Below are 262,742 nucleotides of genomic sequence, written 5' to 3' on the forward strand. Positions count from 1 at the left end.
TATATTTTCCAGACCCAGTGGAGAGATGACTGCATATGTGGTATTCAGCGCAATATGTCTACGCCTGTTGCAATCGACGAGATAGAGGCTGAGTCAGAATGTCTCTTTAGTAGCAATGGTTCTGTTGAGGATAGGGGTAGTTCGTGGTGTTATACTTTATCACCCCTCACCTCGAGATTTTAGAATCACTTGTCATATTTTCATGCTTCTCAGCCGTTTTATTCTAAGGAGGAGTAGTATTGTAGCACCAATGGAGCGATAAGGGCACAATTGCATCGCGGCATGTCCACAGCGCAATATCTCCACTTCATGCGTATGCAAATGAGGCATGGACTTTTTGGAGCCATGTTGCTCTATGTATATATTACAAACCTCATGTATATATTCCAGTTGTCTAAGTGATTATGAGCACCAGATATTGAGTTTGAAGGAATAAGTTCTCTTTTCTCAGCACATATGTCGTGGATCTATAGTAGAACGATCACCTTGTTGATTGAATTAATTTTAAACTTCTTAAGTCTTAGAATCTTGAAACGAAGTGGAATATAAAAATTTAACGATGTATCAATCTGGCATAATCATGAGACGTGCGAATCGTGGTAGACAGTCAGATCCTCACACGGACGGATGAGGATGAGCTTGACCCTGACATTCACAAATCTCTACACAAGTTTCAACCAGGTCCCTTCAAGGGCAAAGGGGAACATTTACGCAAGGGTGTAGAAAAGTACATCAAAGCGATGGAGGAGTACTTCAATGTCACTGGTTATAATGAAAAAAGTAAGGTGGCTCTTGTCAGACTGAAGATTGTAAAAACAGCCAGAGTAGCATGGACAAACCATTGTGAGACAAACCGCTTCGATCGGAACACCCAGACGTGGGATGATCTCAAAGCATACCTTAGAAAGAGATTCTGTCCTCCAGGATTCTTGGAAACAAAGATGAAAGAATTCTTAGAGCTAACCCAGGAAGCCGAACCACGAAGGAATATCACCAGGAATTCGCTCTCCTCCTCAAATACTCGCGCCACCACTGGATGAAGAACAACTCATGGGGGCTAAGGTTCATTCGGGAAATGAACAATGCTAAGCCAGTTTCTATGGCACCAAAGCAGTGCAGATGGTGAAGGACTTTGCTAAGGCCTTTTTTGTCAAGGTCCCGCCAAAGCCAGCTCCCTCGTCCTCCAAAAGATTCCAAACCCCAGGAAGTACTTCCAACTTTCCACCTCCTAAGAGACAGCAAGGTCCCAATCAAAACCAGGAGATGGGAAGTTTTAGAGTGGAAGGCCTTTTCCTGTGAGCACATTTTTTAGAACTCCGGCTCTTTCTAGGATGTAGAAGGAAGAGCTTCCAAGTGAATACAAATGTTTTGGCTGTCAAGGTTTTGGGCATCAGCTCAAGGACTTCCCAACTCCTTCTATGTCAATGGGCCAGGGAAGCCAAGATCCTAGAGTGCCGAGACCGACTCCTTCCTATCAATCTAATCAAGGCCCCTCTCGCCAAAATCAGGGCAACCCTAGAAGAGTGTTAGCTCATCCTGCAGCCTCAATGCAAAGTAGTCTCAGATCCCCCTCCCAGAATTGGGGAAGCCAGAGAGAGAGAGTTCCACCCCAGATAGCAGCAACTAGAGCCACCACAATAGCTCATGTAGTGGAGGAAGAAAGAGGACAGATTTATACCGCCATTGAACATCAAGGGCAGAATCATCAGTTCTCAGTCCTTCAGACTCCATCAGAGGACAAGGGTAAGCACTTTAAGCTTTTGATTGATTCAGGCAGTACACATTCTTTTATTTCCCCAGGATGCTTGCGTAAGTTAGTCCTAGATCAGAAAACAGGGAAACCTATATGCAAGTAGAATTGGCCAGTGGGAAGATTCTTTTCATGTACCATGAGATAGACCATATTCAGTTTAATCTAGATGGGAATGTAACAAACTACCAGTTCAGAGTCTTACCCTTGGGAATCTATGACGGAATCCTTAGAATGGATTGGCTCCATAAGAATCAGGCTGACATTCACTGTCACAATGGAACCATCTCTTTCCTCGACCTTCATGAGAATCAAGTTCAAGGAATTGGAATTTTCAAATCCCCAGTTCTACAATTAGTCAAAGCTTCTAAGTTGCTGAAGGGACTCAGAAAGAAGCAAGCTGTCTATGTCATTAAAATAAATCCAGTAGACAAAAAATGTAAGGCTAAGGAACCAAAGTGGCTAAGTGAGTACGCTGATGTATTCCCAAAAGAGCTGATTGAGATGCCTCTGACTTGTAAAGTAGATCATGAGATAGAGCTAACTCCCAGAGCTCAGCCAATAGCCCAGCGTGTTGAGATATCGAGCTCATCTAGTGAGCTCATCTATCGGCCTAGGGGATATGCCCCACACTTACACCACTGGCATGGTTCGTGAGATCATGGATGATATGCGGCCAGTGGGATGACAGGCTGTGTGATAGCCATTCTAGAGACTGACATAGTTATAGCGCCAACTCATTTAGTTGGGTTCACACTATAGAGAACCCTAGTATGTATTTGGTTGAGTAACTTTTTATATTGTGTGTACTCTTATCTTTGTATATGGTGTGTTGTGTGTACTCTTATCTTTGTATATGGTGTGTTGAGTGTTGTGTGAAGAAGAAGAAGATTTTCAGCCTCTCACCTTGTGTGTTCTCTTTTAGGGTTTTGTGAGTGTGTGTGCTTGCAAGAGCTCAAGCTCTCTTCTCCCCCTGCATCTTTTCACAGCGTGCATACAAAATGCCAATCCCTGAAGCCATAGAACTTAAGGAGTAATTAAGACAACTGCTAGAGCTAGGATTCATAAGACCCAATGTTTCACCTTGGGGTGCGCCCGTTCTCTTTAAAAAAAAGAAAGATGGAACGTTAAGACTCTGTATTGATTACAGAGGATTAAATCAGTTTTGGCAGTCAAAAATAAATATCCTATCCCTAGGATTGATGAACTTTTGGATCGGTTAAGTGGAACCCAAATGTTCACAAAGATAGATCTCAAATCTAGATATTACCATATCATAATTAAGGATCAAGATATCCCCAAGACAGCCATCAATACACGACATTTGCATTATGAATTTACAATCATGCCATTTGGACTGAAAAATGCCCCAGCAACATTTAATCGTATCATAAAGGACATTCTCAGAGAATACTTGGATGAATTTGTTCTTGTCTTCTTCGATGATATCCTAGTATACTCTAAGAATGCAGTTGATCATGAACATCATGTGCGTAAAGTCCTGGAGATCCTAAGGAAGCACCAACTCTTTGCAAAGAAGAGCAAGTGCACTTTCTCTACTACTGATGACCATGTCGAATACTTGGGATTTATAGTATCTAAGGATAGGATTTCTCCTGACCTCATAAAAATCCAAGAAATCATAGATTGGCTAGAGCCTAAAACACTGAAAGAAGTCAGAGGATTCTTAGGATTAACTGGGTGGTATAGAATCTTTATACCCAGGTATGCTCAGATAGTATCCCAAGTATAGAATCTTTATACCCAGGTATGCTCAGATAGCATCCCCTTGACTAACCTTCTCAAGAAGAGTACCGTATTTGATTGGACCGCTATGTGTCAGAGTGCTTTTGATAAGCTAAAGACAGCTTTAGTAACCAATCTAGTTCTAAAATTACTAGATTTTTCCATACCCTTTAAGGTAGTGATAGATGCTAGTGGTTTTGCTCCTAGGAGGTGCACTTATGCAGGAAGGTCATGCAGTAGCCTATGAATCCAGAAAACTCAAAACGCATAAGAGAAATTATGATGTCCATGACTTGGAGATACTCTTAGGAGTTTATGCTCTAAAGCTGTGGAGACATTATCTCTTGGGATAGAGGTTCACCTTAAACAGATCATCAAAGTTTGAAGTGGATCTTCACCCAAAAGGATCTCAACATGCGTCAAAGAAGGTGGATGTAAACCCTATAGGAATTTGATTTTGAGATTAAGTACTGGCCAGGGAAAGAAAATGTGGTAGCCAATGCGCTCAATAGGAAAGCCTCCTTGCTTGCAATAACATTGGTGTCAAATTCGTTGATCAATGAAGCAAGAGAGAAGATCATGTAGGACAAATTCTTTGCCCCTATTGCTACCCTACTGATGTAGGAAAGCAAGACTCCTCAGGAAATGAGTGGAGTTCTTGGGTACAAATTGGATGAAGGATGCATGTATTACAATAATCGGCTATGCATTCCTAATGATGAGGAAACAAAGGGAAAAATTTTGAGAGAAGCCCGATAGCTGGACATCCAGGGTTCATAAAGACCTACATGTCTGTAAAGAAGAGCTTCTTCTGGCCAGGTTTCAAAAGGGATGTACTTACTCATGTACGCCAGTGTCTAATATGCCAAAGAGTCAAGGCAGAAAGGGTTAAGATGCGAGGAAAACTGCAACCCTTAGACATTCCATAGATGAAGTGGGAATGTGTCAGTATGGATTTTGTTACTGGATCACCGTCAGTGCAATCAGGTTGCAACTCCATTTTTGTGGTAGTTGACAGACTAACCAAGGTTGCCCATCTGATTCTAGAGTAAAAGAAACCTACACTGCAGCGGATGTTGCTAGAGTCTTCCTCAAGGATATTTTCAGGTTACATGGCTTACCCAAAAGGATAGTGAGCACGACAGAGATCCTAAATTCACGTCAAGGTTCTGGACTGCATTCTTTGAAGCACTGGGAACTTCTTTAGATCTCAGTACATTTTATCATCCCAAGAGATAGATGGCCAGACTGAAAGAGTGAACCAAGTAATTGAAGATATTCTTCAGTCATGCTGTAGCAGAGAACCCAAGAATTGGCTAAGCTACTTACATCTAGTTGAGTTTTCTTATAATGCCTCTTATCACACTGAAGTATCGGGATGAGTCCTTTCAAAGATCTGTACGGACAAGATTGCCTCACACCATTAACTTGGTTTGACCCAGTGATGATCAAGGTCGAGATGTCCAGACAGATGCTTGATGATATGGAGCAGCAAATGTAGGCAATCCGCAAAGATATTAAGGCTGCCCACCACACCAGGACGACAGACAAAAGCAGTATGCTCATAAGAAGAGAACAGAGAGAGTGTTTGAAGAATCAGATATGGTCTTCATTCATGTACAACCCAAGAGAAGTTTCTTATCTCTAGGGAAGTACAAAAGCTGTCTCCTAGATACTATGGGCCGTACGCCGTTACTAAGAAAGTAGGAGATCTAGCTTATGAACTTCTTCTACCTCCCCATCTCAAGGTACATAATGTGTTCCATGTAAGTCTACTTAAAAAGTATGTACCCAGTCCGAGTTATGTGCTGGATGATAAACAGTTGACTTCTCATACTCAAGGCCAGATGGAACTCCAACCCGAAGAAATCCTAGATGTTTGGGAGAACGATCTCAGGGAACAGAGTCCTTAGAGAGTTCTTGGTCAAGTGGAAGTTCTACCCTTTAGAAGACGCCACTTGGGAGAAAGAAGAACAACTAGTAAAGGACTACCCCCACTTTGCGAGATGAGGAATCCCCTATTTCAGAATGCAAGAAAACATTATTTTCCTTTGTTTTTGGCCTAGAGAGAAAATATTCTAGAGAGAGATAATACTATTTTGAGATATTTTTGGATATAAAGTTATCCCTTTTATTTAAGATGAATTCCCCTGAAACAGAAGTTTTAAAAAAAATTCTAATATGCATTAGAAATTCATTGAATATGTGCATTAGACAGCTTAGCTTAAGGGTCCACATTTTCAGAAAATTATGGATTAAGGTCCAAAGAGTGTTCTAAAGGGCCAATGGGGTTGATCCAAGTGTTGGAATAAGAAAAATGCAAGAATAAAAGAAAATGCACTAAAAATGAGTAAATTCTCACATAAGATGAAGAGTTAATTAGTGCAGGTACTTACTAGTAAAAAAATGAGGATTTATTAGTAAAAAATTAGAATTCTAACACCTTAGGAGCTCGTGAAGGAGGCGCCTAGAATCTCATCATTACCCCCAATTTTTAATTCAAAAAAATGAGATATTTCATCTCTCCTCTCTCCTCTTTCAAACTAGATCAGAACAGTGAGCCGCCTAACTGGTCCAAAACTTATCCAAATTAGATCAAACTGAAGCTAGAAGCCTCTAGATCCCAGTTGGACTTGGTTGGTGGCCTCCCTCTCCTAGAAATAGAGCCCCATTCCTTTGTATTTTCATCTTAGTGTATTTACATGCTAGTGTAATTTTCAATTTAGTGTATTTCTATTATCTCTCTACCTTGCCTCTTCATTGTGAAGCTTTGGAGCTTCACTGATCCTCTTCTTCTCTTGGAGATTACCCTCTTCTACTTGGTGGCCAAGCTTCTTCTTGAGGGCTTCATATCTCCCTAAAGAATCAAGCCACCAAAAACCATTGGTAAGCCTAAAACAATGGTGTTTTACTCTCTTTTTGAATGGTAATCTCTTCCCAACCTCTCTAATGCTTGGGAAGCATTTTAATCCATGGTTTCTTCTTAAAACCATGCTCTTATTGATTTATGTTGTTTAAATGCATTAACGTTAGTCTCTTATGCTTAAATGTAATGTTTTGATTTGTAAATCTCTCTTTTTGAAAGAATACTCCCTTATATGGTTAAACCCTTCTTGGAAGGATAGATCTTAGTTTTAATCTCATTTTCTTACCCAAAACTCTAGGCCTAACAAGCTAGAGATTGCGATTAAGTATTTTTTATGATTTTTAATCTAATAAAAATGAGGTTAATTCATTTAATCTTGTTCTATGTTAAGAAATTTCACATTTATTCATTTTTATATGAAAGAGAGCTTAGGGTAACCTTCATGTATTTATTTTCATATGGAAGATTTAATTGGATATTTTTCTAAATAAATAAGATGCTTAGATGCAATTATACTCATATTTATACTTAGATTTATGCTTAAAGAATTTTTATATTAAAAGAGGAAGTCTTACTATATTTTTATGTAATTATGTTTATGCATAAATTTGAATAATGCAAAAAGAGTAATTTTCATCATATTCTATGCATAAACATTTTAAAGCTAAAAGAAGGATTTTTGTTACATTTTTTTCATAGTATGTGCATGCATAAAAATCTAGATGCAAAAAAAGGAATTTTCACGATATTCTAATTTTAAAAGAGGAATTTTTGTCATATTTTAAAATAGGTATATTCATGGTATGTATATACATGGGTATTTTTTTCATCAAAAGATAAATTTTCATCGTATCTTTAAATAGGAAAATGCATAATTAATTTTGGTATCAAAAGAGAATGTTTCATCATATTTCTATGGCATGTGATGCCTAGGATCAAAAGGAGAAACGAATATTTAAGAATACTTCTATGGGAATATTTTAATAAAATGGTGTATGCACATTTATTAAAGGATCGTTTAGAAAAAGAATATCCTTATTAAATTCCATTATTCATGAATAGAATTATTTATAGTTCTATTATGTCCAAGGAAGGATGAATTTTCATAATTTTGGATATTTACCCTTATGATTAAAAATCACAGTTATTTTATCAGATAAATGGAGAAATATCTTTAGGAATAAATTCAAGTAATTCGGTGCTAGACCATGACCACGTGAGAAAGGTGGGTCGGTAAGATGCCTGCCCATCTCTTGATGAATCAGAAATTAAGCTAAGTCTTGTGATTGACCATTCCCATTTCTTCAGTAGTACGAAGAATGGATAACTGGCTGATTTAGAGAAGTTTTCCCTAAGACCCGAAATCGTCTAGAAATAAGTTAGAAATTCGTTGTAATTGATGGATGGATCACCGAGATACGAGATTCAGGTCAGTTGTGTGTCACCTAGGGAGGATTCAAGTCAGCAGACTGCCAGAGGTGGTCAGCTGAAGCTTTTAGGTGGAAGATCAAAGGTGTTGGAGGTTAGGTCTAACTTGAGAGGACATCTAGAGGAGTTACCTAGGTTAGATTGGGGTGTATATTGGTGTCTAAAGGTGTCAGCTAAAGGGGATATGAGCAAAATTTATTAGTGCCCTTGGAGCTAGGATCTTAGTTTTCCATAATTCTAGTCCCGTTTCTTTTTTTTCTTGTGTGCCTGTAGGTGGTGTTATAGAGGCCATCACCCAGCAAACTCACAACACAACATATACAAAACAACACTTAAGGTTTTAATGAAGGAAAAATCATCTCATCACTCACATGTACAGAGATTCCATGGTGGGACAATGTCATCGGGGTAGCCATAAACAGAACCTCATGTGGGCAACCTCACTATAATAAAATCACACATTGTGCTTGTATTTACACCTTTGACATTAAAGGTCCTGTCTCCCTCTTTGACCATCTGCAACATATAAAAAAGATGTACTAGCTCTTGTGAACACTCTTGGTTCCAAATTGCACAGCCTATCTTCAAAGGATCCCCAACAAATGCCCTCATCTTTGTAGAATCATATCCTGCTACACCATGTGTTACACATTAATTGTTATTTTACAAGATATAAAAGACACCTTCACAATCCTTTCACATGTGTTTACAGTTGATTATTACACTTGTCATCGCCGAGGCTTCTATAACACAGTAGAGGAACTAGTACTTTGATGTTTGCTCAGAACGTGATGGCCATACAATGATGCAGCCTATGGTTTGATTTAATGTGCCGATGTTGATTTAATGTGCCGATATCACCCAAAAGCATATCACTTTACCCCTTCTTCCAAGGCATCCACTTTCCAATTTACCAAAACTTTGCCAAATAAAAATACATCAATTGCTACAATTGGAAGTCAGTGAAGAGCATCAAAGCTTGTCGATCTCTTAGCCAAGCTCTTCCAACCCCCTTACTCAAGTTTGAAATCCAAGAGCAAGGGCTTGGGCCATGTCTTTCCCACTACGTACCTAATCCCTCACCGTACCACTTTACCACCGCACTCATGGCACGGTGAATTCAAGCCATAATCCCTGTAGTCTCTCCTCCACATACCGGGGTACCCTCACAAATCACTAGTGAGACTAGAAATAAAGAGTGTAGTACAATGTGATGTGAAGAGTGATTGAATCTCAAATAGATGGTTGAGATCACTTACAATTTGATTTTAAGGATGACTCATGCTTTTCATTTCATTACAGTAGCATATTTCTCATGCTTTATGTGCTCCATATCCCATCACATCCAACAACACAAAGAAACAACTAATAACAACTAAGTGATGATGGCCAACACCAATTTCAATCTTGAATCTTACCACTTATGACTTGAATCACAACCAACAACCACAAATCATAGCCATCAATGCATCCAAGAACCCTATGTGTCCATGTATAGTATGTGATAGCCTAATGATGGCAACAACATATCCCATTAGCTTGCAATCATGCATGTAGCGTCTCCAATGGCATGTATGGAACCATTGAAACCATCCAATACTTACTATAGATTTCAATACCAAAAACCATCATGCATGTAGCATCTCCAATGGCATGTATGGAACCATTGAAACCATCCAATACTTACTATAGATTTCAATAGCTCCAAAAACCATAACCTACCGATCTAGGTTTTTATCAATAGCATATTGAAGCCATTTCACACGCATAAAGTCCATAATGTTGCTTCTCATGGTTGTTTGGCAAGTTGATTGTAATCAAGGATTAATCCATAAGATTAAGGTCTCTTGAAGGGAAACCCTAAATCTTGATAATGGATTCAAGAAATGCAAGAAAGGGAAAAAATCCATGCAATCTCGTGCTTTAGCAACAATCAATCATATGTATGAGTATAGCCAAGCATGGAGAAGAAGATTATTGAAGCAATTTTCCCAAATTTGTGATAGAATCCCTGATTTTCATGAGGAACGTAATATGCAAGAATCATGCAAAAATTTTCCCAAATTTGTGATAGAATCCCTGATTTTCATGAGAAACGTAATATGCAAGAATCATGCAAAAATTGTAGCATTGAGGTAAAATATGAATTGCTTACACTTTGGAGAGCTTTTACCAAGCATTATTGTGAACTAATTGCGTGAATCTTGAAGCTCCAACTCCATGGAAATAGGCAAAACAACTGCAGCCTCACGAGTGCAAAAACATGCATAGAAGTGGCCATTAGAGAGTTGAAAAGGCTTGAAATGAAGCCTTAAACATACTCATTCAAGACTCAAGTCTTTTCCAAGATTTAAGCTTGATATTGAGCTCCAAAACACCATGAAGAGGGTATGTTGCTGGCAGCAGCCCTACATGCAAGATTCGCATAGAAAAACCCACAATTTTGTGCTTAAAATGTAGCCTTTTCTCTCCTCTTTTATAGCCCTAAGTTATGGCAAGCTCAAAGCTGATGATGGAAGCTCCATAGCTCCCAAATATTAAGCACAAAATGAGACAGAAGAAGAAACATTTCGATTAACAAAAGTAATCAAGATTATGACTTTCCCCTAGATTTGGCCCTGCAGATTTAAAATTTTGGAGCGGTTCTCCAAAATTTCGGTCCACAATAAGTCCAATACCCAAAAGCTTTAGGAATTAACCATAGAAATGGGATTTTTACCACTCAAGATCACCATAGCCATCTTCTTGATCAAGAAAATCGTGACAAATAGTGAGAAATAGAAAAAAAACCAATGGATCAAACAAGAGCTCTGATACCACTGCAAGGTAGTGGCCCACTTAATACTTGGAGTAGACAACAAGGGTATAGGTCACCATCCTAGCATCTCAAGAAGAAGCTCACCACCATGAGACCTTGAGCCATAGGCACCAAGGTAATTGTATAATGATCAAGAGTCAAAAGATGTTCAAACTATCCCATAAGGGACTTATATAGTCACTTACTCCTAGGACCTTTCACGTATAGGCTACCCATAAACCCAAGTCATATGCCCCATATCATGTGCTTAGGCCCTTATCCCTTATGTGCATGTATAATACAACCAAGCACATAATTTCCTACATTATAATCTAATTTCCTTAGTGGCATTATAATGTGTACCTTGAAATGAAGACTTGATCTTATAGAGAGATGGATGTGTCTCTAGTTGTAATTTCTTAACAGCACATTTAGAAATAAAATTGTGGGTGCTTTTATCATCATGTAACACTACAACATCATGACCATTAATTTTACCTTTCATTTTAAGCAATGTATATGCTAAAATATGGTTACCTGCTGGCACATCGCTTTGGTCGAGATTACCATCATTGTAGCATATCTTCAGACCAATTTGGAGCATATTCACCATCTTTATTAGGCACCTCCTCAATGTTGTGGAGCTGAGCAACTGGTTGTTTTAGAGGTCTTCCAACATCGAGCAGTAAAGTGACCTAGTTTATTGTATTGTAGCACATATGGCGAGGCTTTTTGGCAATATTAGTGTTGTGACTAATAGACTTGGGTTGAATTACATTGCTTTAACCAGTAATAGCCTTTACATTTTGAATAGAAGTAGTGTGTGCATTACTAGGTCCTACCCAAGGCTTTCTATTTGCATGAAAACCATTAAAAGAACATGATCCAATAGGAGCATTGTAGTGACGAGGAAAAGATTATCGATTGTTGCTAAAGCCCAAAGTTTGTCGATTATTTAGAAAAGAGGCATTGAAGTGGGCTTACTTAAATTTCTTTTGCATTCTGCATTATGTACTAAGGTAATAGCATCATCAAGTGAAGTAGGCTTGAACATGTTTACCTCCGCTTAAATAATTTCTTCAAGACCAGATTCATTAACGATGTTAAATAGTATCTTCATGCATGTCTTCAAGCATGAAAAGTTGAAGCAGAATTTGCCAAAACTTCTCGGTGTATTGAGGAATCATCTCACGATCGGACATAGACAAAGTGTCCCATGTACAACGAGCTTTAAGGAAAAATTGTGGTAGTAAAAATCTTACCTTCACTTGTGTTGAAATTCCTCCCAATTAGTGCACTTATTGTCAAGGCTATTGCAGAGAAAATTTCATCATAGTGATACATGATCAACCATATGGTTGGTAGCACATTTAATCTTATCTCGTTTCTGAAAAAGTCTCCTTCAAAGAAGTAATCATTCAATTGACTTAACCATGAAAGCACAAGACGAGCATCCTTTCTGACTTAACCCCATGAAAGCACAAGACGAGCATCCTTTTGCCATCAAATTTGATAAAAGAAAAAGTGGGGAGGCTAATCTTAGTTCCCTTTTTAGTTTCTTGAGCATCCAAAGTAGCCTTGATGATCTTGGTAATGCGTGCGTCTGTAGAAGAAGCAGGAGTAGAAACTTCATTACCAACAAGGTGTTGATCTCAAGGATGAGGCATTTTTGTTTCTTATCTTGAAGTAATTGTTCAAGGAGTTGAATTCAATCTTCAAAGATCGGTTGTGGAAGTGAAAATTTGGCGAATCCACCATCTCGAAGTGACGAGGCAGTAGCTTCATTGCTGGTGCCATTCATTGGCAGCTTGATTAAAAGTAGGGTTCGAATCCATTGGGTTGAGTTGAAGAAACTTGATTCAACACTTATAAGTGGTAAAAAATTGTGGTAAACTACTTCAAAAACCTCAAGAAAATTAAGCCTTTTGAGAGATCTTCTGGTAATTTTCAAGCCTTTTGTGCTTAAAAATGGCTAAAAGTGCTATTTTGGGCTCAAAACATTAGTGAAAAATATCAAACAAAGTTATATGACTGATTTGGAATCCTTGGAGAGCTACCAAAAATTTATAGCATTCAAATTTTGCCACTCCATGTATAAGCCTTTTATGGTGTTTTTAAAGCTTTTTTTCAGCTTTAAAGCTTAAAAGCTTGTATTTTTTTAGCCTGGAAACCATGATTTTAAGCAAAAATGAAATTTGTGGTTGAGGGAAGCTAGTCCCTGATTAGGAGGACATGAAAATCAAGTTTTGGGTGATGTAAGAATGATTTAGCAATCTCCAAGCCTGGTAAAAAACATCTATGAAGCTCGATTTAGAAGAGGATTAAGCATGAAGAAAGTGGATATATAAAAACCATGTAACTCTTCACCCTTTGAAGAAACCTTCGATCAAATCAACTTGCCTTCAATGGCTCTATTATCAGCTCTGATACCACTGTTGGGAGTCTAAGACCCTTCAATATTAAATTGCATCAAAAATGATAGAGTAGAGATAAAAACATATATCAAGTCTAATTTTCCCCCACACAAGAGTGAGCCCATTCTTCCTCTTGGTGTATTTTAATCATATTAACTTGAAAAAGGTCGTGGGACTCAAAATAGCTTTCCTTTTACAAATATGTCGATTTCAAGCAAAAATAGCTTGCTTTATTGAATGTGCAAGTTTATCTACTCAAAATAGGTGTGAATAATTAACCATATAAATGTATACAACCTTTGTAATAAAATCAAACGTCCATAAAGAAACTTTCATATATTTGAATAAATCTATCCACATAAACACTGCCCAAAATGAAATAGATGGTACGAGTTATACAAAATTAAGTAATAATCTATCAACACGTGTCTCAAAATCTTAAGACCTAACCACAATTAGTTCACCTCTGTTATCCAACCCAAGGATCTGCACTTACATCAAGAATGCCAATCAATTAATAAAATAATTGATTAAAATGAGAAATAACCATGCAAAACTCAATAAACCAAGACGATGCAACCCATACTCTCGCACATGTATGTAATCACTTGCATACACATAAAGTAAGATACTATCATTTGAATTTAGAAAGGCATCCCAATCTTAACCCATCTAGAAGTGTGAACCCCATTTTGAGGTTAACTTAGCATCTCTCTGTTACATATGAGAGATAGCATAATAAGTGTCATGAAATGACACTAAATGTCGTAGTTATGAGAAGAGTTGGCCATGCCCAAGCATATGTAGCTCTTCTAGTCATTTGGTTCATCTCTTTTTAAGTTTTGGGCATCCAAATGTGAATAAGAACTATTGTATAAATAAAACATTATCATAATGCAAAGACACAATTCCCCTTTGTGACAATTGAGTCTAATTATTATCTCCTTGCTCTCTTGTGTCTATGGTGTGTGAGAGAAAGAGTTGAGAGGAGAGAGTACTTCATTCTTGGTGCATGTTCCTCTTATGCTTATGTTCATAAGTTTGAGAATAGAGAGGAGTGCGAGTCCTTATCTAGAGAGAGGTAACCTCTTGGTGTGAGCAGCTTGAGAAAGGAGGCAAAGGAGTAGAGCTAGTAACCACTAGTGGAGCTTGGAGTCTTCTAAAGATACGATCTGGGAGCCGACAAGTTTTCCAACGACATGTTAAGGTAAGCATTATCCATTACATTAGGAAAGGAGGTAGTGAATCCATTAACATTTTTGACGCCACTGCGGAGGACCAATTGGTCTCTTTCTACTCTATTTTTACTCCCTGGCATCTTCTTACAAGTCCTTTTTCCCTAGATATAGCTTCTTGAAGTTGTGTGATTAGTTGAGAAAAGGATAAGTTGTGGATAAGATTGTGTTTGTTGCCATATATAGGCAGTGATGTGTGTAAACACACTTAGGACCGCCGGGGCACTTTTTTCCTCTTTAGGAGGTTTTTTCCCCCGGCTTGTACATACACCCATCATTCTAGGGCTAACTAATCTTTTGTACATTGACACAATCTAACACATTGTGTGTTGTGTGCATTCTTGCTTGTTCTTCTCCAAGCTTTGTGTGCTTTCTTGCAACCCTAATTCCAACAATCGGTATCAGAGCAGGCATCGGCTCCTAGGGCTACACCGCCAGCACCCTCCGACTCACATTCTCTGATTGAGGTGATCTTTCACGAGCGCTTGCAGGTCCCTATGCTCTGCAAATTACTCCGTAGGGCTTTGCGTTCTCAGAAATTGCATCTGAGGTCGTTTCGGGCTCCGTTTTTGCATTTCAAGTTCTGCACAGATGTTTTCGTCATTTTGTGTAAATTTTGCGACAGTGCAATTTTTTGCAAAACAGGCATACGTACTCTATTGTGGACCGTGCTACATGTTGAGATATTGAGCTCGTCTAGTGAGGCGGTGGACAGTGATGACCCGCCTGGGGGATAGGCCCCACACTTACACCACTGGCATGGTTGGTGAGATCATGGGAGATATGCGGCCAGTGGGATGACAGGCTGTGTGACAGCCATTCTAGAGACTGGCATAGTTATAGCGCCAGCTCATTTAGTCGGGTTCACACTATAGAGAACCCGTGTATGTATTGGTTGAGTACCTTTCATATTATGTGTACTCTTATCTTGTATATGGAGTGTTGAGTGTTGAGTAGAGAAGAAGAAGATTTTCAGCCTCTCACCTTGTGTGTTCTCTATTAGGGTTTTGTGAGTGTGTGTGTGTGTGCTTGCAAGAGCTCAAGCTCTCTTCCCCCCTGCATCTTTTCATGGTATCAGAGCTTGGTTTGTGCTAAGGGATGAGTTGCAAGCAAGAGAACCACAGGAAGCGATATGAGGGTAAGAGCTTCAACTACTCTTCCCTATTTGTGTTGGTGACTACACCCTTGTTGGGAGCCCTACGGGAGGCACCGGCAACGATCTCTGATTGAGGAGCTTTCTTCGCGGGAGTAAAGCTATTAGGCAACTATACGGACTGAATTTTTCGGGTTGAAAACGCGTTTCGGGAGCGCCTGGACCTCTGTTTTTCAGAAAGCAGGCGATTTCGAGCACTGCGGGTAAGTCATCGATTCTCTACAGAACTCTGTTTTAAGAACTGCAGGAAGACAGATTGACTGTGCAGACACTGTGGGTGCTGCAAAGAGGTCTACAGTTGCCATTGGGTGTATGTATGCACATTGAAGTCACTGGTTGTGACATTTGAGAGTACTACTGTACCGCTGTGCAGAAAATACAGCAGTTTGTGCAGAAAAACCAGAGTGCAGTTTCTAGTAAAATTGTGTGTTTGGCAAGATGTCAAATGATGGGATAACTCAGATTGTGGAATCACTTTGATGTCACACTCTTTCAGACAGCTGTTGGTTACCTCATTTATGTATGCATTACGAGGCCAGACATTCAGTTTGCAGTCTCACAGGTGAGCAGGTTTATGCATAGCCCAGGGTCTTAGCATTGGAAGGCAATTAAACGCATCTTTCGCTACTTGAGTGGCACCATACATCTTGGGTTGTTTTATCCCAAGGGGGGATCATTGTCGCCAGATTTACATGCTTTTTCGGACTCAGATTGGGCTGGTTTCTATGACACAAGAGTGTCCACAAGTGGTTTTTGTTTCATGCTCGGTAGCTCATGCATATCTTGGTTGAGCCAGAAGCAACCTACTATGGTCACTTCTAGTTGTGAAGCTGAGTACAAGGCAGCTTTCACAGCTACAGTTGAGTGTGTGTGGCTCAGACGGCTTATGGTTGACTTGGGTGTTGGGACAGGAGTCTGTCACCTCTATCTACATTGACAGTCAGAGCGCATTGGCAGTTGCGAGAAACCCAATTTTTCATGCTCGCACAAAGCACATTGAGGTGCATTATCACTATGTCAGGGAGAGACTCTCAGCAGGAGAGATCAGCTTGGCCTATGTACCAACACAGGACAACCTCGCCGACAAAGGCACTTCCTCGTGAGAAGTTCGAAGCTTTCCGCAAAGCTTTGGGCTTGCTCCCCTTTGTGGACTGATCTACTTCGGGCATGGCACTTCCCTATACATGAGTGCCAGCTCTCGTTCACACCATCACTCCCAGGGGGGATTTGTTGCCATATATATAGGCAGTGATGTGTGTGAACACACTTAGGACCGCCGGGGTACTTTTTCCCTCTTTAGGAGGTTTTTTCTCCCGGCTTGTATATACACCCATCATTCTAGGGCTAACTAATCTTTTGTACATTGACACAATCTAATATTGTGTGTTGTGTGCATTCTTGCTTGTTCTTCTCCAAGCTTTGTGTGCTTTCCTGCAACCCTAATTCCAACATGAGAAAAGAGAAAAAATGATTCTCCTTAACATCAACACTTTAGTATTCCTCATAATTTTCCAATGGTGTCATTTTTAATGTGGAGAATCTTTTAAAGCAAGGTTAACACTAGTCTTGTTTTAAAAAAAGCCACTTTTGTGGCTTTTTGAAGGTTTTTAAAAAAATTCAAATCTCTTAAGTTATTTAGTTTTAAAAATGAGACCCTGAGCCACTTTAGTGGCTCAATTACAAGACTAGTATTAAAGACATTTTTTCTATTAAAATTTTCTTCAAAGGAATATTTAAAAAGCAAGTTCAAAAATTATTTTTTCTATTAGAATTTTTTGAGAAGCCGACACATGTGTAGCTCAGCTCTGGTAGAAGGGTTGGGTTCCACAACGGCAGCACACACGGCATGCACAAATCATCCTTCCCAAAAAAAAATAAGAAAAATAATACTATCGGAAGGAGACTTTGATGTATTCTAAATTCTTTGAATATTCCATCGAGAGATTAATCATATTTACCTAGTGGAGAGCACTGCTATTTCAAAAATCCCAAAAATACTTCACAAGATAGAACTATAAAATAAATCACTTAGGCATGTATTATTTAGAGACCATAAAAGTTTTGTGCACTATGTCCTTTTCTCCATGGAAGCCTAACATATGTATAAGAACAATCTTGAAAAACATAATCCCCTCTTTCTTGGCTTTAGGGAGACCCTTATTATCTAGAAATGTGAATTCCACAAGACTTCTAAGTCATCAACATTTATTTTTCCTTAGTTAATCTACTAGGTTTCATGAGACATAATGAAACACACACACACACACACACACATATGCATTTGCATGCATCTACCTTATGTTTTGTTCCTAAATTTTTGACACAATTTTTAAAAGATAAATTCTATAATCTAAATGTACTTAACAGGTATTCTTTTAAAGAGAATTTTTTAAAAAAAAGACTAATTCATACTTTAGTCAACCTAATGAGGTGTATATATATCTATACTCTCATTCTTAAACCCAAAAAAAGAGAGACTAATTCATACTTTAAGTCAACCTTATGAGGTGTATTAACATCTATACTCTCATTCAAAAGAATTCTCTTATATATTTATTTATTACTGAAAAGAACTAGTTTCCTCATTTTATTAGAGAAAATATCTTTTAGAGAAGTTAGGCTTTTAACTACAAATGCAACACTACTTTTTCCAAAAGGAATCACTACTCTTTGATTTATCTTCCCAAGATTGGCAATGACTCTTCATGTGTGTGTGTGTGTGTGTGTGTGTGTGTGTGTGTGTGTGTGTGTGTGTGTGTGTGAGAGAGAGAGAGAGAGAGAGAGAGAGAGAGAGAGAGACACACACACACACACACACACAGAATCATTTTCTAAAGGAACCTATCCCAAGACTCAAGGCATGCATTTATGAAAGGGTGTCTCATGTTTTGGTTTGATAATGGGAGTACACATAGCTTTGTCAATGCAAAGTCACAACGCAAAGTCAAGGCCAAACCCTTCCTCACAGTAAGTTGTTGAAGGTTATGTTGTCATGCACACCTAACAGTGAGTCATGAAAAATGTTCACGAGTCATGAATCGTTTGCAACAAGCTATCTTGATTTTTCACTAGTCCTAAATATTGATCAATTTTACAATCTTTTAGAGACATTAAAGAGAACTTTTTTTATAACTTTTACAAAATAAGCATAGTTTTAAACTTCTTTTAAAAAATGTATGTATTGCTAATTTAAAGGTTAAAAAAATTCACTTTTTATCTCAAATAACAAAATGGAAAAAACAAGATCAATGACAAGATCTAATATTCTTTAAAACTACTAATAATTCATGCATGTCTATGTAATCTATGATACATTCTTTACTTAGAATTACAAAAATGTGCTTTTTCTTCTATAAGAATTTAACTAACTTCATCCCAATCATTGCACTTTATCCCAATCATTGAATTAGAGCATATATTTGATATTAAGATAAGAAGGTATATGGAGTCCATGACCATAGAAGAGGCTTATTGAAAGAAATGATTTCTCTAGATTCAGATAGAAAACCAACGATCCAAACAATCAAATTTTAGATGGTGTTGAGTACTACAATTTATTAGTTTACTTTTTTTTGATCTAGTAGTTCGATTCAGAGTTATAGTCTTTGCAAAAACACAAATTTTAGTTTATAACATTTAGATTTTGAACCATGAAAATGACAATAGTTGTCGTTTTGAAAAATTGATAGAAATTTGGATTATTATAGAATCCACTTTGACAAAGTAAATTCTGGAATCCAAAAGACTGACGTTTCTATCATGAGAGTGAAATTTCCGTCTGAAAAAGAAAAATTTTGATCCATGATGAACAAAAATTTCACTTTTATAAGACGAAAAATTTCGTTCGTTTTGACGATAAAAAATTTCATCGATGAAAAAGAGCCGTCGATGAAAATTTGGATTCCATAATTCACTTGGATTGTGGAATCCAGATTTTCGTCGACGAAAATTTCAATTCGATGACGTAAATTTTAATTTGTCAACGAAAATTTAGATTTTAGAGTCCAGTCCACTTGCATTCTAGAATCCAAATTCTCATCGATGGATTTTTTTTTCGTCGACGAAAAAAATTCCCGTTGAAGCAATTTGGATTCTAGAATCCAAATTTTTATCGGCGAAAATTTTTTCGTCAACGGAATAAATTTTTATCGATAGAATTTCTAACGAAAATTTTTTCCGTCGATGAAATTTTCGACGGGAAAATTTTTTATAAATGAGAATTTAGATTCTCTCAATGGATATTTTTTTACGGATTTTTTTTCCGTCTACGAAATTTTTGCCAGGAACTTTTTCCGTCGACGGAATTTTTTCAGGCGACGAAATTTTCCCATCAACGAAATTTTTGACGGAAAAAAAATTTATCGATAAAAATTTCAAACCATCAATGGAAATTTGGATTCGAGAATCCAAGTGGACTCTTGAATCCAAATTCTCATCGATGGAAATTTTTTCCATCAACGAAAAAAAATTCATCGATGTGGACTAAATTTTTTTTCTAATAAAAGTAAAATTATTATGGACCAAAATTTCTCTCTTTTGGACGAAAATTTTATTGTCACAATAGAAACGTCAGTTTGTCACGGAATTTTGGGATTCCAGAATCAACAATGGATTCTAGAATCCAAATTTTCATCAATTTTTCAAAAAAACTATTATCATTTTCATGGCTCAAAACTTAACTGTTATAAACTAAAAAATATGTTTTTGCATTCTTTGTAATTTTTTATTCAAATTGGATGTCTTTGGGTTTAGAGTAAAATGTAAGTAATGTTTTATGCATTTTTTCCACAAAAGTAATGGGTTTTTTTAATGTTTGACATGAATGTATATCTTTTGTCTCCATAAATTTTAAAAAAGGTACATTTTTTTGTTTTTTTCCCAAAAATAGAGTTGAGCGAACGTTTTTGTCAATATTTTTCATGACTCGTTGTTACCCCCTTAATTGGTGGTGTAGGCCATGATTGACCGCCTACCTAGAGCCAAGAATCTGGGTAGTCACATCATAACCATAAATGTTATATATTCAGGCTCTCTCTCTCTCTCTCTCTCTCTCTCTCTCTCTCTCTCTCTGCGCATGGAGGCAATGAGCACAGGCCAAGAGTTTTCCAGTAAATGATCGAAGTACAAATGCTTACACACTAGGGCACGCAATGCTACCGCAAGTACTCACATATAGTATAGTGGGTAGTTAACACTCACCCACTGGTATAGTGGTAATTAACCTCTTGTAAAGTGGTGACACCTCTGCTATAATGGTGGTAACTAGCTTTACTATTTAGATGGTTACTACCATTAACAATAACCCTCTCCACTAGTACAGTGCTACAACCAGTAGAGGTATTTGTTGCAGTGCGATAGTTCTCTGACATTGTCCTGATAGCTACAACTTATGGTTCCTTACTAATACAACATAAGTGGTGAAGTGGTAGCTAATTACCTTACATAAAGTGGTAACATGTATCACTGCCTAACTAGTGGTAGTTAACTATCATTGGTTTTTTTAATGGCAAGTACAACTAGTATAGTGTTGCAACCAATACTTAACACTAGTAGTTAACACTCAAAGTTGGTTGTTATCTCCCCTCCTTTATTGCCTAGATTGACATATCATCTCCAGTACTCTAACTGTGAATAGGCTACCTTCTCCAACATCGTGAACCTCGTATGATCTTGCACTAGTACTTACCACTATTCTAGTGCTGATATTGAACATGATGCTAACTACCACTTTTTCCCTAATGCAAATGGTCACCTTCTCTACTAATTTGGACGAGTGTTAGCAAAATGAAAAGTCATAGGAGAAGCTCTACAAGTGAGTATGCCCCAATGTATTACCAACAATTATAACCACTCCCAACAACAATAACTACCAATAGTCCAACCTAAGAGAGCACACAATCTTGCATGCAAGAGAGAGAGAGAGAGAGAGAGAGAGAGAGAGAGAGGGAGAGAGAGAGAGCCAAAATCCCCAAAGGGACAATTATAGGAGTGCATTCAAAAGCAACGTTGGCAGTGTTAACTTCCTTTTTCAAGGACACAAAAGATTATTCCAATTCGATATTTACTTTACACTTAGAAAAATGGCAAAAGTTGATGGTAGCTACCACTTTGCTACATGTGTCTTGGACATGGGTTTTTGACCATGAGCATGCACAACATTGAATTCACCATCAATATCCATCACTAACACGATATGTAAAGCTATGGAAGTTCATATTTGCACACGAATCTACCCTTGCATCATGAACTTACCGAAATACTCAAAAGGAAGTTTTGTTGTATACACAAGGGATTTTTCATTTGAAAAAATATCATCGTTGGTGGAGGGACATTACATCGAAGTTTTGCCAAAAGAGTACTCACAAGGCTTTGATAAAAAAAAGTACTCATGACTAATTGGGAAGAGCACTGAGAACCAATATGCATGGTTCTTCTATCAACAATAGAATGTATGATTGATTAGCACAATTAGCACCATTGAATTTGATGTGGTTGCCCACTTGTTGAGTGTAGATACATATCATGATGATGATAAGCCTTAAACAGGTTTGTGTCAAGAGGGGAGGGACACATCGGCACAAAGCACTGTTTTTAAAGTATGTTATGACCATTTCACATACTTGAGCTTGTGGTGTAACATGGATGTAGGTGCTATATCCATACCGGTGTTGGACATGGCCGATGAGATAGATAACATCACGGAGAAACTTAAATTACACATAAACATCGATACGTCAAACATCATGGTATGGGTATCATCTTCATGGTATGCACGTGTACATGTTTGTGCATGTACTGTCTCTCTCTCTACCTCCGCCTTCTACCTCCACCTCTTTGCCTCCAGAGAGAGAGAGAGAGAGAGAGAGAGAGAGAGAGAGAGCTCATAATGAATTTGATTGGATTTTGATCAAGTGTAGCCATAAAAATTGAAGAGTCAAAATCCATCATATATATAAACATTGATCTCGTAGTCCAAAAAAAGAAGCACACCCCCTATATGTACAAGTATATATTATACACATATACACGTATATGTGCATGTGTGTGTGTGTGTGTGTGTGTGTGTGTGTGTGTGTAGATTCAGTATGGGGTAACTTTTGAATGCCATGTCCATACAAAAGTAATTCAGAATACAAAAAGTAATTCAGAATACATAAGCAATTCAGAATACATAATTCAGAATACATAAGCAAGTCACCCCTCTGCTGAGCATTTCACCTTCCTGAAGAGATGGGTTCTGTAACACGTCAGTGCTATCTTCAAAGTTAAGTATTTCACACAGCATATACAATGGCCTCCAGAACTAGTCTTGCTAGTTCCCATGAAAATGGGCATAATACTTCACAGCAAGAAACGATAAGACTAATAACTGTAAGTTGCAGTCTTTAAATACGAGAGTACAGCACAATCACATCTTCAAAAGGCATTGTAAATGACGACCTCTATTCAAAATCTCACCTTTTTGAAATAGAATACATACAAAGGAGAGGAAAAAGCCCTAGGTTCACAAGACAAGCATGGTGAATGGGAAAAGAGCGGGCCCATTAAGCACCGCGCCCATACCATTACTACACACGAGATCAAAACCTCCCTTACATAACAGACTCCTGAGGCCATCATTCAAAGAATAGTGCAAGGGAAAGTAGACTAAGTACTCAGTTGCAGTGAAAATCTTTCTCCAGAGATCCTGCATTTAAATTCTTGGAAATTCGACCTTGAATTTATCATATCTATTGCAATGGTGGTGGAAGCAAAAGGTGAGTAATGTGAATGCATGATACCTACATGGCAAGAAGGTTTCAAACAATTGAAGGCCCTATTCAGCAGATTGAAGGCTTCAAACAATTGAACTGTTCTACGCACTAAAGCAAACCACCAGACTGCAAGGTTGTTCCATATTTGACCTCAATTCACCCTTGCATAATCATCACAAGGTCCACCCACAAGTTAGGAGCCACTGAAGTAGTGTTTAATAAAACTGGCAATAGTATACCAGCGTCAAATAAAACCAACTAAAGTTGCATATCCTCTACTGACAGACAAAATTACTGGCCCACTAAACCGATTACTTCCTTAAAAAACAGAACGTGCATTTTCTGTTAAAGACTCGACAGAAGCTGCCAAGTTCATAAACGACCAACATCCTTTTGCACTACAACTAAGACACAAGAAAAGACTTCAATCGTTGCGAGCTTCACGTCTTCCAGTCCCATATCCTGTAGGCTGAAGCTTCAAAGTCTGCATAGAAATAGTTGAAACGTCATTTGAAGCTAGCTTTCAACAGTGGTGTAAACGTTCACCTCAGGACCCATGTATTTATGGTAAGTGTTAGGGCAACTTCTGCAGCTTTAGTAAGGCCCGTGGGCAGGAGGGGTACAAAAGAACAGAACTACATATCTCATTGTGATTCAACTTTACGGATAACTAAGCGACCTTCACCTGCAAGCGCGTAACTGCATTCAGCGTTGTAGAGGATGACTACGAGAAAAATCATCGCGGTTGCGGCCCCCACGAGGATCCCCACGTCCCCCACCTCGAGGGCCAGGCATTCGAGAGAATTGCAATCGCAACGGCTCTGAATCCCGATTCGTCTCGTCGAATTTGTACCCTGGAAAAACCGACCGATGAATGGCACAATCAGCCAAAACTGGCAGATTCTGCCCAAGCAGAGGAGCATCCGTAGCACCTCATAACGATCTCTTTACACAATCTCGGATGGGAATACTTTACATTTGGCGACTAAGAACGCTACACGTGAATGCATGAACAAGCTTTACACATACTCAGTTGCAGGTAAAGCTGAATAGCTGGCATTTAATGAGAATTCGTGCTACCACGTTTGCAAGCATGTAGCTTATCATTAGAAATAAAATTTCGTACATCCTAACCCTCAAAACGAAACCCAAAAAAGGATCGCAAGGCACCTAGACACTATAGTTGCATAATGCATTTTCTCCAGAATAACTATACGTTTATCAGTAAACGAAATGAAAATAAGAATGTCAATAGACAAAGTGCACACTTCTGAACCATCCAAGGGCAGTACTATAAACCAGGATAGTGTTGTGTCCCCAAAAAGCATACATCTAGATTTGCAAATGAGGTTGGGCTAACGCCTGTGGCTCAATAAGCACTCATCAAGTGTAAAATGACCTTACATTTGACACCCTCAAAAGGAATCAGGCTCATTAGAATAAAGCCCCTTGAAATCAAGACCCAAATCAGGCCTCGTCTGGCTCAAACCCAACGCATGGAGGATAGGCTCTAGTGAAACGGTGCACCAACAAGGCTTGGGTGACAAGTCAGGCATGGTACTGGTTTAGCCTTGAGATCAGGAGGGCGGCTTGGGGGGGGTATTCATTGGGTGGTGAGCTACCTAGTTCCTTAAAAACCATCCACTAAACTAGCAGTAGTTTGAATTTTTGGAGAATAAACCACGTAAGCACATTGGGTTCATGTCAGAAAGCCCTAATCTGTGTCCGTTTCTGGTTGTAATGTTGTCATACCCGTTACAGCTTTCGCATAATTCTTGGGTGACTTTACAACTAATAATCATGTCAAGCAAACCTTATGCCTTTCTGGGATGGTTGTGCTAGAACCCGCAACCGGTTCAAAACATTCTATAGCTGTGAGGAGCATGCCCTACATTTGCTAAATTTCTGTTCTTAGATGCCAAAGAGGCTCTTACAACACCTGCACTTATCTTGCCGACCATTCTGTACACCAATAGAAGCATCCTTGGAAAGCATCAAAACATTCCGAACTCGTTCAGAACACGCTATTCATGTGTTTCATACCCTACTAACTTGCCGCTCATAGACCATTCTGATGTCAAGTAAACTCTTAGGATCAAAGCCTGAAGACAGAGTTCAATGTTTATTCTCACCCTAGCTCCAAGCATGTTTACCCTTAACAGCCTGCATTGTGAGCCTCACAGGGCTACACTTTAGGCTTCTAACATCATTCATTTGTGTAATCATCACCCAGCTCATCAATTTCCAAGAGGGATTCTGATGCATACCTTGCAAAGCCTCCAATGCAATAGCAGCACATCTCGAATCTGTAAATTCTACAAAGCACAAGACAAACGTATCTCCTCCCGGCTACAGAGAGCGATGCCAGAGTGAGAACAGAAACAATTAAAAAACTATAAACTGAAGTGAGCACATGATGCCAATAATGCACAGGTGTCAACAATATACTATCTTCATTGAAAGCCTACTCACCCGCCTTGACTCTTTGTGCACAAGGCGAACTTCCTTAAACCCAAGGAAAGGGCGAAAAACATCTAGTGAAAAGTTTAAGGCAATGCACGTAATGATTGACTTGCTACCAACACAAAATAACTTTCAAAATACTAGTCAACACGTAAGTGTATTGGATACGAGCTGCTTCCCTGCGAGAGCAGTCAGATGGAAGCCCTTCAATAAATAAGGTAGGTGTTGCATCTGGTGGAACATCTGGTGGCAGAAGACCAGGGCCCCCTAATCGTGCTCCTTGACTATCTTGCCTTGGAAGGTAATCAGATCTCCCTCCATTTACACCAACATTGACACCCTTCATCATGCTGGTATCCAGACCCAGCAACCTGCCACCCTGTCCCATCATGCTAGGATCCTCCAGACCAGACACACCCATATTACCAACCCCTGCACCCCCCAGTACACTCATGCCCATGAGAGGGCCGCCAGAGAGTCCCAATACATCTGCACCGGTCATACCACCTGAAGCATATGCCACCTGCACATTTCATCCCCAAGAAACTAATCAAGAAGGGGGACTTTGTTTGGTAAGGACTTAGGCAGCACTTCATTCTGCATCAATGCTTAGAAAATATAAACAAAACTATGAAGTAATCCCAAAAAAAAAACTCTTATGCCCAATAACAGCAATCCTAATTCATGAAAATTCAATGCATACCATGGACAAGCGTGCTGTGACATGTAACAATATCAGCTATTTACAACCCCACATGCACCTGCTGTGGTTAAATATATTTTCGACAGTTGACACGAGAATTTAATAAAAAAAGGTAAGTGTGGTTGCCAGAAAAACCAGGCCTCAAGTGTGTGAAGGTTTTAAAAAAAGTACCCCGCTTCTTTTGTAGTCGGTACCGAAATCGAGGGGTTCCGGATCTCTCCATGGCATGCGCCCATCTCGTTCATCATAACGAACCTCTCCACGACCATAACTGGCTGCTCCAGGTAAAGGGAGCTCATCTACAAGGAACCAAAAAGCATGGATTGAACTCAGATAGCATGCAATTATGGAACTCAGATAGCATGCAATTATGCACATACAAAAAATGGAAATCATTTGCAGTAAAACAATGGGGGGCATACACAAGACAGGAGAACCGACACATAGCCTAGCTATGGGAAGGGGAGGTCCTGAGTTGTAACTTCAGGGCGGAAAGACAAGCCGCCTCTGGACGGGTATCAATTGAACCAAAGAAGGATTTACTCATATTTTTTTTCCCCAAAAAAAAACCAGGAGATCTGTTTTCTAGCAATTCTAAGTATTAAATGATTTAACACTAAGGCCCAAGGATCAGACAAGAGGATATCGCATATTTCCAAGCATACTATGAACAAAGCTTCACATCTCATATACATACATGAATACACGTGTGTGGGGGGGACGAAAACCATACCGTAATCCGCTCTCGGGCGTTTCGCATGGATTTGTCCAGGAGCCATCATGTCAGAGTAGCGCCAGTAGTCCGCCATAGCCAAACAGTTCTGGGAGATCACCCTGCGAGGAAAGAAGCGTCTAGATGAGAACAAAAAGGCGTAACGCAAAAACCTTAACACAGAAAAGAGAGAAAATCCTACCAGAAAGACAAAGCGAAGAAGTCAGAAAAGAAACAAATAGCAGAAACCCTAATGCAGGCAAGCACAAAACTTAAAACCAGAGGAAACGCTAACTCAAGCAGGAGCTCTATCACAGAACAGAAAACCTATGTGAAGCGAAAACGCTAAAACAAGAACAAGAAACCCAAAACAAAGAAAGAAAGCCACCAAGAGCAGGAGGGAGAAACCCTAATCTCCACAGAGACAGAATTATGGTACCTGTAGACGAAACCCTAGCTTCGACGTACGCGGACGAAGCTACGTGCTCAAGATTTCCGTTTTAGGTTAGATGGATTTTATTTGACCTACAATTTAATCTACATATATATATATATACATATCTCTTTTATTACATATTAACCATGCACAAGCAAGGCACAAGTAGAGGATTCAAAAAAGAAATCTTGGATTTCTAAAAAATAAGAGGAAAAAATCTCTTAGATTGACCCTTTGTATTCCGATTGACCCTTTATATTCCGGTTTCCATTCCTACGTTTCATAAGTTTCGTTTCTTAATGTCTTTTACAAACCGTAGCAACGCACCCTTTATATTCCGGTTTCCATTCCTACGTTTCGTAAGTTTCGTTTCTTAATGTCTTTTACAAACCGTAGCAACGCACGGGTTGAGTACTAGTATATATATATATATATATGTATATATATATATATATATATATGTATATATATATATATATATGTATATATATATATATATATATATACGTGTATATGTATATGTATATATGTGTGTGTGTGTGTATTGTATATGTATGTGTGATGTACACATATGTGTGTGTGTGTGTGTATGTATATATATAGAGAGAGAGATAGTGTGTGTGTGTGAGAAACCTTGAGGGTCCACGAGAGGAAATTACGTTTTTAAAGAACATAGAAAAAATTTAGAGAGGATTTATGATGATGATAGAGAGTTCCACCAAATGAATCTTTTACTCAACAAGAAAAAGGTCAGCCTATCAGAGGATATTTAGGAGAGCCATGGGCCCTCATACCAAAACCCCACCAAAGAAATGCCAATTTTAGAGTTCTTTCAAGCGAAAGAGACAAAACACAGAGTGCTCAAATGTGCTCTGATGGTGGCTCAAATGTGCTCTGATGGTGGCCAAATGTTTCATGAGTGAGGGTGAGGACCACATGTACACTATTGTAAAGTTTGGTCATGTGTACCCCACCCTCACTCATGCACAGTTTGGTTATCATCGAGCATATTTAGCTAGAATATAGAGGCCAGGGACCCAATTTTGAGAGGGCTCTTCAAGGCTATGACACATTAGACAGTAGGGGCATGGTCCCAACATTCCAATAAAATGTGCTCAGATGGTAACCAAACTTTGTGAGGGTATACATGTTGACTCCACCCTCATTCATGCAATCAAACACATTTGGCGAGAATCTAGTTTTGAGAGGGCTCTTAAGACACAATGATACTAGGCCCTTGGCCCAAACATTCTGACCACATGTGCTCGAATGGTGCTAAAACTTTTTAAGGCACTCATGTAAAGTGTGGCCACCATCAGACACATTTAGTTGGAATGCGTAGGCGAGGGGCCCAATTTTGAGGGAGCTCTCTAAGGCCTAGACATTAAAAAATAAGCCCCCTGGCTCCAACATTCTGATTAAATTTTCTCTGATGGTGAGCACACTTTGCAAGGGTGTACTTATAGGCTTCATCCTCACTTATGTAACCATCAAGGCACATTTGGTTGGAATATGCAAGCTATGAATGTAATTTGGAGGGGGCTCTCTAAGGCCAAGACACATTAAAAATTAGGCCCTTGGTCCCAACATTTCAACCAAATGTGTGAATGATGATTAAACCTTGAAAAAGTATACATGTGGACCCCACCCCTTATTCCTATAAATTTTGGCCACCACTTAAGCACATTTGGTTGTAATGTGTGCAGACTAGGGGTCCAATGTTGAGGGTTCACCATCAATACACAATTGGTGGAATCCGCAATCCATGGGCCTACTTCTTAAGTAATGTATCTTGGCCTTAGAGAGCCCCCTCGAAATTGAGCCCTTGGCTTGCACATTCCACCAAATGTGCTTAGATGGTGACAAAACTTTGTAAAATTGTGTACATTAAAAAGTAGGACCGTATTCTGAGCACATTTGGTTGGAATGTGAGGGACAGGGTCATACTTTTTAATGTGTCTTAGCCTTAAAGATCCCCCTCAAAATTAGCCCCTAGCTAGTACATTCCAACCAAAATGTGTTTGGACAGTGATGAGGTCGAACTTTGTAGTAACGAGGGTGGAGGCCACATGTACACCCTTGCAAGGTTTGGTCACCATCCATGTACATTTGGTTGGAATGTTGGGACCAAGGGCCTAATTTTTAATGTGTCTCTAGAAATTGCACCCTTGCCATATATTATTCTTACCAAATATTCTACGATAGTGGCCAAAATTTATGAGTGAGGGTGGACTCCACATGTATACTCTTGTAAAGTTTAGTCACCATTTAGTTGGAATGTTGGGGCCCAGGGAGGTCCATATCTATTCATCTACCATTTCACACTTTAGCTACATGCTATTGGATTGGAGTTATACCTCTTGATGGTATGGGACATCAAGGTAGAGGTATGATGTATTTCATTATTATTCATGTGTGCATCCCTTGGGCTCGGGGGTGGTTGGGTGGTTGAGTTTATGCCTGATTTATGCATATTTATGCATAACAATTATCTAAAGAGATCTTAGGGTTTTAACAGTGGTATCAGAGCAATCTCTATTTAATTGTTGATTTTTTTAGTAAATTTTAATATTTACTAATAAAATATTTTTTTTGTTAATTTGTGTTGATGAATTGCACGTGGATCATCGATTTGGTGATTGGAACGTGTGTTACTACAATTCAATGGACGAATCGACGTTGCGGGAGAATTCCGTGAGTTCATGCTATTTTTCCCTATTTTTTATGGTTAAAATCGAGCATTAATGGATTTTTTTTTACAAAATAACCATAAGTTTATGGTGGATATTTTTTATAGAATGGATTCCCTAAATTTCTAGAATTTTTAGAAATTTTTTTGCTAATTTTTAAGGAATTTTTTGAGCATTTTTTTGATTTAAAATATATTTTTATACATTTTTTGTAGGTTTTTTCCGCGGGAATGCGATCAAATTTCTATCAATTTCTACTGAAATTCAGTAGGGGACAGCATGATGCATGAGATGCTCTCCCGTGTGCGTGGGACTCTCTCTGCCTCTCAAATCTGATTTTTTCTTCTTTTTTCCGTGAGAAAATCTCTTTAAAATGATTTTTTAAAACATTAATCATAATTAATGATAATTATGATTTAAAAAACTTTAATTAAAAACTTTAATCATGGATTAAAGTTAATCTCTCTGATTAAGAGAGAGAGAGAGAGAAGAGATTGGAGGAGGAAGATTGAAATGGAGAGGAAAGGAAGGAGAGAGGGGAGAAGAGAGAGTCCCTCTCTCTCACACTTCTACGCGCAGGCGACTGGAGGGGGGGGGCTGCGCATAGCAACCGGCGGAAAAAAACGCCCCCCCCCTAAAAAATCAAATTCCAATATAAGCTAATAAAAGCTTATTATTTTTTTATTTTTTTTTAAAAAAATGAGTTTTTTATTTTAAAAAAAACTTTTTGATAATATTTCAGAAAAAAGCCTGAAAAATACTGAAAAATATGAGATTTGAGGAAAAAAATCTCTGAAATTTTTTTGAAAATTTCTTCTTGAAATTTTTTGGCTTTTCATCTTCCGAAAAACCTTTGGCTTTCCGAATTCCGGAAAAACTTTTGACCTTCCGTATTCCGGAAACCTTTGACCTTTCACATTCCGATTTTTTTTGTCTTTTCATTTTCCCAAAACTTTTGGCTTTCCGTATTCCGGGAAAACCGTTGGAATTCTTAAATTTTTTGACCGTTCGTATTCTAAATGCGTTGTTCGGGGTAATTTAAATTTTTTTAAAAATTCCTAAAAATTAGTGGAAAATTAGACAAAGGTTATTTTAAATTTCAAGAAAATGTGGGGTTGGTGTTTGGCATGTGGTGTGTCCATTCGGGCGCCTGTGACCATTCAAATTCCTTTAAAAATATATTTTTTGACCCAAAAAATTCGAAAAATCCATTAAAATTGTAAATTTTCATTGGATTTGAGAATTTTCGGGCGGAATTGGAAATTTCGAACGATGGGATTCTCAAGAAAAATTAGAAATATTCTGAAATTATTTTTATAAATCCTAAAAATTGATATTTTTAAAATATCAATGGTATTTTGGCAAATTTAATTGCTAAAAAGTTTCTGGAAAAATATAGGTTTGGAATGCCATAAGATAGGTTTGGTGGAATTCAAAATTATCATATTTTGAGGTCCTATAAAATTAGGAAAAATTAGGAAAAAATTATGATAAATTCTTTTTCTCGAGAATTTAATATTTTTGAGGATTATTTAATGTTGAAGTACGTTTTGTCTCTCTCTCTCCGAATTGATGAGTTGGCCACAATTTTAATGCTTCTTTTGGCATGATTTATGTCCATTAGATGGTATGCATTGATTTTTATGATCAACTATGGTTTTTATGGATTTAAGGAGCTCCTATGCTTTTATCCATGGTTTTATAAGGATCTTTTGATCTTTTGGATAATTTCATGTGCCTTGAAGATAGCATTTGCCTTCGTTTTTGCATATAATTTTGGAGTATATTTCTTTTACTCTTGTATATATTCCAACTCGGATACTTAGTTGCTTATATATCTAGGTGAGTTATTTTTCTATCCTAACTTTATTGTGTTTTGGGTAGTTATCATTAAAAAGGCGCCAATAATTCAATTTCTTTTCTAAATGATGTACTCAGAAGGAGTTATTCCTTGATGTAGTCTCAAGTATATAGAGACAGGTTTAGTATGTGAAAGTCCGGATAAGGCCATCTTATTCCTTTTATACAGGATTTTATTCATATTTTCCTAGACGGCATACTAGGGAGTTTCAAATTATTAAGGTATGTATGCGTGGTATCATGGTGGTATGGGACGCTAGTGATCCCTCACATATATTATCTTATGGGATAATTTGGGCTCAAGATTGTTGCTTTGCTTACATCACTTAGCATGTTGACCTCAACATTCAAAGACAATCTTATTTTCTAAATTCACTAGAAGGCATTCTTTAGATAAACTTCTTTTATCTATAGCCTACATGTTTTGATGAGGGAAATCTCGTCGGCATTTTCACTTGTTGAAATCTCTTTCTTTAGAGTTCAAACAAGTTTATCTTGTTGTGTTCGGATAAGGAAATTTGGATTCTTCCTTTGTTGGCATTTCTTTCTCTAGTTTCGTACTTTAGGTGATTTACACAATCAACCTGATAGGTTTACGGATGGACATATGTAACTCATCGAGACGATGATTCTCTATGCTGATATGGGTAACTCGAGACGTCGATTATTCCATATGCAGATGTGGATATGTCGGGGCGCCGATGAATCCCTGGTTTCTGCTGTTATAATGCCATGTTTTCTTACTTTATTCCGAATGGTTTACAACGAGGAAGTTACTTTGAATGTGAATTGCTCTGATCATCCGCAGTAGTCTGATGGGCAAACAGAGCGTATGAATCAGATTATAGTGTATATGCTTCGTGCATATGTCTCTAGAATATCATCATATTGGAAAAAATATCTTCCAATGATGGAATTTGCCTATAACAGTTTTAAATATACGGCTATTGGTTTTAGTCCGTGCATACTTATGTATGGGTATCAACCCATACATAAGTATGGTTTTAGTCCGTGCATACTTATGTATGGGTATCAACCCAGGGCACTTATTGATGTCGGTCTTAAGGACATCGAGCTTGATGCATCGGCGGGGGATTTCTTGCATGATATACAAGAAATGCTGACCGAAGCTCGGGATTCTATTAGGAGTGCTCAAGATAGGGCACGGTTTTATGCTGATAGGGGACGCTCATCTCGGTCTTTTGAACCTGGAGCGTTGGTTTATTTTAATGTTTCTAAAGATTCTCAGACTTTGTCAATAGAAAAATGCTCGAATTTATCTCCTAGATATTGTGCCATTTTCGAGTTATACATCGGATTGGCACGGTTGCGTTTGAACTTAAAACTACCTCCACATGTTAAAGTTCATCCAGTCTTTCATATCAATAGGTTGAAAGGGAAACTGGGAGGTGAGGATAACACAGTTACTCCTCAAGAACTTGTTGAAGTTGATTATTTATCCTATGTTCCACATGAACCTGATAAGGTACTTGAATTCAGGGAAAGGAAACTTTGTAGTTGACTAATCCTCCCTGAGGTTAAAATTAGGTGGAAAGATAGAAAAATTGAGGATTCGACTTGGGAGTCGGTTGAGATGGTTCAGCGCAGTTCTCCTTCTTTTCATTGCAAGAGTGCAATGTTTTGAGAGAGGGGAAGTATGTTATATGTACATTATGTATGCTATGTTATATACACATTATGTGTGCATATACTAGGAGGCTAACCCACATTAGGCTTGTGAGCATGGGAGCATGGGAACAAGCTCTAGTGGAGCATGGGTTAGGACTAACCTTAAGGATTAAGGTTAGGGTCAGGCATCCAAGGGTCACACATGGGGAATGGAAAGTCAAGAGTCACTTGAGGGCCCTCCTATATGTTAGGAGCATGGGGCACACTCAAGAGGGCTTGGAAGCTTGAGAGCTTGGGGGCTTGGAGCTTGGAGGCTTGGAGGCTTATGCTATGGTCTCTTGTGTAGAGATCCATATCTATTCATCTACCATTTCACACTTTAGCTACATGCTATTGGATTGGAGTTATACCTCTTGATGGTATGGGACATCAAGGTAGAGGTATGATGTATTTCATTATTATTCATGTGTGCATCCCTTGGGCTCGGGGGTGGTTGGGTGGTTGAGCTGATTTATGCATGTTTATGCATAACAATTATCTAGAGGGATCTTAGGGTTTTAACATCTACACTCTTTAAAGGTATGGTCACCATTTGAGCACATTTGGTTTGAAATGTTGGGACTGAGGGGCCTAATTTTTTATGTTCCTTGGCCTTATAAAGCCCACTTGAAATTGCACCCCTAGCACATTTTGTTGGAATGTTTGGCCCACGGGCATACTTTTTAATGTGTCTTGGCCTTGAAGAGCCCCCTTAAAATTGGTCCCCTGGACTCCATATTCCAACTAAATGTGCTCGATGGTACCAACCTTTGTAAGATTGAGGGTGGGGTATACATATACACACTTGCAAAGTTTGGTTACAATTTAAGCACATTTGGTTTGATATGTGGTCCAGGGGCCAACTTTTTAATGTGTCTTGGCCTTAAAGAGACCCCTCAAAATTGAGCCCCTGGCCCACACATTTCAACTAAATAAACTTTATGTGAGTGAGCGTGGGGTCCATATGTACACACTTACAAAGTATGGTTACCATCCGAGCACATTTGTTTGGAATGTTGTGGCCAAAGGCTTACTTTTATGTGTATTGGCCTTGAAGGGCCTTCTCAAAATTGGGCCCCTAGCCTCCATATTCAACCTAATATATGCTCAACGATACCCAAATTTTGTAAGAGTGAGAGTAGGGTTCACATGTACACACTTACAAAGTTTGGTTACCATTCGAGCACCTTTGGTTGGATGTGCATGCCAGGGGCCTACTTTTTGATGTGGCCAAAGGCTTACTTTTTGATGTGGCCAAAGGCTTACTTTTATATGTGTCATATCCTTGAAAGGCCTTCTCAAAATTAGGCCCCTGGCCTCCATATTAAACCTAAATATGCTTGACGGTAACCAAATTTTGCATGAGTGAGAGTGGGGTTTACATATACACACTGTTTGGTTACCATTCGAGCACCTTTGGTTGGAATGTGTATGCCAAGGATGCACTTTTTAGTGTGTGTGCTGGCCTTAGAGAGTCCCCTCAAAATCGGGCCCTTGGCCCACACATTCGCATGAGTGAGGGTGGGTAAGGAAAGAGGATTCACTACCCAAGTCACTAAACGAAGGTTTTTGGTTCACCAAGCATATTAGTGATATCCTAGTCATACTTTGCAAGTATATACATGTGGATCCTGCCCTCACTCATGTAAAGTTTGGTCATCATCGACCTTTGGTTAGAATTTGCCGGCCAAGGGCATAATTTTAAGGGTAAGACATAAAAAAGTAAGCCCATGGCTTAGAAATTCCAACCAAATGTGCTCGGATGGTAATCAAAATTTACAAGTGTGTACATCTGGACACACCACACTTACCCATGTAAAGGCTGGTCTCACTATCCAAGCACGTTTGGTTGGAACGTGTGTGCCCAATTTTGAGGGGACTCTCTAAGGCCAAGACACATTAAGAAGTAGGCCCCTAGCCCACACATTTCAAATGTGCTTGAATGGTAACTAAACTTTGCAAAAGTAAGTACAAGTGCATGCCACACCCTCAGCCTTTCAAAGTTTGGTCCGTCAAGCACATTTACTTGGAATATGGAAGCTAGGGGCCCAATTTTGAGGGGGCTTTGCGAGGCCAAGACACACTAAAAATTAGGTCCCTAGCCCATGTGCTCAGATGGTAACCAAAATTTTCATGTGTGTACATGTGGACCCCTTATCCAAAGTTTGGTCACCATCCGAGAACATTTATTTGGAATGTGTGAGCTAGAGGCCCAATTCCGAGAGGGCTCTCTAAGACTAAGACACATTGAAAAGACCCTAGCTTTCACATTCCAACCAAATGTGCTTGAATGGCAAACCAATCTTTGTAAGAGTATACATGTGTATCCCACCCTCACTTGTGCAAAGTTTGGTTATCATCGAGCATATTTAGCTCGAATATGGAGGCTTGGGACTCAATTTTGAGGGGGCTCTCCAAGGCTCAGACACATTAAACAGTAGGGACAAGGTCCCAACATTCCAATAAAATGTACTTGGATGGTAACCAAACTTTGCAAGGTTATACATGTTGACTCCGCCCTCATTCATGTAATGTTGGCCACCATTCAAATACATTTGGTGGGGATCCAATTTTGAGAGGGCTCTTTCAGGCCAAGACACAATGAATACTAGGCCCTTGGCCCGCACATTCCAACCAAATGTGCTCGGATGATGGTGACAAAACTTTATAAGGCACTTATGCAAATTTTGGCCACCATTGGAGCACATTTGGTTACAATGTGCAAGTGAGGGGCCCAATTTCCAGGGGGATCCTAGACGGATTAAAAAATAGCCCCTGTGGTCCCAACATTCTAATTAAAATTTCTCAGATATGGTAACTAAACTTTGTAAGGGTGTACTTGTTAACTTCATCCTCACTCATGCAATCATAAGAGCACATTTGGTTGGAATATGTGAGCTAGGGGTGAAATTTGGAGGGATCTCTCTAAGGCCAAGACTCATTAAAAATTAGGCCCTTGGCCCTAATATTCTAACTAAATGTGCTGGAATGATGACTAAACCTTTAATATTCTAACTAAATGTGATGGAATGATGACTAAACCTTTAAAAGGTATACATGTGGCCCCCATCCTTATTCCTATAAATTTTGGCCACCATTTAAGCACATTTGGTTGTAATGTGTAGGCTATGGGCCCAATATTCAGGGTTCACCATTAGAACACAATTGCCGGAATGTGTGGTCCATGGGCCTACTTCTTAAATAATGTATCTTGGCCTTAGAGAGCACCCCCCCTTGAAATTGAGCCCTTGGCTTGCACATTCCAACCAAATGTGCTTAGATGGTGACAAAACTTTGTAAAACTGTGAAGATGTGGGGTTATGTGTACACCCTTACAAATTTTGGTCCAAGTAAATTTGGTTGAAATGTGCGGGCCAGGGTCCTACCTTCTAATGTGTCTTGGCCTTATAGAGCCCCCTTGAAATCGGGCCCCTGACCAGCACATATTCCAACCAAAATGTGTTTTGACGGTGATGACCGAACTTTGTAGGAGAATGAGGGTGGGGGCCACATGTACACCCTTGGAAGGTTTGGTCACCATCCCTATACATTTGGTTGGAATGTTGGGCATGTCTTGGCCTTTAAGAGCCCCCTAGAAATTGCACCCTTGGTGCATATTATTATTACCAATGAATGGTGGGCTAAAATTTACATAAGGGTGGACTCCACATGTACACTCTTGCAAAGTTTAGTCACCATGTGGTTGGAATGTTGGGGCTAATGGCCTTCATTTCCATGTGTGTTGGCCTTAGAGAGCCCCCTTAAAATGGGCCCCTGACCTACATATTCCAACTAAATGTGCTTCAATGGTGGCCAAACTTCGCATGAATGATTGTGTTATCCACATGCACACTCTTAAAAGGTATGGTTAGCATTTGAGCATAGTTGGTTTGAAGTGTTGGGACAAAGGGCCTAACTTTTAATGTGTCTTGGCCTTAGAGAGCCCCCTCGGAATTGCACCCCTGGCCTATATATTCCAACCAGATGTGCTTCGATGGTGGCCAAATTTTCTACGAGTGAGGGTGGGGTCCATTGTACACTCTTGCAAAGTTTGATCATCACTGTAAGATTCCTCCCCAGCCTTCGAGGTATACAAGAGTAAGAATCTCCCTTTTAATCTTATAATTATTCCCTCTCTAAAATAAAAGAAAGATTCTGTTTAAAAAAAAGGAAGACCCTCTCCCTAGAATACTTCTCAAGAGTCACGCCTGTTTTAAGGATTCAGAACAATGAGTTCAGAAGTGGAAATCGGTGTTTTGGATACCAAGGTTTTGGTTTTCATTCGAGTACAGCCCAAAAGAAGTTCTTTATCTCTTAGGGAGTATAAGAAGTTATCCCCCAGATATTGTGAGTCTTATATCTGAATTCAATAAAAGTAGGTGACTTAGCCTACAAGCTTCTTTTACCTCCTCATCTCAAAGTTCTTAATGTATTTCATAGAAATATGTGCCAAACCCAAATCATGGAAAGACGGTAAAACTTCAGTGGCAAGATACCATTGGCTTCTAAGTTACGCTAGTTCCTTCCTTTATATAAGTCGTAACTTTTACCTGTCGCTCACAATAATCTTACTTCCATCGATCTCCCTTCTTCTTAATCTCCTTCATGGCTTGGCAACAGGAATTAGTTTTATCCATGATGATTTCTCACCTTCAAGACGCAAGCGAGTCTGTGAAGAAAGATTTTATAGAACAGTATGAGCGCTCACTTTTTCCTCACCTAGGAACTTCTGTAGCTCAGACCAAATGGCGGACCTATCAAGACATAACTAGGGTAACACCCTGGGGTCAGCAGCACTTTCGTAACAATATCCGCTTGGCCATGGTTATTGAAGCTTTGGGTTTGGGTCCCTGATACTACTGCGTCATGAGATCAAGACATCTTGGGTTTTCTGAGCGGGTCTTCTTACTGGCGTGTTTTCTTCCTCATCAGAAGATATGCCTTTACCCCGTTTTTGGCTTGCCTCTCAGAGGTCCTTTTGTTAGATCACCTCATACCATTGAGATAGGTGCGGCAATAACTAACAGAATTATTCCCATAGATGAGTTACCTTATACGTGCGCAGCTTGTGAGTGCTGCTTTTATGGAAGTGTAAAGAGTTCTATCTTTACTGTATATATTCCAAGAATGAATAAAGTTTGAATCTTGTTCTTGTCTTGACCCTTACTCTCTTTGAGACTTTTTTAATTGGTGGTTAATCTTAATTAAAAATTTTCTCTCAGTCTCATACTTGTGCATCTTGCGAAATTACCCCCAGTTTGCGAGATGAGGGCATCTCACGTTTTTCAAGTGGGAGAGAATGTAAGATTCCTCCCCAACCTCTCAAAATGTCCAGCATCTTCCCCTGTAATCAATCCCTCTTCAGAAATATAAAAGACTTGTTTCTAACTGTTTTAACCTAGAGAGAGAAAATATTCAAGAAAGAGAATATTTAGATTTTTAATATTTTTGGATAAAAAATTATCTCATTTTATTAAAATAAGTTCCCCTGAAACAGAAATTCAAAAAGAACTTTCCAATGTGCAATTGAAATTAATTGGAAATGGGTATAAAGGACCTTAGCCTAAGGGTCTAGATTTTCAGAAATTTTTGGATTATGGTCCAATTAAGGTTCCTATGGGCCAATAGAATCAATCCATGTGTAGGGAGGAGATAAATCCAATTTGTAAAAGAAGATACCCAAAAATGAGTAAATGCTCACATAAGATGAAGAGTTGAAAATGAACAAGGTTTATTAGTAAAAAACTATGAGCAATATTAAAAATATGAGATATTTTGGGTATAATGATTCCATTTTGACACATATGTAAGGAAGGGGAGTTCTTTAAAGGAGGTGCATATTTCACATAAGATGATGAGTTGAAAATGTACAAGGTTTATTAGTAAAAAACTATGAGCAATATTAAAAATATGAGATATTTGGGTATAATGATTCCATTTTGACACATATGTAAGCAAGGGGAGTTCTTTAAAGGAGGTGCATATTTCACATGCTTGAATGAGTTTTAAACTCATAAAAATTGAGATATTTCATCTCTCCTCTCTCCTCATTCAAGTCTAGTTCCAAAAAGTTAGCTTAACTGACCTAAAAATGGTCAAAAATTGACCAAACTGATTTGGAAAATTCTAGAATCAGTTTGTTTGGTTAGGAGCTCAATTTTTCCTATAAATAGAAGCCTCCCCCTTGTTGAAAAATATATAGTGTTTATGCATCGTTACTCTACTCCACCTAAGCCAAGAACTGTGAATTCATTAATAATTCACTAGTTTTTGGAGCTTCCCTCTTTCTTCAATCCCCATTGGTGGCTCCATCAACATACTTAACCAATTGATTGGTTGGGGACCTCTACCGTGAACAAAGAATCAAGCAATTTGTAAGGTAATTAGTGAATTTTGATCATTTTCTATAATTTCTCAATGTTTCTCTCTTCTCAATCCCTCTCAAGCTTGAGAAGCTTAATTGGAATGGTTTTTGAATGTTATTGAAGTTAATTGATGAATGGTAGTGAAGAGTTACATAATTTGATGAATGTTATTGAAGTTAATTGATTAATGCTAGTTAAGAATTACATAAATTTCTATTTATGCTTAATTCAAATGGTTTTTATGTAATTTCTCTCTCTCTCACTCAAGAAATGGTCATACTCATGACCCATTCTCAATCCAAATGAAGCTTTTCATAAAGCTTTTCCTTAATCCAAGATTAATCTATACTTGAGGCCAAATTAATGGCTTTTTTCTATGCTTTTAGTTTATGAATATTGATGATTCAATCCATTATGGATTATTGATCCAATTAGGGATCATTCTAATTATTTCCTTAACGATAATCTTTATCCCTTAGAAAAAATGAGATTTATCAGTCATAGCAGCGGAGCTATGGTAAAATTTTTATAAAAATTACGCATAAAATAATTTCATTCAAAGCATGAAAAGAGGACTTCCTACCATATTCTAGGAATTATCATCCTAGATTAATTGAAAGATATTCATTGTAATCATAGAGAAATTGATTTTTATATTATGCATAATTGATTTTCATGCATAGAGGTATGCATAAAAGATTATTATTTTAACATAAAAGTGTTACTTTTACCATAATTAGATTTCATGCATAGAGGTATGCATAAAAGATTATTATTTAAATGTAAAAGTGTTACTTTTATCATATTTGAATTTCATGCATAGAGGTATGCATAAAAGATGATTATTTTATTATAAAAGTGTTACTTTTATCATATTTGAATTTCATGCATAGAGGTATGCATAAAAGATGATTATTTTATTATAAAAGTGTTACTTTTATCATATTTGAATTTCATGCATAGAGGTATGCATAAAAGATGATTATTTTATTATAAAAGTGTTACTTTTGTCACAATTGAATTTCATGCATAGAGGTATGCATAAAAGTTGATTATTTTATTATAAAAGTGTTACTTTTATCATAATTGGATTTCATGCATAGAGGTATGCTTAAAAGATATTTTTTTATACTAAAAGTGTGATTTTCATCATAAATGGATTTTATGCATAACTTAGATGCATAAGAGAAATTCTTTTATTCTAAAAGTGTAATTCCTACCAAATTGAATTTATGCATAAGAAGATGCATAAAAAATTTGATTTTTAATTCAAAAGTGTCATTCTCATCTAAATTAAATTTATTCATAGGAAGATGCATAAAAGATTGATTTTTAATTCAAAAAGTGTCATTCTCATCTAAATTGAATTTATGCATAGGAAGATGCATAAAAGATTGAATTTTAATTCAAAAGTGTCATTTTCATTTAAAATGAATTTATGCATAGGAAGATGCATAAAAGATTGATTTTATTCGGAAGTATTAATCTCCTTAAATGGAATTTATGCATAAATAAATGTGTAAAGAAATCTTATAGAAATCTTATATCAGGATGTGCTAAGAGGTGTATAAGATGTGATAAGAGGTGATAAGATGCTTATGAAATAAGTTAGGAGGTGATAAGATGAATTAAGATGTGATAAGATGTGTATGGGATGAGGTAAGAAGTGTATGTGATAGGATAAGATGTATATGGGTTGTGATAGGGCGAGAATGGATGTGATGTAAAAGATTAGATGTGAAGGCATATGGGGTTATATGAATGGAATGTGGAAATGGATGTATGTATGTGGATGTGTGGATGTGGAGATGGGAGTGTGGATGTATGAATGTGAAAATGGATGTATGCATGAAGATGTATATGCATAGATGTGAATGTGGATGTAGATGTGGATGTATGTATGTGTGTGGATGTATAGATGTGAATGGGAATGTGGATGTGGATGTATGTATGTATGTGGATGTAGATGTGAATGGGAATGTGGATGTGGATGTATGTATGTATGTGGATGTGGATGTATGAATGAGGATGTGATAATGGATGTATGCATGTAGATGTGGATATATGGATATGAATGTGATTGTGGATGTGGATGTATGGATGTAGATACGGATGTGGATGTATGATGTGAATGTGGATGTGGATGTGGATGTATGGATGTAGATACAGATGTGGATGTATGTATGTGAATGTGGATGTATGAGCGAAGATGTGAAAATGGATATATGCATGTAGATGTGAATGTATGGATGTGAATGTGGAGATGGATGTGGATGTATGGATGTGAATGTGGAGATGGATGTGGATGTATGGATGTGTATGTATGAATGTGGATATGTGATTGGATGTATGATGTGGATGTACGAACACGGATATGTATGTAGAATAATGAATGTGAATGTGTATGTGAAACAATGTGTCGTCTCGATATGGGTAAATGGATGAGAATGAGTACACATTGAATGGAATGTGGAATAAGTAATATGGACTGAGGAGGGATAATGTGGTAAGATGAGAGTTCGATATAGAAATTGTATTTTGTGTGACTGTTTGTAAATGACTGTTTTATGTCAAGAATGCTGGGAAAGCATTTTGACCGTCTTGTGGATTAAGGTCATGAAGACCTAACTGATAAAGTTGCAACTGCTGATGGAGAGTCAATGGAGGACGTCTCGCGTAGCAAGGTCGACCGAGGTCTTGACCAGCCTCGGTTCGATTTAAATGGTGAGCTTCCGGTACGGTGGATGAGGGACCAAGGAAGCGGCCTATGAGTGAAGCACTAGGTCACCTGCGAAGGATCCTAGAGGGTGCTGACCATACGGTGCTCGGGCTCTGGGTCGCCGAAGATACCCACACGTGCGTCGTGGAAGATATTGGAACAAGGAATAAGAGTTGTTTTCTAAAACCGGGCATGGATCTGGTTGATTGACCTTGCTGGTCCTGAACGGATGAGTCCATGGCTCTTTTATATGGATCTGTGGGTTGATCTTGCTGATCTTCCACGGAGATTCCATTCTGTTATATGAATATATTGCCGGTTACTATGAGCTAGGAACTATGGAAAAGGCCCCTGAGTGAACAGGTGGTGAGCGTTCTGGTTGCCAATGATGCCATAAGTATACCGATGAATGAATGACTGGAAATAAGGATTCAACCAGAGACTATGAGGATTGTCATCAGTGACATAATGGTTTCATTAAAGGATTGTTTTAAAGTTAGCTGATGCTAAGAAAAAGGCAATTTCATATTGGGTGTGTAAGTGGTGTGACTAGTTTTATGTTTGCATGAACTTCCGGCTAGGGGGCCTTGGAACTCTTTTCCTTGGTACCCGGGACAAAACCTAACCAAATTCTTAATTGGATCCCATCACTACAGTGGTTGGGCGGTTGGCTAACCCATAAGACTGGATGGGGTTAGGCTAGACTGATGGATCCATAAATCAAGACTCAATTTTTATTATTACGATAGAAAAAGTAAATCTCGGATAGTAATTGTTCTATGGATAGGAATCAACGGCTGTACCTCTTGATGGGGGAAAAAGTGTTGATCCTAATGATCCAAGTTCAAGTTTCTTTCTTGATCCGACCGAGTATCTTTATAGGTGCAGTCGGATCAACGTGATCAGTAATGATCTTGACTACGTTAGAGTAAAAAGTTATCGTGGTGGAATTGCCCGTGCTTTCCGGGTAAGGGAAGTTTTTCCGAGTTCGGTTTTGGAAAAACCGACGGATTAGTCTCTTGTCCGGATATCCGTGGACGAGGCCCCGAGTTGGGACCCTGCCCCACGCATGAAGTGCTACTTCCGTTGCTAGTACCCTGAATCCATTGCGCGGTGGGGACAGGGATCTTACAGTTGGTATCAGAGCGATTAAACGATCAACTGAGAAGACAAATATGTCAAAAATTTATCAAGAAACACAAAAAGGTTGTAATTGTGTGATATAATTCATACAAATTGATATTCAATCTAAAAATTCATAAATTAGTAATTGGGTCTGCAAATGGAAGTACCGCAATTGTATGGAACCCTGACTTGCTTGAGGCCTAGACATGATGGTATTTACCTTATAGTTCCAAGTATTATGACGACCCGTATATACCGAGGGTATAACTGTAGCTCTTTACCGGCAGTATATACGAGTAAATCCAAGACTTGAAATTATAAGCGTTAATGCTATTCAGATGATGATTTCGAATGTGGTTGATATGATTTTAATTTTGTTTGAGAACTGATGAATTGATTTGGATTCTGATTGAAAAATGATGATTTCTGAAATTTAGTTGAAATATAATAACCTGAGCAAAACTACAATGAGGATGAATGGGACGAGTCCCTGTGATGATAAATGATGATAATGATTTCAGCAAATCACTATGAGATTAGTGGATTGTGCTGTCAGATTGCTACTGTTAACACTTGACCGTTAGATCAAGTTAAGGGATGACAAATTGAGAACTTACTTGACTGAAAATTCTCGTGGAGGAATGTTCAGAAGGAAATTTTTCGGTCTAATGGACCATTATCATGTTAAAGATATGAATGATATTATCTCAATGAATTGTTATTTAATGATGAGTTCTAAGGGATATTTATCCCAGTATTCTGTTGGGTTAACCAGAATATAAGGAACCCCAGAATAAAATTGGATCTTAAGAAAAAGAGTTGTCCTCTACCTTGCGAGATAAGGACATCTCGCACTTTTTAAGTGGGGTAGAATGTAAGATTCCTCCCCAACCTTCGAGGTATACAGGAGTAAGAATCTCCCTTTTGATCTTATAATTATTCCCTCTCTAAAATAAAAGAAAGATTTTGTTTAAAAAAAGGAAGACCCTCTCCCTAGAATACTTCTCAACAGTCACGCCTGTTTTAAGGATTCAGAACAATGAGTTCAGAAGTGAAAATCGGTGTTTTGGATACCAAGGTTTTGGTTTTCATTCGAGTAGAGTCCAAAAGAAGTTCTTTACCTCTTGGGGAGTATAAGAAGTTATCCCCCAGATATTGTGAGCCTTATATCTGAATTCAATAAAAGTAGGTGACTTAGCCTACAAGCTTCTTTTGCCTCCTCATCTCAAAGTTCTTAATGTATTTCATAGAAATACATTAAGAAATATTTCATAGAAATATGTGCCAAACCCAAATCATGGAAAGACGGTAAAACTTCAGTGGTGGCAAGATACCGTTGGCTTCTAAGTTACGCTAGTTCCTTCCTTTATATAAGTCGTAACTTTTACCTGTCGCTCACAGTAATCTTACTTCCATCGATCTCCCTTCTTCTTTATCTCCTTCATGGCTTGGCAACAGGAATTAGTTTTATCCATGATGATTTCTCACCTTCAAGACGCAAGCGAGTCTGTGAAGAAAGATTTTATAGAACAGTATGAGCGCTCACTTTTTCCTCACCTAGGAACTTCTATAGCTCAGACCAAATGGCGGACCTATCAAGACATAACTAGGGTAACACCCTCGGGTCAGCAGCACTTTCGTAATAATGTCCGCTTGGCCATGGTTATTGAAGCTTTGGGTTTGCGTCCCCGATACTACTGCGTCATGAGATCAAGACATCTTGGGTTTTCTGAGCGGGTCTTCTTACTGGCGTGTTTTCTTCCTCATCAGAAGATATGTCTTTACCCCGTTTTTGGCTTGCCTCTCAGAGGTCCTTTTGTTAGATCACCTCATACCACTGAGATAGGTGCGGCAATAACCAACAGAATTATTCCCATAGATGAGTTACCTTATACGTGCGCAGCTTGTGAGTGCTGCTTTTGTGATCATATGATGGACGGGCTTATGGAAGTGTAAAGAGTTCTTCTATCTTTACTGTATATGTTCCAAGAATGAATAAAGTTTGAATCTTGTTCTTGTCTTGACCCTTACTCTCTTTGAGACTTTTTTAATTGGTGGTTAATCTTAATTAAAAAATTTCTCTCAGTCTCATACTTGTGCATCTTGCGAAATTACCCCCAGTTTGCGAGATGAGGGCATCTCACGTTTTTCAAGTGGGAGAGAATGTAAGATTCCTCCCCAACCTCTCAAAATGTCCAGCATCTTCCCCTGTAATCAATCCCTCTTCAGAATTATAAAAGACTTGTTTCTAACTGTTTTAATCTAGAGAGAGAATATTTAGATTTTTAATATTTTTGGATAGAAAATTATCTCATCTTATTAAAATAAGTTTCTCTGAAACAGAAATTCAAAAAGAACTTTCCAATGTGCAATTGAAATTAATTGGAAATGGGTATAAAGGACCTTAGCCTAAGGGTCTAGATTTTCAGAAATTTTTGGATTATGGTCCAATTAAGGTTCCTATGGGCCAATAGCATCAATCCATGTGTAGGGAGGAGATAAATCCAATTTGTAAAAGAAGATACCCAAAAATGAGTAAATGCTCACATAAGATGAAGAGTTGAAAATGTACAAGGTTTATTAGTAAAAAACTATGAGCAATATTAAAAATATGAGATATTTTGGGTATAATGATTCCATTTTGACACATATGTAAGGAAGGGGAGTTCTTTAAAGGAGGTGCATATTTCACATAAGATGATGAGTTGAAAATGTACAAGGTTTATTAGTAAAAAACTATGAGCAATATTAAAAATATGAGATATTTGGGTATAATGATAGGAAGGGGAGTTCTTTAAAGGAGGTGCATATTTCACATGCTTGAATGAGTTTTAAACTCATAAAAATTGAGATATTTCATCTCTCCTCTCTCCTCATTCAAGTCTAGTTCCAAAAAGTTAGCTTAACTGACCTAAAAATGGTCAAAAATTGACCAAACTGATTTGGAAAATTCTAGAATCAGTTTGTTTGGTTAGGAGCTCAATTTTTCCTATAAATAGAAGCCTCCCCCTTGTTGAAAAATATATAGTGTTTATGCATCGTTACTCTACTCCACCTAAGCCAAGAACTGTGAATTCATTAATAATTCACTAGTTTTTGGAGCTTCCCTCTTTCTTCAATCCCCATTGGTGGCTCCATCAACATACTTAACCAATTGATTGGTTGGGGGCCTCTACCGTGAACAAAGAATCAAGCAATTTGTAAGGTAATTAGTGAATTTTGATCATTTTCTATAATTTCTCAATGTTTCTCTCTTCTCAATCCCTCTCAAGCTTGAGAAGCTTAATTGGAATGGTTTTTGAATGTTATTGAAGTTAATTGATGAATGGTAGTGAAGAGTTACATAATTTGATGAATGCTATTGAAGTTAATTGATTAATGATAGTTAAGAATTACATAAATTTCTATTTATGCTTAATTCAAATGGTTTTTATGTAATTTCTCTCTCTCACTCAAGAAATGGTCATACTCATGACCCATTCTCAATCCAAATGAAGCTTTTCATAAAGCTTTTCCTTAATCCAAGATTAATCTATACTTGAGGCCAAATTAATGGCTTTTTTCTATGCTTTTAGTTTATGAATATTGATAATTCTATCCATTATGGATTATTGATCCAATTAGGGATCATTCTAATTATTTCCTTAATGATAAGCTTTATCCCTTAGAAAAAATGAGATTTATCAGTCATAGCAACGGAGCTATGGCAAAATTTTTATAAAAATTACGCATAAAATAATTTCATTCAAAGCATGAAAAGAGGACTTCCTACCATATTCTAGGAATTATCATCCTAGATTAATTGAAAGATACTCATTGTAATCATAGAGAAATTGATTTTTATATTATGCATAATTGATTTTCATGCATAGAGGTATGCATAAAAGATTATTATTTTAACATAAAAGTGTTACTTTTATCATAATTAGATTTCATGCATAGAGGTATGCATAAAAGATTATTATTTAAATGTAAAAGTGTTACTTTTATCATATTTGAATTTCATGCATAGAGGTATGCATAAAAGATGATTATTTTATTATAAAAGTGTTACTTTTATCATATTTGAATTTCATGCATAGAGGTATGCATAAAAGATGATTATTTTATTATAAAAGTGTTACTTTTGTCACAATTGAATTTCATGCATAGAGGTATGCATAAAAGATGATTATTTTATTATAAAAGTGTTACTTTTGTCACAATTGAATTTCATGCATAGAGGTATGCATAAAAGATGATTATTTTATTATAAAAGTGTTACTTTTATCATATTTGAATTTCATGCATAGAGGTATGCATAAAAGATGATTATTTTATTATAAAAGTGTTACTTTTATCATATTTGAATTTCATGCATAGAGGTATGCATAAAAGATGATTATTTTATTATAAAAGTGTTACTTTTGTCACAATTGAATTTCATGCATAGAGGTATGCATAAAAGTTGATTATTTTATTATAAAAGTGTTACTTTTATCATAATTGGATTTCATGCATAGAGGTATGCATAAAAGATATTCTTTTTATACTAAAAGTGGTGATTTTCATCATAAATGGATTTTATGCATAACTTAGATGCATAAGAGAAATTCTTTTATTCTAAAAGTGTAATTCCTACCAAATTGAATTTATGCATAAGAAGATGCATAAAAAAATTGATTTTTAATTCAAAAGTGTCATTCTCATCTAAATTGAATTTATGCATAGGAAGATGCATAAAAGATTGATTTTTAATTCAAAAAGTGTCATTCTCATCTAAATTGAATTTATGCATAGGAAGATGCATAAAAGATTGAATTTTAATTCAAAAGTGTCATTTTCATTTAAAATGAATTTATGCATAGGAAGATGCATAAAAGATTGACTTTATTCGGAAGTATTAATCTCCTTAAATGGAATTTATGCATAAATAAATGTGTAAAGAAATCTTATATCAAATATAAGAATTCAGTTGTATTCTATAAATAGATATGAGATGTGATAGGATGTGATAAGAGGTGTATAAGATGTGTATGGGATGAGGTAAGAAGTGTATGTGATAGGATAAGATGTATATGGGTTGTGATAGGGCGAGAATGGATGTGATGTAAAAGATTAGATGTGAAGGCATATGGGGTTATATGAATGGAATGTGGAAATGGATGTATGTATGTGGATGTGTGGATGTGGAGATGGGAGTGTGGATGTATGAATGTGAAAATGGATGTATGCATGAAGATGTATATGCATAGCTGTGAATGTGGATGTAGATGTGGATGTATGTATGTGTGTGGATGTATAGATGTGAATGGGAATGTGGATGTGGATGTATGTATGTATGTGGATGTAGATGTGGATGTATAGATGTGAATGGAAATGTGGATGTGGATGTATGTATGTATGTGGATGTGGATGTATGAATGAGGATGTGATAATGGATGTATGCATGTAGATGTGGATATATGGATATGAATGTGATTGTGGATGTAGATACGGATGTGGATGTATGATGTGAATGTGGATGTGGATATGGATGTATGGATGTAGATATAGATGTGGATGTATGTATGTGAATGTGGATGTATGAGCGAAGATGTGAAAATGGATATATGCATGTAGATGTGAATGTATGGATGTGAATGTGGAGATGGATGTGGATGTATGGATGTGTATGTATGAATGTGGATATGGGATTGGATGTATGATGTGTATGTATGAATGTGGATATGGGATTGGATGTATGATGTGGATGTATGATGTGGATGTACGAACACGGATATGTATGTAGAATAATGAATGTGAATGTGTATGTGAAATAATGTGTCGTCTCGATATGGGTAAATGGATGAGAATGAGTACACATTGAATGGAATGTGGAATAAGTAATATGGACTGAGGAGGGATAATGTGGTAAGATGAGAGTTCGATATAGAAATTGTATTTTGTGTGACTGTTTGTAAATGACTGTTTTATGTCAAGAATGCTGGGGAAGCATTTTGACCGTCTTATGGATTAAGGTCATGAAGACCTAACTGATAAAGTTGCAACTGCTGACGGAGAGTCAATGGAGGACGTCTCGCGTAGCAAGGTCGACCGAGGTCTTGACCAGCCTCGGTTCGATTTAAATGGTGAGCTTCCGGTACGGTGGATGAGGGACCAAGGAAGCGGCCTATGAGTGAAGCGCTAGGTCACCTGCGAAGGATCCTAGAGGGTGCTGACCATACGGTGCTCGGGCTCTGGGTCGCCGAAGATACCCACACGTGCGTCGTGGAAGATATTGGAACAAGGAATAAGAGTTGTTTTCTAAAACCGGGCATGGATCTGGTTGATTGACCTTGCTGGTCCTCAAACGGATGAGTCCATGGCTCTTTTATATGGATATGTGGGTTGATCTTGCTAATCTTCCACAGAGATTCCATTCTGTTATATGAATATATTGCCGGTTACTATGAGCTAGGAACTATGGAAAAGGCCCCTGAGTGAACAGGTGGTGAGCGTTCTGGTTGCCAATGATGCCATAAGTATACCGATGAATGAATGACTGGAAATAAGGATTCAACCAGAGACTATGAGGATTGTCATCAGTGACATAATGGTTTCATTAAAGGATTGTTTTAAAGTTAGCTGATGCTAAGAAAAAGGCAATTTCATATTGGGTGTGTAAGTGGTGTGACTAGTTTTATGTTTGCATGAACTTCCGGCTAGGGGGCCTTGGAACTCTTTTCCTTGGTACCCCGGACAAAACCTAACCAAATTCTTAATTGGATCCCATCACTACAGTGGTTGGGAGGTTGGCTAACCCATGGGACTGGATGGGGTTAGGCTGGACTGATGGATCCGTAAATCGAGACTCAATTTTTGTTATTACGATAGAAAAAGTAAATCCCGGATAGTAATTGTTCTATGGATAGGAATCAACGGCTGTGCCTCTTGATGGGGAAAAAAGCGTTGATCCCAATAATCCAAGTGCAAGTTTCTTCCTTGATCCGACCGAGTATCTTTATAGGTGCAGTCGGATCAGCGTGATCAATAATGATCTTGACTACGTTAGAGTAAAAAGTTATCCTGGTGGAATCGCCCGTGCTTTCCGGGTAAGGGAAGTTTTTCCGGGTTCGGTTTTGGAAAAACCGACAGATTAGTCTCTTGTCCGGATATCCATGGACGAGGCCCCGAGTGTGGGACCCTGCCCCGCGCATGAAGTGCTACTTCCGCTGCTAGTACCCCAAATCCATTGCGCGGTGGGGACAGGGATCTTACAATCACCATACTAGAAACTTTGATTAAACACAGTTTGGTCACCATCCGAGCACATTCGGTTGGAATGTGTAGGCCAATGCCCAATTTTGAGAGAGCTCTCTAAGCCAAAGACACATTAAAAAAAGTAGGCCCTTGGGTACAACATTCCACCCAAGGTTTGAGTCTACATGTACACCCTTGTAAATCTTACCATATTTGGTTCAAAATGTTGAGGCCAAGGGCCGACTTTTTAAAGTGTGTTATCCTTATCGAGGCCCCTTCAAGGGCTCATAGCTTGCATCTTCCAACCAAATGTGCTTGGATGGTGACCAAACTTTGTAAGAGCGAGGGTAGGGTCCACATGTATACAGTTCCAATATTTGGTCACCATCTGAGCACATTTTGTTAGAATGTTGGGGCCATGGGACTACTATTCATGTGCCTTGGCGCCTTAGAGAGCCCCCTCAAAATTGGGCCCTTGGCTTGCACATTCCCACCAGATGGTGGCTAAACTTTGCCATGAATGAGGGTAGGGTCCACATGTATATACCCGTTACATAAATGAGGTTGGGGTCCACATGTATATCCTTACAAATGTTGGGACCAGGGGCCTACTTTTTAATGTGTTTTGGCTTTGAAGCGCCCCCTTAAAATTGGGCCAGTGTCTTGGCCTTAGATAGCCCTTAAAAATTGGGCCCTAGCCCACACATTCTAACTATAATGTGCTTTGATGGTGGTGATCAAACTTTGTGTGAATGAGGGTGGGGTCCACGTGTACACACTTGCAAAGTCCGATTATTATCATTTGAGCACATTTGGTTAGAATGTTGGGGCCAAGGGCTTACTTTTTAATTTGTGTTGATGTTAAAGAGCCTTCTCAAAATTGGGTCCCTAGCCTCCGTATTCAACATCAATATGCTCGATGTGGTAACCTGTTGGCATGCGAGAGAGGATTAAGATGGGCTTAAGGAGGATCAAAGAAGATAAGTATCATCATCATATCATGATTTGTTATTGAGAATGAATTAATATAATATTTTATATGCTCCCATGTTGTGAAATTATGGATTCTTAAAAGAATTCATGGAATATTTTTATTCCCAAGTTTTTATGTTATGAATTCTCCTAGACAGGTTTAGATTGGGACGCCTTTCTAAATCCGAGTGATCGTAGCTTACTTTATGCATACGCGGGTGAATCCATACATGCGTGGGAAGTATTGGTTACATCGCCTTATTGATATGAAATTTTATATGGATGTTTATTTTTAATCAATTAATTTATTAATTGATTGGTTAGTTGAGGCAAGTGTATATCATTGGACTGGATAATGGAGGCGAGCCGGTGATGATCAGGAAATATATTTTGTAATGACAAATTTTGAATATTGACAAATAATATTTGATTTTTCGGTGACAAGCACCATTAATGTATTTGGACGCTATTCATATTTATTAGCAATGTATATATGTTAATTGGGACATGTGAAAGCTCCCTAGCGCATATTTTATTTTTCAAGATGTATGCACTTTTATAAGGTTTAAGGTAGTGTTAAGTTTGTATACTCGAGGATCTATACACAAAACATGAGTTAAGTGTACTATGTTGAGAAATGAGAAGGAAAGAGAGAGAGAGAGAGAGAGAGAGAGAGAGAGAGTGAGCAAAGAGAAGGACAGAAAGTGAGAGAAAGATAGAGAGAGAGAGGGAGGGAGGGAGTGAGGGAGTGAGGGCAAAGAGAAGGATATATATATATATATATACTCTCTCTCTCTCTCTCTCTTTATATATATATATATATATATATATATATATATATATATATATATATAAAGAGAGAGAGAGAGAGAGAGAGAGAGAGAGAGAGAGAGAGAGAGAGAGCGTGAGCAAGGAGAAGGACATAAAGAGTGAGATAGGGAGGACGGAGAGAGTTAGAAAAGAGAGAGAAGGATACAGAGAGTGAGCAAAGACAAGGAGAGGGAGAGAGAGAGAGAGAGAGAGAGAGGGGGGGGGAGGGGAGGATAGAGAGAGTGAGTAAAGAGAAGGATAGAGAGAGTGAAATAGGGAGGATGAAGAGAGTTAGCAACGAGAGAGAAGGATAGGGAGGATGAAGAGAGTTAGCAAAGAGAGAGAAGGATAGAGAGAGTGAGATAGGGAGGATAGAGAGAGTGAGTAAAGAGGAGGATAGAGAGAGTGGGATAGGGAGGACAAAGAGAGTTAGCAAAGAGCCTATCATCTCATTGTGTGCTCCCTTGAGATTATCCACTGTGTGTGTGTGTGTGTGTGTGTGTGTGTGTGTGTGCATTCCTACAACCTATTTGCAACATTTGGTATCTGAGCATATGCTCCTTGCCCCTGTGCTGCTGTGCCTACCCCTCACCCCTGTGCTAGAGAGAGTGGGATAGGGAGGACAAAGAGAGCTAGAAAAGATTCTATCAACTCATTGTGTGCTCCCTTGAGCTTCTCCACTGTCTATGTGTGTGTGTGTGTGCATTCTTTGCAACCCTATTTTCAACATTTGGTATCTGAGCATATGCTCCTTGCCACTGTGTTGTTGTGCCTACCCCTCACCCCAAATTGCTTGTCTTCTTGAATCGGATCAAGGAGCCCTTTTGGGAGAAGAAAGAGGACTGTGAAGTGTACACTACTTTGTACTATGATTTTTCGGTCAGATTTTCATTCTGGGCATATTTTGTGAGGGCCGTTCACACGTTTTTTGATTTCCTACATACATCTTTGGGGCTCATATTTGCACTATTCTTCATTGGATTCTAGAGTAGTTTCATCAGATCTACTACTACAGATGGGTGTGTAGATACACGAGAAAGCTTCTATAGGGTTCACTTCAGCGACATCGATCTCTGTATCTTAGAGTAAAATTTATACTCACTATACTTTGCATTTCTTTCATACACCTTGTAGGTCTCCATTGTTAGTGACCTTATTAGCAGCCACCTTGGTTGCATCAAAGAGCACTCAGCACTTTGCAAGTTGCGTTATTACTTGCTTAGGTATTATCAGAAAGGGCAGACAACGATGTATTTTGGATGTTATCCACCACTGAGGCTAAGCGGATAACATCCACTGAGGATAAGCTTGACGAGACGACCAACTACCCGTCAAGCCACTGAGGATAAGCTTGACGAGACGACCAACTACCCGTCAAGCCACTGAGGATAAGCTTGATGGGAATAACTACCCGTTATCGTCCTCTATGATGCAGCATGTATTGGTAGCCAAAGGGCTATGGAATGCTATGGTTGGTATTGAGAAATGTCATGGTTCTTCTGATGAACACAATGTAGAAGGCACATCTGTAGACACAGACTCAGTTTCACATGGTGCATTATCACAACATAGCATACCTCCTATGTAGGAACAAACAAAGTGGGATGGAAGAGATGTGTAGGCACATGCATTTCTTTTTTTGTCAATTACGAGGAACATCATTCCTCACATTTGGTCATGCAAGACTGCTAAACATGCTTGGGATGCACTTGTGTTATTATACCAGATACATAATGAAGCACATGTTGCTTATATACACAAGCAATTAGAGTCAGAGCATATGGATGAGGGAGACTCCATGGACAGTTTCCTTACAAAAATAAATGATTTTAAGTAGCAGTTGGCTAGTGTTGATGAAATATATCCTGACCGTTCATTGGTCCCCCCTAAAACTACTGTCTTGAATGTGTTATCGAGCTCATATTAAGGGTTTGCTTCTACCATCAGACTTATGAATGAAAGGCAATCTAAATGCCTTGAAGTTTGAAGAGTTGGTTTCTGTGATCTTGCAAGAAGAGCAACCCAAGCAAAATAGATCTGACATGCGTACAGGAGATCAAGGCTTTTCTGCGAGTCAACCAAAAGGCAAAGGTAAATCCTTTCCTCAAGGTAGTTATAAGCCAAAATCAGAGTCATCAGACAAGCCTGCGTACAAGAAAGATGACAAGCCAAAGAAAAAAGGAAAATGCTAATCAGTGTAGGAAACGACTAGAGGAGAAAAAGAAAGACTCAAGTATGGCTATTCCCTTATCTTTTTGGTGGAATTTTTTTGTTGAGAGAAGAAGAAGAATAACAATAAAAATTTTCAGCCTCTCATCTTGTGTGTTCTCTTCTAGGGTTTGTGTGAGTGTGCGTGCTTACAAGGGCTCAAGCTCTCTTTCTCCCTGCATCCTTTCTCGTGGTATCAAAACCCTGTTCATGCTAAGAATCTGAGTAGCAAGAGAAGCACATGAAGCGGTACGAGGGTAAGAGCTTCACCTAATCTTCCCCCCTTTGTGTTGGCTACTACACCCTTGTTGGGAGCTATTCAGGAGGCACCGATATAATGAACTCCGATTGAGGAGCTATCTTCGTGGGAGTAAAGTTACAGGGTAACTATATTGTCTTGCATAGACAATATAGTTGGAATCAACTAAATTGTTGCAGAGAAGCTTGACAAGAACTACTTCCATGCTTGGAGTTTAGATTAACAAATGTTCTAATGGGAAAAGGCTACTGGGACTACATTGAGGACTACATTGAAGGTGAACATGAGGAGGCACCAGAGATACTTCAGATCAATCTAACTGCTGTCCTACAGATGTAAAAGAATACAAGGATTGGAATAAAGGAGCAAGGAAAGTCATGCATTGGCTTTCTATTAGCATACAAGACACCATGATTGGACATGTATATAGGATGCCAAGTCACCCACCAAGGAGGCATGGGACACCTTGGTGAATTTGTATGAAACTAACTCCAAGGCACGGAAGATTTAGTTAAAGAATGAGCTTCATACTGTGGAGAAGAAAAACATGTCTGTGAATGATTATGCCTTAAATATCAAGGGCATTGTGGAATCCCTTGCATCTATTGGTGCTTTTGTTGATGATGATGATAAGGTGGAAGTATGTCTACATGGACTCGGGCCACAATACAAGGCATTCAAGACGTCTATTCATACTCGGGAGAACATTCCCAACTTTACAGATTTGGTGTCAATGTTGATCATTTAAGAAAAGAGTTGGGTGAAGACTAGTCTTCACAAAATAAAGCAGTTCAGAGCAACATGCCTTCTGCACAAGTACATGTAGAGGACAAGGTAGAGGCCGAGGCAGTGGCCAAGGTGGTTGGCCAAACATGTAACCAAAATTATGGTCAACAACAACAGTTCCATGATTCACAACAATAACACACAGGTGGAAGAGGCCAGCTCAGAGGTAGGGGGAGTCAAAGAGGTTGTGGAAATTGGCAAAGGCAGCAAAATGATACACGAGGCTATTTTTACTATGGCAAACCTGGGCATGTGTAGGACCTTGAGTTGTGCTCACTCAATGTTTAGTTCCTCTTCGTCCAAGAGAGTCAAGGAAGCCATGTTGACATGTATACGCCTCTTCTATAGTAATTGTTTTAGCTTTGGCCTCCCTGTCCTTAGCTTCTTCTTAAGCTTGCTGGATTTTTTCCTTTGCTAGCTGTTTCTATTGTTTTAAGAGATGTTCTTGCAAGAGCATCTTCTCTTGGGTCAGAGGTCCAAAATATTTTTTTAATTTACTTTCATTGATGTAACCCTCCATCTATATGTTGTCAATTGTTTCAATTCCAATAGACCCGTGAGGTGTGATCTCTGATACTCAGATGGTCCCAGGCCTCAGTATTTGAGTTTCTTTTTCCTGGTGCTTCCTACACCATACATGAGGACAAGGTCCCCCATTTCTAGTTCTTTTGTTTTTAGATTTTTGTCAAACCAATGTTTCCTGTGTAGTTTTTTAACCATGAGTCCATGTGATGCTATCAGCTTGGTCTCATCAAGCTTCTCTAAGTACTACAATCCTTAAGTTTGGGACTAGGTATTCCATGGGCATAATTGCTTCAACACCATAAGCTAGACGGAAGGGATTGTACCTCATTGCTACCTTATATGATGTTCGATACACCCATAGGGATGCTGTCAGCTTATGTTCCCAGTCTGTTCAAGGTTTTTGTCAAGATAGTACACAAAATTTTGTTTGTACTCTCTGCTTGACCATTGGCTTGTGGATAATAAGGTGATGATTTTCGATGGACCACTAAGAATTCTGCAAGTAAATGATCAATCACCTCATTTATAAAATGTGAGCCACAATCACTAACTAATTCTAATGGGCAACTGAACCTCGAGATAATTTGCTCGTATAAGAATTTTGCTGTTGTTCGTGTATTAGCTCTCTTTGAGGCTCTGGCTTCTACCCATTTTGTGAAATAGTCCGTGGCCACCCACGATCATGTATCGGGCTTGGGATGGATGTGCCGTTGGACTAATAGGTCCAATAAAATCTACTGCCCAGTTCTCGAATGGTTTTCTTACAATAATAGGGGTGAGTGGCATCTTGTCCTTTTGTTGTGGGATAGCGAAACGTTGACATTCTTCGCACCTTTTGACAAATTCTATGGTGTCTCCAAATAACATAGGCCACCATAGTCATGCTTGAAGCACTTTTCGAGCTATGATCTCTCAGCAAAATGCCCGCCTGCTATCCGTGAATGAGCTTCATCCAATATTGTGATGAACTCATCTTCTCTAATGCATCTTCTTAGCACATTATCTTTTCCTAGCTTATATAGTTCTCCCGCAGTTAGTTGATAAGGTGCAACAAGCTTGATAAGTCACCACATTTTATCTTTGTTCAAAGGTATTTCTTGTGGAAAACCATAAGCTAGATAATCAGAGATTTCCTCACTCCATTCGGGTACCATCATGTCCAACTTGAACAAACATCATCAACACCAGTTCCCATTTGGAATTCTTGACATATGATCGGCTAACACATGCTGTGTTCCTTTTCTTACCCCATGACTGTAAAGTTGAATTCCAATAATAATAGCAACCATCGTGTAATTTTCCCCATGGTGCAAGGCTTATTCACTAGGTATAATAAGGCCTGATGGTCCACGAAGAATACAAATTTGTTGGCCAAGAGGTAATGTCAAACCATGGCTAATCCTTCCCTCTCTGTGGCGGTGTAGTTCACCTTTGCATCATTTAACTGACAACTAGCAAAGTAGACTATTGGATAGTACGATTTGAACTCACCAAGCTGGGCTAGTACGCAACCAATAGCAAAATTTGATGCATCAATATGCACGTGAAATATGAGATACCAATTGGCGGGTCATAGAATTGGCGTGCTAGCCAATGCTTGCTTCAATCGATCATATGCTTCCTGGCATTCCTTAGTCCATTCAAAGACAATGAGGAGCTTGTACAATGGTTTGGCTATTTCAGCATAGAAAATTATGAAGCGGCGATAATACCCCACATGGCCCATAAATCTTTGTACACCGTTGTAATTGGTGGGTGGTGGTGGCAGCTTCAATATCAGCTTGACCTTGCTATCATCCATGGATATACCATTCTTTGACACAATGTTTGACCCAAAATTGACACTTTAAAGGGTTCAGGGATATACGATATAATTGACATCGCTCGAAGACTTTCCTCAAGAAGGCCTAGATGATCTGTCCATCGAGAGTGTACAAAGATTGTCAATGAATAAATCCAACCACTTCTATAAGTAGTCAAAGGCTGTGCACAACATCAACCGTTGAAATGTTGATGGGGCATTGGTGAGGCGAAGGGCAAAACCTTGTATGCAAATGTCTCCCACATTGTATTGAAAGTTGTCTTATGCTAGTCCTCTGGTGCTATGGACACTTGATTGTAACTAGAGAATCCATCCAAGAAGCTGTAAGCTTCTTCCCTAGCTACTCTTTCCAAAACATGTTCCGTATATGGCAGTGGATGATGGTCTTTCCTAGTAGCCGTGTTGACCTTTTTAAGATCAACACATACCCTAAGTTTTCCATTCTTTTTTGGCACTATTGCGATTGGTGACAACCACTTCGTATGTTCGATCTCATAGATGAAATCTGCAGTAACAATGAGATTGTCTATTTCCTCCTTTACAATTGTCGCATACTTAGGACTCATCTGGTATGGATTCTGCCTGGTGCTACCCCTTTCATCTCTTTGTAATTCCAGGCAAAACAGCCCTTAAATTCCTTAAGGAGAGTTACAAGCTCATCTTCTTTAGCCGAAGTCAAGTCCTTTAGCAATGTATATGGGTTGAGCTTCCTCCTCGGGTCCCGCAATATCCACTTCCTTGACTTCTGCCCGGCCATCATATGATGTGGATAGCCCGTCCTCCTTAACCCTTGTTGCCGTTGTCAGGCAAAATTCTGTAAAGGTGTTTTGAGTCCGTGTACATATGGGATGCGTGGTATGCAATAAAACTTTGCCCTGAATGCCCTGGCAAATGTATAGACTGAATGGCTTTGGAGTGAGTTAGTACATGCATTTTTCTTTGAAGCAGCTGTTTGAGACTTGAAGCTTTGTTTGTATGAGCTTTCTATTTGTCAAGAGGGTGAAATGAATGTACTGTGCTGATTTGGAATGGCCGTATGTCTCCACATCGCTGGGGGTCTGGGCATGATAGCCATGGTGATGAGACGTAGTATGTGTGTAGATTCCGGGGTTAAAAAGATCTTGATGAAGGCCTTGATAGGCATTGAAGTATGGCATGGGGTAATGGTCATGTTTGGTAAGTTGATGCTGATGATTATGGGCCGTGGGCAGCTCTTGTCCGTTTTGGAAGGTCGTGGATGCTGCACGTGAATTTGAGACAGAAGGTGATAAAGGGCATTGTGTGGCCATCTAATGGAAGCTTTAAGATAAATAAAAATATAATACACATGGCCAATAATTTTAATAGCCACATGGAAGCCAACGTTGCTGCCAACGGACCATCTAGAAGGTGGTGGCGAAGATGCAAAGGAATGAGATGGCCGCTTCGAAAAAGTGTAGGAGGAGAGACTGCGTTGAGGAGAGGTGCTGCAGCAGCAGACGGGCGTGAAGAGGAGAATGCACGGAGCCGCCTGGTCGCTCTCTGGTGGTCGCCTCGACAGTGATTGGCTAGCGACAGAGGAGCTGGTGAAGCTGCGTGTGTGAAGCACCGACGGGTGCTGAGGTGAGGAACAAAGAAGGTGACGACTGCAAGCGAGTAGGGCTGGTGTGATATAGCCGCCTCATACGAGACCAGAGAGTGGCTGCCTCAGAGTTGGTGACTAGTATTGGTTTCGTTGGTTGCAGCTACCTTTGGAGTCTGGAGCGCAGACACATGGCCTCTTTGACCAGCGTGAAGCACTAGCGAAGCAAAGGCACGGGTGAGTTGGGTTGGCTGGTAGGCCACCATTGAAGCTTAAGGGAAAGCAGGGTGGTAGACATACCAAGAGGAGTCGCCCTCTGGCAGAAACACAGAAGGGAGAGTGCAGAGTAGATAGAAAAGGCGGGTTCCTCAGGAAGAGCAAAGGGAGCTGGCGAATTGCTGCAGCCAAAGGGACTTGTGAAAAGGTGACCGCCTTGTTTCGAGGCCTCTGGTGTGAGACCAAGAGAAAGCTTTGGGCAGCAGTGTGTGTGAGTTGTTTGCTGTGAGTGTGTGATAAAAGGAGAGTGCGAGGAAGAGTGGGTTGAAGCTTGTAAATTGATAAAATTTATGTGTGATGGATGACCCCTTGTAAATGGATAGATAGGGTTTGTGTTGATAATGTGTGAGTGGCTTAGCCTTGCTAACAGATAAAAGGCCTTGATAATGAGATAAAAGGAGAGTGCAAGGAAGAGTGGGTTGAAGCTTGTAAATTGATAAAATTTATGTGTGATGGATGACTCCTTGTAAATGGACAGATAGGGTTTGTGTTGATGATATGTGAGTGGCTTAGCCTTGCTAACAGATAAAAGGCCTTGATAATGAGATATGTGAGCCAATGAAGCTGTCTTTTCTTTGGTCTCCGTGTGGTGTTTTGAGAGATTTCTATTTCCAGCATCGTGCTGGTGGTGCCCATTGTGTTTGTTGTGTCTTCCAAGGCTGCTGCTATAGAGGCATTTCTCCTTTTCCTAGCCTCCCGACACCATCAGTCGGACCATTTTCCGTTCATTAATAGTATAGGTTTTGAAGTGGTCGGGTACTGAAAGCAAGTCTGAAAGCAAGTCTGGTTTGTCCTCATTTCACTTTTGGTTTTAGTCATGATATTTCTAGCCTCATGTTTTGCTTTTTCCTAGGCTTTATTGTGTTTTTGGTGCCCAGATTTTGTAAGCTTGTGGATGTTTCTAGCTCTTGAAGGGTGACTTTCTCCTTGTGTCTTCCCTCCAATGATATCTTAACTCCTCAACCCCAATCCTTGGAGAACTCATCATGTACCTTAGTGGCCTCAAGGTATCTCAGAACTGGGCATCTGTGGGTTTTCTTCGTAATAGGGCATTTCGTCGAGCTATATATCGTTTATGTTTTCGCCACCTTCTAAGGCGTTGAGCATTGGTACGGCCTGTGCTATGGTCCCTTCTGTACTCGATGTCTCCTCTTATGATGCTTCATCAATGGTCTACCAATTAACCATACAGATAGAGGTCATGGGGACAGTTCTAGATTCCACATATTGGGTCCCCCTAGGTTGCATCACATCTATGGTGACCAATACATGCATCCAGTTTTCACTGAAGTCTGGAGGAGGAAGTGAGGCATACATTTCTGTTTCCTCTTGTTCCTTGGGATCTCCTACCGAGGGCTTGCATATTTGTATAGAGGTGGTCAATACATGCATCCAGTTTTCACTGACCAGTTTTCACTGAAGTCTGGAGGAGGAAGTGAGGCATACATTTCCGTTTCCTCTTGTTCCTTGGGATCTCCTACCGAGGGCTTGCATATTTGTACAGAGGTGGTCCGTTCCATTGTGACCGAATCATTACCAAACAATTTCCCTTCCATGGGGTGGGCTTTCCATGTTCTTAGATCAATCTTTAAGATTTGCGAATCCCTACATACATATATGTGATCTAAGGCCCAATCATGCACCAATTTGGATTCCCTCATGAAGGGTCTCCCTAATATTATGTCATATGAATCAGGTTGGCACACGAAGTCCATGAACACAAATGTGTGATGGTAGCGAAACGTAAAGAGTTTGAATTTCACATTCTCCAGAAGTGCAATGGGCCTCGAAGATGTTTTGTAAGCCATTTTAACGATTAGATTTGCTTTTTTTTAGCTCAGGTTTCCCCCAATTTTCCTAGCAACATTTTGTGATGATGCTAACCCCCACCCCACCAACCAAGATAGCCAGTGTACCCATTATGATGAATCGGGATTATAGCTTTTGTGTCATTGCTTTTGTAATAATGCCCCAGTTGATTAACTGGTACCTTAATGACTCATGTTTTTCTTGTGTGTCTCAAGGTTTTTTTTGCCACCAGAGAAGGTGGCAGAGTCTCATCTATAGTATCGGCGGCTGGCTTTAGTCCACCTTCTACCCATTCTTTTATGTCTTTCCATAGGGTTGGACAGTTGCCCTAATGGCATTTGTACAGGCATGGACAACACAGCCGCGAGACTTCCTATGTCTCTGGGTTCTTTGGAGATAGAGGCATGGACAACACAGCTGCGAGACTTCCTATGTCTCTGGGTTCTTTGGAGATAGAGGCATGGACAACACAGTCGTGAGACTTCCTATGTCTCTGGGTTCTTTGGAGATAGAGGGTTCTCCCCATGTGTGTGATTCGCATTCCTCCATAGGGAAGGAATGGATAGACTCCCCCAATGCATTTTCCTCAATCATTCTGGACAGTATGTTTTCTTGGGACCCCTCTTCTATTTCTTTCAGAATTGGTGTAGGTACATCCAATTCCCTCTCCCTGGTTGGCTCGTTTCGTGGATAAATTGTATCTCTAAAACTCAGTTAGGGCTTTATGAAGCCGTTGGAATTCTTTGACTAAGACCATGGCGTCTTCAAGATTTCTTATTTCCTCGTCGGCATTGGGGTATTAACAGACTCCTTTAGGAGTTGTTGGTTCCTCCCTTTGCTCTTCTAGGTCCGGCCCCTTGTGATTGATCCTTTGATCCCCCTCTTCTCTCGATTGGGTGGATCCGGTGTCGATTGTATCTTCCTTGGATCCATCTTGGATTGTGACTCTTGTGTCACCCTTAACCACGTTTTTCACTCTTCTCCTGTGGCCAGTTCTGGAAATAGTCACATACGCTCGGTTCTTTCCCTTATCTTCTAATTGAGCTCTTGTTAGGACATTGAGTGGTGTGATATTTCCAGGTTGCACACTAATGGTTTGGATGGTGGCCTGATTTGCAGTAGAAGTCGAACCACTTGCGTGGTATGGACAATCCTTGATTAGACGATCAATCCCACATTTAGTATAGGTGAGTACTGGCATGTCATTGGGCATAGCAGCCACTTGTTGGGGTTGGTGCATATGAACCATATTCTTGTTTGGGCACTCAGCGACTCGATGCGGCCCTCTGTAGCCAAAACATTGTAGTGGTTCTCTTCTCAGGTTCGAGTTCATGTCCTTTCCCTTCCACTATACCGTGGTTTGAAACACAGGTACTGGCATGTTATTTTGTAGTAGGACATAGAATTTAGGCGTGACCTCCATCGTTTCCTCATAGTACTCTTCGCTAAGTTCTACTTCACGCACCATATCAACATCTTTTGACGGCTCTTCAATCAATACTTGATTGATTTTAGCTTGCGGTGGTTGTGGTGGTAGAACTGGTGGTGGCAGAGGTGAAGCATCTTGTACCTGGAATATCCCCCTAGGTAAGTAGGAAGAGTTGGGTTGTCCAACGATAGCGGTGATCTATACAGATGGCGCAGGTAAAGCCAATGGAGCTCTAAGTGCTGGTAGTTTGCAACATTTTAGAATCTTGGATATCTATACATTGAAGCGTCATGATTTCCTAATTTTACATAGTGGACACAATAGAGTAATGGCCTTGCTCTTAATTGTGGACATTTGGTGATAGTGTGATTCAATCTGCACATAGAGAACCACACCAATTCCTTGCAGGGGTAAAGATGATTATGCCCCTGTCCAATGGTTCTCTTCCCTCCTTTATTTTTAATTTCTCTAATATTGTAAGATTCCTCCCCAGCCTCTCAAGATGTCCAGCATCTTCCCCTGTAATCAATTCCCTCTTCAGAAATATAAAAGATCTTGTTTCTACGTGTTTTGATCTAGAGAGAGAAAATATTCTAGAGAGAGAATATTCAGATTTTGAATATTTTTGGATGGAAAAATTTCTCTTCTTATTAAAATAAGTTCCCCCAAAACAGAAGCTCAAAAAGAAGAAGATAAATAGAAGAAATAAAGAAAATCACCCCCAAAAATGAGTAAATACTCACATAAGATGAAGAGTGGACTAAGGACAAAGGAAAAGCTAAAAAAATGGATTTTTGACACCTCACAATGGGGATTCCCCCTCATGAATAAGGCGCCTACTTCACATGTGCAATTGAGTTTTAAATCTTCAAAAATTGAGATATTTCATCTCTCCTCTCTCCTAATTCAAGTCTAGTTCCAAAAAGTTAGCTCAACTGACCTAAAAATGGTCAAAAATTGACCAAACTGATTTGGAAAATTTTAGAATCAGTTTGTTTGGTTAGGAGCTCAATTTTTCCTATAAATAGAAGCCTCTCCCTTTGTTGAAAAATAATAGTGTTTATGCACTGTTACTCTACTCCTCCCAAGCCAAGAACTGTGAATTTATTAATAATTCACTAGTTTTTTATGTTTCCCTCTTCCAAAGATTGGTGGCCACTCTTGTTACAAACAAGAGTAGAACCCTCAAAAAATCAAGCCAAAGGAAAGCTCCCAAAAATTATGTAAGTAGAGATCTTATAATTTTCTTTATTGATTTTTATGCTTTTCTAATTTTTATGATTGTTTGAAGTGATAAATGGATGCTCGAAAGACTTTTCCCCTCTCTCTTCTTAGAATCAACCCTTCTTTATCCTATTTAAGTGATAATTATTGGAATTAAACTTTTTATAATGTTTTCTCTTTTATAAGTGAATTCTGATTAGTCTAGATTACTTTAAATCAATTAGAGTTAATTTTTAAGACAAATTAAGTAGAAAATTTTAAAAAATGGTCAGCCATACAAAGGAGGTTATGGCAAAATTTAAGGAAATAAGTATTATCTTTTATTATGCTAAAAGAGTAATCCCTATCATTTCTATACTCTAAAAGTGTCATTTTCATGCATAGAAGATGCATATTGATTTTTTTATATGCATAAAAGAATAATTTTATTATTATGAAAGTGTTACTTTTATCAAAATGGATTTTTATGCATAAAAGAATCATTTTTTTTATTATGAAAGTGTTACTTTCATCAAAATGGATTTTTATGCCTAAAAGAATAATTTTTTTTTAATTATGAAAGTGTTACTTTCATCAAAATGGATTTTTATGCATAAAAGAATAGTTTTTTTATTATGAAAGTGTTACTTTCATCAAAATGGATTTTTATGCACAAAAGAATAATTTTTTTATTATGAAAGTATTACTTTCATCAAAATAGATTTTTATGCATAAAAGAAAAAAAATTATTATTATGAAAGTGTTACTTTCATCAAAATGGATTTTTATGCATAAAAGAATATTTGGTCTTGGGCACTAGCTCAAGGATTGCCCATCTCATTTTTTGGGCCAAGGAAGCCAAGGTCCCAGAGTTCCGAGACAGACCCCTTCATATCAGTCCAATCAGGGTCCCCGACGCCAGAATCAGGGAAATCCTAGGAGAACTCAAGCTTAGCCCTCTACCTCTGTCGTCCAAAGTAGCCTCAGAACTCCTTCCTAGACTGGGGCAACCAAAGAGAAAGAATTCTGCCTCAGACTGCAGAGCAGCCAGAGCAGTCACAATTGCTGAAGTAGTGGAAGAGGAAAGAGGACAGATTTATGCTGCAATTGAAAACCAAGGGCCAAATCGCCAATTCTTCGTCATCAATACTCCAGCTGAGTAGCAGGGTAAGCCTTTTAAGCTTTTGATTAATTCAGGCAGTACTCATTCTTTCATTTCCCCTGGATGCTTGCGTAAGCTAGTCTTAGATCAGAAATCAGGGAAACCTATGCAAGTTGAATTGGCAAGTGGGAAGATTCTTTTCACTCACCTTGAGACAGATTGTATTCAGTTCAATTTAGATGGGAATTTAACTGACTGTCAGTTCAGAGTTATACCCTTGGGAGTTTTTGACAGGATCCTTGGAATGGATTGGCTCCACAAAAACCAAGCTGACATTCACTGTCATAATGGAACCATTTCCTTCTGTGACCTTCACGGAAACAAAGTTCAAGGAACCGAAATTTCAAGATCCCCAAGTCTGCAGTTAGTAAAGGCTTCTAAGTTACTAAAAGGACTTAGAAAGAAGCAATGCATTTATCTTGTTAAAATGAATCCGGTAGACTTAAAGTTGAAAGCCAAAGAACCTGAATGGTTAAGTGATTACGATGATTTATTCCCAACAGAGCTAATAGAGATGCCTCTGATTCTAGAAGTAGATCATGTGATAGAATTGACCCCTCGGAGCCAGTAGCCCTATGCACGTACAAAATGCTAGTTCTTGAAGCCATTGAACTCAAGGAATACCTTAAACAACTGTTAGAACAAGGGTTTGTAAGACCCAGTGTTTCACCTTGGGGTGCGCCAGTTCTCTTTCAGAAAAAGAAAGATGGAACGCTAAGACTCTGTGTGGACTACAGAGGTCTAAATCAGCTACTGCTGACAGTTAAGAATAAGTATCATATCCCCAGAATTGATGAGCTTCTGGATAGGCTAAGTGGAGCCCACATCTTCACAAAGATATATCTCAAATCAGGATATTATGAGATGAGGATTAATGAGCAAGATATCCCGAAGACAGCCATCAATAATCGGTATGGGCATTATGAATTCACTGTCATGCCGTTTGGATTGACAAAGACTGTAGAGCTGACCATGAAGCTCATGTCAGAAAAGTTCTTGAGATTCTAAGGAAGCACCAACTCTTTGCCAAAAAGAGCAAATGCATTTTCTCTACCGACCATGTTGAATACTTGGGCTTTCTGGTATCAAAAGATGGAATTTCTCCAGATTCTGCAAAAGTCCAAGTAGTCATAGATTGGCCTGAACCAAAGACACTGAAAGAAGTCAGAGGATTCTTGGGATTGACTGGTTTCTATAGAATTTTTATACACTAATCTTCTCAAGAAGAATATCCCGTTTCAATGGTCTGCTAGGTGCCAGAGTGCTTTTGATAAGCTGAAGATTGCCTTGGTAACCAATCCCGTCTTGAAGTTGCCAGAATTCTCTCTACCCTTTGAGGTAGTAAACTGATGCCAGTGATTTTTCCCTGGGAGGTGCACTCATGCAGGAAGGTCATGCAGTGGCCTATGAATCCCGAAAACTCAGAACGCATGAGAGGAATTATGCTCTTCACGACTTGGAACTACTTTCAGTAGTATATGCTCTGAAATTGTGGAGACATTACCTACTGGGTCAAAGATTCACTCTGATGATAGATCATTAGAGCTTAAAGTGGATCTTCACTCAGAAGGATCTCAACATCTGCCAAAGAAGGTGGATGCAGACCCTGCAGGAATATGATTTTGAAATCAAGTATCGCCCAGGAAAAGAAAATGTGGTAGCAGATGCCCCAGCAGAAAAGCCTCCTTGCTTGCAATTACTGTATTGTCAAATCCCTTGATTATTGAAGCAAGAGAGAAGATCATGTAGGATAGATTCTTTGGCCCTATTGCTACCCTACTTATGCAGGAAAGCAAAACTCCACAGGAGTTGAACCGAGTTCAAGGGTACAGCCTGGATGATGGAATTATGTATTATAATCGCACGCTATGCATTCCCAATGATGAGGGAACCAAGGAACAAATTCTGAATGAAGCCCATGACAGCCTTATTGCAGGACATCCAGGTTTCATCAAAACCTACATGTCTGTGAAGAAAAGCTTCTTTTGTCCTGGTCTAAAAAGGGATGTGCTTAATCATGTACATCAATGTCTGACCTGTCAGAAAGTCAAGGCCGAGAGAGTAAAAAATGCCTGGAAACTACATCCTTTAGACATCCCACAGATGAAGTGGGAATGTATCAGTATGGATTTTATTATTGGATTACCTTCAGTGCAATCAGGTTACAACTCCATCTTCGTGGTAGTTGATAGATTAACCAAAGTTGCCCATCTGATTCCAGTAAAAGAAACCTACACTGCAGTGGATGTGGCCAGAGTGTTTCTCAAGGAAATCTTCAGATTGCATGGCCTACCCAAAAGAATAGTAAGTGATCGAGACCCTAAATTCACGTCAAGATTTGGACTGCATTTTTTGAAGCAATAGGAACTTTCTTGGATCTCAGCACAGCCTACCACCCTGAGACCGATGGTCAAACAGAAAGGGTAAACCAAGTAATCGAAGATATACTTCGGTCATGCTGTGTGGTAGGGAACCCAAGAAGTGGCTAAGCTATCTGCACCTAGTCAAGTTCACCTACAATGCTTCTTATCACAGAAGTATTGGGATGAGCCCTTTCAAAACTTTGTATGGACAAGATTGCTTAACTCCATTAACTTGGTATGACCCATTGATTAGGGTCGAGTTGTCCACACAGATGCTTGATGACATGGAGCAACAGATGCAGGCAATTCGTAAAGATATAAAAGCTGCCCAGGATAGACAGAAGCAGTATGCAGATAAGAAGAGGACAGACAGGGAATTCAAAGAAGCAGATATGGTCTTCATTCGAGTACGCCCCAAAAGAAGTTCTCTATCTCTTTGTAGTACTAGAAGTTATCCATCAGATATTGTGGGCCATATTTGATTACAAAGAAAGTAGGTGACTTAGCCTACGAGCTTCTTCTGCCTCCTCATCTCAAAGTACATAATGTATTTCATGTCAGCTTTCTTAAAAAGTATATACCAAGCCCGAATCATGTGCTTGATGATGAAATCTTAACTTCTTCAACCCAAGGGCAGATGGAACTCCAACCTGAAGAAATCCTTGATGTTCGAGAAAAGATTCTCAGGAATAGAATTCTGAGAGAATTATTGGTTAAATGGAAGTGCTATCCTTTTGAAGATGCCACATGGGAGAAAGAAGCCGATCTGTTGCGAGATTACCCCCAGTTTGCGAGATGAGGACATCTCGCGTTTTTCAAGTGGAAGAGAATGTAAGATTCCTCCCTAGCCTCTCAAGATGTCCAGCATCTTCCCCTTTAATCAATTCCCTCTTCAAAAATATAAAAGATCTTGTTTCTACCTGGCCTAGAGAGAGAAAATATTCTAGAGAGAGAATATTCAGATTTTGAATATTTTTGGATGGAAAAATATCTCTTCTTATTAAAATAAGTTCCCCCAAAACAGAAGTTCAAAAAGATTTTCAAAAGGTGCATTAGAAATTAAGTATAATTTATTCAAGAGGCCTTATCCTAGGGATCTAGATTTTTGAAAATTTTCAAATTATGGTTTTGAAGGGCCAATCAAATTCATCCAAATGTATGAAGAAGATAAATAAAAGAAATAAAGAAAATCACCCCCAAAAATGAGTAAATACTCACATAAGATGATAGACTAAGGACCAAAGAAAAAGCTTAAAAAATGGATTTTGACACCTCACAATGGGGATTCCCCCTCATGAATGAGGCACCTATTCCACATGTGCAATTGAGTTTTAAATCTTCAAAAATTGAGATATTTCATCTCTCCTGTCTCCTAATTTAAGTCTAGTTCCAAAAAGTTAGCTCAACTGACCTAAAAATGGTCAAAAATTGACCAAACTGATTTGGAAAATTCTAGAATCAGTTTGTTTGGTTAGGAGCTCAATTTTTCTTATAAATAGAAGCCTCCCCCTTTGTTGAAAAATAATAGCGTTTATGCACTGTTACTCTACTCCTCCCAAGCCAAGAAATGGGAATTTATTAATAATTCACTAGTTTTTGACGTTTCCCTCTTCCAAAGATTGGTGGCCACTCTTGTTACAAACAAGAGTAGAACCCTTAAACCATCAAGCCAAAGGAAAGCTCTTAGAAATTATGTAAGTAAAGATCTTATAATTTTCTTTATTGATTTTTATGCTTTTCTAATTTTTATGATTGTTTGAAGTGATAAATGGATGCTATGCCGCCTTGATCGAAAGGCTTTTCCCCTCTCTCTTCTTAGAAGCAACCCTTCTTTATCCTAGTTAAGTGATAATTGTTGGAATTAAACTTTTTATAATGTTTTCTCTTTTATAAGTGAATTTTGGTTAGTCTAGATTACTTTAAATCAATTAGAGTTAATTTTTAAGACAAATTAAGTAGAAAAATTTAAAAAATGGTCAGCCATACAAAGGAGGTTATGGCAAAATTTTTGGAAATAAGTATTATCTTTTATTATGCTAAAAGAGTAATCCCTATCATTTCTATACTCTAAAAGTGTCATTTTCATGCATAGAAGATGCATATTGATTTTTTTTAAATTCATAAAAGAATAATTTTTTAATTATGAAATTGTTACTTTCATCAAAATGGATTTTTATGCATAAAAGAATAAATTTTTTATTATGAAAGTGTTACTTTCATCAAAATGGATTTTTTGCATGAAAGAATAATTTTTTTTATTATGAAAGTGTTACTTTCATCAAAATGGATTTTTATGCATAAAAGAATAATTTTTTTAATTATGAAAGTGTTACTTTCATCAAAATGGATTTTTATGCATAAAAGAATACTTTTTTTTATTATGAAAGTGTTACTTTCATCAAAATGGATTTTTATGCATAAAAGAATAATTTTTTTATTATGAAAGTGTTACTTTCATCAAAATGGATTTTTATGCATAAAAGAATAAATTTTTTAATTATGAAAGTGTTTCTATCATCAAAATGGATTTTTATGCATAAAAGATTTTTTTTAATTATAAAAGTGTTACTTTTATCATTATTGATTTTATGCATAAAAGAATTTTTTTATTATAAAAGTGTTACTTTTATCATTATTGATTTTTATGCATAAAAGAATTTTTTTAATTATAAAAGTGTTACTTTTATCATTATTGATTTTATGCATAAAATAATGCATAAAAGAATTTTGATTTATTATAAAAGAGTTACTTTCATCATTACTGATTTTTATGCATAAAAGAAAATTTTTTTATTGTGAAAGTGTTACTTTCACTAATATCAATTTTTATGCAAAAAAAAAAATTTTTGATGCATAAAAGAATTTTTATATCAAGATAAGAGTTCTCTTAATCCTATGACTAATTTCCATGAATATTGGTAAATAATTAGTTTTAAATTTAGTAAAGTAGTAATTGAAATATTACCATTTGATAAAGATAGTTCAAGAAGAACCGTTCCAGACTCAAAACCTGAATCAGACTTTTACCAAGACGTAATTCCTTCGTCAGTTTCAAGAAATGATGATGTGTCTAACTCCTGAATCTATACTCAAATCACCCACCGAATCTGAAACTAAGTTGAGACCTTTGATTTTGATCTAAGGATTAAGAATTCAGAATTCGAGGAATTCTACTTGAGAATCCAGTCCTTTGATCTAGAAGTCTTGGATACGGAATTAAGATATACTCATTGTATTCAAAAGAAAATCAAAACTGAAAACTTGCATAGAAACCTTGTTTTCTTAAAAGATTGTCTTATGCTATAACTGATATCATCATTTAACCTCTCCCATAGTTTGCACCTTGAATTTAAGTGCTTAAGTCGAGACACATAGTCTCTCATCAACTCAACTTCCTTTTGTTTGATATTATGTAACTGTGCCACAGGGCTCTATCTGTCACCACTTCGGGCAAAGTTGGGCACAAAAACATTCTTAAGACCCTATCCAACATGTAGAGATTTTTGAATCCACATGTGAAACCTGTGGACCTGTCAAAGTGATGTGACAATGATTCATGCTTTCTCATTGACCCTGGAAAGGAAAGCGCATCAGCGGTTCCGAACCCGAGGATAAGGTTAACTTCACATAACTCAAGAATGTGTTTGTACCTAGCTTTGCCAGAAGTGGTGACTGATGGAGTCCGGTGGCACAGCTGCACAATATCAAACAAAGGGAAATGGAGTCAATGAGAGACAATGTGTCTTGCCTTGCTTCCGGAGAGGGGTTATAGACCACAAGATGCATGATTATCTGGTACTAGCCTGACCAACCACTTTAGATGCATGTTGCAAACTGGCAATTGAATATGAAAATAATATACTGGAATTGTCACAACCGAAAGATGTCAGAATATCTTCAGCAACTACGACTTCTTGTGTCTCGAGTCACCAAGAAATTGGAACTCAGAGCAAGCAAGTCAAAAACATGACTGTGGACGAGCTTAGTAATGTAGTACTAAAGAAATTGAACATAAAGGAGGGAAGAGAAACATCTAGGCATAGGCATACCCATCTTTAAAGAAAACCAAGCTGAAAATTTGAGCTCTCACTAAGTTCGGTCGAGATAGGTGGGAATGGCGATGAAAACTAGTGCCCACTATAAATGTGACTGGGAAGCCATAAGAATCTAAACAAAAGCTACAAGAACCTTTGCAACTCTATGTCACAAAGGATGCCAAGAAAATTGGGGTAATACAAGTGAATTGCCCAATTCCTTGCCCCAAGGGCAAAGCTATCATAGCAAACACACAAGGACATACATCCAAACAAAACTCTGCTACACATTCTATGGATTGGCTGATTCAATGGATGGAGCAAAAGTTACTGTGTTCCATAGAAGAACTGTAAATGTTACACCAACAAAACCTTTCTACATCTTTATCCTAATATACTTAAGCCTCGCCAGCGGTGGGGGGACGATCAAGCCAACAACTCAATATAACTACTATGACCAAACATGCCTCAAAGGACGAACTTACTAACAATCCAATAGTAATAATAAACTTTAGAAAGCCTTAGATTGTCCCACGTGATGCAACAACTAGTCACAACATTTACTCAAAGTCATCCTAGAAGTCTAAAATCACTCCTACACTTGTAGAATCATGCCACAAAGAATGGTCTAAAACTAGTCTTTTCTGGACCCTAGGGATGTATTGTGATTGGTAAGGATGGGAGGATCACATGATTCTTAATCTTCTCACCTGACGTGATTGTGCCATTGTTCATGATGTGATCATGCCAATCATTGGCATGATCATAGCATGCATTCTAGGGCCAATAATATGGTGCCACATGTCACATGCATTTAACCTCTAGCCGTTGTGATCCCTCATGGCTCTGTAAATAGATGTGTGCTTCTCTTAATTACATTGTTTCCTTATTCTTTGAGTTTTCTTCTTAAGATCGCATTTATGCATATGCTGATGTATGTTGTTTGTACATCATCTAGTACACCGACCATAGCCTTCACCAGGTAAGAAGTCATGTACCCAGTCTCCTTTTTTTATAATCTTTTTTTGCGTATTTCAAATTGCTAAGACATCAAAAGGACAAGCGAGGAAGTATACCGTAATAAGGAATGTCCTATTTTCTTAGTTTTAATCTTTTTTCTTCGTTGAATGCACACCACCCATTGACACATCTCTTAGAACTCTCCATTTCCTTCAAAATCTCAAAAAATATGGGTTCACGCAATGGTGATTATGCAGACTACACATTCATGGCCCTAGCCCCCCGTGACTGCATAACCACGTTACATGAAATATGTAACAAACAACAATTAGCCCTCAGTAGTAGGTGACATTCAAGTTGCCAACATGACAACCATTCACAATCAATAAAATCAATGTGCAACTGTGGATTTTACAGTTTGCAGAATCACAGTGCTGTGTGATAGCCACATCACCAATCATGATGCCACATCACTAATCGTACCACTTAATCAGAGTGCCACATCACCAATTATGCCACTCAATCATGGTGGTGCCACATTACTAATCATGCCTCAAGAATCAGAGTGCATGATTTGCCATGTCACTAATCACTATTATTTAACCATGATTTGCCATGTCACTAATCAATGCTATTTAATAATGATCGTGTGACTGGCACATCATCTCTGCACAATCACGACACCAATTGTGTGACTGCACAATCATGAAATTTTATTCTTCATGCACACATCCAATTCTTCACCCTTGAAGTTGTCACACTCTGATTCTATGGTCTAGTGAATCACGACCGTGCTATGAATCATGTAGCAAGGATTGAAGCTAATCATGGTCAACTTTGTCACTATGGACATACTAGTGGTTGGGGATGGCACTCCAAAGGCTTGGTGACAAGGATTGCAACAAAGAGATCGTCGCTCCTGGCGGTGGTCATAGAATCTTGAGCAAGGGGAGATTTGGCCATGAGATGTGAGTGCCAAGTATATAAGTTGACCTTAATTGTTTGAGACGCTTTGCGGAGGTAGACATTATGCAGGTCCCAGTCCCGAAGCAGTCAAGTTTGTCTCATGAAGGGCCGACCCAAGATGGCATCATAGGAGGCATTACAAAAGTCCATGACCACAAATGTGAGATGGAATGTCATGTCACAGACTTGACCTTGAGGTCATGCACTAGGCCTAGGGGTTTTGCCCCAAGTTTCTCAGCATGTTTGTGTGAGGATGCTTACACCAGCACCACCATCCAGGATGCCTTTGACCACATGTCCATTATAGGAAATGGGCAATGCTGTGTTTGTGTCATCACCTTCAAAGTAGTGTCCCAGTGCATTGACGTGAATTGTTGGTGCACCTTTGGGTCGTGGGTGGTGGTGATGGAGTAATTCTAGATGATGGGGCGGCTCAGATTCAATCATCCAAGGAATTTGGAGCTTCCTCATCCACATAAGCCTATAGTTTGTGTTCCATCCAATCCCGTAGGTTATTCTATAAATTTGGACTACCTTTTAACAAGGTTCCAATGGGCATTTGGATTTGGGAGGAAAGGAAGACAAAGAGGCTGGCCAGGTTGTGTTGATGAGTAAAGGATTCTTAAGGGGTGGGGCCTTGATCATAGGGTGGACCAAAAATAGTATATAGAAGTTCAATTTGGTCCTTATTTGACAGGTGTGGAGGTCGAGAGGTAGTTGCAATAGGAGGATAAAATTCTTAAGCAAATTTGTTGTGCGGACCTTGTGAGAGTGTCAGATTTTGTGTCAGTGTTCGCATTGTTTGATGTGAACGTGGGATTTGGGCTTAGCCATTTGTGGAATAAGTATAGGAGGATGAGGAGGCGCATGAGGGAAAAAATCGTCATTTATCAACATCATGTTGGCGAACGGATCTTCTTCAGCTTGGAGCGGTTGGCAGGGGCTCCTACCTGACCTTGTGTGGAAGTTTAAGTTCAATGGGGGCATCCAAGGGTTGGTACCTATAGGATTTGTGGGAATGTTAGGTAAGGGACCAAAGCTCGGTAGGATTGAAGTGATAGGGGGTGTAAAACCTGATGACACGCTTATTGTAGGCATGGATTGTTATATGTACATTATGTGTGCTATGTAGGGTTTTAACAGTGGTATCAAAGCCATCTCTATTCAATTGTTGTTGAATTTTTTAAGTAAATTTTAATATTTACTAATAAAAATGTTATTTTGTTGATTTGTGTTGATGAATTTCACGTGGATCGTCGATATGGCAATTGGAATGCGTGTTACTACAATTCAATGGACGAATCGACGTTGCGGGGGAATTCCGTGAGTTTAATACTATTTTTTATAATTTAAAATAAGCAATAATAGAAATTTTTACAAAAATACCACATATTTTAGTGTGGATATTTTTGGTAGAATGGATTCCCTAAGTTCTTAGAATTTTTAGGAATTTTTTTCTAATTTTTTAGGAATTTTTTGGCATTTTTATGATTAAAAATATATTTTTTATATATTTTTGCGGGTTTTTCCACGGGTATGCGATCAAATTTATGTCTAGTTTCTGCTGAAATGCAGTAGGGGACAGCATGTTGATGCATGAAATGCTCTCCCGTGTGCATGGGGTCCTCTCTGCCTCTCAATTCTGATTTTTTCTCTTTTTTCTATGAAATTTCTCTTAAAAAGGAATATTTTTTAAATTAAACATTAATCATAATTAATGTTAATTATGATTAGGGGTTTAATTAAAAACCTTAATGAAAAGATTTATTTTAACCTCTGTTAACAGAGATGGGAGGAAGAGATTGAAAGGGAGAAGAAGGAGAGGAAAGAAGGGAGAAGGAGAGGGAGTTGTCATTCTCTCCCTCTCCTTCTCTTGCACACAGGGGGTAGGGGGGCGCTGCGCTGCGCTGGCGAAAAATTCACCCCCCCTTTTAAAAAATCAAAGCCAATATAAGCTTAATTAAGCTTATTTTTATTTTTATTTAATTTTTAAAAAAAGTTTTTTATTATTTTAAAAAAAAGGCTTTTGATAATATTTCAAAAAAAGCTTTGAAAAAGCCAGAAAATGTGAAATTTGGGATAAAAAATTCTCTAAAAATTTTCTGAAATTTTCTTTTTGAAACTTTTTGGCTTTTCATCTTCCGGAAAACCTTTGGCTTTTCGTTTTCCCGAAACCTTTTGGCTTTTCGCATTCCCGGGAAACCTTTTCGCTTTCCGAATTTCGGAAAAACTTTTGACCTTCCGTATTCCGGAAACTTTTGACCTTTCACATTCCGATTTTTTTGTCTTTTCATTTTCCCAAGAAACTTTTGGCTTTCCGTATTCCGAGAAAACTGTTGGAATTCCGAAATTTTTTGATCGTTCGTATTCTAAATGCGTTCGGGGCAATTTAAAATTTCTTAAAAATTAGTGGAAAATTAGACAAAGGTTATTTTAAATTTCGAAAAAAGGTGGGGTTGGTGTTTGGCATGTGGTGTGTCCATTCGGGCGCCCGTTACCATTCAAATTCCTTTAAAATATATTTTTTGATCCAAAAATTTTAAAAATCCATTAAAATTAAAAAATTTCATTTGATTTGAGAATTGTCAGGCAGAATTGGAAATTTCATGAACGATGGAATTCTCAAGAAAAATTAGGAATATTCTAGATATTATTTTTAGAAATCCTAAAAATTGGTATTTTTAAAATATCAATGGTATTTTGACAAATTTAATTGCTAAAAGTTTTCTGAAAAAATATAGGTTTGGAATGCCATAAGATAGGTTTGGTGGAATTCAAAATTATCATATTTTGGGGCCCTATAAAATTAGAAAAAATTAGGAAAAATTCATGATAATTCTTTTTCTCGAGAATTTAATATTTTCGAGAGTTATTTAATGTTAAAGTACGTTTTCTTGTGCTGACATTAGATAGATGCAGGTTATTTGCATATTATTAATACGATTATATCCCATATTAATGGATATTTATGTTTGGATTAATTCTAAACGATGTATTCATGATTTTTTACCATTGTTTAGCCATTCTTTTTTGACATGTTCCTTAATTTCTTTTGATGGCTATAATTTGCGTTCAAAGTGTGTTTCACCTTTGACACTTTTTCATGATAACTTATTTTACACTTGTTTAAGTGTGGTTTGTGCTTAATTTCTTAAGCCTAAGATAAATTCTATCGTGGGTTAGTTGATCGGTTTGTTTTGGTGGATTTTATTGGATGTTTTTCAAGTTTTATATAGACTCATCAGGTGCTGCCTAGATCACTTATGTCTAGGGGTTTTTTATTGAGTGCTACACACATGTGTTTTGCTTGCTTACTTTGGAGTTTTGCTTGAACGACACAATGTTCATATACTCCGGATTGATGAGTTGGCACCAGATGGAATTTACCTATAACAGTTTTAAATATATGGCTATTTATTTTTAGTCCGTGCATACTTATGTATGGGTATCAAACCAGGGCACCTATTGATGTCGGTCTTAATAAGGACATCGAGCTTGATGCATCGAGGGATTTCTTGCGTGATATCTAGGAAATGCTGACCGAAACTCGGGATTCTATCAGGAGGAGTACTCAAGATAGGGCACGGTTTTATGCTGATAGGGGACGCTCATCTCGGTCTTTTGAACCAAGAGCGTTGGTTTATTTTAATGTTCCTAAAGATTCTCAGACTTTGTCAATAGAAAAATGCTCGAATTTATCTCCTAGATATTGTGGTCCATTTTCGAGTTATACATCGGATTGGCACGGTTGTATTTGAACTTAAAACTACCTCCACATATTAGAGTTCATCCAGTCTTTCATATCAATAGATTGAAAAGGAAACTAGAAGGTGAGGATAACACAGTTACTCCTTAAGAACTCGTTGAAGTTGAAGATTTATCCTATGTTCCACATGAACCTGATAAGGTACATGAATTCAGGGAAAGGAAGTTGACTTATCCCCGAGGTTAAAATTAGGTGGAAAGATAGGGAAATAGAGGATTCGACTTGGGAGTCGACTGAGATTATTCAGTGCAGTTCTCATTTTCATTACAAGAGTGCAATGTTTTGAGAGAGGGGAAGTATGTTATATGTACATTATGTGTGCTATGTTATATGCACATTATGTGTGCATATACTAGGAGGCTAACCCACATTAGGCTTGACAATGAGCATGGGAGCATGGGAACAAGTTCTAGCGGAGCATGGGTTAGGACTAACCTTAAGGATTAAGGTTAGGGTCAGGCATCCAAGGGTCACACATGGGGAATGGAAAGTCAAAAGTCACTTGAGGGCCTTCCTATATAATAGGGGTATGGGGCACACTCAAGGGGGCTTGGGGACTTGGGGGCTTATGCTATGGTCTCTTGTGTAGAGGTCCATATCTACTCATCTACCATTTCACACTATAGCTACATGCTATTGGATTGGAGTTATACCTCTTGATGGTATGGGACATCAAGGTAGAGGCATGCTACACGCACGTGAATGACCTCTTAGGGATATTTTTTCAAAAAAAGTGCATGCTACTAACCTCCCAGATGGAAGAGGAGGTCCTAAAACCTATTTTCCATCACTATCTTCAAGATTTTAAAAAAAATCAGCTTAGACGCTACACGCATGTGAATGACCTCTTAGGGATATTTTTTCAAAAAAAGTGCATGCTACTAACCTCCCAGATGAAAGAGGAGGTCCTAAAACCTATTTTCCATCACTATCTTCAAGATTTTAAAAAAAATCAAGAGTTTTTTTCCTATTTTGCAGCACATTTTTTAGGGTGTTCCAAAAGGAATTTGGAAAACTCTATATGAGGAAGTTGTAGTATTTTTGGAGTACTACAACTTTGTCTCTCTAAGTTGTTGGATTAGAGCAACCGCATCGGTGTGACAATGAGTGCGGGAGGACGGCGGTGCGAGCGGCTACGATGAAGCTCTTGAGCCATGCTTGAGCTCGGTGAATAGGCAACTTCCAAGACACGGTTAGGGTAGGGTTTCCTTAACATTGGGCCTAGTCTAGTGTGTGCTCTTTGGGTTCTTCGGGCTGACCTTCCAAAAATGGAATCCTTATAGCATGGCTCAACACTTGTGTAAGGATATAGGGATTCACCACCTTGTTGCCATGTTTACTTAGGTAGTGGGTGAAATCCCTATGGATCATGCTTGCCTAATTCAAATTTCAAAAGTGTCGTGGACGTTCCTTCCCAAGTGTCGTGGATGTTCCTTCACAAGTGCCGTGGACGTTCCTTCCAAGTGTCGTGGAGGTTCCTTCCCAGTCATTCCTTCCCTAGTTCCGTGGACATTCCTTCCCAGCCATTCCTTCCAAGTGCCGTGGACGTTCCTTCAAGTTCCTTCCTAAGAGCTGTGGCCGTTCCTTCAAGTTCCTTCCCGACCGTTCCTTCCCAAGAGCTGTGGCCGTTCCTTCAAGTGCCGCGGACGTTCCTTCCCAAGTGCCCTGGTGGACATTCCTTTCCATCCATTCGTTCCTAAGTGCCGTGGACATTTCTTCCCGGCCATTCCTTCCCAAGTGCCGTGGACGTTCCTTCCCAAGTGCCATGGACGTTCCTTCCCGACTGTTCCTTCCCAAGTGCAGTGGACATTCCTTCCAAGTGCCATGGACGTTCCTTCCCAAGTGCCATGGACGTTCCTTCCCGACTGTTCCTTCCTCCCAAGTGCAGTGGACATTCCTTCCAAGTTTCATGGATGTTCCTTCCCGGCCGTTCCTTCCCAAGTGCCATAGTTCCTTCTCGGCCATTCCTTCCCAAGTGCCGTGACTGTTTCTTCCCAAGTGCCGTGGTTGTTTCTTCTCGATCGTTCCTTCCCAAGTGCCATGGGATGTTCCTTCTCGACGTTCCTTCCCAAGTATCGTGGTGGGGACGTTCCTTCCCAAGTGCCTTGGATGTTCCTTCTCGATCGTTCCTTCGCAAGCGCCATGGACATTCCTTCCAAATACCGTGGATGTTCCTTCCCGGCCATTCCTTCCCAAGTGCCATGGACATTCCTTCCTGACCGTTCCTTCTTAGCCATTCCTTCCCAATCAAGTGCCATGGACGTTCCTTCCTAAGTGTCGTTTGTTGTTCCTTTCCAAGTGTCATGGTGGCCATTCCTTCCCTAGTGTCATGACCATTCCTTCCCTAGTGTCGTGACGTTCCTTCCCAAGTACCATGGACGTTCCTTCCTGGCCAGTCCTTCCCAAGTACCATGGACGTTCCTTCCTGGCTGTTCCTTCCCAAGTGTCGTGGCCATTCCTTCCCAAGTGCCGTGGATATTCCTTCTCGACCGTTCCTTTCCAAGTACTGTGGGCGTTCCTTCCCAGCCGTTCCTTCCCAAGTGCCGCGCGGCCGTTCCTTTCCAAGTGCCGTGGATATTCCTTCCCAGACATTCTTTCCCAAGTGTCATGGACATTCCTTCCCGACCATTCCTTCCCAAGTGCCGTGAACGTCTCTTCCCGGCCATTCCTTCTCCCAAGTGTCATGGACGTTTCTTCCAAAAAAAATTTGCAACAAGCATTCCACACTTGCCACAACCATTCCAACCTAAAGCCACGAGTGTTCGCTTGTGAGCGTACAGCTGTACCAATCCCAAAAAAAATTTGCAACAAGCATTCCACACTAGCCACAACCGTTCCAACCTAAAGCCACGAGTGTTCGCTTGTGAGCGTACGGCTGTACCAAACCCAAATAATAATAATATTATTATTATTATTTAATTTTAAAAAAATTAAAAAATTAACAATTTTTAAATCTTTAGAGGTGCTTTTGGTCTACCTCCCTGACTCACGAGGGTCATTTTTACATGCATAAAATGCCTCAAAAGACCATTTTTAACGGTGGATTCACATGCAAGGTAAAAGTAAGCTTACACTCCTATTTTGGGCCTGTGCTCACATCGTTGAAGCTTATTCCAAGCTTAGCACAAGCTCTAGGGAAGGGGAGTGTCACAACACTTGCACCCACAAACATCTATATGGGCGAAAATTTTTAAACTTCTACCAAAATTCCACGGAGTTGGAGACCCAGTATTCCACATCGAGGTCTTTAACCAAATCTGTCAGGTATTTGAAATTTTTGACGATGCAACCAAAGTCCATCTACTTGGACTCAGCCTTGCATTAGGAGAAATATGGACTCTCCATTTTGCCCCTTGGAGTGAATAAAAAAAGATTGGCTTGACCAATGAGAGAGCTGGGATTCTAGATCCATGTAACATGGATCTTTTTGTCATATCTTTATCCAAATCTCTTAGCGCAAAAAAATAATAGAGCCCATAACTTTAAAAAATAGAGAAATGTTAGATTTCATGTCATAAACTATTCTTTTATGTCAAATGTACCTTGTGGTCAGTACATTATGTTCACTTTCATAGGTTGTACGCAACAAGGTTGTGTGAATCAAAGCAATCGGTTGCTATTTATTTCTTGTTGTTATAATGTTTATTTGTTGCTCACAATCTTAACATAGATATTTATTAATCATGCAATCTAACTTTGTTAATTTGGTGCTTTGTTTTTTATTGTAGATGTCTTCAAGGAGGAGAAATATCAATAATATTCACACAGTGGAGGTGTTTAATAGGAGAGATGATAAAGGTAATTGGATCCCTAATCAATACAGTAAGATAAATTGGATTTTAATGAGACCAAGTACTCGTGGGAGTTTCAAGGTCAAGCTCAAAGATGTAACAGACCTCAACAAACAATGAAAAGGTAGAATCATAGAGTTCAGGAGATGCACCAATGGTACAATAACAGAGGCTTTCATTCAGCATGTTTATATGCACAAAGAGATTCGAGTACATCATGACAACTTCAGTCCGAGACATAAGCCTAACAGTAAGTTTATATCTCTGTGCTTTGTGTTCTTGTGCTTTGAGTCCATGGTTATTAGATAAAGTTTTAATACAAGCATGTTAATTGCTTGCAGCTTTATATCCATCAACTCTGCGTGAATGGAAAAAGGTAGAGTGCTTAAGTGGAAAGCTAAATGTTTTACATGCAGAGATAGGTGCCTTGATCTATGACAACAAGAGTGCAAGCGAATTGGCATCTCTGAATGTTTACTTTTATGATTCCACATATGTTGTGGAGAGACATAGTTTGGAGTACATTCCACTACCAACGTTGTCTAGCCAGGAATGGTATAATCCTAGCATAGACATGTCAGAAGCATGTAGGTAAAGATAAAAACTAATGTTCATGCTGCCATGAAACCCTCCACAAGCTCTAGAGATATGCATCTAAGTTGGTTTGTTTGCACATTTGTTTGGATCCTGTGAAGTAATAAAGAAAACTAAGATTACGTATCTAAGGATTGGATGACTCAATTACTAGGTGAGTCATGGCATCTAAGGATTGGATGACCGTTACTAGGTGAGTCATGGCATCTCAAGAGAACTCACCATGATGATATCATTGAGTGCAGAATCACTGTGTCAGATGTTACCTTTAGGTAAGATTACACTGCTATTGATTGTTTATAGTTTTTATTCATAAGTACTTCATTACAAGACACCGATCGTTGATTATTATTGTTGTTTTTATGTTTTTATGTTTTTATGTTTGTTGTTGATTGTTGTTTGTTGTTTTTATGTTGGTTGTTTATTTTTTATGACAGGTACTTCATTGCAAGACAAATTTTGTGCATTCGCTTCAAGTATAGGAGGTGGCGACTTCTACGAGGGGAGTGGCTCTGCTTGGACCAAGACATGCGAGATGGCAAGAATTCAACACTCATTAATGTGAATATTCTTTGGGAGGGTCATGACCCTTTTAGCGTTAATGTAGAAAGTCATTGGCCCCTTAGTTTTAGGAGGCAGGAAATCCAACTCATGTCTAATGATCCCCCTTGTAATTTTTATTTCAAGTTGGATGGTAGGAAGGTTGGGAGTCGAAGTGAACATTGCAAAGCATGCAAGTAGTGTGTTGCTCCACACATCCTTGAGATTGTGGGGTCAATGTAATTCTTATTCTTCCAAGTGAATATTAAAATCTATTTCTCTAAAAGTGTTGTAAATTTAATTTTATTTCATTTTTATAAATTATAGTGGTTTTTTTAAGTCTACTGTGTTTTGAACCCATTAATATGTAAGAAAATAAAGATAAGTATAAGTAAGTATAATTGTAAATATAAGTATAAATATATATTTAAGTGTAAATAATAATATAATTGATTATCCTAGAAATATAAATATGATTTATGATTTCTAGTATTTTAATGAAGTGTTATTAATTTTAAGTCTGTGGATATAAGTATAAAAATAAATATAACTTTAAATATATATTTAAGTATAAATAATAATATAAGTAACTTTGTAAATAATATAATATAATAATAATAATAATAATATGTAACAAGAAATAGAAGTATGATTTATTATTTATTATATTTTATTGAAGTGTCCTTTATTTACTAAAGTATAAACATAAGTTATTAAAATAAATATAAGTTTATAGATATTTTAAGTACAATAATAAACATAAGTATAAATTACATCCATCCAGCCTCATGAAACCCAAAGTCATGACCCACCACCAGCTTCATTGAGTGCCATCACCATTGAAGGGGTGGAGTACCTCCTCATATGCAGGATGTGTTGGAGCTCTTGGAGTTTTAATGAAATAAATATTACTCCATTAAAATTTTAATAAATATATATTACTTTATTAAAGTTTTAATGAAATAATATATAAATTTATATTTATAAGTATAAGTATAAGTATAAGTATAAGTAGGGGTTATTTTCATTCACTTCTATTGCATTCTCTATCTCTCACTTTCTATCCACCTTGCTTGTTGCTCCCTTTACACCTTCACCATGGCTTCTCTCATCATGATGTGTTTGCATATAGTGGATGAGTGAAACCCATTACGGTCACATGTGGGACCAGATTTACCCTAGGTTTTGCTATAGTGTTGAGCTAGAGAATATATTTAGGACTCTAGAGCGCGATAGCTCAGTGCTTGTATATTTTTACACAGGATGTGATGATATCACATTTTTTATCCCTGACTCTACTGCTCGATGGATACCCCTAGAGTTCCTCTTCTCCATGAAGAGTGGTGACAACCATAGAAATATTGTGCAAAGAGCACTTGCACATGTTCCCCCCCCCCCTTTTTCGATCTACCTCTATGCCCCTCACTTTTGAGGAGGCAAACCCGATCGATCTCATCGAGCGGGATATTGCCTTTGCTATTTGTATATTATGCTCTGATTTTGAAGAGGAGAATGATGAGGAGCCAGTGGTGCCTCTTCTCACCTATGAAGAGAAGGAGCCAAAGGAGACACTCGTAGGACAAGCAAGAGGAGGAGGGACGTAGCTTATCTTTGGACTTGTCAACTATCCACCAAGAGGCAGCCCATCCTACTGAGAATGCAAAACTTGCATCATTGAGTGCCATCACTATAGATGGTGTTGAGTACTTGCTCATGCAGGATGTCCTTGAGGTCTTGGATTTGAGGGAGGAAGAGCTGTATTGCCACCTTGTCCGCGATGTTGATGTGAAGACCTCATTGACTTTGACACTGTGGATGTCCCTCCATAAGTAACTCAGATTAGCCGATTACGATGGCACGAGCATGGATGATGTCTCTGCAATCATCCACATCCAAAGAAGTGCTATAGAAGCTACTCGTGACTATGATATCTCAGATGCAGAATTTGAGAGGTTGTAGGAGGAGCTCTTTGGACCTCGACCACGCATTGACCTCTCGGACCCTCTACATGGTGATAGAGCAATCACTAGGGCAAACCTAGATGCACCGGTCAGGAAATAGAATGATGAGGCTGAGAAGGTACGTAAATTATTATTTTTTATCTTCCTAAAAATTTCGGTGCGGGGCCTCAAGGGCTTGGGAACCCCACACATGTAATCTGGCATGCATCGGGGCCCTCCAGGCATGCCAGTTGAAGGCTGGCGAGGATGACCCTGATTCTGCAAGTGCGGGGCCTCAGGGGCCTGGGAACCCCACACATGTAATCTGGCATGCATCGGGGCCCTCCAAGCATGCTAGCCAAAGGCTGGCGACGATGGCCTTGATTCTGTAGGCCCTCCAGGCATGCCAGATTACATGTGTGGGGTCCCCAGGCCCCTAAGGCCCCACACTGACAATTTCAACTCATTTGAAAATATTTTTTTTCATGCAATTGTATTTTGGAATAATTTTGGATATTTTATTTTTGCATGCAAATATTTTCTTTAAGAAATTGTCTATGTCGATGAGTTTGCATCAAGAGCTGGTGGAACAAGGGGTGGTAGAGGAAGAGTCCAAGATGCAGCTTTGAAGGAGTATATTGGCAAGATCTTCCAAGACATCATTGTCTTTCACAAAGTATGCTCCCCTGATGGACAAGTCTCTCTCATGAAGATCAAGGCTTTAATAAAGGGTGCTGCATTCAAGTCCATGCCTGCTGTGAAATCAAGCTTAGAGAAGGTGGTGCTTGTGAAGAGCTCCAAGCTCCTATATTTGTTCGAAGCTCAGCGTGGAGGGAAGATTCATTCACTTGTTGGCCTAGGCCTTGCTACTAGGAAGATTGATCTTCATGCTATCCAACTCGAGCTCGATGGAAATTTTGTTGTAATTCCTTCGCTTAAAGCTCCTACTAACTCTGTTGAGCCTAGTATTAAGAGGCGTAGAGTTTAGAATTTTTGTACTTTCTTCTATGTCATGATGTAATAGTTTCTACACACCTCCTGATACCTCCTCCAATTGGGCCATCAGGGCACCGACCATGCTCCCAGGGAGTCACCACCACTGATAGAGCAGTTATCTTATGTCGTGCTTGTCGGCCATGCCCACTAGGATCCCGACCACGGCATCCTCACTATCACCAAATTAGAGCCATTATTGCTCAGCATCGAAGGTGCCTACCTCGCTTCTATGACCTCTCCATTCTAGAAAACCCCATGGCGGAGATACTTGATTTAAGGAGACCAAAAGAAAATTTGATCTCATCACATAGACAAACGTAATGAAAACTTGACGATTCAAAGAAAGCCAGAAGATGAAACAAGATCTAGTACATTGCTAAGTGAGGATGAACCAAGTTCTGATTCTTCACTCACTGCACCTCTCACAAACTAATCAAGAAACTAGAACCCACCCAACCACCCCAAATTGAAAATCATGATCATATAACATATGCAAAAAGCAAAAAGCAAGCTTAGGAGAGCATGCTTAACATGGTTGAGTGTCTTACAGGATCACCGATTGTGATTGAGCCTAATAATGCCAAACCTAAAAAAGTAACCAGAATATAAAACCCAAAGGAGTATCACTTCCCCTTGCAAGAGGAAGACATACTCTTTACAGAAGAATCATTCGAGACAGATTGCACGAATTATGCAGTTGAGAAAGCATGTGAGGAATTCGATGAATCCCGTACGAAATTAAAGAAATCTCTCAAAACCTCATTTGGAGGAATGCTCTTCTCTCATGGTGAAGCCAGCATAACATCAACACTTGCACCTTTAAGAGCTCAACATGGGTTATACCAAGACATAAAGAGCTCCATAGAACAAGACTGTAAGGATTCAGATGTTTCCAAATAGAACTCATTTAAAATTGTCAGAGGAGACCAAGTGTGCCAATGTACACATTGGCTACTCTTGAAAAAGCTAAGAGCCAAAAAGAGAATGAAAGTGAATGGGAATATAAAACCGAAACAGTATCTGAAATTGAAACATCCATGGTTCCTCTTGAAGATTCTATCATGGTATGGTTAGATTTCCCTACAGATAATGCTGTTAAGCACAAACGTGCCTTGATTAGCCCTCGAGCTAGTCATAACATCATGACAATAGACACTTGGGTGTCATTGGGAGACAACCTAAACTCATCCCTATAGATAATGGTCTTTCAAGAGGAGCCAATGGACAAAACATTGAAGTTCCCAGTTACTCTAGCTATGCTACCCAAACAATCGGTGGAGATGTGGAATTTACATTCCATGTTACCCTAGATTCCCTTAAGTATGATATTGTCCTTAGTGGAACTTGGATACGTGACTCATTGTATTCAATTGATGAATCCATGCAAACAGTCACCTTGGACACTCCTTCAGGCATTGTGCAATTGTTATTTTTATGGGAGGAAGAGATCTTGGAGGAGTTGGAACTTCCAACGTAAAAGATCCCTAGGATTCTGGTTAGATTAGAACTTTCCAATAAAATCACCACAGCTCAAGCACAACTTTATTCAACATGAGAACACAATCTCATGACCCTCGAGTTATGGGATTTGTTAGGTCAACCAACACTCCACGGCTCATTTTGAAAGAATTCCCTTTACACAAGACTTGAACATGCCATGTTTGGGGTACTTTAAACATACAATATATATTGAAACTAACCCCCTTACTTGCAAGTTTTTGGTGGTTAAGTATGTTTTGGAAGCAGATTTGATCTTGGGGCGGCATAAATGGACTATTGGTGCCCAAGCACCACTGTGCTTTGCTCTAGCAATAAAGTCATCTCATGATGGTCAATAACAAACAGTTAACAATACCATACTGCAAGGAAGAGGATCCAACTTTAATGGATTTCTATGATGCTGAACACAAAAGGCTACAAGCCTCTTCCCAACAGAGGCCCCTCTACTACACAATGATCTACCATCTGTGTCGAGACGATCGACTCTGATAAAGCATCTACTCCTTCAATCCCATCCTCACCAACTAAGTTCAATGCTAAAACCTTGCAAATCAATAGCTATTCTTGAAGAAGTTTCCCTCGCGCAACCATCTATCTCTAACAAGGAACTCAAAGGAAAAGCCCTGGAGCCTCTTCATCGACAAACCTCACCAAAGAAGACAACCGCTTGCTCGAAAGCCTCATCATGGATAGCCACTCCACAAGAGACTCATCATCATCAACAACAATACCCATGAGTCTCAAACATGCAGCCTCAACGCCAACCAATGTGAAGGAAGACTCACAACCTTCCACTTCAAACAAAAAGAAAAATCCACCAAGACAACAAAAATCAAGGTATCTTAATGGTATCAAAATGTGGGTGGAGAAGCAGCTACTTGTTGCTCCAGGCTACTACGAAGGTGCCAATCAAATTTGGGTGCATCAACAGTCGAAGCCTCTTCCTGAACGCAGCACTCAGAGGCCAAGGAAAGGTAAGAGTACTCCACAACACCGTCAGCAAAAGCCTTTTTGGGTTCCTCAAAGAACTCCACTAAATCAACAAGTGTGGGTACCCAGAAGATTACTACAAGCACAAGGGTACTACCAAAGTAATACCAAATCTTGGATTCCCAAGCGCATCACAAAGTCCCCTAAGCTTGCACAAAGAAGAAAACCTCAGCACCAAAGGCGTCAGCCCCACCAGTTTATAATGTATATCAAAGATGGGTGCCTGTGCATGTGCTTTAACAATAAGGATACTATGATGGTAATCCCATCATATGGTTACAAAAATTGAACAAGTGAAGACAACCTCGCTATCAGCTTTAAACCCAACAACTTCACCTAAAGTTTGACAAGAATGGAGGCCCAATCAACACCAAGCAAGCCACTCAACCACTCTCGTGCATTCAACTACATAAGAGCTTGTGTGTTCAAGCAATCCCAATGGTAACCAACCAGCAGTCTTACCTACCACCTTGACAACATTTGAGCCAAAAATTCAAGAATCAATTCCCACGTCTACACAGGAGACTTATGAGTGCATCAACACAATGCTCTTTTTACCCCTCTGGATGTGAAGCACAAGTGCAGAAGCTACATGCCAGACATAAGAACCTATTTTCTCAAAAAGGAGAGTAGCCACAAGAACCTATTGTTTGCAAGGTGGTAGTCCAAAAAAAACACACAAACACAAGGGAGTCACACCTATGGCCTACCTAGAAGTGATAAAAATCACAAGCAACTCCCAAGGATCTTCAATAGCCGTTATATTTTGTTAAGCTTATAGCTATGGCCTACCTAGAAGTGATAAAAATCACAAGCAACTCCCAAGGATCTTCAATAGCCGTTATATTTTGTTAAGCTTATAGCTTACTATTCTTTTGGCTATGATAATGTAACAGCTGCTCCATGAGTACATATCCATACTCATGCACTAGAGAATATTTGCACTAAAGCCTCACCATCGACAACTTCTAGGTACATCTCTGGATGGCAGGGCCATGGTGGGCAAAAGCCTGGTTAATGGTATAACCCACCGCCTGGAATTTTCCTTCCAATTATAAACCTCTCCAAATGGTGCTACCATCTTCACAAATCAATGATCTTCAATCCTTAGTGAAGATATCTATATTAGCCTTGCAAGTCGACATAATTCTTTCAATCCTCACCAACAAGTGGCTACTTCAATACACAACAACTCAATAAGAGTCTATATGACTCACTTCTTAAATATCAATATATCTGCTTCATAAGAGCACTTAAATATACATAAAAATATAAAAATTCACATAGGAAGAAGTATGTAGGAACAGGTCCTACTCAACAACATTTGACAAGAATCCTGCTACACAAAAAGGGACATCATCGAAGGCCAATTTCTTCAAATAATGAATGTCGCTTCAATGAATCAAATGAGGAACTAAGAATCACCATCTCGTTTTGATGGTTAGGTCTACGTTCCTCTGGATCCTTCCCACTCTTCTCTCCCATTATTAACATCTCTTAGCATCCTCACTAACATAAATCACATATAACCTTGCTTATGATTACAAAAAACAAAGTGAGCAAAAAAACCCCAAAAACAAACTCGCACAAATATAAAAATACAATCATTCACAAAAAACCCCACCCCCCACCCCATTAGGAATTCCCAATAAATCACTAATCTTTTCATTCACTAACTATATTTTATTATTCCTTCCGAAGGAACCAATACCATTGAAGGTCACTCAACATCAAAGCCATCGACAAAGGTTGACCATTCTCCCCACACAAAGGTCTTTCAATGTGATCACGATGACGCGATTGCCATCAAGAAGGGGGGGATGTTAACCCATTCCTAGGGTTAACAAGTGCTACCACCATTATCTTACATCAAGGAGTCAAGGTAGATACACCAAGGGTCATACATTCAAGATATGAAGCAATGGTGTCCAAAGCTACAACTTGGACGGGCACCCGTAATGGTGTGACGGAGTATTTATGGCAATTCCCACTTTAAGAGCATGTGGTAGCATGTAGGATGAAGTCCCAAGTGATGTACTTCATGGATATATTATGAGAGTAGTCATTGTAATAGCATTAGTCCTCTTATGAGCCTAAAGTGCCCGGTCGGCCACATTTTAAGTGAGTGTAAACACTTATGGCCATGTATATAAGTGAATATCTCTCATAATACAGGATACTCTCCCATTGTGCAATTGAGTCTTGCTATTACTAATCCTCTTGCTAATCTCTCTCCCTAATGCATACTAGTGAGTGTGTGTGAGTGAAGTGAGGTGAGAGGAGGGACGAGTACCCGTAGTGCAACGCGACAGTGTGACAACGCTCGAGGAGATGTGGTGGAATTGCTTCTCAAGGAGTTGTAGAGCTTGGAGACCTCAAGGGTTACGAGCTTGGCCATTGGAAAGATCCTTACGAGACGATTGCGGTTCACCAGGTAATCTCTTGTTGGATAGGGTGAGCCATAACAAGTGTGCAAACATAGTTGTCATAGGAATGTGTTAACCAATATGTGGTTGACACCCAATAAGGAGAGAACTTGTAGAGAATTCAAAATTTAATGAATAGGCAAAGCTTGGATTAGGTTCTCAGGAATAGGCAATAAAGAAAAAAATAAAGACCACCCCTAGACACCCCCTTTCGGTTTCTTCACCGGAGGTATACGTCTTCAATCTTAGTATCCTCTTGTCCAAATGATGGAGTGTAATTTTCATATGTAAGCTTCCCCAACCCACCAACTTCAACGCCATGCCAGCATTATAACAAAGCTTAATGCATAGCTAATGGGGTAGAAATGGATCAAGTCACTAAAGAGGCTGAGCAAAGGCAAAAGGGCATCATAGAAGCCAACCAAGCCCTCACTGTACAAGTCTAAGAACTAATTTAGTAGTAGTTGGAATCCTAGAAGCAAGAGGCAATTGAAGAAAGATCCCACTATAGACACATTTGCACATTTAGGTAGAAAGCCTTATAGAGAAGCACAAAAATGAAATGGCCAAGTTGCCAGGCGAAAGCTCAAACTCAATTGTTGGAGGTACAGACAAAGCTTTTTAATGTAGAAGATGATCGTAATGCCCTACAAAAGCACTTAGAACAGAAAGACAGAATTAAAGGCCATAGAGACTAGGCTCAAGGCACAAATGATGGCTTTGGAAGGGCTATTGTTTGGCGCAAGTAAAAGACATATATAAAATAAGTTGTGGCCTACAAAATCCAAGCAAAGAATCTCAAGAAAACATTGCAAAGCCTAAAAACTAAATGAGTAACCATGTTAGAAAGCCACCAATAGGTTATCTCTCACTTAAATGAACAACTTCTCGATGCCCACTTCTCGATGCCCACTTCGCGATGCCCACTCAACAGTGACAATAAATTGTAGGCAGAAATGGTAGTGCTCCAGAAAGACAAGGATGACCTCATCTTACAAAATCTATAGCTCCAAGAAGCTCATCAGCGTAGGGAAATGGAAGTAGCCAAAGCTTTGGTTGCTCACGAATCATAGGTTATTGCCCTCCACATAGGGAACCTGCATGATAAAAGAAGATGAGACTTACAGCAAACTAGTGGATAGGGCAGCCCCACTGGTTGACCTTCCAGTGGTTCCTCAAGTCCCTCATTAAATGTTTTCCCTCTTTTTTGCTTTTCTAACCCTCTCTTTGTGTCAATGTAACATTAACCTTAGTGAGAAACTAACCCAAGCGAATCTGATACTGATTCAATAGAATACTATACAATATGCCAATCCAGCCATCATAATTGCTATATTCGTTGGGGCCCTCAAACTCAAGAAGGGTCACTCCATGTATATTTATCCCCTACACCTAATTATCCTCAACTTTCAATCTTAGTGTAGTGTACTCATTAACTCAACTAACTTTAGCAAGGGGGAAGAGCCTCTAGAACTAATGAAACCATCTAACATAAATTCTTTTATAGCTCCCCTTCCTAAAATACAAGGCAGCCTAAATTGGATGCTAACGCACAGTTGGGTTGAGGCTTGGGACACCCACCAGTACCTGCTAATCCATAATAGGAAAATATATTATCCTTACGGTATTTTAAGACTTTTTGATCTCATTTGTGCACATTTACAAACCTTATTAACAACATTAGTCTATGATTTTGGCCATGTGCACATTGAGTATCCGCCGTCATTCCCTGAGAAAGAAGATTTGCACGCTCTACATGATTTCTTTATCACAATATGATAATAAGACTAAGAATGATATCAACACACCATTAACTGAGAAATATTTTCCATCTTCTTCATTTGATTCCCCCACTAACACTCTCGATCCCAAGGAACCACTAAACGGCCAGCCAGAGGGCCAGGGCCCCACTCAGCAAGACCTTGCAGTAGGTTCTACTTCGACCCCAGTAAATCATCATGGGCGGGAATCCCTTACTTAAGCCCTATTTTATATGGCAAGATCTCTTACAAATCACTCCATTCGACCCCACCACTCCAATCTAGGCAAAAGCTTATGCAATAAGGGCTCAGTTATCTACTTTGTAATATACCCTTTAGTGGGAGACAGCCAGAGGTAAGAGCGTAGCTAAGATCCAACTTCATTCGAGCAACATTTATTCTTCCAAAGCACCTGTAGGCGTATGACAAAACCTTACACAACCAAGGGTTATTTCTAGTGGAAACATTAAAATTTAAACTTCCCCTATTATTTTTACATGCACACCTTTACTTTGGCTAATGTTGGCTCCAATTGTGGCTCCTTTAGTTTCACTCATGTCTCATAAAGAGAGTAAGTTGTGAGTTGCTCTTGAGTCAATCATTACAACAAGGAGGTTAGTTGTTTTCCCTTCCAGAGTCCAACTTTGAGTTGAGCAAGCTCTATCTCAAGGTCCTCTTCCTCAATCAGGGATAGAGTAGCCATGTTTATTTGGAGTGTTAGCCCATTTTTTTTCCTTTGGCTTTGGTTATGGTGGTGGTTTTCCGCTCCTTAGCTCTTCTTGTGCTTATGGTGGTGGTTTTCCGTGCCTTAGCTCTTCTTGTGCTTCTTTATTGAGCATTATTTTGGCTTTTCTTGTTTCTTTTTGTGTGTGATTGTTCCAACATGTCTGAAAGTTTAGAGTAGCCATGTTTATTTGGAGTGTGAGCCCATTTTGTTTTTCTTTAGCTTTAGCTGTCCTCACCTTAGCCTCTTCCTGTGCTTCTTTCTTGAGCCTGTCTTATTTTAGCTTTTCTTGTTTCTTTTTATGTGATTGTTCCAACATGTCTATAGTTAAGGGCCCATAATATTTTTTGAGTTTTCTACCATTTATGTGCCCCTATATCTCAAGCCCATCAATGGTTTCAACGCAAGCCACAACCTGGAAGGTGAGCTTCACTACCCTAAATGGCCCTAACCCTATGCCATCTTCAATTCATCGTAAGCTTACTGACACTCCTCAGTCCATTAGAAGACAATCAAAAGCTTATACAATAGCATGGTGATATTATCATAAAATACAATGAACCTCCGGTAATAGCCCACTTGTGCCATAAACCATTGTACTCCCTTATATAGTTGGTGGGTGGTGGCAATTCCAATACACGTTTTACCTTATATCATCTATGGAAATACCATTATTAGATACTACATGTCCCAAAATTACTCCATGCTTTACCTAAAATTGGCATTTCAAAGGGTTTAAGAATATACAATACAATGGACAAATACTTTTTCTTAGGCAAGACAATCCATCCACAAGTGTACACAGAGATCATCAATGAGCACCTCCAACCATTTTTGTCGGTAATCCTTAAAAGCTATGCTCATTAATCTTCATAATGTTGTGGGAACATTGGTCAATCCAAATGGCATGACCTTATACACAAAGGTTCCCCATGTGGTGGTGAAAGCAGTCTTATTTATGTTGGTCCTCCAGTACAATGGATACTTGGTTGTATCCTAAGAATCTATCCAAAAAACTATAGGTTTTTATGCACGTTACCCTTTCCACCAAAACATGTTCTGTATACAATAATGGGTAATAATCTCTGTAAGTTTTCACATTAACCTTCTTCAAGTTGATATACACACACAAAACTTTCCATTCTTTTTGGGTATAATCATAATTGGTGATAGCCAATCCATATCCTCAACTTCATAAATGAATTCCGTAGCAAATGAGTGTCAATTTCCTCCTTTATAATTTCTAAGTACTTCGGATTCATTTCTTAAAAATGTTGCTTGACTGGCATTGAGCCTCCCATGATAGGGATGGTGTGTTGCACCACTTTTGGTGGCACTCCCTTCATGTCTTTATAGCTCCAAGCAAAATAGTCCTTGAACTCTTAATAGAGTAATTAATGCATCTTTCTTTTGTGAGGTTAGCTCCATGGCAATGAAGATAGGTTTGGGATTTTCACCTAGCTATGTAATATCTACCTCTTTTACCTCCGCAAGTCCTCTATCATAGGAGATTCCTATTTGCTTACCCTTCGAGCAGTGCACTACTTTCCTTTCATCAGCATTGATGGATTGAAATGGCTTGTAACCTTTTGCAAGTCTAGCTCCTCGTCATTCTCCTCCGTTCCTACCAAAGATCTTCTTTCTTCCCCCTTCAACATCAACCAAGGCTTTGTTTTGTTTCCTTCTTGCTAATCTTGTGTGTTTAGGAGGGTCTTGGCTCATTTTTGGCTCTTGTGGTATTTGTAACATTACTCAGCTTAACTTGGCACTTCTCAAAAAAGGTTCGTGAGTAGGTAAATGTGATCTATGGCCCAATCGTGTAACAACTTGGCATTTCTCAAAAAAGGTCTTCTAAGGATCACATCATAGAAATCCACATGTCCATTAAAATTTATGGCCACCACAAACGTATGGCAATAGCAAAATGACTCCCCTTGGTCTTGGGGATTCCTCAATTGGTGTAGCTTCCTTTCATGTCACCTCTTCTTTCTCCTTGTCGTACATTTTCTTGGCTTAACTCAGTGATGGCAATGTCGACCATCCCTTGTCCGAACCATCTTGAATCATCACTATAGAATCTCCTTATCCCACCTTCTTTGCTCTTCTTCTCTTTCTTGTCGTATGTGTAGAAGGTTTAGTTAACAGTTCTTCCTTGACTTTCAGGGTCTTTACTGCTTGTTACATAAGTTATGACATTGAGTGGCGTTTCCACTACCCTTGATCACACCCCAATAATTTGGAGTCCCATATTTGGATTGGTTAAAGACTCTCCAGAGCCTCTATAATAAGGACATTCCTTTTTATTAGATGGTCAATTTCACACTCTACACAACTCAATCATGGGTGTGTGCTGGCTTGAGTATTTTGTGGGTTTATCGTGTTGATCTTATGGGGACACTCAGCCACATAGTGAGGTCCTTGGCAGTGATAGCATTGCAACAGGGCCCTCCTTGATGTGGCATTAATCTCCCTACCCTTCCATTGTGCTACAAACTAGAACACCAACATTGGTGTGTTCCCTTGCATCACAAAGTACTCCAAGGTTAACTCCAAATCTCATCTATTTTCTCCATGGTTTGCCAAGGTTAACATGCATATTCTCCTTCCTCAAGAACCTCTTTAATGATTATTTTATTAACATGCATTATTTTGCGATGTACTAGTGGTTGTCATGGTAGGACATGTGGTCATGTAGGTACTTCGAGTACTCTATACATTCCCCTTATCTGGTTTTGCACGCTTTATAGATTTTCCCCTTCTGCAAACCCTTTCCCAACTAGTGCAGGTATAGATAATTGCTACCGTGTTGTAGAAGGCAATTGACGTACTTATAGTTGTGGTGTCTGATGTGGGTACTAGCACATACTTGTGTCATGGTTCCTAAGTCACATACAATGCATGAAGTACATCAATAAGCAAGGCCTCAATTTAGAACACTCTCAGTGAGCAGACAGGGATGGGCATAGGGATGGGCATTTAATATCATTATTTCCTTTCCCACCATCCAAGAAATTCTACATATGGCCCTTTATTCCCCTATTATTGGTGTTGCAAATCTGAAATCTGGCTCTTCCTTTTCCCACTATACCTTAATCCATCAACACACCTCTCCCGTTTTGGGGAAAATTTGGATATCATCAAGTTTTTATGCATACTTATGTATACATTCCACACTCAAACTAATCACTACAGATTTCTTGTTATGCCTTTTGGTCTTACCAATGTACGTGCTATATTTAGTAGAATAATGAAATGCATTTTCCTTGAAGCATCAACATTTAGTAATTTCTTTTTTTCCAAGAAAAATATCCTTCGATTAGTTAAAGAAAAAGAATAGCACAAAGGGCTAAGTACAACCACGAAGGGCTAAATACAAACTCGCCTCATATAAGGGCGAGAAACAAGTAGTCATAAGGGGAAGAGATGCTTCTCCTCCGGCTGGCCACTCTGTGAGGAGAAGGCTATCTCATACACAGGGAGGGGGGGAGCATCCACACAGGTGTTCTGTAATGCCAAATGGGGTCACCGTCTCTATATGTGAGAAAAGTGTCTGGCCTCCAAAGTCTCAAGAAGGCTTCCCGCCACTTCCGCATATGCGGTCAAAACCTCCCTCTTAACTTCCCCCTAACCGCAGAGGGTGTGAATTATATCAAGCCATATACACTTGATGGTCTCAAGACAGGCGGCGCAGAGTGTGGGTACCCTCGATGGCCTCACTGTATCTAGCACGCCAAATGTGCCAGGCTACGATGCTACTGCAAATCTCCCATCTCTAGCATGAGCATGGCTGCCAAGCACCTGTAGGAGGAGCTGTGACTGGTACTGTTGCAATACAATGGTGAGAGAACTAAAGGGCTAGTTCTCCCCCATCCTCCTCATAAGCCCTGATCGCACCAGCCTCTATGGCCCAAGCGGCAGTGCCCCAAGTGATGATCTGGGTCGATGCCTTGTCCATAGTGAAGATGCAAAGAATCCACTGCCAAATCTATTGAGCCCTCAGGTAATCCCAAAGGCAATGTCGCCTGAGACTCCTGACGGTGGTCGCACCGCAAACAAGCCGCTGTGACTGACCTCCAACCACCAGCCAAGTATCGACCGCCAAAATCTTGTGTGTCACCAGCCAAAGAAAGAGTGTGATATTTCTAGGCCAAAAGTTGTCCCAGACCCTCTTCCACAAATTTGAAAGGAAGCATTATGATAGGCCCTATGATTGCCAATGTGCTATTGTTAATGTGCCATCTATCTCAGGTATCTAGATCCTATAGCCTAGCCACGCTGTATATGCAAAGAAGGGGGCATCTAGAGTCTTCTCCCAATCTGCAGGATCATGCCAAGTCCACTCTCATGGGTCCCACTACAGTCGCGTCGTGAGAGGTCGGCAATCCCAAATCCATAACTGCCCATAGTCTCTCCCTAGCCACCTTGGCCGAAGTTGGATCTATGTGCCATTCTCATGCCCAAACACCGATCACCCTCACCCTCTGCAAGGTGCAACATTTGAAATCCTCCAAGGGAAGCTCTGAAGGTGCAACCTTTGAAATCCTCCAAGGGAAGCTCTGATCTCTCTAGTCTGCCCTAGGATCCAATAGAAAAAGTAAGCATACCACTGTCCTCATCTGCTCCGTGGCCCACCACGAGGATATCATGTATGGTAGACACTCCTAGACATACTTAGGGGGTTGGTTCTGGAATAGGCACTCCTGAGGGATGGCTAAGTCAATGTCGATACTAAGCCTATCTCGACCCTGGATCCCTATCAGGCCTCTCTCCTGCTCCTCCACCCCAGTGGTAATTACATGTGTGCAATCCAATCTCTAAGAGACCTGGCTGGTCCCATGCTCAAGGCTCCCCAAGATACATGCGGTCGAGCCCCTAACATGTGGCCATTAGGTAAACGGATCATGGGGTTCCAGACCAAAGGTTGTCAAAGCCACTCCTCTGAGGCCACTCATACTGTCTATCTGAGGGCTGGCCTAAGATAATCCCAAGCCTGAAGTAAACTGGCTACAAATTTTTGCTCAAAGCTGGGCTAAAACCATGGGCTCTCATCTATGTGAATATCCATCGAGTATTCTATGGCCACTCCTAGGCTCAGAGTGTGGCCTAAAATCCAGGCCAATAATAAATCCTTCCAGGACTCACCACCAAGAAGGAGTCCTCTGACAATCAACTTGCTCGCTAAATACCATGATCGATGAGGCCAAGCCCCCCTATGCTACATGGTTCAATGATCACTTGCCATGCCACCTTGGCCTTGGCTGGCCTCCCATCACTATTGGCCTATAAGAAGTTCCGAATCAACCGTTGTACCTAGACAATGCATGCCCAAGAAAAGGACTAGCATGAAGTGATGTACCACATGGTGGCTAGAAGTACCTAGTTTGCCACCACCACTCTCCCTGTTAGGGAAAGCCTCACCGAGCTCCAATATAAAAGCTTCCTCCAAATACTCAAAAGAAGCGGAGTGAGCTACTACTCGGGAGAGATATCAATGCACCAAGATAGCGAGCTAGAGTGCCCCTCGGGATTCACTAATAAAAGCCTCAACTAGGCACCAAGTCAGGGGGTGCTAAGCCTACCCAAAAACCACACGACTTCTACTAGTTGATCTGCGATCCTGATGCACGACAGAAAGTCTCAATCGCCTCTGTGAATCTCTAGAGATTCCCAACATCTCCTGAAAGGAAGGTTGCTGTGTCATCTGCAAACTCTAAATCAAGCAACTCCTCCTACAAAGGGGAAGACGCAATCCCTGGAGCCCGGTCTCTTGGGCAGAGAGAAAACTGCTCATGGCCTCAACAATGAAAAGGAAGAGGCAAGGTGCCAATGGGCAGCCCTGACGAACCGAGCGGGAAAGGGGAAATATATCACCCTGGGCTCCCTAAATGAGGACCTGGCTATGTGAGGTTGAGTAGAGTCTTGAAAGCCCATGAATCCACTCCACAAAGAATTCGGCTCATCATGCCGTCCAAAAAGCCCTAATCCACCCTATCATCTGCTTTCTCAAAATCTAGGAGAAGTATAATGAGGTCCTACTGCTGCATCCTTGCCGAAGCTATCACCTCCCAGAAGGTAAAGATGTTGTCCAGGATTCTCCTAGCCTGAACAAAGCCAATCTGAGTGTCGTGGATCATCTAGGAGAAAAAGCTGAAGTCTCCTACTGATGGCCTTGGCCAATATCCTATAGGCTGTCCACCAAGGAGAGTGATGGGTCTCCATTGCCAGATCTCCAATCTATCACCACCCTCCTTGGGAATCAAATGAATCAAGCCCTCTGAGAGCCTCTCTAGCATGGCACCTATAATCATAATCTCATAAAAGGCAACTTGAAGGCCACCTTCCACCATAAGGTCCCAATGTGGCGAAGAAAGAAGGAGACTGGAAGCCCATCTCGCCCCTGGGCATTTGCCCTAGGGCGGAAAGTGCCGTCATTTTCCCCTGGGAAGTGCCGTCACTGCCTCTGCTAACTCATCAGCCATAAATGGTGTCAATAAAAGAGATCAAAGAGAAGGGGGAACCACCTCCCTCATATGCCGCTAGACCCTTTCTCGTGCCTCCACCACCTGTGAAGATGTTGGGTCACCAGTAAGGAGGGATCGAAAAAAGTCCGTGGTGGCTATGGCTCTCACCTGGGGGGGATCTGAAACAATAACTCCATCTTGGCCACACAACCTACGAATACCATCTCTCCTCTTGTGGGGTCCAGCTATCTCAAAGAAATTCCCTATGACTCTGTCGCATGCCTATGTCCAAAAAGGGGCCCTAGCATGATACATGTACTCCACCCTCCTCTCCTCTATGGATGTAATCTCTGTGTGAGCGGCAGTGAGCTGACTCTCAATCCACTGGCTATCCAGGAACCTCTCTCCTGAAGCCGCCTATAAAGAGGCAAGACTCCTCCTCAAACTCCTCTCCTACTCCTAGAAAACCTCTAATCTACTATGGGCTACCTCTTGCAAGAAATTGTTGATCTCCCCTAGGTCCTCATCCAATGTGCACACATCAGAGCCTAAAAGAAAATCCAATCTTTTCCATATATGCTCTATCTTGCTACATATCTCGGGGTCCTAAATGAGGCTATCCGAAATCCTTGAGCTCATCTACTTGTCATGCCTCCAAGAGTCCTCTAAGGACAAAATAACCAGGGCATGATCAAAAAAGGAAGTACATGCCAAAATACCGACCATAACCCCTCGGCTGCAAGCCCACTCATCCACATAGAACTGGTCAAGTCTAGAGGGGTTGGGGCCATTCTCCTCCTATCCAATCTCAAGAAACAAAGGCTCCCAGGGCTGTGCCCAAACTCTGGGAAATGTGAAGGGTCTTGTCCCCTGACTGCAAGCAACAACTCCTCCCAGTCTGAGTACTGTGCTCTTGAAACTGTGGTTGTGCCACCTCCAAGCATGTCCTCTACTGCCTCAATCATGTTAAAGTCACCGCCCAAGCACCAAAAGTCAGCCTGAGGAAGGGCCTTCTGTACTGAGCTCCAGAAGAGGCCTCTACTTGCAGTAGCATTCGAAGCATAGATGTGAGGAAGCCAACGCTATCCTCTCCAATAGTAATGGTTATCCACTGTGCCCACGAGACAATGACTCTTGAGCTAGTCTGCTAGCAACAGCTGCTCACTGATAGAAATACACACCCCTCCCTGCGTCCCTGAGCGATCGAAGGATGGGGACCATAAAGTATGACTCCTTCCTAGAAGAATCTTCCCACGTCTAAAGGTGCTCCCCCCTAAGAGATTATGCTCCTAGAGGAAAAGAATGTCTATGGGTCCCCCAACTATGGCCCTCTAAAGCTCACCTTGTAGGATGCCTCATCTCTGAAAACACTGGGGCCCCCCTAAACCTTGAATGTTCCATGAAACAATCCGTATATCAATCTTGATGTGATGCAGCACTAGCGGAACTACCCTCCACTTGAAGAGTCTTAGGCAAGGGTTTAGACAACGAATAATCACAATCTGTGCAGGGGCAAAGGCACGCCGAGTGGGCACTAATCATGCCCTCCATGTGATGCCACTTTTTTGTATGAGCACGCGCATATGCATGCTCCAGAATCCATCAATCATAGTATAGGTATCTGTAAGAGGGGGGAAGAGGTACCGCCGCAGAGGTATGCATGCAGAGGTATGCATGAACATAAAAAGTAGCACCTCCAGACTGGAGACTACCATCTCTCCATCTTGGCCATGATGGGCTAAAATGCCAAGCTCCATCCTAGCCAGAAGAGGCCAAAAATGAGTGAGAATGTCGGTGATGTGAAGATCACGGAGATCATGGGAGAGCTCAATTACCTGACCCTGAATGGCAATTGCCACTAACTCAAGATCCCACTCTGTCCTCGGGGCTGCACAAAAAAGGGGAAAGAGAAGACCATCATGCCATTATCTGGCATAGAGGACCTGGAGTGGTGAAAAACCACACATACCCAAACAGGGGCTACTGTCTCCTAAAAAATATCAGTCCCTTCTGTCGGCAGACACCAAAAGAAACTGTAGTCCACAGAGTGTCCCAAGATCCTGGGGGCCCCACCTGATGGCTCTCGTCGACGGGAGAGACCTCACCAGGGATGCAATGATGGTCATCTCTACCAGATATTTAGTTATTATTTTCTTTGATGACATTCTTGTTTTCAGTCCTCCACAATGAAGTAGAACACAACATTTAAACTTCATCTTCAAACTTTTGAAAGAAAACTAATGGTTTGCTAATTCTAAGAAAATATATTTCTTTCAAAAGGAAATAGAATATTTAGGTCGCATTGTTTACTAAAGGTATTAGGGTAGACCCCAAAAAAGTTCAGACTATTAAGACTTGGCCTACTCCTAAGAATGTAATAAGGTTTTTTCTTTTCTCGATCTTTGCAACAAATACTATAAAAAAATTATTTTTTGATTGCATTACCTTTGATTATTTCTTCAAAAGCAGACTAATTTTCATTGGGGTGTGAGCACCAATAATAATAAAAATCCTTCGATATGATTAAGCATATTTCTGCTTAAGTTGCCTGATTTTTCTTGACCTTTCTTCCTTGTCATCACTAATGCTAATGGATCAGGTATTGGTGCAGTCCTTATGTAGGATGATCATTCTCTTGCATATCAGGCATTGATGTAGTCCTTATGTAGGATGATCATTCTCTTACATATAGAGCCATAAGCTCAAACCCTCTGCAACTAAGTATAGCACTTATGATTAAAAACTTCTTGCTATTGTTCACGTACTTTGTATGTAGAAACATTATTTGATGAGTTCACATTTTCTAATGCATAGATCAGATATTAAGAAGATGTGTCTTAGATCATGAACAACAAGATGTCTTGGTGGCTGAAGCACATCAAGGTGTAAGTGGAGGTCACTTATTTGGAGACATAATAAGAAAAAAGTATTCCAAACTAGACTGCAGTGGCCCACTACACTTAAGCAAAAGGTATTCCAAGCCAAACTACGGCGGTGTCCCACTACACTTAAGTTATTCTAGGCCGGACTATGCTGGCCCACTCCACTGCACTTAAGGATGCTCACAAATTTACAAAAGAGTGTGACATGTGTCAAAGAGTGGGATAGCCCAATGTAATAAACGGGATGCCTCACCAACCCATATTGCCTCTGGAACCATTCCAAAAGTGGGGGCTTGGGCTTTGTGGGACGACTCAAACCTATAAGTAAAAAAAGGAAATAAGTAAAAGACAATAAGGGATTTCAAGGTAACCTTAGTTGCTAAATCCATATATGAGACTATCATGACTAAGTTTGGGTGCCCAATTAAGCTAGTAAGTGATCAAGGCACCCACTTTCTAAATGAGGTGATCAGAAAATTGACGAAACAACACATGGTCATATACAAAAAGTCAACAGTATACTAACCCCATGAAAATGGCTAAGCTGAGTCAACTAACAAGATCTTGAAAAGAATTATGATCAAAATGGTGAATGAGGATAGGACTAACTGGGATAGAAAATTAGAATTCACATTATAAGCTTTCAAGATAGCCTACAACAAGAACACATTATGAGCTTTCAAGATAGCCTACAACAAGAACACAACTCGCCTCACATCTTTCAGAATGGTGTATGGTCTGGAGGCAATGGTGTCATGCCCATGGAATTCTTATTGCCTAGTCTTAAGATATCAATCACAAAAAGGTTAAGTCTAGAAGGCTCGGAGAACCACAAAATTCAATAGTTTATTGGATCTAGATGAAGAGAGACTCGGCCACTAAAATAGTATAAAAGAGAAGAAAACTACAGCAGGTGGATATAAACAACAATTTCATATTATTTGAAGAAGGAGATGCAATCCTCTTATTCAATTCAAGAATGGGGCCACATCAATGGGGCCACATCCTACCAAGCTAAAAATGAGGTGGATTAAACCAAATAGAATCTAAAGGAAGTTAGGCACCTAGAACCTTTGAGCTAGAAACATTGGATGGGGTAGTCCTTATTAACAAACCAATTAATGAATATAGACTCAAGCCATATCATGGTCTTGTACTAGGGGCAAGAGCATCGAAAACCCCAATTTGGATGTTACCAAAATTGGTAAATTGCTAGAAAAAGGAATAGCCAAAAATGGGACAGGAGTGTTGGATTGAGGTATGGTGGGAAAAGGAAGAGCCAGATTTCGGACTTGCAACACCAATAATAGGGGAAGAAAGAGCCATATGTAGAATTACTTAGATGGTGGGGAAGGAAATAATGATATTAAATGCCCATCCCTGTCTGCTCACCAAGTGTTCTCAACTGGGGCCTCGCCTGTTAATGTACTGCATGCATTGCATGCGACTTAGGAACCATGACACAAGTATGTGCCAATACCCACGTCAAACGCAGTGTTACAAGTATATATTTTATCATATTTTTGATGAATTAATAATCGTACAAAAATATGTTTAATTTAATTTGTGCAGGATTCAGCTTAATGGAATGTGCAAGTGAGCACAAGATTAATATATGTGCAAATGTGCACAAAGTCATTTTATGTAACAAGGCCCACTAGCAAAGGTTTTTATATGTACAAACCTTAGGGATTTTGATATGATTAAAAATATGTAAAGCTATAGCCCAAAAGTGGGAAAAGTAAGCCCAATTTGTACGCTCATCTATTCTTAGCTCCTTGGACTATTTTTATGAATGAAATTCTCTAAATACTCATGTCGCTCATCTATTCTTAGCTCCTTGGACTGTTTTTATAAATAAAATTCTCTAAATACTCATGTCGTGGAAGTGGAGCTACACAGCATGGGGGGGAGATTGCACCAAATCTTGTCTTGATGGTGATGTTATTTTATTTCCCTTTTCTTGTGTTATGCTATGTTATTTGAATTCAATTGAATTGAATTGAAGTCTTAGTTTTAAATTTTAATGTATTTTATGAGTTTTCAATTATTTCTTCAAGAAGTACAAAAGGGTCCCGTGTTAGTGGTATCAGAGCTTTGGTTTAGTTTAATCTTCTTGAAGAGGTCAAATACTTGTGGACAAAGAGATGAAAGAGACAAAGGGAGAGGTGATTTTGGTAAATTTTTTTAATTTAAATTGAAAAAGAACACATTTATGGATTTATGTTTATGTATGGATTTATGTTTATGTATGGTTGAAAGTTGTTTGACACTTGCAAGTAAGTTGCTATCCTTCGTAGCTTAGTAAATAATTTTTTCAATATTTTTATATAAGTTTTATCTTTCAGACAGTGACTCGAACACCATCCCAATAAGTTTCTCATCCCTATTCTTACAATGATGATCATGCTTAAATAATTATGCATATAATTTCAATTCATACTACTCTAAGTTCTATTTCTTATAAAGTCGTAATTTAATATAACCCTAGTTACGTTTGAAAGAATAGTTATATTTCAATCCATTCGCATTATTTCTCATCTTTCTCAATGTAGAACATCATTGCAATTGGATATATATAATATATATGGTACGACTCTCTTACACTTAACTCAACCTTATAATTGCTAAATTTCATGTTTATTATTCAAGTTTATTTCAACTTCAAAAGTAAATTAATCTTTCATCATCCAGACTTGTTCACTTAATCAAAATGATTAGAATCATTTACTAGTCATTCATGTTTTATCAACTTTATCCATTCTTCATTTGTAATCTCACATCCCTCAAACAACCTTTGCAACTCAAGGTTAGTATTTTCCTATCCTTATATTCATAACCAATTTAACTTTCATTCTTATGATGTTAAGCTTCTCATGATATCCTATTTAATAACTTTATATATACCCTGTCCATAGAAGTAATAACAACTCACATCTCTTTGAGTGTCTAAATTCTTTTAACAGATAATTTCAATGACACCAACGATGGAGGTATGTATATATATTCACCTTCTTTTATAGACCTTTTTCATGAGTATTTCTATAATATCTTTACAATCTAAAAACCTAATTAATAAACCTTAGATTCAACATTAAGATTAGTTCAAGTTCAATAACTTAAATAAAAATTTTAGATAGAGAAAATTTGTGTCGGAAGTTAAGTTTCAGAGAGGGAACTGGCCACTCCGCCTCAAACTTCTATTCTAAAGAAAGTGTTATATAGAATTAATCTGGTGGTATGGAACATCAGATTGGTTTCATATACTTACTCCAGACACATTTATGTCTTCTATCTTCTACCATCCTGTGCATGTGTGTACAATGCACCTATGTGGTATGGGACACTTAGACTTGTCTTACATACATTCATTTGATTGGTTCACTGTATATGCATTTTGTGTAAATCTAGTCTTCCACACCAATCATGAAGCCATCCTCTCATGCATTTATGCAACTATATATTGGGGACGCCCATATATGGCATGATTTTGTGTCTCCATTGTTTGTTTCAGTTGGTTCGTATGGAGGGGTGATTCCCGGGGTACTTACGCCTAGCAAACATGTGTGTGGTTGCCTCCACTGTTTGTTTATTTTAGTTGGTTCATATAGAGGGGTGATTCCCGAGGTACTTATGCTTGGCAAACATGTGTGTGGCTGTTATTTGATTATTTATGGGTTGTCTATATCTCAAGACAACGTTGGGATTAATTGATGTGTTCAATTAATTATTTAACTAACGTGGATAGCGTCAGAGTATAGCAATGAGAAGTGTGAGGGTACCGATTGAGGTGTTGCACTGCATGAGATGTGCGAGGGTACTGATTGAGGTGTTGCACTATATGAGGGTATCGATTGAGGTGTTGTATGGCTGGTGGATTGAGAGGTGGTGTGAAGATGATGATCATTTTTCTTTTGTATTTAACTTTTTGTGCATGTAATTTTTTATTTGATAATCAGTGTGACGAGGATCACCATTTTTGGTGTCGCACGAGTTTTCTTGATTGGTATTCCATGTCCATAAGAACCTTTGAGCCATGCCCTTGTGCCTTTGAGCCATGTTCGGACCTTTGAGTTTACCTTGCAGGTTATAACATCAACAATCTTGTTCTCTCAGCATTTTTCTTACACAATTGAGGACAGTTGCTACCTCAAATGGGAGGACTGTTTACAGGTATATATTTTATCATATTTTTTATAAATTAATAATCGTATAAAAATATGTTTCATTTAATTTGTGCAGGATTCAGCTTAATGGAATGTGAGCACAAGATCAATATATGTGAAAATGTGCACAAAGTCATTTTATGTAAAAAGGCCCACTAGCAAAGGTTTTTATATGTACAAACCTTAGGGATTTTGATATGATAAAAATATGTAAAGCTATACCCCCCAAAAGTGGGAAAAGCAAGCCCAATTTATATGCTCATCTATTCTTGCTATTTTATGAATAAAATTCTCTAAATACTCATGTTGTGGAAGTGGAGCTACACGACATGGGGGGGGGGGAGATCGCACCCAATCTTATCTTGATGGTGTTGTTATTTTATTTCCCTTATGCTATGTTATTTGATTTCAATTGAATACAAGTATTTGTTTTAATTTTTGATGTATTTTATGAGTTTTTTAATTATTTCTTCAAGAAGTACAAAAGGGTCCCATGACACACAACAACTACAAGTACCTCATGTACCTTAGTTGCCTTCTACCACCACCTGGGAAAGGGTTTGCACAAGGGGAAAATCTATCAAAATCGCAAAACCAGACGAGGGGAATGTATAGAGTACTTGAAGTACCTACACCACCACATGTCCTCTACCACCACAACCACTAGTACCTCGCATAATAATTCTTGTTAATCAAATATTCATTAAAGAGGTGCATGAGGAAGGAGAATATGCACGGTAACCTTGGCAAACCATGGAGAAAATAGATGACATTTGGAGGTAACCCTGGAGTACTTTCTGATGCAAAGGAACACACCAATGTTATTGTTCTAGGCTACATCACAATGGAAGAGTAGGGAGATTAATGCCACATCAAGGAGGGCCCTGTTTTGCAATGCTATGACTGCCAAGGACCTCATCGTGTGGTTGAAAGTCCCCATAAAATAAACACGATAAACCCACAAAATACTCAAGCTAGCACACACCCATGATTGGTCATTCAAAACAAACCAAAATCAACCCCCAACATTTGGAGTCAAAGACCACAATAAGTGCCCAAGAGTCCATGATCATATATAGTAAACCGAGTTGCCACGCCAGCATTAAATGGAAAACCATGAATGATGATGCACAAATAACATCAACATCAAAAGATCCTCGTAGCCTCCTAGATCACATGGAAAACTCCATGGACCAACTCCCAACCTGTAAAACATGATGCCACTTGGGTCGAAAAAGATGATGTAACCATGCATCCTCAATCATCACACAATCTCTTGAGTTGTAGAGCCAACCTCTTGCAAAATAGAGTGCATAGTAGCTCTTCCATCCCCGCTCAAAGCAAGAGGTAAACCAAGAGATGATACCAAGGGGATGGTCACCGGAGGGAGCTTAGTGAAGGGAGATTTTCTTGGCCGCCCTCTCTCTCTACTTGAACAATCTCTCTCTAACTATTCCCACCACCATCTCCACCCACCACCTCCCAACCCCTAGCCCTCCCCTCCACCACCAACCTTGCTCCTTCCTTTCTCTCTCTATATATTTTACCATCTTCCCTTCCTGTCCTCTCCTCTCCTCTTTCCAACCATCTCACATATTTTTGTTACTCTTCTCTCTATATATCTCTCTTTTCTCACTCTTTCTCTATCTACCATCCCTCTCTCTATCCTCCCTCTCTCTCTCTCTCTCTCTCTCTCTCTCTCTCTCTCTCTCTCTCTCTCTCTCTCTCCTCTTCTTTGTGCACTCTCTTATCCTCCCTCTCTAATGAATGTGTTCTATACAAAGAAGACAAGTATACCCCAAGATGGGTATACACGAGCATGGGGGAAAAAACCTCCTAGAGAGGGAAAAAGTACCCCGGCTGGTCCTAGTGTGTTCACACATTAATCTCCTTGCAAACAATGACTGAATCGAGAGCAAGACACAACTTACTCTCGTAAATGGGGGAAAAGACCTCCTAGAGAGGGAAAAAGTACCCCGGCTCGTCCTAGTGTGTTCACAAATTAATCTCCTTGCAATGAATCGAGAGCAAGTCACAACTTACTCTCTCACTACGAGGTGAAACTGAAGAAGCCATAGTTGGATGCAATATCAACCAAAGTAAAAGCGTGCATGCAAGAACAATAGGGGTCTTGGGAAGCTTAAATGTTGATATTTCCACTCAAAACAACCCTTGGCCGTGTAAGGTTTTTGTCATGCCTCTACAGGTCCCTTGGAAGAAGAAATGCTATTTGGACAAAGTTGGATTTCAACTATGCTCTTGCCTCTGGCCTCTGGCCTGCTGTCTCTAATAGAGTTACAAGAATTCACACACATACACACAACACACAACAGACAGACTCAAAAGAGCACACAATGAGATGATAGATAGATAATGAATGTGTGCTGTACAAAGAAGATAAGTATACCCCAAGATGGGTGTATACTAGCACCGGGGAAAAAACCTCCTAGAAAGAGGGAAAAAGTGCCCCGACTGGTCCTAGAGTCCGTAGACCTAGGTTCTAATTTATTTGAAGGAAAAGATTATTCAAGCAAGCACGCAACCTCACATTTCATTGAAGGAGCCTTGGCATAGACAACACCAATGGTTGCCAGGGCATGGTGCATATGTACCACGTGGTGCTACTTCTATAGCCCAGCAACTTACTTATTATCCACCATCACCTAGAGTAGTAATGACACATGCAATGATACCCTACCCTGTATACCATAGCCTAACATGACCAACCCGTATTAGTATCCAAATTGAGCGGGAGCCTCTACAGCCCAACACTAACCAACAAGATCATGCAACGTTAAGAAGTGCTATTGCCCCACATGGAACATGATTCATGGTGCAGATAGCCATGCCATTAGCTGCCAAGAACACTTATTGTATTTTCCATGGATTTTATATTCAATGTCTCATGTATGGAAGTGACATTTATCAATATCTCATGTGTGTTTCAATGTGTTGGTGTGTGCATGCGTCAATAACCCATGAGAGAGAGAGAGAGAGAGAGAGAGAGAGAGAGAGAGAGAGAGAGAGTAATGTTAGAGCTATCTATGTGGTACGATTTCAACGCTCGCTAATTCCATAAAACTCCTCCCATCACCAAAAAAATGCACCCGGGACAGTGTAGCCTAAAACAGCAATAATGCATCAACATGCACTCTATGCATTCTTAATCTCTTTTTATAAGCTTACACTAACCCAAAAACCACTATAACCTCTAATTTGTTTGGTTTGTTTTACTTTTTCTCTTCACACTTCCCTAATGCAAAAAACCAATCTAAGAAGTGAAGTTAATAAAAATTAAGAGTTTTTTATAGTTTATTTTTAGGTTTTCTTTGATAATCAAGCTAATTAAAATAAATGCGAAAACATATAACTACTCAAATACAACAAAAAACTCATTTGGAAGTGCAAAAAGGCTCATTATCTACTCAAAATCTAACTAAAATAAATGGTAACCCATCAACTTTCCTTAGTCTTATTATCATAAATGCTAGATAAATAAGAGGTTATTGTGTTAGAAATAGAGTTGCAGGAATGCACACACACACACACACACACACACACACACACACACACACAGTGGAGAGACTCAAGAGAGCACACAATGAGATGATAGATAGATAATGAATGTGTGCTATACAAATAAGATAAGTATACCCCAAGACGGGTGTATATTAGCACGAGCGAAAAAACCTCCTAAAGAGGAGAAAAGTGCCCCGGCTGGTCCTAGTGTCCGTAGACCTAGGTTCTAATTCAATTGCTATTTAAAGTCAAAATTCGATTGAGAATGAGATTGATAGAGTCAAGTGGTTTTTCAATGCCGCACGTGATCTCCAAGGTCTTCTGATGTTTCTAAACAAGTCTCAGTAAGCATAATAAGTGGTTTTTCCATGCCGCATGTAAAACTCCAAGGTATTCACATGCTTTTAAACAAGTCTCAGTAAACACAGTAAGGGGTCCTTAAGTACCATTGTTCACATTGAGCACCACATTAGGCAATGTTGAGAATGTTGAGAGTAAAAAAAAGAAAGACTATGCTTTAGACCAACTTCTTGGGAGTAAATTGGGAAATGAAGATTTAACGCCTCCATCTTGAGTGAATGGGAAGAAAAAACAAAAAGTGAAGCTAGGACTTCCATGATTCCATTTAAGAATCCTATCAAAGTTTGGCTAGATTTCCCTATGGGAAAGAATTTTGAACAAAAACAAGTAGTGCTCAGTCCTAAAGCTAGTAACAATATCATATCTAGGGAAATTTGCGTATACTTGTTGGGACAAGATAAAATCAACCCTAGACATATTAAAGTGATGAATTCTAATGAGAAAAACATGAAAATATGGGGTTATTTCACTCTTCTCCATTGAGGGGGTTGACATAGAATGGGAGTTCCTATTTACTATGATGACCTTGAGGAGATCATCTTGGGTGGCCTTTTGATAAGTAGTTCCCAGTATTGTATTGACCAATCAATGTAAACTATCCCCTTAGAACACCCAATGAGTACATTCATAATGCTCTTAAGAAAAGAGAAGCCGTTGCCAGAAATGGAACCTATCTAAGCATATGAAGCTTGAACTTGAACCTATCTAAGCATACGAAGCTTGAAACCCCAGAGCTTGAACTTGAACCTACTCTATTTCTTCCAAGATTTAATGTAGGATTTAAAACCTTTGGAAATATCAACAAAATTCAAGCCCAACTTTATCCATGGCATGAATATAATCTCATGACCCTTAAACTATGGGAGTTAGTAGGTCAAGAGAGGTTTTTACATGCAATCTCACCCCCTGAACTTGCAAGTTTATTGTGATTGAGTTTGTGTTGGAAGTAGGCTTAGTTATGGGATGGGAACGGATTATTGCTACAAATATAAAACCATGCTTCATGAACAATACAATCACTTTGAAGGTCCATAACACAAAGATGGTGATACCATTTTCTGATAAAGGAGAATCCCATGTTGAAAGATCTATATGATGCTCAGCATAAAGGTTACAAGGTTCCTCCTAGAAAGCTTCGTAACTTGAAAACTTGCCTTCTCCATTGGAAGTCCTTCCCAACAAAGTCTTTATCCCTTTATCTCCATCTTCACCATCAAAAGAACAGGCTTCTACATCTCATTTCAGAACCTTGTAGTCAATAGCCACATTGAATTCTTATACCATGTCTTGACACTAACAACACGGTTTGAATTTTACTCTCACAAAGGGGAACCCCCCTGGAAACCTTAAACCTCAATGACCCTTTGTTTAAGCAAATAGCCTCTCTAGGTACCTCCTTTGTTAATAAGAACCTACCCTCTACATCAGCAGTACCTTATGATGAAGCCTCTACTCTGAAATCCCCTCTTTGACCAAGCTTGCCAAATGAATCAAAGGCTTTTATCATAAAAACCTCGTCATCAATAGCCTCTCTTGAAAACCTCATCATTGATAGCATCTCTTGAAAAAAATCCTAAAACATCAACATGATGACACTAAAGGTCATCACTATAGTTGACAAAGGTAAATCCATCCAAGTGACCTCTCCATCGGTAGCCCCTCTTATGAAGATCCAAGCCTCATCATCGATGCTACCCAAACAAAAAAAAAAAAGAGGATAATTTCTCCTTTACAAGTGATTAGGAAGGCACCAAATCTTTAGTTTCATAAAAGAAGGTATATCCAGCAAATAAGTCAATCTCAAGATATCTTCATGGTATCAAAAGGTGGGTGGAAAAGAAATTATTAGAAGCCCAAGGCTACTATGAGGGTGGCAATCCAATTTGGATACCTCACCAACCAAGGCAACACTCAAGAGTGAATGCAAATCGCAAAAGTTTAGAAAGCAGAGTACTCATCAACCTCTACCCAGAGCAAGAAATTATTGTAGCTCATCAGTTATGGGTTCCCAATAAATTATTGCAAGCACATGGATCGTAAATGAAGGTAAACGAAATTGTGTGGATTCCAAACAAGAGCCTATTAACTTGCATAAAACAACCTCAACAACGAAGGCATCAATCCCCATTGCACAATTTCCATAAAAAATGGGTGCCTACATGCCTACTCATCGCTCAAGTGTATTATGATGGTAATTCCACCATATGGGAGCCCAAAGCTATCAATGAAAGAATAGCCTCACCACCAACTTCTGTGTCAAGAGGAACCACAACCTCATCTTGAATGGTGTGGCCAACCAAAACCATAGCAAACAGACCACAAGAACCCTCTCCCAAAAACTGAGAAGCAACAAGAACCTACTTGCACTCTGAACAACAAGGATATGCAATGAGTCACCTTATGAACATCTGAAGAGCTACCAATCATCAAAGCCTTAGCATCAATTTTTACTAGGTCCGAGTTATTTGAACACTTAATGGCACGATTGAAACCATTTACGAACTAACTTTGGGATTCAATGCCATAGGTCCTTGAAGCTTAGCAGTAGAGCAGACACATAGGGATCTCCAACACTCAATTAGAGCTAAAGAACCCTCACCAACAATACCCCTCGAGAAGAGAGTAGAGAGGGTACTAGCAAGTCCAAAAATAAGTAAGAAGGGGAAGCAAAGATTCAAGGAAAGAGTAAGAAAAGAAACTACCTGTACCCCTAGAACAAATTATGAATAATACAAGTATGAATATTCACGTGTGACTTTCCTCGTATAGTCACGCTATGAGTATCTTATGTTTTCATGCCTAGAAAAGTACTAGAAAAGGATCATAAATTATGCCTAGCACTTATGGAACATGAACGGCCACTCAAAAGCATGAAAATTATGAAAATCAATTAACGTGAAAAACCAGCGATGCTCATGATTGTGAGTATTGTGAGTTTTTCATGCCCAAAAAAGTTATTCCCAAAATAATGGAAATCATACCTAGCCTTTCCAACAAGTCACTCAAACCACAAGATAACCTCGTAGACACTTGTCATGTCCATGTGGTGGCTTGGTTTAGGAGTTTCTATGTACTCGAATTCCTCAAGCTTAGACCTCATATTCTGGATGCTCTTCAGCAACCACTTGCCTTATCAGTGTTACTCTTAGAATAGGTGGATGTGGCGGTAGGACAAGTGGTGGGAGATGTATGCCAAGAAGATGTAAACTCCCCTTTAGTTAGCCACAAGACAACATTTGCAACTTTTGGCTGCATAGCAAGGCTAATATCTACCTCTGAGGAGGGACAGACAATAGTTGTCCATAATTTTGCACTTGTGGGTTGTGTTGACTATAGCATTGGTTTGTGTCATGATTGTCGTATCTTTGGCAATGTGCACAATACAATTGGGGTGTAGCCCTCAAATGTATTGTGGGAGATGTATGCCAAGAAGATGTAAACTCTCCTTTAGTTAGCCACAAGACAACATTTGCAACTTTTGGCTACATAGCAAGGCTAATATCTACCTCTGAGGAGGGACAGACAATAGTTGTCCATAATTTTGCACTTGTGGGTTGTGTTGACTATAGCATTGGTTTGTGTCATGATTGTCATATCTTTGGCAATGTGCACAATACAATTGGGGTGTAGCCCTCAAATGTGGGCACTTTGTGCTTGGGTGGTTTTGATGACATATAGCATAATAAGCCAACTCATGTCTTGGATAGAGGTACTGGTTATACAACTGGTTGCACCTCACACACTTTGATTTTCTCGATTAAAGCATCGCTAAACTCTTCTATAGTCATATGTCCCACTTATCATCAATCCGCATTGACCTTAGAGACAGGTATGTCAGATGTATTTGATTTAGACATAGCTTATGGAATCAAAGATTCACTCATTTCTTCCTCCATCTCCATCAGTTTATCATCCATACTGATTGTCATTCGACAACACTCCTCAAAGGTTACTAGGTCCTTGAGAGCCAAATAATCATACAACTTCTTATTGCATAGACATAATCGAAACGTTGGTAACAATTGTTCACCAATCAATCTTTCCCATGATTCACAATGTGAGTTAAGGTGCTTGGTGTGTCACACATAATCTCTAATTGGTTTTGTTTCAGATTACTCAATTGTGTGAACTAGTTTCACTTGATTAGTTCTCAAATCTCTTGTTTTGTAAGTATGATAGCTACACCACTTCCTACTTCTCTAGCCATTCCCAAAGTATCATTAGACATTGTCTTTACCGGGTGTATCATTGGAGGTGCAACCCTTGGTGGTGCAGCTTAATGATAGCCAGGTGGTGGAACATCAATTTTGGCCTCATTGCAGGGTGTGCATGGTTTATGGAAACTGATCATGCATGCATGGTTAACATAGGGGTTTATATAAAGTGGTTCATGTATCCCTTGTCCCCTTCCTCCTCTTCCTAGGATATGTCTTACACTTGTCTATGGTCCCCTTACAACGAAAGTTTCTCAAGGTAGAAGCAAATAATAAGAGGGCTTAGAATAAGCATGCATCAGCTTAAGAAAAGCAAGAGCTCAATAGACTAATGAGAGAGTGTGCTATATTATGAGAGGAAATTGACTTATATACAAATTTGGTATGTCCACATTTAGAGTAAGTATGTCCACCCTAGAGTGCCCAAAATAAAGATTCAAGCTTTACACTCTAGTAACTCTCCTCCTTAAACAATGAAGCACATAGAGGGTAGCCTTATAGATCTGGCTCTGCTTATAAATAATAAATTTTACAAAGTAGCCATCAAACAAGTGCTCGAAGTAGTAGTGTATGTGTGAGCACTTTAGTCAAGGTCACGGGCACTTGTAGTAGCCTTGGACACATAGAGAGAGAGAGAGTGTCAAGGACTATGAGTTTAGGGACTTGAGGCACTGGTCGCGGACTATCAAGTAAGAGGGAAGCTTGGTATAGGGTCCAGGTGTGCTAGGAGTATTCACTTGAGGGGAGGTGTTGAAATATATAAGTGAATAAGGTGTGTGTGGGAACAAGCCCTTGGGGCAAGAGGCTGTAAAAGAGAATCTATAAATGTGAGAGAACCTGTGAAAAGGTAAGAAGTATATATTGGGAGAGAATAAAGGGTAGCATGAGGAGATTTAGGAGGTGTGGAGATACTCTGGGAGAGGTGGAGAGAATCAAGAAAAAGAGGTGGAGTGAATCAAGGAGAAATCAGTGGGATTGGATGCTTGGATGTAAACCATATAAATTGAGGCATTGGCCTAATGAGAATTTGCTGGTTTTTGATTATCCATGCCTACATTAAGCTATCAGTTAATTTCTCACTAATCACGTCTTAATTATCATCTAATCAAAGCTCTTAGACCCTATGTTAACCACGATGGTTAACAAACACCTTCAATAATAACCTTGTCACTATAAAATTCCACACTTCTCTCAAGAAGGTGAATGATTTATCTATTAACCTCGCAATACAAAGAAAAATTCTCCAATGATTTTACTTCACAAAAACAGCTACATCAAGAGTTTACTTGACTCACTTTAATTATATATCTACTTGAATAAACACAAAATATATTTAGATATATAAATATAGAAAGCACATGGGACGAAGAATACTTCAAATCGTTAACAATAGGGAAAGTAACAACCAAGAAGCTACATTTTGCATTGCTTCAATGTATCAAATAAGGGAATGATATTTACTCTCTCATTTTTATGATTGTGTCAACGTTCCTCAGACCCCTCACTTATTTCTCCTCCATTGCTATCAAGCCTTAGACTCACCACTAACTTGAAATAAGCAATGTAAACTTGCTTGTGATTTCCCCAAAAGGGGAAAAAAAAAAGAAAAAGAAGAAAAAAAATAGTTACTCACAGAAATCCCCACCCTATTTACTAACTTCATCATTTCCTAACTAGCCTTTCCATTCCTTCCGAAGAAGGAGCAATGACCATTGAACATTTATGCAACATCATTAAGCATCAACAAAATAGCTTCTTAATTCTCCCCACGACAAAGTCTTCTACCTGATCACGAGTATGTGATTAATAGTAGGAAGGGGAGAACGCTAACCCATTTTAGGGTTAACAAGAGTTACCATTATAATTCTACATCAAATAGCAAAGATAGAGACACCACAAGCATGTATGATGAGTCCATGAAGCAACGGTGTCTAAATCTACAACTTGGATGGCAGGCACCCAAAAATGGTTCGATGAAACACTTATGACAATTCGCTCCAAGAGTGTGTGGCAATAAGCTAGAATGGATTCTATGTGAATATACTTTATACATGTAATATGAGAATAATAATTGTACAAGCAATAGGCTACTTATGAGCCTTGGGTGCTCGATCGGCCAGTTTGAGTGTGTGTAAATACTTATGGCCTTGTATATAAGTCACTTTCTCTCATAATGCAATATAATCTTCCATTATGCAATAGAGTCTTGCTATTGTGCTGATCTTGTCTCTAATATTCTTCTCTAATGCATGCGAATGAGTATGTGTGAGGTGACAAAAGGGACGAGCGGACCTGTAGTAGAGACAATGCTCATAAGAGATGGTGATGGAAATTGCTACCCAACGAGGTGTGGAGCTTAGAGACCTTGAGTGTTTGAGCTCGGCCATTAGAAAGATCCCTACAACGATTGTAGCTTGCTAATGTAATATCTTGTGAATGTGATTGTAGGAGAGGCCGAAGCAAGCAAAATAATTATTCTAACTTGCCTTTATCCAGTGGTGGTTGGGGTAATTAATCTATTGTAGTTAGACTAGGGCACAATTTTTCTTCAATGATGTCACAGGGCTTATAGAGTCTATTATTCCTAGTATATTTACTTATTTTCACTTTTCTAGTTTCTTATAGTATATTATTCCTAGTGCATTTACTTATTTTCATTTTTTTACTTTCTTTTGCATAATTGCATTATATATTTCATTGTGCTTGAAACAAGGCCACTAATAGTCACATGCTTTCATAATTTCTTGCTACTTTCGGTGTGTTAGTATCCTCATTTTCTTTTGCAGTCTTATCACTTACATTGATTTTATGTGGCAATACACCCCTATAATTCCTTTAGATGACATATATATGTATCCTTTTTTTTGGTGAAATACATCTTCATGTTTTCATTAATTTACTATCGACTTTCAAAGTGCTTTTATTGGGTTTCATGCACTCAGCTCCTTGTGGTTTTTAATATTGCAAGACAAAATCCAAGCGTGTTTTTTGGTAAGCATTTCTTGACAAGCCATATTGAGTTGTGGCTGTCACTTTTTTGGTGTTCTTTATTTGTCCCACCGCTTGGTTTTGTCACTCCTTTCACTTTGTCATCCCTTTCTCTACCCACATACAATATTCCACCTCTCCCTCCCTCTATCTCTACCTTCCCCCTCTAGCTCTACATTTTTTGAAAGGCCATACCTTTCAAATCGTACCTTAAATGTAGTAGCTTCAAAAAGAAAAAGTGCATGGGTTTTTTGAGCTTAACATAATGTTCACTCTTTGAGGATGTTAATTTATTAGTGATGTGGCACCTAACCATCAAGTGCCATGTCTACCCATCAACATCTCATAGCGTTGACAACTCAAAATATTGATTGTGCACTTTTGCTTTTTAAAGCAATTTGATCTAAGTTACGATTTGAGAGATATGGTCTTTCACAGATTGTGCAAACTTTTTGAATAATTTATGCATGTTTAAAAATCTACATATATACGAGTAGCCTAGTTTATGTACCTAGAAAATAGTTTTGCAATCTTAGAGTCTTGAATTTAAATCGAGGAGCTTCAAAAATGAACATTGTGTTATATGGATCAATACAAAGCCTAGACCATAGAGAGAGAGAGAGAGAGAGAGAGAGAGAGAGAGAGAGAGAGAGAGAGAGAGAGAGGATGTACCTCTTTTTTTATATTTTAAAAAAGTGTTAAGGCTAACCAAAATTAATATTAATAATGGATTCCCCTTTTTTAAGAATGTGATCGAAGCCTTGACGAAAAAACTATCACTGTGTCTACCTTTAAAGCCTTGACAAAAAAACTATCACTGTGTCTACCTTTGCAAGAAGAGACAAAGAGAGCTTAAAAAATCTCTCTCTCTCTCTCTCTCTATCATTGTGTCTACCTTTGAAGCCTTGACAAAAAAACTATCACTGTGTCTACCTTTGCAAGAAGAGACAAAAAGAGCTTAAAAAAAATCTCTCTCTCTCTCTCTCTCTCTCTCTCTCTCTCCCCCCCCCCCACTTTAGTGTGCACAAATAGATGCCTTCTCCACATTGTGTATATGCTTTTGATGCTTTTCTTATTGAGAGCGAGTCTCATGTAAAGACTATCTTCAACCTCCTTGCTTCCACTTCCAAGCCTAATCAAGATTTTCAAAAACACCTCTTTGGAGAATTTTCAACACTACCAAAGGCCTGATCTCTTCCTATGCATGAGGTGTCCAAACATGTAATAGGGCTAATCAACCATCGAAGTTTGATTGTCGATGCCGACAAGGCTAAAATCTGAAGGCCGGACCTTATACTCGAACTTAAAGGCCTAGAAGGAACTTTGATCCATCATTTTAACACTTTTGGAAGCCACTCTTTAGTAAGATTTCCTGATGGTGCCCTTTTTCAAAAACTCGTTTCGATAAGGCCAAAAACTCGTTTCGATAAGGCGACCCTTAGTTGGAAGGTTAAAATGGTGTGGAAGGAGTCTGCAACCTTAAAATTTGAGCACTTTGTTTTCGCTAGAGAGTGTCTCGTCCCAAAGGAATGAAATAAAATTTGAGCACTTTGTTTTCCCTAGGGCCTAGAGTGTCCTAGTGTCCGGCCGGACACTTGAACCCTCCGCAACCTTTTGCCGTGGGGACGTAGTACGGGCGGTACACCGTACATACAGAGCACATGTTCTCTCTGCCCGTCTTGACTCTCTTCGGTAGAGAGGAAGGGACAGAGAAGAGACGGGGGAGAGGGAGGGGCCATGGATCGTTTCGACATCCCCCACAAACAGCCTTCCCTGGACGCGCTCGAGAAATGGCGAAAGGGAGTGTTCGTTCTCAATGCAGCTCGCCGCTTCCGCCATACTGCCAACATCCAAAAGATCCGGCAGGTAGGTCCTTGTCCTTTACTTTGAATGCAGATCTATAGAAGTATGGTTCTGATCCTGGTTAAACAGCTGGGCTTGAGACGAGGTTCGAGAGAGAATGGATATCCTCTCCCAAACTTGGTCCCCAAAACGAAGCTCGTAGGTCTAAATCAAAAAGCTAGCTCTTCGTGTTTGGCTCCTACAAATGGGCTTGGAAACAGCTAGGCCAAGGCTCCATATCCTCTAGCCATCCGTGCCTTGCTGCCGAGTGTAGGGTGAAAATATGTTGTGAAGGTGACTTCCGAGTATACATAAAGGTGATGATATTAACTGCCTTGCTTTTGAATGAAAATGCATAATTAGTGGCTACTTGAAGCGCGCTGAGGTGTTAAAGAGCATGATCTTGGTCTTGCCAAGATTCATTATGAAATCCCATTCCTCATAGAATGTCTGAAGTGCACCCAATTGCAACCCCTCAGCTGAGTCTGGTGTGAGCACAATATCATCCGCATGCAAGAGGATGGGTATCGGTGCCGCCTAGGCAAGCTGTGATCCTATGCCTCTTAGTTGGTTCATAAGATCTGAAATCTCATCAATATACAGCCCGAAAGAGAGTGGGTAACCTTAATAGCGCTGCATATCTTACTAGACATGCCCCTAGGTGCTCAAACCCAGCTTGTCATTGACTCATACAAGGCCATCACCCCCATATCATTTAGGAGGTAATCACTTCTATAGGTGAGCAAATAGCTGTGACCATGGAATTGAGTTAAAGGCTTTCTTGAAGTCAACAATGCAACAATAGACTCATTGTCTCCATGCTCTCGTCTCTTGAATGATGGTGTGTGAAAGAGTGCACAGAGCGGAAGAAAAGAGCACTAGAGTGTGCTGAATAGAGAGTGCAAGAGAGAGATATGGATCAACTATGCTGAATATACTGAAGCAATACAGTCCCAAGCAAGAGACACAAGCAGTCTCGTAAGTGAGGGAGCAAAAGATAGACTAGGCAAGATGAAAAAGTGAGAGGCCAGCCCACTGGTCGATTGGAGCTACTGAATCTGGTCGACTGGAGGACTGAACTGGCCGACAGGGAAAAAACCATACGGGTTGGGAAAAATCCTAGAAAAATATATAAAATATGGGTGGCCAGCCCTCAATCAAGGGCCATGCAAAAGGGACCAAAAGGACACTAGAAATGGGCAGAAACTGGGGATGAATGTGCTAACACCCCCTCTCGGCACCAGATGTTGAACAAACTCCGAGAAGCCGAAGAAGTCGGCCTCTGTCAAAGACAAAAGAATGCAGCAACAACAGGTACCAGGAAAGCTCCACAAGCAGTCTCCACAGCAACTCAGCTACAAAAGCAACGGCTACAAGACTGAACAAGGAACCTAAAGGTAAAAACAAAGCAGTACAGCAAGGAGATGCAGATAAAAGCCCTCCATAACCAGGCATAGTGACAACATTGTTCAATTGGGTAGAAGGCACAATAAAAAACTCCCACATGAAACTAAAATGACTGCACCAACAAATGCCCAAAGGTGCCCAGGTGACCCCTTGGTTCTCATGGCAATAATAATAAATGCACAAATGGGTACGAGGTAAGCAAATTATCGTTCACTCATAATGTGCATGTTTGACTGCCTGAGCATATAAAAAGAAAAATAATAATAAGTATTCGATGTTGTGCATTCCACATGAAAGTCAAAAATTTGTTAACAAGCTGCCAAGTACACTATTCCTCTAGAAGAAAACAACCATGTAGGCTGCGTCGTGTTGCTCCAAATATCGGTGCCAAACCCAAATGTAAACACAGTGCCACAGAAATCCCTATAAGCCTGTAGCTCCAAGAAGATAATACCCTTAAAAGAAAGAGTCCATCTGCTCCAACTTTGTACCAAGAGTAGCCAAATGCTGTACAATAGCACCCTCCTCAAAGGTAGGCATCGCCAGATGTAAGAACTCAACTGCCCCCTCTGAAAACTGATGTCAGGACTCCACAAGCCCAACCAAATCCAAATCCAAATCCCAATCCTTCAAGCCCTGGAAGTGACTATAGAGCATAGTCATCAAAAGCAACGGCATCAGAAGACATCTTTGCAGGTGATGAAGATGTAATGGTCAAGGTTGATACATGTATAGCCAAATTGGCCTGATTTGCACCTGTGGAAGAAGATGCCAGTTGCTTCTTTTTTTCACTCTCAATACGCTTCTTGCATTCCTCTATGGTGTGCCCTGTTTTCCTGCAATAATTATAGCGTTTTTTCTTTTCAGTTTGTCCTCTGTCTTAGGAGGATCTGATGGGCTAGGTTTAGGCCGAGATCGATTCCCACGGAGCAGCCATTGTTGACTCAGCAGACATCATGTTGTTCCTGTTGAAACGGCCCGCATAGTTGTCGAGTACGATACCGTACGGTTCGTACGATACGATATCATACGGTACGATATAATATTTTTTTCTTATCGTACGATAAAATACGGTGTTTTAAAAAAATACTTATAAACTTAGGTATTTCCAAGTCTAGATATGGAGTATTTTAGAAAGGAGGGAAGCATCATAGTACAAAGGAAGCTCAAACAGCCATAGATAAGCAAAAAAAAAGACCATTATCTACCAAAAAAATTAATTATTTTTGGAAAAATCTGTACGAGTACGTACGGTATCGTACCGTATACGGTATTTTGTATGATAAGCCGTCGTACACCGTACGGAAAAAACCCTGGAAACGGGATTGCTCTTCACTGAGCAAGAGAGTCACAAGGTTGTCAAAAGTGATCGCATTAGGTGCATTACTAGCTGTCATCATGACCCTGTGAAAATGGAACAGCACAAGTGTGGGCATGGTGGTTGCTGAGCAAAATAAATATTAAATGATTCACATTTGGGGTGCTCGGACAAAGGGAATGATGTGTGGACATCTTCAGGTGTGAAGGGGGACCAAGAACATTAATATTTTTAATGTTCTAACCATAGGTGGCCCCTAGGAACTTTAATAAATATTAAAGTAGGGGGCCTAGGATAATTTTGGAGAGAGGGGCAACTCCTTTTTTGGAGTTACATGCCTCTCTCATCTCTCTCTCTCTCTTGCTTTTGGAAATACGTGCAAGTTTCATGCGTGGAAGAGAAGAGAAGCTGGTCGACTGCATAGAGCTGGGAACTGCTGATTCCTGTGTGTGAAAAGCAGGCCGTACAGCGTTGTGGAAACTGCCCGTACAGAGCTGTACGACAGTAAGTACTGCTGCAGGTTCAGGCGGCGCTGACAGAGACTGAGAACAGGTACAGTCTGTGCTGCAGGTTTTGCCGGCGGCCATGCTGCAGGTACAGGTGTACGGACAGTTGGTACAGTCGTGGTTGCAGTCGCTGTTGTACGACAGCAGGTACAGACAGCTGGGTATCTTCTGGTTCAGGCGGCACAGGCAACCAGAGTCCAGTCAGCAGGCGGGAGATTCAGGTGACTGTAGGTACAGTCCTGTACGGACAGGTACAATCAAGTACTGCTGACCTGTACGGACAGGTATAGGCAGAAACAGTACTGTTCAGTCCTGAACATTTTCAGGCGTTGAATCTCCAGCTGCAAGCTGTGCTGTATCAGAGCTTATTTGGTGCATCAGTCAAGTGGCTACAGGGAGGAAAGTACAGACTGGTACAATTAGCCTCGAAGAGGAAGAGCAAGAGACCTCTCCTGAGAGAAATGAATCTGAGGATATTCTTGCAGGAGAACAGGTTGTAGATGATGAACAATATGAGGATGTAACACAGCCAGAAGATATGCCTAGTAAAGAGGAAGATGATGCTCAATTTAAAAATCGTTTGGCTGGTGTAATGGATGTGTTTATGCAGCTCACACAAAGTGAGAAGCTTGCTGAATTTATGAGATCCCGTTCTAAGCCTGAAAAGAAGAAGAAGAAGGTGCGTTCTAAGAACCTTCCTCAGGGTCATAGTGGTGCCTTCCCACAGGATCCATCTTTTGGATAGTTTCCGAACATGCAACATGCTTTTGGTGCTAACTCTCAGAGTTCTTTCTTCGGACAGCCATCTATTCCTCAGCAGTCTATGCATCCAGGTTATTTTGGTGGTGGCTCTGTGTTCCAATCTATGACTGGGGGTTATCCTCAGGGAGGCATGGGTATGCCAGGGACTTTTGGAGCTAATTTTCAGCCTGGTATGCAAGGGAATATGTATGGTGGTATGCAGTCTGGAATGCAAGGAAACATGTTTGGGGGCATGCAACTTGGAATGCAAGGAAATACGTATGGGGGCATGCAGCCCGGTATGCATAATAGTATGTTTGGAAACATGGCTGGAATGTATGGTATGCCAGGTGTGGGAATTGGTAATGTAGACCCTATGATGGGCATGAATGCTGGGGGTAGCAATCTTGTGAAGCCACTTCCTTACGATAATCTAATGCCTATGGGTAAGGCGAAGGATTATAAGGAAGGGGGAGCTGCTGTGAAATTTGATACATTCAGTGGGGCCAAAGATAAGTTAAAAGCACTTACCTTTTTACAGCAGTTTGATGCTGCTTTTTCTGGTGGTACACGGAGTCCTCTAAGGTGAGAAAAGCTGCGACTTTTCTCAAAGGCAATGCATTGCAGTGGTGGTCTACTCTTCTTTTGCAGGGCATAGCACCATCTACTTGGGTACAATTTAAACAGGTGTTCTCTTCCATATGACTCACATCTACTTTTGAGGCGGATGTAATGACAGCATGGCACAAGTTGGATGCATCAAAGTGTGAAAATCTTGAAGATTATAACAAGAAGTTTTGGGAAGCTTTACTCCCAGTTACTTCTTACCGTGCAATGCCTTTGTTTGAGCAGGTGGAGAAGTATTGTTGTGGGCTGCCCAAGGAAGTGCGTGACTATTGTATAAAGACTCGAGTAACAAATATGTCACAGATGATAGAGAATGCTATGACAGCTAATGCGTTACTCACTGGAGTCTCATCTGGATTTAAAGGCAGTAAGAACTCGAGCAAGAAATCTGAAAAGTCAGGGCATGCTTCGCGTGATGCAAAAGGTTCTACAGCGACGTGGTATAAGAAGTTGCCAATGCCCAAGAGAACTCCTGAAGAGAGACATGCTTTGAGGGATGCTCGGAAATGTTTTTACTGTACAGAGGAGGGACATATGTCTTTTAATTGTCCTAAGAGAAAGTCCCAAAAGGACTCTGACACCAAAGGAGAGCCCAAGTCAAAGAAACCAAAACCTTCTGCAGGGTTAGTTCCTGATCTTGTTGGGGAATAGCCAGGTGGTGAAGAGACTGAGTTGCGCAGGGCATGGGGCAAAGTGAGAGATCAAAATGCCTTGATATTCTTTGACACAGGCGCTAGAGCCAACTTTATTTCACCGGATTTGGCTGGCCGATTGGGGATTCGTGCAAAGGAGATGGGGCCTTTATATGAGGCTAATATGGCTTGTCCTGGGTATGCAGAACCTGTCACTCCTATTATTGGGAAGCTCAAGCTTCATTTGCAGGGTTATGTGGACAGCGAAGAGTTTTTCATCATGCCACTTGATGGATGTGATGTTTTGTTGGGAATGCCATGGTGCCACAGAGTACATGCGGTGGTGGATACATACAATAGGAAGATCACTTTGACTCATAGAGGGAAAGAACATGTTTTGGATGTAAAACTTAAAGGGGAATCTGTTCCTATTGTATCAGCTTCGGCAATTTCATCAGTAATGAAAAAGCATCTTTTCGCGTACTTGATTTATGTAAAGGATGCAAAAGAAGTCTAATTTGTCTATGTTAGATAAGGACAGGACTGATTTCTTGTGTGGGTTCCAAGATTGTTTTTCCGAGTCATTGCCAGGGGAACTTCCTCCAGAAAGGCCAGAAGATCATGCCATTGATCTAATTCCGGGTAGTACTTCACCAAATAGACCGCCGTACCGTGTTAGTGCAGCCCAACAAGAAGAAATTATGAGTCAGGTACAGGAGCTGTTGAATAAAGGGTTGATACAGCCTAGCTCATCACCCTTTTGCTCACCTGTACTCTTAGTGCAAAAGAAGGATGGTTCTTGGCGCATGTGTATTGACTACAGGGCGCTGAATGAGAATACCATCAAGAATCGATTCCCCATTCTGAGGATCGATGACATTTTGGACCGCTTACAGGGCTCCACAGTCTTTAGTCGAATTGACTTGAAAAGCGGGTATCATCAGATACGCATTAGACCCGAGGATGTACATTAGACAGCATTTCGAACCATGTTTGGGTTGTATGAGTTCTTGGTTATGCTCTTTGGTTTGACAAATGCACCTGCCACATTTAACAGAATGATGGACAGGATTTTCCGGTCTCATAGAGCGTTTGTGGGCACATTCTTTGATGATATGATTGTGCATTCACAAACTGAGGAGGAGCATAGAAGGCATTTGACCATTGTGTTTGTAGAACTCCGGAACCATAGGCTGGTTATTAATGGCAAGAAGAGTGAGTTTTTCTTGCAAGAGATACACTTCTTGGGGCATATTGTGTCTAAGCATGGAGTCCGTATGGATCCATCGAAGGTGGAAGCAATTCTTAATTGGCTAGATTTGAGGATCGTGCATGATGTACGCAGCTTTTTGGGATTGTGTTCCTATTACAGGCTGTACATACGGTATTTTGCTGAAATTGCTTCGCCCCTTCATGCCTTAACAAAGAAGGCAACTCTGTTTAGATGGGCTGATCAGGAAATTACAGCCTTCAAAAAGCTTACTTCGGATCCAGTATTGGTATTACCGGACCTCCGAAAGGCTTTTGTTGTCCAATGTGATGCATGTGGAAACAGCATTGGGGCAGTTCTCATGCAAGAAGGACATGCGATAGCCTGTGAGAGTCAGGATGCCGAGAAGCATTTACAAGAGATATTGGCTGTAATTCATGCTCTTTCTACATGGAAACACTATTTGCTTGGGGCTGATTTCACTGTGCAGACAGATCATCAGACCTTGCGTTATTTCCTCACACAAACTACGCTTTCAGAGAAGCATATGCGATGGGCAAACTTTTTGTCCATGTTTCACTTCCAGATTGTGCATGTGGAAGGCAAAAAGAATGTTGTGGCAGATGCTTTGTCACGCAAGCCACAGGTCTCAGCAATTTCACTTGCTTATCATCATGAGCTTGATGAAATGAAAGAGCAGTATGTCCATGATGAGGACTTTGAAAGGTTGTATGATCAGATGTCTGAGGGTCAGCGGCATGAGCACTATACTCTCAGAGATGGGTTTTTGTTGATGCATGGTAGACTGTGTGTTACCAGGCAATTGCGCCTCAAGGTTATGATTGAAAGTCATGCTCCACCGTACGCAGGTCATAGGGGTATTGACGCCACGGTAAAAGCAGTGGAGACTTTCTTTTATTGGCCAACCTTGAGAAGAGATGTTGATGCCTTTGTTAGGCAATGCATCGTATGTCAGAAGGTAAAGTTTGACCGCCAAAAGACACCAGGGTTACTACAGTCTTTACCTATTCCAGATAGACCGTGGGAGAGCATTGCCATGGATTTTATATTGATCTTCCACGTACACAAACGGGGAATGATGGCATTTGGACTATCATATGCTGGTTCAGTAAGCAGGCTCATTTCATTCCCGTGCGTTAGACGATCAAAGTTGATCATATGGTGAAGTTGTTCATGGCGAACATCTTCAAGTATCATGGCTCTATCGTTAGTGACCGTGATCCACGGATGACAAGTTTATTCTGGAGAGGGTTGTTTGACAACATGAGTACAACTCTCAAGTTTTCATCTTCATTTCATCCACAAACAGATGGTCAATCGGAAGAGGCTAACTCTATAGTGTGAGATCTTCTTAAGTGTTATGTGTCAGAGCACAAGCAACAATGGGAAAAGTATCTTGCTTTGGTGGAGTTTGCATATAACAACACTGTTCATACCTCGACGGGCAAGGCGCCTTTTGAGATTGTGGAAGGAGGGAAGAAAGTACGACCCATTTTGCACACAAAGGATAAGATCTTTGAGGTTGATCAGTATGTGGAAAGCATGGATGAAGCTTATCAGAGAGTTAAGTCGGCACTCCAGAAAACTCAGCAGAAGCAAAGAAAGCAACAGACCGTCACAGACGTGCTTTAGAGTTTGCATTGGGTGATTGGGTTCTTTTGCGATTTGAAAAGGCTAGGGAGCGCTTATTCCCTAAGTTGAGCATGCGTTATTATGGGCCTTTTCAGGTATTGGAAAAGATTGGTGAGGTGGCCTATCGCTTGAAGCTACGAGATCACTGGAGGATTCACAATGCATTTCACGTGAGTCTCCTTAGACCTTTCCGTGGGGATGTGCCTGAGGATGTATCAGATGAGGCTCAGCCGGAAGTTGAGGAACTTGATGAGGTTCTTATTCCAGAGCAGATACTGGCACATAAGGAAAGAAAGGTACAAGGTAAAGTTTCCCGTCGCTATCTTGTGAAGTTCAAGAACTATTCACTGATGGATGCGAAGTGGATGGAGGAAGGTGACTTAACAGATTCACCTCAGGTTTTGCAGCTTTATCTCGATGCCTTTGAGTTAGAGCTGACTCTTGTTACGGCTCATTCAGGTTCAGCAGAGCATGGGTCTGGAGCATTGCCTGATGCTCAAGAGGGGGGTAGCACTTCCACTCCCTTGATACAGACAGGCTCAGATGACATCTAGAGGTCGCTTGGTGCAGTTTTTGTCTCACCCAAAGGTACTGATGGCTGACAGTACATCTGTTTATGGGACTTCTATGATATATGTGTACTAGTCACATTGGATGTTGTGGTTGTGTATGGTTCACAGTGGTACACAACTTGGACTACTACTACACCATTGGTTTGCAGTGAATGTTGATACATGTGCATGGCTTAGAGAGATTGGGACGCTGATCTTGCCATATTGTATATTTCACTTTGGATATTTTGCTGTATCACCAGAATGCAATCGCGGACGCTTGCCATTTTTCAAGAGGGGGAGTCATGACCCTGTGAAAATGGAACAGCACAAGTGTGGGCATGGTGGTTGCTGAGCAAAATAAATATTAAATGATTCACATTTGGGGTGCCCGGACAAAGGGAATGATGTGTGGACATCTTCAGGTGTGAAGGGGACCAAGAACATTAATATTTTTAATGTTCTAACCATGGGTGGCCCCTAGGCCTTAGTGGCTCCTAGGAACTTTAATAAATATTAAAGTAGGGGGCCTAGGATAATTTTGGAGAGAGGGGTAACTTCACTTTTGGAGTTACACGCCTCTCTCATCTCTCTCTCTCTTGCTTTTGGGAATACGTGCAAGTTTCATGCGTGGAAGAGAAGAGAAGCTGGTCGACTGCATAGAGCTGGGAACTGCTGATTTCTGTGTGTGAAAAGTAGGCCGTACAGCGCTGTGGAAACTGCCCGTACAGAGCAGTACTACAGCAGGTACTGCTGCAGGTCCAGGCGGCGTTGACAGAGACTGAGAACAGGTACAGTTCGTGCTGCAGGTACAGGTGTACGGACAGCTGGTACAGTCGTGGTTGCAGTCGCTGCTGTACGACAGCAAGTACAGACAGCTGGGTATCTTCTGGTTTAGGCGGCGCAGGCAACCATAGTCCAGTCAGCAGGCGGGCAGATTCAGGTGACTGTAGGTACCGTCTGTACAGTCCTGTACGGACAGGTACAATCAAGTATTGCTGACTTGTACGGACAGGTACAGGCAGAAACAGTACTGTTCAGTCCTGAACATTTTCAGGCGTTGAATCTCCAGCTGCAGGCAGTGCCGTATCAGAGCTTATTTGGTGCATCAGTCAAGTGGTTGCAGGGAGGAAAGTACAGACTGGTACAATCGGCCTCACGAGTGCAGAACCACGCAGTGATTTGGTAAGCTCTGAACTTCTCCATCTTTCTTTCTTTCCATTGGCTTATGTCTACTGCAGAGTTGTGTTATCTGGTCCCTTGTGAGAGAAGGGGTATGGCAGATTGAAAGGGTGGAAACAGAGATTGGACAGTGGATGTATATGTGAACTGAGTTTGGAACCATGTACATGAGATATGCCAGATGTTTGCTCAAGGCTGCCCTACTGAATTGTCTTGGTTGATCAGAGGGAAGCACAGAGTGTTGCTTTTGTGGGACACAGATCTGTGTGTGGATCCTCTGTGCGGTGGTGTAGGAAGGAATGTGCGGAATGATGTGACTGCGGCACGAGAGAGCAATCAACGCCGCATGAGCCTGAGCATCTCTTGCATCCCAAGTACGATGCTGCTGGGTAGGAGGACGAGGAGGAGGTGGACCTGCAGGAGGGTGAGCGGAAATCACTTCACCTTCCGCTGGAGCAGGTGCTAGAGTACGCTCCTCAGTGCCATCCACATATAGCCATACATTCTTGGCAACCTATACATGACGCATCATATAAGCCCACATAGGGTAGTTATCCCCATTGAGCTTGTCCTCTTGAGACAACATGCCAAAGAGGTCATTGTTATTGTTGGCCATGACAACACAACAAATCTGTCACAGGTCACCACAAGTGTAGGCAATGCCCACCAAAACTGTAAGAATGCGGGAGATAAATAGCAGGATAATCAATGGATTGAAAGGGAACGTTCCTTCACCACAAGAAATACATATGCATGTCCCAAATCTGCAAGTGTATTGCGCGATAATGCAAATCTGTCAAAGTGTCCACAATGGCATACATATACTGTAGCAAACCACAAATGTATACATGTGCCGTGAAAAACACGATCAGCTGACACCTGTAAGAGCTGCAAGTGCTCAAATCTCGGCAAGATCAAAGGTAAATGGGTTGAATGCTGCACAAATGGGCTCAATGTAGAAAAGCCCTGATTTTTAGACAGCCAATTAGACCAAATTTGAACCGGCACCTGTAAATTTGCTAAAGCGATCGTCACTTGTATCAAATGCTGTAATGCCCAAAAAATTGGGGGAAATGCCCCAATGCCAAGTAAATGTGCCTGTAACACCCAAAATGCTTGCAAATGTCTCTTATAGACCTGCAAATAGTGTCAATTTCTGCAAAATCCCCAAATTTCTAGTGCAATTACGCACCAAATCTGCTGAAATCAATGCCAATGTTGCGATTGCAGGCTCAATGGTGAAAAGCCCCAAAATTAATGCAACTAATTTGCTAATTTTTTTAGCAATGTCAAGTCAAAATCTGCAAATCCCACAAACCTGAAATCTGTAAGGGTTGAAATTTTTGAAAGATGTCAAATGCCCCAAATTTTGCAGATCTGTACTCAGTTGGGCGGCACAGAGCAGAGCACAGGGCAGTATGGCAGGCGGTGCTATGGAGATGGTGGTAGGGCGGCGCACAGCAGGTGAGGGGGGCAGGGCGGTGCAGTACAGATTCCGAGGAAGGCAGCAGCTTTGAAGGTACAATCGGTGCTTCAAAGGGGTGCTCGAAGGTACAGTCGACGGCGGCAGCTTTGAAGTAGAGATTTTTAAAAGGTTTTTAAAACCTTACGAAAAGCCTTATTAAAAGGCTTTTTTAGTAATCCTTTTAACTCGACTATTACGAGCGAGAAATAGGCGGTGCACAAGAGCTGTTTGACGACGCACAGGAGTTGGTCTGGCATAGGTACAACAGGTCGCTTCAAGGAGGGGCGAACAGCAAGTGTTTAGTGCTCAGTACAGTAGGCAGCAGGAACCCTCATCCTAATGTTGGGGAGGCAGCAGGGTGTAACCCTAACCCTAACTAGGCTCTGATACCAATGTTGGGTAGGAGGGCAGCTAGCCCGCACGCACGCGCGCGCGCACACTGTTATATGCGGAAGCTTCGGAGAAGAATCGGTAACTTCAATACTCAGAATTCAGCACTCTTTTCACGACGGAAATTAACGCACAAACTGAAAGGAGAAGTGCAGAAAATAGAGATAGAGAGGGAGAGGTGGAGAGGACACAGTATTGGGTCCCAATTACCCTCTGTAGGGCCCCCACCACGGATGGTGTATTTGTTTTATTAGAATGATGAGAAATCTGAAAGAAAATACAACAATCTTGGACCTTTTCTTGGCTGGGAATACCCTGCCCTTGACCTGAATCCTTCACCTCTTTGCTAAGCACCCTCTTGGCTTTGTCTAGCCTCTTATGCTTGAGCTCTTGGTGGAGAATGAGATCAATGAATGGGATTGTGGGCATCTCCTTTTATACTACCCAATCATGAGCAGTCGGCTAGTACTAAAGCAGTCGGCCAGTTCCATTTCTGCCCACGACTGAGATCACAGCATTAAATGCTGGAAAAAATGCATAAACTGCTGCGCATCACTCTAATGCATGGCTGGGCACTCATGCGCATGGGAAACAGGGCTGGGCACTTAGGCGCCTGCTGCCTAGGAGGCTGGGCACTGAATGCCCCCTGTTTTGGAGGCTGGGCAGCCTGTATGGGCTGCCCCATACTTGCCTTAAACCTCTCCAAAAGCTGGATAAGCAGTCGGCTACCCCTGGCCTGCCCTTGGGGCTGTCCTACAGCCCCCCCATGGCCTACCCATGGTTGGTGGGTAGAGCTAGGGCCTTCCTGGCCCTCATGGGGGTGGTTTCACACCATCCCCATGCCCACACTAAGATCCGGGGTAGCCCTATGGGCTGGCCCCTTGTCCTAACCACTATCTACTCAGTGATCTGGCATCCGGTACCATACCAGATACACAGAACCACCGACATCATTCTAGAAGGAGACTCACAGCGCGGACTGGCACTGTTTCATGTGCAGGACAGTGCACACCTGACCTTGGACTCATGTGCAGGACAATGCACACCTGACCTCGGACGACCGAGATGGATCCCTGGCTGACTTGTCCTCGACTGGGCTCACATGAAACCAGTTCACCATCCGAGGTCCTGCACCTTCTGTACAGAAATGTCTACGTGGCATCCAAGTGTGGGATGCATGTGACACACACACACACACACACACACACACACACACAGAAACGTGTGCTAGAAAAGATGTACTCAATAATGAAAAAATGAAAGTACAAGTGAGTACTAAAAAGCCTAGGGCTAAGTGCCCAACACACAAGAGTGTGTTCACATAGGGAAAAGACCTGTCCAGCCACAAGAAAAAAGCACCCATGAGTAAGTTGGGTTCACACCTGAACTAGCTGAGAGTGGAAATGACCAACAACCCTCACATTTATCCTCCATGAGTCGGAATAGGCATGCAACCCATCTACTATTTGCTCTCAACTAAAGCATTGGTTAGCTCAAAAGTCCAAAATGGGTGGTAAAATGACAAGTGCAAAGCCATGCAGTTTCGCCTCCTCGCGAAAGGGTGGATGGACAGATGTGGGCACGTGAGATGCAAAGGTCTTTCCATACCCCTAGTTGGAGAAAAAAACACACATTCTTGGCTCAATGCAAGGATGAATTGTACCACCTCTTTTTGAGTGACCAATATGGGCACAACATTGGGGAAAAGAAGCTTGACCCATAACCAACCCTGCTAGATGGGAAGCTGTTACATCGCGGTGGTCGCCACCATAGCCAAGTAAGGCTCCAAGCTCTAGTCACCACCCAACCATAGAGGAATGTGGATAAGTGTCCACATTACCGGTTTATATAGTGGCCTACCTTCTTGCCCACACTAGCTTGGCTGCCCGCGGTCCTCCGACCCGGGCGCCTCACCCTTGAAGGCTGAACCCCAGACACTCGCCACATGCGCTCCAGCGTGTGGACTCCATGTGCGGTCGAGCTCTGTCGTCGCTAGGAGTGACTCACACATGCCATTACAGGCTATGTGACATTACCACCCCCCTCCCTCCCCCTCCCTCCCCCCAAAAACAAAGAGTTTTTTCTTCAAAAACAAACTAGGAAAAGTTGTTGGTAAGCACATATAGTTGTTCTCACTTGAGACCTTTTCTGACCGATGCTTCCACTTAACAATTGCCTATCGCTACATAGTACACCTCGTGTTCCGGTCTTTGAACCTAAGAATTCTCCTTGGTTCATGTGGAAGTGCGGTAACTCCAAGGACTTAACTACAACTTTAAGACGAACTATGTTGTCTTGGTGATACATTATTTTTACAACAATTTTACGCATACTCAACTACACACTGAACACTCTTACCAATTTGGTTTAGCACCAAATTGACAAGGTTAGGGCTTTATCTAGAATAACAAGTACCTAAGGTTTGTAACTTTCCATAAATTTGAGCTCATTGAAAGTCAACACCCAATATCAGTTTAATGAATCTATCACTTTTTTCTAATAATTATCACCCCTATTTGTCACCACAAGGTCAAACGGGCATGAAGGGTCCACCCCTGAGCGCTCCATCTCAATACATAACCCAAGGGATTCGTTTGATCGCTCCGAATCAACGCTCATTCTTCTTCTCGTAGAAACCTCGACTAATCACTTCGGATTAGCACACCTTTCTAATGAGGAAGACAATGATTGCTGGAAAGTGTGCGCGCATACAACAATACCATGCCAAAGTAAAAAAACGATCAAGATAACTGCTAGGCATTCCGTACTAGCATCAAGATCAAGATTTGTGTAATCACTCCGGATTAACTCCAAATCTAGTGTGGTTTGTTTTTGATCTCTCCGGATTAGCTTCGAACCTTGAGTTTACTTCTGAACCACCATGTTTAGTCCTAAACTCACCAGATATATGTTAGAATACTCTGTTAGAAGTCATCTCTTGTCTATTTTTATACCCCAGGGCCTTTGTTGTGGGTGTGCCCGCCCTTATGAGGTGTTTTATCATTTTTCCTTACTCTCCGTATTTTTTCCCTCTTTTTTTCCATTTTTCCGTGGTGTGGAGGGATGCTAGATGTTGGCAGAAGTCTCTGGTGGCTGGCCGACTGCCCAAACAGCAGTCGTAGAGTTTCCTCTGCTGGCCGATTGCTTTATTCAGTCGTGGAGGCATTTAACTGCTGGCCGACTGCCTTATGCAGTCGTGGAGAGCTTCTAGAGCAAGCCGACTGCTTGCATGGGGCATATAAATAGACCCCATGCCCCCCACCACTTTCTCATTCAGTTATTTGCGGGATCTTGTGTATAGAGAAGAGTTTACACACCTATCTCTCTGTGTTTCTTGTGCTGTCTATTTTCTGCATTCTACTTGCTCCTGTCAACCAAAGTTTGGTTATCATTTCCGTTGCATATTCTGACATGGTATCAGAGCCCTAGGCTCGTGATAGATCTTTGGAGTTTTCTGAGCAAGAGGGGGATCGTTAGGTTGCTAATTGGTGGACTGTTTTGGACGGTTTGGGAAGAGAAGGTGCAAGAGAAAGGCGGGCTAAGGTGCTGGTCAGCCACTTGCAGGTTTTACAGATTTTTTTTCCCACCCACCCACCCTTTCAGTTTACTCCCCGCGATGGCAGATTTACTAGAGATGGCTGAGAAGCACGTGAAGATTCCGACTCTCCCCACGTTCCCAGTGGACCGTCAGTTGGACGGGTCCAATTACGGCATCTGGAAGGTCATGATGGAGTCTGTGCTGGAGTCATATGACCTTGCTGATTTCATCATCATCGGGGTTCCACGGCCGGAAGCAGAGGAAGGGGAGTTGCTGTCGATGAGGAAGGACCGAGAGGCACAGGCGCACATGTGGGATCGTGTAAACGCCAGGTCCAGTCATTTATTTTCCTCAACTGCACACAACAAGTGATCAATCATGTAAAGCACATGACGCTGGCGAGAGGCATATGGGAGCACTTGGCTTCTCTTTATAACAGGGTATCACCCATGAAACGGATCTCCTTGGAAGTGCAGGTGCAAGAGAAAGGCGGGCTAAGGTGCTGGTCAGCCACTTGCAGGTTTTACAGATATTTTTTTTCCCACCCACCCACCCTTTCAGTTTACTCCCCGCGATGGCAGATTTACTAGAGATGACTGAGAAGCACGTGAAGATTCCGACTCTCCCCACGTTCGTCTTTGACCTCTGAAGGGGGTGGACCTGCATATGGCTTTAACCAACTGACATGAAATACATCGTGCATAGTCCAACTCGGAGGTAGCTTTAACTGCATAGACACCTCATCAATCTTTTTCCGGATGGGAAATGGTCCGAAGCTCCTGAAAGACAACTTTGGGCATCGCTTGCCCACCTGCTTCAATCTTTGCTTCATAATCCGAAGATACACCCAATCCCCTTCCGAAAACTTCATGTCCCTTCGGTCTTTATTGGCCTGTCGAGTGTAGGCCTCTTGCGCTTTAGCCAATCTGTCTTTAACGGACTCTAGGATCTCCTGGTAAGACTCCGTTACTCTGTTCGCCTCCGGTACTGAAGACGAAGTCCTGGTTAACGACGACTGGAAAGGCCTTCCAAACGTTGCCTCATATGGAGTCCTGCCAATAGCGGAAGAAAAAGAGTCATTCAAAACAGCTTGAACTAAAGGCAAAAACGATTCCCACTTACCTTGCTGATTGTGGACATAACACTTCAGCACATCAAAGGCCAACTGGTTGTATATCTTTGTCTGGCCATCTGTCTGTGGGTGGAATGCACTGGAAAAATTCAACTTAGTACCAAAATTATCAAACAATGCCCTCCAAAAATGACTGGTAAACTTGGCATCTCGGTCTGACACTATGGTCCTAGGAATCCCACCAATCGGGTACCAATGCCGAATGAATAGCTGGGCAACATCCTCGGCGGTCACATTGGCCCTGCAAGGAATAAGCATAACAAATTTGCTGAACCTGTCAACAATAGTTAAACACTGTGTATTACGCTTACTCGGACTGGGAGGCAGATTTGTGACAAAGTCCATCGAAATGTCCTGGAAAGGACCCTCAGGAATTGGCAAAGGCTGTAACAACCCTATCTTCTTTCCACGAGGAGCTTTCACCTTTTGACAAATGTCACAGCGTTGTGCATATGTAAACACATCACGCCTCATCTTTGGCCAATAGTATTGCCGTTCTAATTTCTCGAGAGTCGAATTCATGCCCCTATGACCACCTGTAATGGCATCATGGGCATCATGGAGAAGAGTTGCCCGGAATGATTTCATGACACATAGTCGGCCTTTGTAGAAAAGCCAACCATCGCGTATCAGAAAATGGCATGGTCCTGTGGCATCCAATGCCTGTTCCCACTGTGTACCGAATTCCTCAGAATCCGAGTACGTGTGCTTCATGTCTTCTAGTCCTGTACCAACAAGGTCAAGTCTAGTGGTCTGAATCGTAGATACTTGTCCCTTCCTGCTCAAAGCATCGGCCACTGGATTGGCCTTTCCTGGAAGGTACTCAATCATTCCACCGAACTGCTGGAATATCTGACTCCAGCGGTGTTGTCGATGACTCCACTGTGCACTTGGCATCGTCTGAATCCAGCACAATGCCTGATGGTCAGTGCAAACCTCGAAGTCACGGCCATACAGGAAGTGTTTCCAATGTTTCAAGGCCTGTATAACTGCTAGGAGTTCACGATCATAGACTGAGTAGTTCTTTTCGGTGGGCAGTAACTTACGAGACATGTAAGCTACTGGATGACCATTCTGTTGCAATACACCTCCAATTGCGATGTTACTCGCATCGGTGATCACTTGAAATGGTTCGTCCCACGAGCCAAGGGCTAAACAAGGTGCTTCTGACAAAGCCACCTTGAGGTTCTGGAATGCCTCCAACGCTCGTGGAGTCATTCGAATCTTTTGCCTCCTTGTTTTCACTCCCTTTAGCAGATCGGTGAGGTCTGCTCGAGAGATCAGAAAACTTGTCAATGTGGGTGGAATATGCCTGGCATATACCCACAAATGATCTAATGTCATAAGCGGTCTGAGGTACTTCCCAGTTAACAATCTCGGCCACTTTAGTCGGATCAAGTCGAATGCCTTCAGCACTAATTATATATCCCAAGTAATGTACCTAGAACAGATAAAATTCTGACTTCTTTTCATTGACATAGAGCTCGTTGCTTTCCAGCAACTTAAGGACTTTCTCCACATCAACGTCATGCTGCTCAACTGTAGCTGAAAATATGAGTATGTCGTCCAGAAATATGAACACACACTCTCCAATCAACTCCCGGAAAATACGCATCATCATGCGGTTAAATGTAGCTGGGGCGTTCGTCAAACCAAATGGCATGACCACAAATTCATAGTGGGCCCGTTCTGTACGGAAGGTTGTCTTGGGGATGTCCCCCTCTACAATCCGTACCTGGTGGTACCCACTCTTTAAATCCAATTTAGAGAACACCTTAGCTCCATTCAGCCTCTCGAGAATATAGTCAATTCGAGGCATCGGGAATCTGCTCTTGATAGTCAGCTTGTTGAGTGCACGATAATCGACACAACCGAGAAGACCCATCTTTCTTCTTGACAAACAAGATCGGTGCTGCAAATGGCGACACACTGGGGCGGATGAAGCCAGCTTGCAACAATTCTTGGAGTTGGCGATCCAACTCCGATTCCATTGCCTTAGAAAGGCGATACGGGAACTTGCTCGGGGGTTCCGAGCCTGGGAGGAGGTCAATCTTGTGATCCTCCGGTCTGGACGGGGGGAGCTGGGGAGGGAGACTGTCCCCAAGAAAAATCTTCTGGAACTTTTCATGGAGAACCGAGTACTTCTCGGAAGCACTGGCCACCGTCTGGGCTGTCTGGATGTAAATCATCGCACACTGTGCGCCTTTCCTGACTGCTCGCTTAGCCTGCAAGTGGCTTATGAGCGGAAAGTTTGGAATACTTGGCTCACACTTAATGGTCACCGGGGTGTTTGACACATTCCGATCAATCTGGAACGTGTGCTTGTCCCACTTGACATCAGGAAGAAACTTGTGAAACCACTGGATACCCAAAATTATGTCTGCTCCTACAAGAGGGGCAACCATAAAGTCACGCACAAACTCTATGCCCTGAATCACTAATTTAGCACCTAGAGCTTCATACTTGACGCTCGTTGTCATACCTGTGCTAAAACCCTCAACCTGTTTGTCCACCGGAGTCAGCTCGAAACGGGTACGCCTAGCGGCCTCTTCCGTGACCACATCCTCCGTGCTGCCGCTGTCAAACAAGACAATGACTCTCTGGCCACCTATGTAGCCAAAGGACTTGAGCAATTGGTTGCGCTCATACTCCTGGTCATGGGCGCCCTTCTGCTTATCTTCGAGCTCCCGGCTAATAATTGCTCCAACTGAAGCACCGGGGGTTGAAGAACTAGGGGTAGCCGCTGGGGTCTGTGTGGGAGCTGTGCTCACCACGGAAGCTGTGGAGGCGGCGGCGGCCTTTGGAGGTTTCTTCGGACAATCCCGAGAAGTATGTCCTTTTGTGTGACAAAAGTAACATCTACCCTCCTTCCTGTACTGAGAAAGCTCCTCAGCACTCAACTTGCCACCTGTCTTGCTTGCCTCCGCTTTTTGGTCTGGAGTAAGCTTAGACGCATTGTTCGAGTTCTTGGAGCCAGAGGCTCCCAGGCTCTGTCCTGGGGAAGATCCCGTCTGGTTCTGGCTTTTGCCCCCCGAGGCGTTAGCCTTGGGAGAAGCCGGCTGGGAAGTCTTGGGCTTGCCACCATTGTGTTTCATTTCTGCACTCTGCGCAAGCGAGAGTGCGTCCTCAAAGGTGGCTGGCCTAAACATACGCACCTCCCATTGGATTTGCGTGTCCAGGCCATACAAAAACTGCCCTTTCTTGTCCGTATCAGATAAGCCTAATTGTAGACACAAGGTCGAAATTTTATTGGCAAACTGAAGGACTGGTTGCGCGTTCTGACGCGCTCCCCTGAACTCGTCTTCGAGTCGCTCAAGGTAGTGGGGCGGTAGAAACCGCTGCTTAAGGTCGCGGACGAACTCGTCCCACACATAAGCTGCCATACCTGCTCTGGTGTGGGCATGAGCCCACTGAGTCCACCAAGGAATGGCCTCACCTTCCAAGTACCAACTGACTAAGATCACTTTGCCAGTATCTGTTTTCCTAACTGCGGCAAAGTAAGCTTCAAATTGATGTAACCATGAATAAAGAGTAGTGGGATCGAGTTTACCATTATACTTACTGAAATTCATTTTCTCAGGAAAATGATTCGAGGGCGCCGCCGGTGTCAATGTGGCGTCCAAAGCTCTGAGGTAACGCGCGTGTTCCACTCGTCGCATGGCGTCGTCTTCTTGTTGTCGAATCTCCAATGCACGCATCTGCATCTCAAGCAAGGAGCTTGGCTGCGGCTGTGACCCCGCGAGAGGGTCCCTGTGACGAGGATCTGGTATCTGGGATACGGAAGGAGAGGGAGGAGGAGATGGAAAACGCGACGCTGGAGAGTGAGAACGCTCCTCCAAAGCCAAAATCCGCGCCTTCTGCTCATCCAACTTGGTTGTCTGGTCTGCGATTGCTCGCATCATCTGCTGGAACATGTCTGTGACACTCAAGCCGGGTGCCCTCGCTGGGCTGCCTGGTGCACTCCGGTCCCATGGTTCTGGTTCTCTCTCGTCGCCGAAACTCGCCATAGCGGGAAAATGCAATTCCTTTCCGGAACGCAATCTGACCATCCACTATCTGTGTGGGAGACTTCTGGAGGCTTCCGGAGGCTAAAAACCAACCGTCCTTCGAGGGACAGGAGTCACTCCGAAAGGGGTAGTCCACCGGCGTCTAAAAACCAACCACACGAGCGAAAAAATTTTTTGGTTTTCTTTGCTGAATCTTTGTCCTTGAAGTGAGCTCTGATACCACTGTAATATGCGGAAGCTTCGGAGAAGGATTGGTACTTCAAAACTCAGAAATCAGCACTCTTTTCGCGACGGAATTAACGCACAAACTGAAAGACGATGTGCAGAAAAATAGAGAGAGTAGGGGGAGATGGCGAGGACACAATATTGGGTCCCAATTACCCTCTGTAGGGCCCCCACCACGGATGGTGTATTTGCTTTATTAGAATGATGTAAATCTGAAAACAAATACAAAGTACTTGACCTTTTCTTGGCTGGAAAACCTGCCCTTGACCTTCAGTCCTTCACCCCTTTGCTTTAGTAAGCTCTTGGCTGTCCTGGCCCTTGTTTGCTTGGAGCACTTGGTGAATTATGAGATAGATTCATGGATTATGGGCTGGAGTATTTATACTCCACTTAGCATCCAGTCGGCCGGCTTCAGGAAGCTCCACGACTGGGTCTTTATTTAATAAAATGCTTTCACACTTTAATAAATACTGCTTTCACACTATATACCATGCTGGCCATCCTGCGCAGCCTTCTGGGGCAGCATCCTGGCTGCTGGGCAATCAGCGCATGGGTGTGGGACTGCTCCCTACACCTGGCCGACTAGCTGGGTAGGGTATTAGACCTGTCGGCTGCCTGTCCAGCAGCTTGAAAGCTGGCCGACAGCCCCTTCCAGCCCATGCCATGGCTGGTGGGCACAGCCTGGGCCCTCCTGGCCCCTTGGGGGTGGTTCTACACCTCCCCCATGCCCACACTACAAGTGCAAGTGCAAAATCTTCTCACTGGGGTAGCCCTATGGGCTGGCCCCATCTCTACATGCAAACCTACATGCCTACAGAGGCCTGGCATCCAGTTGCAAACCAGATACACAGAACATCTGACATCATTCTAGAGGGAGACTCACAGCGCGGACTGGCACTGCTTCATGTGCAGGACAGTGCACACCTGACCTTGGACGCATGTGCATGACACTGCACACTGCACACCTGACCTCGGACAACTGAGACGGATCCCTGGCTGACTCGTCCCGGACTGGGCTCACATGGGACCAGTTCACCATCCCAGGTCCTGCACCTTCTGTACAGAATGTCTACGTGGCATCCAAGTGCGGGATGCACGTGACAACGTTCCCAGTGGACCGTCAGTTGGACGGGTACAATTACGGCATCTGGAAGGTCATGATGGAGTCTGTGCTGGAGTCATATGACCTTGCTGATTTCATCATCATCGGGGAAGGTATGTTAATCCTAGGCATGTGTATGGATCATGTGGATAGGGCCCATATGGAGTCCAAGGGCATGGTAGGATATTTTGGATCTTGGGTTGGATCCATGGAGGTCCTATCTTGGGCAAGACTTGTGGTTTTAGACGGTGTATATGTGGATTTTTGGGACTTGTACAAGTGAAAATACTGTAAAGACTACACGAAATCCATGGTACCATATTGTACATGTACACCTGGTGTACTAGAAAGCAAATGAAACTTTTGGAATATAAGAGAATAGACGAGTGATTCTCCAATTCTCCAATTCTCGAATAGATGAGTGATTCTCCAATTCTACACGTATTTGATGCATGTTTAACATTATTTTTCTGTTTGACATTGTTTTCTTGCTTGAACAATGCTTGGTATTTTTGTGTATGATTCTCTATGGGGCCGAGGTCGTTTGGGCACCATGTGGATCATAGTAGCGACACGTTTCAAAAAACGCGTTTGAAACGTTTGAAACCTTTCCCAGAAGTTTGAAACGCGTTTCAAACTTTCCCATCTTGGCATGTGAAAAATCAATACCATATATGATATTTATATGCCAGAATATATGGGATCATTGATAGCATTGATAAAATGATAATATGTTGAATATATGCATGCTTGTATGATGTATCAGGATTTAGTAATAAGTATGTACTATCATCTATGCATAATGGGCCCATGGCCCATGGGATAGCAAATGCCAAATATGCCAAGGCAGTCATCCATGTTCAAACTTCAAACTCAAAGTTTCAAACTTCAATCCTAGATAAAAACAATGCAAGAAAGAAATGAGCCATGGTGTATGCTGAATATGTACAAACTACAAAGTTCAAATGCCAAACTTTAACTTCAAAGGTTGCAGGCTGCAGCCTGCAGGTTTCAATCATGATTCATGAATCAACAATCATAGATAATACTAAATAGACAAATCACATGACACAGAGTCTCAATGGTAAATGCTCATCATAAGTAAGCTCAAGAGTCAATAGTAAATAGTCAAACACAATCCGTGTCACATGTGACACACAGTACATAGTACAAAATAAAGTAGAAAATAGAATCAGGAGTCAGGACTCAGGAGTCATCCTCCTCAGACGGAGACGACGACGACTCCTCATGGTCATCTCCATCCTTTGATGTCTCTGACTTTGTGCCGGAAGAAGACTCTGTCTCAGCTCCATAAATCTCAGGTTCTGTAGCCGTAGCACTCGTAGAAGCTCCATCTCTAGATGCATGCACTCGTGTGATACAAGCTGGTGCCATCAACTCCTCGTAAAGCATAGCATAGATGTCACGCTCCTCCTGAGGAATATCCGGTACATCCTTCACCAACTCTATGTCAATCTTGTCGACATTCACTTGGCGCGGCTCGATTGGATTGCCTTGTTGCCCAATTAGACGGAGGTTGCAATGACAATAAACCAACCGTTCTAATTGAGCACTGCTCAATTTGTTCCTCTTCTTTGTGTGGAAGAGAGCCCATGTGCTCCAGTTCCTCTCACAAGGCCCAGAGCTGCAATCTTGTGAGAGGACTCGCAATGCAAGGCGTTTCTGTCATAGAAAGGACATAAACCTTTTAAGTAGTCATGATAAAGCACTAACCTCCCATTGCATCATGATTCATGGCTATTATTGATGTAACATTTGAATACTAAACACTTACCAGTAATGGAGTACCAATCCCATACTTCTCCCACCATGAGACTGGCTGTAGCTGTGTCTCTCTTAGTAGTGCGGTGGGTCTTCCAAACACACGGCTCCCATTGCGATATACCAAGAGCTCATCCTCCAATTTTCTCAAGAGATTAATATCACCTCCTGTCCACCTCTGGATGTACTGTTGCCACCCTTCTTCCAACTCCTCGTTGTTGAATTGCTCCTCATTACGCCATAGAGGATGCAGTATATGGGCAACCGAATGGATTGGTCTATGAAACCAATTCCATCTACAGTTCCAAACCTCCGTGATGTCCTGGACCCTATTCATAGACCAAGTCACGAATAACGATTCACCAACAACCAAAGCCAAATAAACCCGACAAGTACAAAAGTGGAAAGACATGCATATTGCATATTACATACCTCTCTGCTGATAGAACGGTGCACCGATTCAGGGCTTCTCCAATACGGTCCATGAACTCGTAAAGGAGACCAAGAGTGCTGCCCTCCATGTCTGTGATGCGAAGGACACTGTAAAGAGGCTGAGTGGCCTTCACAAGTGCTTTGACATCATCCCACCAACTCTCTCGCATCACAGCACGCACAAATGCCACTGCCTTGGGCTGCTCTCGATCCTCCCATGCCATCCACTCTCGTGACACAACTGTGCGGAGTAGCCCTTGCTGGACTCTCTGTCACCAATTGGCCGACCATTTGGTCCATTCCTAGTTTTTGCGTCTCGTTCACTTGAGGCCAGGCCGGTGTCTCATGTGAAGAGGCCAGTATTTTGCTGACATGGACGGGAGCCAGACTAGTGCCACCCGTGTGTTAGCAGGATGGTATCGTATGGACGGGAGCCAGACCAGTGCCACCCGTGTATGACCTGGACTGTGTTCGATCCATGGGATTGTCACGCCATGGAAGAGCCAGTATTCGTGCCGTGTTTTGCCTATGGGACTGTCACACCATAGGGAAACTCGTGCCTGGAACTGTGTCTTACCTATGGGACTGTCACTCCATAGGAAGACCAGGTTTTTATGTTTTTATGTCGTGCCAGTTTTGTGCCGACAGATATTTTGTACATGTTCCATGAACGGGAGATATGTCCATGTTACTATTTGCACATGCACACATAATTTGCATGCTTGAAACTGTTTTCGCATGACATGTATTTGTGTGTTTGCCTGCCTGACGTGTTACTGAGCGGGGACGCCTGCCAGTGAGTCGTGAAGTCTGCCCTGTATTCTGACGAGTTTTAGTGCATGTGAACAGGTGGTAAGTATGTTACACATGTTGTTTTAATGTTTTAAATTCTAACCCTTTAATTTATAAGGTTAGGTGTTCACATTTATTTAAAAGTGGGCACCCCCTTTGGGCACCCACTTAGGGGCCAAGGTGGGGAGCCCCACTTTTAAGTGAGTGTGGGGGTGGGCATGGCCACCTACCCCCACTAATCCCCCACATGCATTCGTGGGTATCACTAAGGTTAACTACACTTAAATTTTATTAAAAAAAGGGCCCCCTTCAAGCGTAGAATCCATCGCTTCCTTCTGGCGTTGATTTTTCACCAACCGGCGACTCTTCCCATCTTTTTCTGCTGGCGGCTAGCTTGCTGCAGGCGGCTCCCTATATTACTGCACGTACCTGTCCCCAGGCGGCTGGCTGCAATCTGCACTGCAGGTGGCCGCCATCTATCTCCATACTGCTGCGCATACCCTCATCCAGGTGGCTGCGCAGGCTGCTGTTTACCCACAGGCCGTACTTTCTGCTCTTACGGGCGACTGCACCATAAGGCTGACGGCTGCCTACTCTACAGGCTGTGTGTGTTTCATCTCTAGCAGGGCTGCGCTGCCCCTTGCAGGTGGATGTGTGCCCATTTCCAGCAAACGACTGCCCCTCATAACAAGGCTACGCTGCCTTCTTGCTGCAGGCGACTGTGTGACCAACTTCAGTGGGTTACTCCTCTTCTCCTGCAGGCGCCTACTCCTCTTCCCAAACAGGCGATCCCTTCTCCATACAGGAGGCTGTGCCTTCTATAAGGTGGCTGCACTTGTTGTAGCCAGGCGGCATCTTTCTTCATAGCAGGTTGCTCCTCCACACAGCAGCCAGGTCTCTATCCTTCCTGCAAGTGGATACTTCTTCTCTCACAGCAGGCGGCTGTACCCTTCGTGGTGGTGCTTGTCTTGTTAGTTCTACACGAGGCAACTCTTTCCTCAACAAGGGTGGCTTCATATTCTATGCAAACACCACAAGTTTTGGTCTCCTATCAACCATCTACAAGTAAGTGATTTTCAGATTTGAGTAAAGCATTTAATGTTTAAATCTGATAAAAGATTCATCCCGCTCGGCCAACAGTCGGGTTGTCCAAGCTATTTTGGCGAACCTCGGTCCAAAGGTGCTGAGATCGGGAGAGCCAGGCGTTAGTACGAGAGCGCCTGTTTGTGCGTGGTCTCGGAACACCAGTGAGGCGCTCTCCGCGGAGTCCAGTGAAAGCACAGGACCGTAGAGATTGGACCACACTAGTGGTCGCTCTGCTTCGAGTTTTCTACATCGAAATTCGAGCCTATTTGTTTGGTACTGTTTTCATATGTACATGGACATTATCTGGTTCTCAGAACCCATGGAGCATTGTATTCATTAAATACTCCCAATAAATATATCATATATTGAGGGGGGGGTCGGCCCGTTCCGGCCCCAGTGCTGGTGTCCATCTTTCCATTTCTGTTCATTTAAATTTCAAGTTGTTTTTAAGTTGTCCATTTCAAATTTGTGGTTTTAAAGTTGTGCTATTAATCGTGTGGGTGTCCAACGGAGTCCTTCCCACTTGACGGAATCGGTTTCATTGGTATCAGAGCACGGTTGTTTCCCTCTTCCTAGTGGGGAAACGAACCTGTGTACTGGACATCCCGCTTTTAGCAAACTTTGAACACAATGGACAGCCAAGGCAACCCTTTGGAAGTGCCTAATTCGAGGGGTCTCTCTAGTGCTTCTCGTGGGTCTGATGCCCTGCGTGGTAGACACAAGCCCCTTGAAAGGGTTATGGATAGTGAATCCAAGGGTCAACTGTCTCCAGGAAAGACAGTTATGCTTGAACAAGAGCCTGATGCTATGAAGGCTGAAATGGAACATATGAGAAAACTTTTGCAAGCTCAAGAGCAAGAATTAAAGTTTTTGCATGAAGATCCACATCTGCAAAGTGCTATTGAAGCCAGGAAGGCTGATGCTATGGTTGATATAACTTTTGAATCAATGGCTCGTGAAGTGGGCAAGAAACCAAGGGAGTTGGCACTTGCCTATCTCCTTCGCAAAGGTGATATCAAAGAGGGGGATGACGGAGAGCTAAAATTCAGAAATCCACCTCGTTTGAAGCATGGAGATCCCGCATCCCAGAGGCTGAAATCTTTTATGCAAAAGGAAGAGGTGACTGTCACCTCTCGTCATGCATCCTCTCCACAAGGCACAAAGCCTGATAGATATGTGTATGCCAGTGCTCATGGAGGGCATGAAAGTCACATGCATGCCAGACATGTATCTCATGGTGACAGGTCTACTTCCAGAAAAATTTTGCCTTCTGAGTTGTCTCATGGAGAGACCATGCCATATGCAGGTAAGTCACATGCATCTGAGCTTCGAGTTCGTGGAGCACATGCCACCGTGCCCCATGAAGCTTCTATGATGGCCCATGGAGCCCATGCAGACAGGGCTACCCCGCTGGATAAGGGGAAAAGAAAAAGAGAAGACCATGAGCCTCATGCCAGGAAGCTCAAGGAGTTCAAAGCAGGTGATAAATCTGTCAAATTTGATGTCTTTCATGGTGAACATGATGCTTCTAAGGTGTTAGCATTTGTGGCACAGTTCGACATTGCTTTTAGCGATGAGGATTTCACAGAAAAGTCGAAGGTGCGCCATGCTAGCATGTTTTTGAAAGGGACTGCTGCCCATTGGTGGATCACTGAAAAGATCACCAAGGATCCCATTTCTACTTGGAAGGAATTCAAAGATAGATTTTATGCTCTGTTCTTGCCACCCAATGCAGAGCAAACTCTCACTCAAAAGTGGGATAGGCTGGAACAAAAAGACAATGAGAGTGTGCAACAGTATGTTAACATTGGAAAGTGTTGCTGGAAGTGACTCCCTTCATGCTAATCACAGAGGATGAAAGAAAGAGGAAGTTTCGTTCTGGATTGCAACCTGCATATAGATCGGGTATTGAATTGCACCCAAAACATACGTTGCAACAACTCACAGCTTCTGCTCTTGCTACGGAGCAATTGGTGCTCAAGATCAAGTAGGATCAAGGAGGTTCCAAGGGAAAGGACAAGGCTGTCCCAAATCAGCAAAAGGGTGGACAGCCACCTAAAAAGAACTTCCGAGAGCCCTACAAGGGTGGTAAAGCTGAAAATAACACATCTAAAGAACAGGGCCCAAGAAAGAACAAATTTGGATTAACCCCGGAGCAAAGAGAGCAATATGCTAAGGATGGAAAATGCTTTTCTTGTGGTAGCAAAGACCACATGTTTCGGCAATGCCCAGATCGCAAACCAAAGCACGAGGACAAGCACTCCAAAGCAAATGTTCATGCAGTTCCTGATGTGCAAGGTGATACAGGTCATGATGCAAAAGAGCGTATGGTTTGCAAGGATTGGGGGCAAATCAAGGATCAGCCCGCACTCTTTATGTTTGATGACTGTGCAACTGACAATTTCATCTCTATGCAAATGGCAGCTGCATTGGGTATTGAGGTTGAAAATATGGGACCTCAGATTGAAGCTGAAGCTGCATTTATTGGCAAAGAGGTGCAGGTTACCCCTTTGATTGGGAAGTTGCGTATCCATATACAGGGCTATCTTGATAATGAGCATTTCCTAGTTGCTCCACTGAATGGATGTGATGTATTGTTGGGCAAGCCGTGGCACCATAGGCTTGAGCCCCGTAAAGACTACAAGTCTAATATCATTTCTTTTATGCATAAAGGCCGCATGCATTTTATTGATGCTGGCAAAGAAGGGGATTCTATCCCAGTTGTATCACACATCCAAATTAATAAAGCAATGAAAAAGAGTCTTTCAGCGTACTTGGTTTTTGTGCGTGATAATCTTGTGTCAAATCATCAAAATGTGGATGCTATGTCTAATGATAGGCTGAATTTTCTTAATGCATTCAACGACTGTTTTGCTGACTCGTTGCCAGGTGAATTACCTCCCCAAAGGCCCGAAGATCATCGCATAGATCTTGTGCCAGGTAGTTCTCCACCTAACAAACCCGCATACCGAGTAAGTGCTGCACAACAAGAAGAAATTATGAAGCAGGTAAACGAGCTTTTACAGAAAGGTTTGGTTCAGCCCAGTTCCTCACCTTACTGCTCTCCTGTGCTTCTTGTTCAAAAGAAGGACGGATCATTCCGTATGTGTGTAGACTATAGAGCTTTGAACAAGCTTACCATCAAGAACAGATTTCCTATTCCACATATTGATGATATCTTGGATAAGCTTGATGGTTCGGCTTGCTTTAGCAGACTTGATTTGAAGAGTGGTTATCACCAGATACGCGTGGTGCCACAAGATGTCCATAAGACTGCATTCAGGACAGCCTTCGGATTATATGAATTCTTGGTAATGCCTTTTGGTCTCACCAATGCTCCTGCTACTTTTAATCGTATGATGGATAGGATATTCCGACCCCATCACAAGTTTACAGGAGTCTTCTTTGATGATATCTTGGTTTTTTCCAAGAATGAGCAGGAACACATAACTCATTTGGTCACAGTGTTCGAAGAGTTGCGGAAGCATAAACTTTTCGTCAATGCCAAGAAAAGTGAGTTTTTCCTTTCAGAGATTCATTATCTGGGACATATTGTATCCAAGGATGGAGTTACAATGGATCCTGCAAAGATAGAGACTATTCGGAATTGGCCCGAATTGCAAAACGTACATCAAGTACGTAGTTTTTTGGGATTATGTTCGTACTACAGGCGTTTCATAAGGCATTTTGCTATGATTGCCACTCCTCTACATGATCTCACGAAGAAGAAAACTGCTTTTAAATGGACTTCAAAGGAACAGGATGCTTTCTTGCAGCTCAAGCATGCGATCATATGTGGTCCAGTATTGATTGTTCCTGACTTGCACAAGTCATTCGTGGTTGAATGTGATGCTTGTGGTGATTGCATTGGAGCTGTCCTAAATCAAGAAGGGCATGCAGTTGCATACGAGAGCCGTCGTTTGCATGATGCCGAGCTTCATATGGATATCTATGAGAAAGAACTCTTGGCTGTAATTCATGCCTTAAAGATTTGGAAACATTACCTTCTTGGGGCTGAATTTGTAGTCAAGACAGATCATCAAAGCTTGAGATACTTTCTATCTCAAACCAAGCTTTCAGAGAAGCAGATGAGAATGGCAAATTTTCTTTCCATGTTTCATTTTCAGATTGTGCATACTCCAGGAAAGAAAAATGTAGTGGCCGATGCACTATCTAGGAGGCCTTATGTTGCTGCAGTTTCAGTGGCCTCTCATGGAGATCTATCTGCTATGAGAGATTTGTATCATTTGGATGCTGATTTTTGCCATATATGGACTGATTTGATGGTTGGTCATTCACATGCCTCTTATGTTATCAATGAGGGTTATCTAATGAAGGATAATTGCCTATGTGTGGTGAAGGATCTGCGTCCAAAGGTTATGGACGAATGTCACGCTCCACCATATGCTGGTCATAGAGGTATTATGCCTACTACTCGCATGATTCACAGGTACTTCTTTTGGCCAAGCATGCGTAAAGACATTGAGGCTTATGTGCGTGCATGTATTACTTGCCAAAAGGTGAAATTTGACAGGCAAAAGCCTCCAGGTTTGCTTCAGCCATTGCCTATTCCCTCGCAACCTTGGGAAAGTATCACGATGGATTTTATTATGGATTTGCCTAGATCCCAGCATGGGAATGATGCTATTTGGACTATTGTGGACAGGTTTAGCAAGCAAGCTCACTTCTTGCCCGTCAAGAAAACCATTAAAGCTGATCATATGGTAAAGCTTTTTCTTGCTAATATTTTCAAGCATCATGGTATGCCTAAATCCATTGTTGGGGATAGAGATCCCAGGACTACAAGCCTATTTTGGAGGGCTTTGTTTGATAATATGGGTACTAAACTTGAGTTTTCATCAGCTTATCATCCCCAAACGGATGGCCAAAGTGAAGCTGCAAATTCAGCCGTGTTGGATTTGTTGAAGTGTTATGTGGCAGATCAAAAGAGTGCATGGGAGAAGTATCTTCCACTTGTTGAGTTTGCCTACAACAATACAATCCATGCTTCCACAGGAAAGGCTCCGTTTGAGATTATTTATGGCAGAGTGGTCTTGCCACCCATCCTTCGTACAAAGGATGAGATTTTTGCAGCTGATGAATATGTTCGTGACTTGGATGTTGCCTTTGGTCAGGTGCGGACAGCCATTGCAAGATCTCAGGATAAGCATAAAAAGGCCGCTGACAAGCATAGAAGGGACATGGAAGTCAAAGAAGGTGATTGGGTATTGCTGAAATTTGAGAAGGCTAGGCTTCGGAAGAGGCCAGGACGAGAAGGATCATATCCTAAGCTTTCTCCTCGCTATTATGGACCCTTCAAGGTGATTCAGAAGATCAATGAAGTGTCCTACAGGCTTGCTTTACCTAGTCATTGGAAGATTCACAATGCTTTTCATGTGAGTCTATTTCGGAAATATGTGGGGCCAGATCCTGATGAGCCTGTCACAGAAGATCCGCCAGAAATTGAAGAGCTTGAGGAGATCCTCCAGCCAGAACAGATTGTTTTTCACAAGGAGAGAAAGCTATCTCCAGGAAAGCTTTCCAGGAGATACCTTGTGAAGTTTAAGAATTATTTGCCTATTGATGCCAAATGGGTAAATGAGGATTATTTTGCAGATTATCCGCAATTGTTGCAGGCATATCTTGAGGCTTTTCAGTTGAGGTCAACTCTTTAGAAGCCCGGGGGGATGTCACCAATTGGCCGACCATTTGGTCCATTCCTAGTTTTCGCGTCTCGTTCACTTGAGGCCAGGCCGGTGTCTCATGTGAAGAGGCCAGTATTTTGCTGACATGGACGGGAGCTAGACTGGTGCCACCCGTGTGTTAGCAAGACGGTGTCGTATGGACGGGAGCCAGACCAGTGCCACCCGTGTATGACCTGGACTGTGTTCGATCCATGGGATTGTCACGCCATGGAAGAGCCAGTATTCGTGCCGTGTTTTGCCTATGGGACTGTCACACCATAGGGAAACTCGTGCCTGGAACTGTGTCTTACCTATGGGACTGTCACTCCATAGGAAGACCAGGTTTTTATGTTTTTATGTCGTGCCAGTTTTGTGCCGACAGATATTTTGTACATGTTCCATGAACGGGAGATATGTCCATGTTACTATTTGCACATGCACACATAATTTGCATGCTTGAAACTGTTTTCGCATGACATGTATTTGTGTGTTTGCCTGCCTGACGTGTTACTTACTGAGCGGGGACGCCTGCCAGTGAGTCGTGAAGTCTGCCCTGTATTCTGACGAGTTTTAGTGCATGTGAACAGGTGGTAAGTATGTTACACATGTTGTTTTAATGTTTTAAATTCTAACCCTTTAATTTATAAGGTTAGGTGTTCACATTTATTTAAAAGTGGGCACTCCCTTTGGGCACCCACTTAGGGGCCAAGGTGGGGAGCCCCACTTTTAAGTGAGTGTGGGGGTGGGCATGGCCACCTACCCCCACTAATCCCCCACATGCATTCGTGGGTATCACTAAGGTTAACTACACTTAAATTTTATTAAAAAAAGGGCCCCCTTCAAGCGTAGAATCCATCGCTTCCTTCTGGCGTTGATTTTTCACCAACCGGCGACTCTTCCCATCTTTTTCTGCTGGCGACTAGCTTGCTGCAGGCGGCTCCCTATATTACTGCACGTACCTGTCCCCAGGCGGCTCCCTATATTACTGCACGTACCTGTCCCCAGGCGGCTGGCTGCAATCTGCACTGCAGGTGGCCGCCATCTATCTCCATACTGCTGCGCATACCCGCATCCAGGTGGCTGCGCAGGCTGCTGTTTACCCACAGGCCGTACTTTCTGCTCTTACAAGCGACTGCACCATAAGGCTGACGGCTGCCTACTCTACAGGCTGTGTGTGTTTCATCTCTAGCAGGGCTGCGCTGCCCCTTGCAGGTGGATGTGTGCCCATTTCCAGCAAACGACTGCCCCTCATAACAAGGCTACGCTGCCTTCTTGCTGCAGGCGACTGTGTGACCAACTTCAGTGGGTTACTCCTCTTCTCCTGCAGGCGCCTACTCCTCTTCCCAAACAGGCGATCCCTTCTCCATACAGGAGGCTGTGCCTTCTATAAGGTGGTTGCACTTGTTGTAGCCAGGCGGCATCTTTCTTCATAGCAGGTTGCTCCTCCACACAGCAGCCAGGTCTCTATCCTTCCTGCAAGTGGATACTTCTTCTCTCACAGCAGGCGGCTGTACCCTTCGTGGTGGTGCTTGTCTTGTTAGTTCTACACGAGGCAACTCTTTCCTCAACAAGGGTGGCTTCATATTCTATGCAAACACCACAAGTTTTGGTCTCCTATCAACCATCTACAAGTAAGTGATTTTCAGATTTGAGTAAAGCATTTAATGTTTAAATCTGATAAAAGATTCATCCCGCTCGGCCAACACCCGTTCGGTGCCGGGTTGTCCAAGCTATTTTGGCGAACCTCGGTCCAAAGGTGCTGAGATCGGGAGAGCCAGGCGTTAGTACGAGAGCGCCTGTTTGTGCGTGGTCTCGGAACATCAGTGAGGTGCTTTCCGCGGAGTCCAGTGAAAGCACAGGACCGTAGAGATTGGACCACACTAGTGGTCGCTCTGCTTCGAGTTTTCTACATCGAAATTCGAGCCTATTTGTTTGGTACTGTTTTCATATGTACATGGACATTATCTGGTTCTCAGAACCCATGGAGCATTGTATTCATTAAATACTCCCAATAAATATATCATATATTGAGGGGGGGGTCGGCCCGTTCCGGCCCCAGTGCTGGTGTCCATCTTTCCATTACTGTTCATTTAAATTTCAAGTTGTTTTTAAGTTGTCCATTTCAAATTTGTGGTTTTAAAGTTGTGCTATTAAGCGTGTGGGTGTCCAACGGAGTCCTTCCCACTTGACGGGATCGGTTTCACTCTCACTAGCCTCTCAATCACAATGAACATGTATGCAAACCTGGTCTTTGAGGGCTTGAGCAACTCTAGATCACTATGGGCACAGTACATGTAGAGGACTTTTAGCCTCTTGGTAACAAACCTCACCATGCTCCGAGCTATAGCAAAGATCTCAGAAATCCAAGGGATTTTAGCAACATCCTCTATCACGAGGTCAAGACTATGTGCTGCACAAGGAGTCCACACTATCTCTGGGAACTCATCCTCTAACATTCTGCCCATGGACACACAATTAGAGCCATTGTCAGTAATCACCTGCACCACATGCTGAGCACCAATCTCTAACATTGTCTGGCGTATGTGTTGCCATATAAAGGCTCCTGTCACCACTGTCCCTGGAACTGAAGCATCAATGGCACGCATAAACATTACGCCCTTGCAGGAGGACACCAAAATGTTATAAACATTCCTTTTCCGCATATCTGTCCAACCATCACATAATATGGTGCATCCATATTTATGCCATGTTGCCTTCAAAGGCTCCATCTCAAGCTGTACAAGATCTTTCTCATCTCTCAAGTGCTTCTTGCGTAAGGAGTCATATTTGGGACCCTCCCACTCATACCCAATGCGGCTAATGGCTCTCATGGTCTTCTTCCATCTTGGAGTGCGCACAATGTGAAATGACAAAGCACACTGAATAAACAACCTTGTCAATTCACGGGTGGCCTCAGCAACTGCTGCTTTTTGAAAACGAGCTTTAATGCTTGCACTCTTCAAAGAAGGCCTAATGGGCAAGGAAGACCTGTGGGCACAAGGAGCAGAGGTAGAACCTACAGCCGTTTGACTCTGCATCTCTTGTTCATCACCCACTCTAGCTCTTTTGGTGACATCCTCCTCCTCTTCCTGCATGTCATCATGGCTGCTTCCAAATCCTTTCATGGCTGCTTCTTGCTCCCTCCTCCATTGTAGAAGAGAGGCTTTGATATCCTGGGGCACTTTATCACAAGCACCAATGCCTTTGCCTTTTAGACCTGAAAAATGAGCCTTTATCCTGTTTGCAGATCCACCTAAGACCTTATCACAATACTTGCACTTTCATTTTTCAGTGCCTGAACCCCCATACTTGCCCATGGGAATGACATGAGTCCACATTGAATCTCTAGCACGAGGCATTTTGGAGGCCTGGAAGGATGTTGCCCAAATTTCAAGTTTTGAAATTGGTGCAAAAATCAAGCAAAAATATGAAAACAGACAAGTACCAACCTCGCTAGCACGGTGCACAGGTCCCGAGGGGGCGGGTGGCGGAGAAATCACACGAACGAAGGCAAGCGTGGGGAAGGACAGTCAACTTTCTCCTCTGTACTATGCACGGCGTGTTTTTTTTGCTCTCTGGAAAGCGACTGAATCGACTGATATGACCCGTCTTAAATAACATTAAAAAATAAAAAGCCAAGTTTGAAACGCGTTTCAAACTCCCAGACGTTTGAAACGTTTGAAACGGGTCTGCTAAAGTTTGAAACGCGTTTCATAGCAACTATGTTGTGGACGCATGTATGCACAACATTATTAGGCCTAAAGAGTTGTCTTATGGGTTTTGTAGGTGGTAAGTGTGTACTAAACTCAATTTATTACTTAGTAATTTATCGCTAAGGTTTATGATGTAGGTTCACATTATTTTAAAAATGTAGGCATATGCTCACTTATGGTAGTGCTATGTGTGAACAGGGCTTAACCAAGGGCACTTTTTCCCATGTGGTTTTTCCCCTTGGACATCAAGTGTGAAAGGACACTCTAACATATAATATTTTGTACTTCTATATTATATGGATGTGGCACACATGCAAGGGTTGACTTGCATTTTGTGGATACCACACTTTTGGCTCTCTCTCTCTCTCTCTCTCTCTCTCTCTCTCTCTCATTTCTGTGTGTGAGCTTCTCTACCCTGCACCTAACCCTAATGTGCAGGTTTGTGTGTGTGAGTGTGTGAGTCCAACACCCAACATTTGGTATCAGAGCAGGGAGTTGGGAGTTGGCCCTGATATTCTGCTGCTGGAAAAATTTCTGCAAAATTCCGTCCACAGGTTGCCAAATTCCGTCGCCTGCGTTTTTCCGTCCGTCGGATTCCGTCGCCGCTGTGTTTCCGTCCGTCGGAGCTCAGCCGTCCGGCCGCCAGAGACGGGCGGCACTAGTGGGCAGCCCACCACCTCTGCCCAGCTCCCGGGCGGCACTTCCTCTGCAGCCGGCGACCCACCACGAGCGTCGCCCGGCTCCGTCACGCATCCAGGCTCCCTGGCCGTCAGCGCTCCATCCGTCGAGCACGCCCGTTTCGCTGCGTCCCCGTCGACAGCCGATCTGCTTCGCACCCCGACCGCCGTCGCCCAGCTTCGACAACGCCCAGGTGCGCCTTTGACCCGTCGAAGCAGCCGCCGGCCCACTGTTGTGTCGCCCCGCCGTTTCGTCCAGGCCGTCTCTGCTACGTCGACGGTCCATACCTCTCCGTTCCAGGCCTGTTCCGTCCGTCTACCCAGTACTCGCCGTCTGCTCCGGCCTCCGTGCGCGCTAGCCCACGACTGACTCGTGGCCTTTGTTCGACGCCAGCGCATCGTCAACACTGTTCGCGCCAGCGCTTCTGCTACGCAGGGGGCCACCGGCATCCGACACACCCGGCTGTCCGTCAACACCTGCCATTCGCCTCTACGTGTTTCACCTTCGCTTCCACCTGGTTGCTGCCCGTCGACAGAAGAGTCTACTTGCCGACAGCTCCTCGACACTCTATTCACGTCTCCATCCGGCTATAGATACGCGCCTGCAGCTCGTTGGGCCTCCACCTGCACCGACTCCCAGGTCTCTTCTCGACTGTACTTCTGTGCTTCAACTTCCCTGGCTGTGCATCATTGCTGCCCAGGTACCTTTGTTTCAGCGAACAGGGGAAAAAAAAAACCAAAGAAAACAAAGGAAGATTTTGGAAGCTTGCAGGTGGTACAGGATTCAGGCAAATTGGGGGATTTCTCAATTTCAGGACAAATTGAAAAAATTGGGAATTTTGCTTTGCTTGCAATTTGGGGGTTTTCGAAATTGTCAAAATCAGCAATTGAACCTCTCTCATTTGTAGAAATTTGGGGGTTTTCAAAATTGAGGTCAAAATTGGCAAATTGAACCTCTTTCACTTGCAGAAATTTGGGGCTTTTGTGAAAATTGGCCAATTAGATGCACATCGAAGCGATTGGAGTGCATAAAAATTGGGGATTTTCAGATTGGAGCATGTAATTGGGCATTACAGCTGCGATTTGTCGCGTATGTATACACATTGGGTGTAATTGGACAATTTGGTGCAGGTTTACGCTTGCTTTGGTTTGCAGGCATACATTTGCACAGGACATTTGGTTGCCTGGCAGTGCACATTGGTGCTTGGTTTGCTTGCAGATATATTTTGTTGACATGGCACAGAATGCTACAGATGTATTTGGTGTGCTCACCCAGGAGGACAAGCTGGATGGATCTAACTATTCCCTCTGGAGTTTCATGATCCGTAATTTGCTGGTAGCCAAAGGGCTTTGGGGCATCGTGTGTGGTGATGACACACGCCCACTTACCATACAGCCAGCCACGCCTCAAAGGGGAGGTGCTCAAAGAGCTCCTGATGTAGATCCTGCTCCCACACAAGAGCAGAAGAGATGGGACTCTAGAGATGCACAGGCCATGTCATTGATAGCCCTTTCAGTCAAAAGGACTATTATTCCGCACATTCGTTCATGCAAGACATCGAAGCTTGCATGGGACACATTGGAAGCTATGTATCAGGTACGCAACGAGGCAAGAGTTGCGTACTTGAAGAGGCAATTGGATCTTCTTTCTATGGATGAGGGTGACTCTATGGCAGATCATCTCACCAAAGTGAAAGATTTGCAGGAACAATTGCTCAACATTGATGAGGTTATCCCAGACAGACAGATGGTCACCAACACTCTTCATTCTTTACCGCCTTTCTACTTGGGCTTTCACACCTCTCTCAACCTCTCAATGAGAGGAGGTGGTGATCCCGTCACTTTTGAAGAGCTCGTGGGTTTACTCTTGCAGGAAGAGCAAACAAGAGCAAAGTTATCGAGCAACCGTGGTGGAGAAAAGGCATTTACAGCCAAGAATAAGGGTAAAGCAAAGACCTTTAAGCATGGGGGACAACAATCTAGCAAGGCTGGTCATGGACAGCCCTCTTCTAGTGGTGAAAAACTCTGACAAAGGGGATGCAAACAAGCCCAAAAAGAAGGGCAAATGTCACTACTGCCATAAGCCTGGACACTACATCAGTGAATGTAGGAAAAGGATTGCAAAAGAGAAAAAGAAAGAAGCAGGCAATGCAGTAGTAGACTCTTCGGATGACAAAGCACAACAATCAGCTAATGTAATCCAGGAAGAGTACACTTTTTTGGTCACATGCACTAGTGACACACCAAGTGCTTCAGACACTGATATGTCTTGCATTGCATCTGACAGACAGAATGCATCATGGTATTTTGATAGTGGTGCTTCGAGCCACATCACTTCATGCAAAGATGTATTTCAGCACTTGGTTTATGCTTCAAATGGCCGCACTGTATCATGTGTAGATCATACCACATATCCAGTAAAGGGAATTGGTAATGTCATACTTATTGCAGCCAATGGTACCAATATATGTATGAAAAATGTATTGTATGTTCCAGGAATAAAGAAAAATCTGCTCTCCGTCTCAGCCATAAACGACCAAGGTTTAAAGGTTGAATTTGAAGATGGGAAGTGTTTGGTAAAAGACCCATCAAAGGGTTATGAAATAGTCACTTCTGGAACACGATACAAAGGCTTGTATAAGCTGGACAGCTATGACAAGCGCACTTATGATGCAAATACAGTGGCTGCCCACACTCCTGCTATGCATGATGCAGAGCTATGGCATGCTCGTTTTGGGCATGTAAATTTTCAGAGTTTGATGCTTTTGCAGAAGCATCATATGGTTGATAATATGCCGCCTCTTGAGGCTCCGCCAAGACATGTATGTGAGGGGTGTATTTTGGGAAAGATGCAACGAAAACCATTCCCCAAAGATGGAGCTGTTAGAGCTGAAAGTAAATTACAGCTCATACACAGTGATGTATGTGGTCCAATGTGGACACCATCCATAGGGGGGCATCTTTACTTTGTCACATTCATTGATGACTACTCCAGGTTTGCTTGGGCTTACCCTTTGAAAGCGAAAGCAGTTGTGTTTACATGCTTTCGACACTTTGTAGCAATGGCTGAAAATATGTGTGCATGTAAAGTCCAAACACTCCGCTCAGATAGAGGTGGAGAATACATGTCAAATGCATTCAAGGATTATATGCTTCAAAAAGGCATCAAACACCAATGTACTGTGCCTTAAGCAGAATGGTGTAGCTGAAAGGAAAAATAGATCTCTCATGGAGATGGCAAGATGCATGGTGAAAGCACAAAAGTTGCCTCACAAATTTTGGATAGAAGCTATAATGTGTGCAACTCATGTGTTGAACAGGTGTCCAACAAAAGCTTTGAAAACCATAACACCATTTGAGGCTTGGTATAGCCGAAAGCCAACAGTGGATTATATGCGTACATTTGGGTGTTTGGCATATGCACATGTGTCAGAACAACTCCGAACAAAGCTTGATGACAAAGCAATTAAATGCATTTTTGTGGGCTACAGCAATGAAAGCAAAGGATATCGTCTTTATAATCCAACTACACGAAGGATTTTTGTGAGTAGAGATGTGGTATTTGCTGAAAATTCAGAACAGCCCATGGTCAGCTTGTATAAAAGCAATGATACAGGCATACAGGACATGTTTGATGGACTTTTACCCATTGCAATTAGGGGGGATTCAGATCAGCCAGCCCCTACACAAGAAAATCCACATGTAGAACATGTGGACCAGCCAGCCATTCAGCCCCCTTCTGTGGAAGAAGTGGAAGATCTTGTTAGGGAAGAGCAAACAGCCATAGACACAGCCAAGTCAGTGCCAAGATGGTTGCTGAAAACTTTGCAAGAAAGCAAACTTGCAGCTCCACTCACAGGTAGAACAAGGGCTAGTTCCAGCCATGCTTTGAATGTACATTGTGGGGAGTCTGCATTCGCAATGGGTGGTCTCTTTGATTCAGAAGAGCCTTCTTCTTATGAAGAAGCACATGAGAATGAGCATTGGCTGCAAGCTATGCAAGCTGAAATTTCTTCTATCATAAAGAACAATACATGGGATCTTGTGGAATTGCCTAAAGGCAAGCATGTAATTGGAACAAAGTGGGTGTACAAAGTCAAAAGAAAGTCTGATGGTACTATTGACAGGTACAAAGCAAGACTTGTGGCTAAAGGCTACTCCGAGAAAAAGGGAATAGATTATGAAGAGACTTTTGCTCCTACTTCGAGAATGACCACAATAAGATCAGTGATTTCATTGGCTGCCCATAAAGGATGGAAAGTGCATCAATTGGATATCAAAACTGCATTCTTAAATGGGGATTTACAGGAGGAAGTATATGTAAATCAGCCCATTGGTTTTGTAGTTCCTGGTGAGGAACATAAAGTATGCAGGTTGCACAAAGCATTGTATGGGTTAAAGCAAGCTCCAAGAGCTTGGTATGATAAGATACATGCTCATCTAACCAGCCAAGGTTATGAGAATAGTCCAGCTGAAAGCACATTATATGTGAAGAAAACCAATGCCGATATTCTCATAGTCATCTTGTATGTAGATGACATGCTCATTACAGGTACAAGCAAAGCACAAATTTCAGATTTCAAAGCTGATTTGAAAGCTGAATTCGATATGTCAGATTTGGGGCCTTTACACTACTATCTCGGCATACAGTTTATGCATACAGATGATGGCATTGTTATGTAGCAAACTAAGTACATAAAAAGTTTGCTAAAAAGGTTTCACATGGATGAATGTAAGCCCATTTCTACTCCGGTAGAACCAAGTGTACGGCTTACTATGCATGATATTGGAGAGCCTTTTGAGGCCGGCCTTTATAGCCAGGCAGTGGGATGCCTCATTTACTTGTGTAACACGAGGCCAGACATATCTTTTGGAGTGTCTTTGTTGAGCAAATTCATGCACAGCCCAGGCACAAAGCATTGGCAAGCAATCAAACGCATTTTTCGATATCTTAAGGGTACCCTGGATCTTGGTTTGTTCTATCCCGGGGGGGCAGCTTGCAGCTTTATGCATACAGTGATTCAGATTGGGCTGGTGATTATGATACTAGGCAATCCACCAGTGGGAATTGTTTTTTTCTTGGCAGCTCATGCATATCTTGGTTGAGTAAAAAGCAACCCACTGTTGCTACATCTACTTGTGAGGCTGAGCACAGGGCAGTCTTTATAGCTACAGTAGATTGTGTATGGTTGAGGAGACTATTGGCTGATCTTCGTGAGTGTCAGCAGACACCCACCACCATTCTCACTGATAGCCGGCCGTGGCACGAAATCCAGTATTTCATGCACGTACCAAGCACATAGAGATTTATTATCACTATGTCAGAGAGAGGCTACATGCAGGGGAGATCAGTTTATCTTATTGCCCTACACAGGATAATGTTGCAGATCTATTCACAAAGGCTTTACCTCGAGAAAAGTTTGAACCTTTCCGCAAAGCTTTGGGCTTACTCTCATGCAGAGAGTGATCTGCTACCTTGTACAGGTTCACACTTCCACTACAGGGGGGATTTGTAGGCATATGCTCACTTATGGTAGTGCTATGTGTGAACAGGGCTTAACCAAGGACACTTTTTCCCATGTGGTTTTTCCCCTTGGACATCAAGTGTGAAAGGACACTAACATATAATATTTTGTACTTCTATATTATATGGATGTGGCACACATGCAAGGGTTGACTTGCATTTTGTGGATACCATACTAGCATGGCATGGGGGAGAGAGAGAGAGAGAGCATAGACGGAGGTTGCAGCGGCGGATTCGGATTATTCTTGCGAGGCATGCGGGACACCCAGTCAGGGTGCTTACCACAGAGGATATTGAGGAGATCCGCCAGTGTCCGATGCGGCACATATTATGAGATGGAGGCACCTCCATAGTGTACCCCTCCGTCCCACATGATATTGTATCCCCTCACTATATTCCACTCACCTCCATAGCGTACCCCCCCCCTCACTATATTCACACCCTATAAGGGTTTTTGTTTACCTTCCAGTTCCAGTTTCATTTTCTAGGTGCCAGTAGTATCATCTTTATTTTTCATTTTCTGGGTTTTTTTATCCAGACATTGTATCAGATCCACCATGATGTAACTTTTGGTCTCATAGGTCATTATGGCCTTTTGAAGACGTTAATATAACATTTCATTTCATTTCTCTCTCTCTCTCTCATTACTGTGTGTGAGCTTCTCTACCCTGCACCTAACCCTAATGTGCAGATTTGTGTGTGTGAGTGTGTGAGTCCAACACCCAACAAAAAAGTGATGAGATAACTTTCGCGTAGATCTGGACCAGTTTTAAACACGTGGACACTTGTTACATAGGCGCTTGCCAGATGGTCGCTTTTGTGACGCTTCATGATTTCGTATAAGTATTTTTTCGAAATTCACGTTGTAGAATGCTTTGTTAGAACATCTAACGTGTTTTGACAAAATTGTGTTGCAGGAGTTTTTTTTTGGTTTTGGTCATTTTCAGGTAGTTGCCATTTTCGTGGGTGAGTTTTAATTAGGTTAGAGGTGGAATTAGGAGTTTTTGTATGAGAGAGTTTTTTCATTTTGTACATAGCACAGCTTTGCTCGAGTGAAAATTTTGTGATTCGCATTATCTCACATCCGTTTGGTGACTCCAAAGTGGTTTTTGAGTGGTTTTGTGTTAAAAATGTGTCTAGGTTTTCGTGTCGAGACATCACAGGTCCTAAACGAAGGTCGAGGATAAAGATTTAGCCTCGGACGAACAAATACAAAGTCGAAGGGGAGGATGGAACGTTCGAGATGAGCTATTGAGCATCCTCATCGGGTTACCGAGGTGGAGTGGCGCACAATGAGAAAGGGCTGTTTTCCCAGTGTTAAAAAAAAAACGTAATCTTAAGGGAATGATGACCATGTGTAAAGAAGGCTTTCCGAACACGCTTAAAAAAAAAGACTACATCGTGAAAAATATGACACGCAGTTCGAGAAAGTCCAAAAAGAGCTACTTTTGGCTTTTCGTGGAAAGAAGAGGAACTTAGAGAAAAACGAAGAAGAATGAGATTGAGAGTGAGAGTGAGAGAGAGTGAGAGTGAGAGTGCGTGTGCGTGTGCATGTGCGTGTGCGTGTGTGAGTGTGAGTTCGTTCATGAGAGTGAGTGCGAGCGAGATAGCTCGGGGGTGGTTTGGGTGGTTCGAGCTCTTTCTTCCAAGAGTGCTTCATATCAAATTGTTGTAAGAACTTTCTTGATTATATACAGAGTTGTTCACCTTCTGTCTCGAAAATTTGTGCAAATTCTATTCTCTTTGAATTGTATATTGTCATTTTTTGAGCCGAAGCCTCACAGCTTTGCATGGAGGGGCGACTGACTTTTTCGGATCAAAAGCACTTGACAATCTAAATTTGCCAGAGCCTGCTAAAAGTGAGATTCTAGGTTGTTTTGAACACTTTTGAACTTAGCGCATATAGAAAGGAGAGCATGAAAGCTGGTTGACCATCTCAACAAGGGCTGCAGGGTTGGGTGATTGCATACATGCACTCACCAGGGTTGGTCATCAAGTTCCAAGCACTCAAAAGGGTTACGTGATATTTCCCAGGTGTCCTACAGGGCTGGTCGCACTGCCTACAGGCTAATTTTGACTTGGCCGCATAGCAACAGTGCGGGATATAGGTGGCTGAAGGCAGCCCAGATATGGGGGAACGCTGCTGATTTGGATTGGCTGTACAGTTCGTAGACTAGACAGCAGGGCTGCGTGTCAGATAAGAGGGGTGAATCTCTAGGTGCTTGTGAACTTGTATTTTGGAAGCAGACTCCGTTTGGTAATATTATTTTTATGGGGGGAGGGGGTTGGTCCCTAGTGTGGTGTATTGTGCAAATGCTTATTTGTTGTGGTTGTTGCTAATGTGATGATTATGTGCTTTTAATCTTGTTTATGGTGAATACAATTTCAAAACACGTGCCTATCTGTTTGATTTATAATTCTCTCCTATAACTATGTAGAGGGGATCGATGTACAATGTCCATGAGGAACCACTTGATGATGTTGGAGAACATTCTGTATGAATGAAACTCTGTTAAATATTAATAGTGATGAATGTGGAAATAAACAAGTGCTAGGTGGTGGCGTGAATTGGCACCTAATTCTAGGTTTATTAAAGTGGTTCTAGTGTGTGTGAACAGTCACTAGTGCTAGGTGGTTGTGTAAATTGGCACCTAATTCTAGGTTCAATAAAGCGATTCTAGTGTGAATAGTTGCTAGTGTGTGGGTTCTTTTGTGTGTGTGGGAAAGAGGATCCTATGTAAGCAATGAGTTATGTAGGTGACACTTCTTTGGGACACTTAGCATCAGAGTTTGACACGTGGTATATGTGATGGCAGCATATGAATACACCTTGTAAAGGGGAGTCTCTCTTATAAAAGGACCATTATTATAATGATTGAGTGTGCCTAATCATTTCAGTTTATTTCATGCCCTCTCTTCCTAATTGCTCTTGTAGACCTTGTGACTGATCCTAATTTCCAACATCTGGCTGGTATTAGAGCCTCTGCTAGTCTTGTGCGTTCACTGTTACGGAGATCCTGTTGTTGTCCGTTTCCACTGCCATCTTCAGCCGAGCTAGTGGACAACGCATCACTGCCACCCATCTCACCAACGGAGCTAGTTTTAGTGCAGGGTGAACCACTACCACTGGCGGCTCTGCCTAGCATTGGCTAAATTAGTGGCAGCTCCACGTAGATTCTGCGGCACTAAGCCCGTTTCTACCACATCACACTCAGAGTGTCATTCTCCCCTCCATGGGGTTATGGAGAATGGCAGTAGTGCCATTCTCTCCCATAGGGTTATGGAGATTGACACTAATGCCATTCTCCACCATGGTGTTATGGGGAATGACAATAGTGTCATTCTCTCCATGGGGTTATGGAGAATGGCAGTAGTGCCATTCTCCATTACTCCAAGAAAGGCACTAGTCCTATTCTCCATGACTTCAAGAAAGGCACATGGGATAATTTGGAATAGAACAAGAGAGAATGCCACTAGTGCTATTCTTCATATCTCCAAGAAAGACAGTGTGACTCCAAGAAAGACGTAGGGAGTCATTGGGAAGAATCGCACTAGTTTCATTCTCCCCCATGGGGTTATGGAGAATGGTGTAGTGGCATTCTCTCCCATAGGGTTATGGGCATTGATACTAATGCCATTCTCTACCATGGGGTTATGGAGAATGGCAGTAGTGGCATTCTTCCCACGGGGTTATGGAGAATGACAATAGTGCTATTCTCCATTACTCCAAGAAAGGTACTAGTCCCATTCTCCATGACTACAAGAAAGGCATATGGGATAATTTGGAATAGAACAAGAGAGAATGGCACTCATTCTTCATACCTCGAGACATAGTGGGGGAAGAACGGCACTGGTGTCATTCTCCATGACTCCAAGAACGATGTAGGGGGTCATTGAGAATAGGACAGGAGAGGTCATTGTGGAGAATGGCACTAGTGTCATTCTCCTCCATCGAGTTATGGAGATTGACACTAATGCCTTTCTCTACCATGGGGTTATGGAGAATGGCAATAGTGCCATTCTTTGCATGGGGTTATGGAGAATGGCAGTAGTGCTATTCTCCATTACTCTAAGAAAGACACTAGCCCCATTCTCCATGACTCCAAGAAAGGCATATGGGATAATTTAGAATAGAACAAGAGAGAATGGCTAGCCATTCTCCATACCTCCAAGAAAGACATAGTGGGGGAACAAGGGCACTAGTGTCATTGTCCATGACTCCAAGAAATGTGTATGGGGTCATTGGGAATAGGGCATAAATCCGGCAATCAGAATTCTTGCCGTGTTGGTTGTTGGTGTTGCTCACTCTTCCGTCCTTGTCTCTGTGTTCTACGCTTGTCGTTGCTCCATTTCTAGCGACATTATCACTATGAGGAGGAATATTAATAGTGATGAATGTGGGAATAAATAGGTGTTAGGTGGCTGTTTAATCTGGCACCCAATTTTTAGATTTAATAAAGTGGTTCTAGTATGTGTGAACATCTACTAGTGTGTGGGAACAACCTCTTAAGAGGATCTTATGTAAGCAATGATGTATGTAGGTGACACCTCTTAGAGACATGTTCTAGTATGTGTGAACATCTACTAGTATGTTTGAATATCTACTAGTGTGTGGGAACAACCTCTTAAGAGGATCTTATGTAAGCAATGATGTATGTAGGTGACACCTCTTAGAGACATGTGGCATCATCGCTTGACATGTGGCATATGTGATGGCAGCATATGAATACACCTTGGGGGGTCTCTCCTATAAAAGGACCATTATCATAATGAAATGTTTTCTTAATCATTTCAATTGTTTATCTCTTGTGCCCTCTTGCTAATCACTCTTGTAGACCTTGTGATTAATCCTAATCTCCAATAGACTCATCATGTGTCGTCCTCCTTGATGACATAGTATAGGGAGGTAATCTTCTTTGCTTAGGGAGGTGATACTTTGCGGCATTGGAGTACTGTGGATGTGGAGCTGTTGAGATGATAGATGGGATCTAGAGGGGTGGGGTTGTTTGGATCTCTGAAGGTATTGTGCACAAACTATGGTGACTTCACGTGTAGGAGGAGCTAGCGGGTCTTGATGGTAGACTCGGATGTCTCGTTGGGAATCTTTGTTCCCTATGATGTCGTGTGGGTTGAGTATCTATCATAGTCAAAAAGGTTGGGAGGGGGTATGTGATAGATGTTTGTGTTGTGTCCCACTTCTTGACTTGTTGCCTCGGTAGTTTGTCTCTATGATGATTTAGCTCTAGTATATATAAGCCCATACATCTTTGATCTTTGTTATGCATCACTTGTGACAAAGGCTATAATCCTTCCCTTGGGAGATATTAGAAGTGTCTCCGTATCTTGTAGTAAATTGCACATTGAAACATGCAGAGCTTCTTTGACTTCGTCTCCCTAGTGATACGAAATCTGCATATCTGTGCATTCCAGGGGATGTCCTCTGCTCTCTTCGTCTCAATTTGAAGGCGATGTGATGATACTCTTAGATGGCCAATGGAAATCCCCAAGGTATGGGATGTTAAATAATAGTGATTAATGTGGGAATAAACAAGTGCTAGGTGGTTGAGTAAGCTAGCACTGAATGTAGATCTTAAGTAAAGTGGCTCCAATGTGTGTGAACAACTGCTAGTATGTCCTAGGCAAACACCTTCACCACCTGTGCTATCACCTCATTGGCTCCATTGCAGATCATCTTACCAAGGTAACGGACCTAAAAGATCAGGTGTTGAATATAGATGAGATAGTTGATAACAGAAAATTCATCACCACCATTCTTAACTCCTTACTTGAGTTCTATCAGAGTTCCATACTTCTTTGAATCTCTCTATGAGAGGAGGAGGCAATGCTATATCCTCTGAGGAGTTGGTTGGATTACTTCTCCAAGAGGAGCAGAGACAAGGAAGAACAGATCTAGGGGTGATCCAAGCAAAGGAAACCAAATTTACTTCTCTAGGGACAAAAGCAAAGTGGACTCGTCTCGTAGGGTGACACTAAGAAGAAGAAAGGAAAGTGTCACTATTGCCACAAGCCAGGGCACTCCATCGAAGAGTGTCGGAAGAGGCTTGCAAAGCTGAAAGCCGATGAAGACTCTGCAAACTCTGCTTCTTCTACCTCCAACTACAAGAAGCAGCAACTAGAAGATAAAGTAAACCTAGTCCTGGATGATTGGGCTTTCTAGCCACATTATCACTATGGGGGGGAATGTTAAATAATATTGATTAATGTGGGAATAAACAAGTGCTAGGTGGTTGAGTAAACTAGCACTGAATGTAGATCTTAAATAAAGCGGTTCCAATGTGTATGAACAACGCGAGTATGTCTTGTGTGGGAATAGGCTCTTAAAAGGCATATGTTGTGGCATCATACTGTGGAATCATTTTTAGCATATGTGGTGGCATCACATCTAGCATATGCTTTAGAATATGTAATGAGGTCTCTCCTATAAAAAGGACCTACTTCTATAATGAATTCATGCTTTCCACTACATCTTGTACTTTCTCAATCCCTTTAATCTTGTGGTGATTATCTTGTTGATTATCATCTCTCTCTCTCTCTCTCCTCCCCACTAGTACTCAAGGCACTAGTCAACATGGGACATATGTCTGGGGAAATATCTGGGTCTCTCAATGAATCCATCTTTAGTGATGCTCATTGTGACATGCATGGAGAAGCTGAATCGTGATTAACGTTAAGCACATGAGAGATTTAGGTAATCTACCTTGCAAGGCAGAACATAGAAGGAGAGAGAGACCTAAGTTATTGTTTATCTTCAAAATATGAATACATACAATGATGTTTACCGGTCTACACGTATCTTCAAAATATGAACACTCATGAAGTGCTCTCTATAAAGTTGAAGCTTCGGGAGAGCTCTTCTTGGGATACAAAAGCAACTTCCCCCACCAAACAAACCACCCTTACATTACAAAGTATTTTTGTTGATATTTGCAAATATTTGTTACCTCTCAGTGCTCACACTGGGACGTTGGTGTTAACAATTAATTGTTGTTCGTCTCTTTGTATTTGTTGTTTCTTGGTGGAAGTTTTGTACTACCGTCAAAACCTTCACCCTATCGCAAGATCTCTTTCATTGGGAAGTCACCTTCTTCCAATTGCTGAATCGAACCACTTGGTGCATCCACAAAGCTAATAGTGTCTTTCGTTTCTAGCTCATTGGGGCTTAAAATCATAGTTGCATGCAATGGAAATGGATGATTTTTCCACAACAGAAACGGCTTGAAACTAGGAAACGGAAATGGTTAGGAAACGTCATGTCTTAACGTTATATAAAAGATGACAATGAAAAAAGTTGAGAGAAATAGAGGAGAAACTTGGGATAGATCATAATATGATAGAGATAACAAGGAAAATTTGGGGAAAATCAAAACTTACAAGGGGAAGGGGAAAATCCCACATGATATAAAGAAACGGGGAAACGGAAACGAAAATGGCTCCTCTTGACAAAGGGAGTTTTTGCAACTTTACTATTTCCTGTTACTAAGCTTAAAATGCTAGCTGTGAGTGGTGTGATTTGAAGCTTGGCAAAAAATTTCTTGGATTGTCTCACCTCATGATAGCAAAAACACATGTTTTCTAATTTATGAGTCTCCATACATCTTGCACTAAAAGTCCTCAATTGTTTCACTTCCTTCTTGACGGTACCCACCTTTGGTTCTTGCTGGTTTCAATTCTTGGACTGCAAGAACCAATCGCTTGTTGAAGATTGTTGGCACCATTCTCTCCAAGTAGCATTGAATATTCCACCGAGCTAGTGTGGAAGATGACAAGCTGGTTCTCATCCGACTCCTGTAGATGAACCAATGCTGGACTCTAGGCAAATTGTGCTATAGATTCTGTTTCCTTCTCCTGATTTTTTTTGAACATGCATCTGTTACTTTCGTCCATGTTTGACAAAGTTGAGGATGATTTTAAATCGCTGTCTAAAAATGTTGTCAAGAAAATTTGTGAGTAGAATAAAGAGGAATATTTTCTTTGAGCCTACCCATGCACACCGTCCTAGAGAATCAGAATGTTATAGATGCATGATTGCATTAGACCTCTAATGTTCAACCTTCTAGCATGCTAGGCATCAAGTTATACTAAACAGATTCCCAACTTGAAAAATTGCATCAGATGGGTCATAAAAGGAGCTACTTTTAATTTCAATATAGCAAACATCAACCCTTTGCAAGTCAAATTGAGTGCAGATCATTCTACCATGAAAAACAACTTCACCATACTTGAATAAACCTTTGACTATCACTGTCCACGACTGAATTTGATGGAGTATAGAATAAAAACGTTTACTCAATCTGGCTATTTTATGAACTCATCTAAGAATGCCCAACCAGTGAATTTATTCTAAGCTAATTAGGCATATAACCTTTCAGACACATGAAATCACTAAAGAAAACAGGCCGACATTCATAAGGTAATAAAATAGTAGATATTTGGGATTTGTCCTCAAGTCATTACTTCGGACAGTCACCTTGTGATATTCCATTTCCTTAGATGGACAGGACTTTGGCATATTTGGACTACACAGAATGGGTTCATCTTTGATTCCTTGTCTGGAATACATGGGCACATTCTACGTATCCGCGGTTTGCTGCTTTGGCAGTTTACTTCTCTTCTCTCAGCTCAGCTACTGGATGCAGATGTTATTTTGTTATGGTCTACGGCGGCTCGGCTGGCTCATCTTTGATGCTTTTATCTGGGATGCTTATTTGGCTAGGATTCTTATTAGTGTACAGGTTTGCATGGTCATGATCCTTTAGAGGATCTTTTGTGGGCTTTTTTTGGGGCCATAGGTTCTGTGTGAGCCATGTGGCTGATGTACATTTTTACATATAATATAAAACACCATTTCACGAAAAAAAAAAAGAAACCTTTGGAGGGTTTTGTGGGCCAGCACCATGACTTACATGTAGATTTTGAAATAGGTGCAGTTGCTATGGAAACTGAATGACCAAGCGCATGACTGCATCTTCTAATATTTACATATTCCCCCCCCCCCCCCCCCCCCCCCCCCCGCGCCCCCCGCCTCTGTGCACCCTGTGGCAGTCTCTGAGAGCAGCCAGCATGTCCAGAATCTAGTGAAGAAGGAAGGGCATGGAGAGGAAAGGATGAGTGTGCATTATCAACCATTGCCTTTGCCCTTTCAGATATTGAAAATACGCATGATCAAGCATTTGTGTGTGTGTGTGTGTCTATTCACCCTGGGAATGATTCATCGAGCCTAAGGTAAATTAATATTGGTAATACTCAAAGGATACTGGATAACTAGGATGGGGGAGGCGCTGCTTGGCAACAATGGTCATTGTTTTTTTAATGTGCAAATGCCAAGGTGCATGTGTTAGGATGATGACTGCTTCGGTTTGTTATCAAGACAAAAGAACCTGATTTTTTTTTCTCATGGATGCCATAATTATTTGAAGGCAGGCAGGAAGCAAAAAAATGTATCTGACAGTTTTGAGTGTTTTTGCAAACATGTGTATTTTTACCTTTCCATCTTTAAGGGTGCTGATCACAAGGTTCACAAAAGTTGATAACAATGATTCCATGCCGCTTTTGTAGGCCAAGGATAAGAGAGATTTTAAGGTTGCTGTCTTAGCTACTCAAGCAGCACTCTTTTTTATGGGTACCACTTCCTCCTCCTTGTGTAATTTAATTCACGCACGCATGCACGCACACACATACACATGCACACACACATGCTTTCAATAAAGTCAAAAGCATTCAGATTTTTCCTACATATCCCTTTATATGGTCTCTATTTGTACTCGCAATCTGCTATTTTTATAAGCACATATACAAGGAGAGTTTGACTTCTTGTTTCAGCAGAAGCATCATAGACATCTTTGATGGTGCAGCTACTTGTTTATACACATGTATACCTGCATGCTAGCGTAAGAGACAGGTGTACATGCCTGATAATTTGCTGGATATTGCTGTTGTTTTCTAGGAAAGAGGCTCAAGGTTACTGCAGAGCAGTTGGAATTGTTACAGGGCAACTTTGAGCTGTATAAACAGCTAGGTGGGCTAGAAGGTATCAGTAGTAAGCTTGATGTCCACGGTTGGGAGCAGGGAATCAGTGATAGTGAGGCAGATATCAAAGAAAGGCGAGAGGATTTTGGTGTCAATGAATATGATGAGAAACCTCCTCGAGGTTTCTGGGTATATGTTTGGGAGGCATTCCAAGATCTAACACTTATTATCCTAGTAATATGTGCAGTAATCTCCCTAGCTGTTGGCATTCCAACGGAGGGAATAAGCCAAGGTTGGTATGATGGTGTGGGGATTCTTCTCAGTATAATGATTGTTGTGTTTGTTACAGCTGCTAGTGATTATAGACAGTCCCTCCAGTTCCGGGATCTGGAGAAAGAGAAGAAGAAAGTAAAAGTACAAGTGGTTCGTGATGGGATGAGAAAGACTGTCTATAACTATGACCTTGTAGTGGGAGATGTAGTGCTACTTTCAACTGGTGATCAAGTTTGTGCTGATGGCATTTTTGTATCGGGCAATTCTTTGACAATTGATGAATCAAGTCTGACAGGTGAGAGTCGACCGGTGCACCCGAATTCAGAGAAACCTTTTCTTCTATCTGGAACCATGGTTCAAAACGGAGAGGGCAAGATGATAGTGACGGCTGTTGGGATGAGAACTGAATGGGGAAATCTGATGTCAAAGCTTAGTGAAGGTGGCAACAACGAGACACCATTACAGGTCCGCTTGAATGGAGTGGCAACTGTAGTGGGAAAAATTGGCCTGGTCTTTGCCCTTCTTACTTTCTTTGTCCTTTTGATTCGATTTCTCATTGTGAGATATGAAGAAGGTTTTAGCCACTGGAGAGCGGCGTATTTTCTCGATATTGTGAACTATTTCGCCACTGCAGTCACCATACTTGTCGTGGCTGTGCCTGAGGGACTTCCACTTGCTGTGACTTTGAGCCTTGCCTATGCCATGCAGCAGATGATGAAGGATAAGGCCCTTGTTCGCAACCTATCAGCATGTGAGACAATGGGCTCGGCTACATGCATTTGCAGTGATAAGACGGGGACATTGACCACTAATCATATGACTGCTGTAAAACTATTCTGTGCCGGATATGTAGATGAGGTGGAAAAAGCAGGATCAAATTTCTCTGAGGGAGCTTTGGGACTTTTTCTGGAGGCATTGTTTGTGAACACGAGTGGGGATGTTGTCGAGCATAATGGTCAGCGTGAGATACACGCATCGCCCACAGAATCGGCGATTCTAGAACTCGGTCTGGCCTTCGGTGGACATTTTAAAGAAGTCAGATCAAGGTGTGAAACTGTCCGAGTTGAGCCCTTCAGCTCGGAGGCAAAGAGAATGTCAACTCTAGTGAAGTTAAACAATGGAAGGTACAGGTCTCATTGCAAAGGTGCTTCAGAAATCGTGCTGAGTATGTGTGATGATAGGATGGATGAAAATGGGGCATCTGTTCATTTAGATTCTGCAGAAGTTTGGGAGTTGAAAGAAGTGATCCGAACCTTTGCCCGTGAAGCTCTCCGCACACTATGCTTTGCCTATAGAGACCTTGACAGCTTGCCTGAGAATGATGAAGAGTTGCCAAAGGCTGGTCTTACCTTCGTGGCCATTGTTGGAATCAAAGATCCTGTTCGACCTGGAGTAAAAGAAGCTGTAAAGCTTTGCTTTAAAGCTGGAATAAAAGTGCGTATGGTTACAGGGGATAATATAGAGACTGCAAGTGCGATTGCCCGTGAGTGCAACATCCTCACAGAAGATGGGATTCCTGTAGAAGGTTCTGATTTCAGGCGTTGGAATCTTGTGGAAATGATTGAAAAGGTTCCCAAAATGCAGGCAAGTTCGTTTCTTTGCTCATATCTCACCTTTGCATGCAATCTTTAGGGCTGTTTTGAAATGGTGGGCTTACTTGCTAACAGGTTCTTTTGTGCTGCTATTACGAGATGTTCTCTTATCCCTGGAGGTGTTTTTGGTGTACGTGCTTTTATCACTCTCCTGGATGCTCTTGCAGCTGAAAGTGGATAACGTGTGGTACCAAGAACTCATCCCCCTCCCTCCTGCTGTGTGTTGTCTATCGCTCTCTTCTTAGGCCTTAGCTATTCTCTCCTACATTTGCTTTTCCCATGCACTATCTGTGGCTGTTACCCAGCAAGTAAGCCCTGGCCTTTCAGCCCCCCCTCCTACTGCCCTTCATTTCCTGTGCCTCCTACTTAGCCCCTCATTCACCTTTCTTCTCCTGCTGATAGTCTTGGCATCTGTTTTGTGCCCTTCGCTGCCTCCCCTCTCCCCTCTTCAGCTTACTGCTCCCCTGGCCCTTGTGCCTCCACCTGTCTTCCACTTCCTCTTCATCCCTGCTTTTTTCTTTACGCCTCTCCCATTTACTTGGCTCTTTTTACCAGCTGGCTGCCTGTTTGCTTCCCAGTCCCCGGTTTGCCCTGCTGTGGGCCTTATTTGTGGCCTGCCCACTGATTGAGGCTGAGTGCTTCTTATTGGGTTCTCTTGCCACTTGCTGCTTGCAATAGGTCAGGATGCCGCCAGAGCCATAAAAGGAGTAGCGCGGGTTTTTCCCTCTTCTCCCACCTCCGACCCTACAGGGGGTTGAGGAGAGAGGGCCTCGCCACCGGCCCCCTCCTTGCCCTTTGGAGTGGAGGGTTTTACCCAATGATCCTGCAGAACAGCCTTAACCCATTACAGTAGGAGAAGGTACACCATATCCCCTCCTCCCACCCCCACCCCCACGCCCACGCCCACGCCCACCCCTCCCTCCCTCCCTCCCTCCCAAAAGCGCCCCCCCCCTTCTGGGGTCCCGTGCATCTGTTGGGAACATGCCCTCTAAACCACCTGTGGCTAGCAAATCTGAGTAGAGCCCACCATCAGGCTCACCCCTGAGCATGGCGTCATATACCACCAGTTTACACCCCTCCGATGTAAGCACAAATTAGTCCTAGTAGGGCCACAAGCCGAGGTTTGAGCAGCCTGCACCCTCAAGGCCTGCTCATCACATACCACGCCCGCCTAATCCTTACGACTGTCACTGGTGCAGCTAGCTAGTGGGCCAGGCAGAAGCTCAGACCCTTGGAAGTTGGGAGGCCCCTCTCCCAAGGTAGAGTTCCACAAATGAACTCTCCCAAATGAACCATAAACCCAACTATGTAGCCCATAACTAGTTCACACTAAGTAAATCTGGCAGCTGGCCTCTATACTAGCCTCATTATGTCCGAACATGGGACATAACCATTCTCCCCTCCTAACAAGAGGAAGACTGGGAGACAAAATCTGGATATTGGCGTTCAAGTGAAGTAACATTCTCCCAAGGGTTCTCTTCATTTGCACGATCTCTCCATCGAATCAACCATTGAGAAATTGATTTGTTTCTAAGGGTTTGGTAAACCCATTGGCCTTCTTCCAGGAGTCTAGCTGATTGCTTTTGGCTCGCATAAAATTGGGCTCTATCCTGCACTCTTTATGCTCTCTTGCAAACTGTAGCATCTCTTGGTGCTGTTTCAAGAAATCAACCACAGCACCAACTCGAACTTTCTCTAAGCCAATCATCCATGGGGCTTTAGGCTGATAGCAATAAATCAGCATAAAGGGCTCATCCTAGTAGCAAAATGCTTAGCACTATTGTAAGCAAACTCTACTCTTCCGAGTCAGACTGTCTCACAGAGACATGCACGCAGCATGTCCTCCATTGTCTGATTTACACACTGTTTGTTCATCAGACTTAGGATGATCATACGAGCTCATACTCAGTTTTGGTTGACTGTGGTACCTTAGGGTGAGAGTGCAAGCACACAACTAATGGGGGGGGGGAGAAATGAAATGAAATGTTATATTAACGTCTTCAAAAGGCCATAATGACCTATGAGACCAAAAGTTACATCATGGTGGATCTGATACAATGTCTGGATAAAAAAACCTAGAAAATGAAAAATAAAGATGATACTACTGGCACCTAGAAAATGAAACTGGAATTGGAAGGTAAACAAAAACCCTTATAGGGTGTGAATATAGTGAGGGGGGGGGGGGGGGGGGGTACGCTATGGAGGTGAGTGGAATATAGTGAGGGGATACAATATCATGTGGGACGGAGGGGTACACTATGGAGGTGCCTCCATCTCATAATATGTGCCGCATCGGACACTGGCGGATCTCCTCAATATCCTCTGTGGTAAGCACCCTGACTGGGTGTCCCGCATGCCTCGCAAGAATAATCCGAATCCGCCGCTGCAACCTCCGTCTATGCTGGGATGCCCTCCTCCGTAGTCGTGGGCGTCTGGACCACCCAAGCTCAATCGCATGATCAATCAGTGTACCTCTGGTGTGGGCGGTATCCATGTCCTGCTGCTGCTGTGGTCCATCTGGCGCAGTGATGGCTGGACTAAAGAAGTCTGTAATGTGCCTCTGAGTCTGGCTCTCTGTGCGCCTAAGCAGGCTATCTCTATGTCTCCCCAGCGAGAGAGAGAGAGAGAGAGAGAGAGAGAGAGAGAGAGAGAGAGAGAGAATGAAATGAAATGAAATGAAATGTTATATTAACGTCTTCAAAAGGCCATTATGACCTATGAGACCAAAAGTTACATCATGGTGGATCTGATACAATGTCTGGATAAAAAAACCCAGAAAATGAAAAATAAAGATGATACTACTGGCACCTAGAAAATGAAACTGGAAATGGAAGGTAAACAAAAACCCTTATAGGGTGTGAATATAGTGAGGGGGGGGGGGGGGGGGTATGCTATGGAGGTGAGTGGAATATAGTGAGGGGATACAATATCATGTGGGACGGAGGGGTACACTATGGAGGTGCCTCCATCTCATAATATGTGCCGCATCGGACGCTGGCGGATCTCCTCAATATCCTCTGTGGTCAGCACCCTGACTGGGTGTCTCGCATGCCTCGCAAGAATAATCGCAATCCACCGCTGCAACCTCCGTCTATGCTGGGATGCCCTCCTCCGTAGTCGTGGGCGTTTGGACCACCCAAGCTCAATCGCACGATCAATCAGTGTAACTCTGGTGTGGGCGGTATCCATGTCCTGCTGTTGCTGTGGTCCATCTGGCGCAGTGATGCCTGGACTAAAGAAGTCTTTAATGTGCCTCTGAGTCTGGCTCTCTGTGCGCCCAAGCAGGCTATCTCTATGTCTCCGCAGCTCAAGCAAGAACAATCCCAAACACCTCTGGTCCTGGTATCCCATGACTCTGGAAAGTGGTCCAAAACCCTCTCTGAAGAAACAGTGGAAACGACCACGTATCTCATAGTATGCAGTACAATGGCATATATAATGCAGCTCTGTCTCTGGCTCCCCATGGCATACTCGGCATATCCTGGCCTCAGCTGGTATACCTCTATATCGGCCAATCTCAATCTCAAGCTGGTGTGAGGATGTGCGAATCTGACCAATAGCACATCGTACTGCATGAGACAAGTGTACATCCATGTAACTGGGTCTGATCACAAAACCATCTGCTGTGAGCTGAAGAAAATGCTCTCTGTAGAAAGCCATCTTCGTGCCCAGCTCCTCAGTCGGCTGTATCCATGTCCTCCTAATGTCCAACTGAACTAAATCCTGACGGATGAGTCTGGTAATCTCTGTTCGTGTGAGAGTGAGAGAGGGTGCCTCCAGAGAATACTGGAAGGGAGGCAATCTGTCCATGCTAAAACCATGTGCCTGGAACCAAGATGTCATCTGTCCATACCAACAAGCCGTGTCTCCCTGTAAAGCTAATTGTCGGGAGGACTCCAGGGCGAGGCGTGCATATCTGTCTCGGGGGAGATCCCACAAGCCATGTATGTAGGAGACTGATCTCGTAAGAGCCTCAATCACCAGAGGGGCAGCCGCCAGCTTTGCTCGAATAATCTCATGAGGTACCACGGCCTTGGCTCTAATAATCCTAGCAATCATAGATACCAAAGGCCTCTCCATACCTCTCCACCCGCCTGCGCTGTGATGGCCCACTGAAGGTCCCCATATCTGCACTCCATAAAGCATAGCTGATGTCACTAGAGTGTCAAAAAGCCAAAGTTTCGTTTGAGGTTCCTGAAACTGAACTTGCGAACACATCCTCTCCAAACCACCCAGGGCTGCATGTGCTCTAGTCAATCTAGCCTCTGTTGCTCTCCTCATCGAAAACACTGGCCCACTGAATACTACCCCAAGATATGTATATGCATCTGTATACTCCACAATCTCCTGCTCATATGTAAATGTGGAAGCTGATCGCCTAACCCATGTGGCGTGGTGTTAAACACCAAAACCTTGGTTTTACCAAGGTTGACAGACAATCCACTATCATGTGCAAACTCATGTAAAGTATCCAGATGACGCTGCATACCCTCAGGGGAGTCAGAGATCAACACAATATCATCAGCATATAACAATAGTGGGATCCATGTACCTGCTAGCTGGGCTCCTCTGTCCCCCAATCTCTCAATGTAGTCAGAAGCCTCATCCACATACATACCAAACAATGAAGGAGATAACGGGCAACCTTGCTTCACTCCTATAGTGGAGTGAACCAAAGTAGAGACCCCCTCTGGGGTGCGTACCTGTCCTGCAACTGATCTAAATAAAGCCATAATCCCCCATATGAGCTTTGTGGGTACCCCCATCTCCTGTAATCGCCTCATCAATCTGGCTCTGGGCACTGTATCAAATGCTTTGCGGAAGTCCACAAAGCTACAATAAATCCATCGCCCATGCGACCTGCCCTCCTCAATAATGGCCCTCAGAGTCAAGATGTGGTCAAGAGTAGAGAAACCTCTCCTGAACCCTGCGTGTCCCTCTACTCGAATGCCCTCTCTCTCTGCCCATCTACTCAACTGTTGCTCAAGAATGGATGCATACAATCGTGCTAGTGTGTGACCAATCATAATAGTGCGATAATTCCCTGGCTCCATAGGGTCCCCTGACTTGAAGATAGGCACGATGGTGGACCTACTCCAAGTCTCGGGTAAGCCTTCGCACATTGCACGATTGAACATCACTGCTAGAAGCTCTGCCAGCATGTCTCTCGCATGAATAAAGTGCTCAGCGACCAATCCATCATGATCATATGCTCTCCCAGTCTTCATCCTAACAATGGCCTTCCTTACCATCTCTGCGGTAAAGAAAGTACATGTCTGTGGGCATGGTGCTGGCGGGTCAGGAAAAGGTGTCTATCCAGGAACTGTATATAGAGATGCTGCATAACTACCCCAGACCTCTGTAGAAGTGATGGCCAAAGTAGGGGAGGACTCATGAAACATACGCCAAGCCTCCCTCGAATCCTGGCTCAAGAACAGCTGGTATAATTCCTGGTCTAGCTGAGCAAGGAAGGCCCGCTTCTTCCTTCGCACAAGGCGTCGGAAGGCAATACGTGACTGTCGGTGAGTAGTGACTCCCAAAGCAACCTCCCACTGCAGTCGGGCTCTGGTCTCTCTGCACTCCTCATCATACCAGCTGTTCTGGGGCATACATCCAGAATGCTGCTCTGTCCAGGCTGAGTATGTGGATATGCCTCTCTCGCTGCATCCTGTAAAGTCTCTGTCAGTATCTGGGTCAACTCCTCCAAAGGTCTCCCTGGCTCCTCTGTGTACAGACGTCTATAAATCCCATCTGTGTAGACAGCATCAGTCTCTGAGGTAAAAGTATATCGAGTGTGATCTGCCACTCGTGTCCTCTGAGCTGTGGTAAAGTGAAAAGAGATAGTCAATGTCAACAATGCATGATCCACTACTACCCCAATGGGCCGAGATCCAACTGTGAAGTCCTCAATGCATGAAACAAAGCTCGGCATAGCCATAACATAATCCACTGTGCTAGCACCATGTCTAAGCAAGTAAATCCAGCTGCCGTGGAAAGCAAGTAAATCCAGCTGCTGACGGAAACCTCTGCAAGCCATTAAGTATGGCCAACCAGGGAGGGGTACACTATGGAGGTGCCTCCATCTCATAATATGTGCCGCATCGGACATTGGCGGATCTCCTCAATATCCTCTGTGGTCAGCACCCTGACTGGGTGTCCCGCATGCCTCACAAGAATAATCCGAATCTGCCGCTGCAACCTCCGTCTATGCTGGGATGCCCCCCTCCGTAGTCGTGGGCGTCTGGACCACCCAAGCTCAATCGCACGATCAATCAGTGTAACTCTGGTGTGGCCGGTATCCATGTCCTGCTGTTGCTGTGGTCCATCTGGCGCAGTGATGGCTGGACTAAAGAAATCTGTAATGTGCCTCCGAGTCTGGCTCTCTGTGCGCCTAAGCAGGCTATCTCTATGTCTCCGCAGCTCAAGCAAGAACAATCCCAAACACCTCTCGTCCTGGTACCCCATGACTCTGGAAAGCGGTCCAAAACCCTCTCTGAATAAACAGTGGAAACGACCACGTATCTCATAGTATGCAGTACAATGGCATATATAATGCAGCTCTGTCTCTGGCTCCCCATGGCATACTCGGCATATCCTGGCCTCAGCTGGTATACCTCTATATCGGCCAATCTCAATCTCAAGCTGGTGTGAGGATGTGCGAATCTGACCAATAGCACATCGTACTGCATGAGACAAGTGTACATCCATGTAACTGGGTCTGATCACAAAACCATCTGCTGTGAGCTGAAGAAAATGCTCTCTGTAGAAAGCCATCTTCGTGCCTAGCTCCTCAGTCGGCTGTATCCATGTCCTCCTAATGTCCAGCTGAACTAAATCGTGACGGATGAGTCTGGTAATCTCTGTCCGTGTGAGAGTGAGAGAGGGTGCCTCCAGAGAATACTGGAAGGGAGGCAATCTGTCCATGCTAAAACCATGTGCCTGGAACCAAGATGTCATCTGTCCATACCAACAAGCCGTGTCTCCCTGTAAAGCTAACTGTCGGGAGGACTCCAGGGCGAGGCGTGCATATTTGTCTCGGGGGAGATCCCACAAGCCATGTATGTAGGAGACTGATCTCGTAAGAGCCTCAATCACCAGAGGGGCAGCCGCCAGCTTTGCTCGAATAATCTCATGAGGTACCACGGCCTTGGCTCTAATAATCCTAGCAATCATAGATACCAAAGGCCTCTCCATACCTCTCCACCCGCCTGCGCTGTGATGGCCCACTGAAGGTCCCCATATCTGCACTCCATAAAGCATAGCTGATGTCACTAGAGTGTCAAAAAGCCAAAGTTTCGTTCGAGGTTCCTGAAACTGAACCTGCGAACACATCCTCTCCAAACCACTCAGGGCTGCATGTGCTCTAGTCAATCTAGTCTCTGCTGCTCTCCTCATCGAAAACACTGGCCCACTGAATACTACCCCAAGATATGTATATGCATCTGTATACTCCACAATCTCCTGCCCATATGTAAATGTGGAAGCTGATCGCCTAACCCACTGTGGCGTGGTGTTAAACACCATAACCTTGGTTTTGCCAAGGTTGACAGACAATCCACTATCATGTGCAAACTCATGTAAAGCATCCAGATGACGCTGCATACCCTCAGGGGAATCAGAGATCAACACAATATCATCAGCATATAACAATAGTGGGATCCATGTACCTGCTAGCTGGGCTCCTCTGTCCCCCAATCTCTCAATGTAGTCAGAAGCCTCATCCACATACATACCAAACAGTGAAGGAGATAACGGGCAACCTTGCTTCACTCCTATAGTGGAGTGAACCAAAGTAGAGACCCCCTCTGGGGTGCGTACCTGTCCTGCAAAACTGATCTATATAAAGCCATAATCCCCCATATGAGCTCTGTGGGTACCCCCATCTCCTGTAATCGCCTCATCAATCTGGCTCTGGGCACTGTATCAAATGCTTTGCGGAAGTCCACAAAGCTACAATAAATCCATCGCCCATGTGACCTGGCCTCCTCAATAATGGCCCGGAGAGTCAAGATGTGGTCAAGAGTAGAGAAACCTCTCCTGAACCCTGCCTGTCCCTTTGCTCGAATGCCAACTCTCTCTGCCCATCTACTCAACTGCTGCTCAAGAATGGATGCATACAATCGTGCTAGTGTGTGACCAATCATAATAGTGCGATAATTCCCTGGCTCCATAGGGTCCCCTGACTTGAAGATAGGCACGATGGTGGACCTACTCCAAGTCTCGGGTAAGCCTTCGCACATAGCACGATTGAACATCACTGCTAGAAGCTCTGCCAGCATGTCTCTCGCATGAATAAAGTGCTGAGCGACCAATCCATCATGATCATATGCTCTCCCAGTCTTCATCCTATCAATGGCCTTCCTTACCATCTCTGCGGTAAAGAAAGTACATGTCTGTGGGCATGGTGCTGGCGGGTCAGGAAAAGGTGTCTGTCCAGGAACTGTATATAGAGATGCTGCATAACTACCCCAGACCTCTGTAGAAGTGATGGCCAAAGCAGGGGAGGACTCATGAAACAGACGCCAAGCCTCCTTCGAATCCTGGCTCAAGAACAGCTGGTATAATTCCTGCTCTAGCTGAGCAAGGCCGGCCCGCTTCTTCCTTCGCACAAGACGTCGGAAGGCAATACGTGACTGTCGGTGAGTAGTGACTCCCAAAGCAACCTCCCGCTGTGCAGTCGGGCTCTGGTCTCTCTGCACTCCTCATCATACCAGTTGTTCTGGGGCATACATCTAGAATGCTGTCTCTGTCCAGGCTGAGTATGTGGATATGCCTCTCTCGTTGCATCATGTAAAGTCTCTGTCAGTATATGGGTCAACTCCTCCAAAGGTCTCCCTGGCTCCTCTGTGTACAGACGTTTATAAATCCCATCTGTGTAGACAGCATCAGTCTCTGAGGTAAAAGTATATCGAGTGTGATCTGCCCCTCGTGTCCTCTGAGCTGTGGTAAAGTGAAAAGAGATAGTCAATGCCAACAATGCATGATCCACTACTACCCCAATGGGCCGAGATCCAACTGTGAAGTCCTCAATGCATGAAACAAAGCTGGGCATAGCCATAACATAATCCACTGTGCTAGCACCATGTCTATGTGGAAAGCAAGTAAATCCAGCTGCTGACGGAAACCTCTGCAAGCCATTAAGTATGGCCAACCCATGTGCACTCCCCATATCTACCAAATATCTCCCATACTCTGTGCACTCCACATCCTGTGAGCGTCTGTCTAATCCCATATCCAGAGTGTCCAGCTCTCTCAGCATCTCCTCCGAGGTATCATAAAAGGCTGTCTGGCGGTTGCCCGTCCGGGCATTAAAGTCCCCTAACAGGATGATGTCTCCATCCCTAGAGAACTCCCATATGTCATCATCTAGCACAGAGAAAGGAGACTGCCCTCTAGGTGCTGCATATGTCGATGTACTAGGAGCAAAATAGCATATGGCAATATACAGGAATCTGCCTGTGTCGGCCCTCAGTCTCACCCACATATATCTGGCCTGATCATCTCTCCGAACGATGTGTAGAAGCGGTTGCAGCTCCTCCCTGAAAAGAACTGCCACCCCTCTTGATCCTCTACTATTGTGTACCGATCTTGTCCCTACTCTGCAAGCTGTCTCCCATCTGTATCCTGTCACCTGTGGCATCATCTGACCAGGAGCCTGGTGAGTCTCCGAGTAGAAGACTATATCTCTATCTCTAAAGCTGTCCTCAAAGGCACCTACATCAAGTTTGAGGGATCCATTGCAGTTCCAGGCTGCCAGCTTTAATTTGGTCCCATAGGTCTCGCACCGTCATGTAGAGCGTCGCTCCACGATGACCACCCTCCCTTCTCTATAAAATGCTATCTTTCCCTTTTCTCTTGCCGCTCTAATCTCTGGCATAACTTCCTTCATATGTGCAAGCTGTGAAAGAGTAAGATCATCACCAAGAAAAATGCCGTATTCTTTAAAGTGGGTCGTCTCTTCAAGAACTCCTTCTTCGCCTCAATAGAGGGGAAGCGAAGTATGAGAGCTCTTTCATTTGATGTTTCCCCGTTGCCTCCGCTTTTTTTGCCCACTCTCCAAGCTTTTGCGTGTGCCGGACTGTCAATCCCCATCAACACCATAAGCTCTTTCACCTCCTCTTCAACTTTATCCCTGTCTTTAAGGCCGGTAATCCGCACATGCAAAGCACGTGTACGTCTTCATTGTTCCTCTTCCAAAGTCATGTTAATGATTGTAGGTGTAGGGGTTGTTATCTCCTTACCTTTACCCTTCTTGGCGACCTCTATCCACTTCTCCGCTTCATCCATCTTCTTTTGCGTCTTGGTGATGACTTCCACCCATGAGGAAGTCTTTGCTTCATGTTGCTTCTCTTCTTCCTTAATTGCCCGTACTTGATCTTTGATAACCTTGAGCTCTTCTATCATTGATGGCTGAATTTCACCTTGTTCAAGTCCACCATTTGCCTTGGCCTCTGCAAGCTCCCTCTGAAGAGCTGAAATTACGCCTTTGAGCGTGTTGACTTCCCCGTGAAGGTCTTTGACTTCCGCTAAGAGGTCCTCCTTCTCCTCTTTCCACCGCTTACCCTCGTTGAATACCATTTGGAGAAAGTTGGCTTTCTCCTTCCACCATCCCTCCATCTTTGCCTTCCATTCCTTCATTTCCTTTTCCACATTTGTTATCCTCTTGTTTGTGACCATAAAGGTCGCGTTCATCGGGTTGCGCAAGGGGGAAGCCATGGAAGAAGCGAGAGAGAGAGAGAGTTATGCTGCTGCCTTGGGGGCCTGAGCAAGGGTGGGTGGGGATAGACAGACAGACAGCCTAACGGATAGATAGACTGGCCATTGCCAGCAGAACTGTGCGGCGTACAGGGCAGCAGGGGGGAGCGAAGCAGGCGGTGCTAACAGGACGGCGGAAGCGAACAGGGCGGCGGCGGCGAGCAGGGAGGGAAGGCGGCTGAAGCGAGCAGGCGGGAGGGGGTGACAGAAAGTTCGAACAGAGAGGGGGCGGCGAACAGCAGGGGGAAGCGAAACAGGCGGCGCTAACAGGGCGGCGGAAGCGAGGGAGGAAGGGGGGGAGGGAGGGAGGGAGGGAGGGTGGGTGGGTGGGTGGGTGGGTGGAGAGCAAAGAGCGAAGGGGGCAACGGGAGGGGTGGGCGCAGGCAAGCAGCGGGAGTGGAGAGCAAAGAGCGAAGGGGGCAGCGGGAGGGGTGGGCGCAGCGGGAGGGGAGAGCGAAGGGGGCAGCGGGAGGGGTGGCGCAGGCAGGTAGCGAAGCGGGCAGTGGGTGGGCGCAGGCACGCAGTGGGAGAGGAGAGAGAGAGAGAGAGAGAGAGAGAGAGAGAGAGAGAGAGGGGGGGGGGCGCGCAGGCAGGCAGCGGGAGGGGAGAGCGAAGAGCGAAGGGGGCAGCGGGAGGGGTGGGCGCAGGGCGAAGCGAGGGGTGGGCGCAGCTGGAGGGGGGGGGGGCGCAGCGGGAGGGGGAGAGAGAGAGAGAGAGAGAGAGAGAGAGAGAGAGAGAGAGAGAGAGAGAAAGAAAGAAAGATTTTATTAACGTCTTCCAAAAGACCGAACTCGGCCTATGAGACAAATCGGAGTACCTGTATGGGGTATCCTCTGTCATCCCAACAAAATGAAAAAGTACTGAATAAAAAAGCTGAATCTGGGTGTGCAGGGGATGGAGCTCTACTACTAGGAGAATGCAAAGCTATATGCATGGAGTATACAATCATGATATGCAACCTAGCTAGCTCCATCCTGTACCATACTGGGGGTATAAGATGGTATACATCAGTGAAGGGGGTGTCCACAGCTCCCTGAAGAACATGCCTGGGTGTGCTCTGAAGCGAGCCAGTCGCTCCGCACCCTCTCTGTGAAACTGATCTCTGATCTCTGTTATCTCTCTTTGGTATAGGCGTGGTGTCCGAAAGCCAGGTGTCCTCTGTCTCGTGCGGGCTCTAAGTGTCTCTGCTCTCTGGAGAGTAATTCCCTGCCGTGTAGGGGCTAGGAGGGGTATGGATCTCTGAGAAAATGTAGTAATCTGTCTCTGTCGCCCCCCCTCTGGAGCTGTCTGAACCTGTAATAATGTCTCTCTATGGCGCTGCATGTCTAGAATGTATCTCCCCAGTATGCGCTGGTCTGCTGCCTCAAAGATCTGGCGTAGGGAATGTGGCTCTCTGAATAAAATGGGATCTCTCTCTCTGATGGCTGTATATGCTCTGCATCTGCATACATAATGCTCCTCACTCTCCACCTCCTCTCTGCATAATCTGCATACCCTCTCCTCTCGGGGGATCCGTGCTGCTCTGCCAGTCTCAATCTCCAATCGGTGTGATGAAACTCTGAGCTGACCAATAGCCACTCGGGAGCCGTGTGGTAAAAAGCCCTCCATGTATCTAGGCCTCTCTATAAATCCATCATCAGTGATACTCATGAAGTGATCTCTGTAGTATAGCATCTTTGGTGGAAGAGGCTGTGTAGGCGATATCCATGTCTCTCGTGTATAGAGCCGCCATAGATCCTGTCTCAATACTCTGTTCCTCTCACTATGAGAGAGACGGATATGTGGTGCATCCCTGTCATACTGGAATGGTGGTAGATGATCCATGTCTAGGCCATGCTGTGAGAACCAATGTGTGACCTGTGCATACCATGATCCTCTGTCTCCTGCCTCAGCCAACTGTCTAGATGCCTGAAAAGCTCTGTATGATAATCTGTCCTGTGGCATCTCTCTGAATCTGTCTAGCAGGCATATAGTCTGGAATATGGCCTCTACCATCATAGGAGGCGCAGCAAACTCTGCTCGGATAATGTCATGAGGTACTGACGGTTTGCTGCGTATCATGCGTGCCATCATGAGGGCCTGTGGTCTCTCTATCTGTGTCCACCAATGGGTAGCAAGGCCTGGCGCCCATACTGCTGCTCCATACATCAATGCCGGTGTGACTAATGTGTCAAATAGCCACCCCTTCGTCCGGGGCTCCTGAGAATGCGCCTGGTGGCACTGTCTCTCTAGCATAGCCAATGCTGCATATCCCCGTGTCAATCTAGCTCTGGCTGCTGAACCCATGGTAAAGCGTGTGGCTGCCTGCAGAGAAGGTAACCCCTAGGTACACGTATGATGTCACCACCTCCACCTGGCATCCTGCGAGAGTGAATGTCAGCTGACTCCTGCCTTGTCTCGATGTATGAAAGACCATAACCTTGGTTTTCCCAAGGTTCACAGTCAGACCCCTCTGTGTGCAGAAATCATCGAGTGCATGTAGATGCTGCTGTAGACCACTTGGGGACTCAGACACTAATACAATATCATCAGCATAGAGCATAATATGTACTGAGGTACCTGCTAAATCAACTCCATCTCCGCCTCCCCGTGTAATGAAGTCAGCCACCTCATCAATGTATAACCCAAATAGCGTGGGGGAAAGTGGGCATCCTTGCTTCACACCAATGGTGCTAGCAATAGTCTCGGACATACCTCCTGGACATCTGACTCGCCCAAAAACCTGCTCATATAATGCATAGATGCCCCATGTCATATCTGTTGGTATGCCAAGAGACTGCAGGCGCTGAAAGAGCCTCTCTCGTGGTACTTTGTCAAATGCCTTGCGGAAATCCACAAAGCAGCAATAGAGCTTTCTCTTCCTCACTCTGGCCTGATCAATCATACATCTCAAAGTGAATACATGGTCAGTGGTAGAGAAAGCCCTCTTGAAGCCTCCCTGCCCTGATGAGCGTAAACCTGCTCGCTCAGCATATAAGCTAAGCTCTTGCTCCAGCACTGCACCATAGAGTTTGGCCAGCACGTGGCCAACCATAACCGTCCTGTAGTTGCTCGGATCGAGCATATCCCCTGTTTTGTGAATCGGCACAATGGTGTGCATCGTCCACTCCGCAGGCAAACCCTCTGCTAGTGCCCTGTTAAACAGGTGTGCAAGAAAAGGAGCTAAAGAATCTACTGCATATATGAGATGCTCACCCTGCAGGCCCATATGGTCGGCGGCCCGTCCATGCTGTAGGCGGCGGATAGCTTCCTGTACCATCGAGTGGGTAAAGAAGCTAGCTGTGGTAGGTCGAGGCTCCTTCGGCTGAGGTATAGGTGGCTGCTGTGGGGCATGGTATAGACCCTCTGCATATGTGTGCCATGTCTGTGGGTCTGCAATAGGTGTCGAGGTCCGGGGCTCTCTGAAGTGCCGCCATGAGACAGGGCTATCTCTACTCATGAAGAAATGAAAGATCTCTAGCTCCTGTATCTCTGCGAAGGCCCGCCTTTTGCGGCGAGTAAGTCTCCTCATCTCTCTCCTCGACTCCTGCTCTGTGATGGCTCCCAAGGTTCTCTGTATGCGGAGCCGTGAGTATAGGGCTCTGCACTCGTCATCATACCATCTGTTCTGGGGCATAGTCCTAGGTCTCGTAGGCTCTCTTGAGTGTACACGATGTGGGAAGCTCTGTAATGCAGCCGTGTGTAGGAGTGATGCGAGCTGGGCTGTAATGGTATCCATAGATGCCAGGGGATCCATGAGTAGGAGCCCATCCTCTACTCTGCCAGTGTATATGTCTGCCATGTCATGTGTGAAGTAGATGGTAGTGTGTGGCGTCGGTATGTGGGGGGCTGGTGATACTGGTGATCCGGCTAGTGAAAATGCCAAGTATGTATGACCTGCCCCAATAGGACGAGGTGGAATGGAGAATGAGGTGACAAGCTGTGATGCCTCCAAAGACCCCATAATGTAGTCCACCACCGTGCCTCCGGTCCGTGTATGACCCCCATGTGGGAAGCATGTCAGCCCTCCTGATCCCGGCCACTGTAGCATCCCGTTATAAATAACGAGACGATGCCTGGCTCCCAACTCTAGTAAGTGGTCCCCATAATGTCCTGTTGGGGTAAAGGCATTATGCCCACCCTTATAGTGTGTACAAGCCCATAAGTTATAGTACATAGTACACTTAGTACTTTTAATGTACTAAGTGCACTATGTGTACTAGTGCAATATACATGTGTGATAGGGGAGTCACACACTCACTTGGTGAGTTGACTTATCCCCACAACTCTCTCTCTCTCTCTCTCTCTCTCTCCCTTGTTCTCTCTGTGTATGTCTCCCACATGAATTAACCTAACCCTAATTCTTCTCTTCTCCCACACAACTGGTATCAGAGCTTAGTGATCCCTCCCTCTTCCCTCTTCTCCTTGATAGCAGGCACCGGCTCAAAAGAGGCAGCGCAGCAAAGTGTTGGTGGCCACAAGGCGTAACCCCACACCGGCAGTGATGGCGGAGCTGCTTGTGAATAGGCGAAGGTGGCGGCAACTTTGAAGCACACCACAGGCAGTCGCAGCAGCTAGGCGGAGGTGGCGAAGGCAGCAGCCGTTGATCGTTATTAACCAGGCGGACGTCAATATAACAGGCGTCGAGCGTGAGCAGCGAGCGGAAACACAGGCGAAGGTGCCAGCGCTAGGCGAAGGCGGGCGGCGCTCAAGTTGGGTGGCGGGCGTTGAATCATTAGCGAAGGCAGGGCGGACAGCGCTGGCCCACGTCACTTTCTCCAAGGCGCTTCGCTCCACGTCACCGCTGACCTGCACCTGCCTCTTGGCGTCGAAGCAAGAACGCGTACCCCTCCGCCTTCATACGCATTCTTTGCACTCGATGATCTCCCTTCAGCACATGAGCACTTCCAGCCCAATACGCAGCAGCAGAAAAGAGCCAACACCCTGGAGCATGGATCCACAAGCTGTAGCAGTGTAATCACCCCCTTCTGCAACAGAGCATCAAATTTCTGCAGAGCAGCACCAAAAATTATCAACCCCATTTTCTTGCAACAAAAAGGAAAAATCAGAAAATTTCAAGGTATTTGCCTCAATTTTTTTTTGGGATTTGCAATTGAGCAGGTACAATCATTAATTGAACAGGTACAGGTGCCGAATTGCTCAATTTCTGAGCAAAATTGGCAAAATTGGGTGACATTGGTCACAATCAGGATCAATTTGCAGCAAATTGGAGGTCGAAATTTGGGGCTTTTGATGTAATTGTGCAATTAAGCACTCATACATGCTGTATGATGTGAGAAATCGCACATTTGGGCAAAATTTGCAGCAAATTGCAATGCAAATCAAGGGGCTTTTGTGCCGATTTGGTTGATTTGCATGCAGGCACTGGCAGTTGATGCTTTGGGCAATGTGTTGATGCCTTACAAGCACTCAATGTGCCTGTAAATCAAGGGGCTTTCATGTATTGGATGTATACGTGGCCAGGGGGAAGCATCGTGAACACTCTGGATGCCTTCATGTGCGTCAATGTACCATATATGATCAAAAATTGATCTTAAATCAAGGGGCTTTTCAAGTTCGTATGCTTGTTGAGCTTGGCAAAGCAGCAGGCAAGACATTTATGACTTGAATCCTCAAAAATCAGCTTGCAGTCAAGGGGCTTTTGCCCAATTTCTGTTCGGGACTGTTGTATGCAGTGTACAGGACTGTAAAAGTCTGATTTTCGCTCATTTGGACAGCCAGGAGAGCATTTATTGCTATTGTACCTGCTGGTACAGATTTGGCACAGCTTTGTGCAAGTTTTGGCATGGCTGTACACTGATTTGAGTGAGCAAAAGGTTCATTTACAGCTGCTGTACTTGCCGGTACAGGTTTGGTACATCATTTGCGAGCAATTGGTACTGTTGTACAGTACTTTGGAAGGGCAACAGAGCACATTTAAGGTGCTGTCCAAAATCTGCAGCAACCAGATTTTGGTGATTTCATCACATAAATTGGGAGAAAAGTTGCATTTGTGCTTCCGCAGTGGGAGATAAAGCTTGGGAGAAAAACTGTGAGCACTTTGTGTGCTTTTGGTACAGTGTTTGCACATTTTTGCAGGGAGTCAGGCATTGACAGGTTGCATATTGCTATGGCAACCACAGGTGAGAGCTCTTCATTGCTTCACATCAAGAAGCTTGAAGGCTCGCATAACTATGATATTTGGCAAACCCAGTGCTACAATGTGTTGCTCCAGAAAAAGCAGCACAAGCCTATCAAAGAAAGGGGTGTAATGCCCGCTTCTCTTACTGCTGAAGAGTGGGAAGATATGGATGAGCTGGCAAGATCTACTATCATGTTGTCTGTGTCAGACTCATTACTTTTCAGCATTCGTGAAGAGAAGACAGCTTGGGGAATGTGGCAGAGATTGCAGGACTTGTATGCCCAGCAAAGTGCCTCAAGCAAAGTGTATTGGTTGAAGAAACTCATAGGTCTTCAGATGAAGGAAGGGGCGTCTATGACAGCCCATCTAAATGAGTTTAATGGTATTGTCAGCCAGGTCATTAATCAAAAGTTGGCAATGGACGATGAGTTCAAAGCCACTTTTCTGTTATGCACTTTGCCAGAGAGTTGGAATACATTCAGGACAGCCACTAGCAATTCGCATGCTATGCTGTCATATGCAGATGTTGAGGGTGCTCTTCTTTAAGAAGTGATGAACAGGAAAAACAACTCTGTTGGAAAGTCCAATGCAATGAATGCACGTGGGAGATCCCAACAAAGGGGAAAAAGCCAAGAACGGGGAAGGAGCAAGTCTCGCTCCAAAAAGGATTTGGAATGCCATTATTGTGGCAAGAAGGGACACATTAAAAAGCAATGCTACAAATGGAAAAATGATCAAAAAGAAAAGGGAAAAGGCAAAGACAAAGAGAAAGATGAAGCCAAAGATGTAAAGCCAAAGGGCAAAAGTGGAGTCAAGGTTGAAGAAATCAATGTGTCACATGCAGGTGGCAGTGAGGATGAGGTCCTATTTACGTCTTCACTTGATGCCCATTCACTTCTTACAGGTGGTCATGGTATATGCACTCATGGATCATTGATTCAGGTGCCTCCTTTCATGTCACAGGTTGCAGAGACTTGTTTGTCAGGTATACTGCTGGCAATGAAGGAGTGGTTTATTTGGGTGATAACCATGCATGCAAGATTCTTGGTAGAGGTGATGTGAGGCTTGTGTTTTCAGATGGCTCACAGCTTATGCTCCATGATGTCAGGCATGTGCCTGAGATCAAGAAGAATCTGCTTTCTACTGGACAGCTTGATGATGCTGATTATGTTACCATATTTGGTCGTGGAAAGTGGAAGATTAGTAAGGGCTCACTGGTTGTTGCCAGAGGCTCTAAGGTGGACACTCTTTATTTCATGCATGCAGGTGTTTGTCACCATGCTAATGTAAATGCAACCGAGCTGCCGGAAATTTCTATGTGGCATAGCCGGTTGGGACACATGAGTGTCAAGGGAATGGAGCAATTGTCTCGTTTGGGTTACTTGCCTTCTCTAAAGTTTTCAAGTTTTCAGTTTTGTGAGCATTGTATATATGGTAGGCAACTACAGTGCCCCCACAAGAAAGCTCTTGGACAGAAAGATGCTCAGTTAGAGCTTGTGCATACAGATGTATGTGAGATGCCTCAGCTTTCTTTGGGAGGGGCAAAATATTTTGTGTCTTTTATTGATGATGCCACACGTAAGGTGTGGGTTTATCCTCTTCGTTTGAAGAGTGATACATTCTCAGTGTTTCAGAGAGCTGATGCTGTGAAAAAGGCAATTTCAATCCATACTGCGATGTCCAAATCCTTGACAGTTATAGAATTTCACTCCCTTGTTTAAGGGTGGAACTTCTGAAGTTGAATTCCAGGGGATTGAGTTTCGGGAAAAGGACATTCCTTCCATTTTGAAACTTTCCATATCTTGGGCTTGACCCTGATATCTCTTAGGCGGTGGGAAGGTTGGGCGTTCGCTCTCCTCCTCAAATACTCGCCACTTGAATGAAGAACACCTGATGGCTAGGTTCATTCGGGGACTGAAAACAGCTGATGGTGGCTAGGTTCATTCGGGGACTGAAAACAGCTGATGGCTAGGTTCATTCGGGGACTGAACGAACCTTTGAATATTTTGGTGAAGAACGCCAAGCCAGTTTACATGGCCGAAGCAGTGTGGAAGGCGAAGGATTTCTCCAAGGCCTTTGATGTCCAAAGCCAGCACCATCACCTCGAGCCTTAAGGCCGGGGTGCACTAGCATGGAGAGCAAAGGAGCAAAGGCTGAAACTCAAGTTCAAGCCTTAACGCCGGGGTGCACTAGCATGGAGAGCAAAGGCTCAAACTCAAGTTCGAGCCTTCTTAAGGCCGGGGTGCACTAACATGGAGAATCAAACTGGCAAAACACTAAAGGCTTTGCGTTCCGACAATGGTGGAGAGTACATGTCCAAACAGTTTCAGGACTTTTGTGATGCTAAAGGCATCAAGAGGGAGCTCTCTACTCCTTATGATCCTCCACAAAACGGGACAGCAGAGAGAATGAACAGGACCATTCAGGAGAAGGTCCGTTCTATGTTGTCACATGCTGCATTACCTCATGGTTTTTGGGCTGAAGCTGTTATGACAGCCGTTCACCTTATAAACAGGTCACCTAACACGAGGCTTGGTGGGAAAGTGCCAGAAGAAGTATGGACAGGGAAGCCTCCGTCATACAAGCACTTGAGAGTGTTTGGTTGCGTTGCGTACGTGCACATACGCAGGGAAATGCGCACCAAACTTGATCCTAAGTCTCACAAATGCATATTCCTAGGATATGGTGATAGAGGTGAAATGGGGTATAGACTTTGGGATCCCATGAATAGAAAGATCATACGCAGCAATGATGTCATTTTTGATGAAACATGCATGTATAAGGAGCCTGCAAGGCAACAGGAGCCTGGCAGAGTCATCTTTGATGATGATGGACATCATGGACAACAACAAAGGGCTGTAAATCAGCCATTACAACAGGAAAACCAGCCCTTAAATGGTGCTGAAAATGGTCCAAATGGATAGCCAGAGATGGCAGAAGATATCCCTATGGATATGCCACAGTTAGAGGAGATACCGGGCATGATATTTCAGCCTTATGGCATGGAACAGGAGCCACCAATGGGTGATATGCAGGCTGGACAGCAACCTGCAAATGATGGTCATTGGGTACGGAGGTCCACAAGACCCTCCAGAGCCCCTGACAGGTTTGTTCCAGGGGTTGACTACTTGATGCTCACTGACTGTGGGGAGCCCTCATGTTATAAAGAGGCTTTACAGAGGGCAGACAAGGCTCTATGGGAGCGTGCCATGAAGTCAGAGATGGATTCTCTGCATAAAAATGGAACTTGGAAGTTGGTGCATTTGCCTGCAGCAGGCAAGAAGGTTTTGCCATGCAAATGGGTTTACAGGCTCAAATTTGCACCTGATGCAAAGCCAAGATACAAAGCCAGGTAGTGGCTAAGGGCTTCAAGCAGGAATATGGTGTGGACTTTGATGAGATCTTCTCTCCAGTGGTCAAAATGACCACACTTAGAGCTGTGTTGGCTTTGGTTGCGCATGATGATCTGGACTTGATTCAGATGGATGTGAAGACTGCTTTTCTTCACGGTGATCTCCATGAGGAGATATATATGCAGCAGCCAGAGGGTTATGCAGTAAGTGGAAAGGAGAAGCTTGTATGCAAGCTGAAAAAGAGTCTTTATGGGCTCAAACAGGCACCAAGAGAATGGTATCATAAATTTGATACATTCATGAAATCTCAGAAATTCAGGAGAAGTGACATAGATCACTGCTTGTACACCAAGAAAGCTTTGGATGGCAGTCTATTGATCCTCATCTTGTATGTTGATGATATGTTGATTGCCGGGAAATCTCGTAAGGAGATGGATGCCTTGAAGCAGAGGCTGCATCAAACCTTTGATATGAAGGATTTGGGTGATGCAAATCACATCTTGGGTGTGCGGATACTTCGGGACAGAAATCAGCATGTGTTGTATTTGTCTCAGAAGGAATACATTGGCAAAGTCTTGCAGAGGTTCAATATGGACGGGGGGAAGAAGACTAGTACTCCTTTGCCTCCATATGTGAAACTCAGTGCTATGGACAGCCCACAGTCGGATAGAGACAGGGTTGATATGGCCAAGGTTCCGTATGCTTCAGCTTGTGGCAGTCTCATGTATGCCATGGTTGCTACTAGGCCGGACATTGCATTTGCAGTGGGAGTGGTTTCTAGATACATGGCCAACCCTGGCAAGAAGCATTGGGAAGCAGTGAAAGGTGTCATGAGATACCTGAAGGGCACACAGGATATGTGCATATGTTTTGGCAAACAGGATGCATTAGTGCATGGCTACACGGATTCGGATTATGCCGGTCATCCGGATAACCGGAAGTCTACTACCGGTTATGTATTTACATTCACAGGAGGTGCTGTGTCATGGATATCCAGGATGCAGAAGTGCACAGCCTTATCTACTACAGAGGCCGAGTATATTGCAGCCACAGAGGCTTGCAAGGACGCATTATGGCTATCTCGGTTAGTGGTTGATTTGGGTTATACAGGGGATATTCCATTGTTGCATTGTGACAGTCAGAGTGCCATCCAGTTGGCAAAGAACCCTGTCTTTCATGCAAAGACGAAGCATGTGGATGTGAAGTATCACTTCATCAGAGAGGTGATAGAGAACAAGCAAATTCAGCTTGTTAAGATTCATACGGATGACAACCCGGCTGATCTGTTGACAAAGAGTTTGCCTCCGGAGCGGTTTGCTCATTGCAGACACTTGATGGGCATTGGATGAGGCCAGTTTCAGCCTTGATATGGCCTTGTATATTATCATGTACATGCTGATTTTTTCTTTCCCTTTACTTAAGGGCACTTTGCCTTTAAGTGGGAGGTTGTTGGGGTAAAGGCATTATGCCCACCCTTATAGTGTGTACAAGCCCATAAGTTATAGTACATAGTACACTTAGTACTTTTAATGTACTAAGTGCACTATGTGTACTAGTGCAATATACATGTGTGGTAGGGGAGTCACACACTCACTTGGTGAGTTGACTTATCCCCACAAAACTCTCTCTCTCTCTCTCTCCCCCTTGTTCTCTCTGTGTATGTCTCCCACATGAATTAACCTAACCCTAATTCTTCTCTTCTCCCACACATGTCCTCTGTCTGGTCCAGTGTCCTCTGATGCTCGACTAGCCCCTATCTCCTCTGGATCCACAGGGTGGAGGATCTCCATGTCATCATAGTCATACACCTCACACTGTCTGCTCTGTGTGTGGGCATTGAAGTCGCCCGTAAGAAATACTTCCCCTAGTGTAGAATAATGCATAATCTCCTCTGACAGACAAGTGTATGGCGAGGCTCCTGTCTCCTCCTCCTGTGGCATGTCCTCTGTAATGACATAGGAGGATCCTAACGGAGAAAAGTAACATAGAGCTATGTATATAACCCTGTCCTGTGAGAGCTGTAAGCTGATCCACATGTATCTGGCCTCTGGATCTTGTGCTACCACTCTCAGTCTCCCCTGTAGCTCCCGTCTGAATAGGACTGCTACTCCCCCCGACCCTCTCGAGGTACCCTGGCGTGTGGTCCTCCTGTATGCTGACTCCCACTGGAATCCCTCTACTCGAGGTAGCCCTCTCTCTGGGCTCTAATGTGTCTCTGTCAGAAGTATGATGTCTCTCCCCACCATAACATGCTCCAGTCATCCAGGCTGCACCCATAGTGAACCATTACAGTTCCATACTGCTATGTGTACCTCTGTCAGTGGCCTGGTCTGTGTCCCATAGGCCCCAAACCGCTAATCCATGGGCCGGCCATCAATGATGACCCGACCATCTCGATAGAAGGCCTTCTTGCCTTCTCTCCTCGCGTGTAAGACTCGTGGCATGCAAGTTCTCCTATGCTCAAGCTGCATCCTCGTGAGATCATCATCCAAGAAAATAGGAGCTCCCTCTAAACCCCGTAGTATGACCCTCTTCCTCATGAAGGTGACGCTCTCCGTCTCTCCTACAAACTGTAGGATGAGGGCTCGCTTGCGTGTTGAGTCTTTCCCGGCTCTCCATGCTTTGGTGAAGGGGAGAGGGTGCTCTTCCTTGTAGCCGAGCTTCATGCATAGAAGCTGTCCATCTTTCTCGGGAGTGGAGTCGGGTGTCTCGACTATACCTGTGACTCGAATGGTGAGGCGGCGGGCATGCCTCATCTTCTCCTCCTCAATGGTGGTGTGAATGATTTGGTTTTCTTCCCTTTGAGTCTCCTCCCTCACTTCTTTACGGATGTTCTTCTTCACCACCTCGACCCATCCTGACTGCTTGGCTTCGAGCTTTCCCTCCATGTCCTTTGTGATCTCCTTGGAGATCTCTTCTTTGATGGCCATGAGAGTGTTGTCATTGATCTCCCCTTCTTCCTTCTCAGCATTCTTGATGGCTACCATTTCCACTTTCAATGCACTCACCTCCTCCTTGAGTGCCGTGTTCTCTTGTTCGAGGTTCGTGACTCGTGCTTCGAGAGCTATGATGTGCCTGTGTAGTTTGTTTTCCACCTCATTGAGGTTGGAATCGGATGTCTTCTTGTTCTCCTTGATTAGTGCCTTCATTGCCATCTCGAGGGCCTCGAGTTTCTCTTGGAGACTCGGGGCCATTCCTCCAAATCACTCTGCAGTCCTTCCCACAGGCAGGGAGGAGAGAGAGAGAGAGAGAGAGAGAGAGAGAGAGAGAGTTATGTTGCTGCCTTGGGGGCCTGAGCAAGGGTGCGTTGGGAAAGGGGGACCAGGCCTAAGGCGAAGTGGGCAGAGAGGCGAAATGGCGAACTGCCAAACCTTAGGCGGACTGGCGGACAGAGGCGAAAGGGCAGAGAGGCGAAAGGGGCGAATTGGGCAGAGAGGCGAAAGCGAACTGGGCAGAGAGGCGAAAGCGAACTGGCGGGCAGAGGCGAACTGGCGAACTGGGCAGAGAGGCGAAATGGCGAACTGCCAAACCTTAGGCGGACTGGCGGAATACAATAGCAAAGGGAATAGGGAAGAATACAAGGGTCAGCACAATAGCAAAGGGAATAGGGAAGAATACAAGGGTCATGGAAAGCATATCTTTATTATGATAAATGGTCCTTTTATAGGAGAGGCCCCTTACAAGGTGTGCGCATAGGTTGCCACCACATATGCCACATGTCAAATATGATGCCAAGTGTCCCTAATAGGTGTCACTTTGCCACACATCACCACTTACATAATATCCTTCTAAGAGGCTCTTCCCACACAAAAGAACTGAATGCACACTAGGGTTGTTCACACACATTCGAACCGCTTTATTTAAAGCATAGGTACTGTGCTAGTTTACACAACCACCTAGCACTTGTTTATTCCTACATTATTCACTATTTAATATTTAATATTTAATATTCTCTCCATAGTAAAAATGTGGCTAGAAAGCTGAGTCATCATTGGCTAGGTTTGCTTTCTCTTTTGGTTGTCGTCGGAGGTAGAAGTAGTAGAGTTTGTAGAGTGTTCATTAGCTTTAAGCTTTGCAAGTCTCTTCCGATCCTCTTCGATATAGTGTCTTGGCTTGTGGTAGTAATGACACTTTTCTTTTTTCTTCTTGGTGTCACATTGTGATGAGTCCACTTTACCTTTGTCCCTAGAGAAGAAGGCTTGGTCTCCTCTGCTTGCATCATCCTTGGATTTGTTCTTCCTTGTTTGTCTCTCATGGAGAAGTAATCTAACGAGCTCCGAAAGGTATAGGATTGATTGCCTCTTTCTCTCATAGAGAGATTGGAGGTTTGCGATGGAATTATCCTCGTTCATGGTCAAGTTGTCCTGCACCCACATCAAGTACATGACTTGTGCTTCATTACAGGACTGGATCATGGTCTTGAGGACCACCCAAGCAATCCTTGCAAAGCTGCAGGATCGGATGTAAGCAACAATGGATTGCTTGATTGATAGAGCAATCATGGCCATTGCTTGAGCATCACGAGCATCCCACCTCCTTTGATTTTGAGTGGGTCTAGGCGGCGGTGCTAAAATGCGTGACACCACTTGTGCCACAGTTTGAGTCCCCCTTGGTGCTGCCAGGGAGGCGTGAGGAGTTGTGCAGGACGAGTTGTCCCATGACAATCTCCAATAGCCCCTTGGCTATTAGGAGACTCTTCATCATGAAGTTCCAAGTTGGGACCATCAAGCTGATCGTAAATTGTCATGAGTCCACTAAACCCGAAAAGATCAGTGGCAAGAGCTCTTCACATTACGGGATTTTCCAAAGCTGAATAGGGTATGTCACCCACCCGTGTTTGCGAGAAACCCTAACCATGTACATGGAATCTTGTATCAAGAATCTTGAAGATAAATATAACTTGGACATGTTGTCTGACCTAGCCATAATTAGACATGAGTTTTTATTCCTGAGGAACCCATGAATGGACATGCTTCCATCCCTAAGTGGGGAAGTATGATTGGACATGGACATGCTTCCATCCCTAAGTGGGGAAGTGTGATTAGACATGCTTTATAATGCATGATGGACTATGCACTCTTACCTTTATGGGGGAGAGTATAGATGGATACAAATTGTATCGAACGGATGGTATTCACCTTAGGCACATGCACATTAAGTTGCTTGATGAACTTGCATCGATTTTTTTTGGGAATGCGTGAACACGTAGACATTCATCTTTAAGCATCAAAGGTCTGCATGTTACTGGTTGTTGATCTAGCTACTTGTATTTTGCAGGAGGTTAAGTATTATTATCACCTAACAACTTTCAATTCCAAGAAATTTTAAAGATATACTAACTTTTAGGATCAAAATTTGATTTGAGGGCTTTCCCTTCATCTTTTGGGAAAATGGAGATCGGAATCAGAATCAGAACGGTTTAAAAACCCTCGAGGCAAAAAGACAAAAACTGATGACGTGTCGACGAATTTGCTTGTCCATGCCATCACAGTAACTTTCCCTTCAGCTGAACATGCAAACTCATTTCAGAAGTGTAGTCATCAACATCTCTTTCTATTTCTTGAAGAGGGAAAGCTACTTGTGAAGAACTGACTTTCTGTTAAAAAAAAAAGATTTGACCATCTCTTTCTATTTTGAAGAGAACTATTAAGAAAGTTTCTCATGCACACTCATTAATTCCATCTCTTTCTATTTTCAAAAGGGAGATGGACTTTTAGAAACCATCTCTTTCTATTTTCAAGAGGGAGATGCACTTTTAGACTATCTCTCTCTATTTTTGAAAAGGGGGAAATAACTTCACTATAAAAAGAGGCTAGCTATCCTCATTATACACATGTGAGAGGAGAGGCAAGAACTTTGTAACAACACTTAGAGCTTGATAGCAAGAAGACAAGGAGGCTAAAGCTAGTCTATCAAATGCGGAGATTCTTTTGCAAAAGAGAAGACCATCACTTCGTGGGGACAGAGGTGCTGCCCAAGTGTATGTGAGAAAGCTCTTGACGAAAAGCTAGCTGAATTCTTCTTCGAAGGACTACACTTTTGTATGCATCCAAAACACAAGAGAAGACAACCGGTTGTGTGACCCATTGGAAGGCCATTGGGGTGGCACATAGACGGGTGAGTTTCTCCAACTCTTGTGCGTGTATGGTAAGTCATCACGTATGAATGAGGAGATTCCAAGTCATTTGTTTTCAATCTTGTTTGATGGTGATACCATGCTTTTTTTAATCAGCCAATACACTTTGTAAAAATTCTGGAGGAATAATCTATATTCTTGTGAAGGGCCCCGGCCGTTTTGGGTCTATGTTGTGTCGGCTTTCTCTCTTCCATTCTTCTTCTCTCTCTCAAGTGATTGCTGAAAATTCTGAGTGGTGTGCTTCAAAATTTAGTACTGATTAAAGTTGGCTATGTGTGATTTAGCAGTGAATAGTTTGTTACACAACTGCGGCGAGTTTTAGGGAATAAGGAACATGAAATCTCCCCTCCTCCCCCTCGATGTGAGCTCTTGGGAAAGCAAGAAGGAAAGAGGTACGGGAGTGTGCGCACAAGGCACCAAGATATGATAGAAGGAAAGGTGTGATCGCCAAAGTATGCCAAAAGTAGGGTGTATACTTGAGTTAGTTTACACAAGACTTGGGGAGTGTTCCATAGGAACAGGAGTGTCTAGATGATACACACAAGTACAAGAGTGCCTATGGATCCGTCCGCTTCACAAATCTTCCCCTTATGAACAAGAACCCGAATATGCAGCACAGAAGCTTTGAATTTGTCAAAAATGGTGTGTATGCAAACCAAAATATATGTACCTTTGTGAACAAGATGCTGGTGTGAGTTGATCTGCCGCTTCTCTCTTTCCCACAAAAGCACAAAGGTACGCCAAGAAGCCCCTAGATAATAACTCGGTGGAGCTCGGTGACTCAAAGCTGTGGATGGAGCTCGGATGGAAGTGGTCTCATAGCTGCAAGGCTGAGTGGAGGCAAACCAGAGGTTGAGACGCCAAACAGGTGGTTGTCGCCGTATTGCCGCTTGGAATAGTGGCGGATTGCGGCTGGCCGTTGACGACGATGGCGCTCACCGCAGTAGCGCCACCCAAATGGCCGGGCTAATCACCATAAATGCTAGTGGTGGTGGTTTGCTGCACAGTATCGCCACCCACCCGACGGGCGGCGCTTGGCTCTAGAGTGGCGGTTGGAGGCGGCACTTGGCTGTGGATTGGTAGCTGGAGGTGGCGCTTGGCTTTGAGTGTGCAACACGAACTTGACAACAGGAGATATCAACGGTTGATTTGTATAGCTTTGATACCAATTGTTGGTTGAGGTACCTTACGGCGAGAGTGCAAGCACACAGTTAATGGGGAGAAAGAGAGAGAGGGATTGACCAACAAGATTATCAACACAATAGCAAAGGGATTAGGGAAGAATACAAGTGTCCTGCAAAGGGGTTAGGGAAGAATACAAGTGTCTTGGAAAGCATATCTTCATTATGATAAATGCTTCTTTTCATAGGAGAGGCTCCCTTTACAAGGTGTGGGCAAAGACTGCCACCACATATGCCACATGTCAAATATGGTGCCAAGTGTCCCTAATAGGTGTCACTTTGCCACACATCACTACTTAAATAATATCCTTCTAAAGAGGCTATTCCCACACAAAAGAACTCATACACACTAGTGGTTTCACACCCTATGGAACCGCTTTATTTATGTGACATGTGGAAGCTCTAGGTAGTCTTCTTTCAGCCCCATGCACTGCATAGGACCTCTTGATGCAAGAACAATCAACATAGACAAAGAATAGAAATAGAGAGAGAGAGAGAGAGAGAGAGAGAGAGAGAGAGAGAGAGATGGCTATGTATTGACTATATTCATAGAGTGCAAAAAGGTACATGTTCTGTGGCCTTTGGCCTTTCCAAAAGGATAACAAAAGCCTAGCGATGACCAATCTCCACTTGGGAGAGAGATGATCTACAATGAGAAGTATAATGCCTTTTATGGCGCTTAGCAGCCAGACCACCTGGCCGAGTGCTGCCAGCTCCTGTGGACAAATAAAGCACATAAATCCTGTCGACCTAAGGTACACCTTCAACCTTTGACCCTGGATGACTGTCATCATCCTCTCTCTCCACATATGGTCTTCCATACCTGTCATCCTTCCCTTCTTGGCATTCTTTTCAAGGAAAACCGTGCGTTAGGTCTTTGAATCCACGCCAAATCTGATGTAAAATTTGTGCATGTGTTCCACTTTGTCCCCTTGCTGTCTTGCCCTGCCCTGAACACAAATACAAATCCTTCTTGTAGAAACTAATCATGGTACCCTTGGCTCCACCCCGTGGATGAACTTTATCCCTTGGAGTACTCCATGAAAGCTTCTTGGGCAGCCCCAATTGGCTACCAACTAACTTCTGGGTGTTTTGACACATTCTGAGTTTCTCTCTTTGGGCTTGTGCACTTCTTCTGGGACACCAACAACACTTAGCATAGTGGAGCCTGATACTTTGACACCATTGTGACATACGGAAGTTCTGCGTAGTCTTCTGTCAGCCCTAAGCACTGTGTAGCAACTCTTGATGCAAGAACAATCAACATATATATATATATATATATATATATATATATATATATATATAGAGAGAGAGAGAGAGAGAGAGAGAGAGAGAGAGAGAGAGAGAGAGAGAGAGAGAGAGAAATGAAATGAAATGATATATTAACGTCTTCAAAAGGCCAAAATGACCTATGAGACCAAAAAGGTTACAACAATTAGTGGATCTGATACAATGTCTGTGTAAGGAAAGCTAAAAACAACTAAACAACTAACTGAAACTGAAACAACTATGAGGAAAAATACGGTACTAGGAGCTCCTAATGGATAACATCTGGGAGGAAAACTCCAGCAACAAAGGTAAGCATCATACACATCACTATCCAAAGATGTCTCTCATCGGTCGATGGCGGATATCCTCAATGTCCTCCATGGTGAGTACTCTGACCGGACGTCTCCCATGCCGTGCTAGTATGGTCCTGATCCTCTGTTGTAGTCTCCGCCGGTGTCGAGATGAGAGAGAGAGAATAATGTCCATGGGATATCTCATCATGGAATGGAAAATAAAACAGAATGAAAACCAAAATAAATCTATCTCACTGGGGTGATACAAAACTGTCCATGGAAACTCGTCATGGAATACTAAGAACATAAAAACATGGGAGCAACATTAGCTCCGAGTAGATGGTATACCACTCTCCAAAATGTCAAGCATGGGGTTGACGAGTATGGCCAAGAGGTCTCCCTCAGCTATGTCACGTGGAAAGGTAGCTCGATGGCGGTGGAGCATGTCTTGGATTTGGAGCTGATGAGGTGATCGTGGGTGGAAGCTAGCCCTTCGTCCTGGGCTCCTGGAAATGTGCGTGGAAGCACTGCCGCTCAAGTAAGCTCAAGGTTGCATATCCCCGTGTCATTCTAGCATGTGTTGCAGGGAGCATGGTAAAGCGTGGGCCATTGAAAGTGACACCAAGGTAGACATAGGATGAGACAATCTCCACAGGATCCCCTCTATATGTGAAGCTCAATCTAGATGTGACGGGGCGAGAGGTATTGAAGACCATTACCTTGGTTTTACCAAGGTTAACAAAGAGGTCCCGTTGAGTGCAAAAGTCATGTAAGCCAGCCAACTGTCTCTTAAGCCCTTCGGCTGAGTCTGAGAAGAGGACGATGTCATCTGCATAAAGTAGTATGGGGATCAATATACCTACTACTGTGGGACCAGCCCCGCCTAATCCATCAATGAAGCTCGAGATCTCATCAATGTAGAGGCCGAAAAGAGTCGGTGATAGAGGGAAGCCTTGTTTCACCCCAATGATGTTGGAAATCTCTTGTGATGTACCTCCTGGGGCTCTCACTCGTCCGGTGACGGACTTATAGAGGGCGATGATGCTCCAAACCATGTCATATGGGGACTCCGATCTCTTGTAGACAGTGTAAGAGGCGGGCTCAGGGTACAGTAACAAAAGCTTTGCGGAGATCCACAAAGCAGCAGTAAATCCTTTGGTGTTGTGCTCTACCCTCCTCGATGATGGCACGGAGGGTGAAGATGTGGTCAAGGGTAGAGTAGCTGCTCCGAAAGCCAGCCTGTCCTGAGGCTCTGCATTCTTGGCTGTCTGCAAATGAACTAAGCTCTGCCTCTAGCACTGATCCATAGAGTTTGGCCAATGTGTGGCCAATGATGATCGTCCTGTAGAAGTTATTAGGATCAAGTGGATCTTCGGCTTTGAGTATGGGGGTGATGGTGTTGGTGGACCAAGAGGGTGGAAATGCTTCACAAAGGGCTCTATTGAACATGTAGGCTAGTAGGGGCGCTAGGCTATCATGGGCATGCGAGATGTACTCGGCAATGAGTCCCTCATGATCTTGGGCTCGCCCATTGCGTAGTCTACGAATGGCCTTGAGGACCATGCCCTATGTGAAGAAGGTGGAGGTGGTGGGGCAGGGGTCTGGTGGTGGGGGTAGGGGTGGCTGATGGCGGATATGATAAGAGGGAGCGTGCATAGGAGTGCCATCTGTCTGGGCAGGTGATAGGTGTCGGAGGGTGATGTTCTCGGAGTTTCCTCCATGCCTCTTTGCAAGAGTTCGGCCCTAAGAAAAGTCGGTATAACTCATCCTCTTTGTGAGCATAGAACTCCCGTTTCTTGCGTCGGGTGAGCTGTTGAGAAATCCGTTGCGCTTGGTGCTTCGTGATTTGCCCAATCTGTACTTGATGCTTAAGAAGGGAGCATGTGGCCCGACATTCGTCATCATACCAACAGTTCTGGGGCATGGAACCCCAAGGTGGCTTGGCGGTAGACCGCCGCGTGCAGATAAAAGAAGCTGTGGCGGATGTGTGGAGTATGGTGGTGAGTTGTGTTGTGAGGGTGGATAGGGGGACAGTAGGTTCCATATCCTTGAGTTGGCGGTAGATGTGGTTGGAGTAAACAAGGTCAAGCTCGTGATCAAAGAGGACCTGAGTGTAATGTGAGATGGGGGATGGTGATGGAGGGACGGGTGGTGTGCAGGTAAGAGTGAAAGAGAGGTAGGCATGGTCAGCTTCAAAAGGGGGTGGCAGAATGGAGAAGTCGGGGATAAGGTGTGCCAAAGCCGGAGATCCCATAAGGTAGTCCACAATGCTAAGCGAGGGAAGGAGGTGAGGGTGCCGGAGGAGGGTCATCGGGACATCGTGTTATAGATAACGAGACCATGTGCAGCTCCCAGCTCTAAGAAATATCTCCCGGACACTGTGACCTCCTCACGGTCTTGTGATAATCGCTACAGCCCTGTGTCAGTGATGTCCAGCTCTTGTAGTTTGATAGGGTCATCTAGATCGAGTAGTGGGACTTGCTGACTTCCCGTCCCGGCGTCGAAATCCCCGAGTAGGAGGACTTCCCCTAACTGTGAGAACTCCATGATATCCTCATATAATGGTAAGTACGGTGACTCGCCATGCTGTGCAGCGTAAGGGGAGTGGCGTGGTGCAAAATAACACACAGCAATGTGGATGACTCTGTCACTGCTAAGCTGTAGCCGGACCCAAAGATATCGTGCATCCTCGTCCTTCCGGACGATGCTGAGAATCTGTCGGAGATGGGATCTAAAAAGGACAGCTACCCCCCCCAGAGCCACGTACTCCTCCTGATGTGCAGGTCTCACCTCGAAAAGTTGACTCCCACTCATACCCGGCTATGCATCTCTATATGCTGAAGGGGTAGTACAAGCATGCTATGCAGATCTATGGCTAACTCCATCCAGTGCCATAAGAGGGATATAAGATATCACACATCGCCGATGCTGAGGCTGTGAATGGCGTGAACATGTACCCTGAGTCTGAATGAAAGCGAGCTAGCCTCTCCTGTGTCCCCATTTGGTGTCTCATTCGGATAGCTGCTATCTCTCGGTGACGGAGTCGGGGTGCTCTCCTCCTGGCTCTCAATTCCTGTGCTCTCTTTGCGGTCACCCCACGTGGTACATCAGCTGGCACTGGCATAGCTCTCTGGAAGAAATCTATGAGCTGGGACTGTCTCCCACGGGAGTGGGTGTCTGGAGGAGTCTCTCTCGAGAACTATGAAGCTCTAGTGAAGCTGTCGCTGGTCCGAGGCCTCCATCAACTGATGTAGTGAAGAGTGCTCCTCAAACAATCTTGCATATCTATCTTTGACCCCCTGGTGGGCTCTACATCTACATACAAAGTGATCCTCAGTCTCCACCTCCTCGCTGCACAATCTGCATATCCGCTCAGCTCTGGGAACCGGTGCCGCTCTCCTAGCCTCTATCTCTAGCTGATGTGATGAGACTCGTAGCTGTCCAATAGCAACGCGAGAGCTGTGTGGCATGTATACATCCATGTACTGCGGTCGATGTATAAACCCATCCCCTGAGATGCTCATAAAGTGGTTTCTGTAATACCGCATCTTCGGTGGTAGTGGGCTCTCTGGTGCTGTCCATGTCTCCTGTATGTAGTGCTGCCATATGTCCTGTCTCATCACTCTGTTCCTCTCATTGAGAGAGAGGTAACCCCGTGTAAACTGATCATACTGAAAAGGTGGCAACCGCTCAATGTCTATCCCATGATGTGAGAACCACTGTAGCATCTGTGCATACCAAGATCTAGTGTGTCCAGCCTCGGCCAGCTGTCTGGATGCCTCAAAAGCTCGGCGGGATAATCTCTCCGTGGGTATCTCCCTCATCCTGTATATAAAGGAGATCGTCTGGAACAATGCCTCCACTGCCATAGGTGGTGCAGCAAACTCAGCTCGAACAATGTCGTGCGGGACGGATGGTTTGCTGCGTATCATCCTCGAGAGCATCAAGATCTGTGGTCTCTCTAGCTATACCCATGTGGAGGCTGCAAGCCCTGGTGCCTAAACCGCTGCTGCATACATCAAGGCTGGTGTCACTAATGTATCAAAGAGCCACCCCTTCGTGCGGGGTTCCTGAAAATGTGCCTGATGACACTGACGCACAAGGCTTGCAAGAGCTGCATACCCCCGGGTCACTCTGTCTCGGACTGCCTGAGCCATGGAGAAGCGTCCAGCTGAGCTAGTAAATGTGATGCCAAGGTAAACATAAGAGCTCACCACCTCAACCCGCCCTCTGTCAGAATATGCAGCGGAGATGATGACCAAATCTGGGAACACAAGAGCAAAAACGCAGGCAAAAAAACAGCACAAGAGAGAGACAGATGTAGGCGTGTAACTTTGCTCTATATACACAAGAAGATCCCGAGGAATGATACAAATAAGGTATGGGGGCTGAGGACCTATATACACCCCCCTAGAGGGCAGTCGGCCAGCATAAGGAAAAGCCCACGACTGATAAAAAGGTCCACGACTGCATAAATGCAGTCGGCCAGCAATCTGGTGCCCAAAACTGATCAAAACCAGTCGGCCAGCAGCAAGAGTGCCCACGACTGATAAACATCCAGTTGGCCAGCACTGTACTGCTCTTGGCACCCTCTGGCAGCCCTCCCAAGCCTCAGAAAAATGGGAAAAAATAGGGGAAAAAATGCGGAGAGTGGGGAAAAATGGGAAAACACCTCATAAGGGCGGGCACACCCACAACAAAGGCCCTGGTGTATAAATCTAGACAGGAGATGACTTCTAACACCCCCTCTCAGCTCCTGGCTGTGTAACCAACCACTGGGAGCTGGGGTGCCGCCTGAGCAAATCCTGAGAGCGACTTCGTGAAGAGGTCCACCGTACTGCCCTCCGTCGAACAGAACTCCAGCAAGATGTCATCAGCAACGATCTGTTCATGAACAAAGTGCCTCTGGATGACCATGGGTTCCTCCAATGGAAGCCCAAACCTGCAATGTAACCTCCTCCTGTTGCTCCGTAAAACTGCTCTTGAAGTAGATCCCCTCGTGTCCGGATCTCCTCCCCAAACTGAGTCACTCCATCCAACAATCCCCCTCCTGTGTACAAGAGTCCATGATCCTTCGCATGCTGCAGAAACCACAGGAAACGCAATCCTGCCTCACAAAGAGACATCTGCAACCAAGAGCTCAACTGCCTCATCAGGAAGCTCCCGTCCAATCCGGTGTCCATCAACCAGATCAATGAACCATACAACTTCTGAGTCACAGAGACATCACATTGCTCACAAGGATCAACACCTGTTACGGTGCGCAAGCAAGTCCTGGAAACCTGATGAAACCTGTCAACCACCCCCTCTGAATCCGGAACCACAAAGCCTGGAGAAACCACCTCCTTCTGCAAGTAATCACCTATCACGTGCCTGGCTTTCCGAAAGGTCCCCGTGGAAAGAACGTCCTCAACTACTGGAAGTTCTATGTCCCGAACACTACGAGACATCAGAGCATAAGTGACCTGTTCAGCTTCCTCTGACTCACGAACACAAGAACTACCAACCTCAGTACTGGAAAGTTCCTGCCAACTGCTGCCATTTACTGGCAAGCTATCCACCACCTGGTCTCGGAAAGCCCGCTCCTGCAGCGTATCCACACTTGAGTAGCCATTACCAAACTGCCACTCATCACAATCCTGAGGACCTGGGAGAGAGAGTGCTGAAAGCTTGTAGACTCCATTCTCCACTCCGCCTTCCCAAACCACTTGGCCTGTTGCTTTGTCCCGGAAAGCAACAAAATGCTCATCAAACTCCACCCGTACGCCAGTCTTGCAAACCTGATGCACTGACATAATGAAAACCAAGTGCCGGAACATACAACACCTGGGAGGAATGCTTCCCCCCTCTGCCATTGGGAACTATCTCCATCCTGCCCGCACTGTGAACTGGGATAGCGGACGTATCCCCAGTAAGAATATGACCAGAAAGCCTGCAGAGATCCTGTAAACCGGAACGGGAAGGAGTCATGTGCCTGGAAGCACCACTATCGAGAATCCACTCCCGAGTATCCGTTGCGGAGAGTCCTCCAATCTCCTCCCTGCCTAAAGAAAATGAAACATCGGTGTCCATCACCTCCAGGTGCACAAAGGCGGAGTCTTCATGATTGCTGAGGAGTCTTCACCCTTCTCGGTCTTCCACTTGGGACACTGCCTCCAGTAGTGGCCTTTCTCGCCACAATCATTACAGGTCCTCTCTGCCTTCAGTTTCTCGCGATCAGCGTCGGACTTCTTCTCAGAAGACTTCTCCAATGAAGCCTTTCCTTTGCCCGAGTTACGGCCTTTCGACTGTTGGCCAGTAAAGGCTTCCGAACCTCCACCCTGAGGAGGGTTCGTGAATCGCTCCTCCCACGTGATGGTGCTGAGCCTGCCACCACTAGTAATCAACGACGAGTAAAATGCTGAGTACGAAGAGGGCAAATGTGACAGCAACGTGATGGCCATGTCCTTTGACGATATCTCCTTCCCAGCCTGAAGAACTTCCTGCTGAAGAGCGTGCAGCTTGTTAATATGCTTCCGCATCGTCGACGACTTTGCAGGGCTCATAACCCGCATCTGTACATCCAAGGAAATCCTCTTCATGGGCGATACCCTGTTGTAAAGTGAGGCCAAATGCTGCCATATACCTCTGGCCAGCGTCATATGCTTTACATGATTGATTACCTGCGGTGTGCAGTTGAGGAAAATAAACGAACGGACCCTGGCGTTGACGCGATCCCACATCTGCGTCTGAGCCTCCCGGTCCTTTCGGGTTGACGGTAACTCCCCTTCCTCTACTTCCGGCCGTGGAACACCAACGACGACGAAATCGGCGAGGTCGTAAGACTCCAAAACGGATTCCATCATCACCTTCCATATGCCGTAGTTGCTCCCGTCCAACTGACGGTCCACCGAGAACGTGGGGAGTGTCGGGATCTTCACATGTCTCTCGGCCATCTCTACAGATCTGCCATCGCGGGGATGTACTCTGAAAAGGGTGGGTGGGTGGGAACAAAGAAGAACTGATACCTCCAAGTGGCTGTCCAGCAAATCAGCCCGCCTTCCTCTTGCTTCTCCTCTTCCCGAACAGTTCAGAACAGTCCACCAATCAGCCACAAAACAGCCCCCTCTTGCTCACACAAATCCCAAGACCTATCTAGAGCCTAGGCTCTGATACCATGTCAGAATATGCAGCGGAGATGATGACCAAATCTGGGAACACAAGAGCAAAAACGCAGGCAGAAAAACAGCACAAGAGAGAGACAGATGTAGGCGTGTAACTCTGCTCTATATACACAAGAAGATCCCGAGGAATGATACAAATAAGGTATGGAGGCTGAGGACCTATATATACCCCCCTAGAGGGCAGTCGGCCAGCATAAGGAAAAGCCCACGACTGATAAAAAGGTCCACGACTGCATAAATGCAGTCGGCCAGCAATCTGGTGCCCGAAACTGATCAAAACCAGTCGGCCAGCAGCAAGAGTGCCCACGACTGATAAACATCCAGTTGGCCAGCACTGTACTGCTCTTGGCACCCTCTGGCACCCCTCCCAAGCCTCAGAAAAATGGGAAAAAATAGGGGAAAAAATGCGGAGAGTGGGGAGAAATGGGAAAACACCTCATAAGGGCGGGCACACCCACAACAAAGGCCCTGGTGTATAAATCTAGACAGGAGATGACTTCTAACACCCTCCTGCTAATGTGAGAGTAGTGTGGCTCCTGACTGCGGGTGAGGTGTGGAAGATCATAACCTTGGTTTTCCCAAGGTTCACTGTGAGCCCCTGCTGTGCGCAGAAGTCATCAAGAGCCACCACAAGGTGTCTTTGAAGCCCAGCCTGCGTGTCGGATACCAAGACGATGTCATCAACATAAAGCATAACATGGACAGTAATACCTGATAGCTCAACCCCAGAGCCTCCTCCCTGTGTGATGTAATCGACCACCTCATCAATATAGAGCCCAAAGAGCGTGGGGGAGAGCGGGCACCCCTGCTTCACACCAATGGTGCTAGCAACTGTGTCGGACAAGCCTCCTGGGCATCGGACTCTCCCAAAGACCTGCTCATATAGCCTGTATATGCCCCACATCATGTCTGAAGGTATGCCTAGTGTCTGTAGTCGCCGAAAGCGCTCTCTGGGCGGCATAGTATCAAATGCCTTGCGGAAATCCACAAAGCAACAATAGAGCCGTTGCCTCCGTGCCTTGGCCTGATCAATCAGGCACCTCAATGTAAAAATGTGGTCGATGGTCGAGAAGGCTCGACGGAAGCTTGCCTGGCCTGCTGCTCTCAATCCCCCAACCTCTGCATGAGTGCTCAGCTCTGCCTCCAAAACTGCCCCGTATAGTTTGGCCAACATGATGGTCCTGTAGTTCCCGGGGTCTAGTACATCTCCCGCTTTATGGATCGGCACAATAGTGTGCATCATCCACTCAGCCGGAAACCCCTCTGACAGAGCTCTGTTGAAGGGATGAGCAAGAAATGGTGCCAATGTATCAATAGCGTAGATGAGATGCTGTCCCTGTAATCCTGTATGATCTGTCGCCCGTCCATGTTGGAGTCGGCATATGGCCCTCCTAACCATAGGTGGGGTGAAGAAGGTGGAGACTGTGGAGCATGGCTCTGTGGGCTGTGGTATAGGGGGCTCTGCAGGCACATCATAAAGTCTCTCTGCATATGTCTGCCTGGTTTGAGGATCGGCAATAGGTGTGGGAGGACGGGGCTCTTTGAGTCTCCTCCAAGCAGCAGCAGCATCTCTACTCATGAGCATGTGATATGTGTCCCAGTACTGAGCCTCCTCATAAGCTCGCTGCTTACGGCGGGTGAGAGTATGCATCCTCCTACCTGCCTGCCTCTGGGTGATCTCCCCGCGAGCCCTCTGCACTCGGAGACTGCGGTAAAAGTTTCTGCACTCATCATCATAACATCGGTTCTGGGGCATGCTCCCAGATGTAGGTGGTTGTCCTGTCTATATGTGGTATGGGAAACTCCTCGCGGCTGCGGAGTGCAGTACATGTGAGAGCTGGAAGGTGAGCATGGCCATGGGTGCCGATGGATCTAAGGCAAATAGCTGATCATGAACATGATAGTCAATACACCTCGGCTAGGTCCTGAGTGAAGTGAAAAATAGTGCGTGGTGGCTGTATTAACGTCTACTAGAGAGAGAGAGAGAGAGCTGTATTAACATCTACTAGAGGCTAAACTCGACCTATGAGACAAATCAATGTACAACTGTCAATGTCTTCTGGATGTCCAGAAAAAAAAAGGACAAAATGAACATGAAATAAAGTATGAAAGTATTGAGCTAGTGGGGGGGTGTGATGGATGGAGCACTACTGCTAGAGGCTCAGTATGCAACCTATATGCGTAGGGTATACAAGAATGCAATGCAGATCTGTCGAGCTCCAACCAGTACCATAATGGGGGTGTAATATGTGATACATAGGCGATGTCGAGTAAAAAAAAACCTCGGAGCATGATCTCTGGGTGTGAGTGTAAGTGAGCTAGCCGCTCCTGGATATGGTGTTGACTTCAAGCCCGTATGTCATGGCCCTGTGAAAATGGAGCAGGACAAGTGTGGGCATGGTGGTTGCAGGGTCAGAATATTTTATGATTCACATGGGGGGTGCCCGGACAGTGTTTAAAGATGTGTGGACAACCCTAGGTGTGAAGGGGGAACATTAAAACATTAACTTTTAATGTTTATAAAAGTTGCCCCTAGGCCTTAGTGGCCCTAGGGAACTTATTAAGTTGGGGCCCTAGGGATTAACTTGGGAAGGAGGTTTTCTCTCTCTACACTCTCTCTCCTCTCTTTTTGGGGAGTCGTGTAGCAAAAGTGGAGCCTTCCTTCATGCGCTTGAGTTCCATCGTGGGAAAGCTGAAGAGGAGGTGAAGGCGGCTGTTTTGCTGCAGACTGTTGCTGTTTTTCTGAAGAAACCAGCCGTACAGCACTGTACGGCCAGTGCTGGACTCTCTCTCTCTCTCTCTCTTTCTCCTCTACTGCTGGCGGCGCACAGGACAGCTACTGTTGGGCTGCGCAGAAGGCCTGTGCAGGCTGCACAGTTGGTTTTTCAGCAGGTACACCTGGTACGGCTGCCGTACAGTGTACGGGCAGCCTGGTACAGAAGGTACAAGTGCTGCAGGTGGTGTAGACAGGTGCTGGACAGGCCTGTGTACTCTGATTCAAGCTGGTACAGAAGTGGACAGCAGGCTGTTTTTGCAAGTACAACGCCTGGCACGCATCCCGAGGCGGTACAATCAAGTACAGTGCTGATTTTCAGATCTGTACTTTCAAGGACAGCATAGGAGTGAGCATCAGGAGGAAGATACAGGCAAGTGCAAGCACACGTGTGAAGCAGGATTGTGGGTTCAAGTGCCTGCAGGCACAGATTGGTGCTGTTGCTTCCTCCAGAGTTGTTTCACGAGCTGAACTTGGTAAGCCTTGACTCTGTTCATCCATCTCTCTTTCTATTGCTTGATGTCTGCTACAGGTATGTGTTATCTGGCTCCTTGTGAGAGGAGGAGTATAGCAGATTGACAAGGAATTAAGACAGGGATTGAACAGCACATGTATATGTTGAGCTGAGAAGATGTATCATGCTTATGAGTTATGCCAGATGTATGCCCATGGCTGGCCTGCTTTGTGAACTTGGCTGATCAGAGGGAGGCACAGTGTGTTGCTTGAGGACACAGATCTGTGTGCATAGATCCTCTGTGCTGAGAAGGATTTGTGGGCAGTCAGATTGGACTACAGGTGTAAACTCTTGGCTGGTTTTTGTTTTGTACTCAGCCATACATATTATTTTAATGGAATAAAGAAATACCGCAAGGGGCGCCAAGCTTTGGGGCCAACAGGTGTCGTTGTGTATTCAGATTTGGGCACTCTAGCTCCAATCTGTGTTTGGTTTTTCATCTAGACTACAAGTGGACGTGTGTTAGCTCTTACCGCACTCTGGTTTTCTATCAAAGGCCGGTTTCACCGTATCTCTGTGATCTCCCTCTGATGTAGTCTGGGAGTCTGGTAGCCTGGTGTTCTGGGTCTCCGTCTGGCTCGGAGGTTCGTAGCGCGCTGAAGTGTAACCCCCTCCTGTGGTAGGGTAGGCACTGGGATAGATCTCTGGAAGAAATCAGTGAGCTGGAGCTGTGTCTCTAACAAGAACTGGCCAAATCTGCGCTGGTCTGCAGACTTCATGATCTGGCAGAGTGAGGGATGTCCACTGAAGATGGTGGTGTATATCTCTCTAATGACACTAGAGAGAGAGAGAGAGAGATGGTTGTGTATTTAGTATATTCATAGAGTGCAAAAAGGTACATGCTTTGTGCCTTCCCAAAAGGATAACAAAAGCCTAGCTATGACCAATCTCCACTTGGGAGAGAGAAGATCTACAATGAGAAGTATGCCTTTTATAGGCTCTTGGCAGCTAGACCACCAGTCAGCCAGCTCCCATGGACAAATAAATCATATAAATTCTGCCAACCAAAGGTTCACCTTTGCATTGTCTAGCGGACGTTAGTTGTGTCCAACTTGAGCTTTTTCTTGAGCCTTTTTGAGCTTGGGTTCCCTAAACCTTATGTTTATTGTTGCAAATCAGTGATTAGTCTGGGGTACACCTTTGCAATGTCTAGCCGACGTCACTTGTGTCCAACTTGAGCTTTTTCTTTAGCTTGGCTAGTTTCCTAAACCTTATGTTTATTTGCTGCAAATCAAGGATTAGCACTTGCTTGATTCCACATTAATTTAATATTCAACAGTTTTGTCTCCAATTTCTTGAAGTCCTCTTGCTAGAAATGTCTAGTGAACTCAGGATCACAATCATTAACATTATCAATTGGCAAGCCATAAAGACTAAACAACTTCTCGACAAACAAATAAGCAAGTTGTACAGTGGAGATTTTCTCTTTGGTAGGAATAAACCTCGCCAGCTTGGTGAGTCGATCAACGACCACGCAAATGCCATTATTCCTCCTTATGTCCGTGTTAAGCCAACCACAAAATCCATAGAAATGTTTTGCCATATCTTTTCAAGCATTTCCAACGGATCCAACAAGCCACCATGTCTCAAGTGCTCAGCTTTAATGACTTGGCATTGTTGATAATTTCGAACATACTGCTCGACACCAGCTTTCAACTTTGGCCAAAAGAAATCTCTTTTTACTAAATGCTTAGTACCCTAGGATGCCAAGCAGAGGGCATGTCATGACACTCAAATGAGATGCGATTCCTCACAACATCCACATCAGGTGCACAGACCTTCCCCTTTCGGAAGAGCAAACCATTCTGAATGGAATGCTCTCCCAAACTAGCAGTAGGGGTCGTCCCATCCTAGACGATATCGTAGGTTCTACCAAAGAATATGTCTCTCGGATGCAAGTCCTTAAGAGTCATAAAGGTTAGACAAAATCTTAGTAAAAGAAAGTTGATTCACATGTCCAATGCTACTTAAGGCGTCACCCACACCTTGTTAGTATATCATTTTTGATAACGTATCTTAAAGTCAAACTCTTGCATAAGCATGCATCATTGGTGCTGTGGTCACTAATTCTTTCAATGCACTATTGTTGAGGACATCATTCTATGTCACCTAAGGACTGTTCTTGCCCTTCTTTTTCCTCACTACCCTCTTTTTGAAGTTGTGTCAATGGTGCTCCCACTCTGGCATAGTTTCAAATAAACTTTAGAAAGAAACCAAAAAATCCGTGAAAAGACTTAACTTGTCTCACTGTTTTCGGAATTGGCCACTCATTGATTTGCTTCACTCTGTCGGGGTCTACCTTTACACCATCTTTACTGATGATATGGGCGAAATAGAGAAGCTCCAATTTGGAAAAATCACACTTGGAATACTTGGTGTAGAGTTCTGAGATGCTGAACATGCTCGTGCATGTGGGGAGCTTCGTGTGTTTCAGACAGTTCTGAGATGTTGAACATGCTCGTGCATGTGGCTTTGGAAACCAAAGCTGAGTGTACCCTCCAGCTCTAAGCTTTTCAGCCTTATAAGCTGGCATTGGCTACAATTCTGCACGTAATTCCCAACAAAGGATTTCATGCATGGCCAATGGAAATGCCGGCCAACCAAGGCCAAGGCACTAGGTGCGTCATGACACTCATGCAATATCAAAGTTTGGACGTGCAGATCACTGGGCGCACAAACCTTGCCATCCTTGAATAGTAATCCACCTCTAATGGGATACATGTCCAATATCTTTCTCTTAGCAGCACTCATCAGAGTGTTCGCAACACTCAAATCTTGTGGGCTCCCACCGACCTAGACCAATTGTCAGATTCGACCAAAATGGGAATCATATTGGCAACGCCCTTTGAGAGATAGATAGTAGTTAGCTGTTATCTCAGTAAAAGAGATATCATTGACCTCAGGGATCCTGCTAAGGGCATCTGCAACCCGATTAGTTGCTCCCTTACAGTAATGGATCTCAAAGTGAACTCCCTTACAGTAATGGATCTCAAAGTGAGGTCAACCGATCTAGCTTTCTGACCCTTTAGGTCGGGTTGATCAACAAGTGGTGATCCATCTAGACAACAAATCGAGAACCATACTCCTCTCATCTCTTTGGGCAAGTGGGTGCATTGAACCCAGTTTTTTTGTGAACCCTTTGATATTGGATCGATACGTAGTAACTGAGATGGAACTTTCTGCCATTGATTGTATGGATAACAGCTAGAAGTTCCTTTTTTTAGGTGGGATACCTCATCTGTGCATATGAAAGCTTCTTACTTTGGAAGGTTATGAGTCTCCCATCTTGGAACGAGGCAGCACATATTTGTGAAATCAAGGCTATGGTGGGTCGTGTTGCTCCATGACTGCAAGGGGAGAGAGAGAGAGAGAGAGACAGAGACAGAGAGAGAGAGAGAGCAATGCTCAAAAGAGGGAGACAATTGCTAGGCACAAAAAAGCTTATGATTAACGTTGTGTAATCATCAAGTACAATGTCCCTTTTTGTAGGCTAGGAGCCTTATCTTTTGACTCAAACACAATCACACAGACTAACACACTGATGACATATGGCAAAACTTATCTTATCCACTTATAAGGGTTTGTTCACACCTACGCAGGTTTTCACACACACACACACACACACATACATGAATAAGGATACACACACACATACTAGCCCTCTAGGGGCATTTCACACATGAACACGTGGGTACACAGGTGGACACTTACACACGGGTACGCATGATGGTTACACGTGAAGCTCCGAAATACCCAACAAACCTCCCTTTGGAGCAAAGGTGATATCTTATGAAGTGGCCTTCATACTTATGGTGATTTGGGCTCACTGGCACCATGTGATGCAATAGATCACAATCAAATTTGCAAATGGAGCTTGACCACACATAAGATTGCTTAGCCCTTCTAGACTACCCCCCTTGACTCAAAATAGGTTAATGAAGAAAATTACGAAGCCTGTTATAGCACAAGGTAGTACAAACATAGATGGGAAAACACTAACACACGAACATTTATTACAAATCTTTTTTGAGGGACATCCTGGAGAACCCTTGCTCAAATGCAAAAAAAAACAGGAAATTACAAATTTCGAGGGAAATTAGGGTGAAATCTCCCCTTGATTCCAGTGATGTCGCATTTTCCGGCATCTTTTCTAGGCTACCGCCCCGTCCATGGCCATATGGAGTCTTCAATGCAACAAAGATGGCTCTGATTTTGCCAATTTTGGACAAATCAAGGAAAAACCCCAAATCTTAAGAAGTGTAGGAGGGTCAATTTGACTGATCTTTGCAGATTTTAGAGAAACCCCCGATTAACAAGTGTTGCTCCATGGCTGCAAAGAGAGAGAGAGAGAGAGAGAGAGAGAGAGAGAGAGAGAGAGAGAGAGAGAGTATTAATGTCTTCAAAAGGCCAAAATGACCTATGAGACCAAAAGGTTATATCATTTCCATGAGGTACATCATTCTGGGTACAAAATAGTAATAAAGAAAGATAACAAAAATCTAGAACTATAAAATCAGATCTAGGTACATGATCAGAGAGCTCTCATATCATCCTAATACATCCCTCATGGGCCGCTGTGACATGGTGCTCAAGGTGGTAAAACTGAGCTGGTGCAAGAAGGTCCTGCGATGATGGGAGATGATGGCCCGGATTATCTTGTGGTGGCGTGGCCGTGGGCGAGTGCCATGGGGTCTGGGGCGTCGAGCTCTGCATAACTTAGTGGCTCTGTTGAGTGTCATACCTCTTGGCCGAGCTCCTGCACTAGCTTGTGGTCCGGGTATGGTGGGTGGATTGGCCCTCGGAGTGCTGGTATGGAAGAAGTCGGTGAGAGCTCTCTGTGCTGGTCCTCGAGCAAGTACAACTGATGTGGATCTACTAAGGACTCCTAGAGAGAGAGAGAGAGAGAGAGAGAGAGAGAGAGAGAGAGAGAGAGAGAGAGAGAAATGAAATGATATATTAACGTCTTCAAAAGGCCAAAATGACCTATGAGACCAAAAAGGTTACAACAATTGGTGGATCTGATACAATGTTTGTGTAAGAAAAGCTAAAAACAACTAAACAACTAACTGAAACTGAAACAACTATCAGGAAAAGTACGGTACTAGGAGCTCCTAATGGATAACATCTGGGAGGAAAACTCCAGCAACAAAGGTAAGCATCATACACATCACTATTCAAAGATGTCTCTCATTGGTCGATGGCGGATATCCTCAATGTCCTCCATGGCGAGTACTCTGACTGGGCGTCTCCCATGCCGTGCTAGTATGGTCCTGATCCTCTGTTGTAGTCTCCGCCGATGTCGAGATGGGCCTCTCATCTTGGGGCGCCTGGACCGCCCCAGGTCTATAGCCCGATCAATGAGTGTACCTCTGGTGTGGCTATACTCTGGGGCTATCTGCAATGCCTGCTGGCCTTAATGTTGTGTAATCATCAAGTACAATGTCCCTGTTTGTAGGTTGGGAGCCTTATCTTTTGACTCAAACACAATCACACAGACTAACACACTGATGACACATGCAACACTTATCTTATCCACTTATAAGAGGTTGTTCACAGCTAAGCAGGTGTTCACACACACACATACATGAATAAGGATACACACACACATACTAGCCCTCTGGGGGCAGTTCACACATGGACACATGTGGGTACATAGGGGGATACTTACACACGGGTACACATGATGGTTACATGTGAAGCTCCGAAATACCCAGCACCATTGTGTAATCATTGGCATCCGTTTTGACCACAAAGTTTATTAGGATCCACGATTTGCAACATAGGTGCTGAGGTGATTAGCTCCTTAAGTGCTCTAGAACACCAATGCAGGTTGTCACTCCAAACCACCGAAGGACTTATTTTTCCCTTCTTGCCTCTTACTTCCTTTAAAAGTTGAGTCAAAGGGGTAGCAATTTTAGCATAAGCCTCAATAAAATACTTGAAAAAGTCAGTGAAACCAAGAAATAATTTCACCTCATTGTATGTGGAATCGACCATTACAAGACTTTTTGAACCTTATCTGGATCAATCCTCACACCATCAACAGAGATGATGTGACCTAGATACAAGAGATCCTACTTGAAGAAATCACACTTTGATTCTCTCGCATACAACTTCTCTCGTCTGAGTACCTCTAAGATGACTTTGAGATGATGTATGTGCTCTTCCGATAACCTGGCACGTTCTCAGATTTAATCCTTGTTTGATGACAGCTTGATCTTAGATCAATCTTGGTGAAATACTTAGCACCCTAAAGACGATCTACCACGTTATCCATCCTCGGCAAAGGATACTTGTTCTTGACAGTGAGTTTATTCGAGCCTTTGTAATCCATACAGAAGCGCATGCCACCATTTTTCTTATGAGACAGAAGAGCAGGAGCACCCGATGGAGACATACTAGACCAAACAAAACCTTTATTAAGATAATCTTGCAGTTACCGAGCAATCTCGTCCTCATATTTTGGCTAAACCGATAAGGTTGTCGAAAGACGGGATTACTACTAGGCAATAGCTCAATCACATGATCAACGCCCCTCTTGGGTGGCGGATCATCTGGCAACTCACTTGGAAATACATCACGAAACTCTTTTAAAAAATCATCCAAAATTTGTTGTTGTTTAGAAACTTCACTGCTTGAGATAGAATTGCGTTCACATGCAGACGATCTTAACAGAGTTTCAGAATTGAAAAGATCACGAAAACAACCATATGGCTCATTATTTGGATCAAGAAGAGTGTTATATATATTCTCGGCCAAAGCCTGAGTTGACTTTACATCACAAGATCCACGGGACTGATCACCCTAGATTATATGCAGTTCACTATCATAAACAAACGAGAGCCTACGAGATCGATAATTCAACATCCTCGTCTCACTCTTATCGAAAAACCAGGACATTCCCAAGATCACGTCCACCCTGTCAAGGTTCATGATGTGGTATTCCAAAGCCTCCCAGTAGTCCTAAATCTGGAGCATACCTTCTAGTATCTTTTGGGTACAGGTTCTTGTGGCAGGAGAGCAGCACATGCTTGCAGTGGTGCAGGTACACGAGGAACCTTAGAAGAGTTCATCCTTGTGGAGATGAGTACAAAGCAGTTGCTACAATCAAGCATGAAGATGAAGCTAGTGTTGGACGTCCATCCTTTGTAGATGACTCGTCAGCAGTGGGCCAAGCTTCAAGGGACAAAGAAGAAAGAGCGGCCACGAGGAAAGTACAAGGCTTTCCGACAAGTGTTGGACTTCCTATCATTTGGGACACAACCTTGTACATACACATTCACGGTAGTGAAAATGTGTAATGGGTTAGTAAATAAATAGGTGCTAGGTGGTTCTGTAAGCTAGCACTTGTTTGTGTGTTAACTAGGGCTTAAATAAAGCAGTTCTAGTGTTTGTGAACAACCGCTAGTGTGTAGGCTAATTTGTGTGTGGGAACAGCCCCTTAGAAGGATCTCATGTAAGCAATGATGTGTAAAGACGACACCTCTTAGGGACACTTGGCATCATGCCTTGACATGTGGCATGTGTGGTGGTAGCATATGCACACACCTTGTAAAGGGGGGCTCTCCTATAAAAAGGACCGAATAACATAATACAAATATGCGTCCCACGACTCGGTTGTGTGCTCCCCTTAATCCCCAATTAACTCTTGTATTAATCATGCTGATAGTCCTGTGTTGGTCATCACCTTGTCTCTCCCTCTCTCTCTAGTCGTGCCTCACCTTCCACGAGGAACCAAGAGTCATGTGGCACTTTTGGACACGTGACGGTCAGCTTGGCTACATGACTACCCTAAACACACGGAGATGTGTCACGTAATGCATGTAACACGAAAAGGAAGTCTCCTCTTTAAAACATGATAAACCATTGTAGTCACTTTCTTTGAGCTCATTTCCTGTGTGGCTTGATGTTGGATCTGGACAGCCCCGAACACTGGCTGACTGAGGGGTTGAGCAGCTCAATTCTGTATGCTTACCACGAAGCTGAACTTGGATGGAGCTGTTTATCTCAAATTGAAATAAGATGTGGGATGTCTCTAGTTTTCTTTTGTATGTTTTGTTCACCTCATAATGTGCTTGTTTTAATATTTTTTCCTCCAGATTGAGATGTTTATTTACTGTTTTGTTTGGATTTTAGGTGATGGCAAGGTCCTCTCCACTAGATAAGTTAAAGCTAGTGCAGCATTTGAAAGAACAACGAGAAGTAGTTGCCGTGACAGGTGATGGCACAAATGATGCGCCAGCTTTGCATGAAGCAGATCTTGGGCTTGCTATGGGTATTGCTGGAACTGAGGTAAGAATCGGGTTGGTGTTCAAGGCATTTAAGAGGCTTGTAGAAGTTGGTTTTTGTAAACAGGTATGTTTTCTTGGGGTCGCAATGGGTATTGCGGGAACTGATGCAAAAAGTTCATTTTTTCTATTCGATTTAATTTAGGCACATGGATGAAATGTTCTTGAAAAATAGAAAAAAATAAACCAACATTCAAACTCTAAATTTTCTTATTCCAGCTAGTTAGGCACATGGATAGAATTCTCTTTTCTAAACAAATCTCTTGAAGAATACTGTCCCTTGAGATGCAGGTGGCCAAGGCAAGTGCAGATATCATAATTCTGGATGATAACTTTACAACCATTGTAAATGTGGCAAAGTGGGGGCGTTCTGTGTATTCCAACATCCAAAAGTTTGTGCAATTTCAGCTTACTGTTAATCTTGTAGCCTTGACCATAAACTTTGTGTCTGCATGCATAACAGGTACATCCCATATAACCTGTGTTCTTCTTTCTGTTTCTCTTTATTTTAACTTTTGAAAGTTATTGGGTAAACATGCTTGGTCTTAATCACAATGCTGCATATTGGGCATGAACCCACACACGGACAAGTTAGCATATAGAGAGAGAGCTATAAAATAAGTTTGGTTTTTTAGTTTTATCAGTTGGTACACATTGTCCTATGACATGTACGTATGGTAGAGACAGGACTTATTCTCTTAAAAACTTTATACATAATGACTAGGTAGGCATGTTTATGTAACACATCTTTGATGAAGGAAGAACTCAACTATTTGTATTTGTGTGGGTGTGGTCGAATGTCCTAAGGTTACTGGTAAGCGGTGAAAGTCACTTGGAGCTACATAAAGGTGAACACATGGGTGGGTAAGGTAGCAATGATAAAACAAAGATGGGTGGTGCAATAAAGGACAATCTAGAAAAATATTATGTACGAAGAAAAGTCCTCTACACTTGCGCTCAAGCGCTTTAATTTCATGACAATGCACTTAATTGTGTGCTGTGACATGAATCTAATGCAATCTCGAAAGTCACTTGGAGCTACATAAAGGTGAACACATGGGTGGGTGAGGTAGCAATGATAAAGCAAAGATGGGTGGTGCAATAAAGGAGAGTCTAGAAAAAGATTATGTGCAAAGAAAAGTCCTCTAATTCACACTAGACTTGCGCTCAAGCCCTTCAATTTTATGACAATGGACTTGTACTTACAAATGTGTGCTGAATCATGAATTTAATGGAACCTTGATTTGCTTATTTGGATCACCTGAGTATTCCATTGATCTTAGCACAATTATTTTTGTTAATCGTGGACTTGGTCAATTATTTTGATCTTCCTTGAATTCTTTATATGGTATCATAGTTTCCTTGAATTCTTTATATGGTATCATAGCTTAGGTGGAGGGTGTTTTCAGTCAAGAGCTCAACTGTGTCCTCACGTCAGCAAGCTCTGGTGGTGAAGATGTTATTGGTTTGGGAGACGTGGATGGTATTTGGTAAATTTGCCTTGCGAGGTTGAGTGGAAGGCAAGAGACCATTCGAGTGGCTTTAGGGCTTGTTGTTGGTGAAAAAGCCTTATCCAAGGACAAAAGGATAAAGGTGTGTGAACAACCTCTAAAAGGGCAACACATGTTTGTGTGTGTGAACCCACTCTTAGAGTGATTCAATTAGAATATCTAGATATTATACCTGTAACGACCTAAGCAGTGTTGTCATACAGTGGAGGCTCTAGGCCTATAAAAGCATCGCACTTGATTGAAGTAATACAAGTCACATAATTTGAGTCATGCAATTAATCTCAATCTTTGTGCAATGTCTCTACCACAACTCGCAGCCACCCTCCATACGTCCGCTGCAACCAGAGCCACCACTACATCACCAGGAGGGACTGTCCCACAGAATAGCTAGTATGACGAGGAATCGTGGCGCTAGGATCCACCACTCACTAGCAAGCGTGAGTGATCTTCCAACGTCTCACACGGAGGAAGAAGAAAGCCTACCTAGCCAAGCTTGAGCAGGAGCTATAAGAGCTATTTTTTGGGAGGGACTGTAAGGAGGTTTGGAGGATCTTCAAGGATCATCGCGTGCCGACTCCGATTACTTCACTAGGCACCTGACACACCCATTCCACCACTCTACCATGCCCCCGAGAAGCCACCTCTCCCCCATCCACTTGAACCTCGTCCCCCACACTCTTGGCTAGGGACACGCTAGCCCCTTTACTGATTCACATGTGTAACAAGGCTCTATGTGAGGGCTTCCCTGCCAGTTGGTCATCGAATACTATTGTACCTATCTTGAAAGCAGGTGATCCCATGGACCCCAGCAACTACATGACTACATGATTGGTCATGCCTTGGTCAAGATTTATGGTTCAATTTTGGAGCATGAGCTTAGTAGATGGTCCGAGGAGCAGAGACTTAGAGCACTGGGGTAGTTAGGCTTCAGGAGAGGGCACTCCACACTAGATCATATCTTTACACTACGGGGGATCATTGAGGAGGGGAGAGCTCACGGGCATCGGATATACTGCTGCTTTTTGGATTTCCGCAAGGCTTTTGATACCGTCCCACGGGCCATATTAGTGCCAGTAGAGATGCTTTGGGGGATCATTACACTCTATGAGTCAGTCATAGGCAGAGTATGGGCTCTAGAAGGTGACTCAGAGATCATACACAGCACTATGGGGGTGAAGCAAGGATTGCCCTTGTCTCCTACTCTATTTGGTCTATACATTGACGAGATCTCGGATTACATAGATAGATAGGGAGGACTAGGAGCACATTTAGCAAGAGTCTTGCTACCGATTCTCTTGTGTGCAGATGATATTGTTCTTCTTTTTGATTCACAGAGGGGTTGTAGAGGCATTTGGATGCATTACCGGCCTTTTGCGAGGACCGGGACCTCATTGTGAACCTTGGAAAGACCAAGGTCATGACCTTTAACACCTCCCCACAATGGATAGGTAGATCTGCAGTACAGTTTACATACAATGGAGAGCTTGTGGAGTATGTTACCTCGTATGTATACTATGGGATCACTTTTTCTGGACCTCAGTTCTCGATGCAGAAAGCGGCCAAAGCTAGATTGATGAGAGGGGATATGCAGCCCTTGGCTCGCTAGAGAGGCAATGCTCACAGATACAGTTTCAAGAGCCGAGGATGAAGCTTTGGCTATTTCATACTTTGGTTACACCTGCACTACTCCCTTTCTTAGGATACTTGGAGGAAAGCCATGCAAATGGAACTGGATGCATTAGAGAAGAATAAAACTTGAGAGTTAGTTCGGAGGCCGTCAAGACGGTCAGTCATTGGTATCAAGTGGGTCTCTAAAACCAAGCATACATCAGATGGGTCGGTGAACAAACACAAAGCCATGCTTGTGGCTAAGGGTTATTCTCAGTGGCCTGGCATCGACTATGAGGATACCTTTGCACCGATAGCGCGGATGACGACGATTCGGACCATTCTTGTGCTTGCCTCTTCTCAACGGTGGTCCATATATCAGATGGATGTCAAATCCCCGTTCCTTAATAGTGACTTGCACGAGGAGGTGTACGTTGAGCAGCCTCCAGGCTTTGAGGTTCCAAGATCAAAGGGGATGGTTTATAGGTTGTGGAAGGCCTTGTATGGTCTTAAGCAGGCTCCCAGGGTTTGGAATTGGAAGATTGATTCCTTCTTTCTACGGACTGGATTTCAGAGATCAGGTGCAGATCCTAACTTGTATCTCTTTCTGGAACGCAGTTTAGTCACGTTGATCATCCTTTATGTGGATGACCTCATTCTCACTAGTGGTCATGTGGAGCACAGTGCAGACGAAGGCTGCCCTGTCAAAGGAGTTTGAGATGACCGACTTAGGCTTACTCCACTTCTTCTTGGGATTGGAGATCTGGAAGACCCAGAGGGGGTTCTTTGTCTCTCACCAGTGGTATGTTCATGAGTTACTTGAGGCCTTTGGGATGGAGAACTGCAAGCCTATCACGTCACCGATGGACCCGAACACGAAGCTTACAATGATTGATCCATGTGAGCCGGTTGATGCCTTTGTATATCGGAAGCTAGTTGGTTCATTGATTTGGTTGTTGAACACCAGATTGGACTTGAGCTTTCCTGTGGGGTTGTTGAGCTCGTTCATGTAGACGCCTTTGAAGTCTCATTGGGACGCAAGATTGTGGATCTTGCGGTATCTACAGGGTTTGGACTCTTCTACGACACTGGAGGGGAAATGAAGGACCGAGTCCGACTCCAATGCTAGAGTGACTCAGATTGGGGAGGAGATCTAGACACGAGGAGATCTACATCAGGCTATAGTTTAACCCTCGACTCAAGAGCTGTTTCATGGAGCGGCAAGAGAGAGCCGACTATTGCTTTGTCGTCTACAGAGGCAGAGTATCGGGTTGCTTGTGGTGTTGCTTGCGAGGTTATGTGGCTGCGGAGGTTGCTTGTTGACGAGATTGGGTTTCCACAGAAGGAAGCCACGCTCATTCAGTGCGATAACCAGAGTTGTATCACTATTGCTCAGAACCCGGTCTTCCATGCCCGGACCAAGCAGATAGAGATACAATATCACTTTGTTCATGAGAAGATTTTGGCTGGTGACATCTTCCTTGTTTATTGTTCGACAGAGGACAATGCGGCGGACCTCGTCACGAAGTCTCTACGTCAGGCGATGCTCCGGCAGCACTCCAGCTCACTGGGGTTGGTTCCACATCCAGGAGCTGAGAGGGGGTGTTAGCAGTCATCTCCTCTCTGTATATTACACCAGGGCCTTTGTTGTGGGTGTGCCCACCTAGTTTTGGTGTTCCCCCATTTTTCCTCACTTTCTATTATTTTTTCCATTTTGTCTAGGTGTGGGAGGCATGTTGACTGTATTAGGTGCTGGCTGATTGGTTTGTGCTACCCGAAGGAGTGGCTGATTGGTTTGTCACCTGGCCGACTGAGTTATTCGTGAGCATATATGTTGCTTTCGTCCTGTGTTGGGCTGGCCGACCAATAGCTTGGGGCCATATAAAATGGCCCCTCCCTCCCACACATGCCATTGTATGATTCGGGATTTTCTTGTGTATATATAGCAAAGTTACACAACTTCTCTCTCTCTCTCTCTCTCTCTCTCTCATCTGCGTTTTGCTCTCTATAGCAGTTGTCTTCATTTCCGCTGTGCATTCTGACATCACATTCATAATAATATGAAAGTACAAAGAAATAGAGGATATCCAAGGGGGGAAAAAACCACATGGGAAAAAGTGTCCTTGGTAGGTCATGTTCACACGTAGCACTACCATAAGTGTGCGTTTGCCTTCAATTACACACTTACCCAGGACTTGGGCAAGGACTTTGAGCCAAGATATGGTTGTCCCAGATACCCATCATGTGTAATAAGTGTTGAGTAGCGATGTCAACATTATATCTTGCAAAGAGGGTTACAAAAGACTTGTGTGAGGGGAGCTGCTCAAAGAGCTGCAAGAGCTGAGGTTGAATATCTTGCTCCTACACAAGAGCAGAGAAGATGGGATTCTAGGTATGCACCTGCTATGTCCTTGATAGCCTTTCTGTCAAAAGGTCTATCATTCCACACATACGATCTTGCAAGATTCTAAAGCTTAAATGGGACACTTTGGAAGCAATGTATCGGACACACAATGAGGCAAGAGTTGCCTACTTGAAGAGGCAATTGGATACTCTTTCTATGGATGAGGGTGACTCTATGATAGATCACCTTACCAAAGTGAATGATTTAAAGGAACATTTGCTTAACATTGAAGAGGTTATCCTAGGCACACAACTATTCACGAATACTTTGCATTCTTTGCAAATTGCGTCCCTCGTATTTTGGCTTTCACACCTCTCTCAATCTCTCTATGAGAGGAGCTGGTGAACTTGTCTCTTTTGAAGAGTTGGTGGGTTTGTTCTTGGAGGAAGAAGAAACAAGAGCAAATCTATCAAGCAACCGTGGTGGTGACAGGGCATTTTCAGCCAAGGACAAGGGGAAAGCAAAGGGCTTTAAGCATGGAGGACACCAGCCTAATAAGGCTGGTCATGGACAGTCCTCTTTTGGGGGTGATTCATCTGAAAAAGGGAATGCCACCAAGCCCAAAAAGAAGGGCAAAATGTCACTACTGTCATAAACCTAGCCACTACGTAAATAAATGTAGAAAGTAGATCGCAAAAGAGAAGAAGAAAGATACTCGCAATGCAATAGCGAACACTTCTAATGACAAAGCTAAGAAGTTTGCTAATGTAGCCAAACTGGACATTTTTGGTCACATGAACTAGTGATGCACCAAGTGCTACAGAACAAGATATGACTTTGATTGCATCCCACAGCAAGGATGTAATTTGGTATTTTGATAGTGGTGCTTGGAGCCATGCTTGTTGCAGCCAGTGGTGCAAATATATGCATGACAAATGTATTTTATGTTCCAGGATAAAGAAAAATCTGCTCTTTGTCTCAACCACCATTGATCAAGGTTTGGTGGTTGATTTTGGAGATAAGAAGTGTTTAGTCAAGGACCCTTCAGGTGGTTATGCAATAGTCACTTCTGGAACATGATGCAATGGCTTGTATCAGCTGGACAACTATAACAGGCGTCCGTATGATACACATACGGTGGTTGCTCACACTTCTGCTATGCATGATGCATATGCATAGCTATGGCATGCTCGTTTTGGGCATGTAAACTTTGGGTGGTAGATGCTTTTGGGGAAGCATCATATGGTTGACAATATGCGGCCTCTTGAGTCTCCAACAGGACATGTATGTGAGGAGTGTATTTTGGGAAAGATACACCACAAACCATTTCCCAAGGATGGAGCTGAAAATAAATTACAGCTCATACATAGTGATGTATGTGGCCCGATGCAGACACCATCCATGGGGAGGCATCTTCAACTTTGTCACATTCATTGAAAGAAAAAGGAGATGTGTTTACATGCTTTCAATGCAATGGCTGAATGTAAGGTATAGATACTCCGCTTTGATAGAGGGGGAGAATACATGTCTAATGCATTTAAGGATTATTTGCTTGAGAAGGGCATCAAACATTAGTGCACTATGCCTTACACACCACAATAGAATGGTGTAGCTGAGAGAAAGAAAAGGTCTCTCATGGAGATGGCAAGATGTATGGTGAAAGCACAGAAGTTGCCTCATACTTTTTGGATGGAACCCATCATGTGTGTAACCCATGTATTGAACAAGTGCTCAACAAAAGATTGATCTCACCTGCTTGGAGTCTCTCCCGAACAAAATGATAGTGAATCTCAATGTGTTTCGTGCGAGCATGAAACACAGGATTCCTGGCCACGACAATGGCACTCTGACTACTATCAATATAGATAGGTGTGGGCTCCTCCACTGAAATATCCAAATCAGTCATGAGACGACGCAGCCAGACACACTCAACGGTAGTAGTGTAGGCTGCTCTGTACTCTGCCTCACAAGACGAAGTGGCCACTGTGGTCTGTTTCTTGCTTAGCCAAGAAATACATGAAGAGCCAAGAAAGAAACAATTTCCACTAGTGGAATGTCTGGTATCAAAATCACCAGCCCAATTTGAATCGCTGTAAGCATATAACTGCATGTCACCCCCCTCAGGATAAAGCAATCCAAGAGACAAGGTACCCTGCAAATACCGAAATACACGCTTCACAGCTTGCCAATATGACAATCGCGGGCTATGCATGAATCTGCTCAACTGAGATATGGCATACTGAATATCTAGCCGGGTAGTACACAAGTAAATAAGGCACCCAACAGCCTGAGCATATGTAGTGGCATCAAATAAAATACTGTCATCCGGTAGTGACAGTTTCATCCCAGGTTCCATAGGAGTGCTAATAGGTTTGCAATCCTGAAATTTAAACTTCTCCAGAAGTTTAGCAACATACCGAGATTGCAACAACCCAATGCCTCTGTTATCCTGCACAAACTGTATGCCCAAATAGTAGTGTGTGAGCCCCAAATTAGACATGTCAAATGTCTGTTTCAGTATCTCTTTAAAAGCTGCAATTTTGTCATCATTTGATCCCATGAGCAAAAGATCATCTACATAAAGACTGATGTGACCAGCAGATCTTTCTCTTCTTTCTTTACATACAAAGTGGCTTCTAATGGACTATTCACAAAACCTTGAGTGAGCAGGAAAGCATCTATCTTTGCATACCAAGCTCTTGGAGCTTGTTTCAAACCATACAAGGCCTTTTCCAGCTTGCATACTTTCCTTTCATGACCATGTTCTGCAAAGCCTATGGGCTGATGTACATAAACTTTCTCCTCGAGGTCCCCATGTAGGAAAGCAGTCTTGATGTCCAACTGATGAACAACCCAACCACGATGTGCAGCCAATGCAATGACACACCTAAGTGTTGACATACGGGATGTAGGAGCAAATGTCTCCTCATAATCAATGCCCTTCTTTTGTGCATAGCCCTTTGCAACTAGACGGGCTTTGTACCTGTCAATGGATCCATCTGCATGTCTTTTCAACTTATAGACCCACTTAGTACCAATGGCTTTCTTGCCTTTGGGCAGATCAACCAAATCCCATGTTTGATTCTTTTTAATAGAATCAAGTTCGTCCTGCATGGCTTTGTTCCAATGCACATTGTCTCGTGAAAAGATGCAGGGGGGAAGAGAGCTTGAGCTCTTGCAAGCACACACACACACACACACAAAACCCTAATAGAGAACACACAAGGTGAGAGGCTGAAAATCTTCTTCTTCTTCTCTCAACACTCAACACACCATATACAAGATAAGAGTACACTCTAATATGAAAGGTACTCAACCAATACATACATGGGTTCTCTATAGTGTGAACCCGACTAAATGAGCTGGCGCTATAACTATGCCAGTCTCTAGAGTGGCTGTCACACAGCCTGTCATCCCACTGGCCGCATATCACCCAAGATCTCACCAACCATGCCAGTGGTGTAAGTGCGGGGCCTATCCCCCAGGCGGGTCATCAGTGTCCACCGCCTCACTAGAGCTCGATATCTCAACACTCCCCGTCGAGCTCAACTCCATCTCATGTACACCAAGCGAAGCCCTGAATCTGCGGAGCTTCTCTGTACCCAATGCTTTGGTGAAGATGTCAGCTACCTGATCCTCTGTGCTGACATAAACAAGGTCAAGGTGTCCTGCCAAGACCTTCTCTCTGACGAAGTGGTAGTGGACCTCTATGTGCTTCGTACGAGCATGAAAGACTGGGTTCCTGGCCAACTGTATAGTGCTAATGTTGTCACAGAAAATGACAACTTGTCTATCCACTGATAGACCCAAATCTGCAAGTAGCTTTCTCAACCAAGCTACCTCACATGCTGCCATAGCAGCTCCTCTGTACTCGGCCTCCGTACTCGATAGAGCAACCGTAGGCTGCTTCTTGCTGCACCAAGTCACAGCAGCACTCCCCAAAGAAAACATGAATCCACTGGTAGATCTTCTGTCTGAGATACTACCAGCCCAATCAGCATCTGTGTACCCATGTACACATATCTCTGTCCCAGTCTCATAGAATAGTCCACAATGCAAAGTAGACTTCACATACCTCAGTATGCGTCTCACTGCATCCAAATGCGGTTTTCGTGGAACCTACATAAACTGACTCACCAACCCAATAGCATAGCTCAAATCTGGTCTGGTGATCGTCATGTAGATCAAACTTCCTACTATACTCCTGTACATAGTAGGATCCTCCAAGATCTCTCCTGAATCTGCACTCAACTTGCCATTCTGATCCAATGGCACAGAAATAGGCTTACAGCCTGTCATACCATACTTGGACAACATGTCCAAGCCATACTGTCTCTGCAGTAATCCAATACCATGTGGTGACCTAATCACCTCAATGCCCAAGAAATATCTGAGCTCCCCCAGATCCTTCATCTCGAACTTCTGTCTAAGCAAGATCTTTACATCAAAGATCTCTGCATCATGGTCCCCCGTAATGATCAAGTCATCTACATAGATGACAACAAGCACAACTCCTCTATCACCATGTTTCACATACAATGAGAAATCTGCATTGGCTACATGAAAGCCAATAGTGACAAGATATTCAGAAATCTTTTCAGACCATGCTCTTGGTGCTTGCTTTAAGCCATACAAGGCTTTCTTCAACCTGCAAACATGTTCGGGGTGACCCTCATCCTCATAACCAGGTGGCTGCAACATATACACCTCTTCTTGCAAATCCCCATGCAAGAATGCATTCTTTACATCCATCTGATGTAAAGACCATTGCTTTGACGCAGCCACTGCTATCACAACTCTCACCGTTGCCATCTTGGCAACTGGGCTGAAAGTTTCCTCATAATCAATCCCATATGTCTGCGCATATCCTTTGGCTACCAATCTAGCCTTGTACCTGTTTATGCTTCCATCACTGTTATGTTTGACTTTGTACACCCACTTGCATCCAATGGCTTTCTTGCCTTCAGGCAATTGCACTAAATCCCAAGTTTCATTTCCATATAGTGCATCCATCTCCTCATCCATAGCTTTCTCCCAACACACATTTCCAATAGCCTCATCAATGCATGTGGGCTCAACAACCTGCACAACCTTTGCCATATATGCATAGTGATGTGCCACATAACCATCATAGGTAAATCTCTGCACAGGATTTCTCACTCTCCCAGATCTTCGCAGCTTCTCATTCATGGCTTCCATAGCCTTCTTTACACCAGGTGTTCTCATAGCTGGGATCCCAAGCTTCTCATCAAGACTCATATCTGAGCCACTAGACTCTCCATCAACATGAGAATGCCCTGCAGAAATGTCAGGCATACCAAGGGGCTCAACCACTTTCTCTTTTCCTTTACGTGATGTACTAATCACATTTGCAGGGCTGGTATTATGACGCAGCCTGCCACTCCATGGTCTATCAACAGACCCACTAGATGAGGACTCTCCTGGTCCACTCAAAGACTGTGATTGCTGACCTGCATTCTGTGCAACCACACTTCCACTCACATCAGCCCCAACAGCTTCTTTTTCAGCAGCATACCAGCTGCTCATCTCATCAAAGACAACATCTCTGCCTACCCTCAACTCACGTGTAGCAGGGTTATAACACCTGTATCCCTTTTGCTCAAGGGAATATCCAATAAACACACATTTTTCAGCTTTTGGATCCAGCTTAGTTCTTAGCTCATCTGGCACATGCACATATGCAATGCATCCAAAGACTTTCAGATGAGACAAATCTGGTTTTTTGCCAGTAAACCTCTCCTCTGGAGTTACATCATGTATGGCTGCAGTTGGAGTCCTGTTCATGATGTATACTGCTGTAGAAACAGCCTCAGCCCAATAGCAATGCGGCATATTCTTCTCTTCCATCAATGCTCGCGCAATCTCAGCAATGTGCCTGTTTTTCCGCTCAGCAACTCCATTTTGCTGCGGAGTGTATCTGCATGTATACTGTCTCCGAATACCATTCTTCTTCAAATATTCAGAGAACTCATTGGAGAAGTACTCTCCCCCTCCATCTGACCTTAGGCACTTTGCATATTTCCCTGTTTGCTTTTCAACCAAAACTCTGAAATTCTGAAAGTGAGTGAACACTTCACTCTTCTCTTTCATGAAATATACCCACACTTTCCTTGTGTGGTCATCAATGAAAGTCACATAGTACCTGCAGCCTCCCATAGATATTGTCTTCGTAGGACCCCATACATCTGAATGCACAAGATCTAGTGCATTTCTGCTCACATATCTGTTACGTGGAAACACATGCTTTGTTTGCTTCCCAAATTGGCATGCTTCACATATTTTCTGCATACCTTCCACTTTAAATTTTGGCAGCCCTGTCACAATTCCTTTTGTCTGCATAGACTTTAATCTCTGCACATTTACATGTCCAATTCTTTTATGCCATATGTCTGTGTCTGCAACAACTCCTGAAGCATTTGCAAACATCACAGCACTCATTTCAGGCATGTCTACATTCAATGTAAACATTCTATCCACTCTGTTGCCTTTTGCAACCAACCTGCACTTGTCTTTGAAATCTTCGACATAACACCCATCAGGGTTAAACCGAACCTGCAAACCCTGCTCAATCATCTGGCCAACTGAAACCAGATTCTTTGTTATGTTCGGTACATGAAGTACATCTGCAAGGTACTTCACTTTGCCATCCCATAGAGGCATCCTTTGGCTAGGTTCTAGAGGTACCAATCCTCCCAAGCTCTCGTGCCTCAGCTTCTGCAGGCTCTTTTGGGTTTATGTTTTCCACATGTTTCTTTTTTCCTATCCTCTCTTTTAACCTTGGTTTCAATAGTTTATTGTCTCTTGTTTTTCTTGGGTTTAGAAGGTTTTGCTTTCTCTTTTGATTTCTGCTTTAAAGCATGTCCTTCTACCCATTTCGAAGTATTATCTTTTGCATTCTTTTTGACCGTTTCTAGTGCCTTAGCTTGCAATCACGTAAGCACATTCAAGAGTATCGTGGATAATTGCCCGTTCTGCATAGACAATTGCACATCTCCAACGTGGGCAATTGGATGAGCAGTGTCATCCCGTGTTTCCACAAAACCTGGTCTTTCCGGGTTTTTCATCTCCTTGAACCACTCCCCATGACTCGTCATGTGGTTCGAAGCGCCTGAAGCCACATACCATACTTATCCTTTTGTGCTGCATCAACATTTTCAGACATGGCATTCACGACATGCTGCATAACAAACAACCTCTCATTATCCTCATTATTTCTGCTTGAGGATGCATAGTTGTTTTGCTGCACTTTCCCATTTTGCATGTCAGCCTGCTTTTTATAACATTCTGCCTGCACATGTCCAGGCTTACCACAATAATAGCATTCACGTGCATCATTATATTGCCTTTGCCAATTTCCACGGCCTCTTTGACTCCCCCTGCCTCTGAATTTGCCTCTCCCACCTGCGTGTTGTTGTTGTTGTTGATTCTGGGACTGTTGTTGTTGCTGCTGCTGCTGGCCATAATTCTGATTACCTGTTCGGCCACCTCCTTGACTGCGTCCACGGCCTCCTCTACCTCGTCCTCTTCCTGAACTCGTGTAGAAGGCCTGTTGCTCTGAACTGTTTTTGCTTTGTGAAGATTGTTGGTCTTCACCCAAGTTCTTCTCTTCGATAATCAGCATAGACACCAAATCTGTAAAGTTGGGAATGTTTTCCCGAGTCTGAATAGACGTCTTAAACGCCTTGTATTGTGGCCCGAGACCACGTAGACAGACTTCCACCTTGTCATCATCATCTACTGACACACCAATAGATGCAAGGGATTCCACAATGCGCTTTATCTTCAACGCATAGTCATTCACAGACATGCTCTTTTTCTCCACAGTATGAAGCTCATTCTTCAACTGTATCTTACGTGCCTTGGTATTTGTTTCATAAAGCTTTACCAAGGTGTCCCACGCCTCCTTGGGGGACTTGGCATCCTGAATGTGCCCAATCATGGTGTCCTGTATACTAATGGAAAGCCAATACATTACTTTCCTGGCTCCTTGGTTCCAATCTTTAAACTCTTTCACATCTGCAGCAGTCGGATTTATATCCGGTATCTCCGGTGCCTCTTCATGCTCACCTTCTATGTAGTCCCAATAGCCTTTTCCCATCAGCTGAACCTCCAAGCATGGAAATTTGTCAACCTGAACCTCCAAGCATGGAAGTTATTCTTGTCCAGCTTCTCAGCCACAATCTGTGTTATGCCATCATTAGACATCTTGCCAAACACACAATTTTACCAGAAACTGCACTCTGGTTTTTCTGCACAACTGCTGTATTTTCTGCACAGCGGTACTGTAGTACTCTCAAATGTCACAACCAGTGACTTCAATGTGCATACATACACCCAATGGCAACTGTAACCTCTTTGCAGCACCCACAGTGTCTGCACAGTCAATCTGTCTTCCTGCAGTTCTTAAAACAGAGTTTTGCAGAGAATCGATGACTTACCCGCAATGCTCAAAATCGCCTGCTTTCTGAAAAACGGAGGTCCAGACGCGCCCGAAACGCGTTTTCGGCCTGAAATATAAGTCCGAAGGACTGAATAGTTGCCCTATAGCTTTACTCCCGCAAAGAAAGCTCCTCAATCAGAGATCGTTGCCGGTGCCTCCCGTAGAGCTCCCGACAAGGGTGTAGTCACCAACACAATAGGGAAGAGTAGTTGAAGCTCTTACCCTCGTACCGCTTCCTGTAGTTCTCTTGCTTGCAGCTCAGCCCTTAGCACGAACCAGGCTCTGATACCATGAAAAGATGCAGGGGGGAAGAGAGCTTGAGCTCTTGCAAGCACACACACACACACACAAAACCCTAATAGAGAACACACAAGGTGAGAGGCTGAAAATCTTCTTCTTCTTCTCTCAACACTCAACACACCATATACAAGATAAGAGTACACTCTAATATGAAAGGTACTCAACCAATACATACACGGGTTCTCTATAGTGTGAACCCGACTAAATGAGCTGGCGCTATAACTATGCCAGTCTCTAGAGTGGCTGTCACACAGCCTGTCATCCCACTGGCCGCATATCACCCAAGATCTCACCAACCATGCCAGTGGTGTAAGTGCGGGGCCTATCCCCCAGGCGGGTCATCAGTGTCCACCGCCTCACTAGAGCTCGATATCTCAACATCTCGTGCATCCACAAATGAATCAGGCTCATCATCATCCTGTAAACTGGCTGCCATAACCATATTTAAATCCATGATGTGTGCATGCTCATTGGTCCGTGTCTCCCTACGAGTACGGCCAGCAAGAGGACCCTCTAGATGGCTGTCCTATAATGTCCTCAAGTACCATCTAGGTATGTGTCTGACCTGTGGAGCCTGTTGCCCCATATTTGGCTCAACTTCTGGCTCAATTTGCTGCTGAATTTCTGCACCACCTTCATGATTGGCTGGCTGTCTTGCACCCTCATGGGTTGGATCACCAACTGCGGAATGAAACTCCATAGGTAGTAGACCTTCAAGCACATCATTTTCAGCCTGATTTGCATCATAACCAGCCATGGATATTTCTGATTTTTCATCAAAAATCACATCCGACTAGTAAATATCTTCTTGGACAGTGGGTCATATAACCAGTAGCCCTTGCTCTCACGGCTATACCCAACAAAAATACATTTTGTGGCTTTATCATCCAACTTCCTCCTCAACTCTTTGGGTATGTGTGCATATGCAAGACACCCAAAAGTACGAAAATGTGATACCAAAGGCTTGCGGCCATGCCAAGCCTCAAAAGGAGTAATGGAAACCAATGCCTTTGTGGGACATCGATTCAAAATATGACAAGCACACATAACAGCTTCCACCCAAAAGATATGTGGTAGCTTCTTCGCCTTTAAAATACATGTGGCCATCTCCATGAGTGACCGATTCTTCCTTTCTGCAACCCCATTCTGTTGTGGAGTATAAGAAGTAGTATACTAATGTTTGATATCTCTACTCTCAAGAAAGGAATTCAACATGTGTGACATATATTCCCCCTCTCGGTCAGAATGGAGAGTCTTAACCTTGCATCCTGACTCTGTTTCAACAAGTGCTTCAAAGGCCAAAAATGCATCATATACCTGTGATTTCTGTGTCAATGGATAGACCCAGCATATACGAGAGAAGTCATCAATAAATGTAGCAAAATAGAAGTAACTTCCTAATGACTTCGTCTGCATGGGACCACAAAGATCACTGTGTATAAGGTGCAACTTTGCAGTTGCTCGTAGAGCCTGATCACGTGGGAAGGAAAACCGATGCATTTTTCCCAAAATACATCCTTCACATATGTAATCTGGAGGCTTCTCCATAAGAGGTAGGTCTGTCAACATGTTATGTCACTGCATAAGCATAAGACTACCAAAATTTACATGCCCCATGCGAGCATGCCATAACTCCGCATCAACCATAGCTGGAGTAAGAGTGAATGCATTATAAGCAGCCTGATCCACCGGCTGAAATGCATCCAACTGATAAAGTCCATGACATAATGTACCAGTAAGCATCAAGGTCAAGGCATTAGCTTTGTCTCTGACCATGCATTTGTCATCATCAAAGTTGACTTGCATACCACACTGTGCTAAAGAAGAAATGGACAACAGATTCTTCTTTATCCCTGGTACATACAAGGCATCTGTAAGGCGAAGAATAGAGCCATCAATGGCTATGAGCTGAATCTCCCCAATGCCACGAACTGGATATGAAGCATTATTGGCACACTGAACAGTTTTGCCAACAAGGGCAGGGCAAACATTACAAAACAAATCCCTGCGAGATGTAATATGCTTTGAAGCACCACTATCAAAATACCAAGTACATACATGTTCAGTCACACTGAGTGCCTATGAAGACCAAGAGGCATCATAACTGCATGTGTAGAAACAGTAATCCCTATCTTCAACAAAAGAAGCAGTCTCCGGAGGAGCTTTAGAGGCATCATTTACAGACATCCCAGATTCCTTTGCCTTCTCTTTGGCAATCCTCTTCCTACACTCTGTGATGTAGTGACCTGGCTTCTTACAGTAATGGCATTTGCCCTTCTTCTTGGGCTGTCCATCACCTTTCTTGGTATCCTAAGATGAACCACCATCACCTGAATTCTGATTTGAACTCTTTGGCTGAGATTTGCCTTTCCCTTTTTGACCTGTCGTAAATGCTTGTTCAGCACTTGTGTTCATATTCATGTTCTTCCTGATTTGCTCTTCTTGTAACAAGAGAGCAACAAGTTCCTGATACTTAAGGGGCTCAATAGCATTCCTCATGTGCTGAGGTTCAAAGAGGTATGAAAAGCCAAGTAGGATCTTGGCAAAAGAGTTTAAGATGGTGAATACAAGATGTGTCTCAGGAATAATCTCATCCACATTGATGAGTTGCTCTCTCAAATCCTGCAGCTTATTCAAGTGGCTAGACATATCATCTCCTTCATGCATCTTCTGATTTTCCAGCTCTCTTTTCAAAAATGAGATCCGTGCCTCATTTTACGAGCAGCATACATCTGCTCCAAAGTCACCCATGCATTCCGTGAAGAGCCAGCAGAACGAATATGAGGTATAATAGACCTCTGTACTGACAATGCAATAAGTGATAAGGCTTGTGCATCTCTGGCATCCCAGGTCTTCTTAGCATTTGTTCTTTGAACAGGCAGAGGTTGACCTGGTGCCTGTGCCTGTTGTCCTCTTCCACGAGCATCCCCTTGGGGAGGAGTCTCTGGAGCCAATGGACCTGGACGTGGTTCATCACCACTAACAAAATCCCAAAGACCTTTTGCCACAAGCAGCATAAAACTCCACAAGGAGTAGTTCATGCCATCCAACTTGTCTTCCTTAGACAAGTACGTGAACACATCACTCTGCTGTTGATTTGCCATTATGCTAGTGCACAATGCTGTACCTGTGTATCAAAAAACCCAAAAGCAATAACTAGAAAGCAACTGTACTCCACTGAATACAGCTGACCCAAATATGCCTGCACTCTCAATCCTCTGAATGTGCAACACAATGCACCACTGACTGAGTAGAGCAACAAAAATGGCTCGCACAGTGCCAAAATGCCCAAAAATGCCCAAAGTTACTGCACCCAAAACCTTGCAAAAGACTTGTAGAGATTTCTTTGCAAGAATATCTCCCTGTATCTGCCAGAAAATTTTCACAGAGAAAATGCCCAAATTTCAAAACATGTAAAGCTTACCAAAAAATGTTATTTTGCAGGTACACTCGAGTGTTTGCTGTACGGAACAGTAGTCAGGTACAAATTGACTGCAGGCTGTACGAAACAACAGTACAGAAACAGGCACAGCAGGTACGGTCGACTGTACGGCTACTGTCCAGACCAAAGTACTGTACGGAACGGGGCGAACCTGCTCTGCTGCTGGTGTCTGACTGTACGAGCAGCTGCAGAGTTCTGAACAGAACTGGTCGCCTGCTGCAGGTGCTATACGGAGCTGCAGGTTCTAGGCGTGCAGCTGACGGCGGCGAATGGTACGGACAGCTAGGCGGCGAACTGTACGGACAGTTGTAGGTGCTGCTGGTCGCTTGCAGGTACTGTACGGAACTGCAGGTTCTAGGCGACTGTGTACGGACAGCTACAGGGTACGGATGGCTAGGTGAACCTGCTCTAATACCAAATGTAGGGTTTGAGCTGTTAGGGTTAGGGTTTAGAAGGCACTTCAGCAAGAGGCGTGAGAGTTAGAGAGAGAGAACACGACTGCTCATGTATTGAGTGTTGATAAAATGAAGTACAATAGCCACATAAAGATGTGACCTAAAAGGTGTGTTCACATGGTCCGGCCATAAAGTGTGCTAGGTGGACCAAATCACTTATAAACCCATTATAAGTGAAACTAAGCTGAAACTGGGGAAGAAAACCTCCACTAACTGAAGTAAAAAGTGCCCCAGTAACCTACTGATGATCACTAGCACTCCCCTAGGTGCATACACAGCATAAAACCCAACAATGTGCCGGAGCAACTCAAAACAAAGCTAGATGATAAAGCAATCAAATGTATCTTCGTGGGCTAGAGTAATGAGAGCAAGGGATACCGTCTCTATAATCCAGTGACACGTTGTGTGGATAAAAACGGAGACCGATGATGTGTATATACTGTACAGAATACTAAGAGCTTCAAGAATATGTAATCAGTTTGAGTCAGTTTTGAGTTTTGGTTGAGATAAAATTCAATGTACAGGAGAGAGAAAGTAAAAAGAGAAAATGAAAAGGTTTTGGCACAATTTCCAAGGTTTTTGAAGAGGAATTAAGGTACCCTGTGACATGGATGGTGGGCTGTGACTAGACACCTGTGTGTCAGCCAGTAGAAGCAGGTTTACGGCTCAACATGCACAACATTGGTTTACCTTTTGAAGCCTCATTTACTTTTGTAACACGAGGCTTGACATAGCGTTTGGTGTGTCTCTGTTAAGCAAATTCATGCACAGCCGAGGCCCAAAGTATTGGCAAGCTGTGAAATGTGCTTTCCGTTATCTATAGGGTACTGTGGATCTTGGTTTGTTCTATCTTGGGGGGACAGCTTGTAGCTTTATGCATACAGTGATTCAGACTAGACTGGTGATTATGATACCAGGAAATCCACCAGTGGGAATTGTTTTTTTCTTGGTAGTTCATGCATGTCTTGGTTGAGTAAAAAGCAACCCACTATTGCCACATCTACCTACGAGGCTGAATACAAGGCAGCCTTCATAGTTACAATAGATAGGAGATTATTGGCTGATCTTTTAATTGTCAGCAAACACTCACTACTATTCTCACTGATAGTCAGAATGCTATACCCGTGGCATGAAATCCCGTATTTCATGGATGTACCAAGTACATTGAAATCCATTATCATTATGTGACAGAGATTACATGCAGGCGAGATCAGTTTATGTTATTGCCCTAGACAAAATAATGTTGCGGATCTATTTACAAAGGCTTTGCCTAGAGAGAAGTTTGAAGCTTTTTGAAAAGCTTTAGGCTTGCTCTCATATACAGAGAGTGATCAGCTACCTTGTACACAGATTCACACTTACACTAGGGGGGGGGGGGGGGGGGGGGGGGGGGGGGGGGGGATTTGAAGGCAAATGCACATTTATGGTTGTGCTGCGTGTGAACAAGACCTAACCAATGGCACTTTTTCCCATGTGGTTTTTCTCCTTGGGTAGGACACTCTATCTGTTTCTTTGTACTTTCGTATTATTGTGGATGTGATATACGTGGAAGGTTGACTCAACCATCTCCACTGATTCTCAATCTCTCTGTGTACTGTGTCCATCTCCATCTCCCTCTCTGTGTGACTCTGTCGGCTAAAACCCTAACTCTCTGTGTGTGAGTAAAGCTTTCCAACAGTAATGCAATGTGTGAAAGCCACATTGTCCTGTGGTCACTAGCAATGGTGTCATTTAGGGGTCACGGTGATTGTGGACAGCCCATGGGCAACCTTGAGTCCAGGACCTAAAGTGGGCATAGGGTAATGTCCGGACATGGGTGGACCTTTTATAGGCACCTATCTCTGGAGTTGGCATAATGTGCTTTGTGGACGTGTGCCACTTGGGCACAGCTTTTCATGGAGGCTTGGGAACCCTAGATCAGCCAGAAGTCCCTATATTTAGTGGCTTTGGGGCTGAGTATTGTCATCTTGTCATAGCCTAATAGTGGAGCTTCTACTATCAGCCATAGTACATCCAAGAGAGGATAACGCAACAAGAAGGGCGACCAGGTCATAAGGAATCATCTTGGAACATAAGTTGTCATTCTCTCTGGGCTTACAGAACAGCATACAAGACTGCGACTGGAATGATCCCATTGCATTTGGTCTATGGATTAGAAGCTGTAATGCCAATGGAGTATATTGTTTCTTCCTTAAGAGTGGCAGTGTCTCTGAAAGGCTTAACGATAATGTGCTTACTGAATGGTTATTCCAATTGGAATAAGAGTAAGAGCAACCTATGGATTGTACAAGGAGAAACTTCATAAGAAGAAATGGTTTTACCAACAATTGGTGAGTGGGAATTTGCAAAGGATGACCTTATGCTAAAACAAGAGGAAACTGAAACTTGTGGGTATGGGGACCCTTTAGAGTGGTGGAATTCACCAACTCTGGATCAGCAAGACTAGAAACCTTGGACGGTGTTCCTTTTGACTCCTATGTGAACGAGAGAAAATTCCATGGACCTGGCTGAGTCCATGCTGAAAGAAATTAATTTTGAGAAAACAAAAGCAGTATGAAAAGGAAAGGAAACAGTAAGCTTGAATTGAGGCTAGAACACGAGCTGAAAAAGCTAGGTTGAGACAAACTGGAATTTTCATCAACAAGAGTTTGTCCATTTGCATGAGTGGTCCATCATGCGAACTAGATTTGGTTGTCGACTAGGGTGCTTTATGAAGCTCTGTTCCTCTACCGGAGTCAACAGCAGGTTTTGAAAACAGGAAAAGTGGTTGACAGTAAATACGTGGAGAGCCATATGTTTAGAGCCGATGCTCACAATTGCTATGGCATGCTAATCCAACCTGTGCAATTGACCATTGACTTCTCTCACAGAGAGTGCTTAGCTAAGAAATTGTCTTGTTAGACTGCCCGATGTTCTGCAGCCATATGAAAAGGTTGCTACAATGCTTGGTGTTATCTCTTCAAAAAGATAAAATTGGGATGTTTACAAGATGAAAAACACATCTGCTCCATATTCTTAATACGGTCTTCTTCCAGGTTATTAGTGGGCACCCACGAAGTCTAGAATTACGTGTGAAGCAAGTATGCCTATTTACGTTGTTTGTTCCTGCTGACTTGAGGTGCATTTTGAACAGGTTGATTGAGGAACTATCTGTGTTTGGAGACGGGTTGGCTGTCTTGAGCAGTGTTTGAACCAGTTATAAGGGAACACAGTGCAGTTTGTTCTGCTTCGTTCAAACTCTCACTCTGCAGTCAGGATGTCCCATCGAGGGACCGTGTGCTAAGTTAATATAGAAAGGTCTCCATGCTGGCGCATGTGATGGCCTGGGTGTTGAATTCCAAGCATGCCGTCCTGAAGTTCTAATCAGCTTCAAACAGTTTTTGTCTGGTTGTTCACTGAAACGTCTGAATAGCTTGTAAACAGTCTGAGACTCTGACGTGTGTGGCACAGCATTGCTGTGCATTCAGAGTGAGTTTTTGGTCGAGTGTGATGCATGCATAGCAAGATGGGCTTGGGATGCTGTTGGTAGAAACAGTCACCTTTTCTTCCTTGTTTTTCACATTTCCTTCAGCTCATAAACTCTCCTTTTTTGGCAGGTGAAGCTCCTCTCACCGCAGTGCAACTACTTTGGGTCAATCTTATTATGGACACTTTGGGAGCATTAGCTCTAGCAACAGAGCCGCCGTATGATGCCTTGATGGAAAGACCACCAGTGGGGCGAAAAGGAAACTTCATAACCAATGTGATGTGGAGGAATATAGTGGGTCAGGCGATTTATCAGTTGATTGTTCTGTGGGTCCTACAATTTGCAGGAATAGAGTTGCTGCATCTCACTGGTGATGATGTAGAGGATGTGCTGAATACAATGATCTTCAATACCTTTGTTTTCCTACAGGCAAGTCCAAGGAGAGTCTAAAGTGTTTTTTGAGATTAATGATGTGTTTGCCTGGAGCATTGACTTGCCTGATTTCTTTAATTACACTAAGTGACATGCTGGATTATGGCACAGGTTTTCAACGAGATAAATTCACGAGATATGGAAAAGATCAATGTGTTCTCCAACATTCTGACCAACAAAGTGTTCCTCTCTGTTTTACTATTCACAGTTGTCTTTCAGGTTGTTATTGTAGAGTTTCTGGGCATGTTTGCTGATACTGTACCTCTTAGCGCTGAGCAGTGGGCAATAAGTGTCTTGTTAGGTTTCTGCAGCCTTTTCGTGGGCTTCCTGGTGAAGCTCATACCTGTGCCCTCAAAACCTTTTATTGAGTTCTTTGCATGGGGAGGAAACACATCAGCGGACGAAGAGTACACACCGCTGCCATCTACAGATATTCAACCTGGAATCATCTCATAAAAGCATGGTGGGAAGTGTGAGCAATTTTGTTCATAGGTGTAGTGATCTTACCATAAAAGAACGGTAGGTCTGAAAGAGAGAATGAAGTCCAACCCATTTTGTAGAGTTGATTGTCATTAGGAGGTTATTGGATTCGTGCATACAATAAGAATATATTTATACTCTCTACATGTTGTAGGTTGATGGACAATGGATAAGTGGTTTGCATATCTAAAACTAAATGGGGAAGTCCTCAGTTTGCATACATGCATAATCCAAATTCAAGTTGTTGGTTGTATGCTACAAATGCCATCCCTCCACAAGGAATAGGTGGGTGAGTTCTCCCCTTTTATAGTCTTTAAATTCCCTAATATGGAAAGAACAAAAGCACTGATAGCACATGAATTGGTACATGATCACCTCATTCACAACGCATTCAAAAGCAGTGTTAGTGATTACAGTTTTGGTTTGTTCTCTCTTTCCAAAATGTAATAAAAACCATCTCACATACATTGTAATGTACGTTTCTTAATTTTCAGGATGAAGAAAGGGGAGTCATAAAAAATATTATTTGCATGAACATATAATTTCTGTGTTCGTACTTATGAAATTTGTGAGCAAACACAAATCTTGCCTTGGTTGAATATGTGTCTCAACTCTGCATCCTTCTTTTAGTTTCCTTGAGATTCTTCTGTGTATTGTAATAGGTCTTTTGTCTATCTTGGGCTTTCTTCATACATTCATTAGTAAGTGGTAAGTCTCGTATATTTCTCCATTGTTTCTAGCGTTTTTTTTCATGAATATTGGCTTTGAAAAAATCATTACTACACTATAATCTCTATTTAAAAAATGGCTTTAATAGGACATATCTATGCCATAAGTTAAAGCTTTACTGAAGAAAAGAATTTTATCCTACTTTTTTTTCTCTCATTCGCATACCTCAAAAGTATAACCTCTAACATTTGATTTTCTCTTGCATTGAGATGGGTCAACTCTCATGGAATGTGAATAACCTTGAAAACCTTGTTTATGAATTTATGGACCTTCAAACCCTCGTGTGAAAGCTAGTCATTTGTATGTAAGTTTTTTTTTAATAATAAGTGACACAATCATTTTCTTGTAATAGTTAATTTGTAAGCTTCCCTTCCTTCCTCTTTCAATTTGTTTATATGCTATTGGATATTCTTGCATGTTAGATAGATACTTGCTTAAATATGTTTGCTTGTAGGTTTCTCTCTTTTATTTACCTTTGTATTTTTTGAGAGAGGACCATCGCAAAGGACATCTGTTTTTGTTTTCATCTAAGCATAGAAAGCTCTCCGTTCACCTTATTCACAAAAGAGCATTTCGTTGTTACAATGGAGTGAACATGAGAGACGAGATAGCATACCTTATAGAAGTTATATGACAAAACCTAATGACACATGCTTTGACAAGGCTAAGGTAAACTCTTGACATATTTAGAACCATTGTTGGGGACTAGCCTAGAGCTGAGCTCCATTCATCTGTCTATTTTAAGCTATTGGAATCACCCAATATTATATAGTGTTGATGGGGAGGGTACACTTTGAAAAACATATGGTTTTGGACTCTTGGATGTGTTAGTTTTATTGCTTTTGATTTTGATTTCAAGTTTATTTACGATAGAACATTTTATTTTCATCTCTTGGAAGAAAAAACCTTGATTTCTTTGTAATTTGCATGATTTGGGAGATCATAGGACTTAAATTTATTGCATTAAGCCAAAGAATAGTGTAATAATTGTGATTAGAAGTGAAATCCACTCTCAAAATATGAGAGCATTAAGCTCCATTACATATGGATGAGAGGCGAATAGTTATTTTTTGTGCATGTCATATTTTTTCATGCATTGTTTGAATTGGTAGCTTAGAAGCGTGTAAAACCAACAAGAAATACTTAATAACTTATATAATAATTATTAATTAAGATTAGAATTCTTAGTCACTTTCAACCAAATGTCAAGTGCTTCTCGGTTTCTAAAAGGTAAGCAGGTGGTTGAGTCCTTTGACTTCTCTTTGAGGTTTTCTCTCTCGTCAAAGATCTCGCTGGTGTTACTTGTAGGCAGATGGTTGGGACCATGATAAGATAAGAGTTGAAAGGTCTCACATGTTTTTGTTGAGATGTTGTTTAGGCTTTCGATCCAATAGATAGGTAATCCGCTCTCTGTAAACGAAAGGAGGGAGAAGTGGCACTCGGGCTTGACTATGATGTGTCTCTAACAAGCAGGGGGCATCTTCGTGTCTATCTGGCAACATGTTGAATAGAACATGGTCACTCCAAAAAGATTGATTTGCTAGCTTTCGGTCTCAAAGTCCAAAAAAGCCTAAAAAAGCTCAAAAACTTCAAAAACTAGACCAAATGAGCTCTTAGGTTGGGAGAAGTGAGCCCATAGTCTGGCGAGTGAGTCAAATATGTCAATCAATATATATAAGCTTGGAGACATAAGCCATGAGCTTAGAGATGACTTGAGCTGTGAGTCTAGACACGTGAGTTGACTAGACGTAAGTTGGGTCTATGCCAAGTTGACCATGCACATTCTAACTTCACAATGAAGATTGGAAACAATCTCTAAACGGCGTATTCTAACTCCACAATTGAGATTGCTATGTGATTATAAAATTTTAATACTTTTCATTTCTTCTCTCTCCACGCCGATGTGCCCACTGAGTAGCTTCCTGTGCATGTTAAAGTTGCTGCTAGTGGTCTATAATATGGGCAAGGGCATGCCCGAACTGCTGTGTCTGCTCCTCGAACTAACCCTAGAGCTGCATGTTAAGCAAGTTAGCCTGGTAAAGGTCCTCAGACACATGGTGCTCCTGTGTTTTAGCGAGCAACATCTCCCTATGTGAAACTTGGGCCTTGTTGGACGGTAGATACAATCCGTCATCTGCTTGATTAGCTCTTTGGCCATGTGTGAAAACCCCTAAGCAAAGTTAGGCACATCCCCATGGGTGCATGTACACTTTCTGTATGAGCCTGGCTAGAGCAGAATACAGTGGAGGGTGTTCAATGTATTCTGATGTTGTACTGCATGGGGGGAAGAAGGTCTAGCCTCTGTGAATGAGGGGATATTGGTGAAGCGGTCCGAAGGCGGTGTGTCATATAGATTTTGCTAAAAGAAATGCGGCTTCTGTTTTTCCTCCTCCTCCGCGGCCTTTCGGCTTGCCTTTGTGGCTGCTAGCCCCTCTATGAAAAGACTATTTTTTATGGTACGGTTATACGCTTTGAAGTGGAACAAGCGTACGCATGGAAAATGAAAAGAGAACGGGCGTTTGCTTTCCATGGGAAACTAGTACGAATGTTCGCTTTCAGAAGGGAAAGGAACGAGCGTGTGCTTTGTAAATAAAAGGGAACTAGCATTCGCTTTCTAGGGACAAGTGTACGGATGTTCGCTTTCAAGGACAATTGTACAGATGTTTGCTTCTTTCAAAAGGAGAAAGGAACAAGCGCACGCTTTAAAACTCGGAAAGGAACGAGCGTTCCAAGTTGGGTCCAGGATGGAAAGGGCATGGTGAATATGCCACGGACGTTCTCTTCTTGAAGGCTGAATCAAACGGACATTTGCTTGTGAATGAGAAAGGAACAAGTGTTCGCTCAAGTATGGAAAGGAATGGGCATTTGCTTCCAAAGGTTGAATGGCACGGACGTTTGCTTTCAAAAGGAGAAAGGAATGGGTGTACGCTTCTCAAATCAAGTGGTAGAGTGAATGGCACGGGTGTGGCACGTTCAAAATGGCCGTGGCACTTTTGGAACAGCTGTGGCACTTTTGGAATGGTCGTGGCACTATCAAATTCAGAAATTTTTAAGATTTGCTTGGGAGTTTAAGGTTTTAGGTCTAATAGCCACCTAGTATATTCTCTAACAGTCAGTCACACCTACTTGATTGAATGCAGTTAAATGTACTTAATGCTTAATTTAATGCAAATATTCTCATTTTAATGCATCTGCCACATTCAACTAGAAAATCTTAGTCGATTTGGTTAATTGAGGAAGGGAACAAACATGGCAAAGATGGAACGAACGTTTGCTTCTCATAATAACCACCAAAATGCATTTTTGCTTGGTTTTTTCCTCAAATTCCTACTGATTCATGTGTTCTCTCATTGATTTTTTATGTTTTTGATTCAATAGAGACTAGAGCTAGTCTCTAGCTATCTATTGGTGCCTATAATGCATAATTAAAACTAATAATTTGAGATTAATTTGTTAATTAAATGAAGATGCAAGCTTAAAGAAAAAAGAACAAAAAATCAAGGTTTGGTATGAATGTTAAGGGTAATGTGAGAGCACATACTTGCTCCTCCTGCGTTTGGTGAAGACTTGAATGCTCCAATGCTCAATTAAACTCCAGTGCTCTGGGTAATCACCATAAAAAACAAAATAAACACAAAATCAAACAGCCAACTGGTGGATTTGCACTCCAACCGAGCTAATCAAGACACTAGCAAATGAATAAAGTGGAGGACTCTAAGCCAAATGCAGTCCCCGACAGCAGCGCCAAATATGTTAAGGAAAACATGCTACCTTGTATACAAGAAAGAAAGAGAAGAGAATAGATATACATGCAAGGGTCAAGTCCAAAGAGTTGCACTTGGCCAATCCTAAGAGGGTTAACTCCTTGATGTGAAGCCGCTAGGGGGTCACTTCACCTCTTCTTGTGTCACCCAAGAAGAGATCCAATAGCTAGGAAGAGAGCAAGAAGGAGGGAGCTATGGAGAGATTAACCTTCACCTCATGCAACTAGCATGCAAAACGGACTTGGTAGATAGCAAAGAGAGAGTAGAGAAGAAGAGAAATGAGAGCATTACCATTCCTACTTACATACACCAACAATCAAACATGCAAGAAAGTAAGAACATAAGCCAACATGCATCCACAAGCTCAAATGAGAGAGAGAGAGAGAGAGAGAGAGAGAGAAGAGGAAAGCTCAATTGAGACAAATGGGATTGTCCCCTTTTCATATTTCATAAAATGATTTATATACAAGAGCTCATAATTACAATGGTCGGCCGCCCATTTACAATTGGGGGCCCAAAACTACTCTTCCTAGTTTCTCTAGCTCTATGTACAACTATTCCTCATCATGACTAGCATTACAAATGGGATTGTCCCCTTTTCATATTTCATAAAATGATTTATATACAAGAGCTTATAATTACAATGGTCGGCCGTCCAATTACAATTGGGGGCCCAAAACTACTCTTCCTAGTTTCTCTAGCTCTATGTACAACTATTCCTTCATGACTAGCATTACACAAGCCATAAGCTCAATCATCCCCCTAGGTCTCTTACACAATAAGCACATTGCGCGGTTACAAAAGATAGATTACAAAGAGTGTAGCCACGCAAAAGGTAATGTGAAACTGAGTGGTTAACAACCATACTATGGGTCTACATCCAAGTAAGCTAATGATGCAATGGTAGGCCCATACAAGATACTCAAGAAATTCAAAACTAGAACATTTAAGCTTTCCACTATAGATGGAGTAAAGTTATCAAAACCAATGAACAATTCTAGGCTGTCTAAGAGTTATATATTGTGCAGGTATATTAGAGTGTCACAATCAATTATGTCCTCATTTCATGAACAATGGAACCAAAAACATGGCTTTCTTCAAAAGTTTCATTAAAAAAGTGATATAGGCTCATTGGCCATTGCTAGAGTTGACACATTGATGTGTCATTTTTGTAAAAAATGTATCATCTGCATAATAGTGTGCTCATTTCTGGCATATTATTTATTAATGCGGTAGGACAATACACATACAAGGCTACTGATAGATGTTGGAACACATCTACACCACGTTCAAGTAGACACATTAAGAAAAGGTATCCAAAAAGTAAAGAGCCTTGTCGAGGATGTTGTTAAAGTAGAGAAAGGAGCACGTCCACATAAAATTCAAATGTCACATTTGCCAAAAACATAAGAGGACATTGTTTATGAAGACTAGTTGAAAGAAGGTGGAACTCTTTGGAGATAGAGTTATCAAACCTCTTCAATGAGCTATGCCCCTTAATGCAAACGAAAAGGTTTGGTAAAATTTTTATCTTCTATGTCTTTATGAAGCCATATCAAGGAACCCTTAATAAATAAAATTGTTGGATTCGTAGTTTAGAAATGATTATTAGTAAAGCAAGGAATTATGCATTGCTCGAAGGATCCGGACTTGATGTTATATTTTAGAGTTGAAGAATTGTATGTATGTCTTTTTTCATTGCAGTCACTTTCCTAGGCAAGGGTTTGAGGAGGACCGATGCTTGGTTTTCAAAATGTCTATAAAGAGACTTACATCTAGTGTTGACTTGGTGACACGAATGGATCAAGATGGAAGTGGTGGTCTTATCTTTGACCACACACAAAGAGTAGTCTATCAATCGTGTAGTTTACATGATTAGTAACTACATTAACATGTGTAATGAAAGAAGATAGTGAGGCATATATTATTTTTTAGGAGATGATAAATGAGGTGATGGGCCAAGGAAGGGTTCAGGACTCTGCACTCAAGGAGTACAATGGCAAACTTGCCAATGATGTGATAGTCTTCCACAAGACTTGCTCTCTGGGGTATGTAGAGAACTTTTTGAAGATTAAAGCACTTACAAAGCGTGTTGCATTCAAAGTTATTCCGACTAAATCAAGTTTGGAAAAAGTTATTCTACTTCGATGCTCAAAGTTACTTTACTTGTTTTCTCAACTCAAAGGTCAAGGCCTTTACATTTTGTGGTGGCCCGTGACATTGTTGCGGGGGTACAGGATCCCACCATCATCAGGGCAGAGCTTGAAGGGTTCCATGTTTTGATTCCAGCCATCAAGGCAGCTTCAGAGTCTAGAGAGCCTAGTAGTAAGAAGCCTAGGATATAGCTATAATGATTATGTAACTTTGATGACTATGTTTTGATGACCATGTAATTTTGTATACTATGAAATAGAAATTTGGGTTGCATAGTTTTTTGTTTGATACGTGTCTTGTAATGTATTTTATTATTTGACTCAAGCAAATAAATTCAAATTACACACCTAACTCAAATAAAAAATGTATCCATTCGAAGACGCATATAAATCAACAAATTATATAAACTCAAATTAAAAGAGACTTATTTGCAACACAAGATAAGAGAAAAAAAAATTAAAATATACGTCGAGCTTTACTTAGCTTTTGAGAATTACAATTAATTTGGCTGTCCACCGCGTAGGTAGTGGACTTGAACCCAGAATCTCTCACGACGGTCTTACAGATGCTGCATGATCTCTCGCACCACACATTGGAAGAAGAGCTTCGGTATGATTAGGTTCATAATCTTTTGGTATTTCCTAATCTCACGGAGAGCCACAGTGCCTGGCTTCCACCTACGCTCTTGCGATGTTGCTACTGTGGTGGTTGGACAGGGGGGTACTCCACGTCCCACCTTGGGGTGCCAAACTCTCCTAGCAGTTTGCTTGGTGCAAGCCATGCTCTTGGAGGTGAGAGAGAGAAATGAAAGATGAGAAATGAGGTGAAATGAGAGTTACTTCCATACTTATAGATGAAAATTTATATATTTTCTAAATTAGCTCGATACATAAATTTGATACTTTTTAATTTTTAAAAATAGTTTTCCTTACCAGAATGAGCTCTAATTTTATGTGTACATATAAGTATCATGGAGCACCTCCTAGATAAAATATTAACCCCATCAAAGGTCTGTAGGGCCCTTGTCCGAGACTCGCGTTGTGTATAGACCTGGTATTAAAAAAAGAAGGCCTCTACACGAGCTTTCGGACAAGGGCCCTAAAGGCCTTAGATAGGGTTGATATTTTATCTCTGACATGTAAACTATATGATCTATGCACATAATAAATTTCAACCCATTCTGATCACTGCACACCATGCATCAATTTTTTCTAGAAAAAAAATATTATAAAATAGCACTTGCACATGCACATGGACTTGCTTGCATATGCACATGCATGTTCATGATGTAAGCCACATGATACCATGCGTCAATGTTTCCTACACATGCACAAATAAAAAAGCACCTACACATGCACATGCACATGCACTTGTAAATTTTTTTCCATGAAAATATAAGAATATACACTGACATTAGAAATGAAGAAAACTCAAAATATTCAAATCAATGGGCAAGTCCGCTACACAACATTGGAAACAAGGAAACTTAAAATATAAAAATTCGGTACATTGCATAAAGTACAACTAGTTGAGTAGAACTGAAGGAAAATGTGAAAACACAAAATGATACACGAGCATTTACACAACTCTTCAAACCATGTCATGGTTAAGGTTGAATGCATCACTATTGACGAATCTTATGAACAAGAGTGAGATCCGAGGGCTTGAGTGTGATAAGCCGAGCATGGATGGCTAATAGCTGACCATCATGCGTGAGATCCACCAAGTAACTTTCAGCCGCCTCTTGAAGAGCAAGCAATGCTTGGGCTGACCATCGCTCCACATTATATGCTTGATCTCTTGAAAAGTACTTGTAGTGATTTCCCCTTTGTAGATCTTGTAGTATTTCTCGCACCAACCTCAAGAAAGGTGCCTTAGGTATAACCAACTCATGACTCTTTCGGAACTTCCTAATTTCACGAAGAGTGGCGGTGCCTAGACTCCATCTTCTCTTATTATGCGTAGGTGGATGAACAGTTCCAGCTGGAGCAACTTTCCTAGCTGGAGAAGCGGGAGGAGCTTGACCTTCATCATTGTTGGTGTTAATACGTTAACTAGATCCAGATGAATGAACCAGTGTCTTGGAAGGCATCTTGTTTGCTCTTTGCTTAGTATGCGCCATACTCACAAGCTAGAAGGAATGAAATGGAGGAATGGAGAGAAATGAAATAAGTGCCTTTATTTATAAATGGAACTTACTATAAGTTATTGACACTTACTTTTAAAAAATATCAACACTATCAAAAAGTTATCCATGTTGACTAGTAAACACTTATTTTAAAAAAGTTATCCATGTTGACTTTAGCAAACACCTATTTCTTTAAAACATTGGATTGCTCCAATACCCTGCATCCAATTACTTATAAATCATAGCATAGGATTTCGAGCTAATTCCTACCTTGTCACATATGCCTTGAGCATCTATAGCTGTGAAGGTATTGCTTACCTCCTTCAAGCATACTCTTGCAACATCATCACCAATGTTTTTGAATTCAGGATTTTACAATGCATACTTCACCATACCTTTGCTTAAGACCTTTGTAATTGCATCATCAACCTCTTCACTTGGGTTAGAAAACATATTCTTCATGTTTGCACATTGTGCATAGACCTGCCGATTATATTGCCCACTCCCTCTGGTCAACTCATGAAGTGGTTTAAGCAACCTCACACGCTCACGTGCTATTTGGTTTTCATTGAGGGTCCAGCAAAACAACAGTCTTTGAAAGCATTGCTGCCATCTTTTTGTTGTCCTTCTCCAAACCCTGCATTTTGCAATGCAATTCTACATTATCTACCTTGACAACATGCACCACATTTTCCATAACATGCATCGCATCTTGCAGACTTTGATTCTCTCTCTCCTTTTCACTTAGTGATTTTGTGAGCTCCTTAATCCTTGCATCCATGCCCATCATGGTGCGCTGAACATATATGTAAACACTATGGGGAAGCATTGCTAGCCTCCTAGTGTATCCCAACAACCCTGTATTACCTTCACACATATACTTAATGAAAGATGTAAGCCCACTAAATTATGGAGGTGTTTGGGTAATTGGATTGGGTGGATAAATACACCCCTCAACCCAAAGATCGACATGTTTTTTCCCTGCATTTCTTTCTTGTTGCATTATCGTTGGTTGCTTTTTACTTGTTGTCGTTCTCTTATCTAGCGGTGTGTACTCGGCCTCCAATTGGAAGTGAATGTCTCTCTTCTTGTTCCGACCTGCATCCTAAAATTAGCATTTGGACAAAACACAGCTATTAACCAAAAATTAGCTCTAGACAAAATACAAATATTAACAAAAAAGTAGCTTTTATACATTTGTACAACTCAAAACTTTAACTAGAAATAACATTATTGAACACAACTTTAACTAGATATAACTTCAATATAATATAGAACTAAATCATAACTTGTAATCAAAATAACACACTTCTTTCACCCAAATAACACAGAAATAACATCATAAATGTGAAATAATATTATTGAACATAACATATAGACTTCAATATATCCTAAAACTAAATTATAACTATTAATCAACAATTATATTTCACAAACTTGTTTCACTCAGAAAATCACTAATAAACAATCTAAATAACACAAAAATAGCATCCTTAAACTGAACTATTATCTTCTATTTTACACATGACTAAATCACATTTAGAACAATAAGATGGTTAAAATAGAAAAGAAAACAAAATAACTCAAACAATATTAAACCATAACAAAACAACATAACAGATAACAAGATGGACATACCTCCACTGCTCTCTTGTTCTTTGATTCTTTTACTCTCTTGTTTCCAAAACTAAATCAATACTATTAATCAACAATTATATTTCACACACTTGTTGCACTCAGAAAATCAATATAAATAATCCAAATAGCACATAAATAACTCAGAAAACTCAACTATTATCTTCTGTTTCACACATGACTAAATCACATTTAGAACAATAATATGGTCAAAATAGAAAAGAAAACATAATAACTCAGACAAAATTAAACCATAACAAAACAACATAGTAGATAACAAGATGGACATACCTCCACTGCTCTCTTGTTCTTTGATTCTTTTACTCTCTTGTTTCCAAAACTGAATCAATACTATTAATCAACAATTATATTTCACACACTTCTTGCACTCAGAAAATCAGTAATAGACAATCGAAATAGCACATAAATAACTTAGAAAACTCAACTATTATCTTCTGTTTTACACATTACTAAATCACATTTAGAACAATAAGATACAAAATAGAAAAGAAAACATAATAACTCAGACAAAATTAAACCATAATAAAACAACATAATAGATAATAAGATGGACATACCTCCATTTCTCTCTTGTTCTTTGATTCTTTTGCAGAGATTAATGAACAGAAAGACGATTAAAGGGGAAGATGAATATGTGGTTCCAACTAAATGGCACCAAATAATCAACCTACCCTTCAATTTCTCTGTTACAGAAGAGAAGAAACCCCATGATTGAGAAGATCTAAACTCATTAATGTGGTTTAGGAGGGAAAGAAAGCTCTTGAGCATAGCTACTAAAGAAAACAAACACAGATTTGAATTTTCTTTGTAATACAAAGAAGGGAAAGTGAAAAACCTAAAGCAATATCTCATCAAAGCAAACTAAAATCGCCCTAAACTGAAAACCCTACTTTTCTTATTCTAAAAAATGTAGAGAAGTCTCTAAATGAAGAAAAAATTCATAAACCCTTGTATACTTAATGAAAAATGATGAAAATTAACATTCACACTCTTAGAGCATAGAGGTAGGCATGGGTAAAAAGAAATTTGAAAATGTGATGTCTACATCAAGTTATTCCGTTTTTTAACTTCTCCCATTTTGAAATACGTAAATGCAATCTATTTAGAAGGATTTAGAAGCTGAAAAGTCAAGTGGGCATTTAAGAGTGTCACATCTTAGATGCTTCACGTTTTTAGATCAAATAGAATATTATTATTTTAGATTTGAGAATTTTGAGGACAAGTGGTCCTACAATAAAATAATAGGTGAATCTCTTTTAAAAACAATATAAAGAGATCTCCTTGATTCTACAAGAGCTAATATTATAACATTATTTTAGAATCTTTTTTTAGAGAGAGAGAAGTGAGAGAAACCCCTTAAGGGGCAAAATGGAGAGTCCATATTTCTCCTAATGCTTCTCTGAAAAAGTTCCCTCCGCTTATTCCTTGGTGTGCTTCAACCAACACAGCCTGTTGCTCATATTCAGGGACGCATCTTCTCAGTATCTGATCAATGCCCATCTTGTAGAGCTGTCCAGCTACCACCATTAATGACTTGCTCCGAAGAGTCAGCTTCTTTCGATCTCTAGACACGTACTCCAAAAGGACAAGTAAAATAAGAATTGCATTTTCTCATTGTACCAGCTAGGTTTTTCTCTGTCTATGAGGAAGATATGCGCATCCATGAAATAATCTTCCACCCCCTCTTGACCTTCTCCTGACTCTAGTCTTAACAGGAAATCTGCTACTACGTGCTTGTTTCCCGGGGTGCCTTATGTTGAACTCGAACTCTTGTAACAAAAGCATCCATCTAGCCAATTTTCATGCCAGGTCTAGTTTGTTTTTACCAGATACAAGAGTGCTTTGTGATCTACATGAAATTCAAACATTTTCCCAACAAATAGTGCCTGAACTTCTTGATGGAGTAGATCATTCAGAGTCACTCCTTTTCTATAGTAGAGTAGCTCTGCTTAGGTTTGGGCAACCTTCTACTTGCATATAGTAAACTGGTTTGTACCAGCCTTCTTGCACTTCCTGCATCAGAGCACTACTAATGGAAAAATCAGAGGCATTGACAAATACATAAAATACTAGATCATAGTTCGGCTTTGCTGGAGAATGGGTGCTGCCGATAGTATTCGTTTCATATTTCGGAATGCCTCCTAATGGAATCTAGACTAGATATATTTTGCATCTTTCATCGACCACTACCACATTCGCTCTAGGAACCTCATGAATGTGCTATGCCACCTGATTAGTCCTAAGAATCTTGCATGTTCTTTGGCATTCTTGGGGAGCTGCAACTTTGCAGTGATTGTGACCTTGGCCAGATCCACAGCTAAACCTTCTGTTGTAGATACTGTGTCCTTAGAGGGATCCACTTGTTATAGAAAAGGCACACTTGGCTAGATTAAGGTTCAGTCTAACCTTAGAGGGATCCACTTGTTATAGAAAAGGCACACTTGGCTAGATTAAGGTTCAGTCTAACCTTCCTGCACTTCTCTAGGCACATTGTGAGGTGTGTTATGTGGTCTTGTTTCTTTTCGAACACACTAAAATCATCCACAAACACCCTCATGAAGGTGGTTAAATATTCATAGAATATTTCCTAAACCATCCTTTGGAATGTGGCTGGAGCATTTTTCAGCCCAAAAGTCATTACATTGGAGACAAAAGCCCCCCATTTTGTCATGAAGGCTATTTTTTCTTTATTGTCCAAGGCCATCCGTACTGGTTGTCCCCATTGAACCCATCTAGGAGTATGTATCATGCCCGGCTACCACATCCAACAAGGAATCTATGAATAGTAGTAAGAACAGATCCAATATGGTGGAGACATTCAGCTTGCGATAGTCGATGCAGACCCTCAGATTCCCATTCTTCTTTGGGATGATGACTATTGGAGAAAGCCATTCTGCCCTGTCCATAGTGGATAGATGAACCCAACTCGTAGCAGCTTGTCAATCTCCTCCTTCACTTGTTTGGCGTAGTTGGGATTCACTCTATATCTGCTTTGCCGAATAGGATTTGCATCCTCTTTTAAGTTGATCTTGTGTTGGTAGAAGCTAGGATTAATCCCCTTCATGTCTAAGTAATTCTAGGCGAACACATCTTTGTAGGATTTTAGCAAATCTAGTATCCTTCCTCTGAATTCCTGATTGAGATGGGAATTGATTCTGACTGTTTTTGGCTCTTGGTCCCAAGTTCACTTCTTCTAGTTCACCTTCCTAGACTTTGATGTTCCGCTTCTTGAGTTGGGATTCCTCTTGCTTTTAAGAGACATCATGGCCTTTTCCTACTTAGCCTCTGCAGTTTTGTGACACTGTCCTGAGTGTCCTCCTTCTCTTCCTTTGCACTTTCTTCATTTAGTAGCACTTCAAGGTGAGCCACCAAGACCTCTAGATCGTATCTTTGTACAATCCTTTCTATATCCACCTCAAATAGTGACACCAGATCTAGATTTTCCTTCATGATTTGCTCTTCTTCGTCGTTTCTACCCCTTCTAGGTAGTTTAGACCCTCTGCATGCATCGGTCGGCTGGCTAGATTTAGCTTATCTTTTCCTACGACCAAAATGCAGACCTTATTTTTCCCTCTCTTGATTGTGATCTTGTATGTATCCCAATTGTGCTTTATCCTTCCACTTTTAAGCTACGGTCTTCCCAAGAGCCTAGGATATGCACCCGCTATCTCAGTCATTTTAAGGACTATGAACACCACAGTGAACATGCATCCTTCCACTTCTATTTGTTCTCCCTTGATTATCCCCAACTGGTTGAACTCTTCTTTTCAGTCATTGTCCCCATCATCCCTTGTGCGCTCTATACCAACTTGTGATTTGATCCACGGACTCTCTATTGCCCTGCCCACTGTTCTGGCTTCTATTTCTGTGCCTTGGCATTCTTGCCTGCATCTTGACAAGTCCTTGTGATCTTGTCAGCCATCACCTCTGGTGGCTTTTCTTGTTCTTTACTGCCCCATGGTCCACTTTTACATGTTTACAACTGCATCAGATTCTCTTGGGTATTCCTCCCTTTGCGTCCTTGCCTCTTGCAGTTCTTGCTGATGGCATTAAAATATGGGGCAATCATTTTGTCTATGTCCTAGACCATTATAATAGAAACAAGCTCCCTTGGTCCAAATCTACCACCTCCTCTTCCATACGGTCTATTGACTTAAGGTCCTGTGGGTGACCTGGTTAACGATTGTTGGGACTTGTTGCCTGCTGCCTTTCCATCCCCGTTGGATTCATGTTCTGGGTTTTGTAGAAGCACGTTTCTATAGTGTGATTATTCCTCCTTTGCAGATAGTGCACTGTTGAAGTGTTTCTTAAATGGCACCCCTCCTTCATGTGACCTTGATTGTTACACCTTATGCACCAGAAATTTGGTCTGAGTCTAGATCCTGTGTCCTTCGACAATCTTAGCTAGGGTAGCCTTTAGTTCTTCTTGAACATTTACTGCCTGCTTCTTGTCTTTCTTTTTTCGGGGCTTTCGCTCTTCGTCATCCGACTCCTGACTAGACTGTGATTCTGAGGTGTCTTCTCCGAAATCCGACTCGAAAGTTTCTTCCCCTTTCTTCTTCCTTTTGTCCTTCTTCTTCTTCTTCTTGGGGTCTTGCTTGTTTGCTTCAAGATCCCCTCAGCTCTGGTAGCTCCTACCACCACTTGTTTTTAAAGGTGAGGGCATCCAAGTCATATGAGGCCACTGATGTTTGGAGCTTTTCCCTCAGCCCTCTCACAAACCACTGGCTCAACGTGGCTGCAGCAAGTCAGTTGGCTGGCGCATTAGCAGTGCTCAAAATTTAGCTGCATAGTCCTCTATTGGCCTCTTCTTCTGAGTTAGCCTATGCAGCTTTTCTAGCACTTATGTTATGGTCTTATCCTTTCTTGAATCTTTTTTGGAAGGCATTCTTCAGTTCTTCAAATATTTGGAAGTGCTCCAAACCAACCATATTGTGCATACCAGCCTGCTCTGCTGGTGGCCTTGCCACCAAACGTTGTCACAAAATACTTTGTCTTTTGTTGTGGCAATAGAGCTCTAGTGGCCAAGAATGTGGTTTCAAAGTTAAAGATGTGGGCATCTGGATCCTCCTCGCTCTTGCCCTTGACCTTAGGGTACTTGAGAGACATCCTTCCCACAGTTGCCGGTTCTTCTTCTTTTTGAGCTTCCTACCTCCTGTTTTGTGATTCCTGGTGATCTCCTTCTTGATTTCTTAGTGGTTCCTAAATTTGTCTTTCTAGCTAACATGGAATCCCTTCTATGAGACTTCTTAGACAATGCAGTTGTCCTTTGTGTTCTGTAGCTTTGGCTTGTTTGCAACGATGGGCGGTGCTGCATTGCTCTGTTTGAGCTACCTTCATTCTCCATGCATACTTGTGTAATGAGAATATATTTTAAGTCCTCTTTAAGAATATTATTTTCCCCTCTTGAGTAATTTGGGGATGCCTAGGTTACTCTTGCATCATGCCGGCTAGGTTAATATCGTGGGTGACACCACTATAAATATTAATACGTGCGGTATATGACGTATGCTTGGGGCCGTCTATGATTATTTCAGTTAGGTTTGTATGACAGGGTGATTCCTGGGGTACTTGCGCCTGGTAGTCATGAGTTGGTGATGGTTTGTGCCTGTTTAATATTTGTGGGATTAATTTAATTATTAATTGGGCTTATATTTTCAGGTGATGAAGATTACGAGGATTGATGAATAATTTTGATGAGAATGTTTCTTATGCGCATCATATTTATTTTTACAAGCATAGCTTGTAACCTTAGTAGTTGATTTTTCCATTCTGATACATTGGAAAAAATACATTCATAATATTGAATTTATTAAAGCCTAAAGGCTTTACCCTAGCCCCAATTTTTGGGACACTCTATTTTTGTTATGGAAGAGTGTCATGCTCTCTAAATGCACACTTTGTATATTTTTGGGGGCTATGGCCTATTTTTGGTGGAAAGCTAATAAAAATACTCTTGTGTGGGGGGAAGGCCACGCACAAGGGGGGGGGGGGGAAGATTGCACCTAGCATGTTTGTCTTGGAGCTAAGTATTATGTTTGCTATGCTTTTGTTCAATTTATTTGATTTTATTGAAACCTGCAAAGCATGTGTTTTCATGGTTGAATTTCTGTGTTGAATTTCTCAAGTGTTCCACAAGCTATCCTAGAGAACGATTCCGTTTTCAATACTCCATTGTGAAAGGATGTAGGGAAGAAGAGAGCTTGAGCTCTTGCAAGCACACACACTCACACAAACCCTAGAAGAGAACACACAACATGAGAGGCTGAAAGTTTTCTTCTTCTTCTTTTTCTCAATAAAAAGTTCTACCAAGTGTAACATATAGAGATGCACACTTGCACACATACTCAAGCTTGCACATACACACATGTGTATACATGCACACAAGCACATAAATACACTCACATACACAAGTACATGTGCACACACACACACACACACATATGCACCTACACGTGCACACACATAGATGTACACACGACGAGTATATTCACATGCTCACACACACGTACATGCAGACACTCGCTATGGATACACATATATAAAAACATACACAACACACACAACAAATACACACTAACACATACACACAATTAAGACACTTGCACAACACATGCACGCGTGAAGACATTACACAATCACACATACGTGTGTATGTGCACACACAATCACATACATATGTATGCAAAAGAGAAGACAAAAGACATTGTATATAAGATACAGTTATTTAAGAGTGAACACACCTCATCATGCATCCCCACGTGTTAAAATTTAATATTAATTAAAAATATATGTGTATATGTGTTTATTTATTTTATAAATGCACATGTATATATAGGTATACGTCTCTAAATATAATAAAACATAATATTATAGATAATATATATTTACATGTGTGTGTGTGTGTGTGTGTGTGTGTGTGAGAGAGAGAGAGAGAGAGAGAGAGAGAGAGTGCACGTGTGCATGAGAAAGAAGTGTATTTGTGTGTGTGTATGAATGTATCTGTGTGTGTGTGTGTGTGTGTGAGAGAGAGAGAGAGAGAGTGTGTGTGTGTGCACATGTGCATGAGAAAGAAGTGTGTTTGTGTGTGTGCATGAATGTATCTCTGTGTGTGTGTGTGTGTGTGTGTGAGAGAGAGAGAGAGAGAGAGAGAGAGAGAGAGGGTTTTTATATGTGGGAGAGTGTGTGAGAAGAGAGATAGCATGTGTGTGTGTGTGTGTGTGTGTGTGAGTGGAGGGGGGGGGAGAGAGAGAGAGAGAGAGAGAGAGAGAGAGAGAGACATAGACATGGAAGTCTATGTGTGAGAGTGTGTAGGGGGAAAGAGTGTGTGTTTGCATTAGTACATGTACATGTATGTACATGTGTGTGTGTGTGTGTGTAAGAGAGAGAGAGAGAGAGAGAGTTTCGACATTTGAGAGTGTGTGCATGTGTATGTGAGAGAAAGAGGGTGTGCATGTGCATGTGCATGTGTGTGTGTGTGTGTGAGAGAGAGAGAGAGAGAGAGAGAGATTACATGTAAGATGCATTTATTTGAGAGTGAGCACACCTCACCACTCATCCCTACCAGTAAAATTTAATCTAAAATTTAATTAATTAAAATTATATATATGTGTGTAAATCTATCTAAGTGTGTGTGTGTGTGTGTGTGTGTGTGTGTGTATGAGAGAGAGAGAGAGAGAGAGAGAGAGAGAGAGAGCCTGAGAATTTCTATGTAGGAGATAGTTTGTGTGGGAGGAGATAGTGTGTGTTTTCATTAGTGTATGTGTGTGAGAGTGTGTAGTGGGAAAGAGTGTGTTTGCATAAGTACAGTATACGTGTGTTTGTGTGTGTGTGTGAGTGGAGGGGAGAGAGAGAGGAGAGAGAGAGAGAGAAACACAGAGAGAGACAGAGACATGGAAGTCTATGTGTGAGAGTGTGTAGGGGGAAAGAGTGTGTGTTTGCATTAGTACATGTGCATGTGTGTACATGTGTGTGTGTGTGTGTGTGTGTAAGAGAGAGAGAGAGAGAGAGAGAGAGAGAGAGAGAGAGTTTTGACATTTGAGAGTGTGTGCATGTGTATGTGAGAGAAAGAGGGTGTGCATGTGTGTGTGTGTGTGTGTGTGTGTGTGAGAGAGAGAGAGAGAGAGAGAGAGAGAGAGAGAGATTACATGTAAGATGCATTTATTTGAGAGTGAGCACACCTCACCACTCATCGCTACCATTAAAATTTAATCTAAAATTTAATTAATTCAAATTATATATATGTGTGTAAATCTATTTAAGTGTGTGTGTGTGTGTGTGTGTGAGAGAGAGAGAGAGAGAGAGAGAGAGAGAGAGAGAGAGTTTCTATGTGAGAGTGTGCGTGAAGAGAGAGAGAGTGCGTGTGTGTGTGCATGAGAGAGAGAGAGAGAGAGAGAGAGAGAGAGAGAGAGGCTGAGAATTTCTATGTAGGAGATAGTTTGTGTGGGAGGAGATAGTGTGTGTTTTCATTAGTGTATGTGCGGTGTGTACATATGTGTGTGTGTGTGTGTGTGTGTGTGAGACAGAGTCGCTTAACGTCGACTTTATTGATCTAGAGAGACCAATTGACGGAGAGACTTGAACCCAGGTGGGTTCATGTCATCCCAAGGGCAATTCCACTAGCCAGATAATTTCTACGTAGAAGATAGTTTGTCTGGGAGGAGAGAGTGTGCATTTAGATTAGTGTATGTGCGGTGTGTACGTGTGTGTGTGTGTGTGTGTGTGAGAGAGAGAGAGAGAGAGAGAGAGAGAGAGAGAGAGAGAGAGAGAGTATGCATGCATTTGCGTATATCTGCATCTATGTGTAGAATGTGCTTGAGAGAGAGTGAGATGGGGCAGACCTGGAGAGAGAGAAAAAGAGAGAGAGAGAGAGAGAGAGATGTAATGAGGGAGGGTGAAAAGAGAGAGAGAGAGAGAGATGGGGCAGACCTGGAGAGAGAGAGAAAGAGAGAGAGAGAGAGATGTAATGAGGGAGGGTGAAAAGAGAGAGAAAGAGAGTGAGAGATGTAATGAGGGAGGTGAAAAGA

At 42.4% G+C, this 262,742-nt stretch overlaps 2 protein-coding genes across 2 annotated transcripts; one reads left to right on the top strand and one right to left on the bottom strand.

The window, feature by feature from the left end:
- Nucleotides 1–23,287: 23,287 nt before the first annotated feature.
- Nucleotides 23,288–27,528, bottom strand: LOC147626572 (RNA-binding protein 1-like). The gene is made up of 8 exons (XM_086816624.1): nucleotides 27,461–27,528; nucleotides 27,043–27,143; nucleotides 26,481–26,608; nucleotides 25,775–26,129; nucleotides 25,616–25,677; nucleotides 25,411–25,492; nucleotides 23,829–23,997; nucleotides 23,288–23,627 (listed from the first exon to the last, which is right to left on the bottom strand). The coding sequence occupies exons 2-7, from the start codon at nucleotides 27,116–27,118 to the stop codon at nucleotides 23,849–23,851; spliced, it is 852 nt and encodes a 283-aa protein (XP_086672750.1). The 5' UTR covers nucleotides 27,119–27,143; nucleotides 27,461–27,528; the 3' UTR covers nucleotides 23,288–23,627; nucleotides 23,829–23,848.
- A 91,836-nt stretch (nucleotides 27,529–119,364) lies between these two features.
- Nucleotides 119,365–243,547, top strand: LOC147626573 (putative calcium-transporting ATPase 11, plasma membrane-type). Its single transcript, XM_086816625.1, has 7 exons — nucleotides 119,365–119,733; nucleotides 170,662–170,725; nucleotides 171,050–172,929; nucleotides 220,635–220,790; nucleotides 221,078–221,249; nucleotides 242,504–242,802; nucleotides 242,917–243,547. Exons 1-7 carry the CDS (start codon nucleotides 119,605–119,607, stop codon nucleotides 243,259–243,261), a joined length of 3,045 nt encoding a protein of 1,014 aa, XP_086672751.1. The 5' UTR covers nucleotides 119,365–119,604; the 3' UTR covers nucleotides 243,262–243,547.
- Nucleotides 243,548–262,742: the final 19,195 nt, after the last annotated feature.

Source organism: Cibotium barometz, chromosome 22 (genome assembly GCF_041138505.1).
Source record: "Cibotium barometz isolate CiBa-2024 chromosome 22, ASM4113850v1, whole genome shotgun sequence".
Classification (NCBI taxonomy): Eukaryota; Viridiplantae; Streptophyta; class Polypodiopsida; order Cyatheales; family Cibotiaceae; genus Cibotium; species Cibotium barometz.

Bases quoted from the DNA above. Each gene is read 5' to 3' on its own strand.
- LOC147626572 (XM_086816624.1), bottom strand. From the start codon at position 27,118: ATGGCGGACTACTGGCGCTACTCTGACATGATGGCTCCTGGACAAATC. The intron at 26,130-26,480 runs GTACTTTTTTTA...TGAAATGTGCAG, and splicing joins CCGACTACAAAAGAAGCGGG to GTGGCATATGCTTCAGGTGG. The intron at 23,998-25,410 runs GTATGCATCAGA...CGGTTTTTCCAG, and splicing joins TGCATTGGAGGCTTTGCAAG to GGTACAAATTCGACGAGACG.
- LOC147626573 (XM_086816625.1), top strand. From the start codon at position 119,605: ATGGATCGTTTCGACATCCCCCACAAACAGCCTTCCCTGGACGCGCTC. The intron at 221,250-242,503 runs GTACATCCCATA...CTTTTTTGGCAG, and splicing joins TGTGTCTGCATGCATAACAG to GTGAAGCTCCTCTCACCGCA. The intron at 242,803-242,916 runs GCAAGTCCAAGG...ATTATGGCACAG, and splicing joins ATACCTTTGTTTTCCTACAG to GTTTTCAACGAGATAAATTC.